This window comes from Coloeus monedula (assembly GCF_965178545.1).
Source record: "Coloeus monedula genome assembly, chromosome: Z".
Taxonomy (NCBI): domain Eukaryota; kingdom Metazoa; phylum Chordata; class Aves; order Passeriformes; family Corvidae; genus Coloeus; species Coloeus monedula.
In genome coordinates, this window is record NC_138822.1 from 27,511,091 (window position 1) to 27,799,448 (window position 288,358).

The 288,358-nt window shown below is 38.1% G+C and overlaps 2 protein-coding genes across 3 annotated transcripts; one reads left to right on the forward strand and one right to left on the reverse strand.

The window, feature by feature from the left end:
• Positions 1-308: 308 nt before the first annotated feature.
• Positions 309-160,135, forward strand: FER (FER tyrosine kinase). 2 transcript variants are annotated; one of them, XM_082301263.1, is made up of 22 exons: positions 309-419; positions 910-994; positions 10,283-10,394; positions 15,969-16,227; positions 19,946-20,119; positions 23,518-23,617; positions 39,978-40,161; positions 42,551-42,688; positions 43,532-43,651; positions 49,669-49,791; positions 53,176-53,365; positions 77,826-77,918; positions 84,248-84,451; positions 87,903-88,025; positions 103,829-103,885; positions 106,852-106,967; positions 108,571-108,665; positions 122,569-122,692; positions 145,675-145,829; positions 149,571-149,693; positions 153,341-153,527; positions 157,181-160,135. In XM_082301263.1, exons 4-21 carry the CDS (start codon positions 16,021-16,023, stop codon positions 153,481-153,483), a joined length of 2,469 nt encoding a protein of 822 aa, XP_082157389.1. In that variant the 5' UTR covers positions 309-419; positions 910-994; positions 10,283-10,394; positions 15,969-16,020; the 3' UTR covers positions 153,484-153,527; positions 157,181-160,135. The 2 variants fall into 2 exon arrangements, with proteins under 2 accessions (XP_082157389.1, XP_082157388.1); XM_082301262.1 differs by lacking the exon at positions 157,181-160,135 and having other exon boundaries at positions 153,341-154,835.
• Positions 160,136-201,942: 41,807 nt separating this feature from the next.
• Positions 201,943-233,995, reverse strand: PJA2 (praja ring finger ubiquitin ligase 2; the record flags this gene model as incomplete). The annotated part of the gene is given in 10 exon segments (XM_082301973.1): positions 201,943-202,011; positions 202,015-202,074; positions 203,271-203,386; positions 203,676-203,790; positions 207,965-208,073; positions 210,152-210,337; positions 211,818-212,003; positions 216,239-217,280; positions 221,863-222,063; positions 233,902-233,995. Coding segments are annotated over 9 exon segments (2,082 nt in total). The 5' UTR covers positions 222,062-222,063; positions 233,902-233,995.
• Positions 233,996-288,358: the final 54,363 nt, after the last annotated feature.

The following is a 288,358-nucleotide window of genomic DNA, read 5'->3' on the forward strand; positions in this document are numbered from 1 at the left end:
TTCTAAAATGGCTTTTATTTTTGTGTTTGGGATTATTATTTTTTTTCTCTTGTAGGACAGCTTCCTTGGATGGAAGTCTTTGATTGCTGTCAACTTGTAGCATGAAATGATATTTGTGACCATTACATTCTTTTCTATTTTGTCCTGCAAGTTTAAATGCAGAGTTCAGTTTGGTTTTGAGTGTAATGAGTTTAATAATAATAATAAAAAAAGTAAATAGTAGGGAATTTTTTAATTCCTGTGTGTTTCCCTGATGATAATAAAAATAAATTCCCAGTAAGTTAGGGCTTAATGCTGTTTTTAGTCTGAGTGAGTGAACTGTACTTCATGACATCATCCTACTTTTATTTCAGATTGCTGTTTGTTCTGTAGTAACCAGCTTCCCTTGCATTGGTGCCTTCTACACTTGAAAATGCCAGGTGCTTTAACCACATGCAATTTCAGACTTTCTTCTTCATATCTGGGTTTCCTATTAACCTGCTTACAGTACTCAGATGTGTGTCATAACAGTCTGCAGAGACAACTCTCTATACTCATAACTTTACTGCAGTTCAGTGGCTGATTTCTGTCCCCATGTATGGGTTTCACAGAATTACTGATCTTTGGAGAGTACTAGTTGGCTCTTTAGAATCTTGTTTGTGTTGTCTGCTTGCACCTTGAGCAACGAGGGTATTTTGTTAGACTTTCTGAAATGGCTGCTTTTGTTTTCTATTGAGGGGACAGTTACTGCATGGACAAAATCATTCCTTTTGGTTGTTGACTGGGTGAATGTGGAGTAACAGCACTAATTGTATACTGTGAGAGCTTTCTGTGGTGTAGCTTTCTGTTAAGACAATCACATGAAACGAACTGTCAGTTTTTGAGGGGGAAATACAAAAATCATGTGTACACTGTTAATCTGTCTTTTAGGTATGCTGTACAGTATTGCCTGCACGATACTGTTGTCCACTTGCAACCCTCTCTTAGTAAGAGCTAGTAAGAAAATAATTAGTGAGTAAGTACTAAATGTTTTTTCTTGTATTTGGCATTTTTCTATATGGCATTCAAATCTTGGTCTGAAGACAGCTGTCTTGCAATTGTCATTACTTGATCTTGAGTCTCACAACCTTTTTTTTCATACCATTATTCTGTAAGCGACTTATTTCAGTACGAGGAGCTGAAACATTAAGAAATTAAGCTTAAGTGTAAAACTAAATTACCATAATTAAGACCTAATGAAAAATCAGTTTTCTTGTAAGTAGTGGCAACCTGTGAAAAGTTTGTGAATTGTTGCATATTATGTAAGCACTCTTTGCCAGAAGCAGAAGTTAAATCCAGAGCAGTGTTAAAGTGCGTTAATCATGAGCTGTTTGTTCGCTGAAATTGCCTGTTTAGTAAACAGGAGACATACAATTATAGCAGTGAGTGTGATCAGACTCGTGAAGATGAGCCCCTCTGACAAAATGCTGAGTCATACTCAGAGCACTCCATCATCTCTAATAAATGAGTTGGGCATTTTTGGAGAAAAGGCTATGAAAGTAATTGCACAATCACAGAGTGCATATTCCGAAGAGGGTGGAATTTGGGTTTTCATCCTCATTTTGTGCATCTCTTAATTTTGTGCTTGGTTTGTCAGCTTTGCTGCTTTTTGCCAGTTCTGTTTATGCCTAACGTTTTGCTTTAGAAAATTTGGAAAATCTTATTCCATACATTGACAGCATATTGTATCTTACATGGTTTGTCATCACATTTGTAATGTGTGCTGTTTGAATTGAGAGCGGCAGTTATAAGTTGTTTTCTTTCTTAAGAGAGTTGGAAAGGACGTAGATTTAATGGTTAGTTAGTAAGACAGGAATTATTTTATTGACTGCTTGGTGCTCTAGCACTCAGACAACCTATTAATAATGGCTCAGCTGGTGGAGGTTGTTAGCTGCTGCACTAGTAAATGACAAAATTCACCTTTGGTAGACCTATAAACAAGTAGGAGTAGCATCATAGGATAAATTTTGATTTTTGAATACATAAAGTTTGTTCTATCTACTGTTAAATTGTATAAATGTGTTAAAATATGATCACTGTGGTGTATTGCTATGGTGTCTGCTCAAGTACAGCTTTTTAGAGTTATGTTAAAGCTTCCTATGTTTCATGTGTCTTTAAGATAGCATCTGACTTCCTAGTTGTGGCTTCTGCTTTGAAATGTTCATATGTGTAGAACAATAACCCATAGCATTTGTATTCTAACTAAGTTTCAGGAAGTACAGATAAGGGGGTACAGTCAAGCAAAGTGGTTAAGTTAAAAAAATTTGACAGTTTAAGCATTGTAAAAATGGTATTTTTGAAACAAGTAGGCAATCAGCAAAATGTGAGAATTGCAGTGTTGAGGAAAATCATACAACTTTGCATCAGCTTTTTACTGATTAAAAAATAGAAAACATGAATCAGAAAAACACATCCTTTTTTTTTTTTGGTATATTTGTTGTATTTCAAGACTGTGGATGCTGTATTTCTTCCCAAGGAGAGTGTCTTTTCTGAAATTTCCATGATATGGTTGATAAACTGAAGTTCACCAGATAAAAGGAAATGCCTGATTTGCCAAATACGGAAAAAGTGTTGGCAGCTGATGTGTGTATCTGAAAAAGCAAACAGTTCTAAAGGGTCTGTAACAAAGATAGAGGAAAGCTATATAATACCTAGTTCTGCCTTCTGGATTAGGTCAATGTTGAAATTTGAGTGGAAGATGTCTCATCAGTGGATGTGTTAAGTAAATTTGAACTCACTGTTTTAATTAATTTAATTGACATCCAGATAATCTGATTTATCTAAATGATTCCTTTTTTTTTTTTTAGTATAAGAAGGTAGTTATATGCCATTCTTACCAAGCTCAAATTCTCAGGTTGAGTCAGTTCTTGTGCTCCTCCATGGTCTTGTAGTTTTCCATGCTGCGTGCTTTCTGGCTCTGCTTCTCTGGAGCCAGGTGGTACCCTCTGAAAGGAAACCTGCTCGTAGCTGATGGGAGTTTTCTCCAGGCTCTGCTTCAGCCACGATATGGAAGCTCATTGCAGCAGATTTGTAGAACAGTCTTCAAGAGGTATCCTGCCCCTGTCTGCCTTGTGTCCCAAGGCTTTATGTTTCCAGGAAGCATGCAGTGCATACCCTGTGCAAAAAATCAGTCTGATGGGCCATGACACGGTGATTTCTTGTGCTCTAGTGTTTCATCACCAAAGTCACCCCATCCAGGCTTGGGGAGCCCAAGTGAGGAATGTAGGGGTTAGCAGCCTGGGTGTGGTCAGTGTGCTTTTGAGGGGGAAGCTGCCATTTCCAAAGCTCTGATTAAGCAGATGGTAGTTAACATTTGGCCATTACAATATCATGGCTTGTGTCCGGCTACCGAATTTTTCTCAGATTAAGTTGGGATTTCAGGTTTAAAGATGCAGTCAGTCAAATTCCCTTCAGCTGTCTTAGAGTACAATAAGGCAAGAATTCTGAGAGAGCTAAATAACCCTTGCCTACAATACAATATTATTATAATCTCTAACTTGTTTCTGAAGACTATCTGTGAAAGATGCTATGTTATAAAGAATACTGTCCTTTTAAATGAAATATTGTCTGCCTGGTATGATTTCTGGAAAGAATAGTTTTGAAAGGCAGAAGGAAAGACTGTGTATAAAATATTAATCTCTTGCAATAAAGATCAGACAGGCTGAATCTTACTTATGCAAATCAGTTTCCATGTGAAGAGTCCAAGCATGCACATGCACTTCAGGACCACATGTCCAAACACCTGGAAGATTAAACCTCTACCACGCTTAATTGTTCATAATAGCATCCGTTAATTAAAGCTTGATCCATTCATACATTTTCAAATGAGAATAATACCCTTCAGAATGAGTGTTCTTTACAGCTAGGATGGCTGATGATACCCAAACAAACCTGACTGGAACTAAGGAAAGAATGGGTAGGTTTCATTATGTATTTTGGTATATATTTGTAGAATATATGTATTTGAAATCTGTTACACACTTAAAGCATGTAAGAAGGTACAAATGCATAGTTCAGTCATCTCCATTTTTGGTGAGAGTAACTGTATCCCATTTAACAGAGTTGTCACAGTATCTTTTAAGATATGGAGCATGGGAAGGAGCAGACAGTTCAGGAACAGCAAACAAAGGCTTGAGGCAGCACCTTTCACTGAACCACACAATATGTTGTATTTCCTGCTGTGTAACAGCCTGGAATATCAGCAGCTGGGAGGAGACAGGACTCTCATGGACCTGTGGTCCTCATCGCCAGTATTTCCTGTACAAAATAGTGTGTAATCAAAGTGCATTAAATGTGGTACCAAGTGATGCCAAGGAAATAAGTGACCTCAAGAAGACTGAATGAACAGTGAGTTAACTAAGTAGAGGGCTTAATGAACCAGGATGTAATTAGTATAATGAAGGAGGAAAGAAGAAGAAACATCCTGACTGCTCTTTGGATTTCTTTTCAAAGAGCAATAAATAGTTGGAACTAGATTATGCTTCTCCTGAGGAGACCAGTATTGTCATATATTACGGACTAATGGCAGATTTGTTATCTAATTGTTCTGTCTAAAGTGAGACATTCTGCCTGATATTGGGCCGTAGGAAGAAATTAAATGCCTCTGGACCTTTACAGGTTTTTCACATGCTATGAACTTATCTTTTTCTATGGCTGCCCTTAAATCTTGAGAGTTAATACAGTGCTACTGGCAGAAGCTTCTAGCAGTATTCTGGATTTCTGAGTTGAAATGTGCAATGGCAGCAGCCAGATGAATTTTGGGACCTGAAGTCTTAAGGGAGGAGTCTTAGGTGTAGCTTTGTGATGATGAGAGACCCTCAGTAGGAGTATTCTTCAATCCTGTTTCCCCTGGAGAGATGCTTACATAGGCAGCCTTGGGAGTGAGTGTTTGCATGTGGATTTTGTGTGTGTTCATTGTGACTTAGCATGTATTTATCTTGAGACAGATGGATATCAAGATTTGAAGCACTACTTTCAGAGGTTTGGGGTATTTTTTCAAGTAAAGAAGACTGGTTCCTACCTTCAGACTAGAGGACTTGGTATCTAATTGAAATCTAAATATCTAAAAGAAATCAGCAAAGAGATAAGTTAACTGTGCATAGAATAACTCTTTAGGCAAGGTGTTTACTACAGGTACTTTTTAATTTCAGTGCTGACTTTTGCTGGAAGCTGTTTCTACCGCTAGTCATCTAAGACAAGAAATCTCTTGAAAATGCAATAGTTTAGTTTTCTTCAGTTGCTCTTTTTTGCTCAGAAGTTTCTTTACTACACTATATAATATATACTTTAAGCAAGCTTGAGTCACTGATGCATTTTTTATTCTGTTTTCATTTTGTGGCCAATTTTTGGACATTTTAACATTATCTAATTCTTTGTAATTCTGGAACAGTCCTTTTCTTTAGCTGGTAGAATTGGTAAACAAGGCTGGAGATGCACAGTACCTGCCCCATGATAGTAATTTTAGCAGCCTTATCCCGCTGAATCCATTTTTCTTCTAGGATTTAGTGTGGAGATACATGTTGCAACACTGCAGAGTTGAGAGTTCAGTGAAAATTTGTTGGTCAGGGGCTCTCAATTGAGGCCATGCCTTTCCTTGCATCCTGGAACTGAATTTAAGGAAAGTGTAATTCTTGGAAAAATAGAGGAAGGAAAGCTTTTTTTTCTTGCAAACACATGAAAGGTAATGAGAAACTAGGTGTGTTTACCCTTTGAAAGCAAAAGTGGGGTGTGTGGCTTATTTTGTCACTTTTTCAGAGTTACCAAGACACCAGAAGAGTCTTGAAGCATTACTGCCAGGATGTGTCTCGTGTTACCTGGACTAGCTCTTTTCTTCTTAACTTGCATCTGTTTTCATCTTCTTGTTTTTCTGCCTGGTGAGATTCAGTCTTGCTATTTAGCTGTGACTGTGAGGTAGAAACTTCTACCAGGTGGAAGCAAACATAGTTGAGTAACTGCACCCAAAAAGCACTTACTGCATGGTTCACTACCAGATACCAGCTCTACCCTTTGCTCATTCTTTCACAGAAGTCCTGAGACAATAAAGAGCATGCTGAGAAAGTTATCAGGCCGTGGGAAGTAGCTGGAGGTGTGGTGGAGAATGAGATTACTGTTTAGAATAGTTTTGGCAAATGGGAGATGTCATCTGGAACAAAGTAGGGGGCAGTGAGCATGAAAGCTCACTGGCTTGCTGTAGGCTGGACAGAATGGATGTGTGGTAGGGGAAGAAATAGGAAGATGAAGTTCTGTGGAGAACGTGAGTTTTTGGATAACGAACAAAAAAGGATATATTATAATGTATTTGGAAGAGGGTGAGCACTTGGGCAAGGAGCTCGAAAGTAATTTGAACTAATCTCTGTTCTTCTCAGAGTTGGTTGGTCCTAGAGTACCCCACCATTTTAGCTTCTGACTTCTTAAGTGAGGTGAAGACCAGCTGGGGGGTGTTTAGAGGATAGCAGTGGTTTAGAAAATGATTTAAAATGAAAGATTGAAAAAAATCAGAATTGTGACTTGTGATTCTAGGCAGAGAATCTGGGAGCTGGTTTTTTGGGCTTCTTTCTGCCTTTTTTTTTTTTGGACTGCTGACAAGTGTAAATCGCATTCTTTGATGAAGCCCACTGCTTCTTATTTGTATGTCTTTTTAATAACATCACAGCTGCAGGAGCTGCTAGGGAAAAGCATGGTCTTCCTACAGCTGCAGGGATAAGAGAATGAAAATGCACTGTTTGAGGATGTTTGCACATGACCAAGTGAAATCCATGTAGCTCAGTACTTGCTACTGTCAGATAAGAGGGGGTTGTTGGCACAAATGCAGAGTAATAGTATCTGTTCTGCTTTTACAGTTTAGACACATCTTGAGATGGAATTCGTGCTGTTCTAAGATCTGTGGTTTTTAAATGAATTTTTATAATTATTCTGTACTTCTTTGTTTCATGGTCTCAGAAGTGTCTTTAGGCATTGAATTATCTCATTTAATTATTTACTAGCCAAAGAGGTACACAAGAACAACTTTTTAGAAATTTCATTTGATGTTCTCAAGTTCTTCTGGAAAACACTTCAGGCATCTGACGTACCATATCACTTTGTGCCACGATGATTTTTTTCTTTTGGTGTACTTTGATCTTAGACATGTCATTCTTACCTGTTTTGTGAGCTAAAAAATTCTCTTTACTTTCTCTGTGTGTAAGCTGCTCCACACTATGATCAATATTATCTATACCTTTTTTGGTGCTTTATGGTTTTCATGAGCTAGAAGAACTTGAACATATAGGAATACCACTAATGTATCAGCAGCATAAGAACATATTACATTTTCCCTTCCCCTCATTAAAAAATAGTCTGATATTCTGGGTGGTTTCTAACCTGACCACTTGAAAGTGCTGAACAAATGTTTTTGAAGGTGTGTGTTCAGAGGCTACTGCAACTTTTTCTGGTAATGGTATTAAATAGCTCCTACCAGTCTATTAATGTTGCATTTATTGACACGTGACTTCATCTGCTGTTTTCTATTCTTGCTGCTTAGAGTTCTGAAGTTCTACGAATTTTGTAACGATTTGTCAGTTTTGATTAATCATAGTAGTTTTGTATAAAGCACAGATGCTTCTGTAATGATGCATAGGCAGGTAACCATTCTGAAGAGCAGCCCAGTCCTGGCACAGATTATGGTGAGGCTTCTGAGCTCTCTCCTCTGTCAGTCTTTGTCTCTTGATTCTTACCCTGCAAGATCTTCAGTTTTCTAGCAGCTTCCTATCAGAGACATCAGCAGAAACTTCCCACTTTCAACGCCTTTTTCCACAGGATCCTTGATTCCTTCACAGAACTCTTCAAGTTCTGAAACTTGATTTTGCTCTGCAAAAGCTGCATTGGATTTTTTTTCTTTTGAATTATTCTAGTCTATCTACAGATTCTTAGGTATGGTTTTAACCACACTATGCACTACTGAAGTCAGAGTGTGTTGTGCTTCTTCTGATTGCCTTGTCAGCTCTGAAAATAATTGATTTATTTTCCACTCATGATTCCTCTTTGCTTAGCTCACCTTAAGCCTAAGTTTTTGCAGAATTACTAATTTGGAAATTTGATAGCTGACGCTTCAGTGCTTTGGCTCAATAGCATCTGACTCTGGTGAATTTTTACTATTAATTTGATATTTTTAATTGCTTCTCTGATGCTTCGTTTTAGAAAATGCCTTGTATATCCTAAATCTAAAGAGGATCTGATTGGAAATTGGCCTTAACTGTCTTGGTAGTAATTTCAGAAAACAACAGGTCATCTAGGTTTTCTGCTCTGAATTCATCTTCTTATAAATCTGTCTCTTATATCTTCATTATCTAGGGGATGATTGCATTGAGGTAGCAGGATGTCTGTAACTATCAGAGTCTGCTATGTTTGAGCTCAGAAATGGCAGTGGAAATTTTGTGAGATTTTATTGCCCTCTGACAGATGGCAGTGCAGTTCACTGGAAAGCTTTTATTACGCTTTCCTGTACTAGCTGGTCTATGCCTATCAATTAGACCAGCATTGGACTTGTATTACCTGCTTTAAGTTCTACTAATGACTTGTGTGCAGATGAAAAATTGCACATAGATACAAAGTCAGTGGTAACTGGAATTCTAAAGAAAAGTTGGGTTTGCATTTAATTTTTGTACTGACAAACAAAATTCTGCACTATAAAATAAGTGGCAGAGTAATTCTTTAAAAAGAAAAAATTATGTTCACTGTGTGCAGGGAGCAGAAGATAGAACTTTCTTGTGTTGAAGTGGCTCCAATCTATTGTTTCATTTGATAAATGGAATTTTTTTAAGGGCTTCATTTTACCACATACAATTCTTAACATCTGCTTGAAACTTGAATGTGCCCAGGTGCTGATGGTGGTGTTTGTTCTACTTTCACGAGTCCCATTTGAATGTGGATTAGGACTTGTGTTCCTGTCCAGCGACAGTCTGGTGTTTCCACCTGGTTTGTATTTGTGTTAGAAAGACTGGAGCTAAATTGACTCTAATGTTTGCTCCTGCTTGTTCCTTTTTGCTGGTGAAGACTTTCCCTAGGGCTTTGAAACTTTGGAACAAATGATTTTATATCTGGTTTTTTAGAAATTTGATGAATTTTATAATGCTTATAATCTCCTGCTTTTTTTTTTCTCCTTTCGTATCTGCTTGCATAGCTGCTGTTCCTTTGCAGTGACTGAATGTTAGCATCACTCAATCTTTTCTATTTTTGGTCATGGAGAATAGAAATTTTGTATTTATATTAGGCAGTTCTTTGTTTCTTGAATGTCACTAAGTAACCAGAAAGGAATACTAAATAATGCCTGCTTAAATGTGAACTAAGCCTATCCCTTCATAAGGTTTTATAAACATGTCTGTGATCAGTGCTTTGTTTTAAATAATGGAGATTTTGAAAATAGTTTTGCTTTCTTCAGCCTTACACACTGTGTCTTTCTTTCAGTTTTGCTTTGTGTGTTTTTCTTATAAGGCAATGCTAAACTGTTATGGAATGTCTCATCTAAAGTTGGACATTCTAGCATGAGATTGTGAGTGAATGCTTATCATGGGTCCACATGTAGATTTTACAGTATACCTTGCATTTGTAAGCTGTATGCAAAGCTTGTTCCTTACCATTTTTTATATTTTATATACTTTTTTTCTTAATATAAACCGTCAAAACCTTCTGTGTCAGTTTGCTTCACCTAAATTGCAGTCCAGAGTTACAACTTGGAATTTTGGTCCTGCTAGTCATCCTAACTTCCTGACCTCTTACTTTTCTAGATATTAGAGTAGTTAGAGCCATATAAGAAATTTATGTGTCTTGAGTGATTCCTTTCTCATGTTGCCACTTGTCGTGTTCAACTTTATGAAAACAGCACTACTAACTTCATCTTTCATATAACAAACTTTGGCCTTCCAGGCCTTCATTTTCCTGGTTAATGGACTTCTGTTTCTGTTTTACCAAGGGCAAGGTTCATAAATAAATAAAATTGTCTAATTTTTCAGCTACAATACTCTTGTCATAAGAAATGCCAAGAACATAAAAAAAATCTTCTCTTGCATGTGTAGAGGCAAAATTATTTCTTCACTCAAAATTATGTGTATACTTTGAGAAGTCTGCTCTTTTCTTTCAGTTAAACTTTATCTTTTTTTTAAAAAAAAAAAGCGGCTGGCTTCTGGTAATAATCTGAAAATGCGGGGCAATGTACCTAAGTTTGAATTTTGCAATGTGTTTGAAAATGCTGAAATAGTAAAAACAAGTTTGCTATTTTTTTCTTTCACAGAGTCCCCAGAAAAGAAAAAAACAAGTGTATTTCAGAAAGTGAATATCAGAGGAAGTAGCTGCTGACATAGGAAAACTGTACTAAAGGACATTTCTGGAGGAAAACTTCTAAGGTATCTGAGCTAAGTTATGCTTTGCAGAAGAGCCTTCCTGAAAATCAGCTGCATGCTTTGCTTGGAGTGGACCAGCATTTCAAATCAGCTTTGAAATAATCAGACTAGCTTTTGTTACCACTTCAGGTGTTTATTGTTGACAAAAGCTTTGAGGAATGATTAATTTTGCTGGTTTGTTGTATACACCGTATCCATGCATACAAAGATGATCATCTCACTATTTGGTTAGTGTAAACAAATGGTAGGTAAAACTTGTGTTTTGGGTTTCATGGTCTTGTGCATTCCAGGAATAGATTCTATGCTAACAGAAATGTCAATTGTGTGAATGTCAAATTTTTATTTAAGATGGGGATGGATAGCTAAGAATTGATTTATTTCATTATTTTAATGGAATGTAGCTACTGTAAGCCTCACATTGAAAAATTGAGAAAGACTATCTAACAAATTGATAACGTGTTGTAAAAATGCTTTTAGATTGGTACAGAAGTCTTGATTTTGAGGATTTGTCTTCTGAATCCAAATCCTCTTTCTTTTCTGATTTTGATGTGCTTTTTTTTAATGTTTGTAGGAAGTATTTGCAAAATAAAGGGCATTCTGTATTCTCTGTGATTTGGAGCCCATGCAGATTTAGGAGCAATCTAAGTTCATAGACAGCATATGAAGAGTGAGAGAAGCCAGATCTGCGCTGTGCTTTCCTGTTCTGAGTTTAGCTGGGGGCAAGGTGTGCTTTCTGGGTTTGTGGTTTTTTTAGTTGCCTGCCTTGTCACTGGTACTGTGAAACCACAAGTTCCAGCTGATGTGTGTAGATCCATCATTATTATAAGATTACCAGTCACAACCTTGGATATAATGATGGCAATATGTAGCAGAAGGCACCAGTTGTTGTAAGTGTAGGAGAGCATCTTGTGAAAGTGTTGTGTTGTACATGCTCTTTTCTTGCTTGCTCATTTCGTTTCAGTCAGTGTCACACACAGGACCTTTGGTCTGACCTGGCGTGGCCACTTTCATATGTCACAGATAGATTGCAATCCTTAAATTAAATGTAGATTGGCTGTTGAAACTATTTTCTTCAGGAAAAGAATGCTGCTGGAATCCAGGAACATGACTAACTGGAATATTGGCTTTATTTCCTGAGGGGAGTGTTACATTATTGAAGGATTATGTGACTACCATTGAAGTTTCTTACTGTTAGGCTGATAAAATTTAACACAGATTTGTTTGGAATATGACTGCACCACTGTGTTGGTGGCTGAGAGAAGTTGTAAATTGTCTTCAGTAACTCTGCTTAAATTTAGAACAGTTTGAGATCTGGTTGCTCATTCACACTATATTATTAAATGTACATTCAATGTGTACTTCCTGTGAATGTTTAGTTGATTGTTTTGAGCGTAACACTTTAAAGAAAGTAAGGCCTACTTTCTTGGAATTGACTGTCAAACATATTTGACTCCTAAGCTTAAATATTTTTTGACTAATTTACATGTCCAGTAGGTTTTTTTTTTTCTATATCTACCTCTATATGTCTATATCTGTCTTAGATTTCAAAATAAAAAAAAAATAGCTTAAACTCATGGTACTAGTATTTTACACATGGTACTAGTATTTTACTGCTTTTACGAAACGTGCTAGAATTCTGTTTGAAACTTCACTGGCATGTCAAATTATGCAAACTTTGTTCACATGTGGAAAAAGAGATAAACCTCACGGGTATCTACCAGAAGCAGAAGACATCTCTTCACAGTAAGAGTAAAGCAATTCCTGAAGGTTTTGTTCTGTATGAAGTTAGCGTATCATATTTGTTATCACTTCTCCATCTAGCTTCTTTTAAAACATGATGCCATTTCTGTTTTTTCCTTCTCCCATGTTTTTTTGAGAAATACTTTTTTTCCCCAGAATAGCTCTCACACTGTATTTTCATCTTGCATCATCATTAGAGAAGAAAATATGTTTGTGTCTCAAACCCACCACATCTCATACCAGTTCTACGTTAAAACTTTTCTGGGTTCAGATTTTGCTATACTTCTCAATTTTGCCAGTAGTCTGTGATTGAAGAATCTGTTTAGGAATCTGTGCTTCAGTGTGAGTGTTTTAATGGTGTATGGTAGTGATGCCATGATGATTTTTGTCTTTTCTTTTATACCCCTGTTATACATTTTTTACAACTTCTGTATTCTCAGTGCTCTTTCCCTACATTCTTGGACTTGTTTGTCAAGCTGAGAGACTAAACATGTTAGAAACTTCGTAGTTGGGGATCAGTGTGCCCCATACCCCAAGGTCCTCTCCAGAACACATTTTGTAAACTGAGATAGTACCATCCAGGGGAAGGTTCCTTGGGGAGGGGGGACTCATTCGAGCCTCTGATTGGGGAATTTTTGATAGATCTGCTAATTAGTAAGACCTATAATGTTACACCAGATCTTTTGGGGGGATTGGTGGTGGGCATTGTGGTGCATTCAACCTGGACATAGTGCACCTAAGGATCCTTAAAATAAATACCAAGGTAAAATCCCTTTTTCCCTTCTAACCGTGTCTGACTCTTGATTTTAAGACCAGAAAAAGGCTTCAGTAAAGCAAAAAAATACAGGAATGTTAGTTTTCCATAATCCAGTAGCTGTGAACAAGGAGGATCACACGATGAATAGCCCAGCTGGTTTGCTGTCCTTAAACATCTTCTGGTGCCATGGTTGGAGACACAGGGCTGATCTAAATGGGTCACTGTGCCCAGGTGATCATTGTGGGTCCCTTCTGACTGAATTACTCTGTTCCATTGGTCTGACCCTGTAGGGCAGCTGTCATCTCACCTGTGGTTGCCAATGAAGGAGATACCAAGCTTGGAAAAATACCTGTCTGTATTGGTGCCAGATACTGTCTTTTTGAATGCTGGCCTTTCAAAATGTGCGTGTGTTTTTTAAGAGCACTTGAAAATCAGATTGAGTGTTCATATGTTTGGTAAATCTTATAGTTCTGACTTCAAATAAATGACTGTGTGATCTGTACTGTTAATGTTTAGGCTATTAAAAAATTAGAAGTGGTTTTAAGTGACAGCTTTGGTTTTTAGCTTATCAAAATTTAAGCTTAGTTGGGTGGCTTAGGTCTTGAATACTTCTTCACTGCTTCTTGTCTCCACAAGACGTTTGGATTCAAATGTCTTGATTGAATGTTTTCTTAATTTACATGGAAGTCACATGGCAGCTGGCTTAGCCATTTGGGAATCATCAGTTCTGAGTCTTTATGCATGTTAGTGTTATCAAATCAGAGTTTTATCACTTCTGCAAAACAAATTTTTGCTGTGCTGCTTCTGTCACAGTGAAGGGAATAATTTAAAACAAACGCCAGAGTCCAATGTGTGTATAGTTTTTGCCTATGTATCCAGGCATCTAATAGTGGAATTGGAAAAAATCTGATTCCTGCTTCATGAAGAGCAACTTAGCAGGCTGGAGTGAGATATTGTTGGGTCTTTTGTTCTATTGATTTTCATAATCCTATGGCTCCTCTGTAAGTCAGTAGAAGCAGACTGAAATATCCCATGCCGAGAATATTTCCTCCTTTCCTTGCCATACTGCCTCTCAGTAAAAAACAGAGGCTAGGGTAAAAGCAAGCAAACCATTACTTATAGCACAAGGCCATACTTCACTGTGAGATTCAGCTCCCATCTCTTCTAAATCTGGAATGTAAGAAAACAAGGATACTATCTTTTCCCATGGGTATTGTGCTAGGATAGTTAGGTAATGTGCTAAAATGGGGTCGGAGAAAAATGAAAAGTCATAAAAGTGGATCTAGATCTAAAGGGTGTCAAAAATTCACTAGTGCAGCTTTAGTCATGTTAATAAACAGGGGCTTTAAGATTTTTTCTTTGGTTCATGTTACTAAATTGTTTGTGGTTCTGTAAGACTGTTCCTGAATTTTAACTGTGGAGGTATTTTCATTAGTGTTACTAATAATGACATAGTTCATGAATACAGCCTGCTGTGTATGACTGAATTCCTAGCCATCAGGAATAATTCTGGCTAAAATATACATCTTCAAATTAAAGAGCTTATGAAAGCTTGCAATAGGTTTAAGGTTACTCATACTGCCTTGACTTGGCCTGTATTGTGTAGATACATGGTAATGTGGCACTGTTCTAGTTTTCTTTACTGGATCTTTGTTTTGTTATGTAGCATGGTTTGTGTTCTAAGAATAAACACATCGTACATGAGGCTTATTTCAGAGGCTGCTTGAGGTTCTGATTTGCAAAATCTTCTGAAATTTTGTGCAGTAACTGAAGCCAGTAATATATTTATTTTTTCTGAATACCTAATATGCTAAAAATGCTAGGCACTCTGAAAAGTCTGTCTTTAAGCCTTGTACATACCAATATGAGCTGCCACAGTGTCAACACTAGTTCATGTGTCAGTTCTTAATGTAAAATAAGAATATTAGTCCTACTTCCCTCAGTGGACTCCTAGGAAGATAAATTTGTAAGTGCCTATAGAACACTGCTAATTTAAGAGGTAATGTAAAGCCTGTGAAGAAATAGGTATTTCTGTGTTAAAAAGAACCAGGACTTTGCTGTAGTGCGGGAATTAGTGAATAGGCAGTGTACAGACTGTGGCTGCGCTGCAGTCTGGAGATAAGGGTTGCAGTTTATATAAGTTTATCTTACCTAGCTGGAAGCTGATTAGTATAGGAACAGGTGGTTGGTGTGTACACAGAAATGAGGGTTCAGCTTACATTACAAAACCTGTGCAAGAGTGTGTAGAAATTCCTTATATGTGTGGTTTCAGCTCTTCCACAATGTAGCTACCTGTTTGTCAGCATCAGATGGAGGTGTTTCAGAGCTAACTCTAGTAATGTGTCTTTGGCCTTCAGTTCTACTACAGGATTTCATAAGGCAGCATATCTTACCTGTTTATCAATCTTACTTTATGTCAGTTCGGTACAATAAGACTGGACTGTCCTAGGGTAAAATGGTGTAAACTAAAGAACTCTGACCCCGGGGACCAGTGTATGGTTGAATGGAAAACCTGGTTTGGGCTATTTTCTGGTTTCTGGGAGGTGGAGTCTACAAGTTTAATGGCCTGTTAACACAGGGTTTAGGAGCAAACTAGCTTCTAAATAGTTATCAATTTCCCACAGATGCAGTGCCTGAGAGCTGATGTTTTATTTGGATTTTTCTGTGCTCTTAGGACAGTAAACACCAGAAACAAATTTTTCAGGTCACCAAGAGAAGAAAAGTGCAGTTGGCAGTTTGTCTGGAGATACTGTTAGCTGTACTTATTTGGTTAAATATGTAGATTGGTGTTTGTCTTAGATGCTGTTATGTTTTCTTACATACTGTACTTTAAAGTTAGGGAGGTACCTTTTTGCAGGAATGGAAACTGGAGAGCAGTTCTAAGGCTGAAATCTTTTCCAGTCAGAGTTTGGTGTTCAAAACAGTGCTCTGAGCCTCCTTCAGGTTTATACTGAAGAGGTAAATGTATGTGGTTAATCTTATGATTAAGTTATTTCAGGGTTAGGCATTAATAGTTGCTCTTTATCTCACCAGAAGTTTTTCTTTTGATAATTGTCTCATCAGTCTTGTTCTCGTTTCAGATGTGGTGAAGAGCCTGTATTTTCCCCTGTCTGGTATATAGTGCCTTAAAAAATGGGGTTTGGAGGTGACCTGAAGTATTCTCACGATGCTTTATTAAAACTGCAAGACTGGGAACTACGACTGCTGGAAACAGTGAAGAAATTTATGGTAATGAGAGTAAAAAGTGATAAGGAATATGCATCCACTTTACAGAATCTTTGTAACCAAGTAGATAAAGAGAGCGCGTGTCAATTGGATTATATCAGCAATGTGTCCAAGGTAAGTCTGAAGTGTTTTGTATTTGGAATATCCTTGGGTACTGGGTTTATTTTTGGTTTTTTTGCTTTGAGTTGGGTTCCTAGCCATTCATTTCCTTGAGAGTTAATTTTGCCAAAGTATTTAAAATGGGCTTCTTTTAGTTTCTCAGTGAAATATGCAGAAGTTGAGCTGTAGTCTTGCTTTCAAAAAATTAACTGAACTAGAATCAATCCTGATTTTTGAAATTCAGTATTTTACATAACTGGGTTGAGCCTGCTACTTTGTTTAGTGTTTTGAAAACAAGTATGCTATAGTAAGCTTTTCTTTTAAGGTAGGAACTATTGTTTATGTTTTATAGAATTTGTGACAGAAATAGAAAATGCCAGGAAACCAAGGCAAAGCCTAGCATTCCAGCTGTAACTCACACTGCAGCATGTGTTGTAAAAACAAAACATTAATTCAGGATGTTTCTCATAATGGTGAGGTTATTTTGTATTCAGTTTAAAATAACTGTGTTGACTTTTTAAAGAGGTAAGGCTGTCTGTTTTCCAAATTACTGATTTTCAGATTTAGAGCAAGTCCAGTAAATATACCGATGAAGCAAACTTCCTTTATCACCTGTTTGAAAGTTTTACTCCTGACCTGGATTCTCTACTGACAAGAGAAGACTATTCTGTTTTGATGGCTTATTCAGTTCAGTTCTTGGCCCTTGTGCTGTAGCAGTGGTTACACAGTCCTTCCAGTCTGGCATGAATCCTCATTTTCTCTCTGCAGGAAAACACCCTTTCTGGATCAAGTTAAATTTTAGACAGAACAGTTTTTATGTAGTGGGCTTATGGGGTGGCTGCTTGGACAGTGGCTGTGGCATAGCATTAGGAACAGGACTGTTCCTTGTGCAAGCAGGCTGGATTTATACAGGGTTAAAGTGACTGTGTGTGACTTGGAAGCTGTGCTGCTAGAGCTCGGCTGCTTCAGCACTGTGCAGTGTTTATATATAACATGTTCTGTTGTTGTTTCCCTCCCCCACAATAATTCTTGCCTTGTAAATTGAAATACTGCCCTTTTTTTTTCATTGGCACAGACTATTTATCATTATAAGGCGTAAACAGCCATTAACCTTCACATAGGTATCTCAGTTAATAACATGAGCACTTCTTGTGAGCAGATAAATTTCAAAAATCTGGAGATCTGACTTAAGCCACGTTCTTTTTGGCTTGAAAAGAGGTATGCCTGTCACATTTTGAAATCTCGTTTTGACCAGAGACACTCAAGTTGTCCTTAAGCATCATTTTTGTTCCCTTTTTTTTCTCATAAGGAGGTGTAATTTTTCATTAAGTCGGTTCCCTGATTTCTACAATTTTATCTAACAGTAAAAATATTCATATGGACCGGCAGATCTTTTGTATGGGCTTGCCTTAAAATTTCACTGACACCTTGGATTTTAAAGTTGTGTAATGACACATTATCTTACTAGTTTTGGCAGTTAAAAAGCCTGAATTATTGATTAATTTACTAATCTCATTCTAATTTATTTTATTCTTTTGTGATACTTTTTTCTCTCTTCCTGATATTTTACTGAACCAAAGACTGATGCAAATATTATGGGACATAAGTATAGTATCTTACGTCTTCTAAGATGTAAAATACCTGTGTTTGGTATTATGGTATTATTTTGTGTTTTGTGGCATTAAACCCCAATAGGAAGCTGTGTAATTTTTCATGGGTTCTGTTTGTTTGGTTTTGTTATTGTGGTTTTTTGTTTTGTTTTGATCTCTTAAGTGTACAGCAAGAGTGAGCATTTAGAAATGGTGTTTGGGAAAATCTGTCCTATGTTTTTTTCATGTGGAGTCAGCAAACTTGCTGGAAGGCATGGTGGCAGCAGCTGGTAATGCTAGAAAAGAGGTGTTTTTAAGAGCTTCCAGACAGCTCTTTTGTGTGTGTATATGTCTAAAAAATATTGTTAAGCCAAACACACCAAACAATATTGTATTTTATTGCATTTGTTGGGCTGTGGTCATTTTTTGTGGAAGGAAATGCTTTGCCTTTTCTGCTGTCCCCACCCAGCTTTTTTGTCCCATATAAATCTCTATTTTTGAATAGTTTTCACTTTACCTTCTCCTAATTTAAAATAGTAAAATATAATCATACAAAGCACAGAAGTCCTGCTTAACTGATATTCCCCTATGGAAACATCACTTTCATCTTTTCCTGGTGGAAAAAGTGATGTGAAGAGCAGGAAAATATGCAAATTATTTTTTTTTAATAGGAAGGGAAGTATTTGCTATGTTTCTGGCTTATTTAAGCTCATTTGGTGAATTGTAAACTAAGCATTTCTTTAGAATACCCTGTACTGTTGAAAAATGCTTTTGTCGTGATTTTTCAGGATTAAAACAGTAGTTCTGTCATCAGTAATAAATCAGCCTTATACAAAATGGATGACTCTGACTACATTTTCACCTCTGAGGGCACTTTTATGAAATCTTCTGTAACCACAAGGCCCACTCCTCTCACACAGGTGTTCAATGATGTTTTTATCCTATGCAGCTTTTCAGTATGGCTTCTGAAATGGTTTCCAGCCATAGCAGGGAAGCTTTAGGCGTTGACCTTTTACAACACCACACTTTAAGCAGTCTGGATAGCTCTGTGCCAATCTGGGGGATGTTTACAAGCTGGAGGAAATGTTAAAGATAGGCCAGTATATCGGGGAATCAATCGTCTTTTGTTTTCTCCTCCAGAATCCAGTTTCTGTTGTAGCATTGTCATATAGAGATGGAAATATTATGTATATATATTTGTATACAGGATGGAAAGAAACCCCAAAGCTAACAAACAAATTAATCTTCTAAGGTTTTGATCTCAGGCTGATTTCTGTTTTAGTAAGAGTAAGATAAATGCCAATAAAATTCATATGCTAGCTGCCTTCAAAACATTGTAATTCTGTGGCATGTAGCCACTCTGAAATCTTACATACAGGACAGTGTTCATTGGCAGGGAGTTATCTTTAAGGAATCCAGTGCGTGACAGCAATCTTGAGGGTAACCAGGGCTTTTATTTGAACTGAAGATGAATTTTGCATTTGTCTGTGTTATCTGTAAATGTGTATCTGTATTCAAAGCCACACACAGCACATTAAGCTGTCCTGAAAACTGACAGAATGTCCAAGGAAGCTATTGAAGCAAGGGTACAGAAAGATGTTGGGTTACAGTGACAGATGAATGTTGCGTCTGTTTGTGCTTTGGTACTGGTGGCCTGACTGATGCTGCTGTGTGAAGCAGCTGATGTGATGGTATCCTCTGAAACCAAGACCACTCAAATGCATATTACTGTCAGGTATTTAGACAAAGGAGGAAGTCAGCGCTGGCAGAGCAGCTGTTGGTGGAAACTGGAGGACAAAGGACGTGGGAGCACTGTTCTCGGGGGTGCTGGGGGGTATATTTAAAAAAAAATAAGGCTGCAGTGCTTTCTTTGGTGTTTAGAAATACTAGGACAGTGCTAAAGGGTGAACATTCAACACTGTATTTTTGTCTTTGGTGCTTTTTTATTATTTTATGAGTAAGATTGAGGCATAATTTTGCTGTTGCAGGAGGATCTCAAATGCATTTCAGCAAGTTTAAAATTAGTTCTTTTACTGATTTTTTTTTAAACAGCAATGCATCTTTTCCCACAGTTCTTACTAATTGTTTGGTTATTTGTGAGCTGAAATAAGTAAGTGCTTTTCTGTTGTGACTTTTTTTTATAGTCTTGGTTGCTCGTGGTGCAGCAAACAGAACAGCTGAGTAAAATAATGAAGACACATGCAGAGGATCTTAATTCTGGGCCCTTGCACAGGCTTACAATGATGATCAAAGATAAGCAGCAAGTTAAGAAGAGCTTCATAGGTGTTCATCAACAAATTGAAGCAGAGATGTACAAGGTATTTTATACATCTGTGCTTGATAAATTGATTAAAATTCTATATGTTTAAAAATATTAAATTAAGAGTGGATTTTTTTTTAGTTGCTGTTTCTGTTTGTGCTGTGATAAAAGCATAGTGGGTGATACGTAGAATGCTTAAGTTAAATTTTATTAATTTTCAATACAGTTTTTCTTTCCTGGTAGCTGTCAAGGCAAAGATGGAGAATATCTTCTGTATGAATTTCCGTGGACAGTTAGCACTGCAAATGCTCTTCTTCCAGTGGAGGATAATTCTTGTGTGACACTTCTCTGTTCCATCTTTATTCCTGTTCTCAGTCCACTCTAGACATTCATGGGACTGGGACGCTGTAAACTTTTGTTAATGAGTGCAGACTGTTTTGGGTGGGGACAGGATTTTAGTTCCTATTCTAAAATATAAAGCATGTGTAAACCAAACATTTAGACTGCAGGTGGAAGTCTTCAGAGTGTTTTCCGTGACATGTCAGTTGTCCTGCTTGTGTTGAAAGTGCTGTATCTTGTCAGTAAAGCTGACAGAAATCACTGTTTCATTCAAATGCTCTGGGGAAAATTTAGCTACAGATGTCAAAAATCAGAGTGATAGTCTGAAAGGTCTGCTGAGAGAAGGAAAAGCACTGTTTCTTCTTTCTTCCAGCAGAGAATTTGGGATTTGGAGTAGTGTAATTAAAATGTAACATCTGAGTAAAGCAGTAACGCTGTCACAGATTGATGAGTAAAAGATTCTTGGGCCAGTTATGAGAAGAATTTGGAGCTATTCTGTATTTAAACTAAGAATATTTTAAGATAAATATATTGGCTCTAATAAGATTGCTTCCATACTATGCTAGAATCTTGGCATCTTCCCCAAGTAGGGACTATGGGGACATCTTTTTTGATGCATGGTCAGTAGGCTGTCATTATTTGATAAAACTTCCAAGCCAAACTTCCAAAACTTCCACTCACTGCTGCTTACGGATTGGTGCATCTCAAAAAAGTCAGGATGGAAGAAGAGGAAAAACTGGTAGCATGTGTTAGAAATAATAGAAGTTACAGAGAATTGCATTAAGAGAAAAAGAAAAATAAGAAGGAGAGGCTGAATGGAGTAAGATTGCTGGAAACTCAGGTATACTTTGTAAAGAGACTATGAAATGGGTTTTTTTTCTGCAAATACGCCAAACTCTAATAAAAATGTCTTTTAAAATAAGACTTTTCCAAAAAAACATAATGCATATTGAGCACTCGCCAAACGATTATTACAAACCATATTGACTTTATTTAATTATGGGCTGCATAACCATGAAAGTATTTTGCATCCTGCTGAATAAGCTTGCACTGTTGTTTGGTTTGAGGTTATTTTGGTTTGGGTTTTTTTCTTTTTTTCCTTTCCTGATTTTCCAAAGAAGTATTTGAATAGTGTTCTCCCATTGTTAGCTGACATTGTTTGTTCAAGGTTTTGTGTACCTGGACCCCTTTCAGAATGACTCCCTCAAATTCAAAATACTTCTCATGTTCTGTGGTATTACCTCTGCACAGAGGTAAAATGACAGTTATATACCAGGACAGTATCCAAAGTGTGTGAACGTCAGTGTCTGTGCAGCTCCTATTTTTAGGATAGGCTGGCATAAAAGTGTGTTTAGGTGAAATACATATGTGTTATCCTTTCTTATTTTAGACACCTCTACGGTGAGGAATCTTATGGGGAAAATTCTTAAGGACAGTAAAATAACGTGGCTTTTGCATATATGTAATAGGACTTGAATCTTGTAGATTTATTCCAGTTTCCATTAAGCTGTTGAATAATTTTCTTTCTTCATGAAATTTAAGGGGGAAAAAAGTAGAGTACTAATTAGAGTGCTAATTAGGTGGGCAAGACCTTTTGAAATAAAAACGGAGTTTAAAGTAATCCTTGACCATGTTAGTTCCTTAAGTGTTCTTTGGGAACAGATATGCTCTTGGTGTTGGTTTTATCTGTTGGAAAAACACAATCTAAAAATCAGTAAAATACATAATAGAAGGTTATACATAAATACAAATGTTTCATAATGCTAGTGGGCTTTTATTTTTCAGTTTTCTGTAAGAGAAGCTGTTTGTGTTATTTAGATCTTAATTGTGATCACTGCTTCTTAACTGAATCTTTTTCTCCATTTGCCATGATGTCTTTATAATGTAAGTTTGTTATAAAGTTATTTCTCCTGTATCACTGGATTATTATGTGTTATTGGTGCATAATAACAGCAGTTGTGAGTATAATTTGCAGAATGTAAAAATATGAGATATGTGATTGATGTGGAGAAAATGTTCTGCCTTTAAATTAAAGTTTGCACAGTTGGCCCAAAAATAGAAGCTGTAGACAGCACTTTGTTGGATTTTTAAGGAATTTCATTAAATTTTCAGATGTTCTGGGGGGTGAAAGTAGTGTTATCTTGGCCTTACCTCATGAAAAAAAAGGGAAAATTGTGAACTTCAGCCTTCTTGCTGCCAGCTGCAAGAGGAGCAAAACCAATTAATAAGTTTCTCTTCCATGATTTTCCCATGGAAGTCTATTTTTTTGGTTGGGTGGTTGGTTTGGGTTTTTTTTTCTGTTCAGAATTTTTTGTTTTTCTTTACAATATTGTGGTTTCTATACAGTTTGGTATTATGACGGCTGGTTTGTTAATGGCTTTTGTTTGCAAGTTCATGGTTTGGGATTATTTCTGAACAGTGCACTAGTTTTGTGACACAGTGAATGAATGCTGGGGGTAGAAGAGAAAACTTTATTTTAATTTTGTGACCAAAAATGTTATGTTCAGTGCTCTGTTTCATGGTAGAGGTTTCTTGTTTGGTTGGTTGCTTCTGTAGTTCGGTTTTTGTTTAGGTTTTTTTCTTTGTTGGCTTGGTTTTTCTTTTTAAGTGTTTAAGTTTTACAGTTGATAGACTGCTTCATGCCAAGTTGCTGTTCCTTAGTCATACATATGAAGTGTAATGTCTAAGAATTCTGCTTTTCTTTTAGGTGCTGAAGAAATTCCTTCCTATGCATAGGACATTTTAAACTAGTATGATTTGTTAAGCATCTTTTTGATATTTTTTTTCCTTGTAATTGAAATGGAATATCATTGATGATTAACTGGATTTTCTAAATATATTTTTAATTACAATGATGTGAATGGGGATCTGTGTCTTAGGCTTCTTATTTAATTCCATGCATTTATTGATTTTGCACCATGTAATTTATAACATGTAATTTGCACTATGTAATTGCACCATGTAATATCCTGTTAAGATTTTCTCAAGCCAGTGGAAAGTGTGGCATCCTTATTTTGGATAATAAATTCTGTTAATTCTCTTTTACTAATGCTATGTTTTTCTAATGTGTTGAGAATAAGTATTTTTAATGCTTTTTATATTTCTCTTTTCTTAAAGGTCACAAAGACAGAACTAGAGAAACTAAAATCTAGCTATAGGCAACTAATAAAAGAAGTAAATTCTGCCAAAGAAAAGTATAAAGAAGCTGTGGCTAAAGGTATGATTGACTTAATTTTGTGTATTTTTTAGTGCCCTTTTCAAAACTGGTAAAACTCTTAGAATGAAACAAGGTAATTTTTTTTATTTTGAGTTACATTTTGATTAGAATGTAAAAGGTTATTTAGTGTCTTAAGACAGGCTGATTGTCATTGTGTATGCTTGGTATAATCTTTTAAAAATTCATAAAATATAAATGGTGATTCTTTTCAGTTCTTGTATTATTCCTTCAGTGGATGTTTTTGAAATCTAAAATTGCTCAGATGGACTCTTGTCTCATCTGTGTTGCAGCTGTGGCTTACTTGCCTGTGAACTACTATTGTTGCTATAGTGGCATCAGCATCAGTTTCTGCCAGTGTAGCACATCCAACCTTTGTCAAGCTCATCTACAAGAGGAAAATAAGTCATTTGCACACTGAGATTTTTTTTTTTAGGGAATGATGTGTTCAATCTGCATGGATTTTGATTCCTGTTGAATTGTGCTTGAATGATGAGATAAAAGAGAGCTTTTTTCTATTATGTATTGAAATATCTTGCTAATAGTTGCTTTTATGTGTTCTTCCAAGATTTTCTTTTCTTCCTTTAGTGAAAAGTGACTGAATGGCAGGATGTAAGTGTAATTCCAAAATCCATCTTGAGGTTTTGTCTGACCGTCCAAACGATAGTTAATGTTCTTGGTTCTGTTGTAGTATAGTTGTAGTAGCTCTCAGTGAGGAGAGACAGATGCTTTTTTTTCAGCTTTGTCCAAAATTTGGACAAAACAGCAGGGGACAAGAAGTTACACTTAGCACTGTTGAACTTTTACTGTTTTATTTCTTTTACTGAAGTTCGTAACTACTTTAAAATGCCTACTTAGATGTTCATTTCATCCAGTTGCAGGTTTTCTGTATGTAACTTAATTTGGTTACTTGGTTTATCTTCAAGTAACTACTTAACACTGGAATATGTAGTATGTAACATGGAAAATGTAATAGGTTGTTCAGATCTTAGTGTGTTATTTTTAGCCCGTTTCATCCTGTCTTCCTGTTACCAATCTGGTCGTTCTCTATTCCTGAAGCACCAAACTTTCCCACTGGAATAAAGGAGCATTTTGACTGTCAGCACTGTGATGTTTTGATGTGGTTTTGATTAACTGAATTAAATGTTTCTTTAGATAGACAGCAAACATAAATTGTTTTTAAGACACTTATCTCCTGTGGTTTTCTTTGACCTTCTCTTTCAGGGTTTTATCTAATGTTTGTCTTATTATGATTCATACTGAATTTTGCTTCCACTAAAACCTTAGTGTAAGTCTGTTTTGACAAACACTGACGCACATAAAAATGTGACAGGTTTTTCTCCCAAAAATTGCAGAAGTGCTTCTCCCCACTGCATCCCAGGCCCTGTTCCTGTTTACAAATACTTGTGCATTTGATGAGCTACTACAGTTCTTTGTTGGTTTCAGGTCAGCTGAGCTGCTTCAATTTTTTTAAGTCATGGTATTTCTGAGCTTTTAAGTTGTCAGACTGGTTCACTGGTGAAGTGGAAAGTTAGGGAAGTCTTAAAATTGCAATGCTTCATTATTCCAGGGTATTTTTTATTCAGTAAGCAATGCTTATTCAAATTATGTGCTATTAAGATATATTACTTTTGTTTATGTACAAACTGGTTTAGTTTTTCAGGATTTCAAGAATTACTGAAAACAAGGGAAGAAACAGTGCTTACCACAACAGTGGGAGGGCATAACCAAGTATTGAAAATAAGCTGAACACCATTTTGTTAAACAAAAAAATTAAAATCTTTTGACACCAGTTCTTGCAAGTAATGTGTTAAAATAGCCCATCCAGCTCCATTTGTCTAAAATGGTGTTTTAAACAGAGTCTATTCCTCCAGCAACCAAGTCTGTAAGACAGTGACTGACCTTTCCTGTCTGGAGCTGAAGGGGACAGCAACCTCTTAGGACATAAAATTTTAGCTTTGCTGTGGGGGTTACTTGTAAATTTGTGCAGCACCTGTACTACAGGCTGGTCCCCAGGAAAAGAATGAAATTTGCACAAAGAAGTGTCTGACAAATGTCTCTGTTTTGCAAGAGTAGTGATTTTGAAATTTAGTGACTTTTTTCTGCTTTGTTTTGGAATAGCACAGCCACTTCCTGGTGAGAGAGTAGGTTTATTAGAGCTGCTAGTGAAAGAGGTACAACTGGTTCTTCAGCTAGTGAAGATAATTACTGTCCAGTTTTCTGGTTGAGTTGTTAAAAGTGATATTAAGTTCTGGACTAAACACACACACAGGAGAGGACATTAACTGATAAGTGTGAAGGCTGGCAAAGTTTATACCGTGGAAAGTGATTTTGTGATTTGCTGAAATCAGGAGGTATTCTCAGGTCAACTTGAATGTCTGTGTTTGCTACTTTACACTAGCTAAGGGGGCAGTCGCTTTGAATCAGTGACACCTTAATGCAGGGCTAGCATGTCATGGGTTAGCATAACTCCGGAAGTGATGTTCTTGCAAAGAGGTGCTTACAGCTTCCTCTATGACCTAACAGAACCTATCAGCTGGCCAGTTTGAATATTGACAATTCTTTAAGCCACTTAAAAAATCCTGACATGCCTCTATGGTCCACATTTAAGAATGGACAGGCCCCAGGAAAGCTCTCTTGCTTCCAGCCTTGGGACAGGTAACTGGACTGGGCCTGTTTGGGGCCCAGTGGGTCCGGGCCGGGCCCTGCTTCGTCTGGGCTGGGTCCGGGCCAGGACCTGCTCAGCCAGGTCCAGGCCAGGCCACAGCCATCCTGGAGCCGTGCAGCCCTGTTCCACCCGCGCCCCCCTCCAGCACTGTTACATGCAGATGGCGTGGCCTGGCTGCCACCCCACCTCTCCAGGGCAGCCGAAGATTCAGCTGAAGCTGCCCTGCTGCCCGGCAAAGATCATGTGACCAACAGTGATAAGCGAATTCCAGCTGCAGGGCCGGGTGAGATTAACCCTTTTAGTGCTGTAAGTTTCCTCCAGAACAGATGAAGCCTGCAGACATTAAGTAAATAAAGTAGAGCTGAAAACGTGAGGGAGGAGAAAGAGGAGATGCTTAGAAGCTGAAATTCTGTTGTAAAGCTATGGTGGTGATGGACTGTGATATATCAGAGTACCCACTGTAATTTCATGAAAGCATGGGGGGTGGAGCGTTCAAACTGCAATTGTGAGCAAAGGCACCTGGAATAAGCAAATGCTGGAGCAGCTGTAATTTGATGAGAAGTTTGAACAGGGAGAGATGGAAGTGATGAGGGCTTTTGCTCCAACTGGAAGGAGAAGACCTCTGTTCCTAGAGATGAAGATGATGAGGACTCTTTTGCTCCCAGGGAAAGGGGAGGGCCTCTATTCCTAGAGACGAAGATGCTTCCAGAGATGGGTAAAGAAAACCTTTGTTTTTGAACACCTCAACCTTAAAATGGTACCCCAGTAGCTCAAGATTGGACCCTCAAAAGCAGTTGTGGGAAAAGCTGCAAGTTGAGGGAAGGGACTCTCACATGTGAGCAGAGAACCAACACGGGTGGCTGTCTCATTGTGATACTGAGCCATGAGAGAACTTTTTGTGGAGATGTCTCCATAGCATGAGCAAGAGAGACTCCTCTCCCTAAGTGAACTGAACAAGGTTATTATGGAAGTGGTAAACACACTGAAAATCTCAAGGGTTGTCTTTTTACATTGTCAGTGGGAGAAGGGAGAAAGGTGGGGGGAGAAGTATTCTGAAGGTGTGGTCTGATTTTTTTTTTTTCTCTTAGGTCTGTTAATAAACTTCTTTATATTCTTTTAAGTTTTGTGCCTGCTTTGCTTTCTCCTAATTCTCATCTCACAGAAAGTAAATAAGTAATGAGTGTTCTGCACCAAACCACTACACTAAATTGGTGTTTCCACCTGGTTTACGAACTGAACCCGCTGCACAGGTGTTTTCATTTTTTGCTGAAAACACTAGGGGCCATTGGAAGAGTAGTAAGTGTTAAGGACTGAATAATGATACTGGTTAGTTACATGTTTTGTTAGTGTTTGAGCAGTGGGTAATGCATGTGGTGGGAATTTTTGGATAGTTTTTTAGTGAAGAAAAGGGAACTGGTTTCTGAAGGAATGCGGGAGCTTCATTGTGGAAGACTTTGTTCTGTCCAGGTCTGGAGGAAGGGGAGAGTGTCTGAGAAGCTGTTCTGGGGAACCCTTTGCTAGCACTGCTTGTGCACTGGGGGAAGCAGTGGGACAGTTGTGTTGCAGAGGGAGCACCACTGACGCTTGGCTGCCACTTCAGCCTTAGGCTGGGTTGCAGTGCCTTGTTATGGCCACCAGTGCCTGCCTGATGGTTCAGTCAGAAATGACTGATTGATCTTGTTTGTTCCAGCTCTTAGCCCAGTAATTCATGCATAGCTGCTCCTTTCTGGACCAGTGATTACCATGGGAATCACAAATGCAGTCTGGTTGGTTTTTCTTGGGCATGGAGGCTTCAGGTGTCAGGCAGTCTGGTTGATGTTAGTCATTTGTATGATAGTTTTCTGCCTTTATTTCCTCAGTCATTCATTCTTACGGTTTTTTAATATATGGTAAGAGATAACAGCTGAGAGGGGATGAAGTCAGCAAGCTGAACTAGTCCAGTGCCTCTTTAATTGAGGCATGCTTCAGTTTTTGGAAACCTGTGGACAGATTGAATACAATAGTCTCTTCTGGATTAGAAAGCTTTGTTCAAAGAACTCCACAAAATATATACAGGAAATGCAGAGCATGTTCCTCTGCAGAACTGGGGCATTGGAGTCACAGGGGATGCAGGGGTCTTTGGAGCAAAATATAAACAAAAGCATATTATATTATTTTTCTATGATGAAATGGACAGCCCTGTGAAATGTTTTGGATGTGTGATATTTAGAAAGAACTGTGTAAACATTTTACAGCAGCAGTTCACAGTAACAGTTCAGAGGGTATACAAGTCTGAGTTTACAGTGCTGTGCTAGTCAGTGATGCTGAGTAACAAGGTGATTAGAATGTGGCATGTTGATGTTGCTGCTGCAGAAAAACACATTAAGCCAAAATTTGTGCCAGATGGAAAAGGCATTGTTTCACTAAAGAAGTCACAAATCTTCTGAAATAATTTTATGAATAATGCATTAAGAATACAAAATGGAGACCGTAGGACGACAGTAAGTATCACATGTGTTATTTCATTGCAGTTTGAATCTCATTGGGTTGGACCAGTTACTGCTTCCACTTAAGTTTGCTGTTTGCACAGTTACTTTTGTTTCAGCAGGATTGTGCATCTCTGTTTAGTACAGTTGCATGTGTCTGTGGGGGTTTCAAATATTTTCATCCTTGAATTTTTTGATTAAGCATTACTTAACTGCTGTATAAATAAGGAAATAATGATTACACGAAACAATAATTTACTCAGTTCATTACATGTTTTTTTAAGAAGTTGAAATGCATTAATAAAATTTAGCATCTGTTTTTATAGCTGATTTTGGTGTTAGATGTTGAAGTGTGAAACAGTTGCTCATATATCAGTAAATATTGCAAGTTGGAACAGAGCCAGTGTAGCTTTGGGAGGTTCATACTGAATTTTAATACAACATACTCTTTAGAAAAAAATACAGTTTTTGTGTAAATACATTAATTCCATGTGTTTATTGTATTCTTGTTCCTAGTTCATTACTAATTGAATGTAGAAACTGTGTTGCAGCATTCTTAGGTGACATAATGGATCTGAAATAAATAGTAAAGGAAAAATAGATCAATTCTAAGTATTTAATATCATAATTCCATTTTATGCTGCTATAGCAGCATAAAAAATACTGCACCAGATTTCTCTAGGCTTGTGTTCCCTGACAACATTGTGATTTAGAGATGCCTAGAAATATTAACTGTACACCTAGCACATTATACCACATTGCTTCTGCTGAAAGAATGTTTTCCCTGCAACTCTGGTGATTTAATACTTCAGAATTGATGTGACTTCTGTGGTACATACTGAAGTTGCACAGCAGCATAAGCTCACATTTGTGATGAATAAGGGAGCCGTTAAAAAAGCTTTCATTAAATCAAATTATTGTCCTACTATTCTTTGTAATAGCCGAGTGGTCAGAAAATACTTATTAGGTGGCTGGTGCATTCATTCTGAGATGCCTTTAAAATTGTTATTATACAACTGCATTTCCTGGTGACATGTGTTGCCTGTAGTTGTTCCAACAATAAGGGAAACTCTTAGTAGGATTTTTTTAAGCTTAGTTTTGACTGAAACTCTCATACTGTTAAGACAAAACAAGTAACGCTGGCTGAACTGGTCTGTCTTACTCACAGAGGTCAGCAGACTGCATAGATTTAAAATTAATGCTCCACTGTAAGTGTTTCAACACTTACATACTACCAGTGTGTGCTTGGAAGGGGTAGGGTTGTTTCTTCTCTAAAATAAAGCTTCTAGAGCAGGGAACCCAAGAGAGTGGAAAGAGATCGTGGTGACTTCTTGTGCAGGGTGGGACCAGCTTGGACCTCTGGTTTCCTCTTAACACAGACATGCAACCCCAGGATGTGCTCTCCTCAGTCCTCACAGACCAGCAGGCACAGGACTGAGAGAATTGGCTGAAGGTGCTTAATAGTTCAAACACCTGACAGCAGTTCAAAAGATAGAACATTCATTTTTATGCTATGTTATTTACTTAAGATTAGGCTGATAGCTTTGGTGAACTAATACTTAACTCAGAAGTTTAGCTCTGGTGTTCTTTAAATTTGAACACTTCAAAATACACAAATAGTTTGGGGGTTTTTTTCCCATTAGAAAAATATTTACTATTTGCAATCATTAACTTGTTAAGTAATAATCAGGAGAAACTTCCTACCCTCTTCTCAAAAGTTAGTTGAGTGGAGAAAGGACTGTGTGATTTGTTGAAGAAGCACATTCATGTAAGACTCTTGCAAGATGTAAAGGGTAAGAGACATTAGAGACTGAACGTGAAGATCCTATCTTGTTTCTGTCTATCTTTGTGATTTTGGTCTTGTAAAACCTGTGTTAATTAAGAGCACTGTGTTTGCATCTCCTGATTTGCAGAGTGATGATAAGGCTGCTCACCCACTAAATTTCTGAGTGTGCTGAGTAGTGCCTGCAGTTTGCATAAAAATTGCTTTGTAGATAGGAATGTTTCTAAAGCTTTGAATGCAAATCTAAATTGGGAGTGGAGTGGCTAAAGAGCAGCCCTGCAGAAAGGGACCTGGGGTGCTGGTGAACCACAGGCTCCACATCTGTCAGCAGGGTGGACAGGTGTTATCTTGGGGTGCATCAAACACAGCACAGCCAGACAATCAACAGAGGGGGTTGTCTTCTGTATTTAGTGTTGGTGAGGCCTCACCTGGAGCACTGAGAGCAGTTCTGGGCCATACAGTTTAAGGATGTGAAGGCACTGGGACGCACCCAGGGAGGGGCAGCAGAGCTGGCAGAAGGGCTGGAAGGTCTGTCCTGTGAGGAGCTGCTGAGGAGTCTGGGTTTGTCCAGTTTGGAGAAAAGGAGGCTGAGGGGTGACCTCACTGCCCTCTGCAGCTTCCTGGGGAGGGGAAGTGGAGAGGGAGGTGCTGATCTCCCTGGGATCCAGGGCAGGACACATAGGAAGAGCTCACAGCCATGCCAGGGGAGATTCAGACTTGACATGAAGGAACATTACTTCATTAAGAGAGTTAGAACGCTGGAACAGGCTTCCCAGAGAGGTGGTTGATGCCCCAGTCCTGTCAGTGTTTAGCAGGCATTTGGACAATGCCCTCCAAAACATGCTTTAGTTTTTTGCTAGCCCTGAATTGATCAGGCAGTTTAACTTCATGATTCTTCTAGGTCCCTTCCAACTGGAATAGCCTAGCCTAGCCTTAGGGAAGTAAAGCCAGGCTCAGTATGGGAATCCACATGCTTCAAAAGCCATGTCACTGGTGGTATTTTTGGGATCAATAAGAGCTATTGTATGAGGAAGTAATTTTCATAATCATCTATGGTATTTAGGTGTCTCTAGCATTGTAGTGTGAAGTATGGAATTTAAAAAGATAACTTGGATCAGGAAGGTCCTGAAATCAGTTGAATGGGTAATAGAGAGTAGTCAATTACAGAGCAAGTTCTACAACCTGTGTCTTTCCTACTGAACAATGAAAACCAAGGAAATTGAGCAAACTATGAGGAATAGAATTGGAGAAGTTAGAGGTTGCCCCTGAAAGTGGGGCCCAACAATTTTTTTCTGAAGAACTCACTATAAGTTGTGTAACGTACTCTTCAGTATTGGGAATCAATTAATGTAAATATACATAATTATATTGGCTTGATCTATAAAAGGAGTCCTTTTTTCCCATCATATCTAGGCTTTTAAATTATTTGCTGTAATTTAAGTGCTTAGTCCTTACTGAAATTCAATTGAAATAAAGAGCATGTTGCCATCCTATTGGTATTTGCTCCAGTTTCAGTCTGTGGAGCAGTTGAGTCAAGCTTTATGATTCTCTAATGTAAACATATTTTATTGTTTTAAAAAAATATCTTGCTAGAAAAAGACCTGTTTGAAAGCCAGGACCATCTCATTCATAAGTATAATGGAGTGTTCTTTTCCAAGCACAATTAAATAGTGCTCTGTGAACAGGTGTGTCTCCAAAGTCAAAATAAATAAGGAAGTGACTGTATGGGAGTTTTGTTATTCATAAACAAAGGTAAAGATAGCAAAAATGCTCAGAAATCATCTGTGTTGTTGAAAATGCTGAAAAAAATGTGTAGATGGAAAGATAAATGCAGTTCTGGAAAATTATTTGAAAAACGGCAGTCATAAACAGTGGGCAATGCGTTGTAGATCACTATATGCATTGACAGCTTTACAGTTTAGTGCTGGTATTTACAAAAATAAAAGTTCCTAAATCAAACTGAAGAAGAAAGTTTTTTCTGTCTTAAAAATTATTATGGCTCAAGATTTGCATGACTACTCAAGGGATTATAGTTGCTTCCTTAAAAAAAAGGAGAGAAAATATAAGAAAAATGGTAAAATCTGATTCTCCCCTCTTTTCCCATTTTAAAATTTTCTGAAATCAAATACTATGATACTTAATGAGATTTTAATGCAGAAAATTGAACCAACTCTCAAGCCAATCTGCTTAGCTTTCTGTGGGACCTTGCCTCTTCCCTCCTTAATCCTAACCCATAAGGTCGCTCCTTGTCTGTTGCTCCTCATCCATCCCAAGGCAGAGCTCTATGCACTCCAGCTGCTATGTCATGTAAAGTGCGACTCTCTCTCCTTGACTTCCTGGGCTGCTTTTCCCCAGGAGTCTGAATTCTCCTTTGCATAGCTCCAGTCCTGCCTCCATGATCCTGACAGTATCCTGGCCCTACAGCTGCACACAGAGAGCCAGTTTACCATGTTTATCTGCCACACTGCATGCGGTAATACACAGGCATGTCATCCCATCATGTTGAGGTCCTGGTGAGGATTTGGGGGACTTTACTCACACTGGTGCCTTTTGAGAACCTTCTTGCTCACTTGCACCTGCTAGAGGTAACCCCATCAAATTCTGTTTTGTTTTCTTTGTGATTGATCCATTCCCATCTTACCATGCCCTTTCCTTAGCAGTCTCCTTCACTGCTCCCTCAGGACTGTGGGTCATCCTCTCCATCCTGTGTAGTTTCTAGTTTAAAGCCCTCTTAATGAGGTCAGTCATTTTACTGGCAAAACTACTTTTACCCTGCTTAGGAAGGTGCTTCCTGTCTTCCAAGCAGGTGATGTTCTGCAAAAAGGGTCCCATAGTAGAATCCAAACCCCTGTGGCCGACACTGGTTCCGCAGCTACTTCTCAGTTTGTACTGTCATTGCCCTCCTTGCACCCTTTCCCTTCACTGGCAGGATTAAGGAGGACACAGCCTGGTCCCTCATGCTTTTCCTGTCCGCCCCAAGAGCTCTGTAGTCACTTTTGGTACTGTCCGGGTTTCCCCTGGCAGTGTCATTGCTGCCCACATTTCTTACGACATTGCCTTTGCTGTTTTTCCCTGTACTTACCTATACCAAGAAGTTTGAATGGATTTGCATTTTGCAGTCTCTGAACTACAAGAGACAGTTATGTGAGTTCCCGGTATGTGTTTTAGTCCTCAGTTTCACTGGATTGTTAGTCATAGATTTATTTATGTATAAAGACTTCCTTCCTTCTTGTTACTTGTGTAGATTTTCAGCTTGTCCTTCTATTTTTCATTTTGTTTGTCTGTTTCCACAGTTCTAGCATATGTAAGCTTTCTCACTGTGTTTCTATTGGAGGGATGTAACCATATAGTGTCACATCAGATGTGTCATTGGCTTATTTTGAAACTAAATTAATTATCAAAAACGTGGCTTATCTAATATTGTGTCAGACAGATACTACCTTCGTTGGTGTATCTACATGGGATGGCATTTGCTGTGCACTGAAGCCGAAGGTCAGGTTTCAATACCAGGAGCTATAAATCTATAAATCTAGTTTGTCCATTGTGAGCTAAGCCTTTATAATGATCTCTGTTGCCTCTTTTGTGATCAGTTTGTCATCACTTCTGAATGGCTGAAGGTCTAGCTGGAAAGAGTTGTAAGAGGGTAAAAACCTGAGCTTGTTGGCATAATTATTTATTTTAAAGTCAAAATATGTGTGAAAACCTCCTCTGTTTGAGATATTTATTTCCTTATGGTCAGTTTCTTTGAGGCACTTGTGTTGTACATTGATGCTGATTTAAAAAAAGATGAAGTGAACATTATGAGCTGAAATTTTTCTCAGTTCATTGTCCCATCCAATATTTTTTCTTCCATTCTAGGTTATTATTAGGCCACAAGAGTCTAATAATTATGATTGCAAGAACTTCAGATTAGCAAATCATCCTTTTAATTGAAAATAGACTAAAACATTCTTTTCCTGGATGGCTGTGTTGTACTGTATGTAGTAAAAGCTTAGATGAGTTTTTATTAGAAATTGAAATACTAGACTCCAGAATGATTGAAAAAGAATGCCAGCCTTTTCTTTGTAAGTGTAAAACTTTCATAATTGAATTTTGCAAGCTTCACAGTGCAGTTTATGGTGTGACATATTGTATATACAGTCAGTTTCTATTAACATTAAACAATTTTGTCAACAGCTGATGGCAGTAGAATTACAATTAGATCTATTTATGAAATTCATTATACAGATAAAGAAAATTGGCTGTTTTCCTCTATGCTAATTGTCATGTAGAACAACTCTGTATGATGCCTCACTGCATTTTGCTACTTAAAAAAATAAATTACAATATGAAAATAATACTGTAACTGTGTCCTCTGAATTAAATATAGGTCCAAGGCTCTGCTTTAAAGTTGAGTGAATATGATAATTTGATGTGTGTTACAATTAGTTGAGGTGTTCTGCTGAGGAATAATGTATAGCAAGGGTATTTAGTCCTTAAAACAGATGGGAAAATAAGATAGTTTAGCTGTTAATGAGGTTTCTGAAAGAGATATCGTATTATTAAATTGCTACTTACATGGATTTGGTAATTTTAGTGTAAATTTTCAGTTTAGTTTAACTGTTGAAGGTGGTTTGTTGCAGTTCACAGGTCAGAAGCCTGTACTGATGGTTCATGGTATGATTTCACATGTGCTGATATTTCATAAGCTGAAAACTCAAAAGGGATGTATTTTAAACACGTGTAGACAACTTGTAGGTTTTAAGCTCTTAAACAATGACATATGGAGATAATTTTGCATTATTTGATTTAGGGCATGCTTGAGCAGGATTTGCCAAACGCAGAATAAACCCAAGAAATAAGGCAGCATTTTTGTCTCTGGTACCATCTTGCCTGACTTGTCTGGCTTCCCTGGACAGTCTGTCTCCCAATGGATTGGCAAGCAAAACTTGGTGCTTTCAGCCCTGGCTTCCAACTGCTTTGTCCTCTCCTTTTTCATCCAGTCTTCATCCTGTAACTGCTACATGACCTGTTCCTTTGCCTTCCAAACCCTCTTCAGTCACTTTCCATTATTTCCCCATGTTCCACATGCCTCTCCTTCTCCAGAAAGACCTTACAGGGTGTATGTTTTACTCTGAAGATGACCAGGTTGCCTCTGACTGCTGTATTTAGAAACATGTCTGTATGATCCTCTGAAATTAGTTGAGGTGTTCTCCTCAGAAATAATGTATATAGAGGAGGAATTTAGTCCTTAAGGCAGATATGAAAATGGGATTTTATGTGTCAGACATGCATGTTTGGGGGTGTTTAAGTTCTAGGGTATTATTCTGATGTGTTGGATTATTTTTTTCCCCCTTATAAATGATCGACATTTCGTTGAGAAATAAATAGCATGATTCTTTTTGTTTTGGGGAAATAAAAAAAAATTAGTCTCCTCATGAAACACGAGTTTAGATGATTTGCCAAAGACAAAACTTGCTATGTGTGGCTAAAGTTTAAGATAGACCTTGTGAATGTTATCTCTCTGAAACAGTTCTACAGAAATTCATAAAGTGGATTGCTTCATTCATACTCACATGAAAAATTATTCTCTAGTGACAGCTCTGGAGATGTGTTTCATCTTTGTTGTACAGTGTAACTCACATAAATTGTAGTGTAAGAAATCCGTACTTCCACGTGCAAAATTAGGCCAGCAGTTGGATTGTTTTCAATTAAATGAAAGACATAATATCCTTTTTAAGTGATTTTTATTAATCCATGTTGGAAATGAAGGTGACAGTGGCAAGGTAGCGAGTGTCTACAGAGCCAAATGACAGTACAGACTGATAGAAACATGCTTCTGCTTCATGGTAATTTGTTGCTGAGGGAGTTCCTGAGTCAGAAGTGCTGTCCGGAGTTCCTGAGTCAGAAGTGCTGTCCTAGCTCTTAGTAGCACTTCAGATTTTTTTTTTTTTTTTTTTTTTTTTTTTTTTTTTTTTTTTTTGCATACACTTGTCCATTCACTGTTAAACCACATCAGTTTTTTATGTTTATGATAACTTTTGCCAAAAGAATACGTAGGTTAGCTGCATGCTCATTGAGGTAGGTCTTTGTTTTTACTATTTCCATAGAATGCTGTACGGTTTTTACATTGAAAGAGGTTGTGCAGGTCTGGTAACTGTGTCTCTTGCATGTTCCTCCTCAGACTCCTAGTGCTTTGGGACCCTTCATTGTAGTCATTCTTTCTCTGTTTGTCTTCTTTCCTACCTTTCTGATAGTTAATGCCCTTCTCTAAACCTTTTGCATGTCAAATATATTCTCCTTGAGGTCAGCAGATTGCATACTTATAAGTGGATTTAATCAGCGGCATACCAACCCAGTCTACTCCTTTGCTAAATAACATTGTGTTCAGCAGCTGCTGAACACTGAGTTAACATTTCCATCAATCTTTCTGTACCTCAAGATCTCATTTCTGTGTGCATCCAGTAAGCTTACAATAGGTTACTAAACCTGAATAGTTTTTTACCCATGTGCATCTCTAAATATTCACTCTATAATTTACTATTTTGAGTTTTAATCAGTACCTCTCAAGGTTTCTTTTCCAGTTCTTCACGTTTGGTTTCCCTGTTTGCTACTTTCAGCATCTTCATCATCTGTCACAGGTTAGCGAGCATAGTCCCGGAAGGAATGTCCTTGCTAAGGGGTGCTTACAGCTTCCTCTGGGACCTGATAGAACCTATCAGCTGGCCAGTTTGAATATGGACAATTCTTTAAGCCACTAAAGTTGTGACCACCTCTGTGATCCACACTTAAGAACAGACAAACTCCCCCCCAAGCTCTCTCTCGTTTCTGGCGCTGGGACAGGTGGCTGCGGGCCCCGTGGGCCCGGCCAGGCCCTGCTGGGGCCAGGCCGGGGCTGGGCCACAGCTCCACACAGCTGCAAGGTTGAGGTGAGATTAACCCTTTTATTGCTGTGAAGAGCTGAAAACCTGAGGGAAGTGAGAGAGGAGATGCTTAAAGCTGAAATTCTGTTGTGAAGCTATGATATATCAGAGTACCCGTTGTAATTTCATGAAGATATGGGGGGTGGAGTGTTCAACTCGTAAGCAAAAGCACCTGCGCTGAGATAGGCAGATGCTGACGCAGCTGTAATTTCATGAAAAGTTTGGACAGGGAGAGATGGACCAGATGAGGACTTTTGCTCCACACAGGAAAGGGGAAAACCTCAGTTCCTAGAGATGCTCCCAGAGATGGGCCTAAAGATGAAGATGAGGAGGACCCTTTGCTCCCAGGGAAGGAGAAGGGCCTCTGTGCTTAGAGATGAAATGCTCCCAGAGATGGGTGAAGAGAACATCTGTTTCTGAACGGCTCAACCTTAAAATTGTACCCCAAAAACCTTCAAGAATGGACCCTCGAAAGCAGTTGTGGGAAAAGCTGCAAGTCAGGGGAAGGGACTCACATGCAGGGAGAGAGACCTCTTCCTAAATGGACTGACCAATATTTGGAAGTGGGCGGCTGTCTCATTGTGAAACTGTTTTCATAGCACGAGCAAGAAGAGACTTCTCTTTCTAAATGGACTGAACAAGGTTATTACGGAAGTGGTAACCAGACTGAACATCTCAAGGGTTGTCTTTTTGCATTGTCAGTGGGAGAAGGGAGGAAGATGGGGGGAGGAGGAGAGTTCTGAAGGTGTGGTATAATTTTTTTTTCCCTCTTTTAGGTCTGTTAATAAACTTCTTTATATTCTTTCAAGTTTGGTGCCTGCTTTGCGTTTCTCCTAATTCTTATCTCACAGAAGATAAACAGTAATGAGTATTTTGGACCAAACTACTACATCATCTCATCTCTCAGAGCCCAGCTGGTATTCCTGGGGCTCTCCATTGAATGCCTACTTCCTCCTTTAAAAACTAATCGTACTATTTCAGCTCAAACTTTCTCAAGTACCTTTGAAGTTTCAAAGCTAAGCACCATCCAGCCCTCATAATTTGTTCTTATTTCATTTATTCTCAACAACTTCTTCCTTTGTCACCTCAGAAGAAAGAAATTCATTGACTCTTCACAAAGTAATGTTTCATCCTGGAAATCTCTGAAGGTCTTAGGCAGTGATCACAGAAGGAAAAAAAAATTATTTTCTTGTACCAGCTCCTTTTCTATGGTGGCTGTCGTTTACTTTTTCTGACAAGCTTGCTGACTGCAATGTATATGAAAGAGGATTTGTTACTGGTTTTCCCGCAACTTTTTTTCAGTGTACCTTTAATGTGTGTCTCTGTTTTGATTTATTTGAGTTCACAGTCCCTTGTGTATTCCTTATATGACACAGCTCTTCAAGGTCTGCTTTCAAACGGCTGTTCTGCCACTTGCCTATGAATGCTTACATTTTCTTTTTTCTCAACTGCTTTGTGATGGGTAGTAGACATGTTTTTTATGACATAAATTATTTTAAGTTCATAAGAAATGCAGTGGTTAGATTGCTTTAGGTAGCATATGTTTATCTGTGCAGGTAGTTGTGACTCTGTACTTGATATTTGCAGATATGGGACTCATTTAAAATGATTTTAGTTCCTGAAAAAGTAATTAAATACTTGATAAATATCAAGAAGAAAGCAATGATGTCATTAAAAGCTTATGTATCTATTCTGGTTATGGCTGAAATAGAGTTAATTTTCTTCACAGTAGCTGTTATGGGACTGTGTTTTAGATTTGTGGTGGAAACAGTGTTGATAACATACCCCACGTAGCCGTGCAGTTACTGTGGCAAAGAATGGAATAGGTGACCTCTTGAAGTATCTTGTGGCTCTGTGTTTCAACCCTGAACTGGTCCTGTCAATCTTGAACTTGAGGACTTCCAGTCTCAGTGGTGCAAAGCTGAGGCTGTAGAGCCAAACCTCCTGATCAGGATATCATGTGATAGCGAAATATTGAGTTCTAGAAGAGAAGCTGCCCATATTGAGCAGGAGTAGTGTGAGGGTTCAGCTACTCATATGTAGACTGCGTCATTACTTTATTTGGATTATATGTAGCAATAGGAATGCTTGAATACAAAAAATAATAGATTTTTAATGAATCTGGTGTAGTAGGACATCTCTCCCTCTTTTATTTATTTGCAAATAGAAGAATAGCTTTTAGATAGTCACATGTCTGAGATTTCTTTCTTGTTAATAGTTATTTTTACACTTGTGGTTTTCATATACTTTTAGATAAAGAATTCTCACATTTCTGCTCAAAGAAAATAACCTTTTTCTTACATAGTTTATTAATTAGGAAACCTAGACATTTGATCATATTAATGATGTGAAAATGGTTGGATTTTACCTTCCTCAGAGATGTACCTTAAAAAAAGGTACCATAGAAAAAGGGGCAGACTTTAAGCCCTGTAAGATGTGTTCTTATATATTTCTAACTTGTACAGTAAATCTACCAGGTATGTGTCATCTACAGGCCTGTATACTTTCAAATCACCATGTGCACTTTTGATTTGTTTTCTCTCAGGAAAGGAGACAGAGAAAGCCAAAGATCGGTGTGAAAAAGCCACTATGAAACTTCATATGTTGCATAACCAGTATGTGTTGGCACTGAAAGGAGCACAATTACATCAGCACCAATATTATGATACTACGCTTCCTCTGTTACTTGATTCACTGCAGAAGATGCAAGAAGAAATGATTAAAGCCCTGTAAGATGTATTCTTATATATTTCTAACTTGTACAATTTTCTATGTGTAACATTCTAATTAATTTATAGGAATAGTTGAAAATAAGAAACAGTGCTTGATTAATTACTTATCTATCAGGGGTAACAGTTGAAAAAAGTCTATCCCAATGATGCAGACAGTAGTTCTGAGTGCTTACTTAAGCCTGCCAACAAGACACCATCTTCTTATAAATTCTTACATATTGACTGCAGTATTTATATTTGAGCTCATGATTTGTGCATCAGCTGACACAGACTATGGCAAGTTTGCTGCCTTTCTGGCAGTCATTATTATGAAATTCCACCAGCAGCAAATTTGGTTTAAACTGCCCAAGTGTCTTGAAAGTGATTGTGGAGGAGGGCCAAGCCAGATGCATGGTTGATGATATGGGGGGAAGAATTAACGGTATTATTGAAAAACTTGATCTCACTGTAAGGAATCCACCCTTAAAAATACAATTACCTCTTCCCTAAAAGATCATTTTTACATCATTACAGAGTATGTGCAAAGTGATGATCTCTGAGAACAGTTATTGAGGACTTTCAGCCCTCCTTTCTGGTTTGTAACCACCATCCTGTGTCTTTGTCTTAGCCTAAAAAAAAGGGTGGTTACCTTTTTCTGTTAGTATTGTTCATTTAGATATGAAATATTCTTCTTTAACTCATTTTGTTACCTATGCTGAAGTCAGTGTTCATCTTAATTGCAGTGCACAAGAAGTGAGGAGAGTTGGGGATCCCACACTCTACATGGTGCAGGCATCATTAGCTTCTCTATGCAGTATCATATTAATTTTTTTTATTCAGGTGCTGCTATTGAAATAAACCTTTAATAAACAGTAGTCTCTGTACAATCCTTTTAATTTTTTATGCAAGATTATGGCACAAGGCTACATTTAAATGTGTGTGCTCTAATTAAGGTGATTTTTTAGAATCATGAGATACGATAATTGACTGAAGAAATTTATGATGGAACAAGAACTTATTGAAACCACTCATCTTTGCTCTGCCCGGAGTAAAAACCTGTAAAAAATATTTTTGTCACTACACAGACATTTTTGTGAGTTCTGAATGTATTGGAAAATTATTCTTTTGTAATAACTTCAGTGTACCTAAAGAGATGCTGATTTCAGGTGTAGAGCCTAGTGTGACAACCCTGCGTGAAACAATACTTCCTCAATAACCCTAATTTTGCAGGTGAATTAGTTTTTTAAACTTAAAAAAGTATATATTAATATTGCTAATGATTTTTTTTCCTCTTTTTTTGTCACTGTAATTGATACAGATTCTCTTTCTCTTATTGCTTATTCTTTTTCTCTATTGCTGTAGTTGATGTTTAGCTATCTTTTCATCACAGTCCATGAACTATTTTCTGGAACCTTTTCACACATGATATTCTCAGAAAAGGCAAGATTTAATGCCTTCTCTTGTCTGTTTTTTGTCCAGAACAAGTGTATTGAAAAAATCCTATCACACCTGAGATCTTATCCAGGAAAAATGTATTTATACTTTTTTCTCTGCTTATTTGGCTGGCCAAAATTCATCAGTGTTTTTTGAGAGGCCACCATGCTTCAGATCCTGGCAAGCTAGCAAATTTGTCAGGGATAAAAAATGAAATAGGAAATAATTATGAAGGTACATTATGAAGGAAAGCAAAAAGTTAAGGAGAATAGAGGGGTGTTCTGAGTATGTGTCACTGGATGCTATTAAGAGTAGTGTCACAGTATTACCTCTTCCTCTGGCATTCACTGTTCACTTGTTTTTTCCCACTCTTGGAAGCAGGTAAAGACAAGATTTGGTGGCTTGCACTTTCATATCACAACTTCTTGGTTGATTTTCTCTCCTCTTGTAAATATGTGCTTACTTGTGACTTACCTGTTTTTGTCTGAATGGCAAATCATAATATAAATATATATATTAAAAAAAAAGTGAAACCCAGTGTTTAAAGGAAATGCACATATTTCTGTAACTCGTTTTGCCTTATGCCAGAATGTATTTTGTCATGAAACATGTAAATCTTTGGTGTGGGTTATAACAAGCATGGCAAGTCCTGTGTGAAGAAGAGCATCATCGCTGAGCTCTATACATTGCCTTTCCTTGTAATCTCTCCAGTTTTTGTTTAGCTATGCAATGTGTAGGTGCGCTAAAATCAGCAGGAGCACGGTCTTAAGAGACTCGTAACCAGCCTAAGGCTTTAGAGAGAAGGCCACAGGTGATGCATTGTTTCTTTGAATAATATATTGTCTTACTTTTCCCTTTTTAGCCAGTTGCAACAAGAGTTTGTAGAAACAGCAAATTGAAAATCTGAAGCACCTTCAGTGTCATCTATGCCTTCAGTGCCATGTTATACACTAGAATTTTTTTTCCTCTCTAGAAAAGGGATCTTGGATGAGTATAGCGAGATCACCAGTCTTGTAACAGAAGAGATTGTGAATGTCCATAAAGAGATCCAGACCTCGGTGGAACAGATAGACCCTAACTCTGAGTATAATGACTTCATAGATACTCACAGGTGAGCATTTTCATCTCATGTTTCTTCTTGGGAAAACCCTACATTAAACTGCAACTCTGCTTAAATGTTCAGAGGAATTTGCTTCTCTTTGGTTCCTTTTACATTGTTACTTGTAAAATTTTATCCTAATTTGAAAATTATTCTACTTGCATGCACAGAAAGCTGGCTGAACGGTCTGCTTGGCTAGCTCTAGAAAAACAAATTTCCAGTTACATGAGAAGAGCCATAACTTTGGTACTGATAACAGACTATACATTACAGTCTAGACCCAGCTAATTTACTGTTTATTTAGATGCAATTTGCATTCTGGTCTAAACTTGTTCTAGTTTAAAATCAACTCTAGGTACCTTTGTACTCTGCAGTTATTGCAGGTTGAGACTTCAGAGCATGCAGATAATGCAAGAAAGTTTTTACTTAAAAAGTAGAGTGTATTTCGCATATATTGAGCTATTACTCTATATCAATATATGAAGAAATATTCCTAAGACTTCTTGCATTATCTTTTTGTTGTTGTTACATGTGAATTGATGGTCGTCTCGTGCAGGTTTATGAGTGGAAGCAGGTAAGAGTCACCCATTCACATTGGTAGTTTTTTGAGAGCCTTTATTGTGCTTTGAACTTGATTCAAAGAATTGTAGTGCGTTTTATTATCTCATGAGATTTTAGAATTATGTTCTTTGTTCAAAGGAAAAAGAATATATATCCACTTGCTATCTATCCTTTTATTTCATACGTAATTTTAACTACAGTTAATAAAATATTTCAAAACCTAATGATTTGCTCTATTATCTTCTCAAAGATACATGTTGATTTGGAAATGATAACAATTATGTACTAAATTAGGTCATCAGAAGTCATTGAACAAGAAATAGAGTTTGATACATCTTTACTAGAAGAAAATGAAAACCTTCAAGCTAATGAGATCATGTGGAATAATTTAACAGCAGAAAGTTTGCAAGTCATGTAAGTCTCTTTGAAAATCTTTCATCCTTTGGAAATGATGTTTTATGTTATATCTACGCTCACTCAGATCCTTGCATGGCTATGTGTCCCCTTTTTAAGATCCAATTTCTAAATGTAGTATTTTCAGGCAACAGACTCTTACCCATGCTGGTTCTATCGTTCTTTGCACAAAAACCTTCTCCTTAGTCTCCCCAAAAACTTGCCATCATTTTTGATGTGTGTTCCTCTCTGTGCCATTTAATAAAACGCCCCAAATCTACCATGGGTCCTCCTTGGGACCATGCTGGTTCATTTTCCCAAAAGTGTTTCTATATTCACTGCTCTAGGAAAAATAGCAAAATATTTTGCTGAAACCACTGAGTAGAATTATGTGGTCAGTGATTTAAATCACCATGTAGAAAATTTTCATGAATTTATTTTTCTCTTGTTTTTTAAGTGTTTCCTTTTGTTTTGCAAAGGAGATTCTTATTCATTATTGTAACCTTTAGAATATATTAACTTAGTAACACAGATGTAGTTGTTGTATAGCATTTCACAGAGCTTTTAGCTATTCAGGGTGATGAACTGCCTCTCTGTGTTTTGTTAATATATTGGCTAGTTAAATATTTTCATTACTTTTGCCAAGTTCACCTTTAATCATTTGTTATGGGGAATGAATCGACTGCGGAGATTATTATGTGTATATATTATCAGCCTCAACTTTTGACATAAAATGGTCCTGTGCGGTCACTTGTGAGATTGCAACTGTTAATCATGCCTTAAAAATGGGAAATTCAGAATTTCATTGGTTGATGGTGTTTTTGCTGTGTCTATTGTATTTCAGTTCGTGTTTGATTTATTTGAAGTATTTTCCCCTTAGAAAGTATAACTGATGCAAATAAGATATCAGTGATATATGTGGTGAATTGTTTACCCACTGCTTTTCCAATCCCATATTGTTCCCCGCTGCCCGCTTTCCATTGCCCCTAGCCTTGGCCAGTCCCTCGGGTTCTCCCTATTGGTTCCTGTAACCCAACTCTGCCCATGTACCACCCCTGAGCCCCTGAAATCCCCCCTGCACCCAGATCACGAGGTCTCTGTGCCTCTGGGGATCGCTGGGACAAGATTTAACCATTAAAGGTCCTCTTAAACCCTCATGGAGAGACCCTTCTTGCCTCCTTCGCCGTCACTGTGTTGTAGAGCTGATAGGTAGCCAGAGCAAAACTGCGGAGCCATCCAAAATGGACTACGGGAGGGTGACAATGGTCACACTGCCCTAAGCAGCCCCCCTGAGCTCTCAGGAAAGCTGTAGCTTGCTAAACTAAACCTAGCACTACAACAGGTATATTGTGGTAATGTGGGAGGTTTTACATTTGGTTTTGTGGTTTTTTTAGTTTCATTTGTTTAATCAAACTATGATCCTTATTTCTTGTAAGTTTTTCTGAAAATCAAAATCAAACTGAGGTATTTCAAATGTAAACGTATTGCAGTGTCTTCTGCAGGTTACTCTAATCCCTGTGTTTTCTCAACATGGCAGAAACTCTGGATTTTATTAATTCCTTTTTAAGGTTGTTAATCATCCTCTCTTTCCTGTATAATTTGATTACTTTTTGTAAATCTATTCCTTTGATAAGTATTGAAATAATTTTTTTAATATGAAGTATTTGCCTCCTTAGTCATAAAGCAGCTTTATCTTATGAAAGGATCCCATGATGGTTAAGCCCACCCTGTTCCTTTAAACGTTTCTCTTTTTAATATGGTCTGCATCATTACTGTATTGAAATTATTCCTGCCTACAACTCTGTAGATGTTGTACATCTTGATGTGCTTCAGCACAGTAACAAGAAATATATTGATATTGAACCTCCCTTTTCAATAGAATATTACAATTTTTCTAAGATTCTGCCTTCCATAGCTCAAAAAGGTAAGTTCATGTTTGGTTTGCCTTTTGTATCCCACTGTTTAGAAATGAGACAGCAACATATCTAGGTAAAAGAGATGAAATGTTGCTTTTCTGATAAACGTTTCTGATGAAATGTATAATTGTGTTATAAATGCTATGTCTGTATATTTGCCTACATATATACATTTTCAGTACAATTTTCATTGTGTTCTCTTGCAAACCTTACATTCATCCACTTGAAATTGTTTTGTGAATTTGGGTGAGAAATTTTATGGTGTGGCATTATTTCTGGAACAGGAATCAGGTATCTCTATTAAGTTGCTGTCTTTAAGGTGTTCACTTTCTGGTATAGATTTAGGACTCTGAGAAAAAACAGTTAAACTGTATTAGGTCAGACCTTCTTCAGTCATGTTCAGTTTGTAAAAGTATCTGTTGTCCATAGAATTTTTGGTCAAGGAATTCCAGAAATTAGCTTCCTATTTTGTGAACCTGCTGATATCTTTTTTCATTTTATGTCTCTTAAGCTTTTGTTTTGGAAGAGAATAGGAACAATCTGTTCCTTTCTGCCTATGATAATGTAAATTTCTGTTCACCTTCTGTTCTGTGATCTCTGTTTCAGAGTGTTCTTTTAGCTTTAGTCTGTCCTTTCCCAAAGCTTGCTCATCCTTTGGTTATCTTGTAGTCTTTATTTAAATGTTTTCAAGGTTACTATATTGGTTTTGAGATTAATGACTAGACTTTTACAGGTAATCCAGATACATAATTTAGAGAGCGGCCTTCCAAAGTTTCCTGTGTTCTTATTCTGCTTTGGTTTTAACAAATCCTAGAGAATCATTCAATTTGACTTTCTGACCCCAGCAGCTCATCAAGCCGGGGTTTTCAGGGAATCATCTACTGTATCTCCAAGATTTCATTTTTGAGTGGTAATGGTCATTTTAGAACCATGCTCCATTCTCCACATAAAGCTTTGGATTATTTTCTCCTTACTGTATATTTGCCTATTTCCATATGTGTTGAAATGACAGCCCGGGTATAGTGTGTCATAGAGTCCATAATAATCCTTTTGCATGCCTTACATTCAGAGCCTTCCTCCTACCTCAAATAACATTATATGATCAGCATTCTTTGTCACTTTTCAAACTCTTATTTGGATTATTATGATCATATTAGGCAGTGCAGATTATTTATGAAGGTTCACTGTCCCGTGGGACTATAAAAAGTGTTTAGTCTTATCCTGTTTATCCTTCTGCTTTTTAATGCAGGTGAGAACCCTTTATTTTTTGTTACAGTTCTCTGTATCTGTTGTTACTCGTAGACCTTGTAAACTGTGTTTTAGGTATGTTATTACAGTCTTGCCTTAAAGCCAGTGCAGCCAAAAAGCCTCCACAGGTATTTGCATTAACTCTGTATGACTAGAAATTTGCAAGTAAGAGAAGTGTACTACATCATTTATCCGTAGTTGATGACTTTTTAAAAAATCAGTTCTGTACATGATGAAACAATAGAAATTTGACTTTTGATCTTTAGTATTGAAAGTGTGGCCTTAGAGCTTTAAAATGCTATGTCATTATGTTTCTGCAGAGGAGAACTACCTTCAGTATCTACCAAATAAAATAAGTGCACATGGTGGATTTATTTCACAAACATTTAAAACATTCAGAGACATATATTGATTTGTAATCAATAATATTTGGTTGAATCAGCTGTTTTATTGAGTATGCAAAGGAAGAATGATGGTTTTGCATCATAACTGTTTATAATAAAGTATTTTTTAAGGGAGTATGATGAGAAAACTGGCTTTTACATTTTAAGGTAAACTTATATTTATGAATAAAGTTTTGACAAAGGGAGTTAGTTAAAAGTCAGTGTTGACCAGCTAACCTTTCTAAGGAATGAGTTAAGGTGTCTTCCAATAAATATTAATAAATGTCACTGAATACTACTGAGAAATTCTGAAAAGTATAGCAGAATAGAAGTTTACGCTTTGAAGAGATATGCATTAAAAGCTGAGAGCATATTCATATCGAATTATTCTGAAATACAAGTTCTGTAAGATCAAGGATTTATTTTAACCAATAGATGCAGCAGAATGGAGCTTATAACTAAAGAAATACAAAAGGAAGCTTTCCAGGTAGGGGTATTGTGTGGTTTTTAAGGCTGATAAGTATTACAGTGATCAACTGGTTAGTAATAGAAACACTTTTGTAAACTGATTGTATCCAGAAGGCAAATACGACACCCCTAGAAAATTCCTTTGGCAGACCTCAGCCAAGATGATACAAGACAGATGCAGCCAGTCAGCTGTAGCCAGTTTGAGTAAAAGTTATTGTTTAAACAAAAAATAGATTTTGAGTAGAAGGAGGCAAGTGAGTTTGGTGTATATGATAGCTTTTTTTTTCTTTTCTTGAAGATAAATAAAAATGTCCTGAAGTATCTCAGAAGTTTCAGGAAGAACTACATCAGCTTAATATTTTGATCTGATGCCGCAATATAAAATATAAAATCTAATATTTTTAAAGTGGTGAAATAAGGAAGATATTGGTTCTGCATGTATATGCTCTTCCCTTCCAGTGATGAACAGTCTTATTAATTAGGTTTTAATTTCATGACTATTGATGTAAGATCATTAGATAAAACATCTGCTTCTTGTAAATCAGTTGTTAAGCAAATACAGTGTAGATTAAAATTTTATTTATAAAGCTGATCAAAAAGCAGTTAAAAATTGTTAATTACTTTCTTTAGCAAGGTATTGAAATAAAAAACATTAGTTGGCAATAAGTGGGAGACCCAGTGTAAGAAAACACAGAGAAGTTCAGCATACAGATTTTGATAGCCTAAAACTAATAAAAATATCTATGAAAAGCGGAGCTGTGAGGATGTTACTTTGAGGGAAATGTTTTAAGTATTTATATTATCTCAAAATAAACACATGTGGAAGGTTTGTCTTTTGGGAAATAAATTTTGGTCATTCACTCTCTGGCTTTTTTAAGTAATTTAAGTCTCCTAGAATAAAACGTATGACTGAGTACAGATCATATATAATCAACATTGTATAAAATGCATTGGAAGGAGAGGACTGATTCAGTGTTTAGAATCAAGTAATTCAATTTGGTATGTATGGCCATGTGGAATGTGCCTCCTAGATATTTAGAGAGTTGGGTGTGCTGCTCCCTGGTCTGGAATGGTTTTAGTCCATAGATCTGTGCAGTGGTAATTACTACATATATTTTGCTTGTGTTCCACTCTTTACTTCAGTAATTTTATTGAAATTGGGCTTGAAAGTACAGGGGAAATAAAGTAAGATAGTCAAAGATGCATAGATAAATACCAAGAAGGAAACAAAATGTACATGCTTATTTATTTTTAAGAGATTGTTCTGACTTAACAATTTATTGAAGTCAACATTGATATGCATTTTAGAAGTCATCATTGTGTAAGACATTTACATGCATTGTTCAGAATGTAAGTGTTGTTGTATATTCACTGATTTTTTTTTTTTTTTTTGTTACCGGAATATTTACCAGGATAATTACAAAGTGTCAGTAATGGTTTTAAAGTGTAATAACCCCTTCTCTGTTAGTATTGAGTGTTTTTGTACAGTTTTATCTTTACTTTGAATTAACCATTGCCAGAGATTGTAACCTAAAAAGGATAATTGTGAATCAAGATGTAATCACTATTACAACAGAAAGCGATCATTTGTATTTTTGCTATTTCTAAAGTAAATACAACCCAGCTACTGATTCTGGGTATTTATTTAACGCATGCTTTAGGAGTTGGAAGGCTTTTGTCTTTCTTAAAGCATCTCATAATTTAGCAATATATTAGGAAGGCATTAATTCACAGAACTCATCATGTATTTTTGGAAAAAATACTTCTTGATAGGAGAACCTGCAGGCTGCAGATCATTCTGTAACCTTGTTTGTATACAGAGGCTAGTATGGAATCTGTAATAATGCAGATTCCCAATGTAAAGGTATATCCACACAAAAAAAGAAAAAAATTATCACCAAGCACTGAGTGAGATAAAAAAAAAAATAATGCTCTTTTACATCTTCAGGAAAAATATTACCATGTTCCCAAATCTACACAATTTATGCATTCACAACTTGGGTTTCTGAAATCTATTTTACAGGTTAAAAACAGTAATAGAAGAACTGATGCAGACACAGCAAACCCTTTTGAGCAAAGAGGAACTGGTGTTGGAGCTAGAGAAAAAAATAGAAGAGTCCTCTAAGACATGTGAAAAGAAATCTGAGTAAGTTGAAATTAAATTTCAAAATACAATAATTTGAGGGGGGGAAATGTCTATAATGCAATTCCTAAAACTTAAATAAGAAGTAACTTTCACTAATCTTGTTCTGCTTTTGTGTGTAGCAATTACTGTGAAAAACAACAGTAAATTAGTTTCTCATCTCTAAAATAACCCTTGCCCACTGCAGACCCAAACACATTGAAGAATTGAGCAGCTCCATGAGTTTAATATAATTGTTATCATTTCAGCATGGCTCAGGAGCTGGACCTTTGATTAGTTCAGTTCAATTTGATCTGAGAAGATGAGTGAATTCAGTTGCCTTTCTGTTTGACAGAATTCCTTGTATAGGTGTAATTCTGTGAAAGGCTTTCAGAGTCGTGCACGACTTGTTCTTATGCAGTAACATGTTTGGAACTTGTGAGGTTAAGTTCATTCTTCTTTGCATTTCCTTTACAAAAGTGCAGATGTAAAGAATGTAAATCTCATATCCTGTACTACTGCATAGTAAATACCAAAGGTGAGGGCTTAATGAGTGTTGTAGTGCATCATAAATAAACATTATTATACAGAATCATTCTTGGGCAATGTCTTCAGGTTTTTCTTCTACCTTTGGTTAGAAAAAATATTCACATACTCTTCTAAACTGAAGTCAGTACAGCAGATAAAGAAACCTTTTGTCTGTAGAGGTATTTTCTGATTCTTGTTGCAGTCAGTCTTAATCTTACTAATTTGGTAATAAATATTACAGTATTTATTTACAGTACCAGTAGTGAATTGGAATGCAAGTCCTTCAGGTAATCCTTCATTGACTGAAGAAGTCTTGAAGCTCTTTGTTGAAGTAACCTTGTCACATGAAACATTGTATCGTATTTAATTCGCATCCAGAATGTTATTTATGTGTATGATATCTGTGTTTTGATTAGATATTTCGTGTCCTTTCTTTGGTTAAGTCCACATGCACTCACAGTGTGTTTTCTAATTTTTTGTTCTTGAGCTGTCTTCCTTACTGTATGCTACTTAAAGGATAAACTGGATTTGAACTAGTTGAGTTTGATGGGGTGTTATTTGATTTTTTCCCCCTCAGCATTGTTTTGTCACCAGTTACAACTCTCTCAAAATAGTTCAGACCATCCTTGTATTTCTAACTGTGTGGAGGCTTATCTGACTGATCCTTTAGCAGACGTTTGTGGTGTTGAGGAGATTATTCCATTTCAAATTGCACCAGTACCTGTTTGTCTTACTAAAAGGCAGGGAATCTGGCTTACATATCTAGTTGTAAGATGAAGGCTTCCCTGAAATCATCCTTGTTCTGCTTTGTCATTGCTCATGCCTACCTCCAATAAATCCCATTTTCACCTTTTAGCTGCAGTGCAGAGTGATATGGATGTTTCAACTTGTACTTACTATCCCCAGAAGGTCTTGTCCAGCGTTGCACTGGGTTTAATTGTGACTGCATAAGGTCATGCCTTCTGGCAGTGTCTTGGTGCTATTATCCTGGCACTAATATCCTTTTCCATCTTCAAACAATGATATTACCTTCAACACAGAAAATGTTTTAATTGTATGTTATTTATATGTGTGTATGTCAAGCATACCATCTGCCCCCTCAACATGATAGCATATTGAATATTTGGGTTTTGATTTAGTTCAACTTTTTACCACTTGCTTATATGTTGCCCTGATCTCCAGGGATCCTTCACACAAGATCTCACTCTGTGAGGTTGCTAGTAGCTATTGCTAGCAGCTATTGCTAGCAACAAGGACTTTAAAGTTTGTACTCATGCAAGCCACAGGCAAGTAGTTTTATAGATTCTATTTCCTCATGCATGACTGGAGTGGCAAGCATTAAAAGTTGGATTTGGGAAGGCAAATTAGATTGTAATCCATCTTGCCTCATTTCAGGAAAGACACTAGCTTTTCACTAGCAGAATATGTCTTGTTATCACTGTGTCCTAATAGGTTGAAATCATTCCGTGTTTGGGGATATCACTCTAGCCAGCATTCACCAAAGCCTAGCTGATGGTTGAAGCCTATTATTTTCACAGGGTGATGTCCTTTTTCTCTCATAAAGGAGACTAGATGAAAATACATTATCTTGAGCATAACATCAGGATAATTGTTCATTTGCTTCTCTGATGCTTTTAAATCTGTGCAGGCTTGTGCCAAATCTCAGTTTCAGATTTGGGAATCATGTCTGCATACCTCACGCCTTTTGAATGAATGGTCATTTGGCTGATGGTGCAGAGTTTTGTCCATTAGTGACTTGTTGTAATGCTCACCTACATGGATATGATTTGCATGTTTTCCTGCCAATGAGGATTTTATGGCAGGTGGTTCTCCTGTTACTTTGAAACCCATTTAAATACTTATTTGGCTGAGCATCAGTTTCTGAAGGATCAATCCCTGTATGAACAACATTTGCCTTTCTTTTTTCCTGCAAGAGTAGGGCTTGCAGGAGGGCTTGTCTTCCAGGGATTGTCCTGAAGATACAGAGCAACACAATACTGTGATTTTCCTTCATATTATCCTCTTCATAGTTCTGGTCCATTTACCTCCTTTGTCTGTTTTTGTAGGCTGTGAGAACTCTGCATCTCCTATAGACCACATTGTCACTGGGCTCTGGTCGACTGGTTTTAACGGTGTCTGTATTATACTGTGGGTGATTCTGTCTTTCAGGCAGTTTCTGTCATTCTTTGGTTTTGGCAGTTATTTGGGATAATAGAGTCATCTGGGTATCTGCAGATACTCTAAGTGCTTGTCCTTCAATATGATTTAATCATGACTGTCTTGAGTATGGGTATGAGTGGTATTCATAGAAGAACCATAAAAATAAGCAGAAGACAAAAGTTGCTTTTAGCACCTCATAAAGATGAATTTATTTAACTTCATAAGAAGACAGTTATAGCACAGTCCAGAAATACTTACGGAGCAGAGGGAAAAAACAGATATTTCTGATGTGATGCCATATGAATTTATACTGGATGTGAGGTGAGTTTAATATTGCAAATTATTACTGTAACAACTACACTGATTGGAGTGAATTTCTCATCACTGGAAATCACTATCTAAAATTTATTTATTCTCTAAAGGAGGAGGAAGTCCAGTGTTTGTAAATTCAGTCAAAAGTGGATAAAAGCAGGAGTTTCACCTATATTTATTACAACAGGATTTTTGTGATAGAGAGAAGAGAATGGGTGTTTTCCTGATAGAGAGAAGAGAATGTGTTTGCTTGCACTGTCTTGCTGCTTTGAAAATGTTCTAGAATTGCCTTACCTTTGAATAAATTATGATGTTGAGGAATTGTCATGCTTTTTTCCCCTAGCTTTTATGAAGCAAAGAAACTATTTTGAATCTTGTATATTTTTAAATTGTTATTTTTCTTTGCAGTATTGTGCTCTTGCTGAGCCAAAAGCAAGCGCTTGAAGAACTTAAGCAAACAGTCCAACAATTAAGATGCTCTGAGGCAAAATTTGCAGCCCAGAAAGAACTACTGGAACAAAAGGTTCAAGAGAATGATGGGAAAGAACCACCACCTGTAGTAAATTATGAAGAAGATGCCAGATCAGTGACCTCTATGGTAAGTTTTACATCTGTTTTACTGAATTGTGTAGCCCTGCCATTGTCCTTCAGACCCAGGATCAGAGTATCAAGATACTCACTGGAGTGATTAAAGTGAATGGACTTCACTTTGCATTTTTGGAGAGCTGTTTGGACAAGCAGTTCAGTTGCGTGATTTCTTTTTATTTCTAAGTGGCCATAACTCCTAACAATCTGTGTCTGGGGACTTGGATTGTTCTTCTCTACACTTGATGCTTAGATTTTCATTACACTCTTTTATAATGAAAAGACTTAACCCTTACATAGATTTAGTAAATTTGACTGAGTAGCTGTTGGTAATTTCCTTGGCTGTGTTGAAGAAACACATCTACAGTTGTAGATAGAAAGTTAACAGCAAAAGCTCTTGGATTTGCTGTGTATGTAATTGGGAAATGAATTTTCTGTACTGTAATTACTCTTTTCTTAAACAGAAATGAACATTGGTTTCTTTGCAGTTTATTTTTAAATGTTTACATGCTCTTAATAATTAAAAAGAAATTTTTTTGGTCTAATGAGAGCTCATGTAATTTAAATAAGTACCTTATGTGGCTAATATTTTGTGTGACTTCCTTTTCTCAGTTGTATGCAGCTATGTGCAGAGTTTGTAGGCCACATAAAAAAGCAAACAAACAGTACCTGTTTACTAAAGGGACAAACAGTAGTGTTTGCCTTTGTGGATTGGTTTTGACATGTAGGAGATATTTGTGATTTTTTTTCTTTGAGGTTTAGCCTGGCATTCTTTTTGGCCCATGGGCAATAGCTCTGTGAAATGTAATTAAATGGCTGTTTGTGAGAGGAAAGCTTTTTTTTTCCTCTGTCTATTTGTGGAACCGTTTGATTCCCATTCTACAATTACACTTGATTGTCAGCATTCTCTTGCTTCCACTGCTGTTTAATATTTACAAGGCACTATGTGGTGGTTGTCATTTACCCTGGTACAAAACGTTATTTTACAAAGCTTGTATGCTTGTCGTGACCTGGAAGTTTAAAAAGTACAAAAAGTTGAAAAAAGAGAAAATAAGAAGCAGGATAATGATTGCAGAAGATTAGGAGGCTTGGAATGTTTTTGGGGTAGGCTATCTTGTTAGTTATTTAATGTTATGCCCTGTAACAGTGCTAGTGATTAGTTTCTGCTAGGTTTAGTTGAGATGATGAGTCTAGTCATAAGAATGGTACTCTTCCCTTTCAGTTCAAGATTACTGAAGTCTGCTTTCTGGTGTCCAAACCTCTGTTTCAGTGAGCAGGAGAAAATAATCCTGTGTGCTGAGTGCAGGCCTACACAGGGCCAAGAGGACAGAGACAAACAGCTCCATCACTGCCAGCACCGTGTCACCTCCAGTGTCACCTCCAAGGAGTGAGGTCTCATCACGTCCAGTGCAGCCATCGATGTGCCCACAAGTGCCCCAGGGCAGATGGCACAGGGTGGCTGGTTCTCTGTTCAGGGCATGGTGGCCTCTGCAGGAGGGCAGGGGAAGGGGCGACACAGAGCCATAGGATGGTTGTGGGTTGGAAGGGACCTTCAAGATTGCCTAGTTCCAACCCCTTTCAACACCTTCCAGTAGAGCAGGATGCACCCCTTTACAAAACCTTGCCACTTCAACCCAATGTGAGGTTGCAGAGAAAAGCCATGAGAGCACTTCAAAAGGGGCCTAATTATGAGAGGCTTAGTCTGGTCAGCTTCTCAGGGAAAAGGTAAAATGGGAACAGGAAGTTGGTACAAAAGGAGGCAGAAATACATAAAGCACTAAGTGATGTTAGGTAAGCTGAAAGAGAGGATAATATGGGTTTTTGTTGTTTTATTTTTTAAACCAGTAAGTGAAATTTACTGTTAAGGCAGCTTGTGAAAGTAAATCAGGGATATATTTGTATGTCAGTGATAATGTTAGCATTATTTTTTTACGTGGATTTTGTACTTTAAGTAACTTACTCTAGTTTATGTAGTTCTATCTGGCCTCTGTTATCTGAGAGTTCAGAGTGTCTGCACCTTTAATGAAAATAATGCTGATCATTCAAGCTACCTTGCAGAGAAGATCTGTCATGAAGTGTGATGTGTTAACTTTCATCTGAAGAATTTAAATTGAGCAGAATTACCACTTCCCTTGCTTCTTCAAGGCAAAGCTTGCCAGAAGGGCTAAGCCACTCTTGGACATGCAGACTTATTTTGCAGGTGCTAGATGTGGAAGTCCTTGCCTTGCACAGGAGACTGGATGGGACTGAAAACAGGGTTAACTGTGAAAGCAGGCAACTTTATTTCCACAGCTAAGTCAAGTTCATGTACGTGTACAGGATACAGCATTTACATGCAGCCTTTGGTACTGAGGCTGCCTTAGGATCAGCAGACATTGCCCCATAAGGAAATGGTTGTGATCCACTGCAGCCTGCACTGGATCTGGTTAATCCTGCTGCTCATGCTGTTTTTTCCCTTAGGACCCGCAGGGGCTCCTGCACCTCAGTAAAGAATTCTACCAGCTTTTGGGCTTGGAAAAAAGACAGGAGCTAAACATGCCTGATGGTGTCAGTATTGGCCTTGCCTTCTGAGAAGGGATGATCATAAAATGATCCTATGCCTGTGATGATGGATAAGGCCTTACACCTGGGCTATCTGCTCAGCACTTCTACAGCGCACAGTAGAAGTGCTGAGAGGTGTTGTAGACTCTGGGGCATTTTGCTCTTAAACAGCCTCTTCCCAGCTGGTCACTCCAGTGAGCCAGAAGTAGTCAGGCCTGTTGTCTCTGTGCACAAAAGGACCACTGCTATAACCCTGCAGTGGAGCAGAGAGGATCAAGGTGGTGTAGAGTGGTCACTGTCAGTACTGGAGCTGTCTCCTCTCTCACAGCTCGTGCGAGAGCTTTGTTCCCCACAGAGCAAGACTCAGCTCAGGGGCTGGAACCTCTCCTCTTTAGACTAAGACTGTTTCCCCTTATCATATCACTATCTGGCAGTGTAAAGAGTCACCCTCCATCTTTCTTATGATCTTCCTTTAAGTGCTTAAGGGATTCAGTGGGATCTTCCTGGAGAAGATCTTCCTTTCTCCAGGGTGAACAACTCCTCCCTCAGCCTGTTGTCAAAGGAGAGGTGCTCCAGCCCTGTGATCAACTTAGTGGCTTTCCTCTGGACGTGTTCCAACAGCTCCTTCTCTTTTTGGTGTTAAGGACCCCAGACCTGGGTGTAGTTCTCAAGGCGGAATCTCACAGGGGCAGAGTAGAGGGAGCAAGTCACCTCCATTGTCCTGCTGCTCATGGTGCTTTGGGCATAGCCCAGGGTGTCGTTGACCCTTTGGGCTGCAAGTCCACAGTGTTGGCTCACGTGTAGCTTTTTGTCTGCCAGCATCCCCAAGTCCTTCTCTGCAGGGCTGCTCTTGATGTGTTCTTCTTTCTCCCAGTCTGTGCTCATGTCTGGCATTGCCCTGACTTGGCAGTCTTGACTGTATCTCAAGATGAAAAAATAATACTCTGATGGGTTGTTTCTGTAAATGAACATCCTGGTGATTTTTAAAATGGGATTTTTATTTTTTTTTTTTAGTAAAATTCTGTATTGGGTTGACCCTGAGTTGATGGACAGTCTTTAAGACCAATTACGCTTCTCACAATTTACATATTTAAACTGCACAGAAAGGCGGGACTTCCCCCTTTTGGTCGGAGCTCGCTTGCTGGGAGGTGGGGGCTCCGGAGCCTCCCGGCCCCGCCGGGCCGGGCCGGGGCCACTGCCCCTTTCCCCCTTTCCCCCTTTCCCAACACCGCAGCACGGACCCTGGGTGGCTGGGGGGCGGACTGCCTCAGAGCCACAGGCAGCTAAAACCAGCCATGGACTGCTCACAGCTAAAACCAGCCATGGACTGCTCACAGCTAAACCCATCCAGCGCGGCTTCTGGGGACCGGCGGGTCCCTCTCCTCTCCATGCGGAGCCGGCGGAGTCAACGGGAGCCGGCAGAGCCTCCTGTCTGCAGCCAGCACACTTCGTGCTGAACTGAAGAAGACACCACGCAGCCAGCAGCACAAAGGGAGCGAGGCTTTCCCCACCGTAAAGGCTGAACAAGAACACTCTTCAGCATGGCGGTGTCAGTCAGAGAGAAAGAGAAGTGAGCCACATGGGACAGAGCTGAGCATGGCGACTGGGAGAAAAGAGGGCGGTGCCACGATTCTGGCGGGCAGCTTAAAAGAAACCTTCTTGCATGCCGTGGTAAGAAATTGTAATACCACAAACTGTTTGTCTCTTTAATCCATTTGAAGAACATGGGGGGATGGTGTATTGTGAAGAATGATGATGTATTGTGAAGAATGCCCGATGCCAGGCTATATAGTAGTAAGAGGCTGCTAGAGACTTGTGGCGAAGAAGAGCCTTTGTGTGCAGGCCAAAAGAACTTATCCTTAAAAAGATGAATAACCCCATGTGATGGCCCATGTTTTGCAGTGTGAAGGAACTGTGAGATTTTTCATGGGAGAGATGTTCTACACACAGCAGATTGTTTGTTTCCGGGCGGGTCTGCTGTTGGTGGCAGTTTGGGAACCACGTGCAACTGAAGGAAAAACCCTTTTTTCCCTTAAGCATAAGAGAGAGACTTTTCAAGAACTGGAACACTGACTAACAACCCATGTTCTGTTATCCCTTGTGTGAGCTAGGTAAAAGGAGAGAAGTGCTGGCTGGAGGGGGGGGGGGGGATTTGTTTTTTTGTTTTGTTATTGTCTCTTTACTTTTAATTCTATTAGTAATAAAACTCTTTCATTGTACTGCAACTGTTTAAGGTTTGTGCCTGCTTTGCTTTTCTCCTAATTCTTATCTCACAGAAGGAAAATAAGTAAGTAATGAATATTTTGAACCAAAACCACTACATTTAATTGGTGTTTCTGCCCGGTTTCAAACTCAACCCGCTACAAATTCCTTAGAAGTATAGGCCTGTAAAAGATCAGAAACTACATGTTCTTGCTGCTGATGGCTCTCATACCTGTATTGTTCAAGAGGATCACTGTTTTATCAGCTATAAATTCATTTAGGTTTCTCCACTTTATTTGGGAGCAGTTCATCTAAATGTTGCTCTGATATACCTGAATGTGCTTATTTATTCCTTTTCAGAAATTAATTGTAAATGCTTGTTTTACAATTTTTTTTCCCTAAGAATTACAAAATCATAGTTGTCTTGTGTTGTCAACATCCCTATGAAGCAAATTTTCGTGACCTCAGTCACAGGTAATTTTTTTGTTTTGCAGTTTAAAATTTAAAAGAGGATATGCAAAGTGATTTTGTAAAGTTTTGTATCTCCTAAGTATTTATATCATATAAATAGAGCCAATTTCATGGTGGAATAGTTTGCAAATTGTTTTGTTTCCCTTCTCTTACATTAGATAACTGTATAATAGAATACTAACAAAGAGTGAAATTCTGAAATGCTGTTAGATATGTTTTTATAGACAGTGTAATGTTACGTGAGTGTTTTAACTTATTTTCCTTGTTCTTTTTTGCCTCTGTTAACCGTAGGAGGTTTCATACTCTGTTAGTGTCTTCAATATGGTTTGCTTTAAGTCAATATATTTTTTGTAGAACGTTAGCTGTGTCTTGGTAGTCATTTTAGCAAAAAAAGGAAATTGCTTAACGATTCTCCTTTTTTCAATCAGGGTATCAGGGTATCGTAGCAAGGACTGAAACAAAACTATTTTTTGTTATTTCTGAACGTTGCATATAATAGTTTTGTCATTGTATGTGGAAGAATGAAGCATGTTTTTGTTAGTAGCAGTTATACTTTTCTACTGACTTACCATGCAAGACAGAGATAATTATAATGCTGAAGGTACTACAAGTTTAAACTCTTGTCTTTGAGCCCCTTAGAGGTATGCATTTACGCTATTCACTATGTTAATGAGAGATTCATAGTTAACATTTTCTTCTGTACTTAAATTATGGAGCTAGATATTAAAAAAAAAAGCCTGTTATTCCTTGTAAACAGATATATTTTGACAAAAATATACTAGTATCCAAAGTGTTATGTATTATGTCACTTTATAAAATTTAACCAGTAACTGGAAGCAACTTGAGCTAACTTTTAAATGTTTAGGTGTTCAGTCAGTGGATGTATGGCCTGTCATTTGTCTTAAGGTACATGAGGTACATTTTTGCTGTTAATATGATCAACAAAGCATGGCAGTAGTCCATGGCAATTAAAATGAAGAAAACAACAGCAACAAAATGGCTCGGACAACTTTTATATGTCTGATGATCAGATTAGAAATAAAAACATCATTAATTTTTGAATATTGCAGTGCTAGCTAAACATGTACTCAGGTAATTATGTACAATTATGATGATTTGCATTTCACGGTAAAGCTTTAAACTTACAGCATCAGTATTGCCTTGGAAATTGTTACAGAAATCTTCAGGGAGTGCTTAAGCCAGGCAATAGACTTAGTTAATATAAAATAGTAATTAATTTTGTTTAGCAATCATATAGTGAAATCTCTGTGCCACGTCTTCTCCTTTTTCCTTACATGGTAAAAGCAAATTTTATAAAGGCATAAACCCATTACTTTTAAGAATGTGTTTGAAATTAATGCTGTTCCCGCTATAAAAGTGTTTCAAGTAGATTTATTTTGCGTCCTGCAGCATTTTCCTGGAGCTGGTTGACAAAATTGAGACCTGGTGTGCAAGCTCTGCAACACTTGAGAGGCTTGTCAGCAGGTGGAGCTCAGTGCCAGAAGACTAGTTGTGGCTGAATAACCCAAATCTGTTAGCATGAACTCATGAGAGGTACACAGGGTAGAAGCAAGCTGAAGCACCGTGGTACAGCCGTTGGGATGCTGTAATGCCTTTGTGCCAGTAGAGTGCCAGGCTTAAAACTGTACACAGCAGAAAATGGTTTTATCTGTTGTAGCATAATTACTTGAAAGGAAAAAAAAAAAGAAGTTCACCTCATATCTAATTGCTTTTTTTGTTTGTTATTCCTTTTTAAAAGGCTTCATAGATGTTATCCTTAGTGATTGCTTTAAAAGTAAAATAAGCCAGCTATTAGTGAAAGTTGTGGTAATAAAAAAATTAGTTCTCAGTCATTATGGAAAGAAGAAAAACGTAAATGCATGAAACAGAGCTAAAGTGCTACTTGCATTGTTTGTAAGTTAGTCTACCTAATGTGAATTTTTTATCTTTCCATCCTTTCTTTCTAGAATCCAAGACTTGGTGCTGTAAATGGTATGATCAACAAACCAATAGTCAGGGTCTTCTTCAGCGGGTTTGGATTTGAAGTGAATGTTTTCAGAACTCTCACTAAAATAGTAATTGGCAAATTTAATCAATTTGTATGTTTTGATTTTTTTACTGTCAGTTGCATAGATATGAAAGAGGCTTTGCAGGAGTTTGCTGTTTGATTAAAGATGTTTCGTTGCATACATTTTAGATGTTGGATCATAAGGTCCTGAAATGTAATCTGCTGAGAGAACTACCACACTCTTGGGGGTTCCTTTTCCTATGCTCTCTCAGACTATGCAGGTTTTTTATTTTGAAATAGATGCAAGGAAGTGATTTCCTTCTGTGACAGGCCATTGCAGCAATAGCAGAAAGTGTTACAGTAGAGATGAATTTGTCATTTTTCTTACTGATACAGAAGCATTTATGCTTTCCTATGCTCTGTAATGCATCACCAAACATCTCCCTTATCTGTCCATGAAAGTAATTCTCTACTGATTTGAGGCTCATGACATTTATATAAAACTAAGATTGTATTAGGGCATGGTAGGGGAGCCCTTCAGAATTACTTGGTTTATATATTTATAAATCTTGTACACTTCCACTGTGTTATTGCAAGATTTTAACTTCATTGTCAATAGAAACAGGGCCAGAGTTAGTCTGTGCAGCATTTGTATCCTTACCCTTTCTTTTATTCTAGTCTCTGCTGAGGAGACGCTGCCAGTGCAGTCATGCTGTAGAAATTTTGCCTATTTATTCGTAAAGGACTTGGACATAAACAGTTTTATTTGATGGTTGTCTGGACAGCTGAAGTTCAACCAAGTGATCTTTGCTTATGGCCGCTTTCCAAGCTTGCTGGCTGGGGGCCTGTGTTTCTGGCATACAGCCAGAATTTGACATGGATTGAAAATGCCCCAAATGTCAAGTTCTTTTAGCAAGTGTGGAGGATGAATTCCATTTGTCTTTCTCTCATAGTGAATATGTTCTTGCTTCTGTTTCTTCTTTTTGTAAATCCCAACTGCCTGACGGATATACATCAGAGGAAGAATAATACAAAAGGAGATACTAAGGTAGTAGACAGATAAAACCAGTCATGCTTTGTCCTACTGAGTGGTCCAGAATTTACAGGATGAGAGGTCAGTTGAGCTGTCAAGCCTCTTGCCAGTGAACATGCCTAGAAACTTCTGAAGTAAAAGACTGGACTAAGTTCACACATTAAGGCTCAGAACTTACATATTCCTTAAGGTTAGCATATTATCTATCAAAAAATGTTGAGAAATAAGCTGGTCTTGGGGAAAAGTGATATTAGAAGTGTGAGCTAAATGTTTGAGGAATTGAGGGATGTGGATCATTCACAGAAACAGAACTCTTAGAATATTTGAAGTGCAGAATTAGTTTACCCTCTCCGTATGAAGGAGAGTTATAAGGACTTGAGATAAGTTCATAGACCTCTCTTGAACTGCCAAAAATATTTCAAGACATTTCATTTCTTCCTTGAGGAGGCAGGCTTCACCATAGTAGTGTTGCAGAACTGCATACCCACTGGGGATTTGTTGTTTCAGTCAGAATCTTCTCTATGGATTAGGGAAGCTCCACACAGAAGTTTTCTTTTAAACAGAAATCACATACTGGTATTCAGCATATGTTTCTCTGTGTGCTGGGAGGAAAGTAGTAATTCTCTGCCAGAATCATCATCATTGCCTTCTTGAATCTTTTTCATAGTGATGGCACCAAATTAGTGTGATTGCTAACTTCTCATAGCCTCTAGGCAACACACAGGAAGTAATGTGGTAGAATTTGGCTGCTTTAAATCACCTCTCTGCTTTTCTCTCTTCCTTTTTAAGTAGCTGATTAAAAATACCATTGGCCTTAAGGGCAAGTATTATGCTTCTAAAACTCCTAAAATATGCTATAAAATAATTCTTGGAATTATGATTTATGGTTTTAATCTAGTGTAGTTTTTTGCCAGATTGAAGTGCATGATTTTATTCTTAGCTTCTGGTCTTTTTCTGCTGTGTGGAGAAGTTCTCGCCTGCTACAGACGTGAGAAACCAGAAGTCAATCCAATTTTCAGACCACTGTCTTTTAAGTTACAGACCTATTTATTTGTTCTCCTTTTTATTTTTTACTGTTGGTGATTTTAACAGTGGGGTAAGTGAAATAGTATGTTTCAGATATTACTTTTTTTTTTTAATCATCCAGCAGTCGGATAGATGTGAAACTTTTCTGGTCAGTTTGGGATCCAGGTGCTTGAACATCAGCACTAATGCCATTTTTAGATTGGTTGAGGTATCCTGCCTGTGACATGAAGCTGTGACTGAAGTCTGCCAGTCCCAGGTAGTTGTCTTGGATAACCTAGGCCATAAAGAGTACTGGTTATTACTGTTCAAACAGGTGAAGCCCCCTTTCCAACAGACACTGAGGCTCTTGTTCAAAATAGTCTTTAATGGTAGGGAAAATTAAAGTTCTATGTGAGATAGTGGTAGTCACTGTAACCTTGTCAAAAAATTCCAGGATTACTTACCTCAATGTCTTTTTAGGGGAGACAAAGAAAGAGATCATCAGAAACTTAGTTTTTATTTGGCTGTTGTGTTAGGGTAATGGGAGAAAGGCAGTGGTATTTGTATGAAGATAATGGCAGATATCCATGAGTTTCTGAACTAATGTCCTCATCCTAGAGAAGAAAGAAAGCTTGGAGTATCACAGCCAAGATGCATGGAAATTTGTCCTTCTTGGAAAACGATTGAAAGTCTTTACTTTTAAGGCACTGTAGGATTTTGTGGATCAAAAGTAGATTTGTTTTCTGGAAGTTACTGCAAAGTCTTTCTGCAAGCAAAATGATTTTTTAAATCTGATTTTTTTGTCAAGTTCCTGCAAAAAGCAAGAGTTGGTGGTGTCTAGAAGCTAGAGTATAGATTAGTAAAATTAGAAAAAAAAGAAAAAAGAAAGAAACCAAATTAAGGATAGAGTGGCAAAGCCAGACTCTGGCAGCTCCAGAGGCAGTAGAGCATTTAGTCAGGTTCAGAGTGCACTTAGGAGTCCTGTCAGGAGCAAAATGAAAAGCAGCCTGAGACAGTGCTGAGGACAAGGCTATCATGTGGGTCCAAAGTCTGTCCAGGACACAGGACCAAACGTAGGATTGGAGAAGCCTATGACATAGTCATGTAGGACTCAGCCAGGGGGAAAGGCTGGAGACAGAGCAGTTGCCAGTATAATTCAATGAGACAGTATCTCTGTGAGATTGTGGCTCTGACTTTATCAACACATGTTGCCACTGTCATAAATTGGGTGCTAAATCAAAGCATAAATAGTATGATAAGTAAAATACAGTATAGAAGTGATATAGCCTGAGCTATATCTGCAAATTTTTGTTTTCTGTTGTGCTTAGAATTACTTGTTTTATTTCCAGATCTTGGCTCTGAATACTAAGATGAAATAAAATCACTTAACGTTTGGCTTTATATGTAATACAAACTTCTGTCATTCCCCTTTAAATTAGGTTTACCTAGTTTCACCAAAACTTTGTAACAATGAGGACTCTCACAATATCTAACTGAAATTATCTCACTCTGGAAACCTGTGGCATTTACTCAGCAACTGCTTTAAGAATGAAAAGAACTGTTGGTAGGAGAGAGAAAAATGAAAACACAAATATGTTGGTTTGGGGGTGGGGGGACTAAAATGAGATGCTTGACAGTCTTGACAGTTTCTTTATCATGTTAACCTGAAATTTTTGTCTTCTGTGCTAGCTGCTCTCTAGAGCAGTTGAACTTAGTGATTGTTTATACTGAGCTCAGTGAAATATAGTGAATGTTGCAGTACAGAAGGAGCTGATGTGACTGAGCAGGCCATAGGTGATTTTACTGAGAGAGGATGCAGATTTTTGTATGATTTTTAAGTGAGGGGAGATGTATTTGGAGAATTCTAAAAAAAAAAAGTTTAAAATTAACTTCTGACTTAGAAACAACCAACCAAAAAAAGGAGTAACTTCTGGTTTATAAAACCAGAAAAGTTAAAGAAGTAACTTCAGGGTTTAAAAGAAACAAAACCTTTTAGGTAAACCTGTATTTTGTTAGTCTGAAAGAGAAGCCTACATCCTCAAGGAAAATAAAAGTTTAAGTGCAGCTGAGATAAATTCAATTTTCTTATGTTAATGTGTTGGCTATTATAGCATAAAGGGGAGATGTTGTTTTCTCTATAGGGGGTGGGGGGAAAGACAAACCTGCAGGTGGGAATTGTGAACATTTCCTACCTAGGAGGATCCTGTTACAGTGTAGTTGTGCTCACTTAGTGATTGTCGATTCAAATTCCAGGCCACAGTAATGTGTGACAACTATGTAAGTACCATTAATGGAGGAATGATTGGTCTTAGAGTAATTTTTGTATGGGCCAGTGAAGTAGCTTTTTTGACAAAAATACAGCTGTTTTCTTCTCAGGGTGTTTTGTAATAGTATCCAAAGCTGTGGCTGTGTATTGGAAGGTTTTGGTCTGCCTCAGGTGCTGCCGCTTTTGAGTACTTCATCTGTTCACTCCGTAGGGATTTTTATATATAACATGTAAATTAACACTGGTTATGTGGATAGTTGTATGTGCAATTTCATCTTGGCATTAAGTGTCTCAGGAACTGTGTGATAATGAAATATGTACCTTTATAATATATAATATATAATAAAAAGTAGTGAGGAAAATAAGATTTTCAGCCAACATGACTGAAGTATTTAATCAGTTATTTTCTTCAACATACCTTTTAAGAAGTTGATGCATTGAATCGTGTATAACTATACCCATAAAATAGAAATTATTGGGGATTTTTGGGGGGGGTGGGTGCGAAAGGAGTTTCTTCTGTAACATAGGAGACTGGTCTTTGTTTTAACAAGCAGCTTGAGCATGCTAAATAAGTACAGCTTACAAACTTTGAGGGAGCACTGCTTGCTTGTTCAGACCCTTTTTAATAAGTAATGACTGAAATAAGAAAGAAATCTGTTGACTGAACTAATAAAGTCTTTTTGCATTTCTGTGGAAGTGCTGCCTTATTTATTTTGGCTCATCATGCTAGATAAAATTTAAAAACCTCAGCTTGAATAGGATTGAAATCTTTTACTTGGTACCATTACTGAGATTTACACACTGAGTCTGTCCTCACTGATGTCTGTATTTTCAAAATAGTCATGTTTTGTGTCTGTGATTTGTAGCTGTGATCTATGCGTGATTTCAGTGGACCATAGGCTTTACTCAGAGTAGTATTTGAACACTGCCGATTTTGAGGGTTTGCATTTTTGTTGTTCTGTTGTTTAAATTGGCAGATATTTGTTGTTTTGGCACCCTGCAGGGATTACTCATTAAGCCCACCTCAGTTATGATGCTCAAGTTGTGCTCAAGCTGTCACAAAGTTGGTCTTTCATTTTATCTATTAACATGCAGGCTGATTTTGCGCATAAACAAGTATCTGTGAAAACCAAAAGCAAACATCATATTCTGACTACCCTGCCAAACAGCTGTCAGACAGAAATACCTGATCAAATCTAGGCATACTGCAAACTATTTCCAGTTATGAACGGTTCCGTTTTATTGTTTAACACATCCAATGTAAATGTGGATCTGCCTAAGAACCTGTCATGTCCTATCTGACTGAAGCTCTTCAGGGTTAACTCCATGCAACTTTTGTTTTATTGTGATAAAACAGATGCATCCTCTCACAATATGATTTTCCAAACAGGTTACAATCACCAGTCTATATTTAATAACACTGTTTATTGGGAGAACAAAAAGGCTTCACATCCTGCCTGATCACATAACATGTAATGCTATTTCTTGTTGTTTGACTTAGCATTTACCAGGTGGCTTCATTAGAGCCAGTCAGTGAGTCAACTCGAGCCAGTTAATGAATTATAAGAGGAATCTTGGTTAGTACATGCCAGTGTGTAGAGGGCAGAACTGAAGAAATGCTACCTCGTACAAGCCAGAGCAGCATGATGACAAACATAAAGACAATGCCCCTCTGGTACAGTGACATGGTGGTTGGCTGAGGAGACTGGATTCTTCTCAGGCCTCTAAGAACTTCCTTTGAAGTTAGGGGAAAAATTGGGAGTTTCCCCACCCTGTCACCCTAGTGAATAGTGTTTTCTGTGGGTTGGCATGGACCTCTGCTAAAGTTCAGTTGCAGTTCCCTGCCTGCAGCCTCGGATCCCACAGCTGTCGGTTATTTACTTCTTGGTGTCTTGGGAACCGTAAGAGGATTTATGGTTAGTTGTGGATTTCAAGGTCATGCAATATAGTGATGTTTTTTTCCCTGTTCTTCACATGTTGCTGTTGTCCACTGCTTCCCCAACAGCTGTTCAGGATATAGCTGGCTTCAATATATCTAATCCCTTCCAGGAACCAGACTTTCTTGGACTTAAATGACTAAGATCTGGACTCCACCACTAGCTTTGTAAGGCACTTATCTTGAGCAGGCATTACTGAGTGTAAATGTGGCTGAAAACCAACGAAATCCAACAGTGTTTGAATATATTTAATGAGATCTGGAAAGACTGTCATTCGTCCTGTTAGTGAGTAGTGCATTTTAATTAAAGTAATTGACCTGTATACTAAGTGTAGTCACTAACAAATGCCATAGTCAGTTCATGCTATGTTTATAAATACTGCATTTAGATATATTTTGGGCTGACTAACCCCCAGTTGGCACACTTGGAAGCAGCGTTAGCTGCTTCATTGGCTGATGCAGAAGAGTACTTGCTCCCATAACTGCAGTGTTCCCTTTATGCGGTTGGTATGGCATCCAGTTAGTTGCTTCAGTTGTCTTCCCATGTCTTCTTTGGATACAAAATGCTGAACCTCTAAAGAGATGCAGTTCTCCTTCGAAAACCCTGGTTTGGATGGGACCTTTGCTTGAGTTGAGGTCAGGCAAATTTTTTTTTTTTCAGTATCTCTAGGAAGCAACCCCCCAAACTGTCCTTCTCACTGACCTGTTACCTTAGTTCTGTATTCACTGTACTATCCTCAAGCATCTTTTAACTAACCTCCATGGCAGAAATAAATCACCTGCTTGTAGTTCATAGCTGTAATTTTCCTCTTAGCTGATTTATAATCCCCTACCTACAAACTGCTATACAGATTTGCTTTATGAGATCCTATTTTGTCAAGATACTGATGCCATTGTACTCAGTGGGACCAGAGGAGCTTTGCCTGTGCAGATCTGGAATAAAAGATTGAGAACAGTTTTTGTTTTGTTCTCTGCTGAAATGTGTGTTGGCTTCCTGTCTGGGGGTTTTAGAGTTTTAAAATAACCAACACAGGTTTTTATAGTAATGAGAAACGGAGAATGGTTTGTGCTATTCAGTCTGCAGGGTCTGTAAGTATATATGGATTTCTGGCAAGCCTATTATTGTTATTTTAAATTTGTGGCTAGTAAAGACAATTTCCAGTTCCAGATGGCATTCTTTGGCATGCACGCTACTCTTTGAGAATTCACCAACATGCTTGTGGTAGCTGTGGGTGATCTTCATCACTTCCTTATTTCAGCTACTGACTGTTGCAGAGAACATTAGTAATTAAGGTATTTTGGACATTTTTTTGCAAGACTTTGTTTACCAGGCTGAATCCTGATGTAAAAATGTCCTGGATGTTGTGTTTGTATTTGTTTAGTCTGCTGAATTCATTGTGTCAAGTACTGTATGCATAGCTTAGTTCTTCAGGCACTTGCACTGGAAAATTTTTCATGCCTCATGTGAAATGTAGCCTAGGGGTTCTTCACCTGTGGCTTTTTGTTATCAGCCCATATAGTGATGACTATAGTTCTTTTTGTTAGGCCAGTGGTTGTGCAAAGTTCTGTTAGTCCTTAAGTAATATTTACCAGTTTGAAAAGTTTGATGTAAGCTTTTTAAAAACTGAAGCTAATACTGTACTCCTAAACTTCACCATTACACTGAGGAAGTGCCATTACAGAATACTGTAATTTGTTAACAAGTGCCAAAACCACTCTCTACCTTTATACTTTTTTTTTGCAAATAAATGAGTGTATGAAAACTTCAGGACATAGAATTTATTTTCTACAGTGGTGCCCATTTTCAGTGGAGGAAAACTGATGTTTTCAGTTGCCATTTTGTCACAATCTAGTTAAGTAGAGATTCAGTTTTCCAAATAGGAGTAATGCTGCATAACACGTCTATGTAGAAAAAATCCATTTCTTCCATTACCTTAGCAACAATTTTCATTCTAGCTCAGGTTTTGGTTGGTTTTTTTGTTGCTGTTGTTTTTGGTTTTTTGTTTGCTTTTTTTTAAAATTGAAAGGGGGATGGCAAGACTAGCCTGTGTGTGTATAGATGTATATAACCAGTTCTAAAACATATTTCACATTGAAGACTTTACCACTTCAAATGGCAGCTATAGTGTTGATCTTGGTTAAAACTCTGGGGCAGCATCTCCAGCATTACTGCATTTCTCTGTTTTTCTGAGAATTTGGGTCATAAAAACCTCAAACTATTTCAACTGGATATATGCAGTATTAAGGTAAAGAATAAAATTAGCCTATTTGATTCAAAAATGATCCTAAGAATTTTTAAATTGAAATGGTTTGTGGATGCACGTTTATTCACTGCTTTTTGACTTGTGATTCTTGGTTTTCTTGAAGCAGCAGCAGCACAGCCTGAATGTTGTCCTGGCAGATGGTGATCTTCACCAGCAGCCAGTTTATCATACCATTGGTTTTTTTCATGCTATTGGTTTTTTGAGTAATGAACTGCCAGAGCATGTAAGATGTTGGCTTTCTAGCTTTTGTGCACATTAGGTGCTGCAGTACAACTACAAGCACTCAGTGCAGTCTGTTTTATGTTCTCCCATTGCATCTTCATGAGTTTACACAGAATTATAGCAAGAGAGAAGTTGTGGGTATGTTTGGAGATCTGTTACTGTGATGTGGCAATGGCAACCAACGAAGAGAAGGACCATGCGATGAAAAAGTAGTTCCCTTTTATAGATAGCAATTGCTGTACAGACTGAAATTTGATAATTTTTTATTAAGTGAAACAAGTAAAACGATAGTTTGAGAATTCATAATTTTTTGTACATTTAGTTAATAATGGCATTGCTGATTAATAACAGTTCATATCTGAAAATGTACACCAGCCTCAGGTTTTTGAAGGATAGAGGTCTTAATTTTCCCTGTTACATATTTCCACAGTAAATAATAATAAGGTAATAGCATTTAAACTTAATTTTTGAAAAGTATTTATTTTTTCTAAATTTGTCTGTAAGCTTTCCAAAGTCTTAATTGGTTTGTTAAATTGCCTTTATTGAAATCAGATGTCATTTACTTGGCATCGTTACATGATCAATGAATGGAGATGTCTTAGGATTTAGTGGTGTAGAGATACATTAAGCAGAGAAGGAATACTTAATTTCAGGGACCTATCTGGACTGCAAAAGCCTTTGTCTGGCTACTTCTTCCTTCCACAAAAACAGTTTTTATACAAGATCTCAGTGCCTCAGCTTAGGTGTAGAGGTACATGTAGTCATCTTTTTCTCTAGAGAACTGCTGACATTCTTGATGATAATTCAGTGAAATCAAAGTATCATCTTAAAAATAAAAAACTGTTGGGTGTATAAGAGTAAAAATGTACAATAATGTTTCTGGAAACATTATTGCTAACCCCCATTAAGAGGTGCTCAGCTTCCGTTAAGACCTTTAATACATGTGCGTGTTTTTCAAAAATTTGCTAATTATTTAAAAGATGAAGTTGACATTTCCCTGACATATCATATGTAGCTTGAAAAATTAGTCTTCTGAAAGTCTTAATTAAGAGAGAAAACAGAGCAGACAACTTAACCATACATTCTGTTATGATAGATAGGGATTAAAAAAAAAGTAAAGGGTCAATCATACTGTAGTTTTCATAATTATTTTTTAAAAATTAATCTATTTACACAGTGTTTGCTGACATCCGAACCTTTCCTAAGTAAAATCTGAGAAAGATTTTTCAGGTTTTTGTCTCCAAATATTTCACCAATCTCTTGCTTAGTACTTTTTCTTTACTGCTGTTTTCCTGGAAAAAAAAATTACTTTCTAGTCTCTGTTATAACTTCAAGAACTGGTGTATAAGGAAAGAAATGCGTAAAAGCAATCATAAGAGAAAAAAAGCTTCATTTTGAAAGAAAAACAAATATTTTTTGATAGTAAGTTGAGTAAATTCCTGAACTTGTTACAAATTGCACATGTTCTAACAACCTTTTAAAAACTTCTAATACTAACATCGTATTGTGTTACTCCTGCAGCCCAGCCTGTAGTAACACTGCCTGATTTCACATATACCAGTAATGACTTCAGAGTTACCACTCAAAATCTAAATGTTCCTGAAGATACCAGGTCACTAGAAGCGATCAAGACAACAAAACATGCTAGAAATTTTCAGGAAAAGAAGAAAGAGAGCAGAAACCGTTACATCACTCTGTAAATTGATGTGCACCTGCTTCCCAAATGCCTTAGAACTACAGAATAATTTAAATTGGAAAACATCTCAGGGGGTGCATCTGGTCCCACTTCTTGCTCAGAGCAGGGCCATCTCTCATGTTATATCAGGCTGCAAGATGCTTTATACATGTTGAGGTTCTAACAACTCCAGTAATGGAAGTCCCTCTGGGAAACCTCCTTCAGTATTTGATCACTGTCATCGCTGTGAGGATTTTGGTTTTTTACAGTATCTAACTGGAGTTTTTCTTAATGCAAATTGTCCTTTTGCTTTGTACCACGGAAGAGTTTGGCTTCATGTAACCAATCATGTTTTCAGCTCCCTTAATTAGGAAACTGATCTAGGAGAATTCAGAAAGACAAAATAATGCTCAGCTATGTGGAGGAGCTTCTGTAGAATTAGTGAGTAACTAGATGAGCTTTACCAACTTGAGAAATGCAGTGAAGAGGAGTGTAATACAGATGCGTTCTGTACTGGGTGTGAGGATACATGGGAGAAGTGCATAAGGAGTAATGTCTGTTCTCTCTCTTTGCAGAAGCAAGATGTGTGGGCCATTAAATAACCACAGTAGGCAAATGATTCAAAGCAAGCCCACAAACATGTTCTTGAAAAACGTGTAATTAAGTTGTGCAACTGGTTGCTACAGCAGTGGGTTGTAATAGGTTATATAGATTCAGAAAACAGCTGAAAATTATGGAAGGAAAATCCTTCCATGACTGTTGCATGTAGAAACATCACATCTTAACTAGTAAGGCCGATCTTATACTACAGATCTTCAGAGGACAAAGACATGCTTTGAAGAATTGTCATTCTTTTTTTCTTACTCCACTGGCATAGTCTGGGATACGCCTTTGGTCTGAGAAAATATAACTGTTATTAAATTTCACACTAGTAAGTCTTGTTTTTCAGTCTAACCCCTACAATTCAGAACGGAGAACATTAATTTGCATCCAGTGCAGTGTTTTACAATATGTGTACATCAATTATGCATCATTTCTGCTGCTTTGGAAGGTGTTACTTGTGTTTAAAACAGAAAATGGTGCCTTATCATAAAATGATTTTTGAGTAGCTAAGATAATTGGTTTCACTGTGTACTTGAGATATTTTTAATTAGCTTTGAGTGTTTAAATTTTTAATAACTATATTATGTCTACATGGCTCTGCACAGTTCTAGATATCTACAATAGTGAACTAAGAAAATGCATATTATCATTCCTGGAAAGGGGCTCCAAAAAGATGATCTGCTCAACTGAAGTAATAAGCTTCTATTCAGGCAGCAACTGGTTTTGTATGTGAGTGCCATGTTAATATTTTAAAATACTCTGGGATTTTTGGTAAAGACAGCATGATTCTTTATCTGGTTTTCTACATGTGGTCTGAGATATCTGGTTCTGTCATGGATGAGACAGGAAAAAAAAGAGAGAACAACCTTTTGAGGAAAGAGATTAGTGTTATTTCTGAAATAAAATCATAGACTTTAGGGATGTTGGCCATGTTCTGCTGTATGCTCACATTTTAATATGTCAGCATTTACATCTCTTTCAGTAAGTGCTAACAGCTATGAAACAGACACATGAAGATTCTGTGGTTAGTATATCCACTCATCAATAGGCAGGCCATAGTTAATGGCACAGTCTAAGTTTATGATATGCTTTTGGGGCTGCTCCTAAATGACTTAATCTCCTCTACTGAAGAGACTAATGCAGAGGATCATTTTCAGAAGAGTTCCTGCTTGTAAATCACAAAAGAGTTCAAGAGTTCCTGCTTGTAAATCATAAAAGTTCATTCTCACACTGTACTTCTACTGACTTCTAAAAAACCAAAAATATTCCTTGTTCTGCCCGTTGTCTAAATTTGAAGCCTTAAGATGAATGTTGTCAGACACCTTTTTCATCAAGGAAATTGTATATTCAAACAAGAAAGGAAGCTAGCATTCACTTTACGAAAACAATGTTAATTGCTCTGGCAGATACTGTCTGTATGCCTGTTTTATCTGTATCTTTATTGAACATACCATTTGCACTAGCTGCTGGAATTTCCTTGTCTGGTTTTATCATACAGCCCTTGTACTACTGTACCGAAATAGTTTTCATCAAAATCTCTGAGGATCAGTTCCCTAGTCAAATCACAGAAACAGTGATATCACTCTCTTCTTTTAGATATCACTGATTATGTTCTTCTAATTGAAATCTGCTTTTCTTCTGAGAGCATTTTCTCTTTGAATTGGGAGAGTCGTCATCACATTCCATTTAAATTTCCTGTGAAGGTTCTGTGGTTTAATTTGCAAGCCCACATTCAACTTCTGTATCCATGTGGACAGTTCACATCTGACTCACAAGGCATTTTTTTTTCTTTGAATGGAATAGTATTAGAGTATGAGCTTATTTGTATCACTGTACATACATGGCTGACCAGTGTTTTAGGAATATTCAATATATTCTGCCTTGCCTTTTGTCTCTTACTGATAATCTTCCACCTTTGATTGGTAGTGTTACTATTTGCCTGTCCCTCAGAAGCATTAATTCTATTTTACCTTTATCTTAGATCTCTCTCCAGCCTCTTAACTTCTTTGCTTTTCTAAAAAGAGTCTAGACTATTTTTCTTTTATAATAACAGCTAAAATATAGCCCAAATCCTGGATTTATACAGCTAAAAAGCTCTTCTGAGCTTTTACATCACACAGTTCAATTTAAGCAAAATCTTTTTTTCCTGTTGCTTTGTCTTGCTTATGTTCATTGGAAATACTGTTGTGACTATGACTCATCTGGCCTGTCTCTTTGATTGTGTCACACTGCTGGGTATATTGTTTTGTTTCTCAGGCACTCCTAAGATTTGCAGTGATTTTGTTCTGTGACAGAACTGTGTGCTTGGCGAATGGGAGATTGTTGTCAACGAGACAGTATCAGTTGCAGTGCATGACCATAGAAGATAAATTGTAGTGAAAAATCCACTGGAACGCACAGAACCTCAGACTGCTCAAGATCCCCCAAAGAGAACATAGGAAACACAGAAGCCCAAGTTCTGGTCATATATAAAGATGCAGTTGAAGAAATCCTCAAGTAAAATAGCAAGTGCTTCACTTGTGTTTTTCAACTGACTTGAATCCTGCCCTTCTTTTTTAGTTCTTGGGCTTTATTTCTCCTTTCCGTCTCTTGTAAGAAGACAAGAATGGAAAGTGAAATTAAGAGTGTCAGAATGGTTGTCTTGTGTTGTGACATCTCTTGAAAAAAGCTGAAGTAATTGTTTCCCCTCTTAAGAAGGAAAGAAAACTGAACAGCCTGTATCCTTCTGTTCCGGCACTCCACAGGAGCTGCCCCACCATGCTTCAGTGATACCAGTAGGGTTATAGCCGTACAAGTGTGACCACATCTCTAGTTCTTCCTGTTTACTCCCCAGCTGCGTGCATCAGCATAGGGATGTTTCAGTGGGCTCCCAGGGAAGCTGGCTTTGTGTCTGGCTGAAATTCCCTGGTGTTCTTTCAGGTGTTTTCCTGCTGACCTGCCTTTCTAATTCAGGTTCTGTGCATTTCACTGGTGTGGGTAGGATGGCATCTCATCCCTCACCTTATAATTGTTAAATATGATGACATCCCCCTCCTCAGGTATATCTAGTTTGACATAGTTAATTTCAGTTCATTGTGGGGAGTCATTAGAAACATGGCTAGTCCTAAAAAGGGAAATACCAGTCAACGCATTTTTCATAATTATTTGTATTGTGTTCTCATGACACAGGTGTGTTTAAACATGCTTGAATAGGTTAAAATGTTCTCTAATGACAGCTTGTATTTTCATACATACCTAGCTTCTTAATGGTAGAGTTCAATTTTTTCTGTAGTAATTCAGTTATTGCATAAACTATTACGGCCCACAGGTAAGTTTGCTTTCTAGTGAAATTGGTGTTGTATAAAATAAAGAAGTGATAAATCATGCTACCATTTTCTTGATATCTCTGCAAGTAATTAATTTAAACTGAAATGAATCAGCTAATATGCTTTAGTAGCTGCCTTGTGTATGTTAGCAAATACATTACTCCATAATGTTCTCTACAGCATCCCTGAAGTAGAATTCCTTATTCCTTTCCAGTGTCTAGCTCAGGTTTGTTTGTCTGATAGTCGTGTGTCTTACAAATCTGAAACTTCTGTCATGACTCCATATTTGGCATGTTTGTTCTGTTTGGTGACATGATGTCTGTTGGAATGAGCATTGTGTGTAATTATAATGGACTTTGTGAGCACACAGTGTCTCTGCTAGGTTCCTTCAGAAATTTTGCGTAATAGCTTGAGGTAATCCTTTCACCTACTAAATCCTTTGTTGGATTGAGAGGGGCTTGACTGAGAGGTTAAAAATTTGATGTGGCTAGGGAGAGATCACTGAAAGATAGCTCTGATGTGTATTTGCTTTTATTTTGTAAATCAGACTTAAAATAACATTCTGATTTAACTAGTAAGATTGTATGCACACATGTACATAAATATATACATATAAAAAGAAGGATATTCTAGGTTTCAGTTTTACACTAGTTTAGAAAAAACAATATACTTAATATGCATTTTAAAACCCCATTATAATGATTTCTGTATTATTTTGAGTTAAAAACAGGTTTCCTGTAAGATCTAATGGATCCTTTTAAGGTACCCTGCAGCTGGGCAACGGCAGAAAAGATATCAGTAGAAGGCCACTGTTGCAGCTCTTTAGTTTTATCTAGGTTACCCTAAAAATACTTGAATGTAATAAATAAACTCAGTACAGGCTACAGTTGTGTTTTGTCATATGTTTGGTTATGCCTGCTGTGCAGACAAATTCTGAATCTTCATTGCTGTAAGATACAGAGTAGTTTCAGTATGTCAGGGGAAAGAGCCATGGAAATGCTAAATAGTGTTTATAATTGTATTGCAGTTGGAACAGGATGTGCTACATTTTGAACAAAGCCAAAGTTTATCCTTTAAATCCACATTTCAATATTCACTCTATTTAATATGACTATTTGCCTCTGTATGTCATTCAGTGGTGCTAATCAAAGTTGGCACAGTCCTTGAGACTGTTATTTTGAGTCAAAAAAGTTCCCTCTTGTTAATAATTTTTTTTCAGGAGAAACTGGTGAGTGTAGAACCTTACTTGTAGTTGGGTGTTGTCACTAGATCAGCTGGCTGTTAGTGTCCACTAGAAAGAAAATTCTTGAGTTTTGGTTGTGGGAAGTGAAGTAGAATTTGTGCATCTTTTGGTAACTTATTTTCTCCTGTTATATAAGAAGTATACATTTAATTGGTATCTCATGGCTCACTTCTGAAGAGATGTGCGGAATGGATCATTCGACAACCAGCATGCAAGCAAGTACAGACTTCATGTCTTAGTTGTTAATGTGGTTTTTTTGTTTGGGTTTGTTTGGTTTTTTTGTTGGTTTTTTTTGTTTTGTTTTTGTTTTTTTGTGAAGGCAGTTTAATTCAGCAGCATTATAAGAATAAAAATCAGGATTCAGCACACAGTTGTTTTATTAAAATAAAATTATTTGGTATATGACAATACTTAAGTCTGATAAAAGGTATAAAAATGTTATTGATGGGTAAGTGGGCACATAGTTAATGAGTATTTCTGTGGTGGATACACTCCCCATCAGAGTTTTCACAATTTGACTGGTTTTTCCACTCTATTATTTAATAGCATATAAATTAGGGCAAATTGCAGCCTTTTGCTACCAAATAAATAGCACTATTTTGCTAAGATAATGTTTAACCTGTATCTTGTAAAATAAACTGTATTTGGAAATAATTTTCAAACACTGCTAAATACAATGTACAGAATGTATACATTTTGTTGCTTGTTTGGAAGTCCTGGAATAAACTGAAACTGCATTTATTACATTATGAGATTTTTGGTTTCTTCTGTCAAAGGTGTACATTAGAAACTTGGAAGCAATTTTTCTTTGTAACGCTGGCAAACAGTTGCGGTCTGTCTCAATTACCAGTTTTTTACTGTTTAGTTAACCTAAAGCTAATTAGCATGAGGTTGTTAATGTGTCTCTGCTTCAAGTTTATTTACTTTGTGAGTACTCATAGAAATATCTTTGCTGTTTCTGAAGCTGATTTACAACCAATGAACTCATTTTGTCCATGTTAAAAGTACTTTTTTTTTTAAAGATTGTTATTAATTTTGAGAGCTGATAGTAAGAGATGAAGAAAAATACAGTCTTTGGACTAAGTCAGTTTATGAGACCTTGGAATTTACATTGGCTTATGCTGAACTAGAGATGCGTAAAGGCTGTTTCAGTGTTCCAGTCAGAGCCCTATTCATGCAGAATTTTAAATCCAGACAATGGCTACACTTATGGTTTACAGTAATGCCAGAAGAGAAATGGCTCCTATATCTTGCACCAATGGGTGCTAATATTTAGAGGTAGTCTGTTGTTATAGAAGAACCTGTTAATAAAAGGAAAAAACCCTAAGCATGTATTAAGTAAGGATAATGTACATACGTAGAGCTTTTAACTATGTGGGGGTTTTTTATGATATATTTTCGAATCATTGTCCCTTTAAAATGATAGGTATTTCAGGAGAACTGAGAGTTATGTCTCATGTTTTTAGGATATAAAATATACTTAAAATAATTGCACAAAATATTTCAGGAAATATAGAATTGTTAAGTGGTTAAACTGATCTGAGCTTAATCCTGCTGATGTTGACATTTCCTGGCTTGTATGAATAGAAGCTCAGCCCCTATCTCTTGTTTAAGTAAAATTCAAGAATTATATTGCACATTCTCCAATAAATCCTACAGATTTGCTTGTTTTCATTGAAGATTCTGCCCTTTCTCCTAGGACAAGAAGGATAAAGTCTCAAGATTTGACACTATACGTCATTCCATAGCTGGAATTATAAGGTCTCCAAAATCCATGTTGGGCTCATCATCAGTAAGTAGTACCAATACTGTAGTGTTGTGATATATTCTGTTATTTTTACATCTTAAATAAGATTTTTTTCCTTGAAACATCATGCATTTCCATTTGAATGGACAAAAATTACATTATAATAATGTTACATAAACACTGTTCTGATTGATCAAGACACAGGATAATATTGTGGTGTAACAGTATGTCAGAATAACTTGCTACACTTTAAGAGAATCACAGTATGTATGTTCTGTGCAGCTTCCACAGTGGTACTGTGTTGTTCAGAATACTCTTCCCAATGAGGCTAATTTTCCTGAAATGTACTGTATTATAGTAATCTATAGTAGGTTAGATGGCCATACATGTTTTAGCAATTGTTGCGATAATTGTATTCACCATGTTTGTTATAAAAGCTCCAGTGTAAAAGCATATTGTTACTACTGCTCCTGGTACTATTTAAGTAACTAAGTGTTATAGATCTTGCTTAAAACCCCACTAAAAATGGTTGTTGAGTATTTCCGGGGTATAGTTGGCTTTTGTTCGAATTCTGTAATTGCTGGAAAATCTTCCTTGTTTCTTTTACTTTTGCAGTTCCTCTTGTTTGTTTCATATGGAGGCTTGCAAGATTAGTTAGAATACTTGAGCACCTACCTAGGGATGCATTAGATTTTACTTGAAAACCTTCTTCCTGTTTTTTTCTTTAAGTGGAACATGCGATCACCCTAATGCTCCCAACATAAAATCAAACCAAAACAACAACTCAAAAAACAAGCAAAGGGGAAAAAAAAACCTGTAAGAAAGTTGGGCAGAGTTTTTAAAACTGTTTAAAATTGCCTTTTAATTGTGATCTTGTCTGCTAAAATATAAGCTCAAAATAGCATTCTTGCAAAAACTTCAGAAGCAAGGGGTTTTCTATTTTACTCTGCAGGCTTGCCTCCAAGGACCCATTAAAGGACACAGCAAGCCACATTTAAGCTAGACAATATTGGGTGGATTGGTTGAAGAGATAACAATTACATATGTGTAAATGCACATGTGTATACAGAGGAAAATTGTATATGGTAATGAAGGAATGGAAAAATAAATATGACCATGAGATAAAATTAGGATAGAAAGGCTTTTCCTCTGAAAAACATGGAAGTTGTATGACATTTGAAAAGTAACAGGAAAAATGTTGCTGAAATACTGAAATACCCTTGATGTTAGACAAAATCTCCACGTTATTGTGATCTTCATTTTATAAAACTTCTAGTTGTTTCAAAAATGCAGCATTTCATAGTAAGAACCCATTAAAATGTGTATTTCTGTGACCTGTGTTTTTTTGTGTGGGTGAGAAACAACATTCAGCTCTATTTCAATGTATTATAAAACTTACAACTTCAAAATAAACCAAAAAACTTCCACAAACCACAGAACAAACCTACCTAAAACTGCTTCAGATAAAAATTGGAAGAGAAAAAAAACCTCAGGAGGAAGATTAAAATAAAACATTTAGATTAAATCAGGGGAAGTCAATGTCAAAATTTCAATTGGCTTAAAGTGTCATTAAATAAGCTGTGTTTCACACTCTGATTTTCATTCCATGGAACCTGATGTAAACCTGGCTGTAGATACATGGTATAGATAGGATTAGTGAAACCTTGGAATATGTTTGGAAGAAGTAAGATTGGCATTGGTTCATTTGAATCAGAAAGTAAAATATGAGTAACAAGTGCGCAGTCTTGATTACCTGTCATTTAAATGACACCTAAATGACTTCAGAATTAGAATATATAAACTAGCCAATTTTCAGTTTTGCTTTTTGTTTTGGTTTAGCAATTTCGTGTGTGTTAGAAATGCTCACCATACATATACAGCTAAAATTTGCTTCATGAATTACTACTTAGCTATTAAATGAGGTTGGCTGTTTCCCACTGACAATTATGTAACCATGCTTAATTGCTAAATATATAAGCTGGTACTTAAAACTTATTATCCATCAACAAAGTGTTCCAAGCAATTATTGAATATGTATTATGAAGTAATATTCACATACATAAAGAATTTGTTATTTTTTTTAAATAGACCAGTACAAAAAAGGATCTCATAGCAGATTCGGGAAAGGACTGGTACTGATCCTCTCATACAGTCTGATCTAAAATGTCTTCTTACCTACCTGTTTTCAAATTACCTGTTTTAAATATTGAAAGGTTTTAAAGTATTTTTAAATATTTAATTTTTACCTATATTGAAACTTTAGAAATGGAGCAATATCTTTAAATGTGGTGCTATTTTAAAAACACTGTCCAATATATTTAATTGGTGAGATAATTGAATTTTGTTTGTATAAATTAGAGAGGACTAATTTTTTGTATGTCGTCTGAAAAAAGTCATAGGGAAATGGTCTCATTCCAAAAGCAGTCAGGAGTTTTTGTGTGTTAACATTGAAACTCTATATATGCTCTCAGAATGAGAAGGTAAGGGGTAATACAGGAAAAGAGTGTAGTTTGAAGAGAAAGCAACGCAGCTAAAGATTCACGTAGTTTTTCTTGGACAAAACGCAAGCCAATTTACTATAACAGCAAGAGACATAAGTTTAATCAAATGAGGAGAGGAAACACAACAATGGGGGTAACTTTCATGTACCAGTAATGAAATGCTGTGAATAATCTGAATGAAGAGTCTGAACAAATTGCATCATGAATGCCTGCTTCTGCCCTTCTGCATATTTTTTTTTGGTACAAGATATTTGAGCTTGACACAAACATCTGCTTTTGTTTACAGGATAATTTTTTTATTGTTTATAGGATAATAGGTGGAATTAATGCTTGTTTCAGATGGTATATTATTAGCATGTGGGAATGAGCCAGGTACACAGAGATGGAATGTCCATAGGGTATTTTCTCAAATTATCAACCTAAATTTATTGCTTTATATTCTCATTTGTGTCCGTGCTACTCTTTTACACTGTGAGAGAAAAAATATCTTGAGAAAATATTTTGTTCTCTCAAAGATGGAAACTAAGGAACTACTGAACATTTGCATTCAGAATATATACAAAAATACAATATTGAGCATGCTATTAGTGTAATAAAATATCATCCCCGTTATTATTTTTATTTAGTTGGTAGTGCAAGTACAGGGATAATATACAAGTTTCTGGGGTTAGAAATAACACACTGCTGTTTGCTCAGTTTTTCTCTTGAAATAAGGGCAGCAGCTGGGACTGCTTCCTTTTACTCTTGGAGAAGAGCACATACAACATGGATTGTTAAACAGAGAGAGAGAGAGGGGCTCAATATAAGTAAAAAGGACAGTACTAGATCCATGAGGAGCATGATGAAGAATATGAGGCCATCTCCTCGTAGAAGAAAAAGTGTGATTAAATATAGAAAGACACACACCCCAGCCCCATCCAATAATCCATGAGTGAAATATGGCAATAAATGGAAATCTTGAGGGAAAAAGAACAGGCATAAAGAAAAAGAGGGGGAAGGAGGGAGAATAGAAATTCGCAGTGTGAGTTCCTTTCCTTCTGCATGATTTGGTTAATTATTTTTACCTTCAAGCCAGATTAACAGCAAAAATCCTAGAAACAGTCTTTCTTGCTTTAGGCTGTTGAATCATGGAGTGCTTCTGTAAGTGTACATACAAGTGAGAAAGAGATCCATCCTCCAAATAAGATTGTAAAACATTAAGGCCTAGAATATAAAGTTGTCGTATTAACTTGCTGGCTGATATTTAAGTAGAGTTTAAAGAAAAGAGGTGGGAATTCCATTTTGCATGGGTAGCTTTTTTTTTTTTCCTCTATTTTCCTCAAAGACTAACCTATCATTTAATTCTAGATATAAAATGCAGTAGAAATATTAGTATTAATAGTGGTAAACTGAGTTGAAATCAATATTTAATATGGTTATATATCCTGCATTGATACTGTTTTTTTCTGGGCTTTCAGCCATGTTTTATTCTGTAGCCAGTCAGGGTCAATATTGTATCATAGAGAAAGTATGTTGGAATTAGAAGACTTGTTCACAAAAATAAAGCAATTTAAAAATAATTCAAATAACACTCAAGACAAGAATAATTGCCACCTACTTCATCAGAAAAAACACAATGATATGATAAAAAGTAAAGGTAAGGTAAAGTGAAGGATGATCAACAGAGACGACTTTGTGGAATTTCCATTGTTTCCATCTAAAGTGATAAATAATACTTCAATCAAATTTAAAAGGGAAGGAAAATTGATGATAGAGTTATAGACAACACTGTAGTTATCTATGTCTAAAATGCTCTGTGTTCCTTCCATAAACTCCTCCTCTGTCATAAAGGCTCTTAAGATGTTTTGTTTGGGATGTGATCCTGATTGTCTGAATGGTGCCTTAGCCTGTTTGTACATAAGCAGGTGTTACTGTCTGGTGGGTTCCTTTTTAAGCTATAAAATAAATTGCATGTCAGGTTGGGTTTTTTTTAACTTTGTTTTGTGAAGGCCATGAAGTAGATTAGTAACCCTGTACTGGCCTTTTATACTTGGAAACTTTCCCTCTCAAGTAGAAATCTGCTCCTGTGTTAAAGGGTTTGCTGCTGTGAACATAACAGAGATCTAGGTTTTCTTTCAAGTCAAGCTCAGCATCTTTGAACAATAAATGTTCAAGTAAATAACGTTGTCTAACATTTTTAAAGCGTTTGTCTTTATTTTAGGAATTTGTGAAAGAAAATGACATAATGTCATTTAACAGTGGCTGACAGCTTTCACCTGAGATGGTTTTTAACTTGATGAAACTGAAAGATATGACTGTCTTCTTGGCCGATCAATATCTCTGCTTTTTAGCAGCTCACTGTGCTGATAAACACATAACCTTGGAATACAGCTTTTGGCTCTAAAAACTCGGTGTAATTTGTGTTCAAGCTGTAGTTATTTCTTATGTAGTCCTTCCTATCTCTGACTCTGTAGAAGAGCACACTCACTCTTTCTAGTGATGTCTGTTGGTTATAGTACTTGTTACAAATCTCAGGTATGAAATCCTCCTTGAGAATTTCATCCATGATGGTTCTCTCTGTCTGTTGATGTCTGAAAACAAAAGCGTCTGTCAGGTTCTTAGATATGTTCTCCAGCTTTCCATCAATATCCTGGACTAAACTAGTCCTTTGAGGTATAACTTAGGCAGCCAGGAGCCAGTAAAAACATTTTTCAATAGCTAAAACTTTATGCAAGTGCTAAAGAATTGCAGATATTTGGAAACAAAAATTTCTGAGTAGATTCCCTTTCTTGGGTCTGCTCATTTCCACTCTGAAAGTCTGAGATCATTCCTAGTGTTTTTTAGACTAGGTGAGGGGTTGTAATCTAAGTGTCTTCTGAGGAAGACCCTAAATGTGCAGGTGGCCTCCAAGCTGGGTTTTTAGCAGGGCAGAGCAATAGGAGAGGTTAATTCTGAGTGGTGGTGTGCTTTGTTTGCATGTGTTTGGTTGTCCTTCATTGAGGTGTAGGTCTCCGTGCTGATATGTAGATGCAATTCAGGAGGGTGGGAAACATTCACATACCTGTTTTACTCACAGTACAATGTGCACTGCGTTACTTGTTCATCATTTTACCACTCTGGCTGTGAGAATTTCTATGAGCTCTGGCAGTGGTTTTGAATGACATACAGCTTAAATTGGGGCTTGCCTTCCTACCCATAACAAATAAATCTGAGGTGGTCATTGACAAAGTACAGAGTTTTCTTCAGTGTTTCTTAAATAATGTAGGCATGTTAATGTGTGAAATCATAGGTTAAAGCTCATGAACTTCCACTTACCACTGTTAGTTTCCATTTGCAGTCAATTCCATGTAGTGAAAATAACAGAGTTCGTAAGGACACTACACTCAGGTGTGTATTCTGCACTACAGGGTGCATGCTAGGAAAAAAGTCTCATAATTATTGATTGAGTTGGGATGCAATTGATAAATTCTGCGAAAACGGTTTACCAATTCAAGTGATTTGTATAAGTCAACTTATTATGGTTTTGTTTGAGAAGTTTCTGTCTGGATAGAGACATGAATAATACTCAGTTGTTAATAGCGTGTCAGAATGTGTGAGAAAGAGTTGGTTAGTATGGGTTACAAAAACCAGCAGGCCAGATAAAAGATATTACATGTTTTTATGGATGGTGCCTTAAACTTGTGCTTTTTACATACTGATTTTTCAGGTAAACAGAAAAGAAAGTGATCAATATACTTTTGTGCAAGTAAGAGCCTTGATCTTGTTGGTTAATTGAAACACATAATTTAGATACATAAAAGAGAAATTATTGTTGTTTGTGATGCTTTTCATGTACAAGTAAACTCTTAAAAATGTACTAATATAGTAACATTTTTCTTCAATATTTTTCCCAAGTTCTTTGATGTAATCTCAACCACTGAGAAACCGTTGTCTGAGCAAGATTGGTATCATGGTGCAATTCCAAGAATAGAAGCCCAGGAGCTGTTAAAACAGCAAGGAGACTTCTTGGTGCGAGAGAGCCACGGGAAACCTGGTGAATATGTCCTTTCTGTGTTTTCAGATGGACAACGGAGACACTTTATCATACAATATGCTGATGTACGTCTCTGATATAGTACTGAATATTCAATTTAGGATCTACATAGTTTACTATAGCAAATGGATTTAGCCTTTCTGTGAAAGTGTGAAAGCTGTTGGAAATACTTCCATCAGTGCTGGAATCAGGGGAAAAGGTCATTTTGGGAAACAAAGGAAAAATGTGAAATATCAGGTTATTCAATATCTTTTATCTTATATTGAAAAGCCAAGATATTTCTATAAATGTTTTGAAATCTAGAACTTTTTACTCCATATTTATGCATGTACATTTGGTTATTTTAAACCCATTTTCATTGTTGGTGCAAATTAGGTTACTTTTAGTTCAGACTGTAAAGATCACACTGAATCTTCCTGAAAAATGGAAACAGCCATGGAGAAGAAAATAATCTCTATTGGTTTTTGTACAGATGAGAATTGGAGCCCAGTTGGACTTGAGATGCTTATGTTCTTTTTAGTCCTGTGGTTATTGTTTTGTTCAGTATAACACAAACGCTTCTGGATGTTGTGCAGTGTGCATGCTTCTAAGGACCAGAACTGACCCCCTTGTTGCTCTGACTAAGGAAAAATTGATAACTTAATTAACAATATATTAGTTACTATCTGCCTTTATGCAGTCTATTTCTTTTTATTCTTGTTAATGCATTGCTTGGTTTTTTTAATGTATGTATTTTTCTTTTTACCTTGCAGAATTTTAAACTTATACGAAATGTGCCAGTTGCCATAACATTACTAGAATTTTTTCTTGAAGTATGAAATTGCAGCAAATCATTCTCAGTTTTGATTCAGTAGTGGTGTCTTTTCAGTCTCTTGTAATAAAGTTTCCCACATACAGAAAAATTCTCAAATTTAATCACATAATGATATTTACACTGAGGGAATTTCATCTGAATCCCCAGATGATGCAACATGCCTGGGGTAACTCAATATTGTGTACCTGGTTTATTTCCTTTTAATGAGAGGCAGTGATATTTTTCAAACTTCAGAGAGGCTGGAATGCTTCTCTAGGATTTAATGATTATAGATACTTGTCATGCTGGAGAGTGTTCATTAGTTCTCACCTAGAATTTTCCTTGTAGAAGTAACACACACACAGTCAGTTTTATTTTATTTTGATTTTATGACCTTAAAGTATTTTGATGTGTCAGAGTGCTGAATGAGAAAATAAAAGCAGTAAAATTACCTGTACCTAGAGTCTTACAAGATGCTTGGTGCTCCCTGACTGGACCCAGCAGAAATAAATACACATTATATATGTGGTGTGACTGAAATAATTTTGTGCAAATCATTGTATGTGGCAAGTAGATCTTCAAAAAGATAGATTGGACTTTCAAGTTGAAGTTCCAAGTATTACTTTGAGGCCTACCTTTAAGCTGACTCTTCTTTTTTGCTGGGGGGGGGGGGGGGGTCCAACAAAGCAAAATGAAACAAAACAAAAAACCTATCTTTATCTCCATGATTTTGTACTTTCTCCTAGCAATTATATTTGAAATGTGAGACTGATACTGTTTAATGTTGCATGGCTTGGACAGTCCCAGCATCATCAGGTCAAGATATCTATCTGCTTGTACATTTGCTAGTAGAGCATTATGTTCATCTGCTCTTGGAATTAATTTGTGGTAGATTTTCTTGTCAATCATGGAAGTTAACACTTCTTTTTCTTAAAGATGTTCAGTACTCTGTATGCACTCCTATGGGGTGAATTTTCTGAGGATGAGAAAAAGCCTATTAAGCTCTAGAAAGTAGGTGTTGGGAGTGTTAGGGTCATACAGTGAGGGATTTATTCATGAACATTTTTGTGGGCAAGTTCGGGGAGAGTTTAGTATAAAGGATTTGTTTGTTTGCTTACATTAGTATGAACAATGTGGAATTCGGTCTCTGACTGGTCAAATCACACTCATGGATCATTGACAAGTCTCCATATTTTCTTCTGAATCAAATACTGAAGATTAGAGTAGGACATTTGTTTTAACAGCAATCCTTTTTTTTGTACAAGTGTTTCATCTCTGGTTTTACCATTATTTTAAAGGCTAATCTCGATACAACTACGAGTGTGATGAATTAATTCATCATTCAGCTTTAAGCATCAAAATTCACTGTTGTGATTCAGGGCTATCGTCATTTTCACTTGGGCTTATTTGAGGCTGTGCCATTTAAAAATTTTTGTTTGTTAGTGACCTTAGGGTCAGGATGGGGTGTAAATACACAGAATCAAAGGACACTGCCTGCCCTGAAAGGTTTTACATAAATGGCAGCAGATGGGTGTGTGGCTGAATGTGGGATGAGGAAATAATAGGCAATACTGGTGGTTGTGCTGACGAGACTCTTGGGGCATCAGGTGTTTTGGATCATCAGCACGGAAGTATGAAGGAGCTTATTTGAAAAGAATGGAAACTAGTGTTAGTGGTCACTCAAAGCTGAGTCACTATTTAATAAACAACAAAGCATTCAGACTATGGAAACATTTTTTATTTTAGGGATCTCTGAATGTTAAAAACAGCTGACTTGACCCAGCTGTATTCACCAACAGCAGTGACACGTTTCCGGAAGTTAATGCTTTAACCCTTAAGAGAAACAATGAACTTAAAATGCACTGTGCAAGGAATTCAACCCTGGGGGCTAGAAAGGATGCATGCCAGTGCTGGTGGTGGTCATTGACCAGTTGTGTAAATGAACTTGAATCACCATCTGTGCTCGGAGTTTCTTCAATTGCAGTACTTGTTCACTGTTGCCATTGTCAGGCTGGCTTATGGCAGCTACTGTCCTGTGGGAAAAGCTCTCTACATGTAGATGCTGAGTCTTAAGAAAGCAAGAGACTTTATCGTGTTTCACGATCAGCTGCAGGATCGTGCCTAGCTTCTCTCTGAATCCTGTGCGTGACCTGCCTTTGTCTCTAGCTTGTTTAGACCCTCCTGGTAAATACTCTTCATTAAAGAACGATCATGCATCCTATATTCTCTGCCAGGGATTTACTAATTTTAGGAAACAACAAATGAAGGAAGATGAGATTAGGATAATATTGCTTATATCCTGTTTATTTTATCTCTTTTTGTATTTTATTATATAGATGTTTTAGTTTGCTCGCTGTAATTTTTAGAAATAATTCAGAAGTCGGTTTTTCTGGTTTAGGGTATTTTTATTTCACTCTGTAATAGTTTTGAGTGTAAATGGCCTATTTAAATTAAGAGTTTAAGTACTTATTTTATCATATTGCCTTAAATGACTGATGCCGTAATTTGGCATGTAATAATTTATCATTTTCCTAATTATCATTCCAGTTAAGTCAGTATAAATGCTATTCAGTAGGTCAGAAAAGGAGTATAAAATAACTGTAAAAGTGTACATTTTTTTCTTTGTTGTTACTAGTGAAGGAAGTTTGGTTGTGCACTTTTGCAGTTTCTTGTTCAAACTATTGCTTGTAGAGAAGTAACTTTTTCCTTTTGCCTCCATACAGAATCAGTATCGTTTTGAAGGAACTGGGTTTCCAACCATTCCTCAGCTCATAGAACATCATTACACAACAAAGCAAGTTATTACAAAGAAGTCAGGTGTTGTTCTGCTTAATCCTGTTGTTAAGGTAATGCATACATTCCAGAACCTTAATTTAATTGACAACAATTTTGGGGGGTTTCTCTTATTATTTAAAATAAGATCCTATGGAACTTCTCAGAAGATTTTCCTTTTTTGTTCATTTTGTGACTCTGTTCCTGATTTCTTTCAAACTTCTCACCTCTGCAATACATTCACTTAAAACAACTCTCCATCCTCATTTTTACAATGAATTTTTGCTATTTTGAAAGAATGGCATTCAACTTCTTAACCAGGTATCCTCTTACTTTTCTGTTTGGTTTCACATTTGGATTTCCCTACTAAGTAATTCAAAGTAGTAGCTCACTGCCATTCCTTCTATAAAGTAAAAAATTTCTTTCATATAATGGAGAAGGTCTCATGAAATTTGGAAGACTTACAACAACTCCATTTTGTCTCTGTTTTATATCACAAAAATAAGTTAGACACAGAAAAAGGTACTAATATTCCAGTATCAACGAAAATTTAAAACAGAATTTCCCTTTTTAATCAGGAAGCTACTGTAGAAAGTCTTTCAGGAAACAAAAAGGGATAAGTATTAAATTATATTAGAGTTTTAAGAGTCTCCTTGACTTCTTCCAGCAGTTTTGCAGTTAGTATTTATCTAGCTGATACTTCATTCATAAGCCAACTCCACTTATACTTTTGCATCTTAACTATGGGTAAGCCTTTTGTTCTTGATATATTTATTTTTTTAAGACTGGCTTCAAGCCTGTGTTCAACAAAATTTTAGGAAGTATGACAATTTATATTTTACCATTAGTTACCTACTCCAGGGTCCTGGTTCTTTCCTGCTAATAAGCCTAAGAAAGTAAAACATGTTATTTTTCTCAACATTACATTTAATCTGCACTTTACTATGTCATACATGAAATCCCTATTTGTGCTTGGTCTTTGCATATTAAGTGCTTTAATTAATTAATTTTGAGTTAATTACTTTTAAATTGAATGTTACAATTAACCCATCAGCCCAGGTACAAAAATCCAGTTCCATTATCAGCGTTTCCATTTGTTTAAAGTAGTTTATTAATAGAGTTGCACCCTTCCCAGTTAAAATTTTCCCAGTTAAAAATCACAAACTTGCCCCTTCTCAAACTTCAAACCACCTATACACCATAAGAGTTACCTTTCCTGTGTTTACTGTATACCTTTACAAGTGTTTTGAGGTGTGTTGGATGTATTTTAATACTTTTTGTAGGTGTTTCACTTGCATTTTGATTCCAAAGCCAAAACCCCCACCCAGTCTTAATAGCCAGCAGCTATTTTTAGCTACAGAGCCATTACTCTGCAGGCAAGTTCCATGGCAACCTGAATTTTAATGAAGGCATTGTATTCCCTTATCTCTAACTGATACCACCCCCCCATTGACAACGATGAGCCATTGGTGGACAGAGATGATCCATCAAAGGGAAAGCACCAATCACCTTGGACCGAAGGGGCGGGCTGTGGGTGGACTGGGGGCGGAGCAAAAACTATAAAAAGAACGAAGCAAAGAGGTGGGCTCTCTTCTCTCTTCCCCTCTTGCTCTCTCCAGACTAGCTGTGGGAGACATCGGTGCTGGGGCATTCAAAGCCTTACCCCTTTTAAGGGGCTTTTAGTAATTTTTTTAAAAGTAGCCCAGCACTGCAAGTTCTTTTTCCTCTACCCGAGGTCTAGTGCTGTCTCAGCCAGAAGATCTCATATCCCTGCGCTCCTGGGGCATGCCATCTACCAAGCCATAGGATCCCAAATTTTTATATTTTTCTGCTTTCTGTAGTTTTTCAATTTTTCTGTTTTCAATAAATTAATCTTTTTAAGAGTTGTCTCATTTCTCACAACTATTTTATGTAATTTTAATATTTTGAGAATGGGACATTGTAAATACACATTTTATGTTAATATTTTGCTGATTACCAAACTGATGCTTCATTGAACATAGGATATTGTTTGCATTTATTGTAGATCACATGAGAAAGCATAGGACATTATTTTTGATGTGTTAATAATTCTTTTTTATATAAATAGTTTAAGCTACAAGTAAGGGGTAGTGAAGCTCAAAATGAAATATTTTAAAATCTTTTTGCAAATTTCTCTCTCTCTTTAATACTGTGTTTGTTTTTAATATGTAATGCTTTTTCGGTTTCCTGTGAGAGCAGCCCTGTCTTAGCAAGTGTAAAACTATAGTATGGTTTATTACTACATAATCTTAGTTATTGTCTGTTAAACTGGAACACATCGTCTGTAAAACATCATCTCTTCATTCTCTTGTTTACTTTGAAGATGGGAGGTTTCATATTCCTGACATTTTTGTTTCATTTTGTGTCATTTTTTAATAGAGTTAAGTTTTAATTTATCCATACTCTTGTGTAAGTATAGCCAAATAATTTTTCTAGTACCTGTCTTGTAAAAGAAACATGTTCCCAAATGGCATTCCTGCTCATTTCACCATTACTGTACTTGACCTTGCGGCCTTGGAGGTAAAAATGCAGTACCTTTAGATAGTCTAAGTCCCTTGATGATATCTGTCTGTGGTGGGTGTTTCTAGAACTTGAATCCATACCATTACTGCTACATTCAGATGTATCATAACCACCTTGTAAAGTGGTGGAGGACAGTTTCCCAGACAGACCTTTTAGCTTTCCTACTGTCAGGGAATATAAGGTCAGGCTTTTTGTTTTTCTTCTTTTCAGGGGGAAATGAAGTGAGTCCACTCCTCTCTGGACTTGCTGACTTGAGTTAGTCTTCGTATCAACTACACTTAGTATTAACTAAAAATTAGCGGAAATATTAGTATTTCCTCTAGGATTGTGCTAGTTGATAGTTGATCTGAGCTGCACTGCAAAGCTACTTCAGCTGCTCAGGTTTCCCAAAAATTATGCAAATAATAGTCATCTATCCATAAAAACACAGGCTGCGTCTATTTTTTCATATGACTTATCTTGTCCTGGTATGCATCAGTTTTAATATTCGAGAGTATTTTCTTTAGGGTTAACAAACCTTTCTGCTTCCATTCTGTTGTGTTATGTGATGTAATGGAAAGGGTGACTGTTAGAACTCAGAAGAGTATTGAGTGACAGGAGCAATTGTATAGGTTTTTTTAAATATACGTATTACATAGATTGCATGTAGGCTTTCAAGAATTTATGAACTAGAATGTCAGTTTCTATAGCTACTAATACTTGGAGTGAACTAAAACCAGTGTATAGTATACCTAATGCTTTATGACGAGCAGTTTGAGCGAAATAAGACAATGTTGAAAAGGGTGTTAGCTACATGATCTGAATTTCTTTAGAGCAGCTGTTCTTAAAAATATTTAAATTATTATTGAGCTATGATTTTATGGTGGTTTTAGTTCTCCCATCTGATTAAAACTATTTGCTGTATTCTGAAGAAGTACTTCAGAATGAAGCAAAAGAGTGTTGTGAGCTCTCTTTTTTAATTTGTGTGGAGCTCTGGCTTTTATATGGGAAAGCTGAGACATTTTAAGTCGTTTTCAAAAGTAGCATATGCACTCTGACACCTAGTGTTGGGGGTAATTTATGCATCATGTGCTATTACCAAGATGTCTTTAATCATTTCCTTAAAGTTCATTTGACATCTGCAAAGACTGTTTTTGCTTTGTTCACATTATAGCTGCAGAGCAGTCTTTGTCATTTCATGTAATCTTTAATCTTTTTCTGCAAATTGCTGTCCCTGTAATAACCTATTTAGAAATTGAAAGTTAAATATGACAAACTTCACAGCAAAAAAAAAGTTATGCTTTTTAGTTTGTTTTTGCTTTCCTTCCTTCCTTCCTTCCGAATTCCGAATTCCTTCCTTCCTTCCGAATTCCGAATTCCTTCCGAATTCCTTCCGAATTCCTTCCGAATTCCTTCCGAATTCCTTCCTTCCTTCCGAATTCCTTCCTTCCTTCCGAATTCCTTCCTTCCGAATTCCTTCCTTCCGAATTCCTTCCTTCCGAATTCCTTCCTTCCGAATTCCGAATTCCTTCCGAATTCCTTCCTTCCGAATTCCTTCCTTCCTTCCCCCAGTCATTTATCCTCCTTTAGCATATTAGTAAAATTAGTGTTCACCTTCTGTGATGTTGCCCTTGAAAGGAACAGGCTTAATTGTGTCACAAAAGGCTTGTCCCATGTCCCATTTCATGTTGACCAAATCTGCCTGCTTAGAATTTTAATGATTCTGTAATAATAGAATTTAAATTAGAAAAACTGAGGGCATTAAAACAATATCTGCAAGTAACTTCTTTAATGGAAAAACGTCTCATATTTATTTATAATCTTCTAGAAGAAAGTGCACATTATGTTCTTCAGGTTGTTATTGATGGAGTCACTGGTACATAAAGCCCCTAAGTAACTTCAGAGCACACCCAAGGACTTTATTAGTAAAAATGCTGTTTTAACCATATTGGATGTATTTTAACCTTCTAACATCTCTGACTTCCTATTTTGGAGGTTTTTAGATTTCTTGACATACATTTTTTAATATATTTGAAAAATCTGTATTAAGTTGTGAATGTGCTTCAGTTTGACTACTAGAAAAAAGAATCATCAAAAGAAAAAGGAATACCATTTTTATTTAAATGTACCTGAATTAAAGTTTTTGCTTGGATCAGAAATACAGCTTTGAAGCAAGTCTGCCCAGGATGCGCAACTGCTCATGGGAGGGAGTTCAGTTTTCAGAGCCAGGAAAGATCTAGCCTGAAATAATGCTTTTCCTGCAAATATATGTTACAGATTCTTAGCACCAGTTGATTCACTTTGGAGATCTGCTACTATTTTGTTAGTGCTAATGTAGTCCTGGTATTTGGATGCTCTGTAGTTAGTTCAAATGCTGAGCTCATGGAAAAAAATTAACTGCCATTTTGTCAGATGAGTTAGGCCACATGTTTGTTACTTGTAACTTTCATTTAAAAAATCTTGATCTATTTTTATGTGACAAAGAAGCCTGTGATATGTTTTCATATGTTTTGTGTACATAGGAAAGTGATGGATCATAAATTATGAGATGAAAGAAAAATGTTGAAAGACAAAAAATAGGTATTTTTTAGTAGTGCTTCTAATGCTGATAAATAAGTTTGCAGATGACATGAGAATTCTCCGCAGATCTGATGCTGTCTTGCAAGGTATGCATATGTTGATGAGTTAGACATGGAAAGAAATTTTGAAGAACTATAAATTTAAGTTAGAAAGATTTTTTTTCATTAAAATCTGTTAGTAAAAATCTGACGTGACCATAATTTTTTGCTGGTGGGTTTTTTGGGGGAGTTTATTTTATTTTAGCAAAGGAAGCTGAGGTTCGCTGTTGCAGACAACATCTGTGCTCAGGGTACAGGCAGTGTGTGTCTCTCAGGCCAGCAAAGCACACGTGGAGGAATTGAAGGACAATTGCTGCTGAACGGTCTCAGTTTCAGGCAAGCCCTCTTATGGCTGCTGGGAGATACTGGATAGAAACAAGGATACTTACAAAGGAGGCTTCCAAGTTTATCACAAAGTAATGCTGTCACACAATTATTGATGCTCATCTCATGGCTGGAGAGAATTAAGATGCTGCAGAGGGAAGCAGTGGCAGTAATAGTGCTGCCTTTGGGGAACATCATCTTGTGTCTGTTTGACCTGAGGACAACTCCTGAGGAGCAGATGTCTGAAAGGCAGAAGCAGCCTGCAGCAGGGAGTGATTCAGTTACTGCAGCTCTGCCTTGGCTAGATTTGTCACTCCAGAGAGGATTCCTGTGGCACCCTGAATTACCTGTGTGATGCCCACCCATCCGGCCAAGAAGCACGTGGTGGTTGTGGTCTCTGTGTGTTGGGTTTTGGCCTAAAGCTGCAATTCTCATGGGTGTAATTAAAGTCTAATACATGCATTTTTAAATGTCGAAATATATCTTCAATTTTCTTTAAGGAAATTGAATTCACAATGAGAAGTGAGTGTTTAAAAAGTGAAAGGCGTACTTACAGAAAATGAATGTATTTATTGAATATGCATGAAATGAATCAATAGCCTGCAGGTATTGACATTTGAGAGCAGAGTTTCATATCTTAGTATTAGAGGTGCATTTCAGTTATGTTCTTATTTCTTCAGAATTTGGTGAAGTGTCACAGGATTTGCTTTTAACGTTTTCTAGCAGAGATTATTGCAATATTTCTGTCAGGTAACAAAAGGAATGCATCATCTTTAATGGTGGCCTGTACTTGTCAAGGCGTGTCATCCTGTTGAGAAAAGGGAAAAAAGAGAGTAATTTGCTCTTTGTGCTAACAGAGTACGAAACCAAATTTATGTATAATTTCAGGTATAGTGACTACTTTCAAAATTGAAAGGATTTATTTTCTCAAAAATCTCATTAAAATGTGTTGTAATAATGGAGGCACATAAGGCTACCTGAACGAAGAGTAACAAGGGTTGTTCTAATATTCAGTGATCAAAGTTTTCTATAGGTCTGTTTTCTAGAGGCAATGGCATTAAACATCTGCTCAGTTGACTGTTTCTGGTTCAGTCTTGTCTTTTTGGTATTTCTTTCCATGATCAGGTTTAGATTAAAATTGAAATATAACACTCCTAAAGGGTGTAAGCATTATGCTCAAACCTAGAAAAAAAAGTATTTTATCAAGTATATGAATTTCATTTTAACAAACACAATGTTATTTTTGACTGATCTCATAAACAAAAATCTCTGTCCTAGAAATTTTAAATGGCAACATGTGCATTCCTACTTTCTGTACTGCTTTCATATAAAAAAATTATAGAATGCCATATTGCTGTGTGGAGTGCAAATTGAACAAAATGAGTTATCTCAAACACAACTGAAACAGTAGGAAGTAGAAAAAACTAAAATTTGTGAAGCAAGAGATGGAAGCAAACCATTCATTCTTATAAAAAAATAAAAAGTTATTTTGTTAGGAAGGGGTAAAAATTATTAACTGAAAGATTTTAGTGGAGGTTTTTTGATAACTAGGACAAGAAACTACTTCAATTAAAGCATCCTTCATCAAAGATTATTTAGATTTCCTAGATTTTGTTGCTGACATTTTGTATATACATGTGAAAATCATAGGTTTTATTGTGTTCTGTAATTTTCTGGGTGTAAGTTGTGCCTTATGGAGCGCTTTTAAAAACTGGGGCCTTGCACTTTGGCTTTTCATTGTCTTTCTGAGAAGCTTCATAACCAGATGTTGATATAGCACAATAAAAAAATTGTATTAGAATTGCGTATGATTGCAGCAGCTTTTCTGCTGAACTAACATCCTGGGGTTTTTTATGGATTCTGACATCTTCCCCATATTTGGAATTCAAACATTCCCTAATAATTATTTTATATAAGATTGTGAGTTGTAAACTTCTTGTAGTCCTCTAATTATATTCTTTTTCCTGTTTTTAATAGTGCACTCAGAATGACTTTAATGCAAATAATGTTTTGAGTTTTCAGTATTTTCATAGCATGTGGCTGACAAGCACATAACCTTCCTTGACCGTGGGCTCTCACAGGTCAAAAAACACAGTGTAGATTAGGAATAGGAATGAATGTCTGTGCTCTTAAATTCCTTTGTAGAGTTACAGTTATGCACAGTGGGGTACTGTGAAGTAGCTTGTGGTTGGTTAAGTATTTTAGCCTCCACCAATTTAAGTGGAACAAAATGTTAAGAAGGAGTGAAATGACATTTCAGCTGTGGAGGAGCAAAGGACACACACTAAAGGAGCTACAGGTACGTTTTTTTAAAATCAGGTCTGTGCATCTGATCTATGTAACAGTGTCTGAATTCTCAAGATCTGTTTATTTAAATGTTGATTAAGGAGGAATTCAGGGTGAGATTAGGTAGGGCTTCAGGATTCCTTATTTGCAAGGTAAATACTGTATGTAGCCTACTGTTGAGGCTAGTCCATGGATTTCATCATCAGTTCATAATGAAGTAAATGCTATTACCAGTTCTGCCCTTTTTGTCACTTTTATTTCTTCCTAATAGTTGCCAATGAGGTACATAGTGTATCCTCTGTGATTACTAAAATAAAGATCACCCCCAGAGGGCGGTGATCAGTGGTACAAAGTCTAATAGGAGGCCAGTAACTACAGCTGTACCCCCAGGGTCAGTACTGTGTCCAGTCCTTCCTTCATCCACTTCTTCATTAACAAGCTGGATGATGGGACATGAGCAGTTTTACTGAGGAGACCAATCTTTGAGGTGGGACTGATACACAGAGGGTTTTGCTGCCATCCAGAGGGACCACTTCCCCCGCGGCTGGACTGAGGAGAGAATCAGAAGGGCAAAAACTGCAAAAGTCATGATTGAGATACAGACAGTTGAATAGGTCAAAACAAAAGCTGTGCACACAAACAAAGCAAAACAAGGAATGGATTCACTGCTTCCCATAGTTGGGCAGGTGTTCATCCATTTCCAGGAAAGCACATGTAACAGTGACTTGGAAAGAAAAATGCCTTCACTCCAAACATATTCCCCTCCTTCTTTTTTCCCAGCTTTGTATAAGCATGATGCCATATGGTATGGGATATTCCTTTGGTCAGTTTGGGGTCAGTTGTCCTGCCTGTGTCCCCTCCCAACTCCTTGTACAGCTCCTAGAATAGGTGGTGAATTCTTCAATACATTCATGTCCACTGTTTAATTTTTAGAGAAGAATTGTGCACGCTTGCATGCCATAAAGATTTCTTCATGTGTTGATCATCTTTGTCAAGAGACTAATTTAACATGTGAAACCAAAATATAGCCCCATACTAGCTACTGTGAACAAAATTACCCCAGCCAGAACCAGCACAGCAACAAAGAGTCAATTGCTGTAGACCATGAAGGAAAATTTTGTCAAGCTAAAGTCAGTAATACAGGAGAAAAAAAATTGCTGAAGAAAGCATTCAGAAGATTACACAAGTAATAATAGAATCTGCTAATATCTTGCAGAGCCGTTTGGTATGTGTACTGCTTCCCTTTGTGTGTCCTTCATTGCCTTTTTTCTCTGCCACTAAGAGATTTTCCAGTGATTTTGCTATTCTGAATAATGAGTTAGTGGTATGTGAGAAACTAGCAGTATCTTGTTGAAGAACTGTATGCATCTGATGTAAAAAAGACCCAGTGCAGCATACTTCTTTTAAACTGTTGGCATCAGTGTAATGTTGTATGACTTCTGATTCAAAGCCACAAACATCTGCCTGGAATGCAGGCAGACCTCGCTGGTACCCTGAAATCTCATAAGTTAAGGCTGCAGTTTCCTTTCTGTGTGGCTTTGTCTGTTTCTTGCTCTTCCACAGTCATAAATTAGCTAAGACAGCAGATTATTTGAAATTTTGACAGGATATTTCTGTTCCATTTCAGTGGTTTTAACATGTTATCTGAAGATTATGAAAGGCGCTGCAAAATGAGCAGGTGTGGCTAGAAAAGCATAGGATGAAGGATCTTGGGGTTTTGCTTTGAACAAAATGGTAATTCGGTGGAAGCTCTAATGTGGAACTGCAGCACTTTGAAAGGTATTGCCTGCTGACCACTGTAAATTAGGCATTATTTTTGAAGGATGAATGAAGTGTTTCTCTTCCTGGGGTAAAGAAGTCATCTAACTGGAAGCAACTGGATGTTCTTGAAGTTAAGTCAGGATGGAACTAAGTATGTGGCTAAGTATCTTACATAGCTCAAGGAGACTCTCTTGGACATTTTTACACCACCTGTAGTTCCCCCACCACCATCTGACATACCTTTTCATGTGTGGGTGGAAGTAAAAATGTGTTTGCACTTACATGAAAATATTTTAGCCTCTTTTAATAATTCAAGTGTTTGGGGGAGTGTTGTGCACGAATAGTATGACTTTGCTTTTTCATTTCTTTCCATTTAAATGACGTGGAATGTTTAAATGAAAAGCCACATTATCATACGGTTTTGTTTGCCTTTGAGTGTACAGATGACTGTCACTGTTTTGTAGGGCATATCTGATCCAGGGCTGATAATTTGTCTGTTTGAATATATTTGGTTAGTGAGTGATTCAGGGTACTTTGTTTTGGTAGCTGAATTTACTGTATTCAGTAGGGGGGAATAGTATGTGTTTTAATGTGCTTGAATTATAATGGTTTTGACACGAACTTGACTTTCCTTTTTCTGTGCTTAAGGATTTCACATTCTATGTCCTTTTTCTTTCTTAGCTATTTATTTGACTTCTCTATTTTTCTTTGTTTCTTGCGTTTTTCCTGAAATATCCTCCGTGTCATTTTAGCCCTTTCATGAATACAAAAATAGAAGCTTAGGGAAGTACTGCACATCCTTAAAAAAAACCCTGAAGAAAACAGGTATTGTATGTTGAATTGCACAGTCATTTTTGTCTACTGATCTTCAAGAAATAATGGTCAGAGAATAGCTGCTCAGTGTCCAAGGTCACTTCCGCAGTTTATGCGTTGCGTAGTAGCTTTTCCAAATCTCGTTTCTACCCTCTTGTTCCTTGGTCATTTAGAATCTGGTTTAGCAGAAAGGTTGAACTTCCCAAAGTTTTTTTGTGTAACAGTAAGAAGTCGGGTAAAATAGTACTTTTTCCAAGGAGCTAAACCCGTCTATGCTGTTATTCTGTTTTACAGCTCACATTGAGTTTCATCAGTGTGGCTTAATACAGTGCTGTTAATAATGCAAAGCAGCTTCCATAACAGTTTTTACAGCTCATGAATCTTTATTCTGAAACAGTTTTGAAGAAGTTGCCAGTGAGGTTTTTCAAAACCCCTCTTGTAAAACTCACTTGTTCTTATGAAAAATCTTTTCCACCGGCTGCCTTTATTTCTGTACTTAATCTGAAGGACTTGAAACACATAGTTTATGATTCATGAAATTGATATGAACATTAGATCTACTGGCATAGGTGGTATGAAAACAAGTACTTCTGTGAAAAGACAATTTTTCATTCCCACATTGATATGCCCTATCCACATGTACACAGCTGTTACTTTTTTTTTCGTCTGGTTCATCAAGTTCTGATAAGTGAGATTTGAATACCCATCTGATGAAAATTGTCTGCAATTCTGATTTTCTTAGCCATAAAAAGAATTTTACTCCAATTATCCTTAGTACTGAAAATGAAAGATTAACTTTCCATTTTTGTTGTTGTGGAGAAATAGCTCTTAGCTGCAGTAATTCATACTACTGATATTTTCTATTTAACTTGGAAGAAGGAGAGCAATTAATACTTTCCAAACTATTTTTTGATGCATTTTTTCTGATTAAAACATTAAGAAAGAGGCATCACTTCTGTTTATGCACTTGACTCCTGAGATGTCTACAATATCACTCTATTTTTGAGGTTTTTTAGAAGAATGTTAAGGATTCATATACTGGGATGAGGGAAAGGGGAGGGATATTTAGGTTTTTCATAAATTCCACATGCTGTGCTCAGATAGATTCTGAGATTGGAAGGTCACATGTTTTCAGTTCTCTTAAAGCAGTAAGTTTTGGTTTTGGTTGATTCCTTCTGGAGCTCCCTAAATCAACTAAAGTTTCCAACCTCTACAGTTTTTAGCCTTTTTCACTTTGGTTACATCTACAATTAAGATTTTAAAAAGTGACAGCATTTGCTGTAGATACTGCCTTCCGAACTAGAAAAAGTAAACAATGTGTCAGAGAACGTGCGATAAGTAAATAAATTACAGTAAATAACATAAAGGTCTTTTTTATTCATACTGTGTTGGAACCTGATCTGGATTTCCTCACCCTTCCTCTTTGAAATATCTTGCTTTGGAGTTTGAGTAAGAATCTTTTTTTTGTTTGGTGGTTCTCTGAATACAAGCACAGGTGGCATTTTTTTTCTCCCTTTCCTCTCTCCTATTAGAAATGGTGAGATTTTTAGAACCAAATGTTTAAGCTGAAGCTTATAAATTCATATCTAATTCTTGAAACATCTCTTTTTGAAAGTTTACTATCTAATTGCTTTAATGCTGGTTTTTAATTTGAAAAAGTACAATTTTAGAATTCTTAATGATTGAAATTGTTACTGAGAATTACAGAAAAATAATGCTAAGGGAATTTGAACACTAAGTATTACTTCATGCTTATATATTCTATTTTACTGAAAGCTGTTGTAGTTTACTGCAGCTAATTTGTGAGCCTTTTTCCTGGCATAGTAATTTGTGATCTCTTTGATGTTGTTTCTCCTAATGAAGGGAGATGGGCAGGAGGAAAACTGCTCTTACATATTTTGAGGATGTTTAGGGTAATAGTGATGACATTTCAGTCTCATGGCTCAGAAAAGGAAAAGTGGGATTGCATTTTCTACAGCAACCATCTGTTTTCAAACTGTTGTCAGTGGCTTGCGCGTAACTCTACTGTACCTTCACTGAAGAAAGGATTGATGAACAATTGATTCTTTGCTGGTTGTCCAAGGTTTGAACCCTATCATGGTGTAGGGAGCCATGAAACGTAGTAACATTAAAGAAGGAATGCTGCATATCCAGGAAAAAAATACTGCATATCCAGAATACTTTATTTTATGAATAAAAGGAGATGTTTCTGATTGTTTTTAAGTATTCCTTTTCACAACTGGAAGTTTCATTTCTTTAATTACTGTTCTGTTTGAGGTTTGTTTTTTTCAGTTACAATTAACTTCTGAAATAACTCTTATCTTTGAAAATGCTTATATTTGTTGAAATCAAACAAGTGTACTGGGTAGTTGCAGAGAGTCTGGAAGGGTAGTCACTAGCAAGCTGCTGCATATAAAAACCTTCAGTGGGATGAGTGTTATTGAGTACCTGGCTGTTGGGGTAGGGTAGCAATGTCAAGGCTGACCAAGTTCTCTGCTTTGTGAACTGACTAGTTGACAGCTTGTTTCTTAGTGTTTGGCCAACAGATGTGTCAGTACCTCCAAAGGTAAGATACACTGATAGGGTTCCAAACGTCTTATTAGCAAACCTGTGCTTGAAGTGTGGCATTCATGTAATTTCTCCTCCTGGGACAGAAATAAAGTAGAATCTGGTAAAGCTTGTGGATTTCCCAAGTAATTCCATTTGGAAATAAGGTATATAATTAAGATTACAAATGAGTACGCTCAAGTGCTGATTTGTGTGACTGATTTTGTCTGAAGTGCTTTTATATTCTGAGGTCCAAAATTAACAAGAGAAAAATCTGAACAAGCAGAAGGTAAAGAGAGGTTTATAGTGGTGTCACAAGAAGAGGGCTGCATCATAAACAGCTTCCTTCTGGGTGAAATTGTAATGGGCATTAATAGTCTCAGGAGTTCTGTTCACTGTCATTCAGATTAGTTTGATTAGGTACAAAAATGTGCTGGATTTGCTCCATTTGGTTTAGAAGCAACTCGATTGAAATTAAAATTTCTGTGACTTGGACGGATGTGCATTAAAGCATCTGTTGATCTATATCTATATTCAAGAATATTTTTTACGTCCCATTTTTCTGTCACATTTCTTTTGTGACTTTCAATATCTTTTGCACACATGATTAATCTGTAGAGTAATGGCATTTGACAGCTGGAAAAATACGTTCTATTCACAGTCAGAATTAAGCACTTAGAGAAGATAATGAACTTCATGATCAGACAGAGACATGACTTTATTTCATAACCTTTTTTTATGATGTGCTTGTATTTACCCATTGATTTGTGTGCCTTATTGGTGTCTTTAATTATTGACAGCTATTCAAATTCTTGAATGCGGTCATACTAAACTCAGGGCAATTCAAGTAGATTTAGTGAGACAACAAACCTGCAGTGGAATGTCTTACTGTTCACCTTACTGTGCTGTTCGTGTTACAGTTTATTAATTAAAGACAATTATCTGAACCAGTGACAATTTGTTTTGACAATTTGTACTATTTAAATCAGTATCTAACACATTGCGTATTAGAAAGTTGGGTTTGTTTCTTTGTTAATCCCATAATTGTACACTGGCATGATGTACATTACTCTCTTCTGTTAGATTTTTTTTTACTGTCTGCTGAAGAAACTGCTTTTGTGCAGTTTATAGGAGTTACATCAAACAAAGCCTGTCAAACTTTGAATAATTCTTTGATTGTGAAAAATCTGTCAGAACCACGATAAAGTAATGAATGAGTTACAGTGGTATACGAAATGACTGAAGGATTTCATAAAAAGTACAGGCAGTGATTAATGTACAGATACAATGATAATAAATCCTTCAACAGATCATGTGATTCCAGTTTATGGTGCTGTTTTCTATGATTAGTTCTCTGAAGAATTATCAGATTTTTTTCCCTTCATAAGCAAGCTTTTGAAATGTCGTATTATCAATTTATTCAAAAAGTTGTTCACTGAAGTACAGAATCCTTGGAGTTAAGCAGTAAAAAAATCCATTAAATTTTAATTCTATAACTTTTTGACTTTGTCACACTTATTTCAATGTTAAAAACGATTATGTTAATACCTCCAAGTAGTAATTTTTTGGGTTTTTTTTCTTTAAAGCTTTCTTTGCAAATAGTTTTCTTAAACTGGAGTATTATTATTAAAGGAAAGTGTGCAGTTTGATGGCACTTCCTGTCTATTTGTAGTATAACAGCTTCTCAATGAGATAACTCATTCAACAAAAAGTATCAAAAGAGGAGATGCAGGAAATGTGTTTCTTATGATGTTGGATCAGTGAGGCAGTAGTTTTAAGCAATAATCTTGTCTATAGGGGGAAAAATAAATTATTGGATATTGAGAATTTCCTCTTGGGTCTCACAGTTCCCACCCAGTGAAGAGAAATGGTAAAGGTTGGTTTCCATCATGCGGCATGATGGTGCAGTACAGGAATTCTTGGGATGGATCTGACAGGTGTTGTGTGCTGGGAGTTCGAGTTAATGGAAGCATTCAGAGAGTCTCTAGGATGTGCCCTGTTCACACTTGTGACATTGTACTTATGAACAAAGGCATAGAAATCAGAATAGCCATGATCCCCACCCATTTTTTCATTTGCTGAATTCATGTTTGACAAACAATCTCCAGAGAGGGTGCACTCTACCACCTCCCTAGGCAGCTTACTCCAATTCCTAACCACTCGGTCAGTGAAGAATTTTATTCTAATTTCTAATCTGAACCTCCCTGGCACTATTTAAGGCCATTTTCTTTTGTCCTTTCATTTGGGATGTGGCAGAAGAGACCAACCCCTGCTTGGCTTCTATCTCCTTTTCTCCAGGCTGAGCACCCCCAGCTCCCTCAGCTGCTCCTCATCAGACTTGTGCTCCAGACCCTTCCCCAGCTCCACTGCCCTTCTCTGGACATGCTCCAGCCCCTCAATGCTCTTCCTGAACTGAAGGGCCCAGAACTGAACACCAGTGTCCAGCACAGGGGGATGGTCACTGCCTAGACAGAGTGCTTTATCTGACGTGTTATATTTTCAAGCAGTTGCCTGTAATATTTCCAGCTACAAGAGAAGATGTAAGAGATGCAAATATGAGTCTTGTTGAGAAGTCGAAAGATCATGTGCACTGAGGAGAAAAATGTGGGAGTTTTTTTGATTTAGTAATAACTTACTTCGTGTACTAAAATGAAGTTTTCTTATCTCATTTTCACTTGACGAATTGTTAAAATCAAGGTGCTAAATCATTTCCAGAGCTTTTATGAAACTTTGCATAGTGCTCATCTACCTACATACCATCATGTTGTAGGCTTAATTTCTAATAAAAATTTGCTATATGGTATCATTCACTCTTTTATTGTATAGCTAGCTTTCTAAACTCTTGAATTATAGATGCTTAGCTTTAAAACTTCTTGGTATGCTTGTGATTGAGTGTTCTAAATGTAATACTTCTTCAGCTCCATTTCATTCTACTGAAATGCATCTTAGAGAAACTGTATCTTGCATATTTGCGCAGACTGAAAATTCTGCTTTCCTTTTCATAGGATAAGAAATGGGTTCTCAATCATGAAGATGTCACACTGGGGGAATTACTGGGCAAAGTAAGTAATAAAGTGAGCTAAATAACATTTGAGTAAGTATGTTGTAATCATTAAGCCATTTCTGTGTACCTTTTCTTTTAAATTACTGTATGCAATTTTTATATCAATTTTTTTTGTGTTAATACACAAGACCGCCTTATGCTTTAAACAGATGTAAATCACACTTACTAGTAAACACTGTAAACACTGTGGTTGTGCTGAAATTATTTAACTAGCATACATATTTTTCTTTTTTGGAAGTGTTTTGAGCTAACTAGGTTTCTATAAAGCCTGATGTGGCTGTTTCGCTTTCTGTAGTCAGAACAATTTTGCAAAATATAAATCAAACATGTAAAGAAACAGGTGTATGTTTATTTGTGTATAAAATTTGATATAATAACATGACTAAATCAATATTTCTTGAAACAAGTGGTAATTGCTCGTGCATGATTATTTTCATTCATTCACTGATGAACGTTAGCTAATTTCACAATCTTATTTGTATTAAATTAATTCTTGTGTACCTTATAAACTTGTACTTCACAAATTCTGCTGAGGAACTACAAGTCTTTAAAATCAGACAAATTCCTCACATTTTTGGCACCTTTGCAACTGCAAAGATGTGGGTGCTGCTCTGGACACAGTGTTTGAAAAGGTTTTCCAAAAACTGAAAAATAAGATTAAGTGGGGAGGAGACAAATCGAAGCAGTAATTGCCTTCTTACTATGATACACACTAAAAAAATCAATAAGAAATTCAAGAAATGAGGGAATGAAATACTGTCATAAACTTCTGTTACACAGGATAAAATCTCTTTGGCAGTGTAAGATGACAAAAAGTATGACCAGACTGAGCTGTGTCTGCATAAAATGCAGGTACTGCAGGATCTTCACATTCTTAAGCAGGATAGTATCAAGGGAGAAAAATAAAGATGTTCCAGGCATAAAAAAAGCTTTGACTTGCTAAAAAATAAATATGAATTAGTTTTGATGTGTAAAGACAGTTAAAGCAATTTGAAAATCATTTTAGTTAATTCAATTTACATGTATATTGCATGGTTTTGGTACAAAGCATTTTTAACAATCAATAAAGACAACTCAGAATTTTAAAGTGATTATAGAAGGATGTTCTTTAAAAAATACAGAACAGTCTAAAAACTTTCTTGGAACACAGTATGAATCTTTTATGCATTCATCTCTAAAAAGATGTAATCATACTAAAAAAGATAAGAATGACACAAAAATTGGCATCTGTATGAAAAAATATGAAATGAACTATAGCCATTCACCACAGAAGTGAGAATTCTGAGAGTGCAAAACCGTGAGTGGCCTGGAAAAGATAAGGAAGAAATAATGAAATTTTAATGTGTAAAAGATGTAAACTTAGAAAAGATGAAGATTTTCCTTCACCTCAGGAGTGAATGGTCAGTTTATTTACTCAGTATCAATTCTATAATACCCCACAAAATGAAAGTTGCATAATAGGAATCTCTTATACTAAAAATCATGTATTTAATAATACTTCAATGTTTTTAAATAAAGAAGTAAAGCATTTTCAATACTTAAATAAAGCTTAGGGTGGGTTCAGATTTCATTGTTAAATACTTCTGACCAGAAGGGTAGAGGAAAAATGAGCTGGGAGCAGCTCAGCTGCTAACCTTGGGAACCTGATGCCATTTCAGATATGAGAGGTAGTGTGGTAGCCTCTGGAAGAGCTTTAGAAGGTCCTAAGCCTCACTTGCCAGCTACATCTTCCTTATCCCAGGGTACAGAAAAAAATTCTGAAACGTGTTTAGACCTGCATTTCTTCCCTTGTTACTGGAAGCACGTTACTGTTTTCCATCTATGAGTTTCTTTTTTCCCTTTTCTGTCATCTTTCTTTGCCAACACTAAATTCAGCTTCATGATGTAACGAAATCTTCATCACTCAAGAAAGGAAGGAAAACATCTCCAGCAGCCTTTTTTGAAGTCAGATGCAGCCCCGGATACCAGGACACAGAAGTGTAATACATGTGGAAATTAGTCAGGCATGGTTTCAAAATCGAGTTGTGCTTATTCTTTGGGAAATACAAAGCTTAACTAGAAGTATGAGATCTACAGTTTTCTTCTTGTTTTCTTCTCTTGAGGATTTTTTCGTTGATACCAGTGTTTTGTTTTATACCTCACAGTTTTCTTCTTCCTTTAGTTTGTGTCCTAATTAATTTTCCTTTTTTTTTTTTTATTAAATAAAAAATGCATCTGACGGAGATGATATTTATTACTTCAGCTTTCTTCTGTGAAAGCTAAAAACAAAATTAACTTGCCTTGGGGGCATGTTGTTCGCTACCTAAAAGGTCTGAGTATAAAAGGAACTGCTTTCTAAAGTCTTGTCCAAATGGGAAGCCTTACAGATTTGCCTTTATAGACCAGTGCTGAGCTTGGGTTTTAAAGAAATTCTGATCACCAGACACAACAATAAATTTTGCAGTAGGTTTTATTTATGATAAAAATTCATATTCAGTGTTTTCATTCTTCATATTTTGGGGTTTTTTTCCTTGCGTATGAGAATGTTTATGTTATATTGATGTGTTTTGTCCTAGTTATTGAGGTTAGTTTTTGGTCTCTTCCAGGGTGCAAGTTAAAAACTATTCACAAAATAGTGTGAAAATGAAAGAGTGCAGGAGTAAGAATAAGAACAACAGTCAGTGTCAGTTGATTCTGAAAGTTACTAAGAGATTTTATGAGAAAATTCTAACTACTTAATTAATGGTGGTTTTTTCCTCTTTCCAGCAAGGTCAAACCAGAACTCATACACTGTGTTGATGTAACAGATGTACTATGTCAGAGTGAACTGCTTTTGTTAGGGCAGATACTGGAAGAAAATCTCATTTGGCTTCATAAACACATTCCAAAGTTCTGTACCAGTTTCAATAGCTGTCTATGTTATTTTTTTCTGGAAATTCATTAAGATTTTATTTACATCAATGATCTTTTTTCCCCTGATTTCAGGGTAATTTTGGTGAGGTATATAAAGGAACATTAAAGGATAAAACTCCAGTTGCTGTAAAAACTTGTAAAGAAGATCTTCCTCAGGAACTGAAAATAAAATTTCTGTCAGAAGCGAGGTAGGTTCTGTAAAATTACTTGAAAAAAATACTTGTGGCATTTTTTCAGTTTTTATCACTAGATGCATTTACAAAACCTGACCTTCAGAAAAACTCAAAGAAGCAGTAGTCAAACTTTTCCTTCCTTTCTCTCCCTCAGTACATTCCACCACTGTTGCCTTGGTAACTAAACATTGGCATTTTTTAACGTGTGAGTGCTGTATCGTCTGCACTTGCTGAAACCATCTCTGACAAAGCAAGCCATGCCTGTAAAATGAAATTTTATTGTCTTAAGTGCTTTCATTTAGAACTTTTAAGATGTGCCATGAGGATTGGGATAAGAAGACTGGAAGATGTTAATTTAAGTGTGATTATATCAGGCCTAACTCCTGCCTTACATGCTTGGCTAGTAGAGGTGATAAGTGCATCCAGATTACTTTCTTTGGTGGGGTATAGACCCCATTTAGTAATTTTCTCTTTTTAAGAAGAGTTTGCTCCAGGTATTTTATGCTGTGTCAATCAGCATGAGATTATTTTCTTATTTTTCAAATTACAGTCATGGCACAGTATACAAAGTACTCTGAGTGTCAGCTGATGTGGATAGGTAGGTTCTGAGACTCCAGAGAAAGGGTTGTCTTGACATATATGTCATGATTTTTAAACTACCTTGCTCCTTGCTATGAGGCTTCATGTGTTTTAACTTCCACTCCCAAACTATATCATGATCAATATTGAAAAGTAAAAGATACTACCTGCATTTATAGAATGGAAATCAGCCACCCTATCCATTGAATCATTTTAAAAAGCTTGTAACTTGGCAACGGCAGAGATGTGTTATTTGTTGAGCAGCTTGACACTAATGGAAAAAAATGGTCTGATAAAATGGAATGTGTTATTTTTCACTAAATGTGTATGTACCAGGTAGATTAGTATTTTACTCTTGATCCCAGAAAAAAAGGGAAAAAGAGGAGGTGCTTTGAGTCAGCAAATATCAGAAGGAACATTTAAGTTGCAAGGTCTCTGTAGAATTTTTTTTTTTGCTCTTCATTTCACTTACAAATCATAGCATGCTGTTTTAGGCTGGAAATGTTCTTATTAAAGCATTGTGTCAAAAGATGTAAATGTTTTCATTTAATTCACAAAATTGCTGTCCTTATAGTCTTCTAAAACTTATTGTATTAATTAATCTCTCAAAGTAAAATTGGAACAAGTGTGCTTTTGAACAGTGCAGCAGGGAAGTATAGAGGCACGCTGTGCATACTGTTTTGATGTAGCTCTGCTTCTCGTCCACCACTGTAATGCTGTTTAAATACAAGGGTACTTAAGAAACTGCAAACCTGTGAGGCCATTTTTCAGTTATATAGATAAATGTCACATAGGCAAATGGTAAAATTACAATAAGAATAATTTCTGATTTATTAGTGAATCAGTATGCCTTTCATTTCAAACAGTGTGTTGATTGATCTGTTACATTGATTTTGATAACAGTAATGATATTTTTTTCTTTGTTAACAATAATGACATCTTCCATTAATGTTAAGGGTTTAAGATATTTTCCTGTAATACTTAATCAGTTTGTACAATAAATTTTGTTAATATAATAAACCTATTGTGTGTTTTGCAGAATACTCAAACAATATGATCATCCTAATATTGTAAAACTTATAGGAGTTTGCACTCAACGACAGCCTATTTATATCGTTATGGAACTCGTTCCAGGTAATTGTTTTTTTCCTTTTTTTGCAGCCAATTCCACAGGTTTCATTGTTTCCATAATGTGAAATGTATTGTATTTGTCTTATTCTGCGTTCTTATGACTGACCTCAAAAGTCACCTTTGCTGCAAATCTTTGGAAATACTGGGTTCTACAAATCTGTTGAGAATTTTACTGTAGCCTTTGAAGACAACAGAAGCTTCATTCTTCTCCTGATGAGATATTAAATGGTATTTCCTTTAACAATAGAGCTAGGTAGTTAATGTTAAGAAGTATTTAACGAAACTTCATGTCCAGGTAATGTTTCAATTTTAATAACTCATGTTTGGGTCACCTTTAGTAATATACATTTTTTTCTTTACCAGAATGTATTGTTTGGTTTTCAGGTTGCTCTAGATTTATTTTGGAATCTAGTTGATTTTATTCTGCAATGGCTGGAGTGAATTTCAGATTGTTGGGATTATAACAGCTTTTGGGCAATTTTACCTCTTTGTTGATTTTCTGAGCAGCTGGAAAATGTGTTGGTTTGGTAATCTCTAGTACTGCTTAATATGCAACATTGTATTTTTTTTTTTATATATCAGTGGATTTGTCTTCAAAATTATACAGCAAGCTGCTTTAAGAACCGTTTTTTTCAGGAAGACTTAGATTGCTTATAATTCTTGAATACTGGATGTAGTATGAGAGCACTGATGAAATATTTGACCTTGTGGAGTTTTCTGCCTTTATTAAATTAGATTATATTAGATTATTATATTTGTATGCACAATTAACTTTATTAAAATGGACACTGAAAGCAGTGTCCTCAGTTTTAAGGGGTACTTTAGTAAACAGCTTCTCCAGACATCTCTGAACTAAATCCTGATCTTTTAACACCTTTATCATTCTGGTTCAAGTTTTTCAGAGCCTTGTACAAGTTGTTGAAACGTGCTAATGCTGTTGAGGAGGAATCAGTGAGAATTTTCCTCTGATTCTCATGCCTCTTTTGGAGTTCAAGTCTATCAAAACATTCATGTGTTTGAATTTGCTTCAGAAAGAAGCTTTTTGCAAAGAGAATTGTTGCCCTGTTTTGATGGTCTGTAAACCCTGGGCTGGCTGCTCTGCCTGCATGCCCTCATAAACAAGATGCTACCTTCAAGCCATCACACTTTGCCACATGCTCTTACATGGTGGCACACCAAGAGACTGACCAAATCAGCAGAAAACATAAGGATGCCAGCTCTGAAGAAGTTGACAGAAAAAAAAATCAAATCACTTAGATTTAGTAGAGAAGCAGTGATTCTGATGTCACTGTTTTTCTCTTTTTCTAATGACAGGTTTGGATGGGATTACAAAAAATGATAGTTAATCCTTCTCTGACTTGGTATTGGTGTCATTTGAGGAACAGGATAGTGGTAAACTTGTCTCCACTTGGCACTAAACTTTCACAGTATCTTCATTGTTTTGTCTTAAATGTGTTTATGGTTGAAGGTGTTTAAGCAGTTTAACTCTGACTTTCTGTTTAATAACTGAAAATGGCAAGTTTTACGTAGAATTATATTCTGTGAATGTATGGCTGAGAACACATGTGATTTATAAATGTCTGACAGTTTTTTCCCTGAGGATAAAATTAGAAACATCTTCATAAAACAAAGGATTTCTCCTGTGTTTTCTGACTTCTGTCTAATGCTTGCAAATTTTCTGCCATTTTTGTATTCCGGATACATGTAGGCTGTACACCTACTGTGTCTTTTGAGACTCCTGTGGTGTGGTTCCATAGCAGCTAATTCTGCTTTGCATTCCAGATTCTGATTTCAATTCAGAGTCTTAATTTATTCAGGTATTAGAAATATATATTGAAACTTATCACCTTATACAGAGAGGTACTACTAATCGGTTAGTGATTCTGTCATAATAAACTGGCTCTGCAGAGATATCTTTGTTGCAAGTGTAAATAGGGTTAAAAACTATGCATATGGATAAAGGCATCAGTGAAAAATAGTAAAGAAAGGTTGCAGATGGATATTTAAGCATGTGCCCATCTTTTATTACATGCAAAAATAGCCCAGATGTTGCCAACAAATGACAGAGAAACAAAGTTGTCAAAGATTATTATTCTTTGCAGTAGACCCTTTTCTTGGTGGGTGGTATGGGGGCTGTTAATATAAGTGACATGCGTCCTATAAAGAAATGCCAAGATGGGTGATGTAGGAAGGATTAGCTGAAATAATAACTAATGTAACATGTCATGGATACATAGAATCATAGAATGGTTTGGGTTGGAGGGGGCCTGGAAGATCATCCAGTTCCAACCCCCCTGCCATGGGCAGGGACACCTACTAGAACAGGTTGGTCAGAGCCCCACCCCACCTGGCCTTGAACACAACTAACTACATATTAGTGAGAAAAAACCATTATTTACTTACTATTCACTTGCTGCTGGTCATGCTGATCTCACTGAACATGTCCTCCCAGTGTCAATCCATCACAGATTACTCCAGTACAGAAAGGAAAGACTTGGTCCTTTCTGCAATTCACCTATCAAGAAATGAGTAAAAGGTCCTAATATAAGGTATATGTATGTTATATAGATCTCTCTTTAAGGGATGCACATATAGGAAAATGCATCCAGTTTCCCTGCCATTGGCTCGGTTTTTAGAGGGCCAGGTCTCTTCTCTTCTTAGTCTTGTCCTACAGGTCTTTCTGCAGGTTCCTCTACAAGTGGGAAGGAATACCCTGTTAGCAGAATATGTGCACTGTTTATTTATTGTAGAATTTAGATTTATTATTGCTTTCTAAAACCTATTCTTTTAATTGTTGAAAAAATAAACTAAGTAAAATGCTCTTTGTTCTATATAAACTGAAGCTAAAATGTATGTAGCAGCAATTTTCTTCATGTATACATGGAAAGTTATATGTATGCAAGAAATGTGACCTTAGACCACGATTCAGGAATTTGCAATGAGAATTGATAATTTTTTTTTTTTTTTTTTTTTTTTTTTAGTCCTAAACAAGTTGTCCTGCCTTTCCTCCTCTCGCCTTCTCAAAATTATCAAGATAGCCAGGAAAAAGGAATCAATAAACTGTCACTATTTTTCTTTCAAAGGTTTTATAATCTTTAAGTTGAGATCTATACATGGATCTTATTTGCAGGCTTAAGTTATGCTAGCTAGCTTCTGTGAAAAAGGAATTTAGCCAAGCAGATGGTTTTAAAATTTTTGTGACTGCATAATGGATAGATTTGCAATAACCTTTAAAGCACTCTTGCAAATAATTAATTTTATTCTCCTTTACGTAAATGACATTGAAATACTAACTAAAAGGATAGACAGCCCAGATCCTCATAAGGGCCCAGTGCTGTAGTTGCTGGATGCCTTTTCAACTACCATGTAATAATAAAACCCCCTGAATTTTACAGTGGCATGGTTTTCTTCTGTGTAATTTTTAGTAGAAATGAGAAAACAACTCTACTTAGAAATTACCTTTCTATTAAAACATTGTGTTGTTAATGGGGAACTTATCATAGAGATTTCCTCTTCTTGTATGACTTACGACTCTTTCTCTATGACAACTGTTCTTTGTAGTTTGAAAATATTAAGACTGTTAAAAAGACTTCTTAGATAAATTAGACTGTTGCAGCATGTTAGTATCTTGAAGAACTCTGAACATCATATAGGGTGCAGTAAGTTATTTTCTTTGTAATACTTTCCTTACTTTTTACTGCTTTATAGTAGTATATATACTGCTAAATGTTCTCTAAGATGGTTTGATAAGGTTTTTTGCAAAGGTCACATTAGGTGGAGTTTTTTCTGGTATCTTCTGATCTAAAAATAGGAATAGTGCATTATTTCATAACTTAATACAGGGACTTTTTATTAATCTGTTGTAATACACTTTAAGTACTCAGTTTATCCTAAGAAAGATAGAAGAAGTTAAAATGGGAATTGCTAATGAATTTTGGGGAAAGAAACCCTGTATGTTGAGACTTGCCAAATGCTTGGTGTTAGTATAGAGCCATGAGTTTGTATTGTCCTATGGACTTGACTGACCTGACTGAAAATTAATGTAGTAAATGTGCAACACGAGTCTTAAAGCTGGTCAGGGAGAATTGCTGCATATTTGCAACCACTGGAATTTTCTAAGGTAGATAAACCTTTGTCAGGGATGGTTTCCCACATGAGAAACAGCAGAACTTTGTGTAAGAGTTTATAGCGCTGTGTAAGAAAGAGTGTAACTTTTCTGTAATGCCAAATCAATCTGAAAAGCTGAGCATTTTACTCATATTTTTCGTGTTAATTTTTTCATTTTTCTTTGCTCTGTGTCTGTTGTCCTGGTGGGATTTTTGTCCTTTGTCTTTCATTGTTGATCTTAAAACTGAAGAAAGAGAAATAATCATGAGGAGCTGCTTTGGTATTCAGAACAGCAAACGAACTATTTGCCATTGTCTCTTAAGGCTGCACAGGGCATAAGGAGTTTTTGTAACAGCTCATTTTTAGCGAATTTATATGATGATCAAAAAGACTGCCTGGAATACTGCCAGAGTCCAGACTGACAACCTGAAACAAATAGATGCTGAATTTTGTTGGGGTGTGGAGAAGATTATCAGGAAAATGCTGAAGGGGGTACAGAGCCTGTTTCCTGTTCTTTTCTTTTCAGAGTGAACTCAGCATCTTTTCATGATAAAAGGAAAAAAAGAAACTAAAATCCCCTTCTCTTTTACCCTTTCTAACTATTATCCTTCTGGCCCCAACTTCTCCTTTAGTGATCATGGATGACACAGTTGGTTTTAATTCATTGCAATACTCAGGATCATTTAACTGCATTTTCATTTGCTTATAATTTATCATGCAATCTCCCATGTAATCAAAAAGGGACTGCAGGAGTTCCATTAAAAATTTGAATGTTTTTTCCTCTTCCTTTAGGGGAAGAACAAATTAAGATCAAATGTAATCTGTAAGATGCAAAAAGCAATCCTAAGCAACAACATTCTTTCTTCTCCTTCTTTATGTTCATTTCAATTTACTTGAATCTTGGCTAGTCCTGAAAGGAGAATTTAATTTAGAGGTAAGAACTTGGCATGCCCTTGAAATGTATGTTCTAGAATGGGGTGTTTTGAAGATAGATGTGGAATCCTGTGGTGCACTTACCACTTTATGCAACTGTTTCAGCAACTTATCTTGTAGAATCTTCCATAGTGCCTCTGTCTCTCCAGCAAAGAGTCTGCAAGATAAGCACCATCATCATGCTTGCACCAGCTCTCTCTGGAAAGATTTGTCTAATTGGAGGTCCATGCAAACATCTTTGTGTGTTCCAATGCTTGATTCAGGGTAGTGGAAGGAGGCTTGAAGTCACATGTTTCATGACCTGCTCCTTTTAGAAGTTGTTTAATCACAAGTTGGTAGCCTACTTTCTGTTTCAGGTTTCTGTATACTTAAACATTTTTATAACCAACATAGTCAAAATTAAAACCCCAAAAACATTCTGGAATAATTGTATTTCTGCTATGTCAGGCATTCAGATATAGTCAATTGAAGTGTCTGTCTTGTCTGTTGTCTTAATATAGCTTCCTCTAGCATATTAATTTTGCTAATATGATACATGATGAGGATATTATATATTATGATATTATGAAATCTAGATGATCTTCCTGTACCAGATTCTTGCCTCAGACACTTCTAAACAGTTTCCCAGGAGCTGTCTCCTGTCTCCTGATCCATTCTGTGTCCATAGATCATATTTAGTCTGTTCTATCAGTGATCTGCCCTGAGTGTGATTCTCACTCCCTCTCCCCAGTGTGTATTTATGGACATTGTTCATTCTCATACTAATGCATTGTAGGTATTTCCCTGGAGTACCAGTGTGTCTTCCTGATACCACCATAGAATTCCTTTTTGATAATAGCTACATGCTGAAAAAAAAAAAAGCAACTTCCTTGTTAACCTAACAGTGAGTTCATGTTCCTTGTTTTGTCTAACTCATGTTTATACATTCTGAATACTGGCAGCTGAAACAGGTAGAGCTGTGTCTATACATGTGAACAGCTCTGGAAATACCCAGTAATCTAGTAGCGTAGGAAGGTTGTCAGAATTAAGTTTCAACTATGATCAGCTTATATCTAGACAAGTGTAGCCAGCTTCCCGGGGAGGGGTTCAGCAAGGTCATAACTTCTATCTTTGCAGCTGGATAAGGTAACCTGTAGAGGTTTGTTCTGTATCATTTGGGATGCAAATTGCCTGTGCCACTGATGCAGAAACAAATCAGAGGTGACAGGTTTTATTAGCTCAGGTGCAGCAGTGCTTGATGTGAAGTGCCCTGATTCCCAGGCACACCTGGAATGAGCATGGCCATTTCTGTAGTGTCTGTACCCGCAGTCACCATCCCTTGAAGTGCTCATAAAATGAGTAAACCTGGCACTTTGAGATACGGCTTAGTGGGCATGGTGGTGTTTGGTCAAAGGTTGAACTTGATGATCTTGGAGGTCTTTTCCAGCCCAAGGGATTCTATGATTCTTAACCTGAGCTCTGGGGTTACCTCTGCACCCTGTTCATGCTGTCCTAGCCACAGTTGGCTTTGGTCTGGCTTGGTTTATTCACTCCCTTTCTTCTGAAATCTGACTCCATTGCTACTTCCTGTATGTTACAGCACTTCTTACTTCCACGGGGTGTGTGATGTCAGAAACGTGTGCAAATAAAGCCCAGTGTCTTGCCTGACCTACCAGGCTCACTTTTTGGCTTTCTTGGAAAAGAGGGCTTCAGGGCATAAAGTGTAGAAATACCTACATATCCATTATAGGTGTTTCTGAGGAGCTGGTACAAATTACTAAATCTTAAATTACTTTTGTGGAATTGCTCTCATTTTCTGCATGTAGTGATACTTCAGGGTATAGCACCAAATCACAACTGACTTTGTGCATTTCTCTTGTTATTTGCACTGGAGCCAATAGACCCATTTATAACTAAAAACTCAGTTCTGAGGCTAAGATATGTATAATTTATTTATTAATATGAAGTACAATATCCATATTATCTTGAGCTTTTCTGCTAAATTAATTATCTTCATGGATAAAGGAGAGCAGATGCTAAGAGCAGCTGAAGTATGCATGTATCATGGCTTACTTGAGCCTTAGATGAGACCTGCTATCTCTGAGGTGCCACTGATTTCATACACAGGCCTGGAATGATGATTGTTGCTGGGAAATAGCTGAAGTTTTAGTTTCACATCGTGCGATTCAGCTGCTGCATTTTCTACTTTTCTGTGGTTTTTTCTCTTTCCTGCTTCTGGAGACAGTGAGATCTCTATAGAGATCATTCATGATTTTTTTCTAATTGCTTCTCCTTAGAGAGCCCTTAAAACTTTAATAAAGCTTTGCATGATCTGCCCCACTGATTGTATTGTGCATCCTCAGTAGCTATCTTTTGTGAGCAGATTTCAGATCTGAGTCCTATCTTGCAGTCACATCCTGAGTCTTTACTGCATGCTGTCTAAAATCAATACAACAGAAAAAAAGGGGTCAGTCCAAGTCCAATTAGAGATAAGGTGCAGTGATAGTGACTGTCTGGCTTTGTTTTCTATTCAGTTCTCTTTTTTTCCTCTAGTCAAATAAGTTATCTTCTCATTATTACTGGTTAGTGAAGCCACCTTCTGTCTACCCTGCAGTTTCTCTTCACATGGACCCCTGTCTTTCTCTCTAGTTTTTGTCTCTCTTACTTTATCCTCTTAAATTAAATAACCAGCTTCCATTTTGATTTGTCTCTGTTTCTCTGCAACTTGCTGTGCTTCTGCCTCTGCCATCTCTTCTTGTTGGGCATTTCACCCAAAGAACCAGAGACCTCCCATGGATTCCTTCTCTCCATGTGTCCAACTTTTCCCTCTCGTCACCAGCCTTCTTGTAGTACACACACAAATGTACAGACCCTATTTCTTCTTCCTTGTCTTACTCTTAGCCCTGTACTGTACATGGTTCTCTTCTTCCCTCTTTGCTTCATGGATTCCAGCTGCAAGATTATTAAGAAAAGGAAAAGTCAGATGCCTTTGTTGGGGTGTAGGTGGTGGTGATTAAAAATTCTTTTCATCTCAGAGCTAGTGTTTAGTAAAACAGGACCAAAACTCTGCTCTATGGTCTCCTTTTGTGGTAACACTTCAGACTACAGTTGGATTTTTATCTCTTCAAATGTTCTAGGTTTTGATTTTAGCATATTCCATATCAGTATTGTACAAAGTCAAATCAGCAAGTAGATGAAACTAGAAAATCCATTTTAAAACTGAATAAAAACAACCAAACATAAAAAATTAGCAAAGTGCTTACGTAGCTGTAAAAACTTCTGTATTCAACTTACTTCTTTTTATTCATTGTTATTAATATTTCTTTTTTACTTTGCCTGAAACAGTTTTAGCTGTAGTAGCTATTTAATGTGTCTGTGTTTAAAAAAGTGTTCATTGTTTTTCTTCAGATTAAAAAAACCCTCAGTTCTTCAGGTACATTCTGTTTCATGTCAGCTGTCATGTCTCTCTAATCTGGAATCCTTTTCAAGGCCTTCGATTATGGATTATTGAGCATAGTGCAATTACAGGAATTACTTATTCAAGAATGGAAGACCTCCTGGGGAAAGATGACTTTCTTTTCAGTTAGTTTCTGAAGAAGTTTTATCTATGCATTCGCAGTGGGTATCCTTACAGCCACAATACTAAAACATAAAGAGTCCAGGTAGTCTGGGCAGTGTTACTTTGGCAGCAGAGAAGGCAAGGGATGCTAGATGTTGGTGTCTCTCTATGATTTCTGGTTTCTTCTTGACAGATGATGACAGACTCTGTTTTGGACAGGTATTTAATGTCACTTTGCATATTGGCTTCATGTTCTAGCTTATTTGATCCACCTGAAATCTAAAGCAAGACTGACGAGCATTGTCAATATTTCCTTTATTTTGATTATATGTCTGTGGTCTGCCATCCTGTTAAAAGGAAGTGAAATAGCACGTGTGACTGTGTTGTAGCCTTCTTCTTATCTTCATTTTATCTCAGTGCAGTTATTTTGTGCTTGTGAGTCATCTCCGTTCTGGTCTCATCACAGGTTGTCTGCTAAAAAGTCATCCGCAGGATAGTTCTGGTACAAGTCACATTTTCTCTGTGTTTACTTCTTTGCTGCTGCTACTCATGTCCTTAGCTCTCAATGCACACTATTAATATAATTTTTTTTTTTCTTTCTTCATCTTTTGTTTTCACATACAGGTATTTCTACTCATACTTCATTACTGCTGTTGTTAATATTATATTGGCAGCACTTTGCATGGTTATAGCTACTTTTATTTCCTTTGCTTATTGGGAAAAATAAAGTTTTAACTGGATTTCGCAATAGTAGTCTGTAGGCAGTTAGAAAAATAAACCTTGGTCTTAGTTACAGTTTCTGTTACCACATATATAAAATAAAAGAATAAAAAAAAGTGAAAGCACTGCATTGCACACAAATGATGCATTAGTTGAAATGTGAAGTTACAGTATTTTAATGAAAATGAGCGTTTTAGCATTTTTAAACCCTTGTATTTTTAATAGTTTGTCAAACAGCTTCTAACTTAAAAAACATTATCTCCTAGAATTCCCTAGTGATGCATATTTGCTATTTTAAATTCATAGTTAAAAGTAACTCTGTTTGAGTTTGTGTTTTAGATCCCATGTATATGGGATTAAGATAGTGGGCAGTAAGGAAATTTTAAATTGCTTCAGGGCTACTCAAAATACTGACCATTTGAGTTCTCAAATTTATAAATACTTACAGGTGCTGATAAAGGTAATTTCAATAATATTGCACTGGCCTGTAAACAATTAGGAATATTGAATTCTAGAGCTCCGCTGGGTTAGGTGACCATTAGGAGGTGTGGCCATAAGCAATGTATCTGCATGATGAATGTGTGTATAAAAACAAGAATTAAGTGACCTCTTTAAACAAACCTAGTTAAAGAGGCTGTTTAACAAAGGAAATTTCTCCCACTTTATTAAAACTTACATGTGAATAATAATACATAAAACTAAATATCATTCTTAGTAGTTGGTATTGTATTAAGACATTTATTAATATTTGTATAACTATTAATCATATTATTAGGATACTATGGAGAGATACAATATATAAACAATGTATGTCTGCATACCAGCTAAGTGAAAGATTTCCCATCATCGTTTCAAAATGTGTTTTCCTTGTGTTCAGTGTCAATACTGGTTATCAGAATGATGCCAAGAGTGCCTAGAGCAAATAGGTAGGTGTCATTGTGGACACCAGCTCAGGAGAACACTGAAATATGTGGTCATAGTTGATTATAAATTCCAGTGAAGTCAGAAATTGCCATAAATATGTATTTTGTAAACCTATTTAACATTTTTCATTGTTGTTTCTTGCATTTTTGGTTTCTTCTCGTAGGTTACAGGGGTTTGTTTTTTTTTCCTCTGCCAAAGCATTAGCTTGCTTTTTTGTGTGCCAAGGAGTGAACTGTTTTATTGCCATGCTATGCTACTTACTGTACAACAAGTAGTTTATGCTGTAAAGCACAGCCAACACTAGGAATTGCTGATACATAGTATTTTCACACTCTCAGAATTTCTGCATGTAATGAGAAATAGTTCCTATTCACAGCAAAATATGCAAAGGGCTGTGTTCAGGAATCCAGTTACAACAGGCTGCTCTCATGCAGCTTCTGCTTATGAACTACATTTTGTCCTCTACTTAGTAAAATAATTCTGTTGTACTAGGAAGGCACTCCAGTACTGTTATTTATCCTCCTGTAAACCCAAAACAGGCAAGCAGTCTCCGATAGGTGATTTTATATATGTATAATGGTCTAATTTTTTTTATATTCTTAAAGTTGTTGGAGCAAACCTCATATTCTGGTTGTGTTGTGGGCCATTAACTGGAATAACAGGTAGCCATGCAGAATACAATGCAAATTCCACATAAAAGAGAAAGCATTGCTTACTATTATGTAGTCATCTACTTTTATATCAGTTGTTTCATAGCCTAATTGGTCTAATTTTTATCAACAGCTGTTACATTGCAAAGAATGACACTGTGTGCTGCAAATAGTGAATTAGGGCTTTTTATATTAAAGCTTACTTTCAAAAGTACATAAAGAGATTACTTAACCACAGTTCTGCACGGAAGAGTTTGTAGTGAAATACTCTTAATTCATCCTTGAAGATACTCATGTATTTGCTTTGCTGTGAAGATGAATAGCTGGAGCATTGATCGCAGTAAAAGTCAGAATTTACTGAGGAGTAACTCTGTTACTTAAAGGACAGACACTTAAGCCTATGTTAGTATCATAATGATGAGGATAATCAGATTAAACCTAACATTACGTATCTTGTGCAAAGTGAGATGCATATCACTTAGCTGTTTTATTTTGTCTGCAACTACCACTACTTTTAATTTTGTTAAACAAAATATTTAGAAGATCTTTTTGCCATTTCTATGCAAGGACAGACACAAGAAAACAGAACAAACAGTGAAAACTCTGAGATAGATTAAAGCAATGTAATTAAAACTCTCATAGGCATCAAGTACACTGTATACAGCTCGATGTATGGTGCTGGTTTTGCTGAAGCCCCTAGAATTTCATACAGTGTATGCCACACTCTGAGAATCAGCAAGTCTAAATCACTTCCTGATGGTATTGAATTGCATTGGAAAGTAACAGGCTTGTGCTTTGTGAGTTTGACATATGCTGATGTGAGGAACTGAGCAGCTTTTAATATCGTTCAGAAGCAAATTGTTCAAAATTAGGATGTTAATTGCCTGAGCATATTGGAAATAAATTTATAACATGTATTATTTTTTAAAGTTTTAATGGATATGGCTGGGTTTTCTTTTTTTTAGAGTTTGTCTTAAGTTTCTTTATTGTCTTTAATACCTCGTTATTTAAGAACAGATGGTTTTACTGTTGATTGTGGAGATGGTTTTACTGTTGATTATGGAGAGCATTAACTTATTTATACAAAGAATTTATATGAATTGCGAGGATTACAATTTACACTGATGTTGTTATAGCAGATTTTTTTAAATAGAGAACTTTCGTGAGATTTTTTGGGGATTTGTTTCTGCGGGCTTTTTGCTTGTTTGTGTTTTTTTCCTTTTTTATTTGTTTGTTTATTTATTTTGTTCTCCGAGAATAAACTGAGCTTATCTGTCCTTTAAATTCTTCCTACAGGAAGTTGTTAGCAATTCTTAGTCTTTAATATTGAAATATTGGTTGATTGAGAATAGAGTTTTCTTAAGATAGTCTTAAATGTATTTTTATAAGCTGCCTTGATTTACTGCTCTCATTCAAGTAATGCCACAGTTTGTCAAGATGGGAAGACTTCACAAAGTCATATAGTCATACTTGCTCATTAAAAGATGATACTGTGTAAAGGGCAGTGAGGTCTCAGCATATAAATAACAAAATTTCTTCAGCTTTCTGTGTGTGTTGGAGGGGGGTATTGCTTAGAAGTTATTTTTAGCTGTCTGCTGTAACTAGAATAATTCTGTTTACATGTGCAAGAAATGACACATATTTAATTGGAGTGTTTATCTTCCCGCTGGCAATACCTACTTTTTACCAGTTACCAGACTATGTCAGTAACCTCTCAGATTAAAGAAAAGGTGATTACTACCCATTCCAGTTTGCAGTAGTGATCTGTCCTTTTTCACTGGAGTTTAAAATACAGTATCACAAGATTCACTCTTGTCAGACTTTGGAGATGTAATGTGTGTAATCCTAGTTTGCAAAACAGAGGGTATTTCTAACTGGCTTTAGAGTCGAGGCAATCCAGTCACCTCTTGCTCTCCCATCTGTGTGTTACCCAGTCTGGGAGTGAAGGGCAGCTCCAACGTAATGTCTGAAGGCATTACAGTTGCACTTCATAACATCTGACTTTTTCCTTTAATATTCTCTTATTTTATTTCTTACACTGTGAAATATAAATATAAATGGCCTCCTAAAAAGAGTCACATATGAAACTTTTAATATGTACCATAATTTCCTGTTGCTAAGAAAAGGCAGTATATAAAATTGTGTAACAGTTTGCAAGAAAAAATCCTCACAGTCAGTTCAGTCCTAAATGAAAAGAAACAAGTACTGGAGCAATGACTGTCTACTCACTAGCAAATAACTGTGTGATGTGAAAAGCTCTGATGTGATTTTTTTTGTCTTTGCTTGGAATAATAAAATATATTTTAGAAAAATCTTTAATACGTTTATATCAATCAGAACATGGCTTTGCAGTGTTTGTATCATAATCCTCCATCTTACCTTTGTCCTAAATTAAATCAGTTTTTCAGAAGGTTTTTTTGTTAACACAATTTGCTTTTTGGAAATCTTCCATGCTGACCTTTCCCACTTCTCAGACAAGAGGACAATGGCTTTGCTCCTCCTAGGCAGAAGTCTCTGAAGGCACAATAATGACTGTTCACCTTCCACTGCTTGGTCAAATGTCCAGCTAATGTTGCCCAAGAAGAAAACACGTTTTTACCCCTCCAAACACGTCAGTGTAGAATTTGAGAAGAATTGCTGCAAATGATCAATTAAAAATTATTTACTTTCATGTAGCTAATAGGACCTAACCTCTTTATTCACAATTAATAGTTCTGTGATTAGAGAAGAATTTGTAGGACAGATTACCAGGTTTTTTTGTCAACAGTTTTTGAGTCAGTATCTAATGTGCACTGGTGAAGACTTTGGGTATATCAAAAGCATGCTGTGCAGTTTTCACTTTTAAGCTCCTAATATTTAGTGGAAAATGTATTTTTGAAAGGTGAGTTCCTTCCTTTGCTTGGGCTGGCCTTAAACTGATGGGATGAGGAGAACAGCTAATAACCTGCATTGTGTTCCGTCTTGCACCCCTCATGAGAGATAAATGTGAGTATCCTGTCAGTTGTGTCACGCTGTCTATCTGTCTGTTTTCTAGGAGGTGATTTCCTGTCATTCCTAAGAAAAAAGAAGGATGAGCTGAAAACCAAACAGTTGGTGAAATTTTCATTAGATGCTGCCTCTGGTATGGCATATCTTGAATCTAAAAATTGTATACATAGGTAAGGAAAATTTTTTTCTCATTTTCGTACCTTTGCTCAGTGGAAATGCAAGATGTTTAAAGGTGTGTGGTGTTTATTATCACAGGAATGAACCCCGCGGTTTCAAAAAAGATACACTTTTTCTGAAAGTTGGTCCTTATTGCTTGTCTAAAAATACTCATCTGGGTAAAAAATATGTACTACACTATTTGATATCTATAGTTTTGGTGCTATTAATAGAAGTTAAAAATTATTTTTCACCATAATGATATGCATTATAAGGAGCCTGATTCATACAGTGACAGTGAATCATAGCAAGAGGTAGTCTGTGAGGCTTATGTCATGTCTGAAATTTACAAATACTTGCCAGGCTAACAGAGAAGTTAAGGTATGTTTCAAGTGTGCTTCAGGAAAATTCACTGGTTTCTCAGATAATAGAGAAGAGCTAAAGTTCTATATGTTAAATTATTAATTGCCTGGACTGCTTTCTCTGAAATATGGAACATTATCAAGCATTACGCTGTTGGAGTTTCTTATTCCTGATCCTACCATTCCTCTTTCTTGTTTCTTCTGCAGTTTGACTCTGCCACTGCTGTGCTTATACTCCATTTGTATTGAAGTGGATGGAATTCGTTTCCACCTGTTTTGTTCTCTCAGAATAGCACAATATATACCCTGCTTAGTGCTGTGCCTGAAATATGAGATGTAAACATAATGATGATCCATTTCATAGAAAAATGATGAAGAACAAGTTTTCATTTCTGATGTTGATGTCTTCCACTTGTAGAACATCTGTAGGTGAACTGTGTGACACCTCACTTACATAATCAGTCCATTTGGGATTTAACACCTTTCTGGTGAATGCTGTTACCAGAGACCTGAGTGGCATTTCTCTTAGATTTTTATCAGCAGTGAATGGGTCAGTTGCAGTCCTGCAGGTCAAGTTAATCAAAACAATTCTGCAAGATCATGGTGTATAAGAAACACTGAGAGAAAAAAACCCCTAACTCATGATCTAAAACTATGTAATATTCCCTTAGGGAAATCCAAGAAAAGGATTGTAAGCATTCTGTCATGATAGAATGTGTTTCAGCCTGGCTCTGTTTGTCAAGGATATAATAGCATAAAAATCAGAGCGAGAAACAGCATTAGTGATTTACACTAGCCTCATAAATGTTCTGGTGCTTAGTAATTCCTGTAACAGTCAGATCAGTGTTAAATCTGAAGTGCCTGTTTAAGCTCTTGTGTTCTTAGAAAATTAAACAAAAGATAAAAATCGTAGCTAGATAACTGAAGTTCGTAATTGCAGTTACTGAAAAAAAATGCAATATTTAGTCATTAAATGATAGTGTGCTGCCTGAAATATAAATAGTTTCATGATTTTTTTTTTAAACTCTTGGAAAAGGGTATCCTTGCACAGCTGTGTGGGACAGAACTGTTCTAGTTGCTATAGATGACAGTGTGGCCTCACTGTATCTCTAAAATGTGCACTGCTGGTTGTTGAATAGGAGATGTGTTTACAAAGCTAATAGTGATCTAGAGAATGTGTTTCAGAGAGAAGATATGTGGAGTATTGCCTTACCATATGAAGATTTCATTGTTTCGTGTTTTCAGTTAGAAATCTGAGTGCAAATGTGTCGTGTAACTCCCAAGTCAGGAAAAAGAGCTGAAATCTGTTTTGTTAGTGCCACAGACTTGCCAATGCACACAGTCTGGGTTATGCATACTGTAGTACTGTAGTACAAGGAGAGAAGAACTTCTTTCCCCTTGTTTACTTTTTAACTTTCAAAATATTAATGAAATTTGTTTATTATCACAGATTGTCACAGAAGGTTATCAGAGAGCTAGCACTTTCCTTAAAGGAAGAACCAGAATTTTTAGGAAACCTATTCTGAATAAAAACAGAGCTTTAAAGTGCAACCAAGCAAGCAAACCATGTGTTCAGGAAAACTCTTACTTTTATGAAGCATACAGGTTAATAAATCAAAATATGCATTTCCAGTATTAGTTTACCAGCCTTATTTTCTTCAGTATACAACATTCTTTTTTTTTAGTGTGGTTAGCCATAGCATGTGCTTACTTAATTTATGAGCTAATTTTTCTAAATTTGATAGGGAAACATAATGAAAGTCTCAGAATCAGGAGAACAACCAGCGAAGTTTAGTGATTTTTGCAGTAATGATGAAGGAATTTATGGGTCGTTTCCTTGGTTGATTTTATTTTCAGTTACTAGTACAGGTTGATTAACAACTTAGTTGATTAACAACTAGCTTACTCTAGGAAAGTAGCTCATGAAGTTTTAAAATGTGTTTGACCAAAGGCTAAACTGCAATTAAATAGGCTTAGCATACATAGAATTTTGCTAGGTCTGTTCGCTGTTTGAGGAATTTGAGCACTGATCCAGGATTTCTGGATACCCTGGGAATGGCTGGAGGTACATCAGTCTAGAACCCCTGTCTGCCACAGAAGCCCAGAAACGCAGGGAAAAGTCAAGCTGTCTTGTGCTCTGTGAGCAAGTTCTTGGGTGTTCTGACTCAGAACCCCACTGGAATTTCCTTACCCAAGCACTGAAAGTACAACCATGTGGCTGCATGGTCCCTACAAGGAATCTGGGGGCCTTTGCTCCCTCGTTTTTAGGTGAGGTAAGACAGATTAATCGTGTCGATTTAATGTTGACAGCAGGTAAAAGGGAATGGAACAATTTAATTCACAGTAGGAAGAAGGTTTACCAATCTGTAAAAAGAGTGGTGGTCTTCTGAAAGAACATTAAACTTGTTCTTTTTTTGTCAGAAACTTCATCTACTGAAAGTGTTTCTCAGATAAAAAAGAGGTGAGAAAATTAACTAGAGACAATGGACTAAGCAATGGTTAAAAAAACCTAAGTCTTCTAATTTGTTTAAAGGTCCATAGGCTTTGATTACTATTCCTTAAAGATCAGTATTTATTGTATAATTAGATATAGTTTCTATTATGTAGATTGCAGTAAAATGAAATTGGTTTGCTTCATGCTGTTGTCTTTCTGCAGTATTCAATTTGCTGATAAATGCGCTGTTTTGGACAAATCTGGAGGAAATTATCCTCTGAGAGAAGGCAGGTTACAACCAGCCCTTCCCCACCAGGTTTGGGAAAAAAAAAATTTTTTTCCTTGGAGGGAAGTGAAAAAGATGAAAACTATTTCTTTAACAAACACACAGGAAAAGGGGTAATAATGCTAAATGAGAAATCCTTCCACTCTGCTGAGAGAAACCTGGGAAAATTTCAGAATCCTTCCGTAGATCTCTCTCACCCTCCTTGAAGCTGGGTCATGGGCCCACCTCCAGGGCCAGGACCTCGATGGAAAGTCTTCCCAATGTATTCTGATGTTGAAACCGTCCAGCAGAGAAGAAGGGAAAAATTGAAGTCCCAGGAAAACAAAGTTCAACTCTCTGGAGAGAAAGAAAACTTAGGAAACTGGCTGGAAAAAAAAGCAAGCAGGGTGCTTCTCCACTCTCTCACTCTGCAGCCGCAGCTGAACGCAGAGAGCCATCTCTATCTCCATGTCCTTGAACAAAACTGCTTTGAAAAGTTTTGCTCCGTTTTTTCTCTCCCCACTCTCAGGCTCAGTTTAAAGACTAGAAAGACACAAAATTAACTTCTGGGCATAGAGCAGCGATACGGGATACACATCATAAAGTCACCCCAAGACAGTATTTTTTCAGAATCCCATGTACTTTTTTTTAAGTAGTTCAAGCGTCTGATTTAGTATCTTACATATTTAGCTACCTGCTAAGGGTAACAAGGGCTACTAATCAGTTTATTGCTCTTTAGTTGTAACTGCAGTAGCTACATTTAACCTTTATACTTTAAAATTCTATCCAAATTTGTATTGGATTTTGGAAATTATTGTCTGAATTTAACTTGCTCTTTCAGTAGTTGGGACAGTGCCACAATCAATGTGCGGTTTGTTTTCTGCTTTTTTATGTGTTAGCTATTTCAGTAGGTGAAATGGTTACATTGGCATGTAAGTGATTATTGAATGATTATTTGATCTACATTTTCATCACCTCTAGCATCCAGATATCACTTGTTCTTTGCTCTCTGTTTCTCTTTAAAGAGCAGAAATGACTGCACTTGCAGGGGAAAAAAACTGCATGAAAAGATGTTATTAAAAAAATAAAAAGAGTGGTTGAACATGCACAGAACAATGTAGTAATTTCATCTCCACTTAATTAACATGAGGTTGAAGAATTGTTTCTTGCTTTTCATTTTTACTATATTCTATTGTTTAGATAGTTCCATTTTTCTGTTAATTAGAAACAGAAGATAAGGATGGAAATGTGTTAATCTGAGTTGGTTTAATAAGCATTTGTGAGTGGCCTTCTTTTCCAGTATTTGATTTGCATGTGATGAATTCATTTGTCCATACTTTATGTTTAATTTTCTAAGCAGTCTTGGGGAGCTGTAGGAGGGAAGCTGCAACTTCTATTGGACTTTATTGGATGTGTAGGAATAGCTTCTACAAGACCAGGTTGACTTATTTGCAAAAGATGCACTAGGAGTGTGAGAAAACAGGGACCAATGTCCCTGCATTCCAGGTCAAATTTTCCTCTCAGTCAATGAATTTATCTTCTGGAAGTCTCCAATATTCTGGAATAAGTATATGTTGCTTGGCAAGATGATCATGTTCTCTGGTCTAGTTCTTCCACTTTTAGTCATTGCTGCTACTTCTTTTTCCCTTAGTTTTGTAGCTGTTAAAAACCGTGTGTTGTGTTAAATCTGGTTCCTTTCATGTTATGAAATCCTGATTCTGAGGATATTAATTCAGGATTTCTACAGTTTTCATTAGATATGTATAATTTAATTTAATTATGTATAAATTGCTAGGAAAATACTTACTTCCCTGCTACTAATCTAGTTTAGCTGATCTGCTCTGCTATTAGAGCTTTTTTCCCTCTCAAGTCTGGTAACTGCTAATGTACAGAGTTTTGGAAAAAAGTGTCAGAACCGTTTTATAACCGTGAACTTAAGAACTATATTAAATAGTTTAGTAAGTCTTCCATTTCTACCTGGAACAATAGTTCAGCTACCACAAAAGGATGAAAAGTGATCCTTTTCAATTTAGCATAGGTGCTGCTCAGTTCTGTGTGTTTGAGCAGTGATTTAAGTCTCTTGGGAGCAGGAGAGTGATGCTTTAGCTCCAAAATGGAACAGGTCTCCTTCCTAAGAAGGGGGAACATACTCTGCTTGATTTGTCTACCTAAATCCCGTGGAAGACAGTAGCCAAATACTTGTTGGTGCATGCCCTTGGGAGGTTCCACAGGACCCCATGTTCTGTGGAACAACTGGTTTGGTTGTGTTATGCAGTAGCTTGGGCTCCTTGAGCACAACGTGTTTCTCTGAATATCGCTTTTCCTCCTGGCCAGTTGCAATACCTGAGGCCTTTATTGCAGTTTCTCTAATTTTCTCCCCTAGTGTATGACTTATGAAGAAAAGTCATTTGAAAAAAAGTCATATGAAAGAAAGTAATTTTGGCAGTAAACCACTTGAACTCTCCAAGGTTTAGAGCAAGGATTAATTTGCCATTATTAATTATCTTTTTACAATTCCTTCAGAATTACATGTATAAAATGAAGTGATGATGTGAGATTCCATTTCTATAGCTTTCTTTCACAGAAAATTTATTTATGACTGAATGAGAAAATATGTACTATTGTGTTGATAATATCTGTTGATTGTGCTTCAATGAATATATCTTTCAGAGAATTATTGTCAGTGGTACAGTTGAAACACCCCATAAATGTAGTGAATTATCATAGTTTTGATCCTTTTTTATAAGGTGATGTCTCTGCTTTATATAAAATGATGTTTCAAAGCATTTTTTTTCCAATATGAATGTTAGAAATACTTCCATTCTGTTTAAAGCTAAAAACACAAATGGAAACTTACATGAAGAACTATTACTTTCTGCAGGCTGCTTTATATAGATATAGTGTTAGTTCTTAAAAAAAAGCCACCAAAATTTACTCTGCCACACCTGTAAAATAATTTTTAGTCAAACTTTGAATTTGATTGGCGCATTACTGTGTGTTGAGCTTTTATTTCTTAATATGGACATGCCTGATACAACCTCCTCTGTTGCCTCTTAACTGGAAAGGTTTTTTCCACCAAAATTAGTATTTCCACTGACTTTATTAGATTATAAAGATACTGTGCAATTACAGCACTGCCATTTTTATACACATTATTATTTTTTATTTGTTCTGTTGGTCATAAGTGGTACTAATTCTCCGAGTTCTGTTGTGGGGTAAGTGAGGATCTGTCTGCCAACTCTTTCCAAAGAAACCTGAGTTCAGAGAGCTGCTCTTGGGACTCCCAGCTTTTCTTTGTTGCTAAACAAAGAAAGAAAAATTTGTTGTTTCCAAAACAGTGGTGCTGCTCCCCTTCCATCACACTAATGCCAGCTCTGCATGGGTGCTGTTGGGGTACTTGGTCTGCCATGATCCTTTTTTCATCAGTGGCTATTAAAACTGCATTTCACACCATAGTATTGATCAAGACAAATGTGTCACTGCTTTCAAATGCAGCAGGAAATTATTCGTCATCATTTTCACACTACCTTGTTTCTTCAAAATGAGATGTTTCCAACCCTAAAATAGCTAATATGGTGCACTCCAGCTGCTGTCATCCAGGAGAGGCAGGTGAACAATGCTACGTTTCACTCAGCTTGCCATATAGGAATAGATTATAGAGTGTTATATACCAGGTTTTAGCTTTTAAGAAGTGATTTTCAAGAGATTCCCTCCATCCTTTTTTTTTTTTTTTTCCTGCTGTCACATTGGTGAGTGTGGTTTGATCCTAGAGAAGTATGTTTGCAATTAAAGTTGGATCAGTTCTGAATCGGTACTTCTGGTTGTCCAAGATCTTATTTGAGCAGCATGATTATTTTTTTCTTTAGTGAGCTTCTATGAATCTGATCTGAAAGTATTAAGGAAAAAACCCCAGTAAACATGAATATGCAAGGCCATGAATATTGTATACTTTAAACACATTATAATAAATTAGAGTGAATATTGAATTTGAAGTGTGCTGTAATGGAAGTGGCTGTGAACTATGGCGAAGAGTTGCTTTTGAATAAAAATTGAACTTTCTTCCAATCTTTTATCTGTTTCCCTAAGCTATTGAATTTTGACATGGCTGGTGGTAACAAAGAATTTAAAAGGAGGAGAAATACAGTTTTTTCCTTGTGGACGCTGTGCATTTGTTGTACTGGTTGATACTGCTTCCCCTTGTGTGCTTTATTTGAAATTCACCCCAGGCTGTATTAAAAGCAAACTAGGCATCACAGATTGAGCTTTGCCATGGCTGCATAACGCTTGTAATTAGAGTAATAGATGTGTGGGTTTGAATGGCCAGAGTGTGATATAAGGAAGGTCTGAATAAGTTTTTGTTTACTCTAAACCTCCATGTGTCATTCTGTCTCCATAAGACTGTGCTGTCTTTCATATATTCCCAGTTTGTGGTCGAAGTAGTCCCATTACCAGAGGAGTTAGTGGTCACAGTGTGTAGGAAATACATATTTCAATTGTGGCTTTTTCATGTTACTGTATTAAATAAACATGCAGTAGACTGCACAAAGTATTACATTAATGTAATGATTATTACATTAATGATAGAAATGGAAGTTCTGGTGCTTTTTTGTTTGCTTTTCTTTTCGCTTTTTTTTTTTTTTTGCCTCTTTAGGAATAACATGGTACTTTATTCAGCTGCTATTAGGACAGGTTTTGTTTGCCACGGGGATTTTCCAGTACTTAATATCTCTACCACTTGCTACTCTTCTTTTAAAATATTAAATTATAAGGCATCTATTCATACTAGTGGAAAAGAAAGTTCTTGTTCAACTGTGGTTGTTCTGAGGCTAATATTAATAATTAATGTTCCCAGAGGCCAGTTTAGTATAGGATATTAGATTATGCTGTTCCTTAGCTTAGAATGGCAAATCGAAGTTTCTTCATATAAAATAAATAAAGGGAAATTACCTTTTTCTTTCCGTGTTTGTATTTTCTTTTGAAAAGGCAGTTACATTTCATCTTTATTTTTGCCTAATTGACATTTCCTTTAGGTTCCATTTTATGTCTAAAGAGAACACAGCCTGTATATCAGCTGAATGGCATCAGGGATAATCCAGTATGATAAGCCAAACATAGTTCTTTATATTAATGCTTTGAAGCGTCTGTTAAAAGCTTCAATAAGGTTGATATTTTCATTTTATTGCAAAGTTTCCCTAGTGGCCCCTATTCAGTATGTGCTTAAATATAATCTTTTATGTGTTCTTCATAAAATGGAGAAAATATCCAATTATTTCAGACATCTGAGCTTTCAGTATTTCAGTTTTTCTTGGATGATGCTTTAAAATGTCATGTAGAGTTAAACTGAAAATAGTAATAGTTAAATTGGTTGGTGCGTTAATGCAGAATTATTTTGTAGACCTAGGTATTTTAAAAAATGCAGTGTCAATATTGTCAGTAAGCTATATTAATACAGATATATGTGGTGATAGAATTCACTGATAACTGATAACACAAGGGAAGCTGAAAATCCATTACTTTTTGCAATAGCTAGAAATGTATAATGGGTTCTATTTTTGCTTTCTATTTGCTACATCTCATCCGTCAGTTAGCAATTAGAGGTTGGATATTTACCATTAGAAGGTAGATTCTTCATTCTGGTCAGCTGGCTGTTGTATTTTTAAGGAACATTGAGTGTTTCATGTGTTTATGTTTAACTTATATGTGACCTGAGGTCTCAGTCTCACAAGGAAGAGCATGAAAAATCCTCACTAAGGAGCATTTGTTGAATACAAATATAAAGGGACAGAATGTGCCATTTTAAGGATAATATTTTGTAAGAAAATGACCCTAAACTGACTTTTTAAACTTCCTTTATCTTCTGATAGTCCAGGGCTTCTCATTCTGAGATTTCACACCTTTCCTTTGCATTGTCCCTGCCCCTCCAGATTTTACTGCACAACTGGGTAAGACATGAGTGAGGGAAAAAAATATGCAAAAGGAAGATTTTTTAAGAAGGAAATATTTTTGTTCTTGTTATTGCATAGGTAAAGTATGGTTGTATTACTTGCTAGCTGATGTTTCTGCTCTTACATGTTTAAGTAAATAGCAATGAATCTGTTCCCTGAAATCTCAGATAATGGTCTGGTCTTTCTGCCATGCTGAATTCCTGTTTGGGTTCCAGAAATCATCAGAGAATCCAAAAGAACATCACAAATTTCAGAATATTGTGAGATACTGTAATAAAATGTCTATGATGCATATAGTTACATGATCTCTTCTTTTAGAAGTGTGTCTGTTTTATTCTTAGGGGGCAGTTGTTTTATGTAAAATCAAAATTAAGTTATTAGAAAACTGAGTATTTTATAGATGGTGGGGAGAAACATTAAGTATCAAAAGGTAATTTATAAAGGCTTATATCAGAATTAATGCTTAGGTTGTAAACAATTAGTAAGAAATTTCAGAGGAGGGGATTTAAATTTTTTTCTTGTCACAGAAGTTGCATAGTATGAAAAATATTTATTTCTTTCCCCTGTGAGGTTGAATTAGTCCGTATTTTCCTCATGTGATACAGAATGCTCGCTCCTAAAAAAAGAGTAAGCTTTGCTAGGAATAAAGGAAATAAGGCTGAAAGAAATGGAAGTAAATTTTCTTAGACTCTCTCATTCTGTTTAACAAACAGTAGCATTTTAAGTGTAAAATGATTGCACTGTATTTGTTTTTGTTTACTGCAATATCACTTTCTTGTTGATAAATACCAGGAATTTATAAGTATTATTCAGTAAAATAACTTGAGCAACGTATTTTTAGAATAATAAATCTACTCACTGCATGAGGGCACCAGGCTCTCTCTAATTAAGAAGCAAGAAGTAAAAAATGAAAGTACACGATATTGAAACTAAGATAAAGATAACATGCAGTTAGTGTTTGTGGAAGCTATTGTGCTGACCATGAAGTCTGGGTAGTGTAAATAACATTTTCTCTACTCTCATAGCCCTGTCGCAGTGGAGAATAGTGGGTGAAATGTAATTTCTTCCTAAGAAAGATGGGCTGCAGGATTCCATTTGTGCAGTGGGCAAAGGAGGTATTAGTCGATGATGAACAACTAATTAGATGATCGTACAAGACAAAAGCAGAATAATAAGGGAGGGGGGGGAAGGGGGAGAATGCAGTCAACTGCAGCAGTTGCTTCAGAAGTGAGGTTTAGAGTGGCTCTTTGAGCACAAATCATTGACCACAGGGTGTGTCAGTGTTTGTTTAGGGAAGCTAAAACATGTTTTCATGCACTGATTTCTACATAGTAGAACTTTTCCTGGTTTCTTTCTTACAGCAGAAAATTCTAATCAGTGTTTTTGAAAAGGAAAAAGATGTAGCGTACATCTAAGGTATAATGTATTGGTTCAATTTTTTATTGGTTTCCTGATACTAATTATTGACATTCCAAAGAGGAATGTACCACAATTATCTCAGATAGGAAACAACTTTAATTTAATAAAAATTTTTTAAGCTGTATATGGTAACAAGTAAAAAATTCCCAAATTGTTTTCCTGAAGAAGATAAACTTTTTTCCCTTTTCTGAGTTTTATACACATACATACACACACACATAAAAATATATATGTATGTATGCTTACTTGGTTATGCCTATTTTGTCGATTTGACAAAATGTTTATCCACTACTTTTTCAGATAGCACTAATGATGATATACCTTGCCCTGTATTTTACCACTGCCTCAGGAGGTTTTTCAGAAGTGCCTCCAAGCTTCACAGTGCTGTAGTTTTATCACTGATGTATCATATTCAACATTGTGCTATGGCTGTGTACATAGTGAAAAACAGATGAAAGAAGGATGTGTGATGGGTTTTAGTGTGTATTCGTGAAATAACTTGGTTTTAAAGTTTCTGGAACTGAAAACATTATGGCATATAGTTCTACATATCAAATAATAAAGAAAAGGCTGTTTTCCAGCTCTTTTTGGAAAATCAGGACATTTTTCTCATAAAGCTAAGAGAAACTTAAGAGAAATTATGCCTGTTCAGCTTAGGTGAAAGTAAATTCAGTTCCAATAGGTACTGCTCACAAAAAATATTTTGATCAAATTTAAACTGTCTGAAAGGAATCACTCTCGCTGAGGATAAGTAAAATAAAACACACAGAAAGCTAAGTGCATGTTTTGTTCTCTTTTTGTCATTGTTCTGTTGTTCTCAGCCTCTTTCCTCCTCGTTCAGCAGAATTGTAGTGCGTGGATACGCTTTTATGAAACATTTTTATATCTCTGCGAGTTTTTCCTCAGATAAGGAGTTACTCTTTGTCAAAGACTATTTCAAAATCCCTTATGCAAGGCAGTAAACAGCAAGGAAGGCCATATTGGCATGTTAACTGGTTTGGAAGATAGATGGAGATCATCAGGTTGCATGGAGCTGTGAGAATTGTTGAATCAATGTTACAGTATTTAAATGTTCGCAGATTTCAGCTGAATCATTTAAGTCTGACATAAAAGCTGCTGGCAATGCTGGATATCAGATACTTCATCAAGTGTCCTGGCTTCTGGGAAATAGAAATAGATGAGTGAAATAAGGGCCAAGCCCCTGTTTAAAAAAACCCAAACTATTTATAGGAGTTAGGATGCTATAAGTAAATATACTTGATTTGAAAGGCTTCTGCTTTGTAATAATTTCAATTTTGGAGATCAGTAAGATCAATAAGGCTATACCTGCTCAAAAGGAAGGGTTTAAACTTTACTGCTCTGAATATTGCATCTTAGTAGTTAGTTGGTTATAAAAACCTCCAGGCCTATCCACTAACACATTAATTGACTGTCCTTCCTGCTTGGTATCTTAGACCTCTCTGACTTCTCATCTGCTTCTGGGAAGCCACCCTTGCTGCCCATTATTGCTTGTGCATACCACACTCTCTTGTATGATATTATCTGGACTAGTTTCTTACTCTCCTTTCAGGGTCATGCATGGATTCATGAAATCCCACTCCCTCCTCATGAGAGCAACAGAGAGCAAAACTGAGATGACAGGGTCATCTGCTCTTGTCCTTTTTTGGCAAAACTCAAGTATGAAATATTAGCATTGTGGTCACAAATATATTTATTTATCCTGGTTTCTTATTAATACATTTTATTTTCAAAGGGGTTATTAAACTTCCGTATACATTATTAATCTTCTGTAACACAGCCGGACTTCAGTTGTAGATTGAAACCAGTTGTTTTTAAATTTGTAAGTCAATAAGGATCTTTGTAACCACAGGAGAGCATTATAACCTTCAGAGAGAGTCAGGCAGACAGAACTCTTAGACTCCTGTAAACGTTATGCAAGATTTTTCTATGTCAAACGTAAAGACATGTTTTTTCCTTAAGCAGGCAGTTTCTGCTTCTTTTAGCTATCAAGGAGCTATTAAACTGAAGTGTTTTGAAGTGTTTCAGTTCCTTTTGGGGAGTATTTTATAGTAACTTACACAGAGCTTGGTAATCTTTTTGATTTGACAGTGGGCCAGTATTCTTCTCCGATGGTTTTAACATATTCTTTAGAGCTGCACAGTTCCCCTCTACCGATGTTTCAAGCCCTTTGCAGGAGATGTTGTCTGAACCTGGAGCTGGACTCTGAAGTGCCACTGACATGCTGCTGACACCAGCCTGGGTTAGGGCAAAGGACAAATTGGTGCTCGCTAAAGAAGGAAAAAAATTGTGGAGGAAGATATTCGTGTGATAGCTTTGCTACACACAGTGTGGGGCCACGTTTGACATGTGAAACCAGACTACCTCCAATCACAGATAAATGCCTCTACCTGCATATAATGGAAATCTGAGGAGACTCAGCAGCAGCTATTTCATTATGACTTTGTGGGAGTCTACCTGTACCCAGCTGGCAACACTTGTAGCATTTTCTGGACAGAAATTAGCAGTTTGTGTCTATTGCATTCGAAATTTTGTGTTTCCCCAAATATGTGATTGGTTAAAAAAGTCACTTTTTCATATATGATAAAATGAACAAATGCACCAATCCAGGAAATTAGTAATTCTTTGGGTCTTTCCCTCTTTGACCATTACCTGTTTGTTGTGTACTGTATGCGTGATAGTATAATAATAGATTTCAGGGCATCTGAAAACTCTAATGTTTACTTTAAGTCAATAAAAAGTTGGATTAATTTACTTAATCAGTCCATCCCTTTGAAACAGACACTGGTCTGTACACCTGTTGAACTGGTTTTAGTTTATTAAGTAACTGCATTAATAAAATAGTATTTCTTAATTTTCTTAGATTTCTCACAATCTATTAGACAATGAGGTTTCATTTTCCGATGCTCAATTTAGTTCCATTACTTGTATTTAGTTGTAATCCATATCTCTTTTGGTTCACTTTTCTTTCTACATGATTACCTAGCAGTATTTGTATTTTACTGAATGTTTGTACTTAGGCTTAATTTTTCAAAATATAATAATTCCTGTTTTACAGGCTAAGTCTAATCTTTTTTCCAACAGATACATCTCCTCGCCCTTCTCTCTGTTCCCCCCTCTCCCTCTTTCCCCTCCCTTTCTCCTTCTCTCCTCTCCTTCTTTCTTTTTATTTATTTGCCCTTACTTTTGCTTGCAGCTGCTCCTAATTTGATAATATCTGGAAATTTAATTAAGTTCCTGTTTAACTTTTCCCTCAGATCATTAACAAAGCTGTTGAATGAAAACAGGCAACTCCAGTTTGTTGCCCTATATTACATCACCTTCAAAGAAATTTCTTACCTTCTAAGAAATTTCTTACCCATAATTCTTTAAGTAGGAAGATTTTAAGCATTCAGCAGATGACTAGCTGAACTTTGGTTATTTTATAACCTTTGCCTAAATGCTAGATGCTAAAATGAATGTAACATTAAATGGCAAAGAGGATCCTGTCTTCCTACAGTGTAATGGCAGAATAGTTTTTTGTGTGGAAATATTTCAGAATAACAGCCAGGTGCAGTAAATCCATAGCTTTGCAGTAGTTTTCTAATAGTTAATTCTTTTCCTGTCTTTAGATTAAGCACAGGAAAGTGTTTCCTGCATTTCCAACAAACTTTGAATCCCTGTAGGACACAGAACACTCCAGATCCATAGGGAGTCAACACTCTACCTGAGTGAACATGCTTCTGCAGAGAGCAACCAGAGGTAGAGGGGCTGTTTCTAAACATAGAAGTCTGGATTTTCCAGAGGAAGGACATTCTTGTAACAGATGACTTCATGGGATAGCGTAAGGTTTTAATAGAAGAAAAAGGATAGAGTTAAGTAGGTGATGAACTTGGAGCCCCTGGCCTTGTTAACATCTGTTCCTTGACTCATCCCAGCTGTGAAATTTTACCATGGTGAACATGTGAGTTAACATGCGAGTTAATCCAGTTTCCAAAAATTGAAGTCCTGTCCCATCTTCTGCTATCAATATGAGATGTAATCATGATCCTTAGTCAGCACTGTCATCTTTTTTTCTTCAACGTCTCATACTTTGGGTGCCTCACCGTAATTCCATCAAAATTTCATCACTTTCTTCTTTTTCTTGTGATGAAAAAAGGGCAAAATATTTTCTTCCACATATTTTTTGAGTAGGAAAAGTATTGTGGATTTTAATTAATAGCAACAAAAACCAGGACAGATGTTCAATTATTTCCTATCTTGTTAATTGACAGGAAATGAATATGTAATTTTATTCCTCTAAATTTCTATATATAATCCTGTACAATGTATTAGTCACATGAAATTTCTTTCGTATTTCTGTAAACTAACTGCAAATCTTACTTAGCTGTCTAGGACAATTAGTAAATGATTACTCATCTTCATTTTCATTCATTTTAAGGTTTTTTTATTATAGTGACAAAACAGACTATTTTTAAAATATTAAAATATTTCAATATGCCACTAAGCATTTGTTGGTAATCTTTGATGAAAGGTAGAGAGATACTGTCAGGTACAAATTAGAATTTTTTTCTCTGATTGGAAAATTATGAATTTGTGGACTATTACTGTATACCTTTGTAAATGGTTTCCATTGCCAAGAGTGCTTAGCTGGCATATGCTACCTGGGCCATCCATTTAAATTCTTTCCTCCCTAAATAGGAAACATCCCCAGAGAAATAATTGCCTTAAAATGTGGCTGACTTTTCTCTCTTTGCTCTTGGATTTCTTTGTGACTGTCTCTTAAAAATTCAGGAGGTTTCTTTTTTACACTTTCTAGCCGCTCATCTTAGGACTGCAACAGAATCCTCTTGTCTATCACTACTTGATTCTGCTATGTCTCTGCTTTCTTTTCTTCCTGATTTCTAATCAGACAATTTATTTGGTTTCTCTCTTACTACTTCTGTATTATTTTCATGAATATGTAGTGTCTTTTACCTTTATTAGGCTGGATGGTTCATTTCTCTGTGGCCTGATTATTACCTTTACCTTTTTTTTACCTTTATTAATAAAGTATTTGACGGTCTAGTTCCTATAAAATACTTTTCTACTGAGAAGTCATGAATGTCAGTCCATGCTTATCTGTTACTTCTAAACTCTTAATCCATTCCTGTCTGCTGTAGGAGCAAAAGTAAATTTAAGTGATTGAAATGCATGTAGAGATAACTTCAACTACAGCTACTGAATACCACATTATTGGTGCTGGCTGCTGAAAAAGCAGTAGAGTTGCTACCTGCCTCAGATGAACTTTGATATTCACCTGTAGCAAATACTTAAATCTAGCCTGAGAAGACAGAAAGACTTTGAAATTCTTCCTTTTTCACTAGGAGGACTTGAAAAACCCTGCAAATACCATATTATTGTGCTATTTGATTTAATTCTAGTGAAAAAGGTGGAGGGGAAAGTGACCCATGTTATATCTATGCTTTTGAATTTCTTGGTTCCTTGGGCACTTGCAGGGGTTTTCAATTTCTTATGCTCTGCTTTGCATTATTAGTAGTTTGAACGTAATACATTATGATATTAACACTAGGAAATGCTTTGTTTAATAGAATCAATAGTTTATTTTCTAAAAACCTTAATCATCAGGAAGTCAGCAATAGAAGCAACTCTGCTTTAGGCATTTTCTTTAAATCCAGCATGCAGGCTTTTCTATTACTGGTATATAACAGACAAGGGAATATGGTCTTTGACTATATCTGGTCTGCCTCTTCAGATGTTTCCAGTTTTGTAAACAAGTTAAATCAATATTTAATGCTTCTGTACAGATAAATCAATTACATTTTGACATTATACTATAGAATAGAATAAGGAAGAGATTAATTCAAAGCTAAATTCAGAATTAAGGACTAAATTGAGGGATCCTCCTGGTCTAAAAAAGGTGGACACTCATAACAAGTCTTACGTTACCACACAGGTTGAATAAAGCCATGATATTACAATAAAAATGCACTTGTTAGCACAATTGTGTGCTCTAGTATTTCATTTTAGTTGCCTCTGTGAATATTACAGTGAAAATTTCTTCTTGAAAATGGTATTTTTCTTCCTATGAGTAATACAGTCTACTTGTGTGACTCGTTATGGAAATGGAACACATTGTGACTTAAGTCCACTGTAATTTTATCAAGCACAAAATGTAAACTTGTGTTCTGGTACATCTTGGATAATTATTTTTTGGACACTTAATTTCCCCTATAATTCCATTATATCAAAGAGATTTTTCAGGACTATTAAGAATGTTACATGTTTCTCTAAATGTACCCGTGTTTATGTGCTATAATGTTTCTGTCAAAACCCAAGAGCTTAGGAATGGTTGCCTGGAACCCAGCAGAGGTGTTATTCCTCTGTCTGTCCTGTCATTAAGGATTTCCAGAAGGTATTTTTCATTTTCCAGTTGCTCTAATATTGTAGGTTCCTCGTGAAGTTGCCTATCTTCCTCTCCAATGACTGTCCAGACCCTTGGTTTTTCATTAAAATGGGCACACAGAAGAAATTGGATTGCAAACCTTTGTTTCAAGATACAGCACAAGGGGGGGGGAAAAAAATAATTAGACATTTTGTTCAGCATATTACATGTAATCAGCAGTGCACAGGAAAAATGGGTTATAAAAATCTACAGGGATGTCAATGCATAGAGGACTATTATAGACTAAAATGACTATGATGCCATTTTCATCAAAATAACTGTTCAGAAGAATACAAGTAATAACTATTAAGTTCTAAAACAGTTGAGAAACAATGCAGATAAAAACCATTTAGATGCTGCTGATGGGAATGTTTCTGTTCCAGGAGCAGGCATTGTGAAGACAACCTCTGAAATAGGAAAAAGAGGGAGGAATAGATGATGCAGCAATTTATTGCTTCATTTCCATCTTCATAGTCTACTGCTTTGATTCTTCTCAGAAAATGCTTATTGTCTACTATTGCCTTCTTTATCTCTTTCAAAATTGCTGGTACAGAAAACTTGCCCTGCTAGGAAAATAAAGGGCACACAGTAGCCTACCAAAATAAAACTGAAGATAAAAGTTTCCTAATGTGTCAGTAGATCTGTACAGTCCCTTGAGTCATATCTGGATGGCAGACAGTAAGTTGGCAGTCGTGTTCAGCTACTGAATACAATTTTGTGGGGGTTGTTTTGTTACTTTTTATCTTTTGAGTTCCTTTTGCAAAAATTTAAAGTCCTTCATCTGAAAACTGAAAAGTGCTTTAGAAAGAGTAATTGAATGTCACTAATGCTGTGAGGTGGGAATAGTTGCTTATTTTATAGTTAAGAAGAACTGAGCAGTATCCAAAACTGTGGATAGCAAGCAGAGCACCTGACATTATTGAGAAATCACTACTGCATCCAACTTGGAGTTTCTCTGGTTTGCCTGCACTGTTCAACTGTGGAGATGAAGATGGGCTTGCATTATATGAGGAACTGAGAGAAATTATTAGCGTTGTAGTTAATATGGCTCCATTGGTGTTCATAATAGCTAAAATAATGTGAAGAAACAGTTAAAGTAAAAAGGGGAAAGAAAACACAGAACAAATGAAAGGGTCTTCTTCTGACCCTCTAATATTTTCCCAGTCTGTTACTAGGCACATATTATTTGTTGTACTCTCCACATGTAGCAAAATTTGCATACGCATATCAAGAAAGTTCTGAAATATGTGTGTTTTGATTTGGGCACCACTGAAAAATTACATCAGGTGTTTGAAGGTTAGGGTAGTATCTTACAGTCCACAAAAACCCCAGTAATTTATCTTGTAGTTCCACTTCCCTCCCCTTTTTGTTGTGTTTAGGTAGTAGACTATTTTCATTGAATTTAACTTGCAGAGGAGATAAAATGGTCCTGTTCACTAATTAATTACTTGCTTTTATCACCTAAGAGTATTTTAACTGCACGATCCAGGGATGGAATATAAAATAACTAATTAGTTCAGTGAGGCAGTCTGTGCTGCTGATTTAGTAATGGGGAGTTTACTCTTGTTTTGATTTGCTTTGACTCACGGAATTCCATTCCAATGCTAGGTAGTAGTTGCTCTGTAGTTCCTTTGGAGTGTGGAGGGAGTGTAAGAATGTCCTTAGAGAAAGGTTTAGTAGGTTTACGTCCTGACTGACAGACATGAATCCAGGTGGTAACAACTCCCAGCACAGAGAAATTGCCTCCACTTCCTCCTTTAACTGGCTGTTGAATTTTTAGCAAAGTCCTACAAACTCTCTCTTACAGTTTCAGCATATTCAAACCATATTAGAGATCCCTAGGAGATGTCCTGTTTGTATTTATAGGGGCTGCAGAGCAGTGCTTAAAAAGGAAATTTCCAAATTACATACTAGTTCTTACTTGTTAGTAGCTGGGGGGAAGGCACTTTGTTTCCAGCAGTACTAGGAACTTATGTAATATTGTTATTAAATAGTGAGAATCAGTTTTTCTTTTGCTAAGGAACTTCCTCTGTAGCACCTCAATGTAATTTGTGCCCAATTTGTAGATCTTTCACAATATAAATAAAGAATATTTTCTTGCTTACTGTGTTAAGGATAAATACTGATTTTTTGGAATTACTGCTTTAAATAACAAAGGCTTTATGAGAAAAAAAGAAAATTCCGAACAGATACACCTAATTTTATGCAATTGTCTCTCTTTTTATTCAGGATGTTGGCTCTAGGGAACATTAGGGAGAAGGAAGAGAAAGCAAATAGACCATACTGGTTCTTCAGGGGGAAGAGGACAAATAGAATGTAGTTGATTTTGGTGCAGTTTTTTGTTTAGGGGTTGGTGTGTGGGGGTTTTGTCATTGTTTTTCAAGGGTTTATTGTTTACTTGTTTGATTTGGTTTGGTTTTTTAATGTCCATGTAGAAAGAGTCGTGATTTACTATAAATATTTAACACTGATGTTGTCTTTAATATTGACTTCTCACAGTTAATTTTGGTCATCAGACCTCTGTATTTACATTTTCATGTTTCCCCTAACTCATGTTGTTTATCTTACATATGAGGTGAAACTCCATTGTGTGTATTTCATATGAAAGGTTAGGAAGTAAAGGGTCTTTATAAGCCCCTTAACACTATTATACTAGAACTCATATCTGTAGAAAATAGAAATTAATTAGAATCATGGAAACCAGAATAAAAACCAATGTCATGATTTATTATTTTAAAGCAATGGGAGTAATAGTTGCTGATGCCATTTTGTTTCCAGATTCTGGCTATAAATTCTGTAATAAATCACATTGACCAAAAGCATCTTTGGTGTTTTCTCTTGTGTCTAGACTGAAAAATAAGAACATCCTTTTAAAGGAAGCTGTCAGACATAATAAGAAACAGTGAAGAATTTATTTGAAAAATACAGAAAAATCTTAACCAAACCCTCAGAATAATAGTAAAAAAAATCCGAAAAGTTGAGGTACCTATAGCTTTCAGTGTAACTGTTTTTAAAAATGCTTTTAAGCATGCAAATATGTACAAAAATCATCTGTAAAATTAAGCAACAAATCACTGAGGACATGAAACATGTACACTGACAGTAGAAATATTAACAAGATAATCTAGTTTTGGGACACTTGTATGCCTGAGGAATGAAAGTATCACATCTAAAGTGTTTTCTAAATAAGTGTGGGAAAGCGCCTACAATATACATGAAGATGGAAAAAGGCAAATTTGTGTCAGAAGTAAATATATGAAGTGCTCACAAGACTTTATTAAGACAAATGATGTACTGAAAGTAATACAGAGTCTTATAGCATCAAAAATGGGAGAGTTTTAGCTAAAAACAGAAAAAGGTATTAATACAGTGAGACTCATAATGTGCCAACATTTTATTTGCTCTTTGTAGCATTAATTTACATATATCCTGTACATAGTGTCACAGTCTTTACCAACTTCCACAAATACCAGTTGATTTTCATGGAAGTGTTTTAGTCAATTTTCAGTAGGGATGAAAAGCTTTTTCTCTAGATGATTCTGAATGAAAAAGAAAAGTCATAAATACAAAACTGACAAAAATTATGCAAACTGAGTGTAGTCTGTGTTTATAAGCACCATACTCTGCATATTATTTACAATCTGCTTTCCCCTAATAATCAGACTTACGCATGAGGAATAAACCTGAGGCAGCTCAGTATATAGGTTTTTCTTAAACTGACTCAAGATGTTCAAATACGAGGTCAGACTTCAGGTAGGGAGATGCCTGTGATTTCAGTTAACTGTAAATTTTCTTTGAGGTACAACCTCATTACTTTTTCCACTCCTTATGTCTATCAGTTGCAAAATCTAGACTATATTGAGTAAAACAATAAAAAAACTAATTACTGAAGTATGATTGGAACCTAAGCCATAAATTCTTGAGGTTCTGTGGCGATACTTATTGCACACTTGAGTATAAGCAATAACAATTTGATTTTGTTTTGCAGCTTACTTGCTTTAACCAATATAGCTGTATATAACAATACCACATGCTAACATCAAACTACATAACACAGTGCAGACTGAGCTATTTTATGCATTTGTGCACATCTTCAGCTGGTGCCTGTGAGTTCAGATTTGTTTTTTAGTGGTTCATCTTCTCAAACCACAAGAATAACTTCATTTATATTACTCAAGCTCTAGAACTATAAATGTTCTTAGTGGCAGAAAAGTTGTGTGAGTCAAATATGTTAAAATTCTTAAATCAAGTTATAATATTTAGGGTGATACCTAGGCTCTGTCTACATATCAAATAACATAGCCCAATATCAATATGGATGAGCTGATCAAAGTGGATGTATGAGCTTCAGCATCCTTAAATATGGCTCTAGACTTTTACTTTGGGTTAAATATAGTTCAGTCCTTTGTCATTAATGTCCCCACCATGGGTAATGTTAGAAGCTGTTTGCCACTGGTTCAGACCTTTCTTTCTGCATTAGCTGTAGAAAAAAATTCCATAGAAACAAAATTCTGTAGCTGTAGAAACAAATTTTGTGCAAATCATGGGCAGGATTCTAAGTTAGTTTCTTCCAAGAGCAATGTAGTTTGCATGCACCAAATTCATTCTTCAAAAACCAATGAATGTGCATTAAGTGCTCAGGGGATTCACTTCAAAACTATGCTACAGCTCCAATTCAAAACATCAAAGTTAATGTAGTTTTTCTGGAATATTCATGCAAGGCAAGCCATTTGTGGGCATATTAGCTATTTAAGCTAAACAAAAACACAGCAAGTTTAGTTTAAAAATATTTTGCCCATGATGCGCCTAATGGTATAGAATTAATCCCCTTGCTTAACGTATCTCCCCCTTTAAAAATTTCTTCTATTTTATAGTGATGGGAATAATACTATGCATTTTATTATGTTGTATTTTAATAAGCTGTAGAACACTGACATTTAATATATGTATAGTATGTTTATAATATATTATTTGTTGGGGGTCTCCTCCCCTGCCATGGAGCCCTGGGAGAGGTGCCCTGGGGGGGAGACACGGGGTTTCCCTGCCCCTGGTCAGTCTCATTCCCCATTGGTTGGTTTGTGTTCCCCGGGGTGGCCAAGGACCTTCGTTAATATACGTATAGTATGTTTATAATATATTATTAGCATGTAGAGAAGCCACAGTAGGTCTTCTATCAAGTGTTACTGCATGATGTCTCCTAATCTAAAAAAGAAAAAGAAGTTTGAGATGAAGGGAGGGAGCTGACTTTCTGAGCTTCTCATCCATCACTGAAACAAAATTCCTTTTCTGTGCTGAGTAACTTTTAACTTTTAATAGAAACTCACATAATAGAAACTCTAACAGAAGATGAAGCCATTTCTCAGGTTTCTTACTGAAACACATCCTGAACACATTTCACGACATTTCTTCAAATTCTGTTTCATTTTACATAGGATCTGATTCATTAATCTGTGGTTTCTTTCTGTGACCACTGAGGGCAGTTGTGATGAGTTAACTTTGCCTGGCTGCCAGACACCCATGCAGATACTTTCTCACTCCCCCTCTCAACAGGACAGGGAGGTAAATAAGACAGAAGAACTTGTAGGTCAAGATAAAGACAAGGAAATCACCTACCAATTGCCATCATAGCAAAACAGACTGAATTTGTTTTTAACGTGAATGTAATGTATTGCAAATTAAAATAAAGTTGGATGGTGAGAAATAAGACTGAAATACCTTTTCCTCTTCCCTTCTTCTGAGGCACTCCTTCACTCTGGAATCCTTCACCTCCTCCTCTAAGTGTGAGTGGGAATGGAGATTCTGGTCAGTCCATAACAGCTCCTCTGTGCCTCTCCTTCCACCTCACACTCCTCCCCTGCTCCACTGTGGCTCCTCTCTGTGGACTGCAGGGGAATCTTGGAGCATCTCCAGCATCTCCTCCCCTAACTTTTTCATAGGATTATTTCTGACGTTTCTTCCCCTTCCCTCACTTCTGTTTCCCAACAACTGCTGTGAAGTGTTTTTTACCCTTTTGTAAATAAGCCTCTGAGAGGCACCACCATCTTGGCTGAGGGGCTCAGTCAGTTTGAATGACTTCTAAGTACTTTCAAACCTGTAAAAATGTTGGTGTTTATTTCTTTTTTTAATTAGAGACCTGGCTGCAAGGAACTGCTTGGTAGGTGAAAGCAACATTTTGAAAATAAGCGATTTTGGGATGTCCCGGCAAGAGGACGATGGCGTGTACTCATCATCAGGCCTAAAGCAGATTCCTATCAAGTGGACTGCTCCAGAAGCTCTGAACTATGGTAAGGACATAACTGGATTTTCTTGACAAAAAAAAAAAAAAATCCAAAGTACAGTAAAAAGCCTCAGAGCCACAATATTCGAGTGTATATACATACAATATTCCTTTTCCCCTGTTCAAAATAATTATGTTTAAAATAATTTTAATATTTCTGTCTGATTTATGTAAAAACCACAGTTTTGCCTTTGAAAAAGAATAAGGCAGCAACATCAGAATTGCTATTTTGCAGGAATAGCAGAGTGCTTTAGTTCTGTTGCTGACTCATTCTTGTGGATAGCCTTGTCAGTCATCTAAATTATGATCGTTAGCAAAATGAATAGCAAGTTCTGCATATTTATGGCCTCTCATTGAAAACAGTAGAAAATGTTAATGTACTAGAACACTGTGTTAGATAACTCATTGCATTGGTGAAAAATGTAGTCACTGTTTTTTTGGGGGGTTTTTTTAACTGCAGTTTTTATTTTCTTTTTTCTTTTACCTCCATTTTTGTGTATCACTAGGCTGTTGCATTGGGGATAAAAAGTCATTATATATCACTGAGGGAGGTGATCCACACTACATGAATAATAGTTCCAGAATAGAAACAGAAGCTGCTGTACTTAGCCTTTTTTGCTTATATGAAACTAGAAAAATAAGTTCTTCTAGGTAAAGTGGGCTGTGAGGGAGCTGCACATTTAATAGATGATGGCATGTTTTGAATGTACTTCTCTCAACCGGTTCTTCAGTTGAGTACATAGAATAAAATATTTTTAAATTCTTCATTTGAAATGTCTATAAATATTTCTGCCATCTCTTAAAGCCTTTTTTTGGAAATCATGCATTGGAAATCATAAGTTTGTGAGTTATGATTGATAGCAGAAAGCTTCCTCTCATTAGCACTTTTGCAGCATCTAATGACATGACACAGTAAAGCAGATCTTCCCTTTAAAAGGCTGACAGTAAATTTAGTTACAGTAATTGATCCTGTATTACCAATTATTCTAAGAGATGTTAGTGTTGCCAGCATTCACAGCTTTGCCCTTTTGGGTGTTTGATCCACTGTAAAAGGTGTTTTGGGTTTTTATTTTTGTTATTTTGGAAATGCCTACAGTGGTTTTGATATATTATGAAAACCTATCCTTATAACTGTATGTGGTCCAGTCAGCTATATTTAGCAAGAAACAGACTCTTGTGACAACACCTTCACTTTGTTCTGCTGAGTCTTTTTTTTCTGCACAGTACAGGAGAAGAGGGGATTGTTGATTAACATCTACTTATTTTGTGTTTCCTAAAGCACATCCATATTCAAGCAGCTATAAGTCGTTTTCTGTAGTGTCTGAGAAATAAGCTCTCTCAAACATCTGTTAATATGTTCAGCAGTCTTAATACTCAACTTTCAAAATGTTATAAAGGTTTCTGTGTATTTTTGAAGGATATTTTTTTCCACTCCCTTTAAAGAGATGAGTCAAACTAACTGGATTATGTTTTATTTTTTTCCATTCTAATAATAAGGTTGTAAGAATTGCATTGATTTGTGTGGGTAAGACTGGAGGTATGTAAGATATCAAAATGAAATAAAACTAAACTTGCAGTATTTCAAAACTAGCTGGTAACCACTAGCCCTGTCAGTCTTTAATATCAAGATTCAAAGGTTGGAGGAAAATGAGGAATAGGATCATCTGGCCATTACATGAATTCTAATGTGCTTAAGAAGCTACAAAGAAGTTCTAGTTTAGTCTCTGCTGAAGTCACTGTGTATAACAAATTAAGAGTAGTCACTAAAGCATTTTAAATTAAGAAAAAACACAAGTTGTGAAGGCTATAAACCAGGTGAGAGCAAGTGGAGTGGTTAGGGCATTGTGTCAGAAGTCGTAAGCAAAATTCAGATGGCACTGGCGTTTTTGAGCAGTGGAACCTTTGGTTCTGTGGGTGCTGTTCAGTGCCATTCCACACCATTGTGGTGACTTGGGAGGACGAACCCCATCACTCCAAATGTCCCCCCTTTCCTCCTTCTTCCCCCACACTTCATACACTGAGCCTGATGTCACAAGGTCTGGAATATCCCTTTGGTCAGTTTGGGGTCACCTGTTCCAACTGTGTCCCCTCCCAGCGTCCCAGGCAGCCCCAGCCTCCTCACCAGCATGGCCATGTGAAAAGCAGAAAAGGCCTGGGCTCTGTGCAGTCCCTGCTCAGCAACAATAAAAACATCTTTGTGTTATCAACTCTGTATTCAGAACAAATCCAAAACACATCCCTGTACCTGACACTGAATAAAATTAATTCCATCCCACCAAAACCAGCACATATTAGGAGAAGTATAGGGTATTTTTACTTCCGAATCTTTCAAAATTAAAACATGTCTAGTACATGTATTTTATCACTACAACATTGTGAGTTATTTGTGATGTTAATAGTAATGTGGGGAGGACTTGGGGTTTTTTTCTAAACAGATCTTTTTTTTCTCCCCTCAGATAATATAGTAGCAGAAAATATAATTAACTGTACAGAGCTGTACTTTCTTTAAAACAAACAGCTAATCACCTATCTTGTATCTGCTGAATGCTTTCAGTGAAAAGTGTTAAATTACTGGATGCCAAACTGTGGGGAGTTGATACACAGACAAGAAAACTAATCTTACTCCAAAGAGCATCGTGAATATCCATAATTGCCAACTATGAGGCATGCAAGCTAACACAGCACAGCTGGAAGTGATATTTAGTCTAAGAGTAAACTGAATTTTCTGACGTCAGAACAGTTGTCACTGTCATCAACTGTCACTATAATTTAAATGTATTTTCCTTTTTTTCTTAGTCAGAAGTGGCTTAGTTTGGTTTGTTTGATGATTAGAGGTAAACAAACAATACATTCACAAGTGATGTTTTTAAAGAATAAAGACACATAAATACAAAGTAATAGTATGGAACAAAGAAGAACGGTCATGAGAAACGTTGAAAGTAATGTTGAAAATGGATTTTTAAGGTAACGTTTTCACTGATTTTGCTGCAAAAGGCTAAGAGTCTTAACTTTCTGATGTGAATCCATCAGGGACAATAGAAATACCTCCTCCAAAATGACTCCTTTTCCTGTAATAGAAAGCTATCATTACACAAAGAGGCTTAGAATTCAATTATTTATCAATTTTCTATTTTACTATCTCTGAAGCATAGTTGGAGGCAATGGAACCTTTTTTTTTTTTCCTTAAATTGATTGGGTGCATCAGTTCTTCAGGGTCCAGCCATACTTTGATTTTCAGAGATCAGTTTCTCAAAGCATAAGAACCAGGCCTGCTTCACATTTACAAACAGTGTTGGTGGTAGCTCCTCTCAGAATAAACACTGCCATCCTAAAATAGAGAACTGGGAAAGGTGATTTTTTTAAAAAATATTTTAAATTGAGAGTGCTTGTAAATGAGGGGGGAAGTCCTGACATTTTTCTGTCCTTTTATATTGAAAGAGAAATGTTTTTGTATGTTAAGAAGGAAAGAAATTCTTAACTTGCATGAGTGATGTGGTATGGTCTGTGTATAATAGTAACACGTAAGGTTAGCTTCTGTTGTTCCAAGGTATTGGCTTTAATATGATTTGTTCAGTCTTTGAAATACTGGAGACTGTGTAGTCTGTAGAATGTATTAGAAGCTGCAGCTTTGTTTTGCGTGAAGCTTGCCTATGTAACACTTTTACCTTTACAGGAGATCTTTGGCCGTAATTATCTGAAATAATTTTTTTTTTTATGTTAAGCTGAGGGTTTGCTTTCCTTTTCTTAGGGAGATACACATCTGAGAGTGATGTATGGAGCTTTGGAATCCTTTTGTGGGAGACCTTTAGTTTAGGAGTATGCCCATACCCTGGAATGACCAACCAACAAGCACGAGAGCAAGTTGAGAAAGGTAATTATTCATAGGGTGCGAAAGAAATGCTGGATAAATTGTAAGGATACAGTATAAAATAGCAAAGAAATAACATACAAGCTTTGTAGCAACTTTAGCAAAAATAATACTATGTTTTCTAAGAGGCTGAATCTAGCTCTGTGGGAGGAGTAGGGTGGTATTTAGGCCTTTTGAAAAAAAAAAAGGAATACATTGACCGTTAACTTAAAGGTTGGAAGACAGCATGCTGACTTTCATTGTTGCAGAACTAACAGGTGAGATGGAAAGGAGAGATTTACTGCTGTGCAAAGCAGAAGCTTGAACAGAATGAATTATTTAAGATTATGCTAATGCAGGTATAAATATTCTAAACTGCCAGAAAAAAAATCTGTATCATTCCATCTTCTTTATTAAATCATTTCATAGAAGGATTTAGCAATTATAGTGGAGAATGGTAAGCCAGGTGAGCATTACAAGCTGCATTTCTCTTTTACAAAATAATCGAAAGGCTTTTACTTAAAATAGCAAATAACTGTAAGCAGGATTCCAGGACTTTTGATTTATTTTCATCGTCTTTAGTGGCATTTCAGAACTGTTCCTTCCCTACATAGTACTACTGTATAATTCATAAATTGGTTCTAAGCTAGTAAAACTTCTAAATTATTTAAAACAAAACAAACAACAAGCAAACAAAAAAGCCCTGGTTTGCTGATTTACATGCATTGTCAGTGTTTGTTATAGTTTTATAAGCACTCTAGGTGATATTAAAGTTTCTCCTTAAAGGCCAAATCAAATCCTAGAGTCCAAGCCATTCTTGTTTGAAGTTACATGCATTCATCCCGTTCCTAGAGCAGATGCATGCAGTATAAAAAAAGCAAAATTATTTCTCAGATTTACCTGTTTTAAGAGGTCGGTGTCACTGTGCTATTCTCTAGAAAGAGAGATACAGAGACCTGTACAATGGGTCTGGAGTCACAGAGCTGCATTTAGCTGTAGAGTCCTGTGTGCCGATGCACATCACTGTGCACTGCCTGTCATTTGCTCAGAGCTACATGTGGTAGACAATTCATGGAATCACAGAGTCAAAGAATGGCTGAGGTGTGCCATCTGAATGTCATCTGATCCAACCACCCAGCTCAAGTAGGATCACACCCAGATGGCTTTTGCTTATCTCAATGAATGAAGATGCCACCACCTCTCTGGGCAACCTGTACTCAGTCACCCTTGCAAGGAAAAGGTGTTTCCTGATGCTCAGGAGGAATTTCCCATGTTTCAGTGGGTGCTCATTACCTCTGTGTCCTGCCACTGGGCATGGGAAGAGCCTGGACCCCGTCCTCTTTGCACCCTCCCTGCAGGTGTTTATATACTTGCTGAGATCCTCCTGAGCTTTCTCCTCTCTGGGATGAGCTGCTTCAGCTCACTCAGCATTTCCTCATAGGAGAGATGCTTTGGTGTCTCCATCATCTTGGTGACCCTTCATGAGACTGTCTCCATTGTGCCTGTGTCCGTCTTGTACTGGGGAGCCCAGAACTGGACCCAGCACTCCAGATGTGCCTCAGCCAATACTGAACAGAGGAGGCAGATGATCTCCCTCAAACTGCTGCAACATTCCTTCTAGTGCAGCCCAATCTGCCATTAGCATTCTTTGCTGGAAGAGCTCATTGCTGATGCACGTTCAACCCTTGGTGCTCACCAGGAGTCCCAGGGCCTTTCCTGACAAGCTGCTTCCCAGCTGTGCATTCCCAGCCCATGCTGGTGTCTGGGGTTGTTCCTCCCTGGCTGCAGGACTTGGCTCTTCCCATGCTGAACTGCTTGAGGTTCCTGTCAGCCCCTTTCTCCAGCCTGTCTGGGTCCCTCTGGACGGCACCACGACCCTCTGGTGTATCAGCCCCTCCTCACAGCTCAGTGTCACCAGTAACCTCGCTGGGAGCGCAGCTGCCCCATCATCCGGAGCGTTAATGATGATGATGTGACATAGGATTGGACCCAGTACTGACCCTGGAGCTTCACTCAGACTTTGTACCACTCATCACCTCCCGTCAGGGCTCACTGTTCAGCCAGTTTTCAATCCACCTCCCTGTCTGGTAATCCATCCCATAATTCAAAGGTGTCTTTGTGAGGATTTTACAGTGAAATCCCCTCATATACCAGGCCACTCATCTCACTGAAGAAGTTTCTCGTATTGGTCAAGCATGACTTGCTCTTAGTGAATCCATGCTGACTTTCTACATGCTTATTCCTGATGACTTTCTCGTCCTTGAGGTGCCTGGAAATTGTTTCCAGCATCAGCTGCTCCATCACCTTCAAGGTGATGTTGACCAGCCCTGGGTGCTCTGACTTGAAGATAGGAGTGACATTTGCTTTACTCCTGTCCTCAGGTACTTCTCCCAGTAGTCACTGGTTGTGTATGAAAGATTATTGGGAATTGTGTGGCAGTGACATCAGGCTGTTCTCTCAGTACTCACAGGTGCATCAGGGCCTGTGAACTTAAATAAGTCCAGTGTGCTTGAGTATTCCCTGATCAGGTCCTCTTCCACCAAGGGTACATCTTCCTCATTCCAGCCTTTCCCACTGATCCCTGGAGCCCGGGATTCCTGAAGGCTGGTCTTGCTAGTAGAGGCTGAGATTGAGAAAGCATTCAGTATCTCAGCCTTCTCCATTTCCTGTGTTGCTGAGTTGCTCAGTGCCTCATTCAGCAGTGGGCACACATTTTTTCGAGCCTTCCTTTTGTCCCCTGTGTACCTAGAGAAGCCCTGCTCTTTGACTTTGATACCCCTGGCCAGATTCAATCCCATCTGGGCTTTGTCTTTCTTAGCTTCATCCCTGGAGGCTCAGACAGAGTTTCTGTATTCCTCCCATTACCTGATTTTGTGTTTGATTTTGTCCAGGAGCTCCTTGTTCATACATAGAATCCTCCTGGCATTTTTCCCAACTTCCTACTTGTTGGGAAATTGTCTTCATTGATGTGAGTACACCTCTGTGGTCCAGGGTATTGATGACATGCCTGAATATCCACTTACCTGTGACTTTCGAATGATTAGCTGCTAATTTACTTAACTGATTGTCCATTTTCCTGCTCACTGCCAAGTCAGAGAACTCATTTGGCTGATGGCAGCAGAGAGGTGTGGAAGTTACTGCCTATCTAAGCAAACCAGAAGAGAAAGAGAGTTAAGATGGAAAGATACAAAAGTTAAGAAAACAGAGGAAGGAAAAATTACTGAAGTGCAAACGGGGAGGGACTTCTTTAAGGAGCCAAAAAAGGGAAGAAACGTGAGAATAAAAGTTGGTACATCTTCAAAAAGAGCAAAGAAATTTACTCCCATCTTAATTTTTGTTACTAATTTTCTTACTGCAACGAGGAAAGGAAACAACTGAAAACCAGAGGGTAGCAACTTCCTAAGATACAGGAAACAAATCTTTGCATGTTGCTGCTATTAGGGATGAGGAGCAAACTGACCATTTAGCATGCCCAACTTAAATATCACTGGTACCAGAGCTTTAATTAGTTCATAATTATCTCTCATCTATAGGTTATGTATTGAAGATACTCCTCACATTGCCTTGAAGGTCTTTTTAATGAAATGGTCTTTAACTTTGCTCTTTTTAGATTTGTCAATATGCATAAGTTTTCAGTACTAAAAGTTTTCCCTACTTTTTCTGTGTACCAGGCTACCGAATGTCTGCACCACAAAAATGTCCAGAAGAAATACATAAAATAATGCAGAGATGCTGGGACTACAAACCAGAAAACCGGCCAAAATTCAGTGAGATTCAGAAAGAGCTGTCTTCAATCAAAAAAAAAGTGACATAGTGATGACGAAGTGCCAAACTCAATGTCTGGGACTTTATTTTCCAGTGAAGTAATTTTTTCCCTCAAACACTATGCATTTATACAGCATTATTTGCAATATTCTTCTAGGATTACTTTGAAATTAAGTGGTGTACCATCTTGAATGGTGTCTACACCTGCATTAAAGATATATACTGCAAAATGCTATATATCCAGTCACAGTAGTACTGTAATTTAGGTTACATGTACATAGGAAAGCACATACTATAAATTTACGGGACAGGGGCTTCTATCTGTTTTACAGCAAATAACTGCTAGTGAACATTTTTCAGAGGTATTCTACTTTAAGCTGTGCTCTCACTCTGCTATCCCTGTCCTGTATGTCAACATATTAATTTAATGTGGGGATTGTCATACATGTTGACCTTAAAACTGAAGACTGTTTTGACAAGTATTTCAGCTAGAAGTTTGGGGTTTTTTTTAATTCTTTCTGCAACTGATATATTTAGGTGATACTTTGTTTTAAACATGAAAGTCAGTCAGATTCTGGATGCAAACATGCTTATTGAATGGAAAAATCCAGATTTTTTTTTTTGTAGCTGAATTATTTGTGCATTTATTGAAATACTTCTGATTTTTTTATGTGATCTACTTAAATCATGCCCTTTTTTTATGCCTGCAGAATTCAGTAATAATTTCTTTTACAGTGACCTATGTTTGTTAGAAAAAAAGACCAATATAAAGTCTTGACTGCACATGCTGAGAAATACTGCAAACTATCTGCCTTCCAAAGAATACCTAAAAGTAGTAGGCCAAGAAAAAAAGGTTTATTAATGATTGCCGCAGATAACAAATATCATTGATCTTAGAGGAGCTAAAGGATGTATTGCTATATTTGCTTTTGATCCTGTTTTTTTTCCTGAATTGGTAAAAATTCTCAGAATGCAGCTGGAGCATGCAAAAGTTTATTCTGAACAAAAGAACATTCCATGCATAGTGTCCAAAGGAAAATGCTACTTCTGTGTGGCATGAGGAAGTTGTTCAAACAACCAAAAGGAAAGAAGTATGTTTAAAGCCTCTGACAGGGAACCGCAGAGTAGAAATACTAACCTATTTTTCTTAGATAATTGCAATCAAATATCAAAAGACTGGGGATAAACAAGGTTTAAATGTACCAAGAATATAAACCTTGTGTTTGTATATATATACATATAAATATATATTAAAAAAAAAAAAAAAGCCAGAAAGAATAAAAACTTACTAGATAGGGGCAGGAGGAAATGCACCATTTGTTACTTTGACTCTGGGTCCTCTTTGCAGCTGGAATTGTTTTCTAGGGCTCTACATAGAAATAGGAACAAGTTACAGTATCCCTGTCTGAGTTCCAGCATTAAGGTGCTTAAAATATTTCTAGCAATTTACTAAAATGTTCAGATCAAGGGATACCAGTTGCTGCTAATGCAAGTAAGAAACAGGGATTGTAAGTAACACAGCATCTGGAATGTTAATTAGCCTTATATTTTAGTGTTACAGTGGGATTGAGATGTAGTTAAGTCAGTGGCTACATTACATTTTTATTTCTGTTAGAGTGGCTTTTCTATTGTCCACAACATCTTTTGCTCTCTAAAGTATATTTGCCGTAGTGCTGAGTGGTGGTTTAGGGCTATGTGTGACCAAAATAAGTGTAGACTAGAAGAATTTGTCTGTTACATAGGAATTAGTGTCCAGCTACAACAGTGAATGGTTGTGTGGGGGCACATCAGCTGTATTTGGGGAGGTACTGTCAATATCCAGGTGTAAGGAATGGTGAGTGCTTCTTGCATTTTGTTAAGTGATTTTTTTCTTGGAGATAAGGAAGCATATATATACACATACCCATGAAAGTGTAGTGCTTGGAAAACTTGGTGGCATAAATGAAAACTTCATTATAAGTGTACTGGATATATTTACTTAGTTCTGTACTTCAAGCAGCCCAGAGATATTTTTCAAGAGCAATAGGAAACATTCTTGTTAGTTTGTATGCTTCTAAGTAGCACACAGAGTCTGTGCCTTAATTTGCTAGTATGCTAATGCAAGTGCAAGTGTACTAAGATTTAAGGAATGTTTCACAGTCATTTGGGAAAATCCAAGATTCATCCAACTGCGTTTCCTTATGTATGCATCCCTAAAGTCTGCAAGTAAGGATAACAGTGTCAGCATTCATAGCTTTTTTGGAGAGTTAATATTCTTCTGTTAGAGAGGTGGACTATTTCTTTGCCATATGCCCTCTTGACAGCAAAGAAATACTGCTTTATTCTGATAAAATAAAATACTGTTTTATTTGTCGTAGATTAGCCAAGCACCATCCAGACTCTTGCAGAAGGATAAAAACAGTACTAACATTTTTTTCTGAAATAGTTAACCTCCACAAATATGTACCACAGTTCTATTTAAAGTCTTTTTAAAACAGGGGATTTCTACAGCTTTCGGAAAATCTGTTACTGTTCCTGATGTAGGCATCAGTTCAGTTCAAAACTAGTAATACTTTGGGAGAATACCAGAATGGCTTTATAGGTATAGAATAAATGTCAACACAGGTACATGTCTTTTAAATTATTTAAACTTTTCATGTCATTAATTTAATAGTTTGTGGCAGAACTTGTTCATCATGTCTGACTTGCAATTGCTGAAACTATTCAACTGAGGAAGTGGAATCCATACCTATAGATACTGTAGGCTTCTCACAGGAGCATTCACAACCAAGCCTGCCATACCATGAAATTTGAAAGAAAGACATGGCACTCAAGAAGCAAAGCTGCAATATCTTCTCTGCATGGCCTTTTGATGACTTAATCTTGTCAGGTTAATCTTACCAGGTTAGCCAGATCCTGGTCATTTGGCTGATGTACCATGTTTGCCATAGAGAACTTAACAAAGAAGTTAAAATTAGGTCTCTTTTGCAAGTATGGATTTCAGGTTAGGTTGTTACACTGGCACCCCGAGGGAAACGTGAATTATTTTACACTGTTAAACATAGGAAACTCTAAATACTGTTATCCTCAGCTTGTAACATGAGAGGGAATTCAACCGGTTATCTCTTAATTTCGTGTTTTTCCTAGGAATTGCATTCATTATTTTAAGAAAATTGCTTTGACAGCAAAAAGTGCATCCTTAGTTTGTTTTTAGTAGAAAATAATCACATACTAGCTTCCAAGTCTAGGCTTCAGTGAAATCATAAGGTTTCCTAAGCTTCTTTATTTTATGGAATGTAAAATAGTGAAAAGTATCTTATCTGAAAACAAACCTTGCTTCAGCAAAGGGTGGTGTTGTAGAGTTAGCATCCCACTAAGGCATTATCTTTGAAATGTGCATTTTCTTTAGTTTCTGTGAAAACCAGTGAATTAGCGTCTCATTTATCAACTACAGTTAAATTGCATTTCTTCTTAACAACAATATGCCTTTTTGCAGAGTTGCCCAAAACTTTTTTGGAAATTGTTATTGAGGAGTGCATCACCAGAAGGCCATCAGTAAGAACTGCAGCTGGTAAAGCCCATTCTTAGTGACAGGAAAGACAAAACAGATTAAGGAAATATTAGATTATTCATACTTAAGTACTTTTTCATCCATGTCTTTGACCACCTGTTAGGCTTACTTTAATCCTACAAGCACATCATTAAAACTGACTATGAAGTTACCCATTTTTTACCTCTTTATGACTATTTTGTTACCCTTTTTGCAGCCATTGTAAAGATAATAAAAAAAAAGAAGAAAACCCCACATTTTTCCAAGGTTATGGAGTAACCAAGTCTCAGAAGCATTTAAAAATGTCTCCCCTCCAGTTTTCCCAGATGTGCTGCTGCACAAATATTAACAGTGACTAAATACTGGCCCTGTTTCCAGTATTCTTGCTGTCATCTCCTCTAAATGTCAGTGCTACTCACAGACTTGAGAGAGTGCAATATTTTAAGACCTAACTTAGTGTGTAAATAGTGTCATCAAACATGGTATTCAAAAGCAACAGTTCTGAAAATAATTGATTGTCACAAACAATAACTCATTATAAACATTAAATAAAGGGGAAGAAGCTGAAAGAGTCCACTTTCTGTAACAGCTGCCCGGTTTGTAGGCAGTAGAAATATTTGTTAGCCAGTGCACTTGGATTTGTAACATTTTTATGGCTAAGCATTAAGTAGTTTGCAATTCAAGGAAGAGTTTACCAATTAATTTTTTTTCCCCCTAAACCACAAAAGGACTTCAGATATTGTTGGAAGCATTCTTCCTAGGCAGGTCAGGGAACAATACCCCTGCTAGCAGCGAAGTTATGCATTTTTTCTTCTTAGAATGGTTTTCATGCAGTCCTTCACTTCCAGCAATTACTTCAATTAGTAATTAGAAGGTAAAGGGCAAGTCCAGTATTCCTGAAGTTCTAAACAACCATGAGTTTTTAAGAGATCTGGTAAATTTGAAATATCAGCTCAATTAAAAATGCTTTCTTCCAGTTTCCTTCTGCAGATTTACTGAAAAACAAAACAAAAAAGCAGTCCTTAATGATTAGTAACAACTTACTAGGAAAGTGAATCAAACTGAGGAGCCTATCAAGATTTTTTAAGAGTAGCTCTTCCCTGGGGTAGCTTCCCATTATAAATAAAGTTTAAAGGTGGAAAGCTCCAAGTTGAAATGGAAGAATCCTTTCAGTTGCCACATTATGAACAGTCAAGTATTGCTACCATTTCTGTACTCAAAGTGGTACTGAATTGTGATTTCCAGCTCCTACATGCATTGCAGAATTGCCTATTAGTATGTTATTAATACCCAACTTTACTTTTAGATCAAAGAAGGGAAGATTCTCTCATTGAAAAGTCCAGCAAGATCTGCCTGGTAGCTCCAACATTTTTGTGTATTTTCACATTCACTTAGCAGAGTCATTGTGTTCATTATAATAAGTACCAAATAGAATAGGAGCTGGAAGCTTCTGACTTCAAATTTTCACAGCTTTAACCCTAGAATCCAACTTGATTTTGCTTCTCTGTCAAATAATGAAAAGCAATTTTTGTATTTCAGCCTTACAACTACTCTATAAAACAGAAAGATGTGTTTACTGTTCTCTCCCAGGGAATGCTACCTCCACCAACAACCCTTAGTTACTATTATGTCCCCTTCTCTTTGATACAAAATTTCAACTGGAACATATGTCCAGGTATAGAACTTGGATGTTAACTCAAGAGTTGTTTCTTTTTCAGGCAGTTGTATATTATTGGCTATATTGTGGTTTCAGAGCACCATTTTCTCAGGCATCATCTAGGCAGGAATTAAATTAGAATTTTCAGATGGTTTAGTTGGGGGGATGGTTTGTGAGATAAAAGACTAATCAGGTCACTAGCTACAAGCGTTGTTTTGCAGCTGTTTGAGATTGTAGTTATGGGAGGGTAATTCATTTAGAGAGCTCAGATCCATATGCCTTCTCCAAATGAAAAACTGTTAGGTATACTTACAAAAAATGGATAAATAAAACCCTCAAATAGAGTTGACTGAGGTCATAAATTGAAAACATAGAAGAGCCATGAACTAGATTCTTTCTTCCTCTATCTCCCAGAATGAAATGCTTTGTAAATACAACTTGAGTTAATTGGTTTTGTGTTTATAGATAAATACATCCTCTGAACCAGTATGATAACCTAGGATTCACATTGAGCAGAGAATGCTTGGAAAAAATCCTGAATTGCTACTATTTGGAACCATCATCTAGTTTTAGAAATGAAAGTGTTTGTAGATAAGTACTTAATTTAAGTTTTAATACAGTAGGCAAGCCAGCCATTGAAACTTTTCATCAATATAAGGCAATTAGGCTTTTTAAAAGAAAAATCAGATCAGTGATTCCTTCTACATTACAGATGTTGAAAGTATGAGCCAGAACTTCCCATTACTAAAAAAAAGATGCACAGTACCCTTTTCAGTCAGCTCAGTCTTTCTCAACATATGAAGAATTCCATAATTGTTAATGCAAGTAGCAATGCAAAATTCTTGGATTACTGATATGTTAATGACTTAACTCTGAGCTGTTGCCTCAATTCTCAAAGAATCTTTCTGCTCTCTAAAGAGGGCTGCAGTAAGCTTACACTTCCAGATGAGCTCTGCTGTAATAATCTGTACTGTTGCATCTCCCAAATACTTCCTAATTCTGAAGGCTCCATGTACCACAGGTGGCGCCCTGTCACTTACCAAAAAATGTTATTCTGGTGACAGAAAAGTCCAAATACACTCCTGCTTTTGTTCAACTCAGAAATACTGTAGTGATGTTACACCTAGGGCAATGTGTTTGTATGAAAATGGAAGTAACTGTGAATCAAGGTGAAGCACATTGTTCAAATCACATTTTTAATGAAGTTCCAGATCCTAGCTATGAGTTGTCCACATCATAAAATACATCAGAGAAACCACATTCTTGACTGCCTAGTGTACAGTGCAGAACATCCTGCTCCACACAGGGCGAATTATAAAGCTAAATACGCTCCTTGACATTTTGCTATCAGGCCAAATTAGTGTCTTCAAAATCAACAGCAGTGACTTAATTCCACTAAGCCTTGTTGTGAATTTCCTTCTTCTTAACAGACCTTTTCAGATAGTGTTAATTCTCATCATTTTGCTTTCAAAATTTTGAATTCACTGTGTCATGCAACATTTACTTATAGTGGTAATTATACACCACCCCCCCCCCCCCCCCCAGTATGAAGTGCTGTGACCTCCAATTCCAGAAGATAGGCATTATTGTTGTGTACAGGGAACTGATCTTGCACTGGGTCTCAGTTGATACGGCTTAACATGTCTGTTTCCATGGTTAATTGTACCATTACCCGTAAATCACAAGCTAACTTGTTTTTCCACCAAGCTTCCCACCTAATTTTCACTAAAACGCTAAAAACGTAATAGGGAAAACCCCATGATACAGGCTCATCACACAGGACACAAAAGGCAGGCAGACTCCTACAGAGAAATTTTGGGGCATGAAAGCCAACATTAAAACACCTGCCTTGTACCTTCTGTTAAAGGACTGAATAGTTACATACGTGTTCAGGTGACTTTTGGGGATGAAATTTGGGCTGGGGTTGTAGGACTGCTGTTTTTAAAACTGCATGTGTTGCTTTTCCTTTGTGTAACTGTTGGCAGCTGGAGACGGAGCAGGGGTGTTGGGGAAGGTGGGAAATTCACATCACTGACCTGCCGTCAGAAGCAAGACTTGACACCAGCTGCCTTGAGTGGGCACAGATACCATTTGCAGATGTCTTTAGGTATCTACTCAATTCTCAATTTTGTGCCAAAATATACACCAGCAAGTCTAATATCAGGTAAAGCACCTTTTATGCTCTTTGTTGTTTAAAAATAATATATTTGTGAAACAGATCGATAATACATAACACTGGAAATGGGTGCTTCTTCCCTAAGTATACATGTAAAATAAAATAAAAAAGAAAAGAAACAACATTTGTGAGTTTATCTGGCTTTTAATCAAGTCTGAAAATGATAAGTATGTTATACAGTTGCCAGTTGTTGGTCCTTTATAATTTTAAATAGATCTGCATTTTAACTTTATTTATTTGCCAATTTTTATATACTTTAAGGTTACACTTTAGAACTCAAGCTAACTTTTTATTTTCCTGGGCTGTTACATAACAGATTTTCAGTTTTCTCGTAAACTGCAGACCTTTTTTAAACAGTCCCGTGTCTTCTCCTTTGGACCAGTTACCACTAATGAGTCTGCAGTCCCCTTTTTACTGTACTCTTCCAATAAATGTAAAATATTTGTATCAAACTGTCTCATTTTATTTGATATTTACAAGTTGTTTTTCTCATTTGCTTCTGTAATCAAGTGGAAGACCAACTCTAGTAACACAGGAATAGACAAAATCCATAATTCTCTATTTCACACAGTGGGGGATCCCCAATTTTATTTGATTCTTTTGGAAATTTCTGGTGATAATATCTGTATGATCCTCCCAGTTTTGCATTACTTCTGTTTATCGTTTGCATGTCAGAAGATATTGAAGCAAGGAGTAACCTTGGACAGAAGGGAAAGGAAATGTGAAACAGGCTGAGAACTTTGTTATGAGAACATTATTATGCCTTAAAAAATATAAACTAACATTTTGAGATCTTGTGGGTAACATAAAGTATGAATACCTCTATTTGAAGAACTTCTTCCACTACCTAGCACTCCCTGCTGCAGATGCACCTTCTCTGAAGGCCCAAAACCAGGTAGAAAGACAGGATTTTGGGTACCTGTACCTTACATCGTGTTGTTAAGCACTCTGCACACTGGTACAGCACTGTGATTTGCAAGACTTGGTGCCTGACTGAAGAAGGAGTTTATAGCAAAGAAAGCAATTTACAGCTCAGGTTCCTAAGTGGGACTGAGGTACCTGTGTCGATTTTTTCCTAACAGAATACAGTTGTTCCCTTTTACAAACTCTTTGAGGCGTTTTCCCTGCTATCTCCCAATAATCATGAATGGATGAGGTGTAAGTCCAAAGCTTGTCCCCTGAATTTCCCCAGTGTATGTTGGAACAGAAGACAGCACAGTGTGGGATTGCACACAGGTCTGGTACAATTCTGCTGAGGCTAATTTATTAGCAGGATAATTTTAGAAAAGGTTACTGCAGCTTAATCTGTTCCGCTCAGTGATGCCTGGCCTCCAAATAATAGAGATATATTGTTTGAAAACCTGCGACTGTCCAACACTGAGCAGCACGGGGTCATCAGATCTCCTCCTTTGAAGTGTCACAGCAGTGAAGTAGGAATGAGGCTACTGAAAGGAACCTTGAAGGAGATCAGGGCCTTTGTACAGTCCTACATTTTCTGCAGTTTAAAAGTACAGTTAAAAGATTTGCTGTTGAAAAGATTTAGTTGATTAAGACTTCTCACAAGGTCCCAAAGGACACTGGTGCACAAGGACCACTTTAAATGGCAGATCACAGCATTTCCATATTCTTGAGATGCCCAGTTTAGCCATGCAGGCACATCTTACCCTATCAAACTTCATGGCCTGCAGTAACAAAATGCTCCAAGTTAGATATTCCCTAATTCCCAGGTGACCTAACACTTCACTTCATATTTCAGCTTGAGTTCGTCACTTGGGACTTTTATGCCTTGCTGACTTGTGAGCCCTAACCTTGCAGGTACTGTACAGCTGGCAAAACTACACACAGAAGACATTTGGGCACAGAAGTTTTGAATCTGGATAGCAGTGCTTGTTTGGGGCTTTTTTCTAGACAGCCAGCATTTGCATGTCAAAGCTGGATTTGTTCTTTCTCTCTGCAAATGGCAGACATGCCTCCCGCCCTGTTAGATCCAAATACTGTGCATGCAAAGATGTTTTGATACCTGGGTACAAATCTTCTCTTGATGTTTGGCAGAAATATTTTTGTTAAATGAGGGAGAGACTAATCTTGCTTGTAGACACAGAAGAGGCTCACATCTGAGGACTCCAAGCCAAGGAGTATGTGCCTGCCTTCAGCCCGATGATGTGGGAAATTTGTGGAAAAGCAGGGAGGGGGAGAGTTGTTTTGGGGAGTGAGTTTTTTCTTTTTCAACATACTCAATTTAGAGGCACACTGGGTCTGCTAATTTCCATAAATGTTCTCCTGGGTCCCTGTGTTTCCAACAGCTCCACATTCTAGAAGCTTAACTTGGCCAAGGACCATAGAGGGATCAAAAGCCAAGTATTCCCATATTTAAGATTTTTGGTAGGTCCACCACCTAAAACCAAGTAGGTCTGAGGAAATCTGCAAGAAGACACACTTGCTCAGTGTGGAGCACAAGGGCCATTACACATCACTGAGTATGAACTTTCACCAGTGCCAGAATTTTCTGATAAGTTTGTGATATGAAAACAGTTTGAAGGACTGTCTCCATCACACTCTGCAGCTACTGTTCTAGTCCTCCTTGAACTCATGTTCCAACCATAAAAAAATTCAAAAAATGCAGTAACATCACTGATATGGTCTGGATTACAGCTGTACACTTTACACCTCTAAGGACATGTTACAGATAACCACAGAAAATGCACAAGTCAATGACACATGCACACACCACTAACACTGCAATGCACGGAGCTCTTCTTTGATGCAATTTTATCAGTATTCATCTCCTCCTCCATCACCCTCCATTCCTCGCAGGTCTGCTACACTAAAAGCACTGCTGCTAAACAGTGTGCAGAAATGCATCAGGACTGAAGAAATAGCTCTGTCTTGAGAATACAGAATAATGAAACACTGTGCTCTATTTTTCTAAGTTCCCATAGCTTTCAATGACATAATCTGCTGCAAAAAGAAGTCAGGGAAGAGTAAAATCAAGCTACTAGCTAGCTTAGAATCTTCAAAAGAATCCTCAAAGGAACAGGCTGGCATTTGACCACGCTGTAATGGAAAGAAGCATGCATCTTCAAGAGACATTTCCAACTCAGGATGGATTAGTTCTCTGACAGCTGAAAGAAAAATGAGATTGCATTAGCAACACCTGGAGTATATTGAAATATTTTTCTACTATCTTAAAAGCTTGCACTGCCAAGTACATTTCACTTAAGAGAAGGTACAGAGAAGGGTTAGTAGGATAATCCAGTTGCTGAAATTTAGTCTGCAGCCAGTAGCTGCCCATGAAAGCCCATCCTGTTAATATTAAGACATGGAAGTCACAGCCCCTATAAATTCAGACAAACACATACTAAGCCCTTACCCTGAAGGGTCCTGAAGACCTTCACTCAACTAAACCTGCAGTCCTGTGCATTGAAAAATCCACTACTCTACTGCCCCGAGTCTGAAATGAAAAGAATGCAATGGCCTAGATCTAGTGAAATATAATTAGAGAACCTTCAAATCTGATGGAGCTAGACAGCTCCATTTCACTCACAGTCTTGGACCCAGAGGGTTGGGTCTCTAAAGTCTGGGCCTGAACAGGAGTCAGTTTTGTGGTATGCATCTGATTTACAGAGATACCTTGACCTTCTGTCTTTCCCCAGATTTCAGGTGGACTGGGCCCAGGGGGTTTGTCAAGCTCTGTCAAGCTTAGGATGCTTTTTTTCTTCTTCTTCTATACAGCAACAATATTTGAGCAGGAAAATGATGAAAAAAACCCTCCTGAGTCCTTGTGCACCCCCTGTCTGATCTCTGCTGGAGTGGTGTGAGAGGCAGGAAAGCTCTTGGCTCAGTGCCAGCCCTGCTCAGCAGTAACAAAAACATCTTTGTGTTATCAATACTGTTTTCACCACAAATGCAAAACACGGCTACTGTGAAGAAAATTATCTCCATCCCAGCCAAAACCAGCACAAGAGAGCGCACAGAGAAATTTTAGGTATGAGGGGGTGCTCATGCATCTCCTTAGGGTGCAGCTCAGAGCAGCAGTCACACTTCCACACTCGGCCCCCACGAATCTGAAACTGTCCCTTGTGAAAGAGCTGCAGATGTGCCGGTTGAAGGAAGCAGGTGGTCACGGCTGTTCCACAGGCAGGCATGGAGGGATAAAAAATATAAGCAGTGAAAGCACCCTGTAGGTGTTTACATCAGTCACTGGAGTACCTCCTCCAGCCCCATGAAGCCTCTATTTTCACAACAGGGAGGAGTAGGGAGAAAAGCCCTTGCCCAGCAGCTGTGACCTTGGCTTTTAGGGCTGCAGGGGAAGGCCTTGGAACCCAGTTCCAGCTCTGGCTACTGAATTGGGGAAGGATCCATTTTGGGGCTCACAGACGTGCTTAATCCAGAAATGTGTAGGAGACACTTGGCTAAGCATGGAGATGGCAGCAAACTTTCCCCACAAAGGGCTCAATCTGCCCCTTCAAAACCAGTGTCTGTGCCAACAGCTGTCTTGGACCTTGGCAGCTCCAGAATCCTGCATCCTTCCACAGGCCTGCCCCTCTCTCCTCTGAGCTGAAAATATCACCTAAAGCAGTTTCTGAAAGCTAGAGACTGTAGATGACTTTGAAAAGCATAAACAACATATGCCACAGTCTGTCACTCAGGGATTATTAGGTTTATAGCTATAACTCCTCTAATTACAAAATCACTGTGAAGTACAAGGTTTAAGTGAATTTAAAACTAGGAAATGGGAAAACCCATGCAGCCTTTTAATTTTTTTGCAATTTCTTCATTATCCACTTGTAAGCAGTATCTGCTTTACATTCTGATGTTCATCTAAATTGGTATAAGGGAGTCTTTATTGAAGGAAGGGTGAGCAGTTCATTAAGGAAAAGTTTCAGGAAAAAAATTGTGCCAGAAAATTGCAGAAGAGTCAAAGTTCAGGCAGTTTTATACCCAGTTATTTGATATATAGAGTGACTACTAGACTGCTAGATATTTTCATACTGTGTTATCATCACCAATGCTCCTTCCTCTCTCTGTTTTACTCTTCACAGAGCTGATGGTGAAGTCAGATTAAAGCAACAGAATTGAAGAGTCAATATGCTATTATTTGAACCAAGCACCTGATTATTATGGGGGAAAAATTTTAAAGCAGATAAATTCTTACCTTCTTTTACAATAAAAGCAGCCTTCAATTTCCAAGACATCTTGGGGTGCTGTGAGGTTAAGGGCATCTTATATGCCAGAAATACATTCTCCTGAAACTTTTTGAGGCAAGCAAAATCTGACAAACATCAAAAATCAGCACATAGCCTATCTTTCTTTATTCCTTGTTATTATAATATTCTTCAGCCACAGGGATATCAAAGACTTTGGTGGCAATGGATGCAATTTAGCTGTTCCCTAGAGATGGCTTTAGAGAATGCATAATCAATTTTATAAATGAGCAGCTGGCCTGCACAGCAAGGTGCACTATGCGTTTCACCAAAATGAATAATGAACTGCATATACTCTGCATTAAGGAGATTGGCTTTCCTCTTAGAACTGATATGACCAAGTCTTGTTCGTTTCACTTGTTGAAAGATAAACTAAAGCCTGGCTGTTGCTTAGTGTACCCAACTTTTTTGTGTGGTAGCCATGACCAACACTACCAGAGACAGCATGTGCTGGGAGGAGACTCCAAGACATGGGCCATGGGCAGGCACCCAGGTCAGCAGCTCGTAAATGTCAGTCTGCCCAGACCCTGTGGACTGTTCACCGCAGACAACCATCAATAAGCCTGAGGCTCCAGCCTTGGACATTATCTTTGGCTGGCCCTACAAATTGATAAGCTTAGCTAAATGGCAAGTATTTATTTTTATATTGAACAAAAATATTTCATTGCAGAAGCAGAAAACCAATTTCCAATTCCACATCTATTTCCCTCAAACTTAGTGATCTCTGTGATCCAGGACAAAAGTTTGCTCAGGCCCAAGGCATTTTGTTGACTTTCCACTGGCCTTTAAGTCTATAATGTGATTTCTTGGGTCTCTGTGTGGAAATGATTTGTGACTCTCATATTCCCATTGAGAATAATCTATCCATTATATAGCCTCCAGCAAAAGCTGCACCGTGACAGGTCTTTTGAGGTCAGATAGGCTACAGTAATGCCTCAAATGGGTAGGCATGACAGACCTGCTGCTCCTCACAAAGCACAGAAAGCAAGCAGGAAGGAAAGCAACAGAATGTGGAAAGTAAGAAACAGGGCACCCACCACGTTTACAGGGGCACGTTCATACTTAGATGTACATTTTTTTCCTGAAAAGACAGTCTCTGAATAAATCTGACTTCACCTGCCCTACTCCAGCCCCTAGGAAATGTTGTCCTTTCAACATCAAGCCTTTCCTAAGATTCCTAGGTGTGCCTGGTGAGATTTCACTGGCATTTACATTTTGATTTCTTATTACCAGACATTCTTTTAAGACAGCAAGACTGTCGTCACTGCTAAGAGCTGGCTCCAAGACGTCTGTGGGTTGGGGTTTTTTCTGATCATATTGGTGTGTTTTAAGCGAGAGTTGTGGCAAGAGTGATGGAGTCTGTGCAGACTATATTCAGCAACAGCAGAAGCCAGGAGAAAAAGTACACCTGTGGGAGCACGTAGAAATAGTGTTAGGCTTCATGCTCCGTGTGTGCTGCAGGAACTCAGCACACAGCACCAGGCCCCGTGACATCGCTGTGGGCCTGCTCTGTCCCTGCACTTTTTAATGACTTGAGAAAAACACCAATAATTCTCTCTGCACAGGTTTTAACACACAACTACTTTTTTGTACACTTCAAGCTTCTGATGCTAGAGAGATGCAAAATTAATTGCAGCATCCAATGGTCCTATTGTATCACTGTTCATATGGTGATTCCCCTCTTTCCACTACATGGAATACAATAAACTCAGTCAAGTCCCGAAGCATCGTATCTTTGTATAAGCCAAAGAAGACCATGCAGAGACCTTGGCACCTAAGTTCTCTTTCCAACACTAAAGCCATAGATGGAAACACTGTATAGAATAATACGCAACTGTGTTGTCTCCCAACATTTGAGCAACCATCCAGGAGTGTGATTAAGGTTCCTGGCTGTTGCCAAAAGCTGGCAAGGCTGTGCTGGGAAACAGAGCTTTGTGCTACTGACGCACCAACAGCTGCAGACCCAAGCAGGCACAGCAGCTGTTCTAGCGGCAGTTCCCAAACTGGAAATGACTTTTGCTGCAACGCTGCCCTCCAGCTGGCAGCCATCCCAGGTGGCCAGGCCAGGCATGGATAAAAAGGCCTGCTTTTTTAGCTCTGAGCATCCCTCCTCTTCCTCTTGCTGTTCTAGGCATGAAGACAAGGAGCAGGGATCCAAACATGGGCTTGGCAACTGCTCTTCTCAGAAGGCCATAGCTCAGTTCTGCACATCCAAGGCAATGCTTGGATCTTGTTTGCCTTGTTCTACTGAGAGCAGCCAGGTAGCCCCTTCACTTCTGCATTCTGCTTCTTGAGTATTCAGTTATGATTTTCTTTTGTTCTCAGATCAACTACCAATTTTTTAACATCAAGAATTCACAAAAATGTCACTAAGCACTTTTTTTAAAAATTTCTAAACAAGTTCATTACGTGACTACTAAGTAATTAGTCTTAAAATAAATTTTTAAAAGGAGCTGTAGACAAGAACAAATCTGTTGCTAAACCCTGAAATTTTTTCTTCATATGGGAAGCTTGCTTTGCCTCAAAAATACTACCACAACCCCATTAGGAGTGAGCCATCTCTTTCTGTGTTTCCTGCTGAGCCTCTGGAGAAATGCTCCATAATCTAGGACTGAGGAGGGCATGGTACCTAAGTGGCACTGACACTCCACATGCAGCAAGCCAAGTTATATGCAACCTCCCTTTTGACAGCAAGGTTGTTTTCCCAAGGGAGACCAATTTGTGTGTTAGAAAACACATTTCAAAGTCTTCTTCTTTTGCTGTAGTTTTTAAGAATAGACAGCACACTGCAGCATGCCAAGTGGAAAAATGACAGGAGATTGACATGTTGTGTGCCATTTGGATCAGGTCATGTCACAGAGACTTGGCTGTGGCAGGACTGCCAATGGGAATGGCTGTCCAGAAAATCTAGGATTTCACGAGCTGGAGAGAGGAAATCAAGTCCTCAGAAGGAAGGACAGAAATATTCAATATAGGGACAAGCTAGTCCTTCTGAACAATATATTTTCCTGTACGGTTCTTACTCCTCTCTTTAGCAAGAATTCTGGATTAATGGCACTGGTCCTTAATTCTTATTCAAGGGGAAACCAGTGCAAGCTAGTAAGAAGCATTATGCAGGACGTGAAAAGGAACACCACTAGTCTTACCTTCTCAGTAAAGTCTTAAAAAGCTGCTCTTTCATCATTCTCTCTGACAGCGTTGATGTCATGAACAAAAGACTTTGTAGTCACCAGATTCTTCTCTGATTATGTAAATGTTATTACTCACACCAAAAAAAAAAAAAAAAAAGCTGAAAAGATGTTAAATTTTCAGATATTTGAGATACTTAAGGCTTTTTGGTTGTTTTGAACAAGAACTCTTTACATGCCTATGGCTGTTTATTTACCCATCTATGCAAATTCTGAGGAGCAAAAAGAGCCACCAACTTTCTAAGGTTCAGATAGTTTTAAAATACAATTTTATTTTTATAGGTAAATAAAGCAAGCTATAGCCAGGCAGCTTAGACACAAACACAGCTATAAGGAAAAAGGGCTGATAGGGTAAGTAACCTGCAGTGCATGGGCAAGCTTAGTGCCGCACAGGACTATGAGCCATGGGATAAGAGCTGCTTCTCCAACCCGGTTTTCACCCACACAGCTGGTTGGTGTTGGAGTGAGAGCAGGGCAGATAGGCAGAAAACACACCTGTGGCACCTTGCCTTCCAAGGCAGCAGACCCATTTTGCACCAATTGCAAAATTAAGAAGCTCATAATTAAGCACCCAATCAAACTTCCTCATTACCCTGCCTGCAGGAGGTCAGCTGTATTCTACTACATTTGATAGGAGGTATGTCCAGCTGTGTCTGAGGATTTAGATGGTTTTGTAGGAAATGTTTGTGGTAAAAGCTATAGGAAGATGTTAAAGCAACATGAGAAAACATGAGTATTGCAATAAGGACCCTAATCCCACCTCTTCAAGATGGCATCTTGATGCTTGTGTTAATATTTAGGTCTTTTCCCCAGAGGTCTGCCTGAATCCACCACCAAATCTTTTCCTCCTTAATCAGCAGGAGTACTGTGCTGCAAGTAGCAATTAATCTTTTGTGAGAGGTTTCTGGTGGGATATTGTGCACATCCTTTGTTGTTGGGTTTTTGGTTTTTTTCTTTTAAAGAAGGTAGTGACCAATTTACATTATTATGAGCGGAAATAGAGCAGCAAAATGAAAGTGAAGCCCTGTATTGAATTGTAGTCTTTACTAATAGTTTTTTTTTTTACTTTACCTAATAAATATGAAATGTTTTTCAGTAAGAAATAGGACCAACCCTGAAGTAAGTCAGCACATATTGCTTATGCATTAGCAGAGATTATTCAACAATTCAGTGCAATCCTCACAGCCAGTCTTCTAACAGAGGGTGAAAAAAAGGCAATGTAGTTTTTGCTAGATGAAAAACACATCAGCAGAGCTCTTGTTAAACCACAATCACAAAAGACACACTTGACAAACTGCATCCTAACTGTGCTGCCCAAGGGATTTACAGCTGGTTTCTGTGCAAACATTATTCAATCAGGCATTTTTCTTCTGTGGGCATCCTGTAGGCAAGCACAGCCAGGGGGAGAGGAGGCCAGGGGTGTTACAGCTGTTACCTTTCCTTCCCTTCCCATAAGTATTACTTTGCCCCTTGTCACTGCAAGCACATTGAATTTCCTTGCTATTGATTACACAGTAGGCAACGTACCGAAGGCATTTCATCGCTGGGTGCGAGCCTGTCACTGCCGCAGCAGAAAAGGAAGGCAATTAACTTTCCTGAGGGTAGATGGGGGTGGGGTTACCAACACCAGAGTACAGCCCCCTAAAGATCCCCCCTGCTCAAGGCCTGCAACAGAACAAGTCTGGAAGCACCATGCAACATTGTCCCACCTGCTTCCATAAATCCTCCCCATCTCCGCCAACTCCTTGCTTGTCACAGTGTCACAAAAAATAGTAGAAAAGATTGCTCAAACCTCCAGGTGCAACAATTTCTGTCTATTTTTCTTTTTCAAAACATAGACACTGTTTCTCACAGAATGAATTTTTGCTTCAATCTCTCAATTTGTTTTTTTATATGTATTTTTCTCCTGAAACTCCTCTTTCGGTCCCTGCTACAGTGCTTGAGCCATGTGACAGCTGATTATTTCTGTTTGAGAGAAATCCATTCACACAAAGCACATCTGTCATCTTACTACATATCCAGTTTAAATAAAAGGCATAGAGCAAATTATTAACAGAGGTGAGCAGAAGGAGGCAGAGCTTCTCTAATACCCTCCTGTCCAAATGCTAACATTTTAAGTCAAGTTCAGATGACAGGACTATGCTTCAATGATACTGAGCACAGATGGGAAAAACAGACAATATAGATTGAGAAAAATAAAAAAATGTTAGCTTCCATGTTAATGTGTAGGTTTTGCCTTAAATAAACCAGGCATGAAAGGAGCTGTTAGCATCACTCTCCAGTGAGATGGTGATGCTACTGGGCTAGCAGCACACACCAAATTGAGGCAGAGCTGTCCTGGGAAGGAGTCTCAGCCTTCTAGCCCCCTGTCTGGGGACTGCCCAGGGCCTGTGGAGGACAGGCCAGTCCTCAGGGCAGGTGGGTGCAGTGGGCAGCCAGGTCTGGCCATCAGAGCCACCCTGGCTCAGAGCAGTGAGGTGGCAGCTGCTCTCCAGATGGTCCCGTGGCTTCGTCCATCACCCTTCATCACACATCTCTCACTCATGCGTAAAACTGTGGGTATGGATTTACAGAAATCCAACGTCAGATGCAGTAAAATGGGGCTTCAAAGAACAGCAAAACACTTGCAGAAAAGCAAACTTAACCAGGAAGAAGTTTTACTGTAAGTGTCCTATATGTCTTGTTTTTTTCTAATTTCTTGTTCACGAAGATCAAAGTTAAGCACTTAATTTTTTTTTTCTTAGTAAACTTTGCTTAAGAGATGCATTACAAAGGGGGAGGGGAGAGAAGGTGTGATTCTGCCATCACTTCTATGGCACCGTTAAATCCACATGGAGTAGTTCAAGTATGGACTGGTTCCCCTTCTGAAAACAGCATTCATCCTCTGATGCTGCAAGCTAAAGACACAACTCTTCCACAAAAGGTGTTAAGGTTTAATTGCTTCTGAATTTAGGGAATTTTGTATCACCTTCAAATGTGGTAGCATCCAGGAATTAAGGAAGTTTTGAGTGGGCCCTCCAGTGATGCTGTCACCAAGCTGGCTTAGGGGAAAGCAGTGCCATTAGCAGGGATCCCAGCCAGGCTGCCTCAGTCAGAGTCTCTCACTGCTGCTGGTCATGATGAAGCTGCTGAGGTCAAGAGGGTCATGGAAGGCTCATTTACACCACAAATCTGCTTTGTATCTATCAGGCAGAGCATTCAAACAGAGTGTACCTGGTAACTGAGTGGTCTTCCATCTCTGGGTTCTTCTGACTGTCCCTTGCTGTAACTGGAATTGGCCTGGCTGTTGATGGAAACTTATTTCAAGGCTTCTGTAGCCTTCAGACTCCGGTTTCAAGACTGGAAAGAACATTACAGGTTTCTCTTAGATCCCAGTCAAGCCATGGCTCTGATTTGTCAAGGATCTTTCAAGGCCATGGATTTGTCACTCTCCTTGTAACTCCCTACAGGACACATCTGAATCCCTTGCACCTACCAGTTACCAGAAAGCATTTTCCTTGCAAACAGGGAACCCCTTCTTTCCCTTATCCATGTGCTTAGACAAGTACCCAAAAGACACACAAGTTTTAAATGTATTTTTTAAAGGGATATGGATACCATCAGCAAGCATCAATTTTCACAACTGTCCCTTGTTTCAGCACCATTTAAAAGTTCTCAGATGTCCCATTGTGGAGGGCTGTGAGCCCTTGGCACAAGAGCCCTCTGCACTCCCTTGGAGGAGAGAGGCCTGAGGCCAAAAATACTCTCCCCAGAGATAAGCAACCTTCCTCAGGTCACGGTGACAAAGTGAACCACCCCTAGCATGCTTTGTTTCTAGTTGATGATAGCCTGTGCCCAGCTGGCTCACTGGTTTCTACCCCACCCCCTGCCTTTCCCATAAAAGCCCCTGTTTCTGCCCCAGCCAGGGAGCCCTTGTCCCTGGCCTTCCCTTCACGGGGGCTGCTGGACAATAAAAGCTGCCTCTGTGGAATTGCCATATGAGGCTCCCATCTCTCTGTCCCCGAGTTCACCTTGGGTGATTTCACAAAGAGCTGAATCACAAGAGCTGGAATCACCTGTAGCTGAGAAATCAATTGCTACACTTGCTGGAATCCCCTGCTGCCCAGGGAGGCCGGCCACTGCCCCTGGAAGAGTTGTTCTTGGCAGGACCTTCTCTCTAGGAAGGCCGCGGCACACCGGTGCTGACCAGCATCGGACCCCCTGCGATACCCCATAACCAAACTGAAAAATCAAACCTACTCTTCTGACACTAAAGAGAGTCTACTGAAAAAACTGTGTTAAAATACAAAACAGCACCCAAACCACAGTGTGTTCTCTCTTTTCTCCCTCCTCTGATGCTTCTGCTACCATGAATGAGGTATTAAAATTCTTTTTGAGTATTTCTTCAAGCACTTCTTATAGTGTTTAGTCATTCATTATGAAAATTGTCATGTCCTTATGTTCATGGTTTCCCATCCTGCACAATTAGGGCACATCCATCAACAACATCATAAAACATACACCTGCACTATAATCAAGTCTAATATAAACTGCAACAATCTCCTTCAACAAAATATTATGTGCACAGTTTGGAAAATTTAAAAGGACAAGTAAGTCTTAAAACCTTTGCAGTGGAAGAGAAAAGAAGAAAAAAAATCCTGACTTTCAGCACCCACATACATGAAACATCACTTTGAGTCATATACTGCTCAAGATCTGTCTTAAAAAATAAATGCTCTTAAACACCCCACTATTCATCTTGGAAACTTGTTTTTGAATCTTCTGTGCAGATTAGAAGGTGCTTCCTACGTATTCACCAATTCATCCTCTCGTTTTTTGTGCTGGTATTGTCTTTTAAGTCATGAAGTCCCTTTCCTCCAACCCTGGCCAGTCTCCCTTCAGGATTTGATGCAGCATCATTAAACCACCAATCAAGAACAGTAGAGGACAGTAGTTAAACAGTAGTTTAAAGTGTTTTAAAAGTAGCTGAAGCTCCCACATAGGTAATACATTTCTGTAGTATACACATTGTGCAGGCTGTGGGAATAAATGGCTCCGGGTATCTTGAACATCTGCTCCCTGAAAGCTGTGCCAAGTCTGCTGAGCTTCAGTGATGGACAGGATAGAGAGCAGCCCCTTCCCTGCTGTGTTTCACAGGGAGCCTCCTCCTGAGAGCCCAGCTGAGCATCCAACCACTCTCCCTTCCACAGGTTAAATGGACACAGAAGAGCTAGATGGTGAGTCAGCACTCCTGCTTAATTCTTTTGTGTTTCATCAACTAATCTTTTTACTTTTACGTTATATATTTTTTCTGAAAAAAAGTATTACTTTATGTTACTGCAGACACCTCATGTAACAGCAGATTAAAACAGATATTACACACTAAAGGCCTTTTCAGACACTTTAAATGGAGTTTTCGAAGGTTCAGGGCAAGACCCCTGTTACTTTCCAGGGTCAAATATTGTCCAGTGAAAAGATTGTAGCAATAAAGAGAGAAAAAGTGGGGGTTTCTGCCATGTTTCTCTCTTACCAACCAATCTTCTTCCTCACGACACACAGCTTACAGCAAGATGGAATGGTATTTTAGGGTACTGCATGACTGCAATACACATACTTTGTAACATCTACTGTCCAGTTTTTGAAAGAGCTTCTAAGTTTTGAAAGAAGAACATGATGTAACATGCAAAAGCCTCGATGTTTGCTATCATTACATGCCATGCTTCAAAAGCCTTGAGAGAAAGGAAATCTCCTCCAAACTCCAGGATGCTGCACAACCACCTTTCCCAGCTACACCTAAAGGTCCTTCTGCAACACTGCCTGTAAAGCAACATCTACAGACCTGTCTGCTAACAAATGTGGAGCTCTGGTTTTACTTGGACATTTGCTGTAGCATGCAAGAGGCAATTTAAGAGCTAAAACAAGCAAGAAAGAGAGGGGAATGAATGTGGAAATTCTAGTTTCTTGCGTTGTAAAATATAAATTGTCTGGAATGTATTAAATTATTGTTTTTACCCAACCTCTGCTCAGTCTGTGGCCATAATTGACAAGCAATTCAGAAAAAAAAAAAAAAAAAAAGAAAAAGTGTTCTGCATAAAATGCCACCTCTTCAAGGTGCAAAGTATCACGAGTCACTGTTGACTAATCTGAAAGGTCAATATGCAAAACTGGAGAAGCACATGTACTCTAGAAAAGCATGCTGTCAGCTCCTCCAAAAATCAAAGCAGCAATGATTTTGTCCTATGCAAATCATATAATCCCAATTCCTGCCAGGTTAGTTCCATTCCCTGTAGAAACTCACTCTAAACCAAGGCAATAATTAGATTCACACCTTTTAATTGCTTTTTTTCTCTTTGGGTTAAAAAGGCTAGAATTTCTGCGTTTCTGTTGGGAGGGAAAAGAAAGCAGAAACTAAATAAAAGCCTGCCCTAAGAGATCTGTCACTTCTCTCTCCAATTCAAGCCACATTCCTGCTCTTACAGCCTTTTCTGGGCACACTGGGTTTCTGTATGATTTGGGAATTGCAAAAAACAGCTCCCCATATCAGCCACCCTATGGCCACACAACAGGGAGAAGAGCAACAGGGAGAGGAGCTACTACAACTCTGGATTTGCTCACCACTGCTGGGAAAAGGAGAATGCTGCATATGCAGAACCAGGCAAACCAAACACCCTTTCTACAGTCCCAAATCCTCTTCCCCCCTTTCTCAGAGAAGAGAAGTGAGCCTCGTAACAGAGACTAAGTCTAATCAAGGAGAAAGCAAAGGGAACACTGAAGGCAGAGCAAGTAAAATATGGAGGGCAGAAATAAAAAGGAAAGTTCAAAGAGCTAGGGAAAAAAACAAGAGAAGGAAACAACCAGCCAAATTCAGGTGGGGAAAGAGGGAGAAAAACTTCACTGTAGTCACTGTTATGCAGGTATATTGCAGGCAAAATTTGCAGTCCAGCTACACAGTAGCACGGGGCAAAGCTAGTTAATATTGAACTGAACTGAACTGAACTGAACATCCCCACTGAAATTTAAATGTATCCAGTGCCTGACACAGGGTCCCAAAGCCCCCAGGAACAGCTGAATTAAACAGCTTTATCGCTAACAGATTTTCAGGAAAGACTGAGACACTTTTAGGCAGTGAGGGAGCAAAGAACGTTTCAAGCCAGTAAGTCTTTGAGAAAGGTTTGAGTGACCAAGGAGAAGGACCTGACAACGCTGCACAGTCGTAGATGAAATTCAAAAGGAGAAAAACAAACCAAAACAAAACACACTTGAATTGTAAAGTTCATTTTTACACGTGAAATAAGGTGGCTGTCAGATGTTCTGTGTCCCTGCTAAACAGCAGTGATACACTTAAAAGTGAGTGGTAGGGTTGCCCTGGTTATAGAAAAGACATTGAAATTGTGTGCTCTTAACGCTGTTTTTACATTAATTTCTCCCACGTCAGTGTTCTGCCTGGGACCCTCAACACCTTGTTTGCTCCAGCACTACTTATATTCTCACTGAGAAGGCTCCAGCTACGTGCAAACAATATCCAGAATAGTGAAGCATTAGGACTGGGTGTTGAAACAGGAAGAAAACAATATTCCACACATTTAAAAAAAAAAAAAAAAAAAAAGGGAAAGCTACATACATTAAAAGTTGTCTAATTCCTAGCATAAGTCGGCTGAAATAAATTTCGTGCCATCTTGGTTAGTTTTTTGGGATGATCCTTTCAAGAACATGATACAGTAATTCCAGGAAGCAAAGGCTGGAAATCAGTGCTACAGTAAATACAGTCTAACTGACCTGCTAAAGGTCTGTTTTATGTGAAGAAGGAACAGAGCAGTTGATTTTTTTCTCTCTATATTTGAAAGAAGAAAAAACACCCCCTGCTATTTTTGAATCATCCCCAGCTGTTTTCCTCAGCCCACCACAAATTTTTCAGAGCATATTTTGCCTATCCCTGCTCCTGCAGCATCCTTAGGGCAATTCTGGCAACCCAGAACAATTTCGTTCTCATGTCCTTATTTTGGAAAATCATCAATAATACTTCGTGCATCAAGCTGTTTCCATTCTGGTTTACAAAGATATTTGCCAGTTATCCCCCAATGTTCTCTTTCCTGCCCTTTCCACATTTCCACCTTCCACCAGGGACAGAACAGATTGTCCTGTAGTATACACAGAAGTATCTCTAAAGTAAAATCTGCTTGCTTGAAAGCCAAACCAAACAACCAGAGGTGCAGTCCTTGGTAACCAACATAGTGTTCCAAAAACAACATTCATCCCTCACTCTGCTGTAAACTGCAGACAGAGGTAGCAATTCTTCCTCAGAAATACACAGGAGCACTCTGGAAAAACCAACTGCCTTTCTTACAAAGTTAATCAAGGAGCACATGTGCTCCCAACTGCAGCTCACATTCTGACTTAAACTGAATTTCTCTGCCAGTTGTTTCTTGTGTAAGAAGCAGCATTCCAACTATGTTTACAGCTAGCTTAAAATTTTGCTCTGCAGCAAAATAAGCAATCCTATGGAGGATTAAGGAACATTAAGATTTTAAAGTGCAAATTAAAAAGGAAGATCAGAAAGCATAATATACCACTAGATCACCTGGAAGAACTTCCTGTTTTGGATATGGCAAAGGACTAAACCAAGAGGAGACAGAGGAATTTAGAGGGTTGGAAGAGGTAAATTGCAGGCCCAGAAGCACAGCCTCTTAACTTTATCCAATAATAAATATTATCTGTGTTTAATACAGTGATACTACCGTTTCAATGTCCATAGTACCTCTCTGAAGTGGAGCTGTACCTTGCAAGGACATGCAGCACTGTCTGTTTCCATGAGGTTTTGCAGTCCTATGTCTTTGCTGTTTCTTGCTCTAGCCACATCAGCACTACTACTGTTACAGCACGACAAAAATATTAAGGAAGTGCAGCATGTTTTAATCATGCTAGAGGTCAATATCCTGCTTCAAAAGTTGTAGTTGCATTTTTAGGAGATATGGCTAAGACAGGAGTAAATAACTAACCATTTTTCTGAGGGCAAGACTGGTTAATGAATAGAGATGCTCTCCTGTCTCTTCACACCATTCTTTGATCCAGATATACAACAAATGTGCTGCACAGGGTGTTTAGAGAAAAATTAATGCACAATTTTTCCTCCTCCTCCAAAAGTAGTACTGGTTTCTCTGACTGTGATAGATGTCCTCTGCTTTTGTTTTCCATTGATCCTAGGTTGTAAAGGAATAGTAAAGCAGACTCTTTCCTGCATTTGCATCATCCAACAACAGGTCTGAAATGTTGAACTAGGATTTCAAGCGCTGTTTGCAGTCTAGGGTTTGCTACATCAGTTTAGGAATTCATGGTATCAAATAGCACAGAAGCTCATTTTTTTTGCCTCTTAAAAATCGCTTTTATCAACTTGTTCTCAAATGAAGGCTAGTCTGTCATTTATCAGAGCAAACAGGGGGTCTGTTGGAGATCACTGCACAGGGAGGCTGTACAGAAGGATTTCTGTGCTGAACATCACCCCCAGGGAGCCTGCAATGACTAACAGCATCACAGCTGCCTGGGTGTAGTTTAACTTCAATCAATGAACTTTTTGATAAAATTTTGATGCTGACTGGAATTCTGGGGAAAATACAAAATTCCACTATATGAAGGGATTAGTGCTGTTTTGCCACGGAAAACAAACTCTGTATACATATTCCAGGACTTAAAACTATGTAGTGAGTGTGCCAGTCAGTTCATGAAAAGAAAAGCTTCATATAGCATTGTGAGCTGTATAAAGTAGAGGACAATAATATTTGTCACCAAGGCCTAAGTTTAGGTCAACTTCGGTGAAAGCTATGTTTAGTTTCGGTTTCGGTTTTGGTTTTAGTTTGGGGTGGAGAAGAGGAAATCAGACAAAGATAGCAGGATTGTTCACTGCCATTGTAGGATTCCATCATGCTTGTTACACCTTCTGCTTCTATTCCTTACATCAAACCAAAGAATTAAGAAAACTCACAGATTTCCTTGTTCAGTACCAGCACCAATCTCATCATGACTACCCAAAAGATAAAGGGATGCTGTCACTGCAGCAGATGGCTCATACATTGTTCAAGGCAAGGAAATTACAGGGCTTGGACAAGAGGATCCATATTGTCAAAAAGACCCCGAAGCTACCTTACAAAACAAAGTGCAAGATGAATTTACTGTTTTACTTCTGATAAAATAAGCCTTTCTTCCTGGAACCAGTATGTTGTTCTTAGGCTGAAGGACAGCATTAGAAACAAATTCAGATATGTATCTTCTACACACTTTATCTTATCTCAAAGCTATTTCTAGTAAGCTGCCAACATCTCAGCTGAAAATTGTCATTTATACACCCACCATTTAGTTTCGAAGTTATATGATGTCTCATTAATCCACTCTGGCTACTTTTCCCAAAGCAATAATCAATAACTTGTATTTCAAATGTCTTGGGTTACAATGTGACATGTAACCAAAAGTATGTATTCTATCACCATCTGTTAAAACCAGGTGGGGCAGTGTTCTTTATCTCTCCCATGACACACTCCTGATAACTCCCTTGGGATTGACATCTTCTGTAAATGGGCCATCTAGCCTCAGTGCATGGCTCATTAAATTACATCGTCCCATTGTGAGATGTTCCTCCAGGGGGAGGAACCAAGCATTCCTACCTGGATATAATCTGAGGTTTGGAACACCATACTCAGCCCTCACCTACTGGATTCCCAGAGGACAAGAGCTACATAACCACCACTGGACCTTCAGAGGAAGACCAGACCCTTCTACAGGATCACTGCTTTGACAAAGCCATATCCATCACTTCAAGAGGACTGCAGCCACCATTTAATCAGACTGCTACCACCACCCTGCCTGGCAGGGTGTCAGGTTGTATCCTGATTCTGTCAGGGTTAAGCCAGTGTTTCTGTATTATTGCCTTGTTACATATACTAGTAAAGAACTATTATTCCTATTTCTCGTGTCTTTGCCTGAACGCCCCTTAATTTCAAAATTATAATAATTCAGAGGGAAGGGGTTACATTTTACATTCCAGGGGAGGCTCGTGCCTTCCTTAGCAGACACCTGTCTTTCAAACGAAGACCCAAGTCACAAGTCTGGCATCCTGAGATATGCAGACACATTTCACTGAGTCAGCTGGACCTGTGAGAAACAATATGTTTAGTTAGTTGTAGGTCACATATTCCCCACACTTGATTAAAATGTAAACTAGCAAGCACCATGAGGTACAGCTTTAGGACTCATTGCCATGCCCACTAGGGTCATTTAGAGCACTGTGTGATTTTAGACAAGAACATTAGCAGAACAAGGCATACAGAGGCTGATAAGGCACAAGTTTTGAACACAAGACACATTACATTACCTCTCAATATTTCAACAATTGCTCTGCTCTGAATTTAAAAGTCCTTGGGTAATGTGTTTCTGGGCCTGCAATTTTCTTCTGTGCCACCTAGGACTGACATGAGCAGAAAGCTTTAGAGAGGATGTGGTGTCCTATATTAGCAGTGTAAACGCCAGCATTATGCCTTACAAAATTTCATTACCTGGTCAAGAGATCCAAACTACCCTTTAAGCAGTATCCCTGCATTTTTGTTTCTTTAAAATAATTTAAAAGCATGTTAAAAAAAAAACAAACTACAAAGCAGCCCAAAAGCATTTGAACAAGAGCACCTTCAGCTTGGAAAAGAAAATGTAGAAAAAAAAATCATGCAATCATAAAATATCCTGAGCTGAAGAGACCCACGAGGATCATCAAATCCAGCTCCTGGCCCTGCACAACACCATCCCCAAGAGTCACACAATGAGAGCATTGTCCAAACGCTTCTTGCACTCTGCCAGCCTGGTGCTGTGACCACTGCCTTGGACAGCCTGTTCCAATGCCCAGACACACTCTAGGTGAAGAATGTTTTCCTGATACTTAGCCTTAACATCCTCTGACTCAACTTTAGGCCATTTACTCAAGCCCTGTCACTGGTCAGCACAGAGCAGAGATCAGTGCCTGCCCCTCCTCTTCCCCTCACAAGGAAGTTGTAACTGCAGTGAGGTCTCCTCTCAGTCTCCTCTTCTCCAGGCTGAGCAGACCAAGTGCCCTCAGCCACTCCTCATACGGCTTCCCCTCGAGGCCCTTCACCATCTTCATGGCCTCCTTTGGACACTCTCTGACAGCTTTATGCTTTTTTTATATTGTGGTGCCCCAAACTGCCCCCAGCACTGGAGGTGAGGCCTCCCCAGTGCAGAGCAGAGCGGGACAATCCCCTCCCTTACTCAGCTGGCGATGCTGTGCCTGATGCCCCCCAGGACAAGGGTTGGCCCTCCTGGCTGCCAGGGCACTGCTGACTCATATCCAACCTGCCATCAGCCAGGACCACCAGGTCCCCTTCCCTGGTGCTGTTTTCCAGCCTCTTTTCAGCATCTCCCCGTTTAGAGTCATCAGCAAATTTACTTAATGTACATTTGAGCCCTGTGTCCAAGTGGTTTATGAAGATGTTGAGAGCACAGGGCCAAGGATGGAGCCCTGTGGAACCCTGCTAGTGACAGCTCACCAGTCTGATGTCACCCCATTCACTATAACCCTTTGTGCCTGACTGTGAGCCAGCTGCTCACTCATCACAGGACCTGTTTATCCAGCTGTGGGCTGGGTGTTGTCCAGAGGGATCCAGTAAGTTTTGAAGTCTTTGCTGAAAGCTCAAAAGCTACATTGATTGGTTCCCTTGATCCAGTAGGTCGGATACCTTGTCACAAAACAAAATTAGGTTTGACAACCAGAACTTTCCTCTCATGAAGCCGTGCTGGCTGTGACCAATGGCTGCATTGTCCTTCAGGTGTTTTTCAATACCTTCAAAAATAATTTTCTCTATAATTTTACCAGTGACACCACTAAAGGTGTGACTGACAAGCCTGCAATTTCCCAGGTCATCCTTCTTGCCCTTCTTGAAAACTGTGATAATGTTCACCAGCTTCCTCTCAACTGAGACTTCTCTGGATTCCCAAGAATGTTCAGAAATCATTGAGAGAGGCTCATGATGACATCAGCAGCTCTTCAAGTGTTCTCAGATGAATCCCATCATGCCCCATAGATTTGTAGAGATCCAGCTGGAGCAACAGAACCTGCACAGGCTCAGGGTCAGCTGGGAGTTTATCACTCTCACAGTCATGGTCCTCCAGCTCAGGGCACTGGGACCCCCTTAGCCATCAGCAGCACTGAAGACAAAGGCAAGGAAAGCATTAAACACCTCTGCCTTGTCTCTGCCCTGTTTGGGAGGTGACCATTCTAATCCTGCAATGGGCCAATGTTATCTCTGCACTGCCTTTTACTACTAATGATCTAAGTAAACTTTTTTCATTGTCCCCCACAGTTCTGGCCAGCATCAACTCCAGTTTTTTGGCTGCATGAATTTTGTCCCTTACACCAGTATCTCTGTTTGCCTCCCATGCCACCTGACTTAGGCCACACATCTCCTTTTTCTTACATTAGCTCCAGAAGAAGATCCCTGCTCAGCCAAGCCAGCCTTCTGCCTCACCTGCTTGACTTCTATTTGGAATTGCTTGTTCCTGTGCCTTTAGGAGGTGGTGCTTACAAAGTGACCATCAGAGTCCAGCACCCTCAAAAGCGTTTTCACAGGCATTCTTACTCACAAGTTCTCTGAGCAGCCTGAAAAAAATATGATCTAGCGAGACTTCATGGTTTCTTCAAAAATCCGGGCTAGGATGAAATGGAGATCTATTTAAAAGTTAATGACCTTACTTCAGCTTTTCAAGTATTTTAGTTTTCTCATCAGTACAGATATGCAATTATTAATGTCACAGTTTCAGCCCAAAACACTGGGGTGTACAATTATTATTGTACAGGGAGCAGTACAATAAAAATTAGTTTTGATAGTGCTAAACTCTGGAAAGGGAATGAGTCAATTAATATGAGGTGGAAGATAAAGAACCTGAAAGAAGTGGAGGTAGTAAGTGAAGGGATGAAGCAGTTTTGCATCTTTGGTTTGAAGAACACCAAGAAACACAAAGTCAAGAAAATCTGCAACAGTGCAGAAAGTAGAAAAGATGCAGATGAAAGGCAGCAGCAACACTTGAAAAGAATAAAAGCAGGATATTTTAATTCTGATTCTGTCACAATTCAGTGTATAGACTTGGAGGAATGGTTTCTCCCATGACTCAGTCCTCCTCTGTTTAAAACCAGAATGACAGTTTCTCCGAAGTCTTTTCCCCTGATCTTCCTACAGCATGCAAATCACTGGTAAAAGGAAAGGATTTGAACCCTTCTACTAGGCTTGCAATTGCTAGGTAAGGGTGTTAGTGCCTGTAGTTTTCAAGATCATGGTAAGAAATGTAGTGTTTCCCATGCTGTGCTGGACCGGTGGTATGTGCAGCACAGTTTTCCCTCCCTCCTGCACAGAGGATGCTTCTCTGGAATTTGCAGGTGTCCAGTGGAATAGTGGGAGCTGCCAAAAGCTCAGGGCTGGGGTAGGTCATTGGCAAGAGCAATGAAGAAGGCAGGAAAGAGGAACAAGGAAAGAGCTGAGGTGACACGTGCCTGACTCATCACTGCAGGGACACAGACACCATCTGAGTCAGAGCCCAGGTTTGTGTGACAGCTCATGTCATTGCACGGAGCAACTTCTGACTGAAGACTCTCATGTGGAGAAGAATGAACTGCGGTAGCTGCTAAGGAGCTTGATAGATGAGGCAAAAAAGCTGTCACTCCTGAGCGCTCCTTGGAGGCTCGGTGGGGCTGCCCCTGCAGCACCTGCCACCAAACCATCTCTAGACCCTCCGGCCCAGATAGAATCTCTAAATATTCAGGATTTCAAAACCCCAATGTTATGTCCGATATTGTGTCAAAGTGTCTCCTTGAAAGGAAAAAACAATGACAAGAGCTAGAGTCCTCTGCAAAATTAAGTTTAAAAAAGAAAATAAGTAGAAATTCCCAGCTGGTGGTGAGATTAAGAGGTGTCGTTAAAGCACAACTCATGTTACAGCATCTGTGAGTTACATACTGTAAATAACCAAAAGTCATAAGGGAAACAAAACACACTCCAGTCCTCAGCAATGTTTTGGAACAAGCAAAAAATTTATTTTTGTCCCTTTTAGGTATTCACACTAGTAACATAAATGTTTCACAGTTTTGATTAAGGGAAATAATTCCATCTTTAATTCAAACTTTGAAGTCATTTCCAGCACAAACACAGCATCTTTTTAATTGAAATAGGAGTGGACTTTTTTCCTTGAATAGTAATCACTCTTTCTGTCCTTGGAGATCAGATGATCATGTTAAAGCCTCTGAAATTACAGCAGAAAGTGTTGATGGTTTTTTTAAGGTTAAATTATTGTTAGACAGCAGCATTAAGCACCAGCTTCAGTTTTGAGAGGGGAGAAGTGTTTATTTTCCAGCAGTTGTTATGAAACTGTAATGAAAAAAAAGAAGAAAAAAAAAAAAACAGGAAAAAAAAAGCACCCCAAGGCTCCTAGACTAGTTTTGTTTTTAAAAGCAGGATGGTTTACATTTATGTGGAAACCTGAGACTGCCTGAAATCAGCAAGTCACTTGACCTGTATTGAATCTTAAAGCAGAAATAACACAGCATTTTGTCATTTCAATACAAGGCCCACTAACACTGAGATGTGTTTAGCGTGTGTATGTATGTCCATGTGTTGGGGAAGGAACCTGTGTCCAGGTTTTTATTTGTGGCCCATTGATATTGTTCAAAATCTTTATTATGGTGGTTTGAGCTGTAATATGCTTTATGAAACCTCCTCTGCCAATAATTTTCTATTAATAAGTTGGTGAGACACAGTACTGAGTGTTGACTTCAGAGCAGGATGACCTCAGCAGTGAGAGGCTGTCCTTTGTCACTGTTTTCAGGCATGGCTGGTTTTGTTGTTGCTGATGTATTGCACTCCTAGTCCACAGGACCTGGCAGAGTGAGGTCACCTCTGTGAGGTGTGTGACCAAGTAGACGATGGCAGAGCTTTGCAGGGAAGTGGACAGGTTAAGGAACATCAGGGAGTCTGAGAAAGCTGCTGGAACCATGCTCTTTCCTTCCTGAGACAGAAATAGGAATATCTGTGAGAAAAAAAATCAAGATCCTGTATCCCACCCCCTGCAGTCCCACCCCCAACCAGAGAGAAGGCAGTAACTTACAGTAAAGGAGACAATGGAGTCAAGTCTATGCTCAGGGTGGCAAGTGAACCGTCTCCAGGTATCTGCCTCACCTGCTCAGGTGCCTCTACTCAACAGGTGTGAGGTTTTGGATGTGGCAGGTCTGACAGCTGATAATATGGATGATGGTCCATCTACCCCAGAGGTGTTGCCAACATCAGAAAGGCCAACCCGTATGTCATGACCACCACCACGAGGAAGAAAAGATGGGTTACAGCTGGTCCCTCCCCTTTCAAAATGCTGTTGCTTAAAAGGCATTCCTTATTGCCAAACAGCACTTTTTGTACATATTACAAATATACAAATTATTGTTTTACTGCAAGCTAATTAATTCATGTCAATTTTTCTAGGAGCACCTAATAGGAAAGATGCACAAAAGCATAGAAAATTGGAAGAAATTCCTTTTTTTTCCCACAGAGGAAAAAAAATGCCTTGCGCTACACTTGTCAATATTGAAAAGATTTAACACATAAACCCCATGAGTACGTTCCTGAAGAGTTTCACCAAACAGAGGTGCTGAGGCACCTCAGCAGGTCCCTTCCCCTGATTTGTCATGGGGGGGTTGGTGCAGACCAGCTCTCACCCCCTAACCTGCAGCCCCCCACCAACAGCCCTGTCAGTGCCTGGTGCTGAGATGGGAGCTGTGATGGATCAGTGCTCTAATGAGCAAGACCATAAATAAATAAATAAATAAATAACCACAGTGATAATTAAAGCTGCCTGGATTTTCATCTTAGACATCTCTGCACTTTTTCCCCTGAAATAATTATGTTTGGTTTTGCTAGTTTTTTTTTTCTTTTCTCCTCTCTCCTTGATTTCCTCCACTTCAGAGCCAAAGGAACTGCCGGACTGGCAGGCACCCAGGCTCCCAACAGCTGGATGCTGGATGCTCTCTGGAAGCTGCCACTCTCCACCCTGGGGGCAGCCCAGCATCCCAGAGGAGAAGTGCAAAAAGCATCCAACAAGGCGAGGAAGCACCAAGAGGCTGATTAATGGCAGGCAGAAGCTGGGCCACATGCTGCAGCTCATGCTTCCACAAGGTCCCCTGGCAAGGATTAAGCTCCTGCCCCTGGCACAATGAATGTCATCCTTTCTTTAGCCCTGAAGGGGAGTTTTTGTTGTTCACTACTCACTGGCTCTCGGGCTAGGGGAGGCATTGAGGGGCTCACCCCCACACCTGGCCTGGGCCACCCTTGCTCCTGAAGCCTCACAAAAACCCTTTTCTAAGCCAAAGGGATCTGGTTCCCTCACCCACAGCCAGGCTGGGAGCTTTGACAGGAAGAGCAATCTTAAAAGTGTTTTTCCATAAAAGCGCTGCTGACTAAAATACATCTGCCACTCAGTGGATTGAGCCATTTTATTTGACATTTAAATTCAGAAATCTCTTACTGAAAAGTGATTTAACACTCCACTGAAACACCACAGTTACAACATAATTTTCAGAGCAAGAAAAATTTAAAGAGTCACCTGTCCAACCAATCCATTCCCAGAAATTTAACAAGATCTGCAGGTGTCTCTTTTTTGGGCAGAAACCCCAGTTGCTGCTGGTACAGGCAGCATTGCCTGTGCCTCTCACTTCTCCTTCACAGGAGCAGAACAGAGCAGAAAAGAGGGGAACAGACGGGCACAGGGTGCTGCAACACTCCCTGGGCAGCTGCATCCAACCCCTCCTCTCCTCCTTCCCCCAGGAACAGGCTAAAGGGGCAGCTCTTCTGAGAGCTGTTCGGAGAGAAATGTGTTGTTGTGGGAAAGCAGCTGCTGGGAGAGAAAAACAGACAGTGTAAGAGACAAGAGTGGAGGTAGCTAGTTGGGATAGAGGAAAAGTTGAGAAAACATGAGGCCTCTTAAAAATCTCATGACTGGACACAACACAGGAATAATGGAGGAAGAAATCAGTTCTTGACTCGAGAAAAATCAAAAATAATAAATAGCAAAAGAGATGGAAAAATCCAAAATAATAGTTCCAGACCAACAGATTAAATCAATGCATTCCTCTCTGCTTTTTTGGCAGCACTGGGCTGATGACTGCCCACTTATCCACAGCTGAGCATAATATATTTCACATGATGATTAACAGGAAGATTATATTTTTCTCCTCCTTACCATTTCTGAAAAAAAAATATAATAGAGCCATCCAAAGCTAATACAACCTACTTTTCAAATCCAGAATGCATTTTCAGCGACCTTTTAAGGAAATCCAATATTGACAATTGATGCACTGAATAGTATAGTGGAAATATGGGAAGGTTAGAGGACAGTGAAAGACAAGTAATACACCCATGTTCCTCCTCTCTTGCGTGTTTCATTTTTCCTGCTCTCAAAAAAGAAAGGTTTTCACCTCATACACGTCTGAGTGCTCAGAAACATGATAATGACCAAAAGGTTATCAGAAAGCATTTAACTTTCTGCCACTTTTACAAGAGATGTAATAGGTATGTGCTCTCTATCTTTCATTTTCATTGCTTGCAGCAAAAACATTTTCCAGGTTTTAGCAGAGTGGCTTCCTCCTTTTCTTGATGATGCTTACCACAGGACTGTTTCTGGTAAGGACAGTATTATTTCTCTCCTACATCTGCAGAGTCCTATTTGTCTCGTGTATGAAAACCCAGTACACTGCCTGAAATTAATATGCCAAAGCAAACTGTGGAAAAGCAGACTGAAAGCAATGCAGTTAAAACATGCATGGATCTGGTTCAAATTTTTTAAAATTTCATTACAAAAATAAGAACAATCTATCTAAATTCTTCTTTTAAAACCAACCAGACCAATGTCAACAATCAAGTTCCAGTAACAAAACAATGAAAAGTTTGTATTCTCATCTGCATTCTATTTACAACTATTTCATTTTATGTGGGAAAACACTTCCAAATATGCAGAAAAAATGGGCATAGATGGAATGAACAGAACATTACAGTCACATGAAAAATAATAATACATACCAATGCACGTGATACACTTGTATCCAATCATGCTTTTCAATTACACAAACTATTTCTAAATTACCTCATGCCAAGGAGAAATTGTGCTACTGTTTGAGATTTCTTTTCCCCCAAACCTTCTTGGTATTTCCCCCTAGCAAGCACTGTCACAGCCTTTTACTTTTCTCTGGGATGTTAGGAGAAGGTGAATGGTGGAGCTAAAAGTCCATGGATGCAGAAAGAACAACCAACTTTTAAATGAACTGTTGAATTTTGGCACTGAAAAATAAAAAAGGACATCTGCATGAGCCTGGGCTAAAGCAACCCATAACTATGTTCAGCTCTCGGAAAAACTGCATCACAACTTTTAATCTCAAATTTCCTTTTCTGAAAAAAAAAGTGCGAAAACACACTTACAGCAAAAGAAGGCCCAAACAGAAAAATATTTTGGTTCCAAAGATATTTTAAGTGCACAACTGACAGCAACACTTTCTTCATCTTTCAGGTTTTGTTCTGATGTTACATATCTCCATATATGATACTAACTGGCAGCAGCAGTAACACAGAACAAGATCCCTTCACAAAAACAAAGTAGAGACCACCCAAACTGTACCCATTCCTGGCAGACCTGACAGATGCACAGCTGGAGAACACCACTTTACCCATCTCCCTAAAAAGTATGTATTTAATTGAATGAAACACCAGTTTCCACCCTCTCATCTTAATGTCAATGTTTTACTGCTCTCTCCTCTGTACACACATGGAGAGATGTAAAAATGTACTAGATTGCATTTAGTTACTCTGAAATCACATCGCTGAAATTATAGAATTGTACTCATTTTTAAATACATGATAAACACTAACCCATCTATTTAATGACTTCTAAAACAATATGGGTTTTGCATCCTTCCAGATATTACAACATAGCACTGAGAATAAAAATACATTTTTTGACTTTTAAAACTCTTGGTAGGCCACAAGTTTTCTTGACAGGAAGTTCTACAAGTGTCTGTTGGCCCAAATTCCTTCTTGAGCATCAGGAAGCAACGTCTCCTTCTTCCTTCTGTCCATTTGGGAATAATGCAAAGGCCTGTTGCTCCACATGAGCCACCTCCAAATGAACCTGGAGAGCACTGTAGCACAGGCAGCACTTGGCAGAGCAGCAGCACAGACAGAAGGGCTGCAAAGGCCCTGGTGAATGTCCTGCTCATGGATCATGATCCTGTGGCTGCACCCAGGAACATATGGTCTCCCACACTGTGCTCTGTAAATCCTTCCTCGTCTCCTCCAATCAGTGTTAGTTCAGTGATTCTCAAACACATTTGGGGCATGATTTTTGGACAGTATAGAAGTGGTATACTGTGATTACCTGTTATGAGTGTATTGTCCCACAATGGTGCACACTAAGTTCCTGCTGACTACATGCAGCAAAGGAGGCCACCTCTGAGGACACCTAGGCACAAACCAGCTGCTTCCAGACACCAAAGAAAAGAGGCACTAAAAGGGGCACTAAACCAGGAGTTACAACTCAGGCAGCTCACCTTAAAAAAGTATGCCCTAAAACAGGCTTAAAGGAGAAACATAGAATCATTGATTCATTAAATCATAGAATCACAGAATATCCTGAGCTGAAGAGACCCACGAGGATCATCAAATCCAGCTCCTGGCCCTGCACAACACCATCCCCAAGAGTCACACAATGAGAGCATTGTCCAAACGCTTCTTGCACTCTGCCAGCCTGGTGCTGTGGACAGCCTGTTCCAATGCCCAGACACACTCTAGGTGAAGAATGTTTTCCTGATACTTAGCCTTAACATCCTCTGACTCAACTTTAGGCCATTTACTCAAGCCCTGTCACTGGTCAGCACAGAGCAGAGATCAGTGCCTGCCCCTCCTCTTCCCCTCACAAGGAAGTTGTAACTGTAGTGAGGTCTCCTCTCAGTCTCCTCTTCTCCAGGCTGAGCAGACCAAGTGCCCTCAGCCACTCCTCATACGGCTTCCCCTTGAGGCCCTTCACCATCTTCATGGCCTCCTTTGGACACTCTCTGACAGCTTTATGCTTTTTTTATATTGTGGTGCCCCAAACTGCCCCCAGCACTGGAGGTGAGGCCTCCCCAGAGCAGAGCAGAGCGGGACAATCCCCTCCCTTACTCAGCTGGCGATGCTGTGCCTGATGCCCCCCAGGACAAGGGTTGGCCCTCCTGGCATCCAGGGCACTGTTGACTGATGTCCAATTTGCCATCAACCAGGACCCCCAGGTCCCTTTCCAAAGTGCTGCTCTCCAGCCTTTTATTCCCCAGTTTGTCCATACATCCATGGTTGACCCATCCCAGGTGCAGAACCCGTCACTTTACTTTGTTGAGCTCCCTATGGCTGGTGATTGCTCATCTCTCTAATTTGTTGAAGGCTCTCTGCAGGACTTAGCACACTTAACAACTCATTTATGGCTACAGTATGACTTCTGAAATCCAATATTTTGCCAGAAAACGTGCAGAAAATACATGTACAGTGCAACAGTGTGAAGTGCCAGAGAGCCTCCTGTCCCCAGCACCAAGATGCCTTCTTGCAGAAAGTGTCACTGCAATGCTACCTATCAAACTCCATAAAGACTCTGCCGCGTCCTCCTTCACAACCCTCATGAAAGCTCTGCAGAGATCACTCTACCACTCTGTAATCTGATCATGTTGAGACAGATGGCAAGCAAAGACTGCCCGTTTGTATCTAAAATACGTTTATTTTGCTGGTATTTCTGTCTCCCATAGACCATACACTCCTGCTGCACAGTTCTTACGTGTGATTTGTGTAATCCCACACTATTTTATACAAGCATTTAGGAAATGTAATGTTCTTCTTTTCTTTCTTTTCTCTTTTTTTCATTTCTTACAATGATCCCTATTGCTTTATCAAGTGCTCTAGAATATACTGGGTCAAAATTATGAAAGCCACAAACTAAAGTTTTATAAATAGCTAAAGAAAACAAATGGCATACGCCTTGAGGTAATAGCAAATAAAAGCTCTTAGAAGAACTTATATGCTTCTGCATTGCATAATACAGTTGTGAAGAAAAATTTGTATCTATTTATTATTAATTTAATACACTGATTTCAGTGGGAATATTGCCTGAAAAGGATGCTGTTATTAAAATTTCTGGAAAAGAACCAGGTTTTTTATTTTCCCTTGCACACTGCAGTCTGTATTTAGTTACTGAGGGACAGCCCTCAATCCTCTTCTGCTTCCCTACTTTGAACTAGAAATCATTGCCCAGTTATATTACACAGATGCTCAGAAAAAAAAAAAGGATAGTGGTCACAATTAAGAAAAACATAACAAGCTCATGACGAAGACATTTAAAGGCTGAAAGATTAACACTTGAGCATCTAGTACTATCTATCCTTCACTAGCTTTTTAAGTAGCAGAGAAAGAAATGCAAATGCTTGCAGGCATGTAAGCATCTTTGCAATGAATATGTATTTTAGAATTTCAAACTGAACTTTCACAACATCTTTCAGCCAGTTCTGCCATTCTAAGTCATACTCTTGAAGTTTTGCAAAATTAGTCATCACCTCATATGTCAAATTATCACACATAGAGAGGACAAGAGACTCACTTACTTAAGGAAACAGACAAAGGCTCAGCTACTTTTTTGCTCTCTCACTCCTTTTTCACTGCAGGAAAGAAAAAGAGTAATTTGCCTCTGAATGAGGATTGTGTGTCATATAACAGCAATGGAGTTTTGCATTTGGGAACTGCAAATATATTTGAATTTTATGCATGGAAAGAGCAGCAAGAATTTTGAAGAATTAGACCTTCATCAAAGCTTAATTTATGTGATACAGGAAGACATAAATAGTATTTGTTAGTAAGAATGATAGCAAAAAGCAGCACGAGAACAGTTTTAACTGTAGCCAACATAAATATATTCATTTATTTTCAGAGTAGGGTTTTTTTCATTAAAATGATGTAATGACAGATCACAATGTTTCAAGAAGTTCATCAATATTTGATGTATTTTCTACTTGGATAATGAAAAGCCTGGAAGAATTTCTAACGGATCTCCTGAGCTTTAAAGTGAACTAGAAATTCCACCATATGTTGTACATAGCTGTGATCTCAGTTTTGAAGGCAGGTAATTATGTAAAAAGACCCTGAAACACTTTATTCAGATACTGTACTTCAATCTAGCCCTGTGGTATCATCTCTTAGTATTCAGATGATTATCCAGAAAATGTTGAAACTACGCAAAAAACCTATGAAAATTTGGATCAGACCCGACATGCTCCCCCCTTTCTTTTCTCTTTCTTTTTTCTTTTTTTTTTTAAGGCAATATTGTCTAAAGTCTTTCTGACAAGCTGCTGCCCTGCATTGCAGTACGTTCCCTGAGTGCATCTGTTTTTCTGGTACTGTAGAGGACTTGAGGCTACCTTGCACTCTCCATTGTGCTCTAATTCACAGCACAACCAGTACATTAATGCAAGTCAGCTAATTATTCTGTCTTGTTGATAACTTCAAAATGCAGCAGGTGGATGGGAAAAAATTTAGTCATCTCTCTCAGATGCATGATGTCATGCGTAACAAAGGACAGAAGATGAACGCTTTCTAGAAGTACTGGCATCCCAAGTACAAACCCTGGACAGTAGTCAAAATCATCTATACTTGCTCCAAATTTAAGTTAAAATTTGAATATGTACTTATTCTGAAAATGAAACACCCAGAGGTTGCTCTTGGTGCTCTGTGCTTGAATTATGCACACAGAGAGACACACCTTCCCTCTGTAATATATGGAAGGAGAAAATGCTACCTTCAGATACTTCCCCACTAACACACACAGACTGTACCAGCAATAATATGCCTCTGATTACTGTCATTCATCAAACCATTTTCAGTAACAGAACAGAAATTAATTTTTCAACAAATTAACTGATGCTTCTTTTCTTCAGTTAGACATGGTAACTGATTCAGAGCAGGAGAGTATACAGTGACACAGTTTGAAGTGATAATTTAAGACAAAGACCCTTCTGCAAGGTCACAGGTGTCTCAGGAACAGGCCCTTAATAACCCACAGGGCACACAGGCATCCTTTCTGTGTCCTTGACACCAAATAAATGCAAACTATTCCTCTCAATCAGAAAGAAACTGTCTCACAGGTCATGTAAGATTTAGACCAAGAGATTCTGAATGTGTTGTAGTGATCAGGGTCCACATTTCCTGAAGAGCTAGAGGAGTGCAGTGGGCCAGACAGCAGTGCCTCAGGAGCTTCCATGATTTCTGCTTTGGGACAGAGCTGTCAAAAGCAATTTTGTGCCACACTCTCCTTTTTTTTTTGCTTCCTTCCCTATACTCACAACTGAATTTGGTTTTGGTTGATACTGTAGGTTGTTTAGATTCACTAGAAAGACCACACTTTTTCTGCTCCCATTTCTCCCCTTCTTGCTGGCCACTTTCAGAAGAAAACTGCATGAAGTGAAAGGACCTGAAGGGCATTTCTTCACCAAAAACCCTGGTGAACTAGACATTTATTTCAAAAGCTCCAAGAAAGACACTTGCTGTCTCACAGGGACAAAGATAACTGAAGGAGGACTGTGGCTATCTGCAGGTGACAAACACTGCTGAGGATCCCCTGTTCTCTTGTATCACTTCTGTTTAAATGGTCCTATTTATTTATTTTCCAAAAGCTCACAATTCATGAGCAAACTCTTTAGTCAGGCTCTGCTGGTTTTGTGTGTGATTCTTGAGTTGCTTTGGGTTGGCCCATTCAGCCATCTTTCATACTGTCAGAAGAAAAGTCTCACAGTCTCATGGAGCTTTAATGTAAATAATGAGGACTATATCCCATTCTTAATCTCTACAGCAAAACTTTCTTCTTGCTTACATGAATTGTGATTCAGGGAGTTAAAACAATAAAGAAAACAAAGGCATGTACAGAACAAGTTCTATGCAGGCTCCATTTCATTTCACTAAAATAGCTTAACGGGAAATTATTTACAGTATTGCTGACAAGAACATCTTTCTCGACTAGCAAAGCAAGTTACCACCTTAAAAAAGGATGTCTGGAATATGCAAATAGCATTTTAAAATATGTGTCAGTGTTTCTGCAGCTGACATCCTCCTACTGCAGCATTAAAGCAGTGTTAGAAAAGCTTTTTTGTATTTCTGCGTTTAGTAAGAGCAGGGAATTCCACTCATCCACAGGGAAACTGTTCTAAGCATTGACAGAGACGCTCTTCCATATTAGCAGGTCATAGTACTCAACATACAATAAAGAAATACTTTGACCAGTGATTTTTATTCCCTATTAGGAAATTTATTTCCTCTTTAGGTTTTCCTAACACAGAGCTATGAAAGAATGACCAGGTCCTAACTATCATTAATCAGTACCACTTACAACACTAAAATTGTAGCCCTTGGTTCTTGTCAATTAGAAAACATGACATAAAATGCCTAACTTGCCTTGGAAAATGTAATTCTCACCATCACATTAAATTTCATTGACTTCCTTGACATATTTTCAAGGGCTGCTGTCTGGTAAGCTGAAGACAATTATGCTTCACAACTGAAAAAAGGACTTGTTTTTACTGTGATTTAAAGGTAGTTGAAGAAACTAGCTAGACTACAATCCACCTTCCTATTTCTTACCTAATTCTCCTTTACGTCCTCTTGAGAGCCTTTTCTTTTGCCTCAGGAGGGCAAAGCAACTCCAGTATAAATTAAAATCATGCCCTTTACATTTTGGCCTCAAGACATCATTAAATCCTCATACTTACTCATTAATAACTATCATTAGTTGTTTCGTCCATAATTATTTATGATACATGACTCAGAGCAAGGTAACTGTCTATCTACAGAGAGGCTTAAGACTGGAAAAAATTACAGTTATGTGGAATTTTAGGACAATAAAGATCTGTAAATATATATTATGCTTACTAACCTATAAAGAGTGAAGACTTATTCTCCACATAGTGATATTACTTCTCTTGTCTAAATAATTATGCATCTCAGCTGTGTGTACCACCTTGACCAAAGGACTGCACATAACTAACGTATTTTCCTGTTTTCCATTTTGAATATCCTGAAGCATTCAGTGACACAAAAAAAAAAAAAACAAGCAAAAAAAAAAAAACAAACCAAAAAAAAAAACCACCAAGGGAAAGAGAATGGATTGTAAAAACATGCAGATAAAATAAAACTGAAATTACTCAGCCAGGGTTGTTTTTCTTTTCCCATCTTTGGCATTTTTCAGAACAGGATACCTACTGCATTCACAGTATCAATTCAGATGTGCTCACATTAGTGCATCACCACGGAGAGACTGTCCTATTAAAAAGAAAATGTGGAAAAGGATTCTTACAGCTGCATATATTCATTTTATGAAATAAACAACCCTGATGTTGCTGCTTTCAAATGTGTCTCTTATGGCAATAGTCTTAAATTTGCTAAAACACAATGGGCCTTTTCAGGAATGATGCTATTCCAAGTTCAAAGAGAAAGATAAGGTACCTGGAAATATGCTTTAGGAGTGAATTACATCCATGCCAAATACATCATATTCTCAACAAAATATGCTCCTCTCTCTCCACCCAAAGCCATCTGAAAGAGTTTGCTTCAAACCTAAGGAAGAGAACTTTCATTTTCAATATTTTTTACACTGCATTGTGAGGAATGTGGCACAAGCTTATGAGGAACCCTTGTGCTCCCTTGGTTCTGACTAGTGCCAGACTTTCTTTGGGTTAGTTTGCACTGGATTTTAATGATGCAATAGCAAAATCAGGGGCATTTCGAGACTCCTGAACACTGGTTCAAACCTTTGATACCAGGTCTGTACATCTGAAGGTTACACACAGATGACTGTCAGCCCATTTGTCTCCTTGTAACACAAGACAAGGAGCCTTATCCACTAGTTCTTGCCAGCTGTTCTACACTTCACTCATTGAGCCCCACTCCATAATCACTCAAGCCTCAGAGTAAAGAAGGTTCTCTTTGTATACTCTCAGTGTCCCACAAAACCTCATTACATCTGTTTCAACAAAAAGCAACTGGAAAGAAAATAATAGATTTTCAAGGTAGAAGAGCAGCTGGGCAATCAAAGAGGAAACTTGATTTTGTTTTAGTCTTTGCCTTGGCTTTCTGAGCAAGAATGAGCCTACCAAGAATAGCAGTGTATTTTTTTCAGTGGCAACAGCTGTATCTTATTGGAAGATTACAATATAAATACATTTTCTTGATCTTTAACAACTAAAAATCTACTCAAGGAAGCCCTGTATGGGACAAATTCTGTCAGCCCCAGCAAGCCCCACTTTCATTCCTATTCTATTCAAGTAAGAACAAATGGAATTTTGTGAGACTACACCAAAGTGTTTATGCAGAAAGCCAAGCAGCATCACTACAGTATTAATACAGTTTTCAGGATTCAAACTGTAAAGCAGTAATTCCCAACCAGGGGAGGTTTAAAAAAAAAAAAAAACAAAAACTCCAGAAAAAAGAAGAGTTCCAAGGATCACTTAGTAGGCATTGCTAGTGCCACCAAAAAAACAAATCCCCCAAAGTTAGGAAAATTCAGTGCTTTGCAAAATAGGGCACAAATAACAAATCGTATCATCATGTCAACAAGTTATAGCCAGTTCCCTTCTCCTGTGAGACAGTATTTCATTCTCATTATTTTAATTTTAAAAGGGTAAACTATCTCTGGAGGAAAAAGCTCAAAAACTACAACATTCTTCTTCATGTTCTGAAGAATTATGTTGTTGCAACACTTAGTTTTTGTGCAATACAACCTTGCAATTCTTTAAACAAACTGAAGAATACAGGACTTTTTATATCTTTAAAAATACAAAAAGAAGGTAGCATCTTGGAAATAGTTAAACATTTAACAACTGATCTTACATGTTGTCCCTACAAGTTTGAATACCTACCTTTCAATTAAATTCAAGAGAAGATGTTAAAAGCCACAGAAATAAAATACTTTCAATGTGCTTGGAGCAGAACTGGACTGTTTATTCAAAATGGAAGACTCTCAGCTTTTTGCACACTGTAGTTACTAGATTGAAAAAGGGTTTTTTGGGAGGTGTGAGGTTTTTTGTGTTTTGTTTTCTCCTTCTTTTTTTCTTTTTTTTTAGCGTGTGATAATGATTGAGTCTCTGGTATCAGATATAGAGCACACAATTTTCCACAACATAAAAAGTCAATCTGATGATCAGCGAATTCAAGCCTGGAAAGGTGAGTCAGAACACTGATGCACCAGAAATGTATTCTGAGGGGAAATGACACCACATACAAAGCCAGTGGCAGATTATTTTAGACGTGGAGTATGAAAATTCAAGGGAAGCCCTATGGCCAAAGCAGCATCACATCCTGGGGCTCCAAGCCTGTCAAATAAGCAGTGCACTAACTGCCAAGCTGAAAGTGGAACCAGGGGTGCACAGTTCTGAAATAGCCAGAACTGGTGAACTCAGACAGATGAAAAACTGCCCATAGTGAGAGTTTCAAGTGAACACTTCCACTCCAAAGCAAGACCAGAGAAAATTGATGAAGCAGAAAATAAAAGAAAGAAATGTAACAAGGAAATAAATACAAGGAATTAAAATAAAGACATAAAAGAAGTAAAATGAGGAATTAAGCTACTTCAGATCCCACAGGCTTGACAGATCCAACAGAGAAATGGAGTAACTTCTTAAAGTAAACACAAAGGTACTATTAGTTGAATGTTGTTGTAACAGCCTCCAAAGGCTCACATATTTGTGACCTTGCATTGAACTCATGCAAGAGATTAAAAATCCAGCTGGTACCAGTATCTTTATGAGACATAACCATGACCTGATTGCTACCACAGAAATTTGCTGGGATGAACTGGAGTGCTGTGACTGATGGCTACAAACTATCCAAAAGAGACAGGCAAAAAAAGAGTTGGGGGAATTTTCCTCCATGCCAAAAATGAGATTGATTGCACAAAGCTGTCTTTGAAGAACAGCAACATGCAGGTCAAGAGCTTATGGATGGAAATTACAGACTAAGCCAACAACAGAAACCTTGTGGTTGGTGTCTATTACACGTTACCTGATCAAGGAGAGAAGGCTGGTGAAGAGCTCTTTCTTCAGCTGCAGGAAGAATCACATTTGCAGGCCATGATCGTGACAGAAGACTTCAGCCACATGGATGTTTGCTGGGAAAACAGCAGAGGCAACTGCAAGCAGTCCAGGTAAATACAGGAGGGCATTGAGGGTAAGTTTCTAGCCCAGATGATGAAGACAGACCAGAGGAGAAACATTTCTTGACTTGTTTCTCACTAATATGGAAGAATTTATGAGAGAGACCAAGACTGGAGGCAGCCTGGGCTGCAGCAATTAGGCTCTGAAGGAATTCCAATATTGAGGGGTACAGGTCTGGTAACAAGTAGAATGAGCACCTAAACCAAAGACGGCATACAATGCAGCTTGCAAGAAGAGGGGAAGTTAGCAAGATACAGATGGCAGGAAACATGAGGAAGAAATGTGAATGGCTTGGACAGTCTGCAAAGGAAGAAAGGAAGGAAGAAGGCTAAAAAAGAAAATAGGAAGTGATGGTGCACAGACAACTTAGGGCTCTTTCTCAGAGGTAAACTCTAGAAACCCTGTAGAGCTTTCAAAAAGAAAGGGGTGGTTTTGAACTGGATTTTTCACCTGAGGAGTTACTTCAAGGTGATCTGTTTCTATTCTAGTCCAGGGAGTGAGAGGGGTTGCAGAGCTCTGCAGGTAAGATTACAGAGGAGTTACAAGATGACAGAAGGCAGTTAAAGGGAAAGACAAACAGGCCACAAGATTTCAACCCGGCTGAACAGTGCACTCAAACACAGAGATGTGCTGACAGCGGGAACAGAAGCACAGTCTGGGATCCAGGACCCCACTGCTCTGAGAGTCCTTGACTTCTGGGCCACATGATATCCTTCTCTCTGAATGGGAGAGACACAGATCTGACAGACAGGACAGTCACATTCAGAGGGTCAATGGCTCAATGGTCCCACGTGGAGACCAGAGAAAAGAAGATTCCTCCAGCATTATTGTTGGAACTGGCCCTGTTAAACATCTTTGTCAGCAACATGGACAGTGGGACAGAGCAGCCTCACCAAATTTGCTGACAACACCAAGCTGTGTGCAGTGGTGGACACACTGGAGGGAGGGGATGTCACCCAGAGGGACCTTGACAGGCCTGAGAGGGGCCTGTATGAACCTCATGAAGCTCAACAGGGCCAAGCGCAAGGTCCTGCACCTGGGTTGGAGCAAGTCCAAGTACAAACACAGGGTGGGCAGAGAATGGATTGAGAGGGGTACTGAGAAGTACTTGGGATGCTGGATGATAAAAGCTTGATATGACCCAGCAATGTGCACTAGCAGCCCTGAAAGCCAAGTGTGTCCTGGTCTGTATTAAAAGATTGTGGGCAGCAGGCCAAGAGAGATGATTCTGCCTCCATGCTACACTCCCATGAAGCATTTTCCCTGCACCTGGAGTGCTGTGTCCAGCTCTGGAGTCCTAGCATAAGACATGGATGTACTCAAACAGACCCTGAGGAGGGCTGAAAAAATATCCAGGGAGCTGAAGCATCTCCCCTATGAGGACAGGCTGAGAGAGCTAGGGTCATTCAGCCTGGAGAAGACTCCAGGGAGACCTTAGAGAAGCCTTCTAGAGGGTCTAGAGAATAGATGAAGAGCAATTTTTTACCAGGGAGTCCACTGATAACAGGAGGAGTAAGAGTTTTAAACTGAGAGAAGGTTTAGATTAGGTATTAGAAAGAAATTGTGTACTGTGAGGGTGGTGAGGCACTGGAACAGGCTGTCTGGATATGCTGTGGCTGCCCCATCCCTAGAAGTGTTCAAGGCCAGGCTGGATAGGGCTTGGAACAACCTATCTCCCATGGCGGGGGGGGTTAGAACTAGGTGATGTGTAAGGCCCCTTTCGACTCAAACACTCTGATCCAAGCACTTTTCACAGCTTATATAAGCAGCTTATGTGGTTTGTAGGGAGTTATTTTTCAGAGATAGCAGATAACTGCATTTTGCAGCTTTACTTTATATATTAAAAAAAAGTTTGTTTTCCTCAGATGTTCAATCAAGCACAGAAAAGGAAAGAAGGGGGAAATAGGAGCTTTCTGCCTTGAAAAGCAATGAAGGATTCTACAGTGTTTCAACTTAGGAGGCAGTTTACCATGTAACCTTATCCAAAACCCTGGGAACTTTCCCTCTGACTTGAGGGAAATTGTTTTCATACTATGTTAATTACTGTTGCTATGGCTAGTTCAGAAAAAATTGTTACCTCTTTGTCTAATTGCGAAAATAACTTACCAACACCTGCCAGAATCTGAATGCTTCCAATGTACTAGTGCATGTATAGATAACATGAACCTTGAACAGAAACAAGACAATTTTTCCTATTTGCTTTCTCATTCTTTCCCACCTGGTGGCCTTCTATGATGGAGCGACTACAGAAGTAGATAAAGAAAGGCTTACAGATGTCATTTATCTGGATTTCTGCAAAGCCTTTGACAGCGTCCCCCACAACATCCTTCTCTCTAAATTGGAGGATTTGATGGGTGGGCTGTTAGACTGCTAAAAAGTGGCTGGATGGCCATGTCCAGAAGGTGGCGGTCAATGGCTCACAGTCCTAATAGACAACAGTGAGAAGTGCTGTCCCTTCAGGAACCTTCAGTACTGTTTAATGTCTTCATTAATGACACTGATGAAGGGACAAAGTGCCCCCTTAGCGGATCTGCAGATGACACCAAGCTGAGTGGTGCAGCTGACACTCCTGAGGGATGGGATGCCATCCAGAGGGATCTAGACAAACTTGACAAGTGGCCTGTGGGAATCTCATGAGGTTTAACAAGGCCAGGTGCTGGTGCTGCACCTGGGTTGGGGCAGCCCCGGGTGCCAACCCAGGCTGGGGATGAACAGATCCAGAGCAGCCCTGCCCACAAGGACTTGGGGGTGCTGGGGTGAGAGCTGGACATGAGCCAGCCATGGGCACTCCCAGCCCAGAAAGCCAAGTGTGTCCTGGGCTGCATCCAAAGCCCCATGGGCAGCAGGGGAGGGAGGGGATTCTGCCCCTCTGCCCCGCTCTGGTGAGACCCCACCTGCAGAGCTGCCTCCAGCTCTGGGGTCCCAGCACAGGAAGGACATGGAGCTGTTGGAGAGTCCAGAGGAGGCCACCAAGGTGATCAGAGGGATGGAGCAGCTCTGCTATGAGGAAAGGCTGAGAGAATTGGGATTGTTCAGCCTGGAGAAGAGAAGGCTTTGGGGTGACCTAATTGTGGCCTTCCAGCCCCTGAAGGGAGCTCGCAAGAAGGATGGAGAGGGTCTATTCAAAATGGCATGGAGTGACAGGACAAGGGGGAGTGGTTACAAACTAAAAGAAAGCAGGTTTAGATCACATTAGGAGGAAGTTCTTGGCTGTGAGGGCAGTGAGACATGGGCACAGGTTGCCCAGGGAAGCTGTGGATGCCCCATCCCTGGAAGTGTTCAAGGCCAGGTTGGATGGGGCTTGGAGCAACCTGGCTTAGAGGAAGGTGTCCCCGGCCACAGCAAGGGGGGTTGGAGCCAGATGATCATTAGAGTCCCTTCCAACCCAAGCCAATCCATGACTACATATTAATATTTTATACTGAACTGTTTTCACATTATAATTAAAACAGGCATAATTTACATTTTTATTTTGGTGGCAGATTTTATTTCTGACCCTAGTCTGAGGGTCCTGTAGCAATATTAACAGAAGATGCTGAATCATCAACCAAATAAAGAAAACAGGGTCAATCAGCTGCTTCGGGATGTACAGGTGCAAGCACATGACGACAAACAGGGCATGTTCCCGACTACAAAAAGAGAAAAAAAACCCAGGTCATTTGCACAGTTTGCAATTCTATTAAAAAGCTAATAATTATTTATAAAGTATTTAGTGTCTTCACAACAGCACCACCTCAAACTCCAATTTGACTGCAGAGCAACCTGGAGCTGACAGCTAACACAAACTCAGAACAAAGACTTGTTTTGCTTTTAAACTAGCTATGCAGCAAATGCATCAGGTTGTCTCCAAATTCTTCTTCAAAGCATTGATTTTACAGGTGGGATTTCTTTTTTTTTTTGAGGCAAGGATTAAAAATAAGCTAGGCACAGCCCAAATATAAGAGGAAGTGTTTTGTCCTAGTTTTCAGCAATAGCAGTTTACTATGACAACAGAAAAAAAAAAAGCAGGATGTGTAAACCAAGGAAAATTACTATGGTAATCAACATTATCAAGGTAAAAAAATTATAAACCCACCAACTAAATCCATCAACCCTCCATGCTACAGGTGCTCTGCTATGACCCCCATAGTACAATCAATTAATCTCCCTTATACTCTTGAAATTGTGTTGCACTGTAGGCTCACTGAGAACTACCAAGCCCAGGCCTGCACTGCACATAAAGGAGAGTGCAAGTAAAAAAAACATTAATTATGGTCGTTTTAGTCTAGCTTCAACGTGATGCAAGCCTTTTTAAGACATTTGGAAGGAAACTGATTACAGGTTATGAAAATGAAATCTAATATCATATAGAATTACTAAAGGTAATTTAAAAAAAATTAATCTACAAGCATTTCAGTATTTCTTCTGCCAGCCTTAGCTGTCACCATAAATGGGCCTGACATTGTGGTAAGACAGAGCAGACCCATTCTCAGAGAAAATGAATCCATCAACTTTACTTCAAGGCAGGAATATAGTAAAGAAAGCTTTTCTTGTACCAAAAGAAGTTATAACTCATCCATGTCTTTCATTCTCAGTAAAGGAAAATGTGTTTTCCCCTACAGAAATATTCCCTCAATTAAAGAAATTACCCTTCAGGCAAGTACAAATACAGCTTTCTTTCCTCACTTGCACTAGAATTTGGTTCCATAATGCATAAATTCAACAGCCAGTTATCTCTTGGTATTTCATCCCACATTTTCAAGGACTTAAAAGTCGTTCTTCCCCGAAGAATACACGAATTACACAACACCCCCCACAAATCCTCCACCAGTCCTGTAGTACTTACTCTCTGTAACCAAAGAGTTACACAAGGTTTGTGAAACAAATGATGACAGGGTAGCTCAGTTATGATTTCACCTTCTATATATTCACTGCAACAGATAGTACAACACTGCTCTTGACCTAAACCCATGATGAAGAAAAATAATTAATACTTTGTTTTACATCTAAGATGAGCTCAAATCAAAAGAGATATGTTATCAACAGTATCACTAAAGGTTGCAAAATACAGTCACAGTAACTCCAGTAAAGATTAGTTTTCCAGATGGATCAAAATTCTACTCAGATTCAAAAGAACTGAAAACAGCATTATGGAGAAAGTATACTTAAATATTGCATCTATGGTATCACAGAAAGTTGAACTTGATCTTACAAACTTTGTGGAAATTACTTTTTCATTATTTTTCCATACCATTGTAGTCACCTGTGATGATACTCTGCGGCAAACAATCTATGGTTTCTTTCGTAGCTGGTGGATGAGTCTGTTCAACATCAAATGTAAGAGACTCCAACTGTGCCAGAGCAGTCTGAAAGGGTAAGGAGAGATCAAGTTCTCTTACTCACAAATGTAAGATTTCATACAAAAACAAACAAGCAAGAAAAAGAATTCAATTCAAGCAGTATTACTTTTTAAAATGGAAGATACGTCTATCAGACTAACCATTACATCATTTTTAGTTTTGTAATGAATGAGATGAAACTGAAGGTCAAAACAGCAATGCCTTGTTTTTTAAGCATTCTTAGAGTATGAGGACAGAGTCACAATCTACAATGAACATCTGTTAATTTTATAAAGTTAGAGAAAAGGCAGCAAGTTGAAAATGTAATAAGGCTCGCCAATCTAAAACTGTCTTTGCATTTTACTTCTGAAAATAAATGCCTCATTAATGTGTTTCCTGGCTTCAACTATTGAAATAGTCGGGCACAAACAAAAAGTATTAAGCTACACTAATGGTGTAAACTTCCAGAAATAAAAACCCCAAGATCCACGTAGATGTTTCTAATCTTAAGACAGACATAATGCTCTGAAGCAACTTTGTTTTAAACTCAAATTTCACCATACAAAAATCTTTAAGACTCCAAGGCTATGGTATATTTGCTACATATATTTGCTGTGTACATCATACATTCAACCATGTAAGACACTAGAAGGATGTCTAGTAGAAAAAAAAATCAAAATCACAGAACTCAGAATATTTGGTTATATTTGCTAAGAAATGTACTAGCTATACCTGTTTGAACAGCAAACAAACTGAAACTGAAGAACCAAGAACACAGAAGCACCAGGTTCACACCCTTAATGAGTCAGTCACATCCCTTAAGTACAGTAACTTACGGTTCCAATCAGCTTGAAAATTATTTACTCTATTGGCCACAAAACTCTCTTAGTAAGAAGTGTAAGACAGTGTAATCTGTAATGTTGGGAATACACTTAACCAAAAAGCTCTATATACTAGAGAAACACTGGATTATACAGAAACCTTTCCAGTAGTCTTTCCTCTTAAACCTTCCCTAAAGTTACTAGAGCTGCAATCTGAAAACATGCCTGCACTTGGATCACAGTGACAAGGTAGCTCAAGCAACCACAGTACCACAGATCCAACCTAGCAGGTTTATACTCACAGTCAAACCTCTGTGGGGGAGAAAGTTCAGCATGAGCTAACAAATATTTACAGCTCCTACTGCCACATGTATTCTCATCTTGGAATCTCTCAATTTAAGAGAAAACTTGGGGTTATCCCTAGCGCAGTGTGCGAGTCCCCCTGCAAAACAGGTACACTGCTCCAATTTTACAGCTAATACCCATCAAATTCTGCTACAGCAGAAAATACTACCTTACTAACACTAAGATTATTTTAGAATTTGTAATTGGATTTTGCTATAAGTGCAGTGGTAGGTAAAAATATTATGCTTAATCAGAGTAACTACTACACCTGGAAAAACTAGGCAAGATCCTAGTTCACATAGAAGATCCTACGCACACAGAAGGTTGCAACAGTAGCTACGTGTCAAACATCTCTGTTTACACCCAGCATGAGTATTCTCAAACAGAAAACATTGTATTGCTTGCTTGCTTTTGAAACCTACACATAAGAAACATCATAGATATAAAGCCTTACAGTAACTCTGATGCTTAAAGCCACATTTACAAATTCAAAGCAAAGCAGTGTCTATTTTAAAACTTTTCTAAGGCGTATCTTCAAAATACCTGTACTTCATTCCTCTAATTACTCATGTCACTGCTTACTTCTCCATGTACCATAAAAAAATGCTGGACATTGTTTTGTTAAAATCAAGAGCGCTACAGCCTACAGGGGTTTGAACTCTTCACATCTGTGAACTGGCACAGGAAATACTTATAATGTCACTGATGCAGTGCAGACAGACAGCCTGTTCTGTACTGCTAATGAAGTAAACCAGACACTCCCAGCTATGTTGTTTCTTTATAACAGATGAAAGAAAAAAAAAATTTAAATCACACATGCATTTTACTACTTTTAAGAACCCAAAGCCTTATAGAACATAGCTTTTCAAAACAAGTTATCTAGTATTTTCATTACTTCTCCCCTCCAAATATCACAATTACTTGGGATAGCTCTCTCCCACTCCCTCCCCTCTAATTAATTAAGATACACTTGAATTTTGGATGCTTTATTATGTCATATCCCTCTCAAGTATTTCAAAGCAAGAGTAAATCATTTTGCTTATATTTTCTGAACAATTTTAGTAACCAACTTCATACTGGAAAAATATGTGCTCTTTATTTCTGCTTGAGGTTTGAAGGGAATATTTGGAATTCTTACTCACAACCTGTGTTGTCCATGTAGTCACAATCGGTACAATTCCTCCTTTTATTACTCAATTACCACTTTCTGCTGACTAATTCTAAATATGTCAGACTTCTACGCCCACCATAAAGTTTCACACCATTAAGTGCTACTTTCAAGCACAATTGCTATGTTAGAGAATTGGCTTTCCCACATTCACAGTGCCACAGGTACCTCTGTAGTCATCTGCCTGCTTGCTAATGGTGTTCAGTGACACTGTTCCTGGTGACATAAATGCAATTACAGCACCTCCTCAGCCAGCCATGCACATAATCACCTAGGATTACTTTTACAGGTCACTCTGACAAGACTGCACACATTTCTTCTGGCAGAGTAATTAGGCAAATATTGTTACACAGGAATGAGAAAGAATAACTTGAGTCATAATAAACTCAGTCTCCTCTTCAAGTGTTACTATGCAAATTAAAAAAAAAAAAAAAAAAAAGATGGGATTAGTTTCCCCTCTCTACACAGATCCTCTTGCTTTGGTGCAAAGGAGGAGGTCAACTGTTTCTGTAGTTCTGGTTTTTTTGATGTAGTGAGAACCAGCATCTAGGAAAGACACAAGAATATACAGCTTCAAAATACTGCTTTTATAATAAGGATATCAACACACCTTCCCCACATTAATGAAGTGTCTCTAAATGAGTAATGCTAACAAGACCCTACACAGCTGGAGAAAACCCTCTGATACTTGATCATGAATGATGACCTCCCATATACCTTGGGGGATGTACAATGACTGGCAGCTTAAGGCAACAGCCCTTCCACTGCCTTGGAAAAGACCTGTGAAGCTCATTCAGAAAATCATTGACTTTGCACATATCCATGGGAAACAACCCATTATCTATGACTGTTCCACTGCCTGCCAGCTTTAGAAAGCATTTCAAAGTGCCCTTGGTATTTTGTCTGCAAGCACACTATGACATACAGCCTTGCCCTGTTCACCCCTTTAAAGTAAATGCTAGCAGTCAAACTGCCCCTTGCTGCCCTAAACTTATATCACCCAAAAAACATTCAGTTCAGCTGTTGTAACACCATATTATATGTCTACATATCATTTAACTCTTATTTTGACAAATACCCTGCAGGGGAGATTTCTGGTGATGCAAGAATTGTCGCATTGCATCAAACTGGGTTTCTGCTAGCTCTATATTCACTCTGACATTGACCAACCTATAGTAACAAACAAAAGACAAAGATCATAACCATGCTGGCTCTTGATAATGCATGCTTTGGTCTATCCAAAATTAGACAGGTGAAATGGGATTAGAACAAGGTAAAGATAAGAGGTGTTTTTTCTTCTGGGTGGTTTCTTTACCTGATTGGGGTTTTTTGTTTGCTTGTTATTGGGTGGGGGTCTTTTAAACTATTTTTTTTTAAATTTAAAACACACAGAGTCAAGACAGTCAAACACAGGAAAGTCTTCTACTGATAAGTAAAAAAGTAAAAATTTGAGAAATCCAAATGTACTCTTGCAAAAAAAAAAAAAAAAAAAAGCTGGGATAATTCACAGGCACAGATTCAAGTATAAGCTTTCCTTTGTTATGTAGAGAATTTGGCAAAATTCTTTAGAATAAATTAAATGGCATATGTTTATACTGGTAGAAATCAGTAACTTTCTTTCCCTTATGAGGAAATAAATACATATGCTAAAAGGAATAGGTACCAATCAATGACTTCTTGTAGTACATCCTTTAAAAGAACTTCCAAGATGCATTTTCATGTTTGAAGACCTGAAAGTTCAAACTAACACAGGAAGTATTTTTCCCCCCCATTCTCCCAATTTTCAGATTAAGTTGAAGAAGGATTCAACTATAAACATTTGTGTCACAACATCACTGATGTAAGACTATCAGAAATGTTTTAATACCTCCACAGCTTCTAAATGTTCCTCTAGTGCCATAAATGTGAGAAGTTGAGGTTCCATGTAAGGAATAGCTTGAGGAAGTCCTAGGCCATCACCAAACTCATCAAGTAGTCTGAAAAACATGGGTTAGGAAACGGTCTTATTTTCAAAATAAATAGTTGGAACAGAAAGTCTGGGTATATCAAATTATTGCACATCACCTGCTAATAACAGCCAGATACCCAAACAGCTGATCTCTCCCTCCCCTGCCTCAACTGGACATGTAAATAAGATCAAAAGCTCATGGGTCAAGATAACAACAGGGAGATGAGTCACCAATCACCACCACAGGCAAAATAGACTCAATTTAGGAAAAGCCTTAATTTAATTGAAAGGCTGAACCAGATGATCTTTTGAGGTTCCTTTCAAGTTAGGCTGCTCAATGATTCTAAATGAATTTATTGCAAATAAAAATGGATTTGAATGGTGAGAAACAGACAAAAACTAAAACACCTTTCCCTTAGCACTCCCCTTTATTTCCAGACTCAATTTCACTCCTTCATCCTTGACTCCTCCAAGTTCCCCTATCCCAAGCAGTGCACAGGAAAAGGAACAGGGGTTGTGGTCAGTCCACGGTAGTTCCTCTCTGCAATCACTTTCTCCTCACACTGTTTCCCTGCTCCTGCATGGGTCTTTCCCACTATGTGAAGTCCTTCACTAACTGCTCCAGCATGGGTTCTCCATAGACACATTTCCTTTAGCAAATCCCTACCTGTTCCACCATGGTCCTCTCCAGGGGCTGCACGGAAATCTCTTCTCCAGCACCTAGAGCACTTCCGCCCCCTTTCTTTTCTGACCATGGTATCTTGCAGTGTTGCTTCTCTGACATCATCCTAATTTCTCTCTCACACACTGCTCGCTGTCCAGCATTTTTTATCCTTTAAGTATGTTCCCAGAGGCCCCACCCTGTGGTGGGTCCACTGCAGCCAGTTGGAACCAGCTGGGTCCCACATGCGGCAGTCCCAGCCTCTCAGAGGCAGCTTTGCAGCTCCCTACCTCTGGTCCCAGTACAGTGGTACCACACTCCCCACAATATTTACTTCAGAACATCCAGATAGGAGTTTTTAGTGCGCAAGGGCATAAGTTCAGCTAATATGTTTCATATGTATGCTGTTAGGGTTGTTTTACAACTAACAATCAGATTTTGATTACATCATGTGTCACAATTCATGGCTTGGCAGCTCCTTTGAGTTCTGTTCTAGAAATTCAGAAATCAAATCTTAAAACAGGCACAAGTGAAATCATGAACAGGTCTGCATATGCTCAGCAGACAAAACAGACCATCATCAACTTTGTTCCTGTTTTTAGTAACTAGGAAGCTTACCAAGGCTAACCTCCAACACTTAAAACACAGCTTCTGTCCCTATCACACAATTCCATTGCTAGCTTACTGCCTGACAGCGTAAGAACACATGCCTTACTTCTAGTTTGGACTCTCATGCATTAGCTCCTTTTATGCTTTTCCACAGTATAACTTCACAAGGAGAAAATACCAGTGTTGGTATGTCTGCACAGTAGTTTATATTTTAATAAGCAGAAGAAAGCAAGTGTTATGCCTCTCACTGGAAAGCCTTCTATCTCATTCTAAAACAAACACATTATACTGTTCTGAACGTGACTCCAATCACTTTATTCCTGGTATATGCAGCATTTTTATAATAAACTTATTGCAATATCCTCCAGTAATCTAACGACAGAAAATAGAGTGAAGCATTCAAAATTATGATAATATTAGGTAAGTGCATGGCATTTCACAGAGAAATAAAATGCGTTTATAATAGCTAACTTACTCCAGTTTCAAAGGAGGAAAATACCAATTATAAAATAGGAGTGACTTGAACGCTGATTACATTTATATTGCCTTACTTTTGTTATACTTCCACTTGAAAATTAAATGAAATTTAATCCATCCCTATCATATTTAGGGCACCAAAATTTTGTCAAATCACAGCCTGATTTAGCAAATCTATTCCCTTTTCTCTCATTAGCAGATACATAGCACTTGAAGTACTTTAAACCTTAAAATGAGATTATCAGTCCTTGAAGCAACTGCATACTGGTAGCCATGAGTACTTTTGACATCTTACATAAAACACAAAATAGTAACTACAAAACCTCTAAAATTAAAGCAGACAATTATCAAATGCATACCTCCACTCCACATCCAGGTCTTCACTCACACTGGAGTCATCCTCAAGGTTGTTATTTCCATCCAACAAGAAGAATCCAAGATGCACAAATTCACTAACTGGATCGCTTTCCTCATCACTGCTACTTTCTACGTCATCTCGGAATCGTAACCAAGGAATTTCACCTTCCTCCAAAAATGTCTGCTCCCTTAATATAAATAAATGAAAAGCTAAAACTAAAAAGCTAAGAGAATTTACAAACACATGTAAGCAACAAAAGCTAACCATAACACAGACTATACAGGCATGTTTCCTAGACTCCAGAGTCACAGATTAGAAATTTAGCATTTAGCACAAACATTCAAGAAATCTCCAGTGGAATCAGCTCCAGACTCAGCATCTAGTGACACCCATGATTCTGTGGCAAAGTTATTTGCCTAATGCTCAAGGCCAGCAGTACAGTAAGCAGCTTGCTTTGCATTTTCCCTAGTACAGCCAGCATCCCTGCCAGGGTTAATAAATTTGGTACTAAACATTTTCTTATTTATCTACAAGTTCCTAAAGGCATTAAGGAGAAAGATTGTCTTGACACTCTGGAGCAGCCTCCACGGCAAAACTTGGCCTGAATGTAATGCAAAGAGCTACTACTTGCAAGAGAAGCTATCTTGCAAGAGAAAGACTCCCCTCATTCTTGGATACTCCAGAGGAGCACAAGTCACCTGGATACTGAGAGCCACAGGGCTGTGAGTCCCACTTTCCTTATAAAAGGGAAAATAGGCAGGAATTATGTTAAAGATTATATTATATTAAGCATAATCTTAATTATGTTAAGATTCATACATTTTCATGCTGTTCATATAAAAGAAAAGTTAAAAAACACAGAGGTCCATTATTGTTGTTCTGAAACAGATGAGTTTTCATAAAGTTTTCATGAAGTCACACTAGTTCTCCAAGACCCAAGAATGTGGAAAATACTAAAAAAACATTAACAACAAACTGGACTACTTGGCAATAGGCAAGTGAACCTAATAGCGGAAGAAGCTGAAAGAACACTTAGGTGGCTTTTGTTTTATAAAGACTCAAACTAGAGTCAATGTTAGCTGCTTAAAAAAAGCCAAGCACACTCTTCTTAGCTATACATAACTACAAATTTTGCCTTATAGCAAAGGCAGCTGCAGTTTATAAAGTACTGAATGACTGGAAAAATAAAGTACGTTTAAAGTTACTAGGGCAAGCAAGTAGTTCAAGTTTACTTTAATTACTGATGCGGCTGCAGAAAATGAGGAGCAGCAGTGGAATAGAGAAGCAATAAAGCAGAGAGATAAAACAAGTTCTTTTCAAGGAGTCCTAACCAGTATCAAGAGATGTTTATGTAACATGTACATATTTACAACTAACTTCCCAAACTAGCTTTTTGAAGTCAATATATTAAGTCTATTAACCATATTGACACTACATTGTCAATGCACTCTCACTGTTTCTGAATTTTTCATTAGCTAGAACTGTTTGCATGAAATGCCGTATTTTCCCTGATTTGAAATACATACAACTACTCAGATTATTGTGATGTAGGCAAATGATTGCTGGTAACTGCTGTTAGAATAGATGTTATTGTGTAGTGCTGTGTGAGTACCCTACTACTGCTGCCAAAAGCTATAGAAAGTTAGCCAATAAAACTAAAGGCATACCCTTCTTGGAAACAGAAGTCTATGTTCTCCTCTTTCACACCACTGCTGCTCCTCTGCACCTCAGGGTCATGCTCCTCCCTGCATGGGACAGTCTCCCAGCTTTCATCACTTGAGGACTGCTCTTTTTCCATAGCAGTAAAATAGGAAGGTGCAGACGCAGACCATTCTCCATCACTGCACTCTGAGCTGCAATTTAAACAAGGCAACAGAGTATGAATTCAAACACTGCTTTAGGGGAAAGAAAACAAACAAATACTCTGCCATTTCCTACTTTTCTATCAACACTGCTCTCAATATAGGCAATTTTTTTTCTAAGAGACATGAATCTTGTGCTATCTATAGATGCATTACAAATCAAGTGTACAGTTGATTAAAAAAAATAAATCAGTCTGTAAGAAAGAATTCAAGAATTCTGCCCATCCTACTTTGCAAAAATGTTCTGTTCTTCCCTTGCTACACATCCAGAGTACATGAAACAACTCAAGAACATAAACCAGACTCTCTACACACATTTTTCTCCCAGATCACAAAAACAATAGCAGTGGCACTGCTTGATTAACAAATAATAATCAATGTCAGCCTTACCTCTCAGCCAAACAAATTTAAAGTAAAAGCTCTCAGGACATATAAGCCATATAGAATAACTTCTTTAACATAGAAAGATATAATGGATGACTTACTGCAAACTATTTGATTCACGAGCCCAAACAAGATGAATGGCAGGGAATTTTTAAAAGACAATTTGCTCAGCCACCACATAGAAAAGGGCAGTAAATAAGCTTTGGGCAGCTTAAACAAAATAGTAGTGCTAGCACAGTCTAAGGAAGGATGAACTACTGCTACCATTGGTAACGGCACTTAGATGATTCACTCACTACAGTGACAGTTACTGAAATTCAAAATATAGTCAACTAGCTATGTCCCTTCAAAAAGTTAGAGAAAACATATATGCAAACAGCCAGCATGCTTAACAGAGCTCATTTTATAAAGCAATCCACAATACCCACAGTATTACTTTCAAATCTGCTAAACCCAGTATGTTTAGGTGTATTCTTACCTCCCCACCTACAAGCTCACTAATTTCCTCCCTTTATCGAATATTATGAATACATGTCAATAGAACTTTCAATTTAATGAATTTTAAGTCCTTTTGGAAAACAGCACAATATACACTGCAAGTTTTACAAGACTAAGTAAGTTCAAGACACAGATTATATACAAGCATTTTAATTTGAGGCAGGAATATATTCTTCTATCACAATTTTGATGACTAAAAAGTCATGGAAATGAGCATATTCACTAATTTTGGGCTATTTTAATGGATTACTTTAATTTAAAAATCATATCTATTAAGAAATTCTGACAGGTAGTCTAATGCATCTCATATTACACCAATTAAACCTAAATACTGACATTTTTGAACCTTTTGTTCTGTTTGGTTCTTTGGTTTTGGGTTGGGAGTTTTGTTCACTTTGGAATGTTGTTTGTTTTTTATGCTGTTTGATCAAGTTTTTAAATATATATTTTACAATTTTATCTTAGATACTCTAAGACTACCTGAAATACTCAAATTTCTTGTTTTAGTTGTCTCTATTTTACAATCCGAGAATGACTTCCAACACACTTCAAAATAATACTCCTTTGGTTTTAGTCCAGTCACTCATTCAAACCAGAAAAGGATATGCCTAAAGCCACTAATACTAAACAACTGAAGAACATTAAATATTTCAGAACTCAAGATTTAACTGTGCTCAATCTGCAGAGCTGAGATGCAGAATATTACTTAATGGTTAGAGAGTTACAGACTTGTCACTTCCCAAAAGCACAGCACACAAACTTAGCCTCTGCACGTCAATTTTCTGACAATAGTGTCTCCCCTGGCTGAATCCCCTCCTAACCTGTACCTGCCATACAGACCAAAATTAAACGGAGTGAGATAACAGATATGATCCTCCTCCCTCCATGCCTGCCCTGAGACATTCCACCACCCTTCCAACTTAGAACATACATGTTTCTAACAAACATGCAAGACTTTCTCCTTCCCACACAGCTTCTACATGCTAACACCAAAATAGCTGTGCACCTCCTTGAAGCAAAAATGTGAGGTGGAGGCCCACACTGCAACAACCAAAAAGGTGGATTTCTCCCTGGGTTGGGAAAAAGCTAAAATTGAGCTGAAGGATGTCATTTGACACATATGTCAAATCCACTTTCTATGCAAAACTTCACCTTTCAAGAGGGAACATATTACTCCTTTGTACAGACTAATCATCGACAATTTACTTCATAAACATAAGACTTTTGAGGTTCTAGAACATAAATTATGGGGATCCTAAGTTAAAAACATATGACTCCCATTTACTGGTTCAGTTATTGTCATCATCAAGAACATTTCAAATAATCAATCCAGTCTTCCTTTTGTCATGCTACAATAACCCATCACTATGCATCACGGAAGCCAATGCTATAATTGCAGAACACATTCCACCTCCTTCATGGTACTTTAATCTTCTAGCAGCAGCATTTCAAAAATGGAAAAGATTATGCACAAACAAAAATTTTTGAAAAGTAAACTTTACAAGTGAAGGATTCATTTGCAAGTACCTTTACTAAGAATCACAGAATTGTCAGGGTTGGGAGGGACCTTTGAAGATCATCCAGTCCAATCTCCCTGCCATCCTGCAATCCAACCTGGAGCCGGTGACACAGGAGCGGTCCCAGGTGGGCTTGGAATGTCTTCAGAGAGCGAGACTCTATGACCTCCCTGGGCTACCTGTTCCAGTGCTCTGCCATCCTCAATCTGAAGTTCTTATTGTGGTAGAACTTCTTGTGTTTCTGTTTATGCCATCGCTCCCTGTTCCTGTCATTGAGCACCACTGAAGAGACAGTCTGCCACCATCCTTCTGGCATCCACCTTGGAGATATTTATTTGCATTAATGAGATCCCCTCTCAGTCTTCTCCTCTCCAGACTGACCAGGAACAGCTCCCACCTCTCCTTATACGAGAGATGCCCCAGACCCCTCATCATCTCTGTGGCCTCCACTGGACCCTCTCCAGGAGCTCCTTATCTTTCTTCAACTGTGGAGACCAAAAATGAACACAATATCCCAGATGTGCCTCACTAGGGCCAAGAAGTGCGGCAGGATCACCTCCCTGACCTGCTGGCCACACTCTTCCCGATGCATCCCAGGATTCCACTGTCTCTCCAGGCCCCCAGGGCACACAGGACTGGCTCACGGTTAACTTGTCACCCACCAGCACACCCAGGTCCTTCCCAGCAGAGCTGCTCTCCAGTAGGTCAGCCCCCAGCCTGTGCTGGTACTGGGGGTTATCCCTACCCAGGTGCAGGACCCTATACCTACACCTTGAAGAAAAAAAAGCCCCTATGTCTACTATCCCATTTTAAAATGCATTTTATTCTTTCATGGTTGCAACTCTGCAATATTTTAAGGACAAGATTTTAAGCAAATTAATTTTCATGTTTTTCTCTCCACAAAAACACAGGAAACACAATCTACTAAGCAGGTTAGCTTATGAATGGCAAGCACATGCACAAAAGAGCCACATCAACATCCAGAAGACACATCTTGTAAAGAATGCTGTGGGAACAGAATCAACAAGATGAAAGCAAACTGGAAGAAAAATAGGAAGAAAGCCATCACAAACACTACTGCAAGTTCCACAAATGATCAGAAAGCTAGCAATGTTTTTACCCTCAAATAACTCAGTTATATAATTCCAAGTCATAGTGAAAAGTTCTCAACCGACATTTTATGAATAGAAGTTAATCAACGTGTAAGGTTTATCCAAATTAGCCTGTCTTTTAGGTGAAGAGCTCAAAACAGGAGGAACCTGAATACTACTCCTTGTGTCAAGGTTGAAGCAATTTGTAAATCTAAAACTGCAATAGTTAATAGTTACTTTGGAAATACCTATTAGTCTGAAGAATTTCCATTAAAAAAGGGATTATAAGCAACCCTATCAAGTTTTTCTTCAGATATTACAAGGAACAACAATTTCTTTCAAAAGGCTGGAGACAAGAACATAAATAGGCTGCCATACAAAAAACTGAGATTTGGTTGCAAAAAACCAAATCCTGAAGAATAACCCTAGAAGGAAACTTTCAAAGCTGAACAAGGCTTTCAGTCTTTACCCTCCATCTGCTCAGTAAAAATGAAATAAAAATAAACAAATAATATCCCTCAGTGATAAGATGCTCTGACTGCAGACATAAGGAAAGGCTTTTCACATTACCAAGAGAGTGAAGAAGAACTGAAAGGAAAAGTTGCCATCTTGTTATCTGATCATATTCTGAAATGCTTCAAGTTTTTATGTGTCACTGGCTAACATAATGTTCAGTTTTGCACATTATTTACACAAAAGATTCAATACTAAAACAGATATAAAAATGAAATTTTACCTGTCTTCATCTTTGTGGGACATTAAGTAATGTCTGTTGCGGTCTTCAAACTCATTCCAAAAAGCACTGTCACTTAGAACATTGTTTTGTTCTCGAGGTACTGCATTTCTTCTTAAGTCTATTTCTCTGTTCTTTTGATCACTGTGCATTCTTGAGAGAAAGAACAAACCAGAATTCATCTCTTCCTTGCCATCTCTCAAGGGACAGTCAGGATGGCATTGCTGGACATCAGCAATTCCAATTCTCCTCCAGGAATCACTTTCCTCTTCATCATCACTAGGGAGATGATTTTCTCTCTCCAGCTGTTTTGCAGTATTTTGTTTTCTAATTTTAGGTCTCACTACTAGCTCAGGTGAATTTTCTTGGTCAGTCTCTCCATCACTGATGTTTAATACACCAGCAACTGGTATGGGGCTTCCAATTCCAACATCCACTATATGTTTTATCCGCTGTGTTTCGTAACTGTCACCACTCAGGCTAATTTTTGGTATAGCTTCATCTTCAGCAGATTTAAGTGTCCTATTGTTTGGACATGCCAAAGGCATTGGTCCTGCTTCTTCACAATTTTCTCTATAAATGCTGTGGTCGAAAGCAGACAGTCGGGACTGTAAGTCACTGAGAGACTCCACCTCTTTTTCACACTGGCAAAGTATGTTATCTAGTCTTCCCTGAATTAGACCTGCTGCTTCTCTTATCCAAGAACATTTGTATTGAGCATCCTCTTCCTCTCCATCACTGCTATCTGGCTCATAGGAGTCAATGTTTACAAAAGCAATTCCATTTTTAGCATTCAAATCATTACGTCCTCCAGATGTGTATTCTGCAAGGTCCTCAGATTTTTCATACGGATTCATAAAGTCCTGTGAGATTTGGTTGCCTTCTAGACCGTAACAGAACACAGAACATGGTGATGCAGTCACTTCTGAAGATAGGCTTGATGCACTTTGGCAAACAGGTTCTCTAGTGCCAGCATCTTTTGACAAAGGCTCATCTAATAAATCAGCAGAAACTTGAACCAATGGATTGGAACCTTCAGAGAAAGCTTTAAGAAAGAATGCACTGGAATAATCAAAACCAAAAGAAATATTCTCATCTGCAACAACTGCTCATTAAAAAGAAGGGATAATTTACTAGGACTGCAGTGGAAAGTGATAGAAACATTTATCAGAGAAGCAGTCATTCTTCAGTAATATATTTACTTTCTCATTTATACAAACTAAATTTATAGAAATAGATCTAAATTATACAATTCCAGCTACAGATGTGATAAGGAAAAAAGGATTAAAGGAACACGTACACAAGCAGAATTTTTACATTGTTTATATAAAAGGGAATTATAAGATAACAGGAAAACTGAAAGAACATCTCTTTCCATATTGGACTACCCATTCATTAACTGGCTAAATTGTGCCTTCTGCCACACTCAGATAAAACCACTTACTGCTACTATAAATTACATACTAAGAGAACTGTATTTTGTACATGCACCTTTGAGTGCAACTCTTTATAAGAAGAAAACAGCAGGGTTGAATGTGGTATTACAGTTAATAGTTGCTTCATCACGAATGCATTTTAGTTATATTACACTTGAACACTTCTTGCATAAAGAGACAATAAACATCAAATCTAGCAGAAAGAGTTGAAGAAGGTAAAACACGTATACTGCTGCTACTACAAAATCAATCCCTTGTTCAAGTAATTTTTAAACTCCTAACCAAGGAAATAGTCCAGACTATTTTGTCCAAAATCTCATCTAAATTGTTACTCCATGACTAGGTTGGTGAATTCCTGGCACTGGAATCTTATGAGAGCTATGCCCATCAGCACCAGGAATCTGGCTTCCAGGAAAAAATACTGTATCTAACTAACTAGAATCTTGAAGCGCCTCCACAAAATTGCTAAGAGCTGAGGCTGGCTGGCAGGGCCCTCTGGAGATCATCCTGTCCACTCCTCTTGCCCAAGCAGAGTCCCATACAGTAAGTTGCCAAGGAACAAATCCAGTCATATTTTTAATATTTCCAATAATATCTCCTTCTACCCACCTTCCACAGTTTCTTAGATTCCTAAAGCACCTGGATGATAACTTCATGGCAGAGGTACTAAATGGGCCAACTAGGATAGGTGCCCCCCTTGATTTATTGCTTGATAACAGAGGGTCTCATAAGCCAAGAGACTGGTGACAATCTTGGCCACAGTGAGCATGAAGTGATCGAGTTTAAAGTCTCTGGTGATAGAAGGAAAAGTAAAAACTTCAACTCTGGACATGAGAAGAACAGACCTCAGGCTGCTTAGGGCACTAGTTAGTGAGATCTGGGGAAAATGCTTTGGAAGGTTGCTGGGGTCGGTGCTGGTCACTTTTTAAGAACGACATCCCAAGGGCACAGAAATAGGCAATTCCAAAAATGTTGGGAAGTCAAGCAAGTGAGGCAGAAGGCCAGCTTGGATGATTAGAGATCTTCTTTAGGAGCTAAAGCAAGAAAAGAATTTGTATGGCCTGTGGAAGCAAAGTCAGGTGACATGGGAGGAATACAGACATGCTGCTGCCACTGTAGGGAGAAAATTCATGAGGCCAAAACTCAACTGGGGTTGAAGCAGGTCAGAAACGCAGGGGACAATAAAAAGAGCTTTTTTAAGTATGTCAGTGCAAAGGCAGTGCAGAAATAACATCAGCCCATTACAGGAAAAGGATGGTCAACTCACAGACAGGGAAATAGACAAGGCAGAGATATTACATGATTTCTTTGCCCATCTTCAAGACCGATGAAGAGAGAGCTGATCTCCAAGGCGGTCCCAGCGTCCTGAGCTGGAGGACGATGACCATGAGAATGGTCAACTCCCAGTCAGCCCTGAACTTGTATGAGATCTGCTGCTCCTGCTGAATCCGTGTAAATTTAAAGGGCCTGATGGGATTCATCAGAGAGTAGTCAACAAGCCAGCTGATGTCACAGCAAGGCCTCTCTCAACGATTTTTGAACAATTCTGGGAATCCATAGAGGTCCCAGCTGACTGGACGCTGGCTAATGCTGTCCCAGTTTTCAAGGAGGGCAAGGATGACCCTGGAAATGCAGGCCTCTCAGTCCACTTCAGTTACTGGTAAAATTAGAGATGACTGTTCTGGTGTAGCGAAAAACCTGAAGGACAATGCAGCCATTGGTCACAACTAGCAGGGTTTCATGAGAGGAAAGTCCTATTTGTCAAACCTAATTTCCTTTTACAAAAAGGTATCCCACCTACTGGATCAAGGGAACCAGTTCATGTAATCTTCATGGATTTTAGCAAAGCTTTTGATACTGCCTCTTATAGGATCCTTCTGGACAAAACTGCCCACAGCTGGATTAACACATCATGTGATGGGTGAGCAACTGGCTCACAGGCCAGGCACCAAAAGTGACAGCGAATGGAGTGAAATCACACTGGTGACCAGTCATAGTGGGGTTCTACTGGGCTCCACTTCAGGCCCAATGCTCTTCAAATCTTCATAAACAACCTAGACACAGGACTCAAAGGTACACTAAGTAAGTTTGCTGATGATACTAAATTGGAAGATGCTGATGAGCTGCTGGAGAGCAGCACCATGGAAAGCAATGTGGGTGTCCTGGTCAATGGCAAGTTGAACATAAGTCAGCAGTGCCCTGGCAGCCAGGAGGGCCTGGGGGCCATCAGGCACAGCATCACCAGCCAGACCAGGGAGGGGATTGTCCCACTGTGCTCTGGGCTGAGGCAGCATCACCTCGAGTGCTGGGGGCAGTTTATGTACCACCATGTAAGATAGAGAGTGTCTAGAGGAGGGCCATGAAGATGGTGAAGAACCAGCAGGGATAAGCCACACAAGGAGTGGCTGAGGTGACTTCATCTGTTTGGTAATAAACACATGAACAAATGCAACGGAAAAGCATTTTGTTATTAGACTAATTTACATACAAAGCAACTGTATTAAAAACAGGGAGATAATACACCCTTAAACCGCATGTATCTAATGACCCATAAAATAACTGCATGCTGCTGTCTGTGTAACTGTAACAAGAAATATGGTAGCGTTATAGAGAGAAAGTAGGAAGATCTCCACAAACATCAACACTACCTTAAAGGAAATATACCTTTAACTAGAGGAAAGCATAGAAAATGTATGAAGCATGGACAACAGTAAACACACTTCAATTAGAAAAAATTAAAAACCACCCAAATATTATCTACATCATAACAGTTACAAGAACAAAGCGCTAAGCCATTATCATTTAAAAAGAAAAACAAAATTGGAATAAGAAAGCAGTTTCAAAATAGTCTATAAGGGAAGGAGGAAAAAAGAAGCTACCTTGTAGAACCATAGAATCACTTATGTTGAAAAAGACCTCTAAGATATCAAGAGCAACCATAAATCTAACGCTGCCAAGTCCACCATTAGACCATGGATACACATTTTAAGGACCTCCAAGAACTGGCAACGCCACCACTTTTCTGGGCAGCCTGTTCCAATGATTGACTACCCCTCTGGTGAAGGTATTTTCCCTAACAGCCAATTAAACCTCCCCTGGTGCAATCTGAGGACATTTTCTCTTGTTCTATCACTTATTGGGAAGAAAGAACCTCACGCTCCTCACTCCAGCCTCCTTCTCAGCAATTGTACAGAGCAAGAAGGTCCCCCCTCCTTTTCTCCAGGCTGAGCACCCACAGCTCCCTCAGTTACTCCTCATCAGACTTGTGCTCCAGACCCTTCCCCAGCTCTGCTCCCTCCTCTGGACACACTCCAGCCCCTCAACGTCCTTCCTAAATTGAGGGGCCCAGAACTGGACAAGGTGCGGCTTCACCAGTGCCGAGCACAGGGAGGACAGTCACTGCCCTGGTGCCACACTATTGCTGACAAAGTCCAGGTGCCTTTGGCCACCTGGGCACACTGATGGCTCATATTCACCCTGTGTTGAGTAGTATCCCCAAGTCCTTTACCCCCAGGCACTTTGGAAGATCTAAGGCTGCATCAAATGCGGTTTTTCAAGCTGAAAACCTCAGCCAAAGAAATTGGACCGTATTTCTAATCCAAGAAGCCATTCTGTATTCCTCTATTAAATTATTATTCAGATGCTAATGTCACAGAAGGCATTTTGATAAATACTAACATCGAACATTCATTAAACAAAAAAGGGAAGTGGTTTAACTGGTACAAACAAATAAAAAAAGGACTTTCAAAGATGTTTTATAGGCTTAAACTAATTTTTACTATGGCTGAGAAAGACAGAACAACCTGGGTCACGATGTATCCAATATTTCACAGCCTAGTTCCAAACAGAAGGTGAGAATAGGTATTCTCTTCCAAATGTGAATTTTAATTTGAAGACAAAATAATTTGAATTATACGATGTTATTGTTATCTAGTTTGCTAGAATGCATGAAGTCATTATGAATGTTCTTCAGGCAAAACTACACAGCCAAGTATGGATTTATTAGATTAGATTATCTATACTTTATAAAATGAAATTTAGTATAAAGGCAAATTAAAGACATACAGAATGTACGTGTTAAGTACCTCAATAACATGCGCCACTTACATGGCTCTCAATGCACCTTCCTCCTCTACCCCCAAGCATCCCACTTTGCACCTAAATGGTAAATACACAAAGATATATACATACATAAAGTATTCTCTTTCTGAACATCTTCCATTTCTAATTGTTTGCAGTCTTCATTCTGTTGATGTCCATCTCTGTCATGATTATTCAAAAATGGTCTAAACCCAACATAGGAATGTCTTCTTCCATATCTTCCACTTGTAACAGTCTGATATGCTCCTGCAGGTTTGGGCCAGGCAGTTTTGCCAAGTCCTTGCCCCATTGCTACAGGAGATTATGGAGGAAAGAAAAAGACAGAGACACTTGTTAGACAGCAATATGTCTTTGCAGTTTCCCTCTTCCCTACCACTTTCATTTACTTTTTTTAGCAAGGAATTTTCTATTTCTCTAAAGTCTTAAGCTTCATTAATAATGTGATTATTAACAACATGAAGTGCTCTGGGCCCATATGTTATGAAAGCATGTAACTGAGTTTTCATCTACACTAAATAATATTGGCAAACACTGATTGTGCCCCCATCTTAACATGTTTTTAGTCAATAACAGACTTAATTAAAAAAAAATTAAAAAATCAAGCCCAGATGTCATAGCTTTTTTGGTTTTTTCACCCTGCTCATAAATCTGACGCAACACATATATCAGCTTGCAGAAAAGATCTGCAAGCACTATAAAGGAAAATCCTTCAGGTAATACAGCACAATTCAGGCAGCCCTAGCTAGCTTATCTTTGTGACTGGAAAAGTATAATTAATCAAATCACACCTCCTAGCAAAAGTCACAGGGAGAAGGCTTTATTCTTACTGCTAAAGGTAGAATGTTCAGGCATGGCTATACAAAGCATTGCCCACACACTGCTTCTTCTTAGAGCAGTTTTTCGTATTAATGACACTTACAGCTTTCACCAAGAAAATACGGGATAAGGAGTACAAAGGAACTTGAGAAACAGTGGAGAAAGGCTGCTGATATTGTAATAATGAGAGATTTTAATACAGCACTATTATCAGGTATTAATCTAACACATAGGTTCATGCCCAGAGGCTGTTCCTTGTACAAATGCAACCAGAAGTTCACTATTTCAGACATACAGTGACTTCTTTGTGTCCCTCTAAGTCACTTTTAATCTTTACTAGATATGGCATTTCAAAATTTCTGTTCTTTAAACTCACCAAATTAAAAAGTTAACCTTAAACACAAGGAAGATAAAGTTTGCAACCGTTAACATAGAGTATTATGAACTTCAGAAAAATACGAAAGCTTTATTATTTCCTGGCTGTGCAACTAATCTCTTCATTACACTTAAAAAGAGAGTATCTATGAGCAGAGACATATGAAAGAGACCGAACCTTTGCAGAAAAAAATTAGCAGGCATCTGAGGCTTTTTTTCCTCATTTATCTATGAAGCTCTATGGAATTTGATTACACATAATTTTCCCTGGACATATTTTTGGGTATTTGTCCAGACCTGGCCATCCTACATTAAAAACCGGAACCTAAAATGTTTGTTTGGTTGTTAACTATACCACTCCTGCAATCTTTAGAAAGGTAAAAATTCTGGTGTCTTGGCAAAACAAAAATCCTGGCCACTAATGCAAGAAGAAGACGACTGACAATTCATTTTCCCAGCTAGTCAGCCAATAGTTAATATCCTTATTAAGTCAACCAGCAAGTTAATTTTATTCAACCAAGCTCTGACAATCCTGAAATTTCCCTTGATTACAACATGGCTGGTCAGCAGACTGCCAGAGGGAGCTGATAATTAGCAGCCACATACAAATCTGCAGAGCAAAATCCAACAGTTAGATTAGTAAATCAAAACAGCAATGCAGAAATCTGTCCTCAAACAAGTCGTTGAAAGACACAAGGTAAAAATACAACAAAATTGCCTAACTCTTAATTTCATTTTGTTCTCTAAAACATCAGTATTGTTCAAAAACAGATGTCCAGTCAACAGAGTCAAGTTCTTTGAATGCAAATGTTTCATTTTTAAAAAACGTGCAAAATTTGTTTAATGCGCTACATTTTTTATTCCAAATAATGCTCTTGCATACAGAGTATCTCATCACATATTCAACTGTTCGTAGAAGATAGAGCAGGCAGTTAGTTATTATTCTTCTGTCCTGGGGAAGATTTATTGGATCAACATAGTGAAAGCTTTCACCACTTACTGTATAAGTATTGATGTCATATTTGGTTTTTAGGAGAGGCTAACTTCTACCTAGATACAAAATACCTCAAAAATAAGAGCAGGAGGCATGCATTCATTTACCTACATGCCTAAAATCAGCAGCATTTAGGCACGTGAATGCTGAGACCAATTTACAAGAAACCCTTCAGGCAACGAAGCTGAGAGACACAATATCCTCCCTCAGGTACTTCTTCCAGGCCAGCTCAGCCTAAGAAGTAAGTATTGCTTCAGAAGCTCAGTTTAGTAGACCTGTTCAAAGCACACCCAATATCCACTGATTTTCTGCAAAACTGACCAGTCTTAGAGAAGCAACACACCAGCGAGTAAGTAACAGGGCAAACAAGTTACTTATTCACTTCTCTGGCTGAAGATGGTTATACACACACCTCCATACTTCCAAAACATTATTACAGTCACCCGAATTCCTCAGAAGGATCATGAGAAGGAAAGCATTCTGCATTACCACAGCTGGATTAAAAAAATGGGAGAGACTGTCTCCTAAAATGCACAGTTCTCAAACAGGTAAGTCCAGCCTTTAACAGGCACTGCCTTAATCACTGACACATAATGGTGTGCTTCCTCTTTACTTCTACCAATACTGCACTAAGGATACTACTCCCCAGAGACAGCAAATTACAGGCTATAGCACAGAAAGCCTCAGAATCTAGACCAAATCCATCTGATTTACCTAACCAACTTGCCCTCTTCCACAAGGATTTAAAGAGGAAAAAAAAAAACAACCTGTTTTTCCACAAGTGTTCAAGAGTAGATGCATGCAGACACATGTTCACAACCTAGCACTGTAACCTAGTGTTCAGAAATCATCCACACTCTTGACCACAATACAACAAAAAAATCTCAAACCAATTTACAGAGCCAGATGTAGGACAACTGGAATTTCCTGCTCTGACATGCTGGCAGGACCCAGTCCTCACCCACTAAAACCCAGCCACCTCCCTTTACTCTCCTCTCCATTACCTTTTGTTCTCTCCTATCTCCTCAACTCCCTCACACCCTGTGCACTAGTGACAAGAGCAGCAGCTTTCTTGGGTCAAGAAGTACATGACTGAGAGCCATGAAGGTGATCCGAGGCTGGAGCATATCTCCTATGAAAGCAGGCTGAGAGAACTGGGACTGTTCTGTCTGGAAAAGAGGCAGCTTCAGGAAGGCCTTAGAGCAACCTTACAGTACCTAAAGTGGGGCCACAAGGGAGCTGAAGAGGGACTCTTTACAGACTGTGTAGGCCTATTACACAGGAGGAAAAAGCTTAAGAGAATGTGGCTGGGGTGCCCGGAAGGGGAGTGGGCATGGAGTGGGGGGGAAACAGTTCCAAGTGGTTTTCATCCCAAAGAGGGGAAGGGTTGTCATCATTTCCTGCTGCAGGAAATACTTAACTAGCTCTTTTTTTTTTTTTTTTTTTAAGAAATGTGAAATTAGCCCTAAGTATTTCTCTAAGCAGTTTATTTTCACTCTTTTAATAACTAGCATCTTTTTATGTTCTTCCTCAGGTTTTCCTAGCACTCATAAAAAAAACTTGTATGCATATTCTGGACCCAATCTCAACACTTGACACAGAAGTAAAAACAAATCCTTTATCCTACTCAATTGCTCTTTTTTCTCTGACATCTATCAATTACAGAAAATGTTTTCCTCTACAAGGCAACAACAAGATCTCGCACTCAAGGTTTGAAAAGGGAATGCATGTAATACTGACACAATTACTGTTTTCTAGGTTACCATCTTAAAAAAATAAATCTGCATTTGTTCCCAGAAGTATATGAATTCATTTGGCTGTCAATTGGACAAAACTTAAAACCAACTCATATTCTTCACACCCTCTCCCTTAACTGACTATTTCTGAATCATAATGAAATCACACCCCTGATCAACTCAAATAAATGTTGCAGGTAAAAGTATTCACATTGTCTTTTAAAAGGTATTATCTAATATTCTTTACCTGGAACCAGTACTCTACATCTCTTTCATTCCTGCAGGTATTGAAAGCTTCCAAGTGCAGATGAATTTTTAAAAACAAAATTGAATTAGAATGGAGAATTTTCAGTTTGCTAAGCACCACTGCTCAGGACTGCAAAGAGATGACTTCATTTCAGTTAACAGAAGAAAAGCACAGAATAATTCCAAAAAAGGAGAGGAATATTTCAATTTGAATAATTGAAACAACATCCTACTGTTACAATTTCCTTCTCTTGCCTCTATGAGCAGGTTAACACTGAAATTATTTCATTTTTTTACTATGTTTTCAAGCTTCAAACTACATACACTAGCAAATTAATATTCAAAGCAATCAATATTCAGTTAAAATTTACCTTCACTGTCTGGGATTCATCTAAACCTTAGAAAACCATATGCCAGGGTCTAACCCTCGTAGGCAGTTAAGCACCACAAAGGTGATCACTCACTCTCCCACCCAGTTGAAAAGGAGAGAGAACAAGAAGTGCAAAAGTGAAAAAACCCATGGGCTGTGATAAAGACAGTTTCAGAATTTGGGGGGTTTTTTAAGGAAAAAAAAAAAAGGAGACAAATAAAAGCAAGGAAAATGAGTAATGCAAAAAAACCCTAATTGCTCACCAGCAACCCAACAATGCTCCGACAGTTCCAAAGTCACAGCACCCTGGCCAACCTCCTTCCCCCTACCAACTAAGCATGATGCCACACAATCTGGAATACCCCTACTGTCAGCTGGGGTCAGCTGTCCTGGCTGTGTCCCCTCCCCACTCCTTGTGCACCCCTGCCTGCTCACTGGTTGGGTGAGGAGCAGAAAGAGTCTTGGCTCAGTGCAAGCCCCACCCAGCAATAATGAAAACATCCCCGTGTTATCAACGCTGTTTCCAGAGAAAAATACAGAACACAGTCCCATGCAAACTCCTGTGAGGAAAGGTAGCTCTATCCCAGCTGAAAACAGTACACTGGATGATAAGCAAAATTCAGACTATTTTCTTATGGATCCAATCCATTCAACGAAAAGTTCCTTCTCAAACTCTCTGGTTTAGAGGTGACTTTAGGCTCCTCACTAGGATATTTGAGAACACAGTAGTGATTATTTCCATAAGCAGTATCAGCTCAGCTACAAGTAAATTGATAAATGGAATATGCTTCAGGGACTTATTTTCCAGGCATTGTCTTTTCATCAACCTTCCAGGTCATTTTGAACTCTCCTTTGAGCTACAGATTCCACTAAGTCAATATTTTTACTCAGTATAGTTCCTTCTCTTTGCCTGAGGCTGGAAGTAGCCTGTGGTCCAAATTCAATAAGCTGTCCCACTTATCCCACAGGCTGGCCCACTACTGATTTCATTTTAAATTAAAATAATATTGCTTAGTTGTGGGGTTTTTTTACCTTTCAGATTATGTTTTAAAGCAAAAATCCCCCAAAAACCATGATCTTATCAAAATATTCTGATACCAATCTGAGACTCTTCCCAAAAGAGGCAAATGATCACCAGCAAACTAATAGCAGCTTCCTTCAACTTAAATACTAAATGGTTTCTGTTTTGCATTTCCCCAAAAGCTTGCTGTTTTGTATGTAATTTGTGCCATAAATGCAAAACTGAAGTTCTGAAATATTACAGTCTATTAATATTACACCTATAACAATTAATTTTACAAATATTTACATTTCTGCATTTACCAAAACATTAATCAACATGCAGGCTAAAAGAAATAAGTTGATTAGTATTTTGGACATTGTCCGTATACTCCAAATCTCAGTTAATGACCTCCTGTTACAATCCGTATAATCATCATAGACAATTCACAACTCTAGAGAAATTATGAAAAAAGTTTTGCCAGACTTGAAATGGCGCAAGTGCTGCCACTATACAAACAAGAGTGAATTAAAGTATATGCAGGAAAGTATCAGTGGTTGCTCTAAAAGAAATGCATTAGCTATATTCACAGGACAAGTCATGAGGGAGAGACACAAAATTTCTTCAAGTTAAGAGCTCCCTTAATAAGTGGAGCCCAGTCATCACCTTCCATACAGAAATGACTGAATGGGCGACTTGCTAAAAATGACCATCTTGATGCAGTTCCTTTCTATCCTTAGACATCCTCCTAGAGTCGAAGATCCTGCACAGCTCCCATTCTCTCATCCAGGCTCTTCTGACCAACACGAGGGCACAGAATCCCCCTATGCTGATGTTTGCCATCTGGTCACTTCAGCCAAGGAGCCAGAGCTAGGCTTGCTCTGATGCAGCTTCAGATGTGACTACAATGGTTGGCTTCAAGCGAAAGCAGCCTGCATGAACTTACTCAGGTCTGCCAGATGTCCTTCTCCAAGGGTCTACGTCTGTCTTCATATTTAAGAAGCTCAGCAGGCTCTTGAATTAGCACAGCTGAGGTGGTAGAACCGAGCCATTCCAGTACACATTTTACACTGTCCTCTTAGAGTCTATCTGCTTCAATGCTATACACAATTGCTGCACTATTTCCAGGGTTTTTTCCACTGACTTGCTCTGACTTTAGCCAAGTTCTCCTTACTTTCTTACACAAAACTGTAAATAGTTTGAATGCATCATATTCATCTCCCCTGATAAAAATCCTCAATCCTCTGTTTGATCTGATAAACTGACAGCGCTGCCTTACCACTGTAATAATCAGTTTTACAGCTTTTATCCTAACAAATACATTCAGCAGAAATTGCACATTAAATCTCATGAGGGAAGATTAAGCAACTGCAGTACTAAAAGCTTTTAAAGATGAGGACAGTGTGTATGCCATGTACTAACCAAGGAATAGCAAGCCCCCTCCAACCTTAGAAAGCTAGCATTGTAACCTTAAGAATAAAAAGCCTAACTTTGCCAGTAGTCCCTGTAGCAATCTGTTCTGTTAATGCAGAACACTATTACGTGCTACTAATCATCAGGCAAACTTTCTTATCTCTCTCCTTCCCCAATATCATAAGTTTTTGTATTCTAAATAAGTGCATTAAACTAAGGGCACAGAAGTAACAATTTTTACCTACTGCTTTTCAGGAGATGTATAGAAATTCAGTCACCAACCCCTACCCCTATATCTGTCCTCTCTTCTTACAACTCTCACATCTTGTACTTTTGTTTAAGTTCTGATTACAAACTTTCCAGAGGAAAAAGCATCTCTCTGGAGCTGAAAGACTTCAAATAGAAGCCAATAATCAACAAAATGCCAAGACTTTTCTACACTTTAAGCAGAAAAGGTACACTTCTACTTTTGTCAGTGCAGATACCCCAAACACTTTAAGAAACCAGAACAATCACTTCCTTTCCCCCTGATAAACACAGCAACTAGACATGACAAAAGAATCCCACAGTGGAAGTGCAGGCCCTGGAAACTCTTACATGACTGAGAGATATAATTCATCAACTAGAAGACCCAACGATGTATTTTTGCATTGCTGCCTATCATCTTATATAACTGTCTTTATTAAAGCAAACTTAACCCAAAACATGTAATCAAACCTCCACTATCAGAAGCAGTAAAAGCAATTTTTAAATTTTTTTCCAAGTTTGGAGGCTTTTTGTTTTGTTTTGCTGTTCGTTTTGGTTTTTTCCTGAAGAACAGTGAAGTCTCAGCACTTTCAACTCTTCTTCTTTCATAAACTTAATTCTGTATCTTGGATACAAGAGTAACAAAAGCCTCTGATCCAATCAGCAGACAGAAGAGTTTACCTGAAGTGTCATGAAACAGAATCTGAGGTGATTCCAATATGCCAGTGAAGAAGTAAGATCATTCTCAAAAAGAGAATCATGGGATATTATTGTCAGGTAGGAATACACAACTGAGGGAATTACTAAATTACTAAATGTCCAGCTAAGCAGAAGGGCAGTGGAGGATTATTGAGGACCACAATACACAAAACTCAAGTCAATGTTTTCCTCTGTTTTGGCAAATAGCAACATACAGAGCTACATTAGCGTGAAGACTGCAAGACAGGAAAAGTAACCCTTGTATCCTGACCAACAATGTAAATCAGCTCTTATGCTCTGCATGTGGTTTTTAAACACCTTGCTTCAAAAATTATCACTGTTTTCCCTGAGACATGGAAACAACACATGGAAATGACATAAGGGAAATGTTTCTACCAGTAGGGACACGGTATCCCTCCAACAGATCACCTGGGGAGGCTGAAGAATACCCATCAGAAACACAGCCCAAAGAAAGGTATTCAAACAAACATCTAGTGAAGAATCACTGTGAGGAGGGGCTGGGATAGAGGATAAGCCTGACAAGATAACTGTTTGAGGTCACTTCCCCAAACAAATGCTCCAGAATTTCAGATACTTATTCTTCCCCCAAGCTAGAATCACAGTCCTACATATCTACTTTTGGGTGGAGTGGAAAATCTGTGGGTTTTTTCCTCCAAACTGCTGGCACTACAACACTACCATCTATCACTATTTGCTTGTTTTCACACAGAAGATAAATCACTATTAATTTTTTTCTTCTTCAAAATTTTTGGAAGGTTACACAATCAATATGCTGTACAAAATTGCACTGGGTTTACTTGGTATGGTACAATACTTGATTTTTTTTTGGTCATCTTTTAAAAACCACTACTTTTCACTTAAAGCACCTTATTAGATAATGGAAACATACTACAGATCCATTGCCTAGAAGCTAATTTTCAGGCCTCAAAAATAGTGCTGCAGGTTCCTGACAGTACTCTCAGAACCTTACACTACAATTTTTTTTAAGCTGCCAAACTACAAATACCTGGTTCACCAAACGCATAATGAATAAACACCTAGTTAACATATGAAGTCAACTACAGCACCACTAAAACATAAGGCAGATTTTGCTATTGTTTAAAATCATCTGGGTTAGGGCTCTTGAATTTTTTGGAACATTGTGACACCAAGCTGATATGATAGGACACTTTGGTATACCCAATTATCACTAATATCCTGAGCAGTAATCCACAATCTACCCTCAGGATCAGAACCATTTCTCTGTACTATATTTTTCTATAGCATCAACTACTGGCATCATATAAATTTCAAATTTGTTATCACTTTGGATTTTCTTTTCCCTGCTTTGCTTCCAGCAGAGCGATACTGACGATGTTACAGCAATACAGAAAAACCACAGGCAACTTTAGAATCTCAACAACTGCAAACTTTTTCAGGTCCGGTTTTAACAACTGTTAAGGATGCACACGTGCCAGCTAGAATTCTCTACTTCCACAGTCACATATTTAGTTACCTGAAATGCTGTGTAAGGATTTAGTACAAAACCATCACACTTGAAATTAATCGAATTTGAAAAGCTGTTTTAAAACCACTCAGAATGATTAATGCCATTGGCAGCAGAATTCATAAATATTTTTTCCCACCACAACACATGAGCATTTAGCAATTTACATGACCATCCACTCTGTCATTCCTGCAGAGTATTGCACTCATTACTACAAGCTCATCAATAATTACCTCAATTTCCCATATAAATAAGTCATAGCCCTGCTCCACATAAACAGACAGCCAGGTGTGGCCTGTATGACAACAAAGGTTCTTGTGAGAACTACTGCATTTTTGCACCCTTGCACAACTCAAACAACTGCCCCCATATTAAATGCGCACAGCACCACTATAAGTGCTTCAGGACATTCCCCTGATAAACTGCATGCTGTGTTTTGTTTGAGCCCAGGCTACCAAAACCACAGAAGTGGAAGTTTCAGACACTGGTTCAGGTCAATGTGTCCTTTAGGGACAATCACACTACCCCCTGTCCATGGATGTTCCGAATAGAAGGCCAAGGTGAGCTCACTGTCTTTCTCCAGTAGTCTGGGTTTATCTCTGCTTATTCCACATTTGAAGTCATTTCACAGTTTTAAGTCTTTAAATACACTTTCCAACTGAAATAAACACAAAGTAGCCCTTTAGAACCTGCCAAAATACACTGCTGAACATACAGATACAAGACTGCTGAAGCAGTCTTGTAACTGCAGTGGGCTCTACCGGACTTCTAGACCTATCCACTAAAATGCAGGGAGGGGTTACAACTGTATCATGAATAAATTAATTAGAACAAATGTGTTCCCCATACTTCATTCAAAATACTATTCAGAAGTATTAGGACAAGCCTTGACAGAATGGTAAATTTTATGGTCACAGCCTCAAATGACATCCACACCTCCAATTACCTCAGATGCTAAATGAGCACGACCCACCCTGGAAACCACAAGCTGGGGACTGTCTGCCCCAAAACCAGCCCCGGCTTCTGTACAGCACAATAATACTTTTGGATTCATTCAAGCCTTCCTCAAAACAAACACAGCTCAACAAGTACTATGGGCACCAGGGAGATTACTGTGTAAAAATGGTAGCAGTGCCAGCTCAATTTTTGCAACAAATACTCATACAGTGTTTGTGGAATTCATCCAATACGTCCTATCAGTGTTTGTCACTTGTTTTGCTAAACTGCTTTTGCAGAAGTACACATCTTCATGGGATCAGCTAGCTTAACAAGGCAACAATTCGTAAGTATTTCTTATTTTGATGAGGCTTTGATCTGTCAAGAACTCATGCACCTTACTAGACTGCACTGCAATTCACTCTATCAGCAAAGGAAATTTTTAAAAATGGGCCTATTTCATAGGAATCTCCTGATCCTGCACTTTAATGCAACTTCAAAATAAAGACTTTTATTATCAATTTTTTCCAGACTTCTTCCTTTCTTTAGTGCATGAGAAAGAGCAGGAAATCAGTTCTGTGAGAGTCTGACTCAGCTACAAATAAACTTATTTTATTACATACATTTGCTTACACAATTTTAAATAAGCATACTTCTCCCAAATGCAGCTTCAATCCATAAAGTATGTATTCTTCATTTGTGCATTAAAGAGAACACTAACAGTTTGACACCACTCTTCATTGCTACAGTACAATTTTTTTTCTAGATAGTGTGGCAAAAATCCAATCAAAAGTCATTCTTCTAAACTGCTTAACTGTGTGCACAGACAAATGCAAATCAAGAACTACACAGAAAAAAAGAAGTGCTGAGTATGTCACAGTATAGAAAAAGGACCTAACCACAGTCTCTAAGCTTTCAAATGCATCCTATGAAGTCCACAGCCTCTAAACTTAAAATAAACTTTCTAAGTTTTCGTGCACCATGGAGATGCACACAGTGTATAACTCATATGCTTCACAGTGTTAATTCACCAGCAGTACCCAGTAAAGCCCATGTGCAGGACATCCTGAGAACGCTCAGCTCCACCACAGCCAACACTGCTCCAGACAAGCACTTCAAGAGAACTGCTAAAGGTGCAGCAGGAGGTGCTACTCTCTTCCAGGTACAAAACCCATCCCGTGCAGTATAACGACAGTTAATTAATTTAACTCGTGTGGAAGAAAAGGCACATCAGCTACAATCATTGACAAATCTCTGCTGGATTCTGGGCCCAAAGCACGTTCCTTCTGACCCTGTATTTGGGGGCTGCTCTGCTGGCTCGGACCTCCCCTCCTCAAGCAAAGAGAGGAGTGTGAGTGTTTCACAAACTCGCTGAAGCGATGTCAAGCGACGTCACTTCGCCCGTGACCCCGCTCACACCCGCGGGTGCTTGGCTGACCCAAGGCAGACCCCGCGCAGGGACCTCCCTTTCCCCGGGATACTGAGCCACTGCCCTGGTGCTGTGGGAGAAAAACTACAAAACAAGGACAAACCAAACCAAAAAAACAACAGAAAAGGGAATTAACTGCAAGCACTTTGCCTCCGAAGGCCTGCCCGTGTCCGCTCTGTTGCTGTGCACCCCGCCGGCTCCCCCGCACCCACAAACGGCACAAACGGACGGGCACTCGCGGGGCCACCACGGCCCACCCGCCGTGCCCTCTCGACCCAACGGTTGAGGCCCCCGCCCTCGGCCGCAGGCCCGTTCCGGGAGGAAGGAACAAGGCCGATACTCCACAGCACAAACGACCGTACCCAGGACTACCGGCAACTCCGTCCGACACCCCGACCGCGCCCGCACCCTTTACGGGCGCCCGCCCCCTTTATGGGCGCCCCGCGGAGCCGGGCCGGGGCCAGAGCCACACTCACCCCGCCCGCTCCCGCCGCCGCTTCCCGCCCGCCGCCGCCGCCACGGCCAATCCCGCCGCCCGCAGCGCCGCGCCGACCAATCACGAGCCAGGGAGGAGGGCAGCGACCAATCCCGGCCGGGGGGCGGGGCCCGGGGGGCGCGGCGCGGACTCCGGGCCGGGCCGGCCGTGGGGGAGCTGCGGCAGCGGGAGTGCTGCGGGACGGCGCTTCAGCCACTTTTAACCCCTGCTTTGTAGGGTTTGTGGTGATTTAACCCCGCCAGCAGCCCAGTCCCAGGCAGCCGCTCCCTCACTCCCCCACCAGCAGGATTGGGGACAGAATGGAAAGGGTGAAAACCAAGGAACTCAGGGGTTGAGATGTAGACAGTTTATAACAGGGAAAGCAGAGCAACACAAGGAATTAATCCAGTGCTTTCCAGGGTTGGGCAGGTGTTCAGCCATGTCCAGCAAAGCAAGGTCCCATTACACTAAGGGTGACTTGGGAGGTCAAACCTCATCAGTCCAAACATCCTCTCTTTCCTCCTTCTTCCCCCAACTCTATACACTGACCGTGATGCCATATGGTCTGGAATACCCTTGGGGTCACCTGTTCCAGCTGTGTCCCCTCTCAGCCTCCCACGCACCCCTCAGCCTCCTCACCAGCATGGCCATGTGAAAAGCAGGAAAGGCCTTGGCTCAGTGCAATCCCTGCTCAGCAATAACAAAAACATGTCTGCATTATCAACACTGTGTTCAGCACAAAACCAAAACGCAGCCGTATAGACAACCTAGACACTGTGAAGAAAACTACCTCAACCCCAGTCAAAACCAGCACAGACTTGACTACTGATTTTTATTAATATTATTTGTTCTTCAGGGAAATCTCTCAATGTCAACTTTGTGTGGAATATTTCAACTAGGATAAGCTTACATTGTTTGGCACTCTTATCAGCGCAAGTATTCCTACACTCTGTTCCAATAATAAACAGAGTCAGTTCTTGGAAAATAGAAAAATAAAAAAAAGTATTAGATGATGGCGCCCTAACCTGCTTCCATCTACAGCAAAAGTTTTTTTGGCTGTTCAGTATTACCATGTTGGGTACACTCTAAATGCCTAGGAAGGAATAATTTATGAACACTTATATCTACCTATTGAAACATGACAACCATGAAAGACAACAGACTTCATTCTCAAAGAAGAAAACGGGTGAACACTGGGCCTAATGAAATGTGACTTCTGTTAATGTAGCCCATATTTGTGCTGCCATTCAGCAAAAAGAGCCCAAGAATCAGACTCCTCTCTTCCTCGCTTACACTATCAGTTCAGTTCTCATTTTTAGTCATTTTCGTGTTCTGTGTTTTCTGTCATTATTTTTCATGTCCCTCCAATTTAAGCAAGAGAAGTGACCAGATGCAGCTAATTTCTAGTTTTCTAGTACCTTGGCCAGTATGTGCACTGCCAGCTGCCAGCCAGGAAGCCTCATAAATGACTAACTGTGGAGTTCATGCTCCACAGAAATCCTGACTTGGCTTTCTTTCTCCTGCACATAGCTGCTAATTTTTTGCAGAACTTACAAAAATCTAAGTGTGTTGAAGATGGTCACCTGACTAATAGGGATGAAGAAGAAGCAGAAGCATTCAATGATTTTTTATTTTTTTTTTGTGCTTCTGTCTTTAGTAAACTGAGAGGCCTTGTGTGGCCTGGTTCCCTGAGTCAGTACCCCCAGTGTGGGAACAGTCAAATTCCAGTCCTGGACACTAAAAGTGTAAGGGACCATCTGTATCAGGTGAATAGTCACAAGTCCATGGAGTTTCCATGGGATTCATCACAGAGTACTGATGGAACTGGTGGGTGTTATGGCATGACTCTTTACCATCTAAAAAGTCTTGGGAGACCAGGGAGATCCCCACTGACTGGAAGTTGGCTGTGTTTTCCCAATTTACCCAAAAGAGTGTGAGGAAGGACCCAGGGAATGACAGACCTTTGAGTCTAACCTCACGACCTGGGAAAATTATGGAGAAGATCATACTGGGTACCACAGCAAGACATTCAAAGAACAATGCAATCTTCAGGCACAGTCAACATGGATTCAAAAAGGGAAAGTCTTGTTTAACTAATTTTATCCTTCTATGATAAGATCATCTGCCCAGAGGATGAAGAGAAGGCTTAATCCAAAGTGCATGTTAGTTTTTGGGGATTTTAATAAGGCTTTTTACACTGTCCCTCACAACATCCTTCTGGAAAAGTTGTCCCACTGTGCAATGAGCAGGTACAAGCTGTACTGGATGAAGGACAGGGATGAAAGGGTTGTTCTGAATATGGCTGGCTGGCTGCTGATGCTGTTCCTCAGGGCTCAGTTCTAGAACCAGTTCTGTTCCATATATTTCTCAATTATCTGGATGCAGGAATTGACAGATTTGGTGATGATACTAAACTAAGACCGTGGGGTTGAGCAACACCAGGCACAAACCTGAACTGGGAGAGGATTGGCTGGAGAGCAGCTCTGCAGAAAGGGATCTGGGGGTGCTGGTGGACAGCAGGCTCCACCTGTCAGCAGGAGGGGAAACCCCATCCTGGGGTGCATCAGACACAGCACAGACAGCCAACAGAGGGGATTGTCCTGCTGTACTCACTGTTGGTGAGGTCTATTCTATTCTATTCTATTCTATTCTATTCCAGAGTTCCTTTTTTCTAAAATTACTTTTGCTAGAAACAGCTGGTGGTTCAAAACCATTAGGGAGGGGCCCTTACAGGCATGTATGCAGATAGACTTGTGGAAAGACAAGACAGACTCAGATACTTTGAGGCAATGATGTGAGTTATTCATAAAGATCAAGATAGGCTAGTGTTTGTAGACTACCTCTACTATTACTAGAGTCTAAATCCCTCAGCAGCAGAGGATACAGATTTTCAATTTAGGCTTATATTGAAAATCATCCTCTTAAGGAATCTACCCCCCACACCCACAGACTGGCATAAAAAGAAACAGGAGAAATTAGGCACTAAAGGTTAAAATTACCCTCTGTGAATACTCTTCATGCTGCATCAGCTCATGACTCCTTGGCAATACAAGAAGTTTTGGCTGAAAATGTCAGTCTAAATAGAGGAATACCGCTACTGTGCAAACATCTTGCTTTTGTATCTTTAGCTGAAGAGCAGGTGGAAATTCTTCCTGAAGACTTGCTTTGCTGATGGATGGTTATACTCCAGTAAAACCAAAATGCAATAGTCCATGAAGTTTTTTCTTAAAGAATTTTTAATGATTGCGTAAGAACCCTCTGATGCAACTGATGCATCCATGCTATCATTCATGTTGTATTCAAAGGACTAAATAAACACATACATAGAAAGATCTGTGCATGTAAGCATTTAGTATTTCATAACTTTTAAAATCTTCCAATATTCAGACCATGCGGTTTTTTCCTCAGGAAGCCAAACTGTAGCTTCTCATACCAATGCTGCACCCAGAAAGGGCGTATGGAATACTATATTGAGATCACTGTATCAAGAAGTGCCATCTCTTTTTCCAACCCTAGATTATTATGCTTTACAATGAGAGAAAAAGTCTTTGATGATCAAGTTCATCCTCCCTCACAGAGGATTTCAAAGGAAACTATGAGAGAGTACTGAAAAGCAGACATGAAAATATGATGATTCCTTTAAAAAATTCTATTATCAACCATAAACTGTCATGCCTATGTGCTTTCTTGATGTGTCCTATTTTCTTTGCAGAAATTTTGTCCAGGAGTTTTCAAGAATTTTTTTTTTTCAGGTTCATGGTATTCCTACAATGTGCATGAATAGCAGCTTCAATTGGAGTTACTGTTGCAAGTTAGGAATGTTGTACAATTGGTTTTTTCAGGATACTTCTGAGCAAACAAAATATTATGTGTACTTCATAGCAGAGCAAATATTTCTTAGAAGCATGAGAATTATTGTATGTACACACTACAAGTGACTTATTCAAGTACAGTTACTGTCTCGGTTTTGAAAGACAGGTGTCTGCTAAGGAAGGCAGAAGCCCCCCTTGAAGTGGCAGATATAACCCCTTTTCCCTCCAGGTTATTATATTTTGAAATCAAGGGCCTTTAGGCAAAGATGTGGGAAATAGGAATAACAGTTCTTTACTATATATATATATATATATATATATATATATATATATATGTCTATGTATATAACCAGTCAAACAAAACAACAACTATGACAGTAACAGCACACACAAACCCAGTGCCAGCCCTCTCGGCTGTCGGGCCCTTTCCCCTCGGGTGCAGTTCCGCTCGCAGCCGGCAGGGGCGCTGGCGGCTCCCGGTGAGCAGGGCAGGTGCGATGGTTCCCCCGCGGCTGCAGGGGGCGCTCCGGAGCGAGCTCGGGGAGCACGCGGCAATGGCGCCCTGGGATCCCGGGAAGGGATGGAACAAAGGCTTCACAAACCCCTGGGCAGCCGATCCCAGTGTCCAGCCGGACCCTCGGGAACAGCAGGCTGGAAACGGCAGGCAGGAGCGGCAGGCTAAAGCGGCAGGCTAGAGCGGTAGGGACGAACGCAAATCCCGGGTGGCAGGCGAGATGTATCCAGATGGGAGAACCCCACGGATGCCCAGGCAGGCAGGGCGAGCAGGGCTACAGCGTAGCAAAAGCTCGAAGCAGCAGCAGTGGGGCAGGGCAGCCACAGCTCGGCCTCCAGCAGGGCAGGGAAAGCGGCTTTTGGGGTCCCGGCGTTGTTTCCAGCAGGAAGAAAGAACGGCCAAAAAAGAAAGAAGCAGCAGCTCCTTTCTCTGCAGCTTCTCTCTCCGGACGCTCAGAGCGAACTGACCCCACACCCAGGTGTAGACAAAGGAGTAGCCAGGCCCGCCCCACTCCCCTTTTTGTCTTTCTTAAGTACAGCTATTTGTCCCCTAGCAACATGCATATGGGAGAAAATTCCTTTAACAGAAAAAAAACTAAGACTAAACTAAAACCCCAACAGTTACTCAGAGGCATCCCCCCAAACTCTGAAATTGCAGCACAAGAAGCTGTAAAAACACCAGTAACAAACATAGAACTGTAAATGAAATCTAGTCTCCAGAAAATTCAGATTGTTGTAAGTTTAGACAAGCAGGTTGTGTTCCACTTTAAAACATAGAAAATGTTAATATAATCCCATGTGACTCAAGAACAAGGAAACATTCCGTTTAATAAAATGAAGGTAGAAAATTTTAAACTGGTTAAAATAATTTTTTCTGAAACACTGTAAAATTAGCCAAGGGGTATTTCTGCAAGGGAGCATTACTGAAAAATGGTGTTATTTAAAACTATCATTAAGAACAAGCGTCTAGCAGAATATAACATATACTTTGCAAATTATATAGATAATATCAATATCTAGGTTTACAACAGTATAAATAACAAAGGCATACCAGAAATTATGGAAAAAATTGTTATAAATATATGCCCAGAATTTTGGACTTCAAAGTATTTTTAATTTATTAAGAAGACATTTTCTCCATGGCTGGATTATTTCCTACCCTTGTACTTCAGAGGACTTCCCCAACGTCCTTTTATTCCTACTGCTCTTGCAAAGACTTAACAAGATTTAAATTTTTTCTTCATTCAGTGTGGTAATTTCTATGTAACAAAACATTACTTTCTGTATTAAAATCAATTAAATAGTCCTTCAAATAAAAATAGATTCTAAACCAGCTTAATTAAAATGATTTCTCTTTCTTACAGCTAAAATCACTCCCTTTGCATGGCACTAGGACTCAGCCTACTGAGCTGCTAAACAATCTATCTACTGTTTCAGACCCTTTAACACCTCCAAAAACAAAGCAAAACAAAAACGTAACAAATGAAATATGATTTTATTCTAGGTCACATTATCTAAATAATCCACTTGGATGCTAAAACACAGCTGTAAGATATAAAATATTGCTCTGACAGTCCTCATTTGTGGGGGATATTTAAACCAAGTATGAAAGAATAACAATATTTAAATGATTGTTTTGTGGGTAAGATGTGGTCGTTATTCATAGCAATTACTAATGGGTTAATAAATGTATTTTTTATATTGCATTTACATAGAATAGAATAAAGTAGAATAGAATAGAACAGAATTGGAGTAGAATTTTCAGTTGTAAGGGACATAAAATGATCATCCAGTCCAATTGCCTGACCACTTCAGATGTGACCAACAGGTTAAGTGTGTTATGAAGGGCATTACACAAATGCCTGTTAAACACTGACAGGCTTGGGGCATCGACCACCACTCCAGGAAGCCTGTTCCTCTGTTACGCTAGATGGGAATTTACATCACCTCTATACTATGGATTAGACACAGCCATGTTCCTATAATCCAGACCTCCTAAAATACCTGTTGATACAGTTTAGCAAAACCTGAGCCCTGAAGGATAACTCAGACTAGTAAATTAAATACTAACTAACAAAAAATTCCCAAGGTAACCATAACAAAGTAAAGTTTCATTAAAGAGACAGAATAGTCTACATATATTTGTATCTCATAATAATATATCAGGATACACACAGGCTATTAAGTATGAAAAAATTACTGCATGCAATCTCTCTACCTCTGAAAGTACTTTCTAAATAAAAGCTCTTTATAACTTGAAATCCTACCAAGGTGTCTGATTAATTCAATTCATTTGGCAGTGATATATTGAATCAAATAATGGACCCTAGCAAACAGGTCTGTATTAAAAACCCAACAAAACATCCCCCACAAAACCCCCTGAAATTCCACAAAAAGCTGATACACAAACAGGTACTCTACTAGTTATAGATATGAGGCTCTCTTAATCGATATACAAATATATCTCCTGTTTACCCATCAAGACAGCACACATTAGGATTACAGTTCAAAGGGCTTTAGTCAGGAAAACGTTCTTTGACAGGAAAGCACTCAATGAGATGAGGAAGGCCTATGCACAGACAAGTCAAAGGTTGTGAAAATCTCCCTTATGGTTGTGGAAATCTCTCCCTATACCTCCTTCCTAAATTACAGTATTTTTAAACAGAAGCAGCCAACTTTTTCTGTCCTGAAAAGAGTGTTAAAAAAAACTTAATTGATTTTAGGCCCCTTCTTCATCTACTGTAGCAGTTACAGCTGTTGCTTCAAACTTGCTACATCCTAGGCATGTAACACCCTTTAAAACTAGTCATGAAAGATCCAACAAAAATGGGTGAAATAAGAGCCTGTAGCTGGGCAAGACTGTTCCCCTTTTCCAAATGTCTCAAGTGTGTCAGTGTGATACTGTAACAGAGTAAAATTGATACTGCATCCTGTAGTCACACTGAGAGAAATGAAAACAGTGAGTGATTTGGTTTGCCAGCCAAAAAAAAAAAAAAAAATAGAAGATTCTAGGATTCGTTTATAAATATATAGCAAAATGTTTCAGCCACTAGTTTCAAAAGTCTGTATCTTGGCCATTTACAGTAAGTGAGCCAGCTTAATTGGAAGCCCTAACAACCGTTCCAAAGTGGTCAACTTTTGCTTTCCAGAATATAATTATAAATTTTTTTCAATACCAAAGCCCAGGGTAGCTGGAGTAATTCTGTCATTATTCTCTGGGGCTGACTGAAGTACAGTATGTGTGTCCATGTATGTGTGTTATGTCTCCAAATTTTGGAACAAAGTCAAATTTGTCCAGTCTGTGTGTGTGAACATCTTCTGATATCTAGTTGATAGGGTGAAGAAGTTGAAGTGAAGGGTGAAGAGCTGTTAGAAGTCCAAGGTGGGCTCTCCCACCAGTGCAGTGAGGAAAGCTGGAGGGAAGGACTTGCCTCCATAGTTCCCCTGGGGGCGGTTTCCAGCTGTAGCTTTACTGCTGGTGCCACAGCTGTGCAACAGCTGGTCTGGGCACAATCCCAGACCTTCCCCTGTCTGGCCCAGAGCTGGATCCTTGGGATGAACTTCCCAGCCCAGCCTCACCCTTCCTTAGCACGGTGGGCCTTGCCAGGGCTGTGTCTGACTGGGATCATCAGCTCCTGACCTTAGTTCTGAACCGTGTGGTTTTGTCAGCGAGGCCACTGCTCGCAGCTGACTTGCTGTCACACTTGGCTCCTGGCTTGCCTTCCTTCCCAGAGCAGTCAAGCCTCACTGTGCCCAATGGAATTCTGATAAACTGTTTTGTCAAAAAGAAACAATTTTGGGGTTTAAGGCTAGAAATTGTTTCTTGAGAGAGGGATCTCAAAGCCTGAGAGCCATGCTACAAGTTTAATCTATTAGGACACAGTTAAGAGGTCTGCTGTGATGTCATTGGTATCGTGGTAATGATTAAATTTAAAAATAAATCCTGGACAAAGGACAAAATTTTGGAAAAGACAAGGACAAAGAGACAAAATTTTGGAAAGCTCCTCAAAATCTCAACAAAAGTGCCTTCTGAATTTGCTTGCATAAGGATTTCTGCTGCTCGGAGAAGATAAAGATTACTATTCCAAGCTCTGTGAAGATAAAGATTACCTTTCTCAAGCAGTCATAATGAAAAACATTTCTGCATCTTGGGATCTCCAGTCCTCAGCCTGGTCTTTTAGGAAAAACCATCATGGAAAGGGAGTTTGGCTTAGCTTATTGATCTGGCAGATGTATTTATAAGTATTGAACTAAATTCTGCTTTTAGGTGCAGACATACAGGTTCAAGAATAGGCAACATTGATGCTTTTTTACTTCTGACTGCATTTCTGGCAAAGGCAGTATGATCCTGGGAGTTGTATTTGTGTAATTGGCAGTAAAGTTTGAACGACTGTACTTTTTTCCAAGTTCCAGATTTCCCTTTCAGCCTTTTTATTGACACACCTGAATACACAAATGTTCAAGCCACTCCCTTCTCCTTCTTTAAATAATGGAATATCTGACTTGAGAGAAGGGAGACTAATGCATTAAGGTACTTTTTCATTTACTAGGTGCTGTGGGTGAAGAAGACTTGATCCTAAAATGGAAAATAACTATATGAGTTGTATAGCTGCTGCAAGCATGTCCTTCAAACCCTTGTATGTTATGGTTATACAGGAAGTACTACAAAATGCCACCTTATTTTAAAAACTGCCTGCCTTTTTTTGTTTTGGTTTGGTTTTTTCCCCCCTGTGAGGATGTATGTGTATGTGTCCACAGAGAAGTGATTTTTAAATTTTTTTCTTATAAGTGAACTGGGATTTTTTCCATCTTCAGCAACTGAACTTGAAGAATCCTCATCCAGCACAGTGACACCACTTTGTAGGGTTGTAAATCTATTTTTGACTTCTTCAGCATACTTTTCCCTACTGAATATGGGTGATGTTAAGAACTTTTTAAGCATGTCTGCAGTCATATGTAGAAAAAGAGGTCTTGGCTTAACAAAAGGGAATAAAGAGATTTTAGATGATAAATGCACATATGGTGTTCTTACCTGTAGGTATTGTGATTAAAGTTTTCAAAAAGGCTCAAGAGAGATGTGTCAGTCCTTCCCCCCAAAAGGTAGCTTAAATTTAGTAGATTCTGTTCTCTCATACCTTTTAGTGTGCAGTTTTTCCTCAAACTCAAGACTGTCTGAATCTTTACAAGTTGTTCTCTGCAGGTAGTGGTATAGTGAGTCTTCATGTGAATGGCTAAGAAGGAATTTAGGTGTCTTGCCTAATTACACATCCTGTAATTATGGAGCCTCAGCTCGTACCACTCTAGAGAAACTAGGACTGCTGCCTAACACTGATAACATTGCTGCACAGAAAACACCACAGATTCCTCCCTCCCTGACACTGCACCACAGAAATGGTGGGGTACTCTGGCTGAAGTCGCAGACAAAGTCTGCACTTGTTTTGAAAACAGAAATTTTTATCCCTTTAATTAAGATAAGCATAAGAAGGGCAAATATTGTTGCAATGAAGACTAATTTATGAAAAGGGTAAAATCTGGCAGTTCTCAGATATAGCTTCATTGAAAAGCTAACTGATCAAAAAATTGATGTGGCCTACCTATTAGAAAGTTAAAATATTCAAATTCCATGGTTAAATATGTCATATCTGCAGTTTGGTTCCCTAATTAATCCAATTATTTGTCTGTCTGCCTCAGAGCTTTTTCAAAGGCAGTGAGTAGAGCAGGCTTCACTGTGAAAACATACAGTCCACAGTCCGTGTGGAATAACTCCTATGTTTGTTCAGCATCAGTTCTTTCATCCACAGGAGACCGGACCCATCAATTCTTCTCTTCATAGCACAACTGATTTAAGCATGGTACAAACAACATAATTAACAGAGGAACTGAAAATTCAAAATGGAAGCTTGCTGGTTTAAATAAGATGGCATAAAGCATTTGCTAGAGTTTTATTTTTCAGCAACCATAACTTAGGAGTTATTATAGGAATTATCTTGCTACTTATCTTCATTCTGTTTCAGTAACAGCACCTGCAAGATCTTATTGATGTAACTAGCAAACCAGATGGCAACTTTGCTAAATTTTGGGAAAAAAAAAAATGGATTGATTTTTTATACAGTCATGGTGTAGGACAGCTGGAGAATATTAAATTGGATGTACATATTGACTATTTTAAATCAAGCCACCTTGTTATGTTTGTTGATAATCTACTATGCTATTGATTGCTACATACTTCCCTATCCTCCAGAATCTGCTGGCTGTGTTCATATCATTTACGTGTAAAACATCAGGAGATCATTGGCAGAATCTAAAAGTTATGCATGGCTTCTGCAGCCCTCACAGATCATGCTGGGAAAGCCAAGTCTGTTTTGTTTATTCTGTTACACGCTTCAAGCTAATTTGTTTCCTGGCATATATAAACAGTCTGAATTTTCTTTATTTATTGAGCTCATAATCTTCCCCGGCCAGTCAGATTGCTTATTCAAACTCAGCCAGTTAATAACTATACAAAACACAGTTATCTGACTTAAAACAATTTCTGTAATGTGCAAAATTATGCCCAACTTTCTTCATCCCTTTTTACTGCTTCTGTACACTTTCAAGTATACTGTGTTGATATTCCCAGTTAACAGTATTTTAATGTATCATCCAGGAAATAAACTGTGAAAGAATGTTTTCACTGCAGCACTCATCTAATTTTAAAGGAGAAAAGTCTACCCAGAACCATTCTACTTTTATAAGTATGTAAGTTTTCTTGGGATGACTTTATGATGCTGTATCCCCTCTTGCCTGCTCTATGCCCAGACATGAATCCTGTGCCTTTCTGTGCCTTTAAGCTGGGTCTGAGAGAAAAGAGAGAAAAAAAAAGAGAGGTTTTGTGTTCAAGGACACAGATACACACTCCCCTGCATTCCTGGCTGCTACAGAATGGAGGAAGGCACCTTCCTGCTTTTCCCAGCTCTCGGTTCCTTTTCTCAGGAGAGAGACGGAGAGTTAAACTCCTGTGTTTTATGCTAGTCTGCTAGCTGAGGCAAGAGAGTTTTTCCCTAGGACTTTGGTTTCTTCTTCTTCTCTTCTGGACTGTTCAGCAACACCAGAACATCATCGGGAGACCCTACACACCGGCCCGGAGGGGCCCATGCCAAGTCCCAGCTCCACATAGGAGAGAACCACACCCACAAGGACTTGGAATTTTACCAGGTCCTCTACATAGCAAGAGGTTTTCTTATTTAGCATCATTCTTTTTTCTGTGTCTGCATGCATTTTTGCTTGTTAAATAAATAACTTTTTTTCACTTTCCTCCGAGGAGAATTCTTTCCAAACATGGTGGGGGAGGGATAGCTGTAACCTGCCTTCTATCGGAGAATGTTCATTTTGGATGTTCCTCCAAATTTGTCTCAAACTGGGACATAAGTTTAGGTATTTTCCTCATACTGTGCATGTAGACATGGAAAAGCTACCGGTCAGGTCTGATTAAGAACACGTACCACAGGACATGTTTAAAGAGACCTGCATGACCCAGAGATGACATTAAGGAATGAGATCCAATCCTACTGTCCATATGTAAACAGAAAATAAATACAGTGGAACTAGTCTGGCTCTCCACCTTAAGAAACAGGCTTTAGGAATAAACTCATCAACAAATCACACAGAAGGCTGGTTTGCAGAATTTCCCAAGTCTTATTTCTTATGTTGAAATAAATAATGGAAAATATAATGACATTATTATATGTAGATAATCTACAGATTTTAGAACCTTACTGTTTAAAGTGAACATTGAAAACAGTGCAGCCCGCTATTATGAGAAGAGTTAGAATAACATGTAATGAAGTTTCTCACAACACTTGCAGACACCAGCAAGTAAATCTGGAGTGTCATTCATTTAAGCAGTATTTCATGGAAGAAACCTTGGTGATCTATTCTGCTTGCAAAGACTCTTTGGAATTCCCTTCAGCAATAGCTTAAACAGCTGAAAAAAGTGAGTGTGTAAAGACTCTGAATGGTTTTCAAATCAGTGTGTATAGCTTTTAGGGTCTTTCTTATATAAAATTTTAAAATAACAGTAAATGCTGTTGAAACAGAAAAATGTTAAATGCTGAAATTCCAAAATGGAATTTCTCAGTTTTGCCTTATGAAACAGTCACCTTATATTATACATTTCTAAATGGATTTTTTCCTAAATAGAGACATTTCTGTGGAGGCATTAATTCTGAAAAACTGATATTTTAAGAAGAGACATAATTTTCAAGCATCTCTGCCCTGCATTTCCTTGGCCTGTATGAATATGCAAACATCATAGCACAATGTTATACCTATTATCTGTTATTACCTGATTTATGTTTTCTATTGTTTCAGACAAAAGGAAACATAAATATTTTTCCCAGCCCTGAAGAGCTTGCGGTGTAAAGGTGCTGAGCCAAGAGAGGAGCATTCTCACAGTACAAGAGAAGAATGTCAGCTGGTAATTGGCCACATACGCTCAGTATAAAATTTTAGAAATTGAAGGGTTTTTTTCAAAGGATTCAGTATGCAATGTATTCCTACAACTTAACACTAATGGTCAGCTAGCCTCCTGTGCACTTCAGTCCAAATTGCAGTCAATTATTATGCTGAAAGTCCATCCCCCCACTTACTCAGAGCAGAGATCTATAGAGGATCAGGGGGTGAATTGCACTGCTGTCTAATGGGCCTGTTAGCAAGCTATGTCAAGGTTTCCAGCAGAGTCTCCATACACACTTTATCCCTGCCATTAACAAGAAGGAATGCTAATACTAAAGGGTAAGTCTAAGGATCTGACACAGCCTACAGAGTATCACAGTGCTCCAAAGCACCCAGATATCAAATAAAACAAAACTGGGAGGTTTTGGTCAGAGATGAAGGTGCCTAGTAGAGGATCCAGGTCTCAGTCTTTCAGCTGCAGAGGTGCAGGGGTGTGGGCTGCCCCTGAGATCAATTCTCAGAGGAGGTGGCTGTAGCCACTGTGAAATGGTTGACATCGTCAGCTCCAGGAGGACGATCTGGAGAACTTGGATCCAGTTGTGGGTCACAGGAGAAAAAGAGGGCCAGCTCTTGCTGAGCTCCCAACCGCCAGCACCTGAGCGACAAGTGGCTTTCCAACCAGTTTTTGTGCCTCAACCTTGCGCCGTAGCTGCTGCCAAAGATGCTTTTTCTTGCTGAGTACTCCTGAGAGCCTGCTGCTCTCGGGCTCGGGCTCCGCCTGCAGCAGGGACGTGTTTCTCTCTGCCGGGTGAGGAAAGGAAAAGCCTCCCCCGGGGGCGCGGGCAGCAGCCTCCCTCAGTATTCCATGAACTCCCTGGGTGCAGGGCCCGGGCGCGCTCCCGGCTCCGCCCCGCCCCGCCCCGGTAGTGCCGCCGCACGGCCGCCAGGTGGCGCCGCGCCGCTGCCGTGAGGCCGCGGGGCGCTCCCGCCAAGCCGGGCCGGGCGGGCAGCATGGGCGGGCTCAGTTAGATAATTAACGAAACAAACCAGTGAAAGGATGGCAGCTAACCAGAGAAATAAATAAATAGATAAACGAGGATCGAACTCTCTTGTATAAACCTCACCCCTTCCCTCTTGCCTCAGTGAAGTTTTTCTTGCTCTCAGACAAGTCCCTGCTGTGTTTCTGGAAGTGCTGATTCAGACACAACGACAGGAAAAATGCGGTGTTTAACGGAGAAAGTTGTGCTCCCGGGCTCCATCCACCTTGGTAGGACATCACGCCCAAGGACGCTTCACACGCACAAATGGAGGAGCTGTGGAAGGTGTAGGGCAGCACCTGTGCAGCCCTTACATGAATTCTTTTGGTGATTGTGTTTGATAATGCTTATTTACCATTTCGGTTTATTCAGAGGTAGGATTTGGGAAACATAATTTAATCCACACTTTTCAGAATGTGGAAAGTATCCAAAGCATTATGGCACAAGCAGCTTAATATGCTGCAATTTCATGATACTATGGTGATTTAACTGCATTTTTTTTATGTCCAGAGAGGATGCATAGCTGACTCGTGTGACGTCACAACATAAAGAGGATTACACATACAGATTACAGCTCTTAGCATACCACAGAAATATCTAACACAAGCAGTTTACATCAGAACTGGAACTGCTATTGCAAAACTAAGTGTTTGGGTAAGTCCGTGACTTTCACAGGGGTTGTGTGTGCAAGAGATGGAACACAACATGGAGAGGAAGCCCACAAAGTGGTTGGCTGTATGGATATGTGTATTGCTGAGCTAGCAAAAGCAGTAACAATAGTGCATGATGTCACTTCTTATCTCTAGGGCCTTTGTGATAATCCACTGCTGCTGTGTTGCCATGGTAGCGGGGCATATGGTTACAATCCATAAAGGCAACATTCCATAAGGTCAACAGACATTGGCTGACAAGCTGAAAAAGTTAATATGCTGAGAAGTCTGCAAATTAGGAAGTTGTAAAGAAGCATCTAGTGCATCCAAGATGGAAGAAAAACTCTGGTAGAAAGGCTGGTGAGGAGCTTACTTTAAAAAAGTATTTTTGTCTGTTTGGTGTTTTTTGATGCAGAAAAAAGTTTGTATGAAATTCTTCAGCTGAGTGAGTGTCATTAAAGCAGTAGCACAGCTTCAATCCTCTAAAAAATGGCAGAGGGTTAGAAATCATTTGTGTGTTGGTAGGACTTTAGCACTCCCTTCTGATTTCTTGACTTCTGGATGTTCCAAAGCATTTGACAAAGCAGGATGCAAGCACATGGTGAAAACCTCTCTATACAGAAGTGTGAAGGCTGCTGTGTATTAACACTAACAATTAGTGTCAGCTGGGACAGAGTCCATTTTCTTCACAGTAGCTGCTACAATGATGTGGATTTTGGATTCTGCGTGAGAATGATGTTCCTAACACACTAGGGTTTGGTTGTTGCTGAATAGTACTTATCCTATCAAGGATAAGTACTTATCCTTATCAAGGACATTTCAGTGTCTCATGCTCTGCCAGTGAGCATCTGCTGAAGAAGCTGGTTGGGAGTATGGCCAGGACAATTGACCCAAACTGGCCAAAGGGATATTTCATAACATAGAGTGTCATTCCCAGTATATAAATTGGAGGGAATTGGCTGGGAGGAGGTAGCTGCTCTTTGAGGATGGGCTGGACATCAGTCAGCAGGTGGGGAATGATTGCATTGTGTATTTCTTGTTTCTCTTGGGTTCTGTTACTCCTTCTCTCTCTCTGCTTGGCATTACAATTTTTTAAAATATTTTTTTATTATTGTTATATTTGTTTCAATTACTAATTTTTTTTATCTCAACCCATGAATTTTACCTGTTTTTTCCAATTCTCCCCCCTACTAGGATGGGCTGGGGGGAGTGAGTGAGAGTCTGCATGGTATTTAATTGCTGTCTGTTATTGAAGCATGACAATTAGGTATTACATTAGAAAAATTTTAACTCAGCCATTCTGTTTCAATGCTCAAAATATATTTATTAGCTAGAGAGAGGTTGTTAAACTCAGAGGATGTTAAGGAATGTGGGAATCTCATTAATGGTCATTCACCCTGTTGCAATTAGCAGACAGTGTGGGTAGCTGGCAAATTTTGTTTGATTTCTGCTGCTGATTTGTGTGCTGACTTTTTTTGGAAATAACACCAGAAAATTCTAAAGATGCTGCATTACAACAGTAAAGAGGATTCTGAGGACACTGCTGACTTCTTACTTGTATTTCACTTGATAGAATCAGGGAATGCTTTGGGTCTGAAGTGAGCTTAGACATTATCTATTTCCAACACCCCTGCCAAGGGCAGGGACACCTTCCATGGCCAAAGACATCTTCCACTGGACCAAGTGACTCAAATGCCCATCCAGCCTGGCCTTGAATGCTTCCCAGAATGGGGCATCCAAAACTCTCTGGGAAACCTGTTCCAGGGCCTCACAGTACAGAATTTCTTTGTAAGTTCTATTCTAAAACTATCCTCTTTCCTTTTAAAACCATTCGCCCTTGTCCTGTCACTACACACCCATTGTAAAAAGTCCCTTTCCAGCTCCCTTGTAGCCCTTTTAGGTACTGGAAAGCTGCTAAAAGGTCTCCCCAGAGCCTTCTCTTCTCCAGGCTGAACAGACCCCAACTCTCTCAGCCTGCCTTAATAGCAGAGCTCCATCCCTGTGATCATCTTCATGGCCTTTCTATTAATTCCTGCTCAAACAGCTCCATGTCCTTCCTGTGCTGGGACCCCAGAGCTGGAGGCAGCTCTGCAGGTGGGGTCTCACCAGAGCGGGGCAGAGGGGCAGAATCCCCTCCCTCCCCTGCTGCCCATGGGGCTTTGGATGCAGCCCAGGACACACTTGGCTTTCTGGGCTGGGAGTGCCCATGGCTGGCTCATGTCCAGCTCTCACCCCAGCACCCCCAAGTCCTTGTGGGCAGGGCTGCTCTCGATCCATTCTCTGCCCACCCTGTGTTTGTACTTGGACTTGCTCCAACCCAGGTGCAGGACCTTGCGCTTGGCCCTGTTGAGCTTCATGAGGTTCATACAGGCCCCTCTCAGGCCTGTCAAGGTCCCTCTGGGTGACATCCCCTCCCTCCAGTGTGTCCACCATTGCACACAGCTTGGTGTTGTCAGCAAATTTGGTGAGGCTGCTCTGTCCCACTGTCCATGTTGCTGACAAAGATGTTTAACAGGGCCAGTTCCAACAATAATGCTGGAGGAATCTTCTTTTCTCTGGTCTCCACGTGGGACCATTGAGCCATTGACCCTCTGAATGTGACTGTCCTGTCTGTCAGATCTGTGTCTCTCCCATTCAGAGAGAAGGATATCATGTGGCCCAGAAGTCAAGGACTCTCAGAGCAGTGGGGTCCTGGATCCCAGACTGTGCTTCTGTTCCCGCTGTCAGCACATCTCTGTGTTTGAGTGCACTGTTCAGCCGGGTTGAAATCTTGTGGCCTGTTTGTCTTTCCCTTTAACTGCCTTCTGTCATCTTGTAACTCCTCTGTAATCTTACCTGCAGAGCTCTGCAACCCCTCTCACTCCCTGGACTAGAATAGAAACAGATCACCTTGAAGTAACTCCTCAGGTGAAAAATCCAGTTCAAAACCACCCCTTTCTTTTTGAAAGCTCTACAGGGTTTCTAGAGTTTACCTCTGAGAAAGAGCCCTAAGTTGTCTGTGCACCATCACTTCCTATTTTCTTTTTTAGCCTTCTTCCTTCCTTTCTTCCTTTGCAGACTGTCCAAGCCATTCACATTTCTTCCTCATGTTTCCTGCCATCTGTATCTTGCTAACTTCCCCTCTTCTTGCAAGCTGCATTGTATGCCATATCTCTTTTTCCCATGTCTACTAATTTCTTTCTCCATCAATTGTAGGTGACTGAATAATTTATTCACTATGTTATATTTCAGTATAACTTCTGCAATATGTACCTTACACTGACTTCCATGACTGTATTCAGTGTGGAGCGTTTTCTCCTTACAGCTGATAAACAAAGAGAGAGGCAAAGGGAGTTAATCAGAAGGAAGCAGCACTTTCTTGTTCAGGAGCAGTTAACGAGAGTGGCTTCCAGATGGCTCTGAACTGTACTCTCTTTATTTCATAGTTATCAAAACCCTTCCAATACCATCCACATCTTTCAGAATTTGACTGCTCTTGTTACTGGGAGTAGCAGTCAGGTAACAGCTGTGGTCCCCAGCACTAACACCATTCCAAAGGTTATCCTTTACAGCCTGCAAATTATAGAAAGGCACAAAAGGGTTGGAGTTATGAAGAGTTAAGAAGGATGCAGAGAGCTGTCCTAAGAGCTTAACAATTTGTTCGTAATTTCACCATGGGTGTTTTGTTTCCAGTTGTTCTCTTGACCAAATATTCTCAACTAGGACTGCGTCCAGTCAGGGTAACATAGCAAGTTTTTCTGCAGGAATTATTCAATTTCAGTTATTTTGTGACCACTTTTATGAGGAACAAAACAAAACAGAATGGCCTTCCTGGAAAATAGAAAACCATTATACAATAATATTGTTTAAAAAAAAAAAAAGGAAATGGCACTGTAAGTTATGCTTTTAATGTATTTTGGTGTTATTTTCTGCTACATGGTATCATGATCTTAGATAGCGTGATGCCTTTGAATAAAACTCCGCAGCACCAGCAGTTCTTACACAATTTTTGATACAGATTTGGTCTCATAAATTCTTGGTTCCCAAAGCATTAAAAAGTCTTTTCTTACATCTGTACTCCTTTCATCATGCAAATACTCTCCTACTGGTATAGTTCCAGTTAATTCCTTCTGAATAATACCGCTGTACTCAGGGAATAGTGGCATGACACTCAAGCTAATAGGCTGTCCATATTTTGAGCCTCAAAAAAATGATGAGAAATGATAGATTTTTTAAAGCTGTTGCTGCTGGCATGATTTCTGCACAGTGAATGTAATATCTTGTAATACTGTGAGTCTTTTTAAGGGGATAGGACTTGTGAAATCACAGAACTTCATATGTGGTCTCTTAAATAAGTTGTCCTTGCAATATAGGTAAACACTAAGGAGTGAGAAGTGATGAAAATAGAACTGTCTTCAATTTGCTACTAGAAAGGAATATCTTGATTCTGGCACTCGTGAATAGTGACATCTTTGTGACTCAGCACTGTGTTCACTGTTTTCATGGCAGGGAACTACTGCAAAAATTTAAGGAGCATGTGTGAAACAGGTATGTTTATCAGAAAGAGGGTGGCAATTTTTTAAACCTAAAACAACTGCAGGCTTTTCCTTGTTTCCAATCTATTGTACAGCTTAATTATATGGAAGATTCACAGATCATATTTCAAATTAAAAAAGTATTCAGGAAAGATTTGGTTTAATTAGGCAAAGAAACTAGGTGATAACATACTTTACACGATTATTATCTTTCAAAAAACTTTTAGGGCAGTTTTAAATAATTCAGTTTCCTTTCTCAGGATGGCCTTACTAAAAAGTTTCAGAAGGATTATTTCCCTTTAGTTTTCATGAGGATTATGTACATCTCAAAATACAAGAACCTGGCCTAAAGAATCTATAAAACACGTGGTGGACTCTCATTTAGCTATGTGACAGAAAGAGGTGTGAATAATTGGGCATGTACTATTTAGGCTTTCAGAAGATATTGGGAAATTATTATTATTATTACTACTATTATTTTAGAATTTTGGCTGCTTTCACAAAGAGTTGCAGGAAGATCAGCTAGTGCCCCAAGGTGGAAGGTTTCTTTGTTAATTTTATTTATGTGTGTCTATCATCCCAGTCTGTCATATAACCTACAAACTCCTACCATCTCTAGGAATGAAACTTCTAGAGTTAACTGTCTCTCAGATTTCTTTCATGTTGTCTATTCAGACCCATCAGCTGATAGATAGGCTGTGAAGTAGGTTTTCAAGTATTTATGGTATGTAACTAAATTGAATGTGTTGAGAATGAAAAAAAAATCGAGTGTCAGTAAAAACCTGAATTTATAACCTTGCTATTTTGAAAAGGTGATGTGAATGTTGAAGCAAAGCTGAGGTGAGGTGTTACAGAGGTGCCATGGCAAGCTTTGTGTGAGCCATCTTGGGTATCCAAAACGAGGTGACTAAACCCAAACATTGTATTGTTAACTTTCCCTTCAGGAATACTGTTTAAATTAGACTATGGAACACTAAACTATTCTCTTAGTTAAAGGAGATTTCTAGTGAATATTTTTTTTTTCTCCTTAAGCCACTTACTGCAGAATACTTCTGGTTTCTTTTGAAGCAGGTGATACTACTGTCAGAGTGGTGCAGTTTCAGTGAAAGAGAACAATTTCAAATTTTAATGCATTTATATGCATTTGACTTTGCATTTATAACATTTGTCTTTGTTAGAATGCAACATGGGATATGGATAAAAGAGTTTTTTACTCCAAAGGAAAGATAAGCAACAACTGTTCATAGAGGTCAAATGTCATGTAAGAACTCTGACAAAACAGTATTTCATGTAGTTCTTCTATGTCTTGCTTCGTCCTTTTCTCTGTGATTATAAATACAGTACTGCACTGGATCTTGGTTTAAAATAATCCTTCAGAAAAGAAAAACAATTATTCCATCTGGTATACTTTAGAAAAAGTGATGCAAATTGTGATGTATCTCGGAAAAAAACACGATACAAATTACACATGAAAACATACCCATGCAAATGCTAGCCTGTATCCCAAACAAGCTTATTCAGCGCCCCAGCTGTCAGCGTGACAATGGTTAAAAATCATGTTAAAAAGGAACTTAATTTAAGAACATGATGTACTGTAGCTGAACTGCCCTGTCCCTGGAATTTTCCTCTGCTCTCTTGTCTGGCTTCTCTTATGTTAAAAAAAAACCCAAACAAAAAAACCCAAACAACAACAACAAAACCCCCCCCCCAAACTAACAAACAAAAAAAAAGTAAATAAATCTTCACTTGCTCACTCAAATGTGAGTTGCAGAAAAAGGAATTATCTTCCAAAGCATTAGGAGGGTCAAATCTGTCCCTTAGTATTATCCCATCCAAAAACAGTATAAAAGAGGACAAAAGCTAAACCTATTCAAAATTCTGTGCTTTGTCACCTGGCCCAGTAGGCCTGTTAGGCACTGGTGCTGACTTGTGGAGCTCTGTGTTCCTGCAGGTTCACCATATGTGAAGGATCCTTTCAGCTTTCTAATCTACCTGGGCAGACAACAGAATTTAGACATGAGGCAGCAAGTGAGAATCCCTGGCTACATTTTTGCTGAGTAGGTCAGATTTTCACTTGATGTTGCTGTTGTAGTCTACATTTCCAATAGTAAATGCAGAAAAAAGAATTGTGTCTTCTGACAGGGGACGAGGAAGATGACAGAAACAGTACTGAATATGCACTGCTCAGTGCAGGACGGAGCAATACTCACAAACATTCACACACAAGTGTGAATTCACAGACATTCACACACAAGTGAAAAAGCATTTCTTTTCACCTTTGGCTTTCTTCAGTTGTTGCAAGGGATCTTTCCTGGAATTTCCATTACCCACTTACCCTCTGCACTTGGACTGCCTGTCAGCTGCTGCTGCCTCTGTAGTACATTTAGGAGAGAAATTTGACATTTGAACTAGTAGCTATGGTTGCAGGCAGTTTGCTTTGTTCTTGGTCTAAAGGAGCCAGAAATTAGGATGGCTTTGCAGCATCTGGATAAGCACTGCTTTTTGCCTGTAGAGAACATCCATCTTTACTGTGACCACATTTACTGTCTGCTGAGCACATTGCAAATTTGCATAGATTAGGTGAGTCAATAGATGACTGATAATACTTTCTGGTTTGGGAAAATTTTCTACTTTCCTCAACTGCTTGTGGATTATTGTCTTATGCACTGAACCTATGTTTCCTATCTTACATGCTCTTTATTTTTATACAAATTAGTATCTTGAAACACATCAGCTGATGGGTGTTTCCTTATAACAAATTCTGAGTGTTTCTAACTTTTAAGATCTATTTCAATCCAATTATGGGGCATGCATCAATGAGAAGAACAAATTAGAGTAGCAGTAAAATGTCATATAGTGCTCCCATGATGGGTTTAAATTTAGTACCAATGAGAAAGGAATTAGGTACCTCACTTGGATATTTCACTGAAAGAAGTATGGATAGTCTATTAACTGTGTGTAACACCATATAGCAAGCAAATAATTTTGTTCCTCAAATCATTATAGGAAGAAAAAGATTTTATGGAGCTAAAAAAAAAAAAAGAAAAATATGGTAATGTGATTTATATTACACCTTGTACTCTAAAGAGAATAAAGCATTGGTTTAAGTGATAGGGAACTTAAAATGTGAGGCAAACATCTTCTAAGCATGCTTTTCATACCAAGGTGATATGAACCATGAGTTTCAGTAAGTGTTTCTTCTCTTCTGACAGTATGCCTTGAATCTATAGCCCTAGACCTGTTGCTAAGAATAAATTATTAGAAGAGGGGTACTTCTAAAAATATTTTTATTCCTCAGGTCTGGTACTTGCCTATATATCTCCACTGTTAATTTCTCTAAGCACCCAGTCCTTATCTTAAAACTAGTGGTACACACTACCTAAACAAGAATTATAGGCACTTAATATCTCAGAAACTATGCTGTTATAGGAGACAGGGAACTTTGTATTTTGGTGGATTCAGACTTAGAAGTCTGTGCAACATTTACCTGACTCCCAACAACCATTTCCAACAGAACTGAACTTTAGCCAATGAACCATCTGACTTGACAAACCTGATTCTGTATTTGATCTTTTGTGTTGGTCTCATCATTCCTGTTTTAGGTACTATGTCTGGATTTCTGTAACCTTTTTTCTGAAGTTCCCTCTTCCTCTTCCGGTGAGCAATGTATATGATACACTTCAGGGCATTTTGACAAAGCGTGTTAAGTACATCAAGCAATTTCAAATAAAATAGCATACTGTTTAATATTAATGTATTTACTCTGTACAGGTTTACAGAACTCCCAGGTCTATTCTGAAGTTTATTTGAATGACCATTTGATAAAAGAACAAAGTTCTTATTTCAACAAACTCCGGAATACCAAGTGGGGAAAAAGAAGCTTTGTTTCACTAGGGTTTATCCATATTGGTCTAAATTTTAGACTCTAGAATTTTAAGTATTATTCATAGAGTCATCATTGCATTTCATGCTGGTAACAAGATTAACTGGAAAGACTTTGGAAAATGACCTCATCATTTCCACATGTACCTGGTTATCCTTAATGTGAATTGCAGACGTTGTAATGTCTTAGACAGTACAAAAACTGAAATAACATCAACTGGTCATATAGAAAATATGCATCAAAATGTGCCAGGAAGGTAATTCATTAGATTTTACAGGACAGCAAAACTCACCAAGGGGGGTGTGTGTGTTTATGTGCACAATCTGCTGAAGCTGAAAAAACAACTGCTTGATGAGTATTTCTTCCTTTGTACTAGCATACCCACTGAGCTGGTAATTATTCCTCCTTTTTATCTAATCATGATAAGGCAGAAAACAATCTCTTTTTCCTGCTTTCTTCCTTCACATATTACACATAAAAGAGCATCTGTATTCTGAATCCATTTTTAATTTTTCCTTGCCCTTCACAATTAATTTAAAATGTTTTAAATTATATATACAGTAGTTAATGCTCTGCAAAAAATAACAGGGTCTATATGAGGTAGTTGTACTGATCTGTTCTCACAGACACAAGTCTGAGATAAAATCCCTGGAAGGTAAAGAAATATCATGTGTATTCATTCAATCAAAGTGAGTCAAAATATTCAGGAAAGCATTAAAGAAGAAATAGCTAATCCTGGCCTTTTCTCAAATGAAGGAAGTTGGCTATAAAAATAACACTGAAAAGCAAAACTGACAACTAATTTTAGATTCATAACTGTAAGACATTTAATAAAATACAATTTTATAATCACAAAGCTTGAATTTCAAGACAGCCTACATCCCATTGACAGACTAAAATCCCATTTAGAGATAATAAATTCCATTGAATTTCCCTTTTAAAATTGTATTTCTGGAGAGGATCTGCATGGACATTATTTATTTATAAATTAGCTTGAGCATATAAACTTCACATAACTTCATAGTGGAATACATCTACCTGAATGAAATTAATACATTGCAAATTCTTCAAAACATAGACCATTCCTTTGTTCTACACCTGTACAGTGCTAGGTACTACCAGGACACCCAAGCTCATTACATAAACATAGTAACAAGAGTTGCAGCACCATTAGTTATATATTTTCCTATATTTGAATCAGAAGGCAACAGATTATCATTCCATCTAAGTGGACAAATATATGCATAACAAAAAACAACACTGGTGTATGCTGGCAACTTAAAACTGAGGTTGTCTTAGATGCCATGGTTGCAGACTCTGTTAATTTTTGGTTTCTCCATGTAGTAGAACCCGAATGGGATAAAAGATGTGGGTTATTTAAATTCTGATAACAATCAGTACAAAGAAGTGAAATGAGAAAAAGAGAACTGTTCAGGAGGAAAAGGAGAGGGGGAGGGGGAGAAAAAGTGGGATGAGAAAAAGGAAAAGAGAGAGAAAGTTAGAATGACGTTCAGTAAATGCAGAAAGCAAAGCCAACCCAACAGTATTTATTATAAAGATTTTTATCTGATGTTATTTTCAGACTATTTAAGTCAGTAATGTGTTATCCTTCTTATTTGACCCCTTTTTCAGGCAGCTGTCGAAATCTTGCAGGTTTCTACTGTCAGGATTTTTAAACATCTCTCAGGTTTCTCCCAGAGGTTTCTATCTTGCTAGTAATCAGTCGTTATTCCTCCTACAGAAGATTAGTATTTTTCTTTCACTTTCACTGAAATCCAAGAGTCATCAAATTTGATTTATTTTACTTAATTTTTTTGTATATGTAAGATATTGAAAAAGCATTTTCAAAATCTGCTAACACTAGCACAATAATATCATCTTCCCATCAAATCATACTTGAATTCTTATTGCTAATATTAAAAATTTTCATTGGTACACTTAGATTAAAATTAAATAAAATAATACCATAATTGCATTAGAATTATGAACATAGTGTGATATAATACTCATAAAATATACACCAAACCTGAACAAGAGAGTCAAAAGCCAAAGTAAAATGGCACATGCAGAAATGCTGAGAAACAGCAAAGCAACCAACATCCAGAAAGGAATCCAGGGAAACCACATGGCTTGAAACAAAAGAAGAACAAACTGGGTAATGGAAGACATACTGTGCAGAACAAGCAAATACAAACAGCATACAATAATGTACAGAAATGACTGAAATAGGATATGAAATAATGAGGCAGACAGAAAAATGGGCTCCTTAAGTACGTAATAATAATGATGAAATGGAAGAAGGAAATCTAAGTGCAGTGTGTCTAAAGCAAATGTGTTGCACAAAGCCGACCATTCCACTGGTTTTGCTTTGACATGTATTTAGCACAAGAAGGGTTTTGTCTAGGGATCTAATTCAAGGCATGAGGCTAAGAAAACAATGCCTTTGCACCCTGCTGGATACCCTTCTGCAAAAGGAATCTAAGGGGAATATTGAATTCTCATTCTGGAAGCACCCACTTTCCAGAAGTGCAAAATTGTTATATAGGCACCTTATAAGTTTCTTTCTACTAACTATGCACTGTCATGGCACCTGTTTGAGAAGACAGAAGGGTAGGAAGGAGGACATAGGATAGAAAAAGGAGGCAGACTGCAGCGCTGTTGGAAGAAGCAGAGTGCCACTAGTCTGTTTTCATTTTCATTATCAAACTGACTCCTAGCAAAATGGTGTCAAGCATATTTCTCACCAGCCGAGACACCAGAAAAAGCAGCAGATTCTGGATGAGTGGAGACTGTACAAGGGTAAGGAGGTAACCAAATAGACCCTGAAGGTTTACAAGTTATTGGTATGAAAATTATGATTAATTACACAAACTGTAATTGCTGTAAGAGATCAACAATATGTAGGGCAAGAATTCTAGTGAGAAAGTAAGAATTTCAATCACTGATAAAAGGGTTAATGAATCCACTGAAAATTTTACACTTGAGTCCCATTTCTGTGGGTCAAATAGAAGAATTTGACCAGAATTTTTAATGACATTATAACTAATTTTAGCTATTCCATGAATAAATGCTTTAAAATAAGTTACATTAGAACTAGAAGCAGTATAGGTATGCTGAGACTATGTTCATTAACGTATTGATGTAGAATGATGAAAATGCCAGCACCTTGTGATTAATCTCTTCTTAAAGAGGTAACCTCCCATGAATAGCTAGCCAGGAGTGAGGAGGTGAGCACTGGCAAAAGAGATGTTAAAAACTGGAACACAATGGGGAAAGAAAGAGGGGATTTGGGGTTTTTTGCCATTTTGCTTCTCTGAAGGTTACTCAGAAGGAAAACCTAAAGATGTGTGTCATATCACATGTCTGTTTCAGAAGGCTACAAAGCTGTCTGAAGGGAAAAAAGAAAGGTCAAGGTGAAGGCATTTGTTGTAAAGATTAAAGCAGCTGTTCAGGCATGGTCTGAGAACAAAATCCATGTCTATGGATGGGGACCTGCATTCTGACAGCTGGAGAGTACAGACTTCCCACCAGAGACCACCTGGGAATGGAAGACATGGAGCCACCTTTACAACTCATCAGCTTTCCCCTAGAACCACAGGACTTTTCTTATCCCATAACTGCATCTTGCCATCGCCTCCCATCCAGCCATCTCCTAAGGATTTGAGATACGATCTAAGTTAGTCCGGTCAATAACGGAGAAAACAGTTCGACCTTGTTTTCTTTTAAAAAGTGTACCCATGCGAAGGCCACAGTGGGAATGGTTTATTCCAACTGTAGGACTGACCTGCAGTCATGTAACTGCTCCATTATCACAGACAAGTCCTAGATGTGTCTCTCTCATGGTTGTATCCAACCTAGCTTTTACAAGAATGAAGCCCCCCCCAAAAGCAGTAGTAATCTGTGTTGCCATTAGCAATGCCAATGAAAACAGAAAATGCTGGAAATACTTCAAATGTTTAAATTTCCATCACTTCTTTTCAATTCTAGTTGCTTGCTATTAATGCAGGTATTTATTTATAAAATTTCTAACAAACTTTGATTGTTTGTTTGTTTTTACTTTGGAGGGGCTTTTTTTTTTTTTTTTTTTGGGTTGAAATTCAACATTTTCTGGTAATATCAAACACTCCAAATGCTTTGTTACTTCAAGTAGGCGCTATGTATCACTCGGCTGTTCAGTTTATAATGCTGGCTCATTACCATACTCATTATTGTGAATTATGGAAGTTTCCTGGCTGGTCTTCATTAACCATCTGGCACTTAAGCACTGATTTGTGTTTATCTATAATGTTAATTTTACAAAAGCACCTGAACATCCACTGGTAACACACATTTAATCTGTTTCTCTGAATTTTTGCAAAACCTCAGTGAGTGCTCCAAACTCGGATTTTGCTTTACCTTTATTATTTTTTTTTGCATACATGGGTACATAATTGTGTGCATGCAATAACAAAGCTAATTTTCTTCTCCACTTTCTACTGCTTTTTCAATAAAGTGGTTATTTTCTCTGTCTTAGACAATGGATACTTTAATGAAGCCTTAACTAGGATCAGCTTTTCAGACCTTGTTTTTCACAAAGCGGTAGTTTTGGACTCAATACATTACAGCTTCACTTTATTGCTTTAGATAAGTTTCCAAATTTCTTTTATAATTTGCTTCTGAAACATTCAGAAAATATATTTTGAGAAGTACAAAATTTAAATAATTACATTCTAATGCCCACAAAGCACCAGGCTCTAGTCTTAAAGCACATGAAAGAAAAATAACAAAGGTAAGATGTAGCTACTTTTCCCTTTTCAGTTCTGTAACATTGCTTTTCATTCCAGGTCTTGATCATTCATAATTTTCAGTGGAAACAAAATAATTTGTAATTACTGCCCTATCATTATCAAATATATTAAATCATCAAGGTTTCCCAACATCCATTTTAAAACATTTCAAATATATTTTATAAATATTTCATTATGTTAACAGCCTGGAAACATTGGGAAATATATTAACCTCAAATTACAATGTCTGTATCTTCAGCAAAGTCTCCATCTTTCTAAGCTGCATATTTCTTCAAATTATTTGTGTGAGCCTAGAGACTACTATTTTTTTCATAAGCTTTTCCAGCTGAACTTGTTTTATCTAACTCATGGCCTTGTACTACTGGGCCATTAAGAAAAGTCCCCCTAGCCCTGACAATGTATATAGCTATCCCAGGCCCACATGATCAAACTCAGAGACTAATCACTCTTTCTTAACTATTTTCAGAGAAGAACACTGTAAGCAGTGTGACCGAGAAAAGTCACTGATGCATTAAACAGCACTGGAGCATTAGCTGGTGAACAGAGATAGCAGAGCCCTGTGGGAGGAGATTTATACACCTGAAGTGGAACAGGTATGTGTGTGGGGATTTAAGCATTTTGAGCTACAGTTTGGATATTAAACACTGATCCTAACTTTCTTCCTGATCCTGGATGAAACTAAGGGGAACACCGGCTGCTGCCCTTTACAGACCAGTTCAGGAAAAATGCTCAGAGCCCATTTCAGAGTACTCAAGTTAGTTTGAAATGAGCTGCATTGTTTCCTTCTGTTTTCATATGCTGTTCTGTTTTCCCCCTCAAAGAATACAAACAAACATTTTATGCCTTTTTTTAAAAAGAATTTGCTGTGTATAAGTTGCTGTGGTTAGAAGAGTAGGTGGGTGGGGAAGCTGTGGAAGTTGTGTCATTGTGCAGGAGTAAACAAGAGAGGATATGTGCCATCTTGTGAAATATTTAGTTGGAGGACTTAGATGGCAACATTGCTTGAGGTGTTTTCTCCTAACCTGGTTTTTGTCATGCTCCGTGTATTGTCATAGTGAGTGAATAGGGTAAACTCTCCATGACACATACTCTTCTCTTACTGAGGCCGTGCTTAGAAAAGAAGAGAACCTTACCAAGAGCTTTCAGAGAAGCACTTTTGACCTCCTGGGTAACTGGTCCCAGCAGAAGGTGATGCCTCCAAAGAACAGGATTTCATCTGCTTTGCTTACCTCAGCAAACCCTGCCAGCCAGCTCTGGGTGGGCCACCAACCAGTGTGTTGTCTGGCTGACCCATGCTGTCCACATGTTCCAAGATGCTTGTGCATAATGTTAGCTGGGTTCTGTCCTCCTTCCCTGGGTCAAGCAGCTAACCCAGCTTTTACCTGGCTGTGTTACTAGCAGTAAAGGGGTTTCTTCTCTCCCACAACTTTTGCCTTCCCCACATCTATATGAAGCATGTGTCTTCAGAGCAGAATGCTGTCCAAAATGAATGAAGAGAGTGTGGAGCCACCAGCATAACAGCCTGTTTGCAATATGCCTAAGAGCAGTAGTGCAATAGTAAATCAAAGACTTGTGTAGGTGAAAATTGGGTAATTGTCATATTGTCCCAATTTAAAGCAGATAAACTCCGCTCCCCTGCATTTCCTCTGAACTATGCTATCAAGTAGATATATGGACTGTTCTTCTGTTGGAAACATGCAGTTTATCTAGAAAGTTCCTGATTATTTTGGCCTGGGCCTACACGTTAATTGAAATAGATACTGAAACATAAGGCTGACACAGCCAGAATATCAGTACTGTTAGAGAGGCTGACAGTAAGCTAATTGTAATATAATGAAATTGTATACTGCAGACATCCTGAAAAAGCTTACTTTTAAATTGAATTACCATTGAGATGCTGCATTAGTGATCTCAGCAGGTATGTCTTCTTGCCTAGGACTGGGATCTTCGTGCGGGTATCATTATGCAAGGGGTAAACAGCAGGACCTGTGAGAATCTGTGAACAAGCCCTTAGTCTTCTGACACCTGTTAAATCTGTCAAGGACTCTGAGTGCTTCAGTAAGTGTCATATCACCGACCTCACCAAAACTGGCCAGGAGTTTGTTCCTCAAAAGTGTGAAAGAGAAAAAGCATTTGACAAAATGTGTGCAAACCTGTTCACAGTTTGAGAATAAGGCTGTGTTTTACAGACAGTAGACTGAAAAAATCCAAGCTCCGGTCTTTTTCTGACACAAAGCAAATACACTCAAAACAATTTCATTTTGCAGATTCCTCCTTCCTCTGAGGAGTTTTCTGCAGCACTTTCTGTCTGCACAAAGTTCCCTGGAGGTGCTGCTGGGGTGCTGCTGCTGAAATAGCCTTGCATGGCTCTGCCCTTACACTCTGCTCTTCTTGCCTGCTTCTTACCCCCATTAGAAATTCAGCTGGGTGGAAAGGTTGGTCCTTTAGGGCTTGTTTTTTATGTCCTCCTGTGCTTTCCTTATACATGCAGTAAGCAGCCGCTTTCCTTCTTTCAAATAACATAATTTTAATTAATGCTTTCTTTACCTCCTTCCTCATTTTGAGTTCCCACTAGTTAACTTCTACTGACAGTAAGAATAGCCCAAAGAGCATGCTTTAGAGACATTTACAGCATTATTCACTGTTTGTATGAAAATTATCTTACTTAAAATAGGACTGTATATTAGTCCATTGCAGTAAATGGAATAGATTTCCATTCATAATGACACCTAATGACTTTTGAGCAATTATTTTTATTTGTCAGCTCTCACTCTGCCTTTAGATTCTCAAAAAGTCAACTCTTCAAATAAAGGATTTAAGCCCTTTGGTGTAATAATACATACAATTAAGCTTTGAAGATAATAGGTCTTCACATTGTGATGGCGTCAATTAGCTACGATATTCCTTTGGATGAATTGCCAGAATGATAGAAGCATGGTGATAGAAAGCAGAAAATTATTAATGCTTAAGTGAAACTGTGCTTCTCCAGATTGTACTACTATCATCAGTGGTAGTTGTGGAGTAGTAGGAATACACATTGTAGGAGTAGGTATCTTAAATAACAATAGAAAAACCAGCTTGTGTTTAATAGATGTATACTGGCATGCTTTCAAAACAGTTCACAAGCTAACCTTTAGTGAAGATTTCCACAGCACTGTCTATTACTTGCTGTTTCTCTTAAACCAACACTTATTACTTCTTACAACTTCTGAAATACACAATGAATTTTCATATAATCAGAACTGAGCAATTATTACTCTAACCCCCTCTGAAACAGGAATTGCCATTTAAAGTAACTGTTTTCCAAATTAAGCCCCTAATGTACGTGTATCCAGTATTTTCAATTATATTTTATAGTGCCTATTGCAAACCATTCTGTTCTACGAGAACATCACATTCATTTCTGGATTGTACCATCACTTTTATTGATCTTTATTGCTTTAGTCACTGCTGCCACATCTTCTCTACCTTGTTCAACAGAATATATCAGTGCAGCCCTTTCCTTTGGAAGAAGACATCTTATTTTGTCAGAGGTTAAGGCTTTCTTTGTACAAACAGTTGTTACTGCTGCTGTAAAACTTGCCTATATGGAGACTGACCAGTTGTTCACTTATTTGATCCAAAGCAATGTGCATACATTTTCCAGGAAACATTGGTATTGCATGGGTAAACTTCAAATTAATTTCACTATTATTCTGTGCAGCTGCACACTGTGATTAGGTTGCAGAAGTCAGTAATCACTGGCTCAACTCTGCTCTGTATTTTGGAAAATCTGGTTTTGGGAGTATTTGTGAGAGCCATTAGAGCAGACATTTGGGGAGAGATATTTTAGAGTTGGTGCCTTAGTCATTGCCTCTGTTGTGGGTTTGTACAATGCCTCTTGTGTTGTGTCCAGCCTGCAAGTTCCTGGAGAATGGCTATTTATTTTGAAACTTTTTTGTGTACAATGGTGAAGCTGCAATCTCTGGAGGACAGCAGTATTACCACTGCTGAGTGAGATTTGACTTTGCCTAATTACCTATGTGTTCTTGTTTTTGGATGCCACTTGTTCTGCTTAATCTTGCATTGCCTGACAATTTGAGGTGAAAGCACAGTTAAGACTAAGTGTGGTGTTGTACAGCCTCTGTGCTGGCTCTGCAAACTTTCCAGTGAGTCAGAAAAGCTGTCTGTCAGCATCCTAAAATCTTGTCTTGGCATTATCATGGCACCACTAATTTTTTCTCACATTCCAAATGAACATCAAACTGCTCAAAGTCAGGGGATCAGCTTCATCCATCTGTGAACATAACTGAAAATAAATAAGTTAAGAATTGCATTTGCCTGCAGGATTTGGACTGTGCAAGGAACAGTTTGGACCAGGTTGTCTGTAGGAAAGACATTTGAGTTACAGGTAAATAGTGATGACAGCATACATACATTATCAAAATTTGCACTGCTTTTCTTTTCCTTAATCTATTCACTGGAATATATCTATGTATATCTATGTCATAATCCATTTTTAATCCTGTATTCCTTTCATATTCCTGAGTAAAATATGATTGTAGTGGGCATTATTATTTTCATACAAGATATTTCTTCTTCTTTTTTGGAAGTTTTGCAAATTAGATACATATATTTAATGTATTGCATCATTAAAATTTCCTCATTAAATACAGAGCCAGCTGAACTAAATTGCATCAGAAAACTTTCTGTAATTACACAATATATTCAGATATGTCATACATTATAAAATAAATTACTCCCCCTGAAGCTCCATAGATTGGACTGGCCTTTGGGTTTCATTTACAATGATTCAAAACATTGGCATTAACTAGTGAAGCAAGTCCATGAGTATACAGCTGGAAGTATCTGCTATTTTGACGAGGCAGATTTAAAGGAAAGAGAGCATGGAAAAGGGCACATTCATTTTCTGTCATGTTTTGATAGCCCAGACTACCTAAAGAGATTGCTTTTGTACAAGGATAACTACACTTATACTTAAGGAAGGCTGCCAAATGGATGCTTAACAGCTGAGAGAGGACATCTGGGGATATGCCATTTTAAATGGTAAATAATTATTTTTTCCATCACAGCTATCTCATAGTCATAATATTTAAATTAAATTTTAAATTTTCCTATAAACTTTTGAAGTTTAGTATTCACCTTCAAAAGTATATTACTTGAATTTTTCTTCTTTGTATCTGGGATAAGAAAAAGATATGGGTGACAGTATCCTGTAGTTTAATACCCATTCCCATCCCCTCTCTTGCCCCGTAGATCTGTCTAAAAGCTAGGTTCTGTGATGTAGAGAATATGATGGCCAGCCACCAACATAATGCTTAAACATGCTCAGCTGTCACTGAGGCAGGATTTAAATGTGTTTAAGTCCTTTGCAAAGAAGGGAGCGTGGCAGAAATAGGGTTCATAAGCAGCATTGTTAAGGAGTTCATTCCAACACCTTTTACTTATTCAAGAGATTTTATTTATTAATTCTACTATCTATATCTCCTGCAATTAAAAAAAGGCATTTAAGCTTACATTAAATGGTTGTTCAGGTAAGGATAAACTCTGAGGAGAATAGAAAAGAAGACACCTCTCTTCACCCACTCTGAAGAGAACAAGTGCTAACTGGGAACCTTCACAGTTTTGACTGAAAATGGTGTAAACTAAATTTTAACAAAAGAGAAATTGGCACTGAATTAATTTTCTATGTGGACAGCTGAATCCATGATGGACAGTGATAGTGAATCCAAAATATATGAACCAGTGGTGATGATTATGGTGATAATATACATGATTGTGGAGACTACAGATAAGCAAGCTGATCTACGTACTCTGAGAGACTTAACAAAGTGAAGTCCTCAGTCCTCTTACTTAAGTCATTGCTGAATGTGAAGTGTATGAGATTTCAGTGATGGTCCTGAGAGAAAAACAGCAGGGTTGTTCATTGAAAAATTTCTATCTGAACTGAAACTGTAGGGAGAAGAAAGAGTTAGGTGTGGGAAAAGCTCTGGTCACCTGCTAGTCAAGGAAAACAGCTCACTGGATGTGACTGTGGAGGAAAATCTGCTTCATGAGGGACAGTTAAGCACTAATTTATTGCCCAGAAGCTTGAAAGAAAATAGTACAGGAAAACACTTTTGTCCTGGGCCACTGGACTTCAGCAGTGTTTTGAATTCAGTGAGTCAATATAGCCTAGAAAAGGAAATATTCTAATTATATTAGGCTGAAAATTACTAACAATGTAAACCCTCTGGTTTTACAATGTATTAGAATTTATTCCAAAATCCATCACCAGCTAATTACTCACCCTTGTCAGGGCGCTGCTACTACAGTCATCTCTCTTCCCTGTCTTCAAGTACTAATACCTATCACAACTTTTCCCCCTGTAAATCATAGTTTGCTCTTTTATGTAAGCAAGCTCCTTTCTCACACCCAGCCCCTTTTTTCTTTCCCCTTCAGGTTTTATAACTGCTTGAAACATTTCATTTAGAGCCATAGCAATTCTTCCCAGGCTGGAGAACAACCTGTTTCTCTTTTAGATATGATAAATGGATTGCATGTCTGATAGCCTGGGTTTTTTTCAGCAGTATCAGTTAGTATAATATGGGACATAACCTCTCCCAGCAATACTTTTCTCATTCTGCTCCACAGGGACCTTAAAATTCATTCAAGTGCACTTACTGAATTATGAGTGCTGTGCCTGTAATGGCAGATCCATCCACAGATGGACACCTGCACTGTTTGTTTGTGGAGCTATTGCAGGGTCTAATGGTCCTCAATCACTGGGAAGACACTATCTAGACTGACAGGTGAAAAAGCTTTAAAAAATTATAGGACATTTATATTGGCATGGGCAGCAACAGCTTTCAACTTACTGTGTTTGGAGACATGTGCCTAAAAACTGGACAGCATGAGAGTCATAAAGCAATTTGTCTGTGTAAGCCAGAGATAAACGGCTGCAAACAGATTTTCATATTTACCGGTCATCTGTCCATTATAAAACATGGAGGTCTCATATGTTGTTAGTCAATAAAATATTATTTGTACATAGCTTATGTTTTTAAGAGTCTTGTATAATGTAAAGTTAGGAACTTAATTATTTTTGAAAATATAATGTTACAAAGCCTGCCCTTCACGTAAAGTTATTTTAAAACAAAAGCAATCAAAACCAACCACAGTAATAAACATCTTGGTATAGTTCTACTGTTAGACAAGAACTAAAGTTTCAAAAAGGAAAAATCAATGTAAATGTGGCCTCCCAGTGTAGCTAGATACATTCTATAATTCTTCAGCCATTGTGTTCAATAGCCAGCAAGGTAGGTATGTAAACTCTAAGAGCAGCCCATAAGTGAGTGCTCCAGTTGCAAACTACAGAACGTCATGACCACAGCTTTTTTCTTTCTACTTCTCAGTGGAAAATCCAATTCTGTTGGTCTATTCCTGGAAGCACTTACTCCACAATGTTTTAACTCTGTAGTAATTATAAGGAAAGTAGAGGTCTTGTGTCATTCCCTTCACTGTTTTATTTCTCACTTGAGGGTAACAGTTTTCTGCTAAAAGCTAATTTTCTTTTTATTTTCTTCTGTTAATCATAATTGGCACAGAAATACGCTTAATGGCACACTGGAAGCCTGGCTAAGATATCCTGTTCTCTAATGTATTTTAATGTCAGTCTGTCTGACTACTTTTCCGTGAATGCTCACAGAACTCAAATATTTGCACATGCAAATCTAATAAATCTACTAGCTGCCTGAGCAAACAGGAGTACACTATTGAAACTTCCCAGGAGCTTTTTTTAGAAGTTCTGCTGTAAGAACCTGATTTAAGGTCTGAGTTTATCTGACAAAAGACTGAAAGTCCATGAAAATAAAAAAATCCCATTTTTTAAAATGCTTATTCATAGGCTATATTGGTAGGCATTGGTAGGTATTTACCATTCTACTATTTTTTATGCATTTAAAATACATATTTAATTTATTATGGAATGCTACATTAGTGTCTCACTGCTCCCCAGTCTTATTCCAGGAACCCTGCCTGTAGCACTCTGTTTTTCCACCCCCTCGCCTGATCTCTCCATCCCTCTTCTCCAACTTTCCTGGCCTACACTCCCATTCTCTTTCCCCAGGATGCACCTCATCCATGCAAAGCTCTTGGTTCTCCTGATATTTACAGAAGGGAAGAGAGGAAATAGTGGAGAAGTTCAGGGCTACAGCTGCCATTTTCATGACAATCTTTACACCTTTTCCTTCCCCTTCCTCTTCCCCTTTGTGTTCTCCATCCCCTCTTCCCTTGTGTCATGGGGTGGAAACTACACTAATCAGTTCTCTTTTTTTCTGGGTATATGTGTTCTCTATTGGTGGAGAACCTCAATATTTTTAAAATCTTTGGGCATGAAGAGGAAAAGAAGACTGTAATATTGCTTGAGTGGTTGATCAATATCCATCATCATTCTGGCTTGCAGCCAAATCTAGTACTCGTCCTGTTACACAAATAGTGAAGCTTCTGAAGCACCTTGTGGGTAAGTGCTGTATTGTCAAACAATGAGACTTGCAAGATGTGAGCAATTATGTGGTCTGAATGGCTAAACAGTACAGATTCTGGGTGATAAAAGTGACATGATATTTTATATACTGCAGACTGACAGCATTGCTGCAGCAAGGAACAACACATTTTTAACGTCCTACAATTCCCCAAGGTTAATTCCCAACCAGTGATAGTTTGCATGTGACATAAAAAATTTTCTTTCCAGCAGGTAGAAAACTTTGCAGTTACAAGTAATTAAGTCTTGGCAGCTGAATAACTAACTTGTTTGTATCAGTGTCCATGGAATGAGTTGGGAACACAGATGAGTTCTGTGTGTGGTGCAGGCACATACATGCCTGTGTCTGCAAGTTTTATTAGAGTCAGTAGAAAGTCCTCATGTGTTTGAATTCTTAAAATCTCCAAGCAACTTTTTCTTGTAGACTAGGGAAAGTGCAGTAGCCAACAATGCATGAATACTGGATGTAATCAGCCACAAAAATGTCTGTTTTCCTTATTTTCTCAAGAGGTTATTTAATAATTTAAATGTTTTCTCTTGGTATAAAAATATTTTCTCATGCATCATAAGAAGAAAAGTTACAGTGTCCTCTTTATTCTTTTCTGCCGTTTTAATTGTAAACTATTATATTAGAAATATGTCCAAGTAGTGATGAAGACTACTTTGTGTTAGACAGTAATGACATTAAGTCATTTATTTATGCTTTGTTTTCAACAGCCCTAATAATATTTACATAATGAGTCTCAGAGATATGTTATAGACCCACTGTGGTATTTTGAATCATAATGTTAAGTCTCTAAAGAAAATTAATTACTTTATTGCAAAGGTAATTAAACTTGCTTGTAACAATTTTCAAATCTGATTGGAAAGAAGACTAGACTAACAAGTGTAACTGAAGTATTAAAAAAATCTTACAATGGCTTCATTTTTCCTTCTTAGCTTCTGATATTCTGATAGGAAAGATAGAAAAGAAAGTTACTTTAGTGAAATATCACACATTATTTTAATAAATATACAAAACAGCCAGCTGGGCATGTATATTTATATTTATGCTTTTGATAAAAAATATTTCTTGCAAGCCCATGAAAACTGAGGGGAATATGACTGCATGAATCTTCAATGAAAATCTGCCAGGACATTTTTCATTTCCCATTTTTTAATAGGTCAATTAATGACAGAAATAGTTTAAACAGAAGATTTTACAAAAATGCTAACATGTTTTTATTATTAACAAGTGTATGCATATAGATGCATAGCTATAGATGTTTATACATGTGTATGAATGCGTATGTGTGCATACAGAGAGTAATAGAGATTCACAAATATGTATATGGTTCTGCAATACCCATTCACACTCAAGTGTTTTGGCTGCTCTGTCAACAATAAAGTGACATAACACCACTGATATTTCTGATATTTGCCTAGTCAAATTTTTTACTTCTGGTTTGCAGAAAAGGCATTGAAAGAAAGCTGCAGAAATAATCTCATAAGCTTTTTAGAACCTGAATAATTTTATAGCAATACGTTACAACATGACCCTGAAATCTTTGATACCTTGTAGTCCGGTGAAGGATTGAATGATGAATATACTGCACCTTGGAAACAGAAGAGCTGTGAACTTTTCAAATGCTTTGGCAGCAAAGTGATTTGTCAGAAAGAATAGAAGACTTAAATTTATCATCCAACGTGAAACAATTGCTCTCTGGGTGAACTTTTGTAAAAACCACGCTAACTCTGTGCAAAATTAATCCATGGAATTTCAAGAACATAGTTCTGGAGGTGAATATGACCTCAAGTATCTAAAGCTATGATATACCCTAAACTTACAATATAGAGACTCTTACTGGCAATTTTAAAGCTCAGAATTTGTGATCTTATGGCATATAATGCTTACCAGAGAATATATATCTCATGTAAGAGAAGATCTTCAGGAAACAAAAAGCTTTTCTTGATAGGTGGAGAGATGTCATGTGTTAGGTTTTGTGTTATTGTAGAACAATTATTAAAAATAATTTCAAGACTGGTGTTTAATTATGTGAAATTTGGACAAATTTGCCTTTGCTTCCTGCATCTCAAGAGCTTGATTCTTCACGAGAAAACCACCTCATGCCCTGAGAAACACGTCTTATGCCCTGGAAGAAGGTCCTGCCTTCTTGATCTGGAAAACACTGAATGCAAGGACTTCTTCTTGGGAGTTATCACTGCACGGTTGTCTTGTTCTTGTTCTATCCTTAGACAGCTGAGCCTAGGATGTAGTCTTGAGACAGAGGATTGGGTTAAATGGATATGATACCGTCTGATTCATTATGACTACTCCCACTTCCTGTTCACACAGTCTGTTTGAACTGATCCCAGCCCAGAGAACACAGAGCACTTCAGGGAGACAACTGCACTTATTTTCTCCATTTCAACTCAGTCTGGGGAAAGTTGGACTTGCTGAATACAATTTTAATTTAAGTCAGTGCTAGAGAAGGTGATATTAGACCTCCATCTGTCTTTGTGCTTTCACACCATTATAGTCTTCCCCAAAACTGTATGTATGGTCCCATCTCAGGGAGGCTGTGTCTTTCTGACAAGTTTAGTGAGAGTCACAGAGAAAGCTCTGTACTGGTGATTTCCCTTTAGTCGTGTTCTGAAGAGTCCAAATGGATGTATGCTACTAACAGCTAAAATATTTCCAAAATGTGTCTTTTTAAATTGGTTTACAATTGCTTTCAGAAGCCTCCATCATGAATTCCCAACTGTAAGAAGAGTACAATCCTGTGACATTTTTCCTTAAGTGTACTGAACTAAATTGGAAGGGAATTCTCACTAAAGTCACTAGAGCTGCTTATGCATTAAGGTACTGCTCTCATTGTGAAGAGAATTATTGATCTCTGTGTATACTGTGGATAAAAACAGGAAAACGATTATTTTTTGACATTTTAGAAATGTTAAAATTACATAAAGATTTTACTCTCTGATCTGCTCTCACAAATTTTCTGTAATGTTGCTAATGTCACAGAAAATGTAAACACAAATTAAACCCATGCTTTTGGGTTTCAATAGGATGAGAAAAGAACTGGAGGGATTTTTGTTCATATTCTTGGACAGATGATAAATAAGCCATTCTTAACTGTCAGGTAGAATTGTGACTAGAAATGTTGGTCAATGTTGAAGTCTGCCAACAGGAGATGTATGTACAAAAGAACACAACAGTTGTTGCAAAACATGTAACTGAAGATATCACATGCTAGGTAGGCATTTGTGTTCAAACGCCTGCTTGGTAGGTATTGATTTGTTTGTTCAGGGCTATAATTCTTGTCCAATTTTGACATGTGTATCCAGATGTCTACCTGCTGAAAATTGGTTCTTTACGATTATTTCAGAAACAAAAATCTTTTTCCGTATAAACATGCATTAAGAGGTTGCTGAACTCTCCACTTGCTACTCATCCATTTTGTGGAAATTCCTCATGATTACAGGATACAGTATAGTGACTCTTTAAAATTAACCTTGTGGTACTGCCAAAAATAAAAAGAAGAAAAAGTGCTGCTGGAGACAGAGGGAATATCTGTAGGATTAAGGTTCTGTCTGCTCAGCGTGCTCCTCTGGTAAGCCTGAAGTCCATTCTGTCCTGTGGAGATACACGATGCCTGTTGTTCTTTTGTGATGGACATAATACATGTCAGCACTTTCAAGAATATGGTCAAATCCTTTTTCTTTTTTACACATCTTTCCTGTGTCCTGTTGGAGCTCAAACAACATCAAAGGAAACACATCTGAGAGACATGCTTCCAGAAACAAATTTTTTCTAATTCTTAGACCAAGAAAAAGGTTTCCCTGTTCTATTCTTCATTTCATAGTCAGACTAAGACTGTTCCTTACAAGCATGGTCCCTTCCAGATTTCATATCCAGGCTACTGCTACACTGTACTGATGCACAAAAACCAGATGAAATAATCTGTTAGAAAATAATTATCAACTCAGTGGTTATGACCAGTTCCATTTTTTAGAACAAGGAAAGTACTGAATATGTATTTGGGAAATGTCAACAACATGCACTACACGAAGCATTTCCATTAACACACAGTCTCCTCCAGTCCTTAACGGAACAGTTGACAATTCCACAGCAGAGAGGGAGACTGAAGAAAATAGCATAGCTTTTCCTGTGCAAGTCTGAGGGCTTCCACGCTTCCACGTTCCTGCTCTTTAGTGGTTGGTAGTGTACCAATTACAAGTCCTTTACTAACCAGCCAAGAGAAAGGAATTCTTTGTAGAATGCAGAAATTCTTAATGGTTGGACACGGTGAGTTGAGAGGTTTTTTTGCCTCTCACCATGTATCTCTGTCTTGCTGTCACTGTAATGAAAAGTTAAGCTGTGATCCTCAAAGGTTAGAGATAGGTTTGTGGAGAATGTTTTTGCTAAACAGAATGGGACATCTCCTTTGCATTTCTAATTTGAATTCATTTCTAAGCAATACACCACCTTCTGGTGTAGTTTTCTAGTGGACAGGTACAAGAAATATGACAAGAGTAGGCTCAACTCTTATCATTATTCATTCATAAAACAACTGGAGCATACAAAGCTGTAACTCCCAAGGTTGGGGTATTTGTGATTCCAGAAGAGCAAATTTCTTTCAACACTTTTACATGGAAGAAATGACAGTGAACTCACATTGTTCAGGACAAAAGCCCCACTAAAATTAAAATGAAAGCCTAGCAGTTAGATCATATCTACATTTCAAACCAAAGAGGAATTCACTAAGGACTATCAAAGCATCATACCATGTAAGTGGAGATATTTTATGCATGCAGACGGTCTATGGTCTATTTGGCTTATTATTACAGTGAAACAGGAAGGAACATAATGATATTTTACATAAATATGTTTCTTTTTGATGATTTACAGCTGCTTTGCTTGTTTACTTTCACTGTACATTTGATCAACTGGTCATTTCAGTCAAGGATTAAATTCTTCCCTACTGAAAGAAGTATTTAGTACTCAGGAAATCTTTTCTAAAGAGAAGAGTACTAAAAATGAAAATTATGTTATATTCTATCTCAAAGGCAGATTATTACAGTTCACTAGCAGGTATGTTATATAAAACCTGGATTCCAAAGGAGAGTGAAATACTAATTTATGAAGTTCCTTTACAAAGAAGGAGACAATAATGAAAGAAATGGTGAGTCATGAATTTCACCATCACCAACCCTACAGCTCTATTTCCTTTTACAGATTATTTCAACTGAACACACATTCTTCTTTTCCTTCCAGCTCCATAGGAAATTTAAGGAGCTGTAGCACATGATAGAGAGAGAGCCTTAAAGTAGTCAAGAGAAGAATCTCCCACATGTGAAGAAACACTTGTAAAATTTCATGTAAAATGCAGGGTGATTTTACTGAGGAGACCTGAAGCTTTTCAACTAACATACCCTGTGAGGCACATGCTCTGCAGGACCTGATGTGAGAGAGCAACTGTGAGAGAGCACAAGATTTCATCCCATCATCATTGTGCCTCTGGAGATGCATGTTGTCATTTCATTTGTCCTTCAACCTCTGAAAAGAAGGGTGCGAACCATAATCACTTTCTCAAGGTGGTGTTTGCATCACAGTATTTTAAAAATAAAACTTATCAGAATTTCCCATTTTGGAATAGATATTTATCACATTAATAACAATTTTTAAGTATTATTATTATTTATAACTATGCCATTTCTGAATCCTCATCTTAATTCCTGTTTGTGGCAGTCTTGGTGTGTTTATACCACATCAGAAGTTGTATCTTTGTTGTTATCCCAGTGAATATCCAGATTTGACTGTGATTGTCTGTCTTTTTGTTTCCTGTACTGCTGTTGTTATGCAGTATATTCCTTTCTGATTTTTTAATATAACGGCAAGAGAGCCATGAGGGTCCATGTGCTTAATGCCCTCCTGTAATGTTTCAAAACACTATGGAGCTAAGTGAGAAAACTACTCTCTGAGCCAGAGAAATTGATTGAAAATAACTCACTGCCCTTATTATTTTTATCCATTAATTTACTAAAATAATAGTTCTCATCAATTATCTCTAATTTATTTGCAGTTATTTCAGTGTATTATGTTACTTTATACAAATACGTAATTCCTTTAGTCACATTTTTTAGTTCCTCCACTGCAGGCAATGCTTAAAATGTCATTAAAAGCCATGAAAATCCTAACCTGTGAAGACTTTGAAATTCAGATTTTTTTTTTTTCCAAAAGATACATTCAATTCTGAGATACACTCAGGCATGAACGGAACAAAACATTTCAATTTCTTTTTATATGGTTGCATTCATAAGAAGTTTCATAAAATTCTATTTTTTTTACTGAAAGACAAGAGTGATAGCAAGATAAAACCTTGCAGAACTAACAACAGTGTCTTTGGTGCATGCAGAAAGTGACAACAGAGTGGTGTGATAGATTAGAAGGAAGTGAATGTTAAAATAAAAATGACAGAGGCAAATATTTTGTCATTGTGTCAATAGAACAATATTGGTGTCAGGAGAAAATAATAAAACTGGACAGGGTGATTGTATTCCATAATGTAAAGGTAAGAGAGAGATGAAATGAGACAAGGTTGCCAATACTTGAGAAATCCCAAAAAGAGAGTAGTTATGCATAGTCATGAGAGAGCTGGGAGGAGACCCAGATAAAGTAGGTAGAAGCAAATTGACAGGGCCAGGATGGAAGAAATCTAAGGGGAAATTTTGTAAATGAGAAGGAGAAAGTTGCCTTTGTTGTAGAAATAGTGCTACACCTCTATTCTCTGAAGAAGAAGAATCTGCTTTCACTATTATAAACTCTTAAAATTTAAGGATTAATATCTTTTATGGATTAAGACAGAAACTATTGACATACCAACATAACCCATTGCCCCATAACCCCATATTGACATAACCAACATAACTGTGATAAAAAAAGGTAGTCATTCTCAAAGTAGCTGTCTTCAAGCATTTAGAACAGAGGAAAAGAAAAGTGAGGACAGAAGAGGGACACAGTCAGCTATGATTTGCATAAGGAAATCTGAGAGTTTCTTGTAAATTAGAAAAGTAGAAATAGTATTGCTTTTAAATCTAGATTCAAAATATATCAAATTTATATCAAATTTTTCTATATTTGTTCTTTGCAGCCTGTGCAGTACAGGTTGAAGGTCTGGCTGAAGGCTGTCAGCCTGTGAATGCTGATGCTCCTTTTGCTCCTTCTCCTTAACTCCACAGGCACCAGGTCAGCTCACTTGTCCTTCCATTAACTTCTGTCCTCCTGTTTTCTGAGATGGCAGTAACAGGCAAACATGTAGCTTTCTCTACAGGTGCGTGCACACTTTTTAGTCCATGTCTCTGCTGACCAAAGGGTCAGAGTTAGCTGAGACTGAGCTGGTTGTTGTAATACTTCACTCCTGATGGACAGAACAATTCTGCTCAGTACCGGTCGCTCAGCAGGTGCCCAGGTGATGAGGAAACTTCCTGCATTGCACTGCTTCTGTAACAGCACAAAAGAAAATAAAAGTAGGAATAGGTAGTAGCATAGCAAGAAGAGTTTCCTAGGCCTAGGAGGGTCAGAAATGTAAAAATGATCCTTAAAATTTTGGACAAATGAGTATTAGAAGATAAGGAGAAACTCCATCAGCGGTCAAGACAGGAGTTATAGCTGTTACAAGCAGGACTTCCAGAGCTGGGGGAGCTAACCTGACCTCTGCTCTGGAGATGGAGGGATGAAGAATCCACGGGGAGGTCTGACACCCTGACAAATGGAGGTTTGAGAGAAACAGGAGGAAGAGGTGGAGATGTAAGATTTATACATCACTTTTTGTAGCACACATTTCAAAGAGAGGTGGTTACCATTTGCTTGCATTTCATTTTTGTATCTATAATATTGGTACTGGTACTTCACAACTCTTACATCTTTGCTTTTCTTGCATGCATATTTTCTTTTCAAACTATCTGCTTGGGCTTGGCCAAACACAGTGAAGTAGAGTTTTTGAATGTATACGCACATTTTAATGTTAACTTCCCTGAAAATATTGTGGCTTGCTTGGCAAAATACCTGAAATCCATACAGAATTCCAGCCTATCCATTTCAAAAGACTGAATGTGTCAAATTGGAGTTACATGAACTCCCTAAATAGACAAAACCAAGCATTTTGTATCAAAATAATCTCAAGTATAATGTAATGGATGATTACAGTCTATATCACATTACTTCTTTAGTGCTTTTAACAGACCCATAAAAAATTTGTGTGCAATACTTTTGCACTTATAACAGCATTCCAAAACTAGGTTGCAATCTCTTTAATTACATGAATACTTTCATTGATTTATATGAGATGCTTCATATAAATAACCATTAAAAAAAAGTATGTCTACTCCCTATGTCTACATTCGAGCTTGCAGTTTTATAAGGTTATGGTAGTGCAAAGTGCTCAATATTAAATCCTTACTGACAAATGAGCAGGTTTATTTTACTGACCAAATTGCAATGTGTGCAGATTAATAAAAATATGATTTACTGGGTTCCATGTCGTGTATAGAGGAGCACAGAGAATTTATGCAATTCTGTTGGGGGAATGCTGTGTTCTGAACAAGTTTATGAGTTGTCATCAAGTGGAGAAACACATGAGTTATGAACTTCTCTTTAAAGCTCTGTTATTTGCAGTAGTAAAAATGGCCAGCTTCCCTGGCTGTGTGAGATTCATACCCCACAATCCGGGGGGTTGAGGAGAGAAAGTACTGCAAAGGTACCACCGAATGGAGACCTGTACCCAGTGGAGGAATCAGCCAACAGGAACCTCATGAAAGTCAACGATTCAGTGCTAAGTTCTGCACATGGGAAGGCCGTATGTGCAGAAATACAGGCCACCAACATACAGGATTATAAAGAGGAGCACAGTCAGTGGATGGAGGGAAATAAGTATCCCGTTCTGCTCAGAAATACATTGATCACCTGCAGTGAAACTGGGCTTGCTCAGCCTCAAGAAGAGAATTTTTTTGGGAAGACCCAAATAAGAGCCAATACTTATGAGGGGATTATTGAGAAGATGGAACTGTGGTCTTCCCAACAGTGCAAGGCAGGAGGATAAGACAAAATGAACTCAAACAGCAACAGCAGAGATTCAGACTGGATAAAGGGACAAAAGAACTTTTTCCTCATTAGGGCAACCAAGCAATGGCACAGGTTGTCCAGGGAGGGTGTGCAATCCCTATGCCAGCTTACAAAACACAAGGTTTTTCTGCACCCAGCTGGGTGAAGACCTGAGGAACCTGGTCTGACCCCAGCTGGACCTGCTGTGAGCAGGGGGTTGGACTGGAGGTCCTCTGAACTCCCTTCCAGCCAGAATTGTTTAGTTACTCCGTGACCCTTCATGGCTCCCAAGTGGCCATTGCTCCACTAGGGACGGTAGTAGGACAGGATGTGCACCCTTGTCCCACAAAATGCCTGCGAGAGAAATTAGCAACTATTCCTTGCTCACTTTTTGCTAAAAAAAAAAGGATGTGGAACATCCAAAAACCTCACTCTACTATTTATCATGTGTGATATATCTGGTGTGAGAGATATCAGTGCATCAATAGGCACAACCTTGTCATGCTTGGGCTATGTCTTGTAACACAAAATGAGTGAAAACTGTAGCGGGTGAGGTGGAAAGCCTTGTCCATGTCCTTAGAGTGCAACAAGAAGAGGGGCGAACACTGTTTTGCAAAAACTGCCTACTGATACAAGAATAAAGGAGCATGAACCTTGTTCCTCAGCCTGAAGAATGTGTAAGAAAGGAATAGCTGGTTGCTAACAAGGTCCAAGACGTGAGCAAGGTAAGCCTATGGCAAACCTCAGCTGCACTGTTAAAGAGCTCTCAGTCAGTTCAGTGCCAGCAGCTGCTGCACTGGGGCTGCCTAAAGGAACACATATCCTCTGCTTGCTTCATTCTGTGCCAGCAAAGTTACCACTCTGACAAACTGATTACATTGAAAATAGCATGGTTATTAACAAAAAGCCTTGCTCTCTGCAGTCTCAAAATCTGGATAAAACATGATTAGGTACAAACAAAAATATACTCTCTGGAATATCTAGGATACCAAAGAACATTCTTGTAGCAAGCCACCAGGCACAGTAAGAAACCTATTAATAAATTCTGATCAATTTTGTCCTTCTGAGTTAAATGTGATTCTTGCTCCAGTGGAGCTTTTCCTGGAGAGAAAGAAGTTAATACAACATGCTATACCAGAAAAAAAGTTATACTGAAATGAACAAAAAATGATTTAACAGTAATCCACTTGCTTAATGATTTTTATTTAAAAATTAGAATAATCAATTTAAGGAAAATCTCATACCATTTTCTTTTATTATACTTAACGCCTAAGTTAGATTTGTTATTTACTCCTTCTAAATAATATGTCTAAAGAACACTACGTGAATACAATTATATAAAAAGCACTGATTAATTTTGCATCTCTTCCTGCTTTCATAATCTTTGTCAAGTGAACAGAATAATTTATGCCATTTATGTTTCTTATTACAGTATTTGTCATTAGAATGAGGTGTCAGGTGTCTCATATTTTATAAGTTAAAGTAGTAAAGTAAAGTATTGTTGTGACCTTTTCAATTTTCTGCATTTTCCTCTGTTCCTTTATGTTGCTTTCTTTCTCTGTGTATCTTCTACAGAGAAGGGCAGTGGAGCTGGTGAAGTGTCTGGGGAGCAGCTGAGGGAGATGGGGTTGTTTAGCCTGGAGAAACGCAGGCTCAGGGGTGACCTTATCACTCTCTACAACTGCCTGAAAGGCGATTGTAGCCAGGTGGAGGTCAGGCTCTTCTTCCAGGCAACCAGGAAAGAAAACAGGACACAGTCTCAACCTGCTCCAGGGAAGGTTGAGGTTGGACAATATGAGGAATTTCTTCACAGAAGGGGAGACTAGACATTGGAAGCGATTGCCCAGGGAGGTGATGGACTCACCATTCATGAAGGTGTTTTTAGGAAACACTGGATATGGTACTCAGTGCCATGGTCTGGCTGACAAGGTGGAGTTTGGTCACAGGTTGGACTTGACCTCGAGGCCTTTTCCAAGCTGATTCTGTGATGCTCCATTCTAAGGTGGTAAATGTGAACTTGCAAAGTATGAACAAGCAAACGGCACAAGACAGTATGGCTCATGAAAGTAATCCCGGTGTGTGTATCCATGCAGTGTGGTCTTGTAAGCACATTTTGACTTACCTCAAAATGGCTTTGTAGGTATATCAGCAGCACTGGTACAATAATGCTGTGCTGCACAATGCCATGAGAATATGAAGTAATTAAGGAACAGGACTCATTGCCATAAGATGTGAAAGATACACAGAAATATAGGACATTTCTACTCATGTCTAGTTGTGAAATTGTTGCTAATAAACTTTGGCAAGATAAAAAAAATTATTTCTTTGAGATTTAAACTAGTATTTGACTATGACACACTAGGATGAAACCTTCAAAGAGGTAATTTATCTCACATTGGCTCAGTATAAAGCTCTTTTGCATTGAAATACCTGGTGTATGCCAATCTTGGAGACAGTAAAAGACGTTTGAACTGCAGTTTTTAACTCACTCCTATGACTAACCAGAAAACAGCCTGTCATTGTGGTTGAGTCAAAGTACATGCAATCATGGTCCATCCCTGATGCTGTTAAGAAAGAAGAACTGAACAAGCAGTGTAATGGATTCTATAATTGCTAACATAATTTCTTTAACTTATATATAATTTAAAATGCAGCCTGAATCAGACAATATGACTGGTGACTGCTTGTCTCACTCAATCTTTGCTTCACTCTTGGATGATGATAGAAAAAGAGTTGCAGAGATCACAAATATAGTTATTACAATTTAGAGCTTCCTGATTAAACGAAAACATTAGCTGATTGACAGCAACATGCTTTAGAAAATCCTGGACAATTTCATCCAGTCTTTAGTCCCAAAATGGTCTTTTCTTAACAATATGGATAGCATGACAAGAGGTACAGAGTTAATATTCAAATGAAATACAAATAACTCTGACACTCTGGCTTAGATTAGCAAGGAATTTGTCAGAACAAAGTACCAGTTCTGTTGGTCAAGATTGCACTTTGCTTGTGTTTTGTGTGAGCTGCACAACACGAAGGGACTAAACTAAATGTCATTTGCTACTGATTCAGCCTGAGGAATCTTGCAATTGATATATCATAAATTCATTCCATCATATTGTCCTTGCTGGTAGGTTACACAAATAAATGATTGGAAGTGGCTTCTAAATCACAAGTCGTATGAATTTGGCTCACAAGTTTCACATAGGAGGAGCAAGAATTACAGAAAGCTCAGTGTGATCAAATAGCTGATGACTGGTTGTGAAAGACGTGAAACAAAGTAAAAAGTAATGGAAACTGGGAAGCTACAAAACACAGGGTATTGTGCTGAGAAAGTCTCAGAGTGTTCCTCTGTCATGAGCAGAATATGAGAAATGACGGGAGCATGGATAAAGATGGATGCTTGGACAGGACAGGTGGACAAGACAAGGGAGCTTAACATCAGACACTCCTTTTCATAGGAGGAAATGAAGGCATGGAAGAGTGCTGAGTACCTTGTTATCATGTCTCTCCTTGCAGAGAAATAGTTTCTATTTCTCTTCAAATCAAAGTCTTTGCATATCTCCGTAAAGCCTCCTCTTTCTGATGAATCCTTCTAATTTTCCAAATATACTCTTTGATATTAAATGCACAGAAAGTAGTCTAAATAACTACCATTATGGTCATTTAAATTAAATGTATGTATTTTTTTAAAGAAAAAAATTAAAATTAAATGAAAAAATATGGCAATCTAAAGTTAAGGCTTTAAACTACTATAACCTTGACAATTTATTTCAGTAAATTGTGTTATGTGCTATACCCACGACTTTCATCAGATGTGAAAATTAAGGGTTGAATAACTACTTAAAGAATCAGAAAGTTGGGAAGTGTTTAAATTTTTAAGTCAGCTCAAGCTTTATAAATGTATCAGTGTAATATTCTACATGTACTATTACATGTATTATTTCATGTCAAGTAGTACATGTATAATTTTCAGTATTTTTAGTGTGGAAAATGTAGATATATTTAACACAAAAAACCAAATTTTTTTTAATACCTACATGTAGAAAATATTTTTTTGGTACTTTTTCTGTAGTGAACTGCTTCAGAGCAAATAGTTTTCGTTGGGTTTTTTTCACTGAAAATTGTGTGAAACTGAAGAAGCCAGAATTCTGGTTTTCTGCTTCCAGATGATGCATGAAAAGTAAGTGCTACAGGGTGTGTGGTTGCCACAGGGGCACACTGCTGACTGTTCAATTTTCCCACCAGGACCTCCAGCTCCTTTTCTTCAGGTCTGCTCCAAAGCAGTCAGTCAGTCCCCTGCACTGGGCTATTACATCCTAAGTGTAAAACTTAGCACGTTTTGGTGTTGGTCTCTGTGAGATTCCTTCTGGGCCTCCCACCCTACAGTTTGTCCTGCCAAATACTACAGGAGATGGTATAGAAAGACAAGACAAATGACACCTCTACATGGTGGTGGCCATTTCATCTCAGGAGCAAACCAGGTGGTAAAGTACAGATTCCCCTTCATAAACACTGGCTGGGCCCAATAAACTTCCTTTCCCTCCCATGCATCAAAATTGTTTTTAGGAAGAACTGCTGCATAAAACCCTACACATATTAGGGTGGATTTGACTTTCCTGTACTCTTCTAGATTCTCTTGCTTGTCTTTTTTAATATGGGTTTACCATTCACTTCTATGAGTGCTTGCTGCTTTATCAATCTTTTCTTTTTAAAATACAGATATTTCCATTGGCTCTTAAATGAGTTTAAAATACTTCTTGTTATGTTTCAATGCAATGCCTATATCAATCCAAAGTTAAAATGAAAAGTCTGCATGTAATTTAAAAAGAAGAAAATTATAAAGAACATAAAAATGTAATAAACATAGATGAGTTGTTGAACACTTTCTAGGATAATGAAAAGAAAAAGTGAATAAGTGAACAAATACCTGTGAAACTACAGAACTATTTATTTAAATAATTATAAAGTGTAAATTTCTGCAAAGAAAACAACTAAACAAGTGTAAAATATTTCAGATTTTAATGTTTACATAAGTTGACAAGAATTAAAAATTAATCAGGAAATTTACTGAAAGTGCAAATGGAGAACTTGATTAAATAGAAGTTTCTTGTTTCCTATTTTAAATTTGCTTGCAATAATTTTTAAAAATTTACCAGCAGTGCGCCAAGAAATCATCTGCCCCACTCTCTTAGCAGAATCTGCAACTTCTCATTGTAGTGCCATCCAGAGTAATGTTGATGTACCTGTTAGTTAATACACTTAATTTAGACTTAATACTTACAACCCATTTGTCTCCTTCACTATGCATTACTGCTACATTTATCATCACTGAATTACCTCTGTCTTTTCCAGTCCACTCACTGAGTCCTTGTGAAATTCCTCATTTTTTTTTCATTTTAGGACTTTCTGTCTTTAGAAATAAATTAACATGGTCTTGTATCTGCTCTATCTATGAAATATGTTGTTAGTTGCTGTTGTTTTTACTATGGCCTAATCAATGCTAACATGGTATCTATGTTTAGAGTACTAGCTTTTAAATAACCATTTTGTGAGTAGGCAACAGTCTAGGGAAACTGAAAACTAAACACTAAGTTCTGATAGGCAGATACTCAAAATGACACTATTTATAACACGTATGTCAAACTGGTAACTGGTTGGGCAACAAAGTCACGGCATGCACAGGCACTGAATATGAGATATCCTCTGAAGTGTATGCAATTTAATTGGTGGTTTTGTTTTCCTTTAAAGGAGAGGCGTGTATCAGGGAAGAATATCAGCGCTGAGATCTACCATGATTAGAAACTCATTAACTAGTATTTTAAACACCTACTTTATTGACTTTAAAAGATTTGTTTAGCATGCGTTTGTCTTTTAGTATGCTTAATTTGTTTGATTGTCTTTAAATGTTGTCCCAGAAGGGAAACTGGTTATGCAAATCGGGTATTTCTTTGATGTTATCTTTTTGTTTATATTGAATGTACCTAAAATCCCCTTTCCCTGAACACAGCACAGGCAAACAATCACAAAAGAAAAAGTCCACTAAAGCAATCTTTCTTTCATGCTTGCTTTTGTTGCCTATCACACTCTCACACACTCTCACACACTCAGACAATCAATATCCATAAGAAGGGGGCAGGGTTAAGTTTCTAGGTGGGAGCTTATCTTTATATTGGTAATATAGTGACAGCTAGAAAAACACAATGACATCATGAGAGGCTGACCTTTATGTAACCTGAACCTACAACAGCTGGAGCTCTGCCTGGGACACTTACTGCCCAAATTCCTTTGGCTGTGGTTTTCCCCAGGCATTCCCAATCACACGCTGTACATCTCATCAGGTTTCCCATGTGACCATGTGGTTATCACTACATAAAAAGGCTTTTTTTTTTTTTTGCTCTTCCTGTTAAAATTCAATCTCCAGCTCTGTGACTGATGGTGGTAATTATCCTCTCCCCACATACAACTAGCATGCAACACATTTTATGATTTTATGCTGAGGCAGCTGATCCCTTGAAAGAAAAATCCATGAATCTGTCCAGCTCAGTTCCTGAGAATATCGCCAAGGGAGAATATCTCTTGATGCTCGCATATTCCTCCAGCTTCACTGGTAGAAATATTATTCGAGCTAAAACACAAGTCTTGTCGCTTTTTCACTCAATTCAAGAGGAAGCAACAATGAGAAGGGGCTGAATTAGGAACTACTTCAGCTGGATTTACCCACCTCTTTGTAAAACAATAGCTGAGGAAAGAAGAGCACTGTACTCCTAAACAGCACAATTAGACAAAGGAGAGTAGAAACTCTGCAAGGGTACTTGAAAGTCCTTGATTCTCATTAGTGAGGTTTTAAAATAGTCCAGCATTCCTCGTGCCATGTGTCTGCCGAGAATGATTTCCCCATTTCTCATTATGTGTGAATGCCAGTGCACTGTGCAGCTCCAGTGCACAGTTGATTAATAAGGTCAGAATTAGAAACTGAGAGCTTTCCTTTTCTAAGCATCTACTGCAGTTTTCTCTCTACAGGGTTTTCTTTGTAGATTTTCTGTGATGTGAAAAATAGAGCTTACTAGAACAGAAGTTATATATTTTGTCATGTAGAACTCTGAACAGTGTATGGTGTCTTAAATTTTTAAAAAATATATTATACATTGTGTTTTGAATAGTTTGTATTAAAATCTCTTACACACTATAAAATATTTTGGTAAAATACATTAATTGCTAGGATAGTCCTTTTTATCAGTAAATGAGCTCTGTATACTCAGACATCATTTTGTTTTCATAGGGATAAGTCATTGCTTTATCTGAATTTTGAATAAAGCAACTCAGTGTCTTTCAAGTGTCGCAATGCCATCAATCCACTGTGACAAAATTCCTCTTCCATATAGTGACTAAAGACCATGAATTTCAAAACAATTCTAAATTATTTTAGCTGTCTGTAAATTACACAACTTTCTTCCTACCACTGCAGCCAAGGTTTTGCATGTGCAGCTAGCTAACCCTCTATCCAATTATATTTTATAAGCATATTATCAAGTATGCATTGCTTCTTTCAAAATAAACCTCTTGTGTCCAGGATTACAAAAGTTTGTTTTGTTTTCTCTTTCTTTTTTTTTTTTTTTCTTTTTGATTCCTCCATGTTTTTTCCTGAGATTATGCAGTTCTTAATCCTGTGATATTAACTATAGTAACTGGCCTGGTGCTTCCAGTTGTTTCTTCTGCAGTCAGTTCAGATTTTTTATTTGAAAAATGTCATGGAAAAAAACTCTGAAAACCACTACAGTCCCACCAGCCTGGCACACAAAAAGAACAAAAACTAAATGGAGAAGGTTTTATCCGTGTTCATCCTCAAATTAACCTGGTGCAGAAAGCAGACTTTGAAGGAATCACAAACTCACAGAAATGTTTGTTGGAAGGAACTTCTGCTACTTGAGGGAGGACTATTGAAATGTAAGAACTGGGCCAGTTGTGACTTTGTCCAGCTGAGTTTTAATTTGAGGATGGACTTTCCACAGTCTCTGGATACCAATAACCCTTCCACTACTGCACTGCTCTCCTAAAAATGTTACTCTTTATGTCCAATCTGAACTTTCAGCTTGAAAGTCATGGCTGCTGCCCCTTGTTTTCCCTTCTGTTTCTACAGAGAGGAATTAGGTTCTGTCATTTTGACATACTTGTTCAGGTAGTTATAGGAAGGTATTAAATTACCTGTCAACCTTCCCTTTGCCAGACTAGCTAATCCCATCTCTCTATACTGCTCCTCCTATGTCATGTGCCATTAGCTGTCTTGGTAACCCCCATGTATTCCTTGCAGTTTCTCAATATCCAGCTGGAACAGCAGGACCAAAACTACACACTATACTCTAGACACAGCCTCACCTTAGCCACATGGAAGATAAATTCATCTTCTGAATCAGGCTCTTCCAGGGTGTGGCTCTTTTTCTGCATTTATGATTGAGGTGCACTGTTGGCTCATGCTCTGCTGTAACATCCAGGTCCTTCCCACCATGGACAGTGCTCAGTCAGTTGGTCCCCTGTCTTGGTTGATGGAAAGGATTATTCTGTCCCAGGTGCAAGCTTTGGCCTTCTTGCGGTAGAACCAATCCCTTGTCGGTCCTATCCTTAAGTTTCCCAGGGTCCTTCTGGACTGAAGCTCTAATGTTCAATGTGCCACCACTCCTTCTGATTTAGTATTGTTCACAGATTTGTCTTGTCACCCAGGTCAGTGATGAAGCTATTGAAGAAATACTGTGTCAGTACTGACTCCTGGCTAAGTAGCTTGTCCAGCCACCTGTCAAGCTATTGATTGCTTGCCTTTGGTTCTGGTTGTCCAGCTGCTTTTCAGTCCATCTAACAGTCTGTTTGTCCTGCCTATCTCAAATTTCAAATTGGAGTTAAGTGGAAAGCAGAATCAAAATCTTATTAATATCAAGCTTTTTCACAGCCAGCACTTTATCCTCATCTCTTTAGCCAATCATTTCATTGTAGAGAGCAGTCAGGCTTGATTTTCCCTTGGTGAATCTATATTGACTTTTCCTGATTACTTTCTCACCATTGTCAAGCTAAATTCTTAGAATATATCTTTTTACTCTTTAGAGAAAGAGTGGCTCAAGAA

Excerpts from the sequence above, each read along its gene's own strand:
- FER (XM_082301263.1), top strand. The coding sequence starts at position 16,021 with ATGGGGTTTGGAGGTGACCTGAAGTATTCTCACGATGCTTTATTAAAA. Across the intron at positions 49,792-53,175 it reads ACATGTGAAAAGAAATCTGA|TATTGTGCTCTTGCTGAGCC; the intron begins GTAAGTTGAAAT and ends TTTTCTTTGCAG. Across the intron at positions 106,968-108,570 it reads AAATTTCTGTCAGAAGCGAG|AATACTCAAACAATATGATC; the intron begins GTAGGTTCTGTA and ends TGTGTTTTGCAG.